General features: G+C 42.1%; 4 protein-coding genes, 2 long non-coding RNA genes, 1 other non-coding gene and 1 pseudogene across 14 annotated transcripts; 3 read left to right on the forward strand and 5 right to left on the reverse strand.

Annotated features, from left to right (window-relative positions):
- Window positions 1–9,369: 9,369 nt before the first annotated feature.
- On the reverse strand, window positions 9,370–13,821 carry DUSP6 (dual specificity phosphatase 6). The gene is made up of 3 exons (XM_019960326.2): window positions 12,971–13,821; window positions 11,958–12,395; window positions 9,370–10,907 (listed from the first exon to the last, which is right to left on the reverse strand). Exons 1-3 carry the CDS (start codon window positions 13,368–13,370, stop codon window positions 10,600–10,602), a joined length of 1,146 nt encoding a protein of 381 aa, XP_019815885.1. The 5' UTR covers window positions 13,371–13,821; the 3' UTR covers window positions 9,370–10,599.
- Window positions 13,822–19,789: 5,968 nt separating this feature from the next.
- LOC109558961 (uncharacterized) lies at window positions 19,790–58,127 on the forward strand. 2 transcript variants are annotated; one of them, XR_011566523.1, is made up of 4 exons: window positions 19,790–36,086; window positions 39,252–39,359; window positions 45,919–46,075; window positions 54,081–58,127. It is a non-coding gene; the product is annotated as an uncharacterized lncRNA (long non-coding RNA). The 2 variants fall into 2 exon arrangements; XR_011566524.1 differs by lacking the exon at window positions 19,790–36,086 and adding an exon at window positions 36,097–36,359.
- A 14,043-nt stretch (window positions 58,128–72,170) lies between these two features.
- LOC109558665 (uncharacterized) lies at window positions 72,171–73,802 on the forward strand. Its single transcript, XR_011566525.1, has 2 exons — window positions 72,171–72,573; window positions 72,995–73,802. It is a non-coding gene; the product is annotated as an uncharacterized lncRNA (long non-coding RNA).
- An 11,148-nt stretch (window positions 73,803–84,950) lies between these two features.
- On the reverse strand, window positions 84,951–85,775 carry LOC109558666 (small ribosomal subunit protein eS6 pseudogene; annotated as a pseudogene).
- A 5,646-nt stretch (window positions 85,776–91,421) lies between these two features.
- POC1B (POC1 centriolar protein B) lies at window positions 91,422–196,367 on the reverse strand. 6 transcript variants are annotated; one of them, XM_070788927.1, is made up of 13 exons: window positions 196,222–196,366; window positions 195,480–195,564; window positions 168,722–168,893; window positions 162,118–162,297; window positions 157,058–157,189; window positions 148,907–149,014; window positions 148,665–148,780; window positions 147,410–147,543; window positions 144,697–144,765; window positions 143,929–144,081; window positions 128,032–128,112; window positions 96,780–96,998; window positions 91,422–92,978 (listed from the first exon to the last, which is right to left on the reverse strand). In XM_070788927.1, exons 1-13 carry the CDS (start codon window positions 196,234–196,236, stop codon window positions 92,874–92,876), a joined length of 1,569 nt encoding a protein of 522 aa, XP_070645028.1. In that variant the 5' UTR covers window positions 196,237–196,366; the 3' UTR covers window positions 91,422–92,873. The 6 variants fall into 6 exon arrangements, with proteins under 6 accessions (XP_070645028.1, XP_070645029.1, XP_070645030.1 ...); XM_070788928.1 differs by lacking the exon at window positions 196,222–196,366 and adding an exon at window positions 188,678–188,743 and having other exon boundaries at window positions 195,480–195,563; XM_070788929.1 differs by lacking the exon at window positions 128,032–128,112.
- On the reverse strand, window positions 109,756–109,858 carry LOC139183337 (U6 spliceosomal RNA). Its single transcript, XR_011566932.1, has one exon. It is a non-coding gene; the product is annotated as a U6 spliceosomal RNA (small nuclear RNA).
- Window positions 189,807–194,889, reverse strand: GALNT4 (polypeptide N-acetylgalactosaminyltransferase 4). The gene has a single exon (XM_019960330.2). The coding sequence runs from the start codon at window positions 194,886–194,888 to the stop codon at window positions 193,140–193,142; it is 1,749 nt and encodes a 582-aa protein (XP_019815889.1). The 5' UTR covers window position 194,889; the 3' UTR covers window positions 189,807–193,139.
- Window positions 195,611–209,670, forward strand: LOC139183061 (dapper homolog 3-like). 2 transcript variants are annotated; one of them, XM_070788934.1, is made up of 3 exons: window positions 195,611–195,908; window positions 208,249–208,346; window positions 209,455–209,670. In XM_070788934.1, the coding sequence occupies exons 1-2, from the start codon at window positions 195,611–195,613 to the stop codon at window positions 208,299–208,301; spliced, it is 351 nt and encodes a 116-aa protein (XP_070645035.1). In that variant the 3' UTR covers window positions 208,302–208,346; window positions 209,455–209,670. The 2 variants fall into 2 exon arrangements, 1 of the variants encoding a protein (XP_070645035.1); XR_011566526.1 differs by lacking the exon at window positions 195,611–195,908 and adding an exon at window positions 195,917–196,145.
- Window positions 209,671–217,764: the final 8,094 nt, after the last annotated feature.

Consider the following 217,764-nt stretch of genomic DNA (forward strand, 5'->3'; position numbering starts at 1 on the left):
ATATATGCCCCATCTTTTGATGCTCATATTATGAAAGATACCTAGCAATCTCCCTTTCACTGTTCTTTGAAGATCCTGAGACAGGAGATACTAGATTAAATTAACTACTGGCTTAATATATATGACATATTAGTAATCCTCAAACTGGTCAATCAAAGAATTACCTGCGGAACTTTTATTAAAAAACAGATTCCCAGGCCTCATATCCAGCAATTCTAATTCAGTAGGTTTGGGGCTTAGCAACCTTAAGGGAAAATCCTTTCCATGGAAAAATCCAGAGAGTAATAGGATTGATTGAATTTGAATCATGTTTTATCCCTGAACCAATCACTGAAATGGGAAAATGCAGCACTCTTGCCCTGGCCTGGGTCACGGACCTGCCGCCTAGAGTGGCGGGTAGGGTTTTCTCCAGGAATGAAGTGAGAACGTAATATTCAGTCTCCTTCCCCAGTAACAGAACCTCAATTACATATTAGGGGACACATGTGCCCAACTAGAGTCTGTATTCTGCAGTCTCTCTAGTTATGGCCATGTGGATAACTCTGGGTGCTGAGTGTGCAGACGACAAGTATGATACAGGATTTCCTGGAAGATTCTTTGAGGGAACAGACTCTGCAAGGGGTGTCCTCTTTTTCCCGTCTCTCCATCCTCCTTCCTACTGACTGGAATGTGAATGTGATGACCAGCATGAGCCTCTGCTTTGTGACTGTGGGAATCAAAGCTAGAAGAAACCTGATTCTTAAACAAGCCTGTGAAGTGGTCCGACGAGGCCAGGATTTTCCACCTCCTGACTTTTATAGGAGAGAATCAATCCTCATGGGTTTTGATAATTTTTAGTTTTTGTTCTCTATTATAGGCCTCTGAAGCTAATTCTCCATCACAGACAGTAGGATTCTGTAATCAAATGTGTGATATTGTGATTTATAATAAGAAATATATATATTGGTCTCTGTCCCCAGTTCCTGACACAGGGCTTTTGAAACCCTGTAATTTCCTGGGGGATAAGACAGTCTTTTGTTTTAATAAGAGGACTCTGTGTGGGCTTTTGGATGAGGACCGGTTATCGGAAGGAATAAGTCATGATTAGATTGGAATTTTCAGCCCTGCCTCCCATTATCTTGAGAAAGGAAAAGGGCTGAAAATGAAGTTAATGATTGATCATGCCTACTCGACAAAACATCCATCAAAATTCCAATAGTATGGAGTTTCAAGAGCCTCCTGTCTGGTGAACACATGCTTACTGAAAAAGACCTAAGACCACAGAGACACAAACTTCTGCTGAAGACCCTAGACCTTGCCCTATGTATCTCTTCCCTGGTGCACAACTGCATGCTTTATCACATCCTTTAAGAAACCAGTGACGGGCTTCCCTGGTAACTCAGTGGTAAGGAATCTGCCCGCCGAGGCAGGAGCCACAGGTTCAATCCCTGGCCTAGGAACATCCCACATGCCGCAGAGAAGCTAGGCCTGTGTGCCACAGCTATTGAGCCTGTGCTCCAGAGCCCTCCAACCTCAGTGATTAAGCCCACGTGCCACAAATACTGAAGCTGTGCCCTCTAGAGCCCATGCTCCCCAACAGGAGAGGCCACTGCAATGAGAAGCCCGCAAACTGAAACGAGTAGCCCCCCACTCTCCCCAACTAGAGAAAAGCCCACCATACAATGAAAACCTAGCACAGCCAAAAATAAATAATAAATAAATAACAAATAAATAATAAATATAATATATATAATAAATAATATAAATAAATAAATTATATATTTGAAAAGAAACTATATATTTAAAAAGAAATTATATATTAAAAAAAAAAACATAATTAATCATTGCCTTGGGTTCTGTGAGCTGCTCTAGCAAACTGATTGAACCTGGGAAGAAGGTCATGGGACCCTCTGATTTGTGGCCATGTGTTGGGCTGAAGTGGTAGGTAGCTGTGACCTTCTACTTGCTATTAGCATCTGAAGTGGGGTAGGAACAGTCTTGAGGGGTTTCACCCTGAAGCTATAGAATCTGCCACTGTCATTAAATAGATAGTGTCAGAATGTGGTTTAATTGTGGGACATCCAGCTGGTATCACAGAAAACTGCTTGGTATGGGGAAATTCCTCTGCACGTTGGATGATCAGAAGTGTCGAAAGAAAAGTGTGTGAGTAGTAAAGGAGACACAAGAAACAATGGCACAGGAGGAGAAAGCTGGAGTTTTTCCAGTTCAAGATGTTACTGGGAAGGCAGACAAGGCCAACCAAAAGTCACTATTTTTTCTACTCTCTGCAAACTCTTTTTAAATTTCACCCCCCATATACCTGGTTTTGTGACTTGAAAAATACTTTTGCTGTGCCTTACAAAGAATTTGTCTTTTACTACTTCCAAGTCTAGACATAATTCATCACCTATAACCGTAGCATCCTTTTCATGTCTGTGAAAAATACAGCACTCTTCAAAACTTGGTACAAGATTTAGTACACCCCAAAATGCTTCTACACCAGCCCCAAGTAATCCAAAGTAGCTATTCTTTCAACTCGATCTCTGTTTCCATGTTTGTTAAAATAGAATCAGTGGTTTTCAAACCTTTTTACCCACAAGTCCCATGATTCCCTAAGGCCTCCATTTAAGGTTACGCAGGTTGGTCACTGCCATTTTTGTCACTGTCTTTCTGGTTAACACCTTTCAGAGCGATACAGTATATAACCTGCCATTAAAGGTGCCTATGCCCTTCCCTGAGAAGCACCAGAGGGACAAAGTTTGAAAATCACTGCACCAATATTTTCAATGCGTATAATCAATAAGGGACTAAGTGCTTAGGACATCAAAGCATTCCTTGTGCTGTGCTTAGTCACTCAGTCGTTTCCAACTCTGTGTGACCCCACGGACTGCAGCCCATCGGACTCCTCTCTCCAGGGAGATTCTCCAGGCAAAAATACTGGAGTGGGTTGCCATGCCCTCCTCTAGGGGATCTTCCCAACCCAGGGATTGAGCCAAGATCTCCCCCATTGCAGGCATATTCTTTACTGACTGAGCCACCAGGGAAGCCCTTAAATCAATAAAAAAAAAAAATAGAGGTTATGCAATCAAAAACTTGGCAAGAGGCTTAAACAGGAACTTTTCAAAATAAAATACATATCCTTTGGCCAATCAACACTGAACAAAGGCTCAACCTTGTGAAGAATCAGAATACTGAAAGTGACTGCTACTGCTAAGTTGCTTCAGTCGTGTCCAACTCTCTGCAACCCCATAGACGGCAGCCCACCAGGCTCCCCCGTCCCTGGGATTCTCCAGGCAAGAACACTGGAGTGGGTTGCCATTTCCTCCTCCAATGCATGAAAGTGAAAAGTGAAAGTGAAGTCCCATGGACTGCAGCCTACCAGGCTCCTCCGTCCATGGAATTTTCCAGGGAAGAGTACTGGAGTGGGGTGCCATTGCCTTCTCCCACTGAAAGTGAAAATCATAGTAAATAACCATTTCACACCTTCTAGATGAATGACAATTAAAACAAGTCTGACAGTATTAACTATTGACAAAAATGTGGAACTACAAAAACTCAAATACTGTGGATGGTATTGTAAACTGGTACAACACTTGGAAAAGAATTTGCCATTACTGGGGATCTACACAGCCTATTCCTATTCCATTCCTTTTCTACTCTCAGAGAAATGTGTGCACATGGGTATCAGGGTCGATGCACAAAACTGTTCTTAGCAGTACTGTTCATAATAGTTAAAACTGGAAAAAATCCAACTGTCTGTCTATGTAAGAGGGTCTGCTACAATGGAACACTATGAAATACAATAGAATACAATTTTTCTTGGAAATAATCAACTATCACTATGTTTAATAACTTGGTTGAATCTATCACAAATATAACACTTTCTCTGGACCAAATGAAAGCGTTAACATTCTTTTGCAAACTGTTTCATATTTTATTTCATGGGTCAATTTTTGTTAGTGTCTCAATGGTATTCCTACACTGGGAACATTGGAGACAGAAGAAAGAAGAGTTGGATTAAAAGAATAGCTGCAGCATTGTGGACAACTATAATCTTTTCAAGATAGGATCATGAGACCAATTTGGGGGCTCATTATTACTTCTTGGAGTCCCGGATTCAAGCAGTTTCCACATAAGATGTGGCAGTCTCTGTTTTTCAAAAATGGTTGTAGCCATATGTTCCACCCCATGGGCTTTTCCAGAATCTTGCCCCTCCTTCATCTCCTCACCTCAAATCCTGTAGACCATTGTGTGACTGTGTGAGCCTGCATCCTAAAAGTCAACACGGTTTCCACCTGACTCTCTCACTTTTTCACCCATGGAACTCAGACTTCATATTGGGAGGAAATTTAGACCATGTGAAAAAGAATCAAAGTCCCTGGCACCAGCCGGTGGCTGAGCGCCCCGCACCAACTTGCCAGCCATGTGAAGGCACCATCTTGGAAACAGCTTCTGGGTTGCAGTCAAACTACCCCAATAATATGGCACTGAGCAGAGACCAGACTTCCCTGCTGAGATCTCTTCTAATGCAGACCTATGAGCAAAATTGATTGTTGTTGTTAAGCCACTAAGTTTGGGGCTAGTTTTTTACATAGCAGTAATAGCCAGAACATAAGAGAAAGGGATATTCCTGCTACAATTGTCCTTGGAGTTATGTGCTGCCAAAGAACGTCTTCTGTACCCTCCCCTCTTTCTTCCTTATCCTGTTAGCATTTTGCAATAGGAAGTAAACTAGACTTAGTGGAAAATCCTTAATGTAATAAATACTTAGTTTGTCTCCAAATGCAGGAAAAGGAGAATTCTAGTTAGAAGAAGCACCTTTTTTTTTTTTCTTTCTTTCGTTTTTTTTTTTTTTTGGCTTAGTGCTTTTGAGGATGTCATTATCAAATCGTGTATATTTTTTCCCTTTGTGTGCCTAAGAGTTCATTTCTGGAGGTATGGTAGGCCAAAACTTCTCATTATTAAAAGCCTGCGAACAGTTTCTAAAGGTATTTTCCATGACAAAATAGGGAAGTGGGTGGGCCAAACTGCAAACATGTGGGCTAATAATCCTTTCCCATATAAAAAATAAAATATCAGATCTAAGGGCTTCCCTGGTGGTTCAGACAGTAAAGAATCTGCCTGCAATGCAGGAGACCTGTGTTCAGTCCCTGGGTTGGGAAGATCCCCTGGAAAAGGGAATGGTTACCTACTCCAGTATTCTTGCCTAGAGAATTCCATGGACAGAGGAGCCTAATGGTGGTAAAAAAAAATATATATATATATATATATATAATTTTGACTGTTGCCTCAGGTAAGGACATACAAGTACTTGCCCAATAGCTCCTTTGGGCTTCCGCTTTGACTTGGAGCACCAGCAGAAAAATTGAGAGGTTACACTTTGAAACATGACTTTGTTTTCATCAGCCTTTGAGGGCCTGTTAAGTCTTCAGTCCGGTTACTTTTTATTTTAAACTTGTTTCAACCAAGCAGTGCAACACAGATCAAGGCCTGGATAAATATTTGTGAATTGTTTGAACTTTGTTCTGTGCCCTTAGATACTCTTAGGAAATCAATTGTGGACTTTAAAGAAGTTTAGAGATTTCATCACCAAAACCAGACTAATTCAGGGACCACTGTAGTAGGAACATGCGAGGAGTATGTGTATTTGAAAGTCTGCGAATCTTGTATGTGAGGAATGACATATAAATTTATACCCAAAATAATCCTTTTGAAGCAGTTTGAAGTCTGAAGATTGAGATTTTAGATGACTTTTCAAGAATATTTAGTTACAGCCAGCTTTCACATGATCTGCCCTTGTATTCTGCTTCTCCATTTGCTTCTAACATGCCTCTCTTATTCTGCAGCTCTCCATGGTTCCCTCTCTCCCCCTCCCCCTCCTTCCCCTCTCCCCTTCCCCTCCTGCCCCATCACCAGGCAAGTTTTCTTCCAACTGGATCACAGGGAGGAAGTGACTCTCTCTGGGGCCAGTTCACTTGTGTAATCCTGAAAGGGGAGTATGGGCAAGGGTCAGGGCCAGCTGGCCTGTTGCTAGCTGCTCTAGAGATTCTTAGGAAAATCAGGTTTGTAATTCTGGGCCCATAGGCCCAAGACAGAGCAACTTCTCCAGTAGAGGGAGGGTGGCATCGTCTAGGCAGGCTGATTTCTCTCCGATGACACATCAGCCAGGGTCCTCTGACTCTGTTGATTTGGGTTTGATTTGGCAGGTCACTTAACCCCTGCTTCCTCCACTTCCTCGGCTGTGAAATGGGGTCACCACTTCCTAGTCAGCATCACAGGACTTTACAAAGAGAAAATTCTGATGACAAGCAGTTTTGCAACAGGAAGAGCTAAAGCTTCAACGCTCAATTGTACCAGTTCCCACGAGCTGACCATAGGCTCTGCTGGCCTCTCCCTGCCTCAGTTTCCTCATTGAAAATCAGGATAATAATAGGACTCATCTCAAAGCTGCTTTGAGGATTAAATGAGATAATATTGTACTTGAAGTACAGTATCTAATAGCCTTAGTAAATGTTATTTGTTTCCCCTGATCTGCAGCTCATTTTACCATTTAGTATGTGTACCAGAGCACTGGAATAGATAAGAGAATCCTACAATGAAAGAGAAAAACTCTCTCACTTTACAGACAAGAAAAAAAAGAGAGAGAGAAAGATGCAGTGAGATTGGGTAACTTGCCCAGGGCTTCTGATTCATTAGTGAGAGTGAAGTTTAGGGCTTCTAATTGTTGGGTCAAGCAAGCCTCCGTTTTCACTCCTTTGAAGGTTGTGCTGGTATTTCTATCCCCAGATAACCCTTTCGAAGTCTGATATTAACCCTTAGACCAATTTTGACCATTAAGCAATACATTTTCTAAGTCTCCAGCAGTCCCAGGAAACCTGCAGAAAACCTCCACGAAAGCCACCGCCTCCCCCAGCTCCCTGCAGAAGGCCAGGAAAGGTAGCTGGCTCAGAGACCTGAGGAAGCCACTAACGGGGACAGCAGGTGAGGGGGGAGGCCGGGGAGCTGCAGCTGCTGGGAAAGGTTGCCCTAGTAACCATGCAGGGCTCCATTCAGGAAGTGAGCCTAACTCCAAGATGCAAAAGGATCGCCTTCACGGGGGCTCCTGCAAGCACAAAGGCACCAAAGGAACGAGGGCCGGCCCGGAGAAAGGAGGCGCGGGGAGAGGTGGGGGCCCACGCTGTCATTTACAACCCTCCACCTTCCAGAGAAGAAAAAGAGAATAGCTCTTTGAATCTTCTGGCCTGTGTGAACCGTAAAAATCCCCATTTAACATGAGGCCCTTTGTGGCAATGGAGAGAAGCTGGCCCCGACTCTGTTCACCAGCCTTATGAAACAATATACCAGGAGAAGGGGGAGAAATCCCTAACATTGCAACTTTATGGGGGCCCTAAACTCTCCTTGCTCCCTCTCTTTTATTTGCACTGATGACAAAGACCATTTGCTACCAATTTATTGGAAACTTTTTTTTTTTTTTTTCACAGCTTGAGCTGCTTAAAGGCAGGGAGCTCCCTCTCCCCCAAATCGATGTCAGACACTTGCTGAATGGGCTGGGCTCAATTATGCTCCCACCGCAAGCTCAGCTCACACTGTGACCCTGCATGGCTTCCTGCTATTCATATGTGTTACTTCCCCTTTGTGGTAATGGCTTGTGGCATTCGGCCAGAAAACATTATTAATTTCAGAAGTGGACTGACAAACAACAAGCCCACAGTGAACCGAGAGGAAGTGCCAGGGAGGCCAGCTGTCGGCCTGAGCAGAGCCGAAGGAACTCAGTGTTTGCAAGTTCTAGAAGGAAAGGAGACGATAATCCACAAAGAGGAAATGCACTAAAATTATCCACCGCCCGTATTAAAGAGAGAAGAAAGAGAAAAGAGAAAAGAAATCAGAGAAAAGAGAAGGGAGGAGAAAAGCACACAGCTACTTGAGCTGCAGCTGGACAGGAAATTGCTAAGGCTGCTCGCAAATCCCTACTTTGAAGAGGCAGTTTAGGGAATGCCAGGAGCGGAAACCGTTCAGAACCGGATTAACACGAGCCAAGTTGAACTGCAACCCACTTCTCCTTTCGGAGCTCCGGCTGACTCAGGGCACCCAAATGGGAGGGACTGACTTGGTATTTTTCTGCACTGTTTCTGCCTTTTGTACATGCTTAGCTGCTAAAAGTCACACGGGACAGCTTGATACAATTGCCATAGAATCAGGGTTATTTGCCTCCTAGCAGATAATCCAACTGACATCTCACATGTACCGTGTGAGTGAAAAGCTCATTTTTCTCTCCACTGCAGACAAAGGGACTAAGCTCATTCAAAAAGGGCTGGAAATTATGTTCTAGTTCTTTTGATTTCATACACTTTTTATTTTGTGTACTTGGTCACTCGAGACAAGGAGAGGGATGTCCTGAGGGAAATGACAGAATATTAAGCTTTTACCTTGAAAATTAATGGTTCAAAATAACCTCAACATAAAAAAAACTTTTTTTCAACAGGGGTTTCTGGCCCACATTCTAAATTAGTTACGCATAAAGCACATTAGGACAAGAGTGGTGATGCTTCAAGCGCTAATGTGAAATTGTGGCCACGTCCAGACTCAGGGAGAACGCTGAGCTGTGGTCTGCCATGAACACCAGAAAGGGGAGACACCATCTGATTCATTTACTATTCCAAGACTAGAATTTGCAGGTAGAAGTGCCAGTTACAAACCAGAGAAATAATTATCTCTACTTTCTTCCTGCTATGTGTATTACTGAGCAGAAGACCCTGTCAGGGAAAATCAAGAGAGGTTAATGCTGTCATTTTGTTATTCTGATGCCTTCTCTTTGTGACTATTCATGAGTATCTAAATACTGTCATTTCAGAAAGCTATGCTCTTAGTACACTATTTTCCTTCAAGAGGATCACGGTTTTCTTAAATAGGCCAGACTTACTATATTTTGTCCATAGGAATGATATGAACTTCCCTGGTGGCTCAGATGGTAAAGAATCTGCCTGCAATGCAAGAGACCCTGGTTCAACCCCTGGGTGGGGAAGATCCTCTGGAGAAAAGAATGGCTGCCCACTCCAGTATTCTCACCTGGAGAATTTCATGGACAGCAGAGCCCCGCGGGCTATAATCCATAGGATCACAAAGAGTCGGACACGACTGAGAATTTCACACTGACACTCATAGGAAATGATATAGTCAATCCCTTCCATTACATCACTTTTACTTGAAGCAAAAGGTTAATTTCATAAACTGTACCTGAAGACTTCTTGGAAATAGTTTGAGATGAGAACTTTGCCCCAGTATTCCTACATGTATTTTAAATAATCCAGTATCAATCCCCAAATGAAAAATCCTAAAATTTATCACTTCACATCCAAGTACAATTAAGGAGAGATTTAGAAAAAATACACATTTGATAGCCAAAATAGTTATTTATTAATAATTTAAGGTTTTACATTCTTATAATAAAATTTCAGCTCAGAACTTTATACCATGAACATATGGAGCCACTTGTCTCCTTCCTTCACAATCATATGCATGTCGCCTATCGAATGAGTAGTACCCATGCTCACACACACACACACACACACACACACACGCTTCCAGTTTCACACAAATTGTTTTTTAAAAAGGAAAGAAACCAACCCAAAATATTGCATTTGAGGTGACACTCCCTGAAGAATTTTGTACAGAGGTAAGATACTGTTTAGCACAGCTGAAGTTTCAACAACAACAAAAAAAGTGAGCCCATGATTTTGGTGTCTTTCCAAGATATCCCCTTTGAGACAATACAAATCAAAATATTTACAGAGATAAGGCAGAATCAAACTACATTAAGGAGAAAAAAAGTCACAAGGAAGATATATGAAAGAGACTGAAGACTGCACCATAACAAGGTCTCCATGATCATTCAGTGTCCATGAAAATGTCATTCAGAATTGGTAACGTTGAGCATGCTGCAAATATATCCTTTGGATTCAAAAAGAGCAAAAGTTTCCATTGTTTTTAAGTGGCAAACTGCTCTTTCTCCCTTTGGATGATTTCTTTTAAACCCATCAAAGGAAAAACACAGTTCAAACAAACACTGTCAAGTGATTTAAGATCAAATATTTACAATAATCAAATGGAATATGAGATTCATTTGATTGATTATTTATTTTTGTTTTTCTTTTTTTTTTTTTTTTGCAAACTGATACTACAAATACAGAGCTGAAACCTCTCTTTGGCTCCTCTATATGCAAAATTGAATCGGTCTTCACTGAAGACAATATAGAATCAGTTCCAGATGCAAAAGAAACAGTCATACAAGGCCCTAAAGAACACATGCTCCTACCCTACCATTTGGTCCTACCCTATGTACCTGGAAGTCCTCGAATCCCAGTCCCTGCAGGGGTAGGCTGTACACAGGGGTGTGGAGCAAACCTACTGCCTCTATCTATACAGCAGGTCCTGTTCTTCCAACAGGAAGGGAGCAAATCTCTCCCTTGGGAATAACCAATGCCATACGTGGTAACCTTGTCTAATACAGACAGCTGGTGTCCTGTTGACACCTGGGGCCACATACAAAGAGAGCAGCCTGGCTGATGCTGCTAAGAGAAACTGCTCAAGATCGGCTGGACACATCCCAGCGGGGGGTGCACTTCACGTGGATTGCAGAGAGTCCACCTGGTAGACATTCTGGTTGGAGGGGGTGGTGAAATAGAGCTGCTGTGTGGGGACGCGGTTGTCACAGGGGCTGCTCAGTCCCAGCGTCCTCTCGAAGTCCAGCAGCTGGCCCATGAAGTTGAAGTTGGGGGAGATGTTGGATTTCTTCATCTTCACAATGTCATAAGCATCGTTCATCGACAGATTGAGCTTCTGCATAAGGTAAGCCACAGTCACAGTGACCGAGCGGCTGATGCCAGCTAAGCAATGCACCAGGACGCCACAGTTTTTGCCCCGGGCTTCATCTGTAAACAGAAAAAGAAAGGGAAAAATATCAGTAGACCGAAAATCCCCCTTTGTGAACGATCAGTCTAAAACCTGAGTAATAATAATACTAAACATTAAAAAATAATTGTGTGTGGCAGCTGAGCCCTGCAGGCAGCAGAAAATGTATCACTGGGCTAAAACATGTACACTGGGCACAATTACATATTTCAGATATTTTCTGAAAAGGGAGCTTTTGTATTAAGTTTCTGCCAACACAAAACCCCTTAATGTGTGCATTCTTTGCCTCAGCATGTGAATACCAGAAACCCTGCAATATGGTCGTGAATGCCTTTTATACAGACAAGCAGACTGCAAGGGTCTATTAAATTATTCTCCAACTGTTGTGCAGCGAACAATGGAGGTATTCAGGCATTTCAGAAAAGAGAGAGGGAAGTCACAGGGGACAGCCCATTAGGAGGAACAGGATGTCGACATGGCCTGAAAATGAGTTCCTTTGTAATAGGAAATGCATTACAATGCCTGGAGATTCGCTTCTCCAGGCTTTCAGCCCACAGTTCTTCCTGCTGGGCTCAGGTTACCCTCACTGTCTCACTGTGAACCGGTATCACAGTAACATTTAGTTGGATTACAGCATCTCGCATTCACAGAGCTTTCCAACAACTAACTTGGTGTCCTAAAACAACTCCCAGGTCGTTCTTTTAAAATTATTAAGTCATGCTAGGATTCCTGTTTACCAAGAGTACTTCTACCGGGCCCTCCTCCAGTCCAAAGATGGTGGGAAAATCCTGCTGTCTACTTACAAATGGCCCCTCTTTCAAACGACTGGAGTCAGTCAAACAACAGACAAAATTTGCAATACACCTGTGGTCTGCAACCTTGTCAAAAGGCACTTTTTTTTTTTTTTTTTAAGGAAGAAGATATACCAGAATCAAGAACGGTCCTGGAACATTTGAGACCTGCAGTCCCACAAATTAGCAAGCAGCGAGAAAGATGAACAGCTTAAACTCTAAGAATGGTGAGGAATTCTGCGTTTAAAAGTCTGAGCAAGAATTGTTCATTAGTCTCACCTATGAAAGAAATGGCCTCAGGGAAAAACTGGGACAGGTTTTGGCTCCAGTGATCCGAGATGGGGATCTGCTTGTATTTGAACTCTCCTGCATTCTCAAAGAGATTCGGCAAGTTGGGGGTGACGTTCAATATGTACTTGATGCCAAACTCCTCCAACACGTCCAGGTTGGTGGAGTCCTTGGCACAGCCCAAATAGAGGAAGGGCAAGATCTCCACAGGGAAAGAAGGCTGACTGTTGGACAGCGGGCTGCCATCCGAGTCCGTTGCACTATTGGGGTCTCGGTCAAGGTCAGACTCAATGTCCGAGGAGGAGTCGGAGCTGATCCGCAGGCCCCCGAGCCCCAGCACTGGCAACGGTGGCGAGCTGCTGCTACACGAGCCGTCTAGATTGGTCTCGCAGTGCAGGGCGAACTCGGCTTGGAACTTACTGAAACCACCTGCCAGGAGGAGAAAAACAATCATGTAACCCGAGATCCCGTAGTAGTTTTCACAGCTTTGAGAGCCACAGCCGCACGCATAAACACACCACAGAACCCTACCAACCCCCCCTACACGCGAAACTAAATGTAAGAGAAAGACACTAAATGTGCACCCTTGGGAACAGAACGAACGGGCCCGCCCACCCTGGGAACCCTCATTCTTTTGAATCCGGAAATGAACAAAATGGCAACTTTTCCGAATATCTTGAAGGGCTAGAAGGTGCCAATCTGCACCACAACCGTCCTGCAAAATCTGAATCAAAAACCGAACGACAGAAAGTAGGGAAAGAACATTTCGGGTAGGAAGCAGAGGTGGTTAGAAAGAAATGGCCCAAGAGTGCGGCCGGAAGCGGGCCGGTTCCTCGCGGGCCAAGCTCGTGGGTGCCGGACGCACGAGGGTTCGCAGCCGGGGGACAGGCAGACAACCCCTGGCGCAGCAATGGGTTCAGAAGCGCCGGCCGAGCGCCCTGCCTGCAGCTCGCAGCTCGGTGTCCTCCGCCTGGCCCCCCTGCGCGGAGCTCCCCGGCTCGTACCTTCCAGGTAGAACGCCCGGCATCCCTCGTCCTTGAGCTTCTTGAGCAGCAGCCCGAGCACCGACTCGCCGCCCGTATTCTCGTTCCAGTCGCTGCTGCTCTCATCGTAGAGCACCACGGTATCGGTGCCGCAGCGCCGGGTGAAGCGGTCCCGGTCCTCGCCGCGCGTGAATAGCGCGCGCACCGGCAGGCTGCCCTTCTGCAGGCGCCGCAGCATGATCCCTGGAATGGCCACGTTGATGGCGGACTCGATGTGGGACGACTCGTACAGCTCCTGCGGCCGGCAGTCCATCAACAGCAGCCGCTCGTTGCCCAGCTCCAGCTGCTCGTTGAGCCACGCCACCGTCTTGCTGATCGCCATTTCCGACGCGAAGGGCACGGGTCTGAGCGTATCTATCATGGGGGTCGAGCTGCCGTAGAGGGCGGGGTGCCTATCAGACGCCCCTCGGGGCAGGCAGAGGCCGAGCGCGCCGCGGGAAGCCGCCGCTCTCGGAGCGGGGTTGGAGTCCACCTCGCCTTTCCCAAGCCGGGATAGCGGTTGGGGCAGGCGAGACCGAAGTAAAGCCGGCGGTTCCCTCTGCACCCGGCTGCAGCCGCTCGTTCTCGGTGTCAATGAATCTCTCTGAATGAAGCTGCCCAGACAGTTTTGTTCCTCTAGGGTGAATGAAATCCAATTAATTCGGACTCCGTGCTACAGAGAAGGGAGGAAAGAAAAGAAAAGTCCAGCGGCTCCTAATCCCTCCCTCCAAGACTGCACCTCAAATCCACCCGGCCGTCTTTCTCCTAGGATTATTCAAACCTCGATTGCTCACTCTCTCTTGGCCTCGGCGCTCGCACACCCCCTGCGCAAGGCAGCTCCTCAATGGATACAAACAGCGAGCGTCTCAATGGATACATTCTCCGGGCCAGCCAATGAGCGCTCTGCGGAAGGGGCTGTTGCCGTGGGGACGGGCCGGCTGGAACAGGTTGTGTTGATGAATTGTTAATGAGTTTGTCATTCACAAAAACGGAAAGGAATTTCCGCTCCGGATAAGCCCCAGTGCAAACAAGCTGCAACAGCGGGCTCCGCGGGAGGAAGGAGAAAGAAGAGGAGGCGGCGGCGGAGGAGGAGCAGGGCACACAAACCAGGGCACTTCAGTTGTCTCATGTTTCCTTCTGTTGAGAGTTCACACTTCGCGTCGGAACTTTTGCGCACAAATGGTGCAATTAGCGGGCACAAAAGCCCTTGTTCGCGACGCCTGTGAGCGCAAGCTAGCTTTAGAGAAACTTGTGCTGACTTTTTCCCTTTTCTTCCTTTTAAACTCATTTGCACTGGAGTTCACCATTGCCCACCCCACCCCGCCTTAGGCAGTGTGTGTGGCGTTTGTTTGCCAGTTTTAAAAGCCCAGCTCTGTTTGCTCTGATGTTCTTTTAGCCGAGGCTCTGTTGGGGCTGGTAAACTGCCTGGGCTTTAGTGACCGATGAGGTGTTAAATGCTAATCCAACATCTTTTGAAACAAACCAGGATTTTGTTCAAACATTTTTAATCAAGCAATCAAATGCTTGGAAGTCCAGATAATAGGAAGCAAGCCTTTTTTTAAAAAAACGGTGTTTTAATTAATTTTTTAAAAACTAGTGGAGACTGCCGGAACAAAGTCGTTGGGCAGTCTGATGCTTTTATTTCTGGGGCGGTGTGGGGCGTTATAAGCCATTGTTCCGGGGATCCAAGCACCCCCTCCCCGGTCCCCGCAGTCACCCACTGCGCGCTGGGTGGTAGTGCTCGTTAATCATTTCTGAGCAGCGAGCTCAGCTTCCAGACACAGGAGCCTCCCTGGAGGGGCTGCCTGGACGCGGTGCACCCGGGCACGCGGAGCCGGGCCGGCTGTCCCCACCATCCGCAAAGCATGGGGAAGTCCTCCCGCAAGGCCTGCAGGCTGCGGGGGCTCAAGTGGGGCTCGCCGATTGGTTTACTGTAGACCGAGGCATGTCAGAATGGAGCCACCCGGACAACCCGCGCCGGGTCAGCCCCTTTCTTCGCGGGGCAGCAACCCCCTCCCTTGCAAGTCGCCGGGCACTGGCAGAACACTGCCCCCTCCTGCGCGTTGCGCTCCCCGTGAGCACCCGCCGCCTCCGCAGCCCAGTTCAGCTGGCGCCGAGCCTCTAGGGACCCTGGGGACCGGTGGGGGACCGAGTGCGGGACTTTGGGCTCCAGTTCTGCCTGGGGCGGGTGTGGGGCGAGGAGTGCGTGCCGGGTCCCCTGCTCCAGAGGCGACCTGGGGATTCTGGGGAACGTCTCGGCCGCGCTGCATAGCCAGCAGGTAACTGGGGAGGTGCTGGCCAGACCAGCGATCCGCGCTCGGCTGGCGTACCACGGGGTGGGGCGGACTGCCGGATAGAGGCGTGACGGGTGGGGGCCGCGGCGGCGGCGGCGGCGGCGGCGGCGGGGAGGAACACTCCCAGCGCGCACAATCATATTGTTATATGAAAGTACCCGAGCCTGCTGCTCCCGAGCGGAAAACCACCTGTGTGCGGCCGGCGCGGCGCGCAGGGGGTGGAGGTGGGGGGTTGCGGCCGGAAGGCGCGGGCCCCAATCCGGCCGCCCCTCCCTAACCCCGGGCGGAAAGAGGCCGCGCATTGTCCCGTCGCCGCCGCCGCCGCCGGGGAGGCGGAAGCGGAGGCAGCGGCTCGGCTGGGAGCGGCTTTTCCGAGCGCCCTCGCGGCGCTCTGCGCCCACCGCGGATATCTCCGGGGGCACCTGAGGTCGCGGGGTCTCCCCAAGCTAGACGCCCTGCACCCACGGGCCTGCCTGCTGACGCCCCCGCTCCAATTTGCATCTTTAGTCACCCGCCTCTTCCCTGGTTTGGAGAATGTAGGCTTAAAAAAAAAAAAAAAAAAAAGGCGGCTGCTAGGCCCAGGTTGCCAATTTTGGAGCTTTGCTGCGGTCGGGCCGCCCCTGGAGGAGCGTGCTGGGAGAAGGTGGGGTTGCAACGCTTTTTGGCTCCCTGCGCCTTTTTTGGGCATCTGGTGGAACAGAACTCGCATGTTTCACTGGATACCATCCGGTTTGAGCTGGAGGAGGCCTGCGCGGGAGGTAACGCCTCCGACCCGCCCCCACCTGTTGCTGATGTCCCTTTCTGTTAATGGGACCTGGAGGCCAGGAGCCGAGAGGCAGGATACCCTGCAGCGGAACTGAGACGTGCAAAATCTTTCAGCCCAAGCCCTCCAACAGTAAAGGCAGGGAGAGAAGTTGATTTCCATTTAGCCATTTTAAAAGTGCAGTTACCTGAGCCTAGGCATCAATTTGGGGTGATGGTCGCAACACTTAAACTTGAAACATTTAGCTTTGCCCATGCGTCTGAACCCTTCAGCTCCTCTCTAGACATTTTATAGAATGGCCTTCTAACCGGTGGGTCTGAAAAAGTGCGGTGTTAAAAAAAAAAAAAAAAAAGGCGAACTCCGGGAGTTGGTGATGGACTGGGAATCATGGCGTGCTGCAGTTCATGGGGTCGCAAAGAGTCAGAGACGACTGAGTGAACTGAAGTGACTTGAAAGAAAGGGCCCCTGGGGTGGCGACGGCCCGAGTTTGAAGGGGTCCGTCCCCACCCCTTCCTAAATGTGCGACGTTGATTATATCCTCTACCTTTTTAAGCTGTAGTCTTCCACGTTGGCATAAGGAAATTGATAGAATCTCTGATGATTGAAAAGGTAAAGCGAGATGCCCTAAGACGTTGTTGGTCTGTCATTAAGCATTGGTATTATTTTGATCTTTCTGAATTTGGAACCTGCAGAATGGACCCAGTCCTTTCCATCCCAACGATGCTGTGTGAGGCCTAAGAACCCGCCTGGAATTCCCTAGTCTCAGGAGAAATCCTCTGAGGAACTGCGCTAAGCAGTGTAATCCATCGCGATTCAGATGTCAAGAAAAGCACGTGCTGTGACAGACCGGCACCAAAATCCTTTAAACCAGTTAGATACAAAATATACCCAGCTACCTTTCTAACTTCTCCCTACTGCTTCCCTCTTAAACACTCTGTACCCTATGCTGATATAATTGAAGTAATAGGGGTAATGGGCATTTACCACACATTGGCTGCTGCTGCTGCTAAGTCGCTTCAGTCGTGTCCAACTCTGTGCGACCCCATAGACCGCAGCCCACCAGGCTCCCCCTTCCCTGGGATTCTCCAGGCAAGAACACTGGAGTGGATTGCCATTTCCTTCTCTAGTGTATGAAAGTTGAAAAGTGAAAGTGAAGTCGCTCAGTCCTGTCAGACTGTTAGCGACCGCATGGACTGCAGCCCACCAGGCTCCTCCATCCATGGGATTTCCCAGGCAAGAGTACTGGAGTGGGGTGCCATTGCCTTCTCCGCCACACATTGGGCATGGTCTTAATTTGTGTGTTTACATACAGTATTTCCATCAGTCTTCAGAAAACCCATGCAAATTATTCCCGTTTACAGAGATTAAGGAGTTTGCCTGAGGTCAGAGGGTAGCAAATGGTGGGGTGGGGATTTGAGGTCTGACTCTTTACAGACCCTTAAGGATTACCATGTATCCGTATTAGAAGGCCTGTGGAGACCGCACCCACCACACTTCCTTATTCCTCCTGAAGTTTGAAAGAATCAAGGTCTGCACTTGTGAACTGAATTTTGGCCACCAGGCTTTTCTGGGCTTCATGTTTTATGTTGCTCCTTCCCCACAGATGTCAAGGATCAAAAGTCAGGCTCATTTCCTTCCTGCTCCTTTTCCATCCGGTGGTTTTCTTTTTCTTCATCAGTCAACCATTCAATAAATGCGCGTCTAGCGTTCTTAGCGTATGTCCTGGATGCTTATCCTCACAGCCACCATTACTGATGGGTGTTGGTGTAGCACCCAGGACCTGAGTTCAAATCTTAGCTCTGTCTCCTAAGTAATAGTTTGACAGAGGAAAGTCATTTAACCACTCTGGGTCTCCATTCATTCATTCACCCATTTATTCATTTACTCTGGATTCCAGGAAGGCAGTCGTGAGTAAAACAGGTAAGAATCCCGTCTTCCTGGAGCACACGTTGTAGTGAGGACAATAAACAAAATAAATAATTATACAGCATATTAAAAAGGGAAAGTGCTACAGTGAAAAATAAAGCGAGGAAAGGAATTCAGCAGTATGTAAAATGGGGAATAGTTAGGCCCGCCCCGAACAACTGTGAGGGTTAGGGACAGCCAAGATGACGCAAAAGGCACAAAGTAGGTACTCAATGGATGATGCTTTTTAAAATCACTGCTACATTTCTGCATAAAGCTGGCTGGCTGTTGCTGATTATCCTGCTTTGAATCTCATTCTGGCCCTGTTGCCAGGGCTCCCAGGAAAAGCTCTCTCAGGAGAATTCCAGTGACTGTGAGAACCACAGGCTTCTTTACTTCCGGAGGCCTCAGTTCCCTGCTTAGGGTATCAGTCACATATAGAAGACTGTGTTTGAAGGTTGCAGAATATGGCCAGTCATCTCTGCTCCGTTTTCACAAGGGCACAGAAACAGTTTCATAGATCCTGCTGTCCCTCTGCGTGTGTGTTTGTGCATGCAATGAGCACCTGTGCTGAATTCTTCCTCGTATTTCCTCCTGGGAAGTTCCTTAAAATCTTGTGGCTATAAACGTTTGCTTGGTTATTGGAGAAGCATTCCAACTTGGCAGGAATTTTCCTGCATTTGCGAACACTTGTGATTTATGAGACCTAAAAGGGTTGGTACGACCTTTAATCTTCTTGGAGTAATCTCTGTGAATACAGTGACATTTATTAACACATCATGTGAAAATAGTTAAACAGATTTTCACCTAATATGGAGAGCGTGTTTTGGAAGATCAAACTTAAAATGGAGCCTTCTGGCATATCCAGGATTTGGTATTTTTAGAGGTCCTGGGGAGGCCCTCAAAGTGACAGTCGAGTGAAGTCAGGCAGAGAAAGACAAATATCATATGATAGTGCTTATTTGGAATCTTAAAAAAAAAACCGGGTACAAATGAATTTATTTACAAAGCAGAAGTAAAGTCACAGTTGTAGAAAACAAACTTACCATGAGGAAAGGGGAGGGGAGGGATAAATTGGGAGATTGGGATTGACATATACACACCACGATATATAAAATATGTAACTAATAAGAACCTGCTTTATAGCACAGGAAACTCTCCTCAATATGCTAATGATTTTTTGAGAAAAGAACCTGAAAAGAGTGGATATATGTATATGTATAACTAATTCACTTTGCGATATATCTGAAATTAACACACCATTATAAATCAATTATACTCCAATAATTTTTTTTTAAGTGACAGTCAGTGACTTTCAGGACAGCTAAACCTCAGAACAGAATTTAACTGCATTTGAAAAATATGTTTGAAATAATCTGACTGTAAATAAAGGGCATATGGGTTCACAAGGGCTTCCCAGGTGGCACAGTGGTAAAGAACCTGCATATTCACAATGGAATATTACTCAGCCATTAAAAAGAATGCATTTGAATCAGTTCTAATGAGATGGATGAAGCTGGAGCCTATTATACGAGTGAAGTAATTCAGAAATAAAAACACCAATACAGTATACTAACGCATATATATGGAATTTAGAAAGATGGTAATGATGACTCTATATGTGAGACAGCAAAAGAGACACAGATGTAAAGAAGTCTTTTGGACTCTGTGGGAGAAGGCGAGGGTGGGATGATTTGAGAGGGTAGTGTTGAAACGTGTATATCATCTTATGTGAAGCGGATCACCAGTCCACGTTCCATGCATGAGACAGGGTGCTCAGGACTGGTGCACTGGGATGACCCTGGGGGATGGGATGGGGAGGGAGGTGGGAGAGGGATTCTGGATGGGGAACACATGTGCTCCCATGGCTGATTCATGTCATTGTATGGCAAAAACCACCACAATATTGTAAAGTAATTAGACTCCAATTAAAATAAATAAATTATATTAAAAAAAGAAAAAAAAAAAAGAACCTGCTTGGCCAATGCAGGAGACATGGGTTCAATTCCTGGTCTGGGAAGATCCCCTGGAGGAGGAAATGGAAACCCACTCCAGTAGTCTTGCCTGGGAAATCCCATGGACAGAGGAGCCTGGCGGGCTGCAGTCCATGAGGTCGCAAAGAGTTGGATGTGACTGAGCACACGCACAGGAGGTTCACAGATGTATGCTGAGCTTTCCTGACAGGTGCCTCAAAAAGACAGCAACTTATGTCAGAACAGCAGGAACTGTACAAGAAGCCCAAATCTCTGACGATAGGAAACCCAGGTAATATACAATGATGGGCTGTGCATGGAGAAAACCAAAGGGAGTTTCAAATACGAGCACCAAATTAAAATACCATGACTGCAAATCCGGGTTTTCCAGCTTACCGCTTCCAGTGTGGCAGCTTCATGCAGCTTGCCCTAGGGTCAGCAGCAGGGAGCTTATTCAAGGGTCTGCAGGATCTTACTGAAGGCAGGTTAACAATTTCCCCAGACAGTGCAGCACTGAAGGGAAAGGCGGAAGAGCTTAGATGGTGACTGACAAACAGCTAGAGTTCCAGAGTCACGGCCACAGTCTCGTGGAGGGGGCAGACGGAGCTTTCCTGTAAAGGATGGCGCTTCCTCACCTTGCCGGAATGATACAGCCTGAAGGAAGATAGGAACTCCTGTGAAGTTCAGACCTTGACCCCAATCGGGCAAAGCTTCTAAACCTTAGGTCTTTATCATCTTTCGCCTGTTTCTGTTTCTCATCATCTGATGGAATGCCCATTAATGTACTTTCTGGATCCCACAGAGATTATATCAAGAATATTGAACATAACTTTGTAAACTTGAACCTAACTTTGGAATTAGTTTCTAGTAAGGAAATTCACGTAAAGCAGTGTTGATTTCTTCCTTCAGAAGCTTTTGTCCTTTTCCTTCCAAGGGGAAAACATTCATTGATTTTTCCCTCTCATCCTTTATCAATTTTTTGAGGGGGGCCCCCCTGTGTCGCATAGCATGTAGGGTCTTAATTCCCAGAGCAGGGATTGAACTTGCGCCCTCCACAGTCAAAGCACTGAGTCTTAACCACTGGATCACCATGGAAGCCTTTCCACTTACCCTTTATTTTCATAAAGTAGGAAATGTAAAAGCGCATGTAAATACATATGGTAGAAATCATCAGGAGTTTGGCGTCTCTACGTCAGCAGTACAGCCAAGTTCATTTTCTGTTGGTTTCTTTTCAGTTTTCTTTTTTGTTTTGTTTTGTTTTGGGAAAGCAACGACGGCACTTTGCTTCCCCTTGTACTATTTCCAAAGCCTCAGCAAGGATCTTTGGTGAGAAATTAGGCCTTCCGGGGAGATGAGGCCTTATATGTACTCATCTTTCCAGAACCTTCCCTGGCCTAGTCATGGGGCCTCATGTGTGAAGGACCCTGCACACTGGCCATGCTGCTTCTACACGCGGAACATTTGCCTTGCACCTCCTTATGTGGGCCGTATTTCCCCGGGAGACTTTTTTCCTCATCTTGCGTTCCTTTATTTATGCAGGTGTGAGCAGTACAAGTAGTTGTTGTATAAGAGAACTGATTATTTTTCTAAGTAGGTACTATTTCCTGCCAGCCTGTTTTTGCCAGCAGTCAATGGAAACGGCTGTGTGTCCACAACGCAAGGACTGCTTTAGCTCCGTTGATCACATGTAAGAACTCACTGATTCCCCAAGAATATATCAGTGGAACTCCAGAGGCCTCCAATCTCCAGTCTGCTCCAGTCCTGCTTTGGGCCATTTGGTGAGCTAATTACAAAAGTTGTATTTGGATAGACCATGAAAATAACAACATAAAGCTACAATTGATGCTACATCAAGCTTTGTACATGTTCAGTCTAACTACCCTGGTAATTCTGCATAACAGGAATACTGTTATCACAGTTTTATAGTGGGGAGGGCTGGCCTCAAATATCAGATCATTACCGTGGAATTCAAATACCTCAGTCCCTTCAAAGCTTCTTTTGTACACCTTACTCCCTGCCTGATAAGAGTGACTTCATACAACCTGTCATAAAAGAGCAGCGTCTACTGTTTTTGTTCAGTTTGATCTTGCAGGTCAAGACTGGAAGTTCTAGAGTCAGACCAACTTGGATTCTAAACCTTTCTAGCATGTGACTCTGAAGGACATCGCATAATTGTCCTATACCTCAGTTTCCTTATCTCTGAAGGGAGGGAAGTTTATCAGAGGACTATTGTGATAAATGAGTTATATTTGTAAAGGGGTTAGAAAAGTCCCGAAGCAATACTAATTCATTGATAGTTACGTGTTTTTATTATTCACACACACACATACAGCTCTTAATAAATGTTGATTGACCTGTCTGAAAAGGGATCATATCATGAGAAACAATACAGTGTCAGTTCTGTTCTTAGGAATAGAAAGAAAAAAAAAATTCATGCAAGATTCTTAAAGAAAAGTGTTAAAGAACAGAGCCCATTGCCTTACCACCCCTCTTAGTGGCTATTGTACGCAGCCTAGATTTCAAGGTGCCTAGAGATAAATAATTAAATTGGGGATAAATAAATTGGGGAGCTTGGGGACATTGGTTGTCTCAGAGGGACTTCCCAGCAGTCTGGGACTGCAGCAGGCACTCTTCCCCTCCATCTCTGATGGCTCACAGCCATTCCCATTGCCTGCACAGTCTTGTTCTTCACTCACTAAGCCGTGTCCAACTCTTTGCAACCCCATGGACTGGAGCCTGCCAGACTCCTCTGTCCATGGGATTTCCCAGGCCAGAATACTGTAGTGGGTTGCCATTTCCTTCTCCAGGGGATCTTCCTGACCCAGGGATCGAATCTGTGTACAGATTCTTTACCACTGCGCTGCCTTGGAATCTCCCTGCACAATCTAAACGAGGCAAATTGGAAATCTACTGGCGGAAGCAATGCAGCCATCCTCCGTGATCTGGATTTGTTGTCGCTGATACTGAAGGTTTTAAGGCCTCCTGCATCTAAGAAGTCTCTGGGAAGTTCCTTCCTTCCTTTGATGTCTCGCCTGGCAGGAGCTTTTCAGGTAGAGGGAGAAGGAGCTGAGTCAGAACTGAGTATGAGAGCCACTCTCCCATGAATGGGAGGAATCTTCCATTTGTGGGTGAAGGGTGCTTTTGCTGAAGGCCGCATGGTAGAACCACACCTCGCCTGCTCAGCACACTTGCTATAGTAATTTTTGCACATGCGTGATTTCAAAGTTATTTTTATTAAATGTCTGACGTATGTGCTTTGTGTGTGTGTGTGTGTGTGTGTGTGTGTGTAAGTTTGTCAAGTTTTTCTGGAGCCATCAGAAATTTTAGATTCTTTTCAAAAGTCTAAACCCTTGCTTGGCCGTGCCCCCCCCCCCCCCCCTCCCTTAATCCACCCCGCTGGCCTGACCAGTTTCCCAGGGACAAAGCCTTTATAATGGGGATTTCTCTGCCCTTTTGTTAGAGTGTCTATATGGTAATTTCCTTTAGGTAATTCAGTATAGCTCCTGTAGTACTCTAATGCTGTAAAGATGGAGAATTAGCTGTGACATTCTCTAGTTAGACTCAGTGACCTGTGAGGTTTTTTTAATTTGTGTAAAAAAGGTTAAAAAATTATTTCTGTTACTGACATTGGTGGCACTTGCGATGTGTCATTGTTAGCAGATGCCCCTCTCTCCATGGTCCCAGAGGGATAGAGAAAGAAAGGCACTCTGGATAAGAGCCAGGTGGCATGAACGAAGGTTTGGAGGCAAGGACAGCTGTGCATGAGAACTGGAGAGCAGGTGAGCAGTTAGAGAGGGTGTGCATGTTCAGTCGCTCAGTCATGTCCCACTCTTTGAGACTCCATGGGCTGTAGCCTGCCAGGCTCTGTCCATGGGATTCTCCAGGCAAGAATACTGGAGTGGGTAGCCTTTCCCTTCTTCAGGGGATCTTCACAACCCAGGGATCGAACCCAGGTCTCCTGCATTGCAGCCGGATTCTTTACCATCTGAGCCACCAGGGAAGCCTCAAAATACCGGACTGGGTAGCCTACCCCTTCTCCAGGGGTCTTCCCGACCCAGAAATTGAACCCGCGTCTCCTGCATTGCAGGCGGATTCTTTACTCACTGAGCCACTTGGGAAGCCCTATAAAGGACACAGAGGCAAAGAAAGAGGAAAGGGAGTTTAAAGCCAGGTGGACCTGGGCTTTGGATATCCTGCTAAGGAGTTTGGAATTTTTATTTAGATAGTGAGAAGTCATCACAGATATTTATATGTGTGATGTGATTTCAGAATATGGTTCTGTTAACAAAAGGAGTGAGTAGACTGGAGGAGAGAGAGAAACTGGGGGCAGGAAAACCAATTAGGAAGCAATTGCAATTGTTCAAGAAAATGATGCTCTTCACCACAATAGTTCTGTTCCTAAAATAATGAACTAATCATCTTGCTTCATTTTATTCTTCTTATTTCTGGGGCTAGAAAAATCACTTAGCCCTTCTGTGACTCAAAATCCTTCCCTATTAATAGAAGATGACAAAATCCTTATCTTACCTCACACCGGGAGGTACTGAGAGATGCTTGTAATTGTAGCCAGGAAAGGGGGGGAAACGTTCTTCTAAATGCCAGTGATGTCATTTCTCTCCAGGAGAGAAATTGCTTTTTGCCTCTAACTTTTTATTATGAAAATTTCAGACCTGCGGAAAAGTTGAAAGTGGAGTAAAAGCATCCTAGTTAAGCTTCTAGAGAAGTTCCACTACTCAAGAAGTGGCGTTTCTAATACATGCAACAAGTGGGATTACAATCACTGTTCCTTAAAGTGAAGTTTTGTTAATAAATAAATGAATACAGCTTCTGTCCCTCATATTTTTCATTAGAAACAAAATTGTAAGGGATCAGTCCTATTGCTGCAATGGAGGTGGAGGGCCGTCCCTTATCTGTAGACAGAGCTAAACATGGTTATTTAAGTGGAGAATTGGGCATATTGCTTTCAGGTATTCTTGTGTTTGGGGCCCCTGGAGGCTGGCCTGGTAGCAGAGGACACCTGGCCGTGCCTTTTCCACCTGCTCCCAGAGTCTCTCTGACAACAAGATGTCCATTTCACTGCCCTGAACCATAGCAGACTTCTCTCCTCTTTTTGGAAAAATATCATCAGTATCTGTCGCAGAAGGCAGTACAGATTGAAAATGTTTTATGCTTTGCCAAAATGACTGTCTTCTACCTTTCAGAGAATCCATGCTCGGTATCTCTGATGAGTTGGGGCAAGGTCTTCTGAGGGGTAAAAGAATAAATCACGTGGGGACACTCCCCTCAAGTAGGTTACAGCTGGGACCATGATCTAAGATAGACTGTTGCAGAGGTAGCCTCAGTGTCGTCTTAGTATCAAGTTCAAGATCCATAAGGATGGTGGTGGTGGTGACAGACAGAGTCCCACCAACACAGGATGGGAAGATTTAGACTTACAATGAGGAACTCCAAAAATCATCATTTTATGTATGAAAACTAAGTGATTATGGAATGATGTAATAAGAAGACATGGCAGGAAGGCATAAGAAGAAGATAACATACAGTACTTTCTAAAGTACACTTACATAAGGAAGAAGTGATTAGTTCTCCAAAATGGAAATATTTGCTCTGGTACAGTAAATTTTTCTGTTTAATTTGTTCTCACTTACCATGCATTTCTTGGAAAACTTAATGGCAAAATTCATCACCAAGCAATTGGGAGATTACAAATTATAGAAGAATAACTTAACTTTTTAAAGCTTGCACAAATTAGGTCTTATTTTAAGGGCAGTTTAAATATCACAATATGAGTTATCAAGATATGAAAAAACATGGAAGGAAATTAAATGCATGTTGCTAAATGAAATAAGCACATCTGAAAAAGGCTACACACTGCATGATTCCCACTATATGACACTCTTGAAAAGACAAAACTACTGAGACAGGAAAAAAATCAGTGATTGCTAGAGGTTGTAGGGAGAGAGGGGTGAATTGGTGGAGTACAGAGGATATTTAGGGCAGTGAAACTATTTTGAACAGTATTAAAATGCTGGATATGTATCAGTATATATTTGTTAAAATTCATAGAATGTACCGAACTGAGAGTGAATCCTTATTTAATTTGTGGACTTTTGGTGATAATGACATCTCATTATGGGTTCATGGTTTATAACAAATGGACTCTGGTGGGGGATGTTGGTAATGGGGGAGGCTGCGCACGTGAGTAGATGGGAAACCTCCTGCTCAATTTTGCCCTAAATGGAAAACTGCCCTGAATAAAGTTTATTTTAAATAAATAAAGCTTATTTTAAAATAAATGAAAAAATAATGTGTATGTTGCTTCCAGTTGACTTGGAACAACAGAACAGAGTTTTCTCGTGAATTAGATGAAAACTCCCTTTCAAATGTCTACATATACAGTTTTTCCTCCTCTTAAAAAATAAATATTAGTGACATATTTGGATAGATAATACTCAGACTTCCCTGGTGGCTCAGACGGTAAAGAATCCACCTGCAATGTGGGAGATCTTGGTTCAATCCCTGAGTTGGGAAGATCCCCTGAAGGAGGGCATGGCAACCCACTCTGGTATTCTTGCCTAGAGAATCTCCATGGACAGAGGAGCCTGGCGGGCTGCAGTCCATGGGGTCACAAAGAGTCGGGCACGACTGAGCGCCTAAGTCACAGCACAGATAATACTCATGCATGGAACAAAATTCAAAAGGAAAGAAGTGGTAGAGAGTTAAAGTAAGCCTCTCCTAGACACCTAGATCCCTTCCCTGGAGACAATAATTGTTAACTAGTCTGGTGCATACCCTCGAAGAGAGAGACTATACATATACAAACATACACATTTACTATTGCTGATGTTATCATTACACAACAGTGCAGACTAAACATACAGGAGTGCAATTTGATTTTTCACTGAACACATTTTGGAAATGGGCTCACATCAGAAAACATAGAGCTTCCTCATTCTTTTTAGTTGCTCTATAGTATTCCATGGGCTCCCCAGGTGCTGCTAGCGGTAAAGAACCTGCCTGCCAATGGAGGTAGACATAAAAGATGTGGGTTTGATCTCTGGGTTGTGAAGATCCCCTGGAGGAGGGCACGGCAACCCACTCCAGTATTCTTGCCTGGAGCAGCCCATGGACAGAGAAGCCTGGCAAGCTACAGTCCATGGAGTCACAAAGAGTCAGACAGGACTGAAGTGACTTCAGTTCAGTTCAGTTCAGTCGCTCAGTCGTGTCCGACTCTTTGCGACCCCATGAATCGAAGCACTCCAGGCCTCCCTGTCCATCACCAACTCCCGGAGTTCACTCAGACTTACATCCATCGAGTGATGCCATCCAGCCATCTCATCCTCTGTCGTCCCCTTCTCCTCCTGCCCCCAATCCCTCCCAGCATCAGCATCATGAGTCAACCCTTTGCATGAGGTGGCCAAAGTACTGGAGTTTCAGCTTTAGCATCATTCCTTCCAAAGAAATCCCAGGGCTGATCTCCTTCAGAATGGACTGGTTGGATCTCCTTGCAGTCCAAGGGACTCTTAAGAGTCTTCTCCAACACCACAGTTCAAAAGCATCAATTCTTAGCACACACAAATAGTTTTCCATTGTGTGAGCACAGCATGGTTTATTTATGAAATCTTCCTGTCAGTGGGCATGGTGGTTCCTCATTATCTTTTTTACCAGTGCAAGCAATGACTGCAGTGAGTATGCTTTTATTCACTTATCCACTTTGTGTATGAGTATGTTTGTGGGATACATTGTTACATGTGGAATTGCTTGGTTAGAGTATGCAAGTATATGATTTTGCTTCTTGTCACCCAAATGCCCCTTTCCGAGACTGTATAGTTTGCATTCCTACCACTAATGTATTTTTTCATACCTTAGCTGACACACTGTGCTGTTAAAGCTATTGCCAATCTGACAGATGAATCTTGATATCTCGTGGCAACTTTAACATCCATTTCTCATACTAAGAGTCAGATCAAGCATCTTGGCACATGTTTAAAGTCTGTTTGAATTTCCTTGTCTTTGAACTATCTACTCATATTCTGGCCCACCCCCCCTTTTTTTTTTGATTGGTAAATAAAATAAAAATCCTATTTTATTTTTATACCTTATTTTTCAGCCATAATATTAAGTTGATAGTAGCCACTGAACTTAAAATACCATAACTCAATCATTAGCTTCAAATTAAAAAAAAAAAAAAATGTAGAGGCCTTTAACAACCCCTGAACACACTTTGATATATAACTCACTGATACCTGACTTTTTCTTTCCATCTCATTCTAAATGCCATCTTATAATGAAAGCTTTTCTCATTCCTCAGGCTTGCTCAGGATCCAAGAGTCCCAATCTTTGTTTGTTTTGTTTTAATCCCAGAAGAGTGTTTGTCTTAAATTCAGCCTCAGATATTATTATCAATGCAAACCTTCTGAAGAATTTTAACTCATTAAAATAAAAGCCTTAATACTCTCTTCCAACATTCATAGACTCTGCTTTTCAGTAGCACTAAAAATCTAAGCGCCTTTATCCTCACCCCCTTTCTCTCCATAAGAAGATACTATCTGGTTCATTAAATATGGAAATGAAATATTTTTCACTTTCTCATTCTGGGTATGGTTTAAAGTGTCTTGTTTACAGTCTTCAAATATCACATTGCTCTTGGTGTCTGATATTCTCAAACTGTCGATTTTACCCAAAACATATTTTACCCAAAACAGAATGTCCTGAATCAAAAAGATTTTGATTTTTCCTTTGAAACAGATTTATCGTACATACATATCAGGAATTTGCTGAGAGTAAAAGGGAAGGTAAGTATACAAGGAAGATGGAGCGTGGCATCAAATACGATAGAGATCTGGAGGTAGGTTTGTAAATACCAGGCTATATGTAAGAAAAACTATTTCTGGGTTGTTCTTTCTGAGCCACAGTGCAAGCTTTCTAACCCGGGGAGGGGTTGGCAGATGCTCCCTCCAACCAGACTGGACAGAAGCAATCAGTTTGAGAAAAGAACTGCTAGTATCCAAGCATCCTGTGGTGAGATGAAACCCACTTACAGAGAAGTTAGATTTAGAGAACATATTCTCCACCCAGAGGCACTTCACTGGAGCAGCTCTAGTTAACCTTGATATAAACTTTAGATCTCTGTTCATTCTTATTAAAAAGAAAATAGACTGTAGGTAGGAGGCTAGACTGAAGATATGATGTGTGGGGTTTTTTTTTTTAATCATTAGCCAAATTCCCTAGAGAATAAAACCTATGGCAGAGATTGCTATGATGGCCCCTGCAATCCCAGGGCTGCAAAAGTGAGACACAGAGATGAGACAGGGGAGAAAGGAATGCAGTTACTAGGCAGGCGTGTTGGGGACTGGCCATAAAGTCATGAAGAATTACGAGCCAGTTGCTCATCCTGCAAGTCACCTTGAAACAATCCATCAGATAGAGGTGGGGGTGGAGAAAGGAAGAAGGATTTATCTTCTCGGCCTCTAGTTCCTTGACTCAAAGTTTTAGTCCCCTGAACATCTGGGTTGTTACTCGGCCATTTCAGGGAGCCATTAGGGAAGCCAGATTCCACATCTTAGCAAGCTGCCTGGAAGAGGCGGGAGGGCAGCAGCCTTCCCTGGGCATGAGTTTTGTCAGGTCAGACCTGGGCCAGGAACCACTGATGAGGTTCCTGTTATGGCAGGTGAGCTGTGATCCCACCAGATCCCCACCCCAATCCCCCACCCTCTCCAGCCCCAGGAGGCTGTCCATTCAGGACCATGCTGGGGCTGGGGGTCAGGTGAAGCTGGGTGGGACATCCCAAGAACCACACAAATTAGTCTGGTATGGCCATGTTTATAAATTATGAAGAGTTATTTTAAAGCTTTTGAGGATCCAAGAATTAGTGCTTTTGTGAAGGTTAATATGAAGGACTTTCAGATAAACAACTCATCACATCATAATGAAGGTGAAAATTCTATTATTTACTAGATTCATGATGACAGATTTTTTTTATGATCATTTAGATTGATTTCTGGGCTGAGTTTACTCATTCTTGATCAGATGACTTTTATGATTAAAGTTAATTCTGAAGGAGTGTTCATTAATTTAAAAAAAATGCATTTTACCACAGTTCTTTGTTTCCAAGTGGTATATAATAATTTCTGTTAAGAAACATGGGCTTCCCTGGTGGCTCAGTGGTAAAGAACCCACCTGTCAATGCAGGAGACTTGGGTTCAATCCCTAGGTTGGGAAGACCCCCTGGAGAAGGGAATGGCAACCCACTCCAGTATTCTTGCCTGGGAAAGCCCATGGACAGAGGAGCCTGATGGGCTACAGACTGTGGGGCTGCAAAAAGTCAGATGTGGCTTAACGAATAAGTAGGCATGCTCACACATTAAGAAACATATCTCAACTTCTAGACATGTATTTTACCAAAAATCCTATTGCACTAAAAACTAACAAGCTCTTACCTCTCTGCACATTCATTCACGTGCTCACACCAGAGTCCCGTCCTGTGCAGCTAGAGGTGGGAGGGCAGATGGTGATGATGGAAGTGGGGGGAAAAATCAGTGGAAGAGTTTATTGATGGAATGAGTTTCGTAATCTAAAAATAAAATAGCCACAATTACTTATCTTAATGTGACATCCAGATAACATTTGGAAATTTACTTAGAAGTAACAGGAGGGTCTACATGAAACCTTCTGGGGAAAAAAGTCAAGCTTTTCCAAAAATGTATGTTCTCTTGGATTCTCGGGATTCTGGAAACTTATTTCAGTTATCCAAGTGAACAGACTGTCTTTGGTATCATCTCCATATATATAGCAAAAAGCTACCTTTGGAGAGCAATACATGGACACTTGTCCCCACAACTGTAGTGTCTTTATGTCCTTTCTGCACCCCCCGGCCCCCGCCAAAAGCCCCACCAAGAACAATTTGTGTTTTCCTGCTTAATGCAGATTTCTATCTATAGGTAGTCTGTCTCCTCTGGCTTCCCTGTACACATCTGCCAACCCCTTCCCGGGTTAGAGAGCTTGCCCTGTGGCACGGAAAGAAAATTCACATCCTGACTTCATATTCTACAGGAGAAAGAAGACCGCACGAGAAATTCTCTTGCTACTAACTGAAAGGAGTTTATCACCTTATTAGAATGTTTAATGTCAAAACTTCAAAGAGAGGACCAATATTTCAATCTGAACCTAGCCTGAGTTTCCCACTCTCCCTGGAATTTCAGTGTCTGAGAGGAATCTGAGCAGATGTGCAATTACATGTTAGTATCTGAAATCGGGCGCAGCCCCCACCCAAAATGAGTGTACACTGACTCCCAAAGGACTCGTGTCCAGAGGGTGGTGGAGGGAAGGAACAACGGAGGCAGCCACATGCCCACACACTCAGCCATCTGCTGTTCCAACCACACTTCTCTCCCCTCCGTTTCCTGCAAATGATTCATCTATTCTTTTTCTCCTTCTTCAAAGATAACTGTGTAGGCATTCAAAGAGGGGAAAGTCATTAAGAAAAGTGGAATCTGGAGTTCTCAGGATGAGGTAGAGCAGATTAAACAGTCTGGAATTTCACAAAGCAAACAGCGTGGGCGAGGGCTCCGGGCTCCTCTCTCCTACTGGTACCCTGTTCCGTAAGAGCCACTTGTCATCCGTCGTGAGCAGGTCAATGAAAACGGCTGCATGTAATCTGTGAGTGACTGAGCTGCTAAAGAGCAGAAGAGGAGAGGACGGGGGAAGTCAGTAGAGGGAGGAGACACCATCATACCTGGCTTCTGTCTCTGACTTTACATGAATGAATGACATCTTTATGACTTTCTTTAGTAAGCAGACCAAAAGGCTGCCATCAAAGTCATGCTTTAAAGGAGACCTTGACCCATAGCCAGAGAAGATGACTATGGCCATGTCCCCACCACCAAAGTATTTTAGTGACAGCATGCTACGTGTTGATAAGCATGCTCAAAAAGAAGGACTTCGTAGACAGTTCCTGAATTGTGTCTCTTGGAGGCGGACGACCCTCGGTTCCAATCCTGGCTCTTCGTTCAGCTTCAGGGACGTTAGGCAAGATTGCCAAACCTCTGGGACTCTCAGTTGCCTCATAAGTGTGTTGGGGGATAAGGATACCTCCCTCCAGGGGTTGGAGTGAGGACTGAAGTGGATGATGTAGGTAAAGTACTTCCTGGGGTCTTCAAAAGGAAGTAGATATACAGATATCAGATGATTAGGGAAATGCCTTATTATTTCATTTCATCTTCTGCCACACCTACACCTTGATGCTAGCAAGGTCAAGAACTCAAAGGAACCAACTCTATAGACTATTTCAGTACATGCATGTGTGCGTGCTAAGTCACTTCATGGCATCCAACTCTTTGCAACCCTATAGACTGTGCCCTCCAGGCTCCTCTGTCCATGAGATTCCCCAAGCAAGAATACTGGAGTGGGTTGCCATGCCCTCCTCCAGAGGATCTTCCCAACCGAGGGATTGGATCTGGGTCTCCTGCACTGTGGGTGGATTCTTTACAATCTGAGCTACCAGGGAAGCCCTTTTTCAGTACAACTCTAGCCTATCCTCATCAGGAGAGAAAGGGGCAGTCATCATGGGGGAACCAGCAATCAAACTGCAGGAGACATACTCTTCTTGTTAATGCAAGACACACCGGAAGGGGAGGAAGAGAAAGGCAGAGAGACAAGGAGGGCCTGATGTCATCTTTTCCCACCCCCAACAGTCACCACATCCTGGGGGCAAGTGAAAGGCCTGAGAAGTGAGTGATCTTATTGCTGAGTAGAATGAACAGATCTCAGATCAGACTGACTTCTTAAAGACTCTAGCATGATGTCTCCATTTTTTCACCTGTAAAATGGGTGTCATAATAGCACTTCCATCTTGAGTTTTATGAAGATGAAGTAAGATAATCTATGTAATGCGCCCAGGACAGTCAGCAGTATATAACTGTTATCTACTGCTATCATTCTGTATCCTTTGTCAATATGTGGAATGTTAACAATTCATTCGTTAACTTGTTTATTGATCAGTTTCCATTTGATAAATACTTGCTCACCCCATTAAGTGAACTGAATCATTCAATTACACCATCCATTTATTTATCATTAAATATGTGTTCAGATCTTAGGCTGTACTGGTGCTGTGCTGGGCTCAGGAGATGCCAAAGCTCATTTGGCAAGAGGCTTGAAGCCTATTCAGGGAGAGATGTGTAAAGAAAAACAGGATAAGACAAGGTATAGAAAGTGTCAGGAGTGAAGAAGGGATTCACTTTTTGAACTTTTTGAAAAGGAGACGCTTTTTGAACTAGATCCTGAGGAGTTGGGACCTGTGAATTTCAAGTAATTAAAACATCTTGTGAAAAGGGATGAAATTGTTAAAAAAAAAAAAAAGTGGGCTGAGAGCCACGAGAACTTTTTTGTGGGTGGTGCTTGGCCATCTGCCTGGTGTCTTTCCCTGAATTCAGGCTCATTCCTGGGCTGAGGCCATGGAGACTCATGTGCAGCTCAGCCCTATCCCAGGAGTTGAACCCAAGTCTACTCTTAGTCAGAGGAAGTGTAAGTAGTTCATCTAATCAGTATCTGGTCAGCTGGGCTCCAGGTTTATCTAATCAGTATCTGGTCAGCTGGGCTCCAGGTTTATCTAATCAGTATTTGGTCAGCTGGGCTCCAGGTTCTGTTCTGAACTCCTGTTTCATCTCCATCTGTGGCAGCTTGATCCACGATGGGTATTGCCTGCCAGATTCCTACTCTTCATCCTCTCAGGTAGGGTACAGACTGATGACCTCTTGTTGAAAATCTCTGATGACCACCATATGGCCAGCCCATCACTGCCTAAACAGGAACTCCCATTTACAATCTGTTTCAACTGCCCAACAGAACTGCCCCTAGAGTCCTCACATAAACAAACCTGGTTTGGTTCCCCACTGATGGAATGTCTAAACTTCAATCCATCTCTTGCTAATGCTCTACCGTGTGTTGGTAGCACCAAACATATGCTGTAGGGGACACAGCTTATGCAGTATGCTTCAGCAAGTTCCCCACAAGCATTTGGACTTAGAGAAGACTCTTGAGAGTACTTTGGAGAGCAAGGAGATCAAACTAGTCAATCCTAAAGGAAATAAACCCTGAATATTCATTGGAAGGACTGATGCTGAAGCTGAAGCTCCAATACTTTGGCCACCTGATGCAAAGAGCCAACTCACTGGAAAAGACCATGATGCTGGGAAAGGTTGAAGGCCAAAGAAGAAGGGGGCAACAGAGGATGAGATGGTTAGATAGCATCAATGGACATGAATCTGAGCAAACTCCAGGAGATAGTGAAGGACAGCGGAGCCTGGCATGCTGCAGTTCTTGGGATTGCAAAGAGATGGATACGACTTAGTGGCTGAACAGTAACAAGGTATCTATTAAAAGCCCCCAGAGATGGGACTTCCCTGGTTGTCCAGTGGTTAAGAATCCACCTTGCGATGCAGGGGGCACAGGTTTGATCCCTAGTTGGGGAAGTAAGATCCCACATGCTGCAGAGTAACTAGAAAGTCTGTTAGCCACAATGAAAGATCATGCTTGATGCAGTGAAAATCCCACAACCCACAGCTGAGACTCCACACAGCCAAATAAATAAATATTTTTTTAAAAAGCTCTGGGAGTATATGAGCCTTGGTGTTGTGGGCCCAGGCCTGTGTGTTCTCATTGGCGTTTGATGGTGTGTGCCTTAACATTGCTCAGAAGATAAGACACCAGTCATATGCTACCAGCTACAACTTTTAAAAAACAAACTTGAGGATAAAGTCACAAGAGGAAATGCAGACCATTTGGAAACTTGAGAACCCACACGTTCTTTATGTGATTTTGTCTTTCAGGAAGGATTTCAGAGTTTCAACCTGTTTTAATTCTAGCCCATCTGGCTGCTTCATTAATGAAAACAGCAACGTCTTCTAATGCTCTCATGTGAGGCAGTACTTCCAAAAGATAACAGAAAGAACTTTTGGATTTGATGTACCATATTTTGTCTTTCCCCCTTCAGGGGGGAAAAAAAAAACCAAACTGGAGCACATTTTAGGGAGAGTATGTGCGTAGAAATAGTGAGTCATTCCTTGTGTTGTAGGTCTACTCTGGTGCCTGGGGTTTCCAGAACAATTACATAAGTGTTCACATAGCCAGGAACTTTTGACATTTGTGGCAGCTTAATGGAGCTCTTTTCTTCATTGAAAATATCCTAATTGTTGTTTCCTGAAATTTAAAATGCATAAAACTAGTGGAGCAGTATAAATTGATTTTGAGGCATTTCTATCAAGTGTGCTTTGCTGGCAAAGAAACTGAGGAAAATGTATTTGAAATGAAATACAGGTGATCAAGTTGTAACACATACAATAATCTAATCACCCAGCAAAAAACTGCCTGGGAGCATCAACTGTAAGTGAGATATGTTGGTTTCTTTGTCTTCTATCATCCTTCAAGATTTCCTTCACAGTCTGAGAGTCTGCAGCCCATTAGTTACTTGGACAGCCTTAAATAGGGGAGTTATTTAATAGCATGGATCTGAAAAGTCTGAGGTTCCTAAAGTCACTAGAACACACCAATATCTTGCTTTTATTTTCTCAGAAGATCACCCAGGAAATAATGTGATATTCTGAATGCCACTAATATGTTCCTTAAAATGTTATTTTTTTTTTAAAGAGCCTCAAGTTCCAAGATATCTTCCAAAAAAAAGAGAGAAACTAGAGAAAGACCCAACTAAAGCCATTGTCAATTCTTTTCCATCTCAACAGTGAGCGCCTCACATCCAAGGTTGAAGGGCTTTCCAGGGAGGGTGGAGTGCTTGGTTCTTGTGGATATTTGTTCAGTGTCTTGCACAACTTCCCTAACTGGCTTATTTTCCTGCAGATAAGAGGTGGTAGTTGTGGGTGTTCCTGTATTTATTGGTTCAAAAGATTGGTGCAAAGGACAGTCAGGCAGAGCGGGCACTGACTCACAAAGGTTGCTGTTTGCTTGTGAGCTGTGTGTTCCTTTTGAGGGGAAAGAGCATAGTCCACCAAGTGCACCTCTGCCCAGCGCTGCCGGATTCTTTCCACATGACCACACCACTCCTTGAACACCTTTCCTCTGTAGCAGAGTTGACGGCACAGGACACCTCAGGAACCCGATAGGGAAGGAGCGCTGAGATGGTGTGAACTGCGTGGGCTGTGGTCATGTAGGTGAGGATATAAATGGAATCACAAATGTAGCGAATATCCATGTGACGTCCAGTCATCATCGGAATGTGCTTGTTGAGGTTGGACAATGACATGCTGTCCAGAGCTATTTCCAAGAATCTACTGTACACGTACCCTAGGGGCTTAGGAGGCAAGGCGAAAGGAGGAATTTGATGTCCCTGCCAACTGGATAATGGAGATGATTTTTTGGGAGGAAGTGATGTGTTCATCCCAGGACTAGGAGGATAGAGGGGGGCGAAGAGGCAGCCTTCACAGGTAAGAAAGCACCACCAGAACCAAGGCCAGGTTAGAGCATACCCTCTAGACCAACAGAAAGGAGTTGACGTGAGCTGCCCTACATGGTTTCATGGAAAAACAATTCTTGTGACTCTTCATATTTCTGCATGGTGGTCATCAAGTCCAGCTAGCTCTATCTCTTTGGATTCTAGAATTCATCTTTCCTTCTTTCACTCTCTACTCAGTGAGTTCAGTCTCTCACCATGTCTCATGTGGATTACTACAGTAGTCTCCTAACTGGTCCTCCTGCTCTCAATCTTGTCCCAGACAACCCATATCACACCCAGGGGATTTTGTCTTTTCACTGTTTAACAATGCGACCTGGACTTTCCTGGTGGCACAGTGTATAAGACTCTGCCTGCCAATACAGGGGATATGGGTTCAATCCCTGGTCTGGGAAGATCCCACATGCTGGGGAGCAACTAAGCCCATGGGTCACAACCTCTGAGCCGGCGCTCTAGAGCCTGTGAGCCAAAACCACTGAAGGCCACGTGCATAGAGCCTGTGCTCTGAAACGAAAGAGACACCACCGCAGTAAGTCCACACACCAGCATGATGCATAGTCCCTGCTAGCTGCAACTGGAGAAAGCCCAAGCAAAGCAAAAAAGACCCAGTGTAGCCAAACATAAATAAATAAAATTATATATATATATAAAAAAAAGGGACTTTATCAGGAGGATTTCTATCAGCTCTCTGGAGGGTCCAGAAGATGCCTAAATTGATAGAAACTGGCAGGGATGGGCCTAGGAACACTCAAGTATTGTCAGTGCCCTGATCCAGAATGAATGATTTTCTGTCATTTCTGGGGATTTTTTTTTTTTTTCCCTTTCTATCCTCCTTTAAGATTTTGATTCCAAGGAATAAACAGTGCTCCGGCTTGGTAAGGAAGCCACTCGTTGGTGAGTAGAGGGTTGTGGGGTCTTCCCAGGTGGCGTTCGTGGTAAAGAACTTGCCTGGAAATGCAGGAGACAAAAGAGACCTGGGTTCGATCCTTGGGTTGGGAGGATCCCCTGGAGGAGGACATGGCAACCCACTCCAGTGTTCTTGGCTGGGAAATCCCCTAGACAGAGGAGCCTGGTGGGCAACAAACAGTCCATGGGGTCACACAGGGTCAGACACGACTGAAGCGACTTAGGATGCGTGTACCCAGAGGGTTGAAAACCCCTAGATTTAACAGTCTCATCAGATTTTCCAGTGGAGAAGATGTAATCCTTCTAGAGAAAGTCAGATTAGAGAGAATAATGTACGAGCAAAAACCAGTGTGTGCCCATGATATGTTGATTATAGAATGGGCATCTAAGGACAGAGAAAATATGTATTATCCCACTCCACTCTGACAGCTTGTTAACTTCTCTCTCTTCCTCAATAGACACTGAATTCCTTGAAGGAAGAGCCATGTCTTACTCATCTTTGCATGCCTGCCCTCTCATAGACACTCAAAGACACACAGCATAAATACTCATTGTATGAAAGAATGAATCAATGTCCACCTAAATGAAAGCTTTGTTTCATCTAGTTTATAAGTTTTCACCATGTCTTTATGGTCCTCCAACCTTTAGCCATCCTTCTCCCTGACCTAAACTGCTCAACACTGAGCTCAGAAGTACTCAATCCACTCGCTCACCCTCTGGGCACCCCCAACAGGAAAGGGAGAGAACCACGAGACTATATGTCAGATACAACATATCTGACATATTTCTGCCTCCATTTAGCCAACTCTTCTAGCGTCATTTTGGTCTTAGGAACTCGTAATATGCATTTTTTCCTGGAATGTGTAGTAGTTCTTGATGAGCTGATAGCCAACTATCTTATTTGACGTAATACAATGGGAGGAATGTGCTTTGAAATCAGACAGATAGAGGTTCCAATGTGAACTTACAATTACTAGCTTTGTGACCCTGAATACTTTTTTTTTTTTAAACCTCTCTGGATCTTGGATTACACATATATTTATGTTTGTCGTGTGACAGATATCTGGTAAACATCAGCTCCATTCTGGGTTGGGGACTTGTCGCCACTGAGAGGGGAGGGAAATTTGCAGTGCTGGGGGAGGTGATTGGAACTGAAAGGGAAAAGAGAAGTGGAATGAATGTACTGATTTGCTCTAACATGAATCAAAGTCAAGGGTTAACTTTTTGCCGAACTGTATGAAACATACCAAAGTTTTAAAAGAAGTAACAAATACGTTTAAGAGAGATACAAGTCTTTATATTTTCTGAAGCAGCAACAGAATTAGATACGTATTCTTCAAACTAAGGCTAGCACAGGTGTAACCCTGGAAGATATTTTCTTCTCTAGGAGGTGTTGTTTTGCTCCACTCCAGGATGCACTGGGATGAAATCCTGGGTGCATTCTAGATTTTTAGGAAGTTTCACCTGAGAGGTCATTTTCATGGAAACCCTCGAGCAAGATACATCACGGACTGGACCATCAAATGAGCAAGCTGCTTTGCAGCAGCTGGAAGTGAGGGTGCTGAATCTGCCCAACAACTTCCCCACTTCTGTGGCACCCTCAGTTTTTGTCATTGTCTATCTCATCAATAAAAGAATATTTTAAATTAATGGTGCATGTTATAATTAATTGTATGATGTAATAAATTTTAGAGAGGTCAGTTCTAGAAAAAGAAATTTAAAAAACATCTTGGATATTACTCTTCGTTTTCTCTTCACATGTTAAAAAAAAGAAATCACAGATAGCAGATTTGAAGGTATTGCTGTAGAAGTATAATTCGAGTTTCTCTCAAATTAAATAAAAAATGTGTTGACCTGAGGAGAACAGAAATCAACAGCTCAGAAGAAGAGCACGATACGCGCACCTCTGCTCTCCCACATCTTTCCTTTAACTCGTTTTTCTCCTTCTCCAAAATTCTAGGCTGCTCACACATCCCAGACTGTTCCTGCAGGGACGGGTGTGTGCTGTCCTGGTGTGCTAACACATGGTTTGGAGGAGAAGGAAGATATGGCGTAGAACTGGAGGCTGGTGAGTTAAAAATACACACCATGTTCTACCCTGCAGTGGGGCAGACACGCGCCACCACAGCCTGAGGAGAGAGAGCTTTGATTTTTCTCTGGAGAATCCCTTTTTCCCTGTAGGAGAAACATTTTTCCATCACGTGCCTTCCCCTATCCTAACCGAACGGAGAGCACATACGTAGCTGAAACTAGGTCTCCCAGATGCTCTTGAGCTGGAATTTTAGTGTGGAGACAAGTGATGCAAAAACTGAGAATGGTTCTAAGTCACTTACTCTGGTAGCAAGGGCCAAAGGGAATTGTATTATTCCTGCCACTTGAATTCCTACAGCTTCTCTCGTACTTTGATAAAGTGGATTCCTGGCTTTTCCTTCTGTTCCGTGAGCTCTTTTGTATCCTTCCAATACATTCATTTCTTTGCTTAAGATACCCGGACTCTGCTTCTGTTATTTTCATCACAGAATTCGGACCAAAATCGATTCTCAGATACTGCATGTTTCAATATGCAATGCTGGAAGGGCAGTATTTGGGAGGTGGAGAGAGTCACTTGGAATCAAACATTTATTCAGGCACCAAACTCAATTTTCCTCAAGCCATTTAGATCGCAATTGTTGGCTTTACAGCATCGCTTGCAAGCCTAGGAAAGAAAAGGAGCCCTTGAACCAATTTTCCCAGGGGTTCATTTGGTTGAAATCACCAGATTCTCTAGCTCTGCCAATGCAATTCTAATCAGCCCCACAGATTCTAGAAAAAGTTCAGTGATGCTGGTCTAGGTGGCTAAGTTTAAATCAGTTTTGTAAGAAGCAGCCTGGAAATTGCTCAGTAATTATGTAACAGATTATGATGGAAAAGCAGCCACTGCAGAGAGGTCAATAGGCATTTAAAAAATCACTGCGTGGGAAACTTTTCAAACCACAACCCTCCATTAGGAGCCTACATTTCCCAGAAGATCGTCATTCCTTCATTTAGGCAGCAATTTTAAAGTCAGCCGGAACCACTGTTTCTGCATGACAGCCACTGAGAAAGAGACAGGCTGTATTTTACTTTCCTGTAAGCAGCATCTCCTGGTCATGGCATTTGATATCCCTAAGATGTCACACTCTTTTGAAGTGTTTTTAGCTTTGGTTTGAAAAGTATCCTAAATCAGCAATGACCAGCCTTCTCCTGATGGAGCTTAGGGAGCAAGAGGGAGCCAGGGAAGGAGTGCAGAGAAGATGAACTTTTGGAAACCTTGTCCAGAGCCCTCCTCAACTTGCTGGAACTTCCCTCCTCCTCTTCTTTCCTTCCCCGCCTCCTCCTCCACTCTTCCTCCACCCCACTTCTTCCCCTTCTGTCCTTTCTCTTCCTTCCCCCACTCTCCCTTCTCCTCCTCCTCCTCTTGTTTGTTTTTGCTGCAGAAGCCGCTCCAGCAGCCTAATGAGGAAAAACCTCTCTCTGTTCTTTCATTCAACAAGGGCCTGTCAAGGACTTATTCCATATACATACAGAATATATTCTCTAATATCCTGTACCAGGCACTGGTAAACTAGGAAGGCAAGGTCTTTGCCTGCCAGGTGCTTCTATTTCAATGGAGAGAGATGATCTGCTTGGCTTATAGGTAGACCCTGGGTCTAACCACTGGGAGAAGGGGAGTCAAATGTCCTCACCTCCCAGCTAGAAATGGTTGTTTGCGCAAAGTAGCAATTAGTTCACCAAACACTTTAGACAATGAAAATCAAAACAGGAAATCATTGACCAGTTAGCTTAAGTGGACCAGAAACCAGGCCTTCCCTTTCCTGGTCAGCACCACAATCCTCACTCTTCCCCTTCCAGCTATCTCATCGTCTATAACCTTGTCATCTACCACAACGTGCTCTGTTGCTGTGGGTTTGATGGCGATTAGCCATAATTTTTGATTAGGATACACAATATTCCCCTGAGATGCACACACAGTCCTAGAAAGCATATACCTCTATAATCTGCTCCCATCATTTGTCAAAAATTATTATTTTTAAACCTTTTCTTCCTTGCTCAGAAATCATTCAGGAAAAGAACCACATTTCCAATGGGGCATTTGCCTTCTTGGTAGACACAGTCATTAGAAACCATGCAGAGAGGACACCACACACCTAATGATTGTTTTGCATCAAAAACACTAGAATCCCTAGAAGGAACATTGATGTCATGTTGATAACAACGCCTCTGAATTTATAACAGAATCTCAGTCTTCCATGACCTGTTTGCCTGATTCATCCACATAAAAGTTGACCAATGTATTGGAATCTGGGATTAATATATACATACTACTATATATAAAATAAACAACAAGGACCTAGTGAATGGCACAGGAAACCATATTCAATATTTTGTAATAACCTATAAGGCAAAAGAATCTGAAAAAAAAAAGTGTATGTGTGTGTGTGTGTATATATATATATATATATATATGGGCTTCCCTGGTAGTCAAGAATCTGCCTGCAATGCAGGAGTCGCAGGAGATGTGGGTTCACTCCCTGATTGGGAAGATTACCTGGAGGAGGGCATGGCAACTCACTCCAGTATTCTTGCCTGGAGAATCCTATGGACAGAGGAACCTGGCAAACTACAGTCCATGGGGTCGCAAAGAGTCAGACACAACTGAAGTGACTTAGCATGCACACATGTGTATCTATTTACATAAAGTGAATCACTTTGCTGTACACCTGAAACTAGCACAGCATTGTAAATCAATTATATTTCAATTAGAAAAAAAGAAAAGCAGATCAGTTTAGTGAAAAGGATGGAAACCACACACAAATAAACCATTTATTATAATAATATGGACTCTACAAATAAAGGTAACATTTCTCCAGCACCTGTAATAGGCCAGGCCCTATGCTAAGTGTTTCATATAGTTATCTCACTTAATCCTTACCCCAACCTTTCAGGCAGGTACTATTACTATAACCATTTTACAGATGAGGAAATGTAGGCTCCAAGGCTAACTGTCTTGCCCATTGATAGGTAACTTCTTTGAGATGGAGACAGCAGTTGAAACCACAGCTACTTGACTGCAGAACCCTCTTTCCTGATCACTGTTCTAATTAGGGGCACAGATTATTAGGGCTAGACCTTAGTCTAGGCACTTCCCTGGTGACTCAGATGGTAAAGAGTCTGCCTATAATTCAGGAGACTCAGGTTCGATCCCTGGGTCAGGAAGATCCCCTGGAGAAGGAAACGGCAACCCATTCCAGTATTTTTGCCTGGGAAATCCCATGGACAGTGGAGCCTGACAGGCTACAGTCCATGGAGTCCCAAAGAGTTGGACACGACTGAGCAACTAACCCTTTAGTCTAGTCATGAGGTAGCAGAGGCCCCAGGTGATGAAGGATCTGCTTAAAGTCACACAATATGTCTTCACCAACAGAAAGAGACTTGCATGTACATTGTGCCTCCCAACTGGAGAAAAGCTAGAATGAGGCTTTCAGTATTTGCCTATATATTTACAGAGGAATATTTTTTTGAGGGTTTGAGCTGAGAATATCCATGCCATGTAAAGTAGAATCTTGACAAATCTGTACTCACAAACCCAATTATGAGGCTATCTATTTAGTCATAAGAAACACTTCTAAGCCATTGGAAACTAGCCATATTCCGGTAGGAGTCTCCAATTCCACCTGGATCTGTTCTGATAAGAGCAAACTTGAAGAATGATAATCTGTATCATAGTAATATATTTATCTCAAGCTTTCAGGGGAGTCATCATTGAAAAACTCATAAGCAGAAAGTTAAACTGTTGTAATAAGCTGATGGTGATGGTACAGATTATTACTTTTGTTGTTTGGGTTGTTTTTCTTTTCTTTTTTTTAAGAACTCGGTAAACCACACTGAATGTTAACAATCCATCAGCTCTACAGGGAACATTTTTCACTCCCAGAAAATTCATTTTACCTCCAGAATCTGAACCTGTAAATGTAAAAGCTTTTTTTGTCTTATAAAAAGGCTTAGTGTTAATTGTTTCCACAAGGTTAGCCCAATTGATCTGAAGCACCTGTGCTTCTGGCAAATGTAGGACATTATCAATTTTAACCATTTGTTCAGCAAGCTCTTTTTGGACTAATGCTATTTATCCAGCTGGGTATACTGACCAGGACAGGGAAGATCAAAGCAGTTGGGGATTGTGTAACATCGAAGATCTGTCCTGGTCGTTAAGCCTGGAGCGTATGGACCTGATTACAAAACTCCTGCTTATATATCCTTTTAGGACCCTGATGAGTGGAAGGCTGTGCTGCCTGTAATGGCCATAACCTACATCAAGGATTCCTAGGACCACTTTTTAGGTCTTTCTGTGGTTCTTAGTTTCCTGCATGGTGAGCTCACGGAAAGCACCAGATGGAAACTCTAAAATGCAATTTGCAGCCTTGAGACCCTTGAGATCGTTAAGAGAATAAGTTCAAAGGGGTGTGGGAGGAGGCCTGGGGAGCTGTGTGTGGCCCTGTCTAGGATGGGCCTGCTTCTGCCCTTGCCAGGGAAGAAGGCTGGGAACCGCACCCCCATCCCCATTCCTGCCCGGCTCCCCCTACCCACCCCCACCCCCCACAATGGCAGGAAGTCAGAGGAGAGCACAGGAAAAGACACTCCTCAGGGGAAACAGCCATGGGTTTCAGTGAAAGCCTGAGGGCTGGGGACCAGAGGACCCAAACAGGAAGAGGAAAAATACAAGACGGTCTGGAGAGAAAGGAAAAATGGAAAGAGCCTATATATATATATATATATATATAGTAGTAATAAAAATGATGGGTTTATATGAAATCATGTGTGTGAAACTTTTGAAAATTTTATAGCACTATAGAATTCAAAGAATCAAGTTTTAAAAATGTGGAAAAAAAAAATGGGATGACCTAGATGACTGGGATGAGGGATGGGTGGGAGAGAGGTCCAAGAGGGAGGGGATATATGTATATATACAGCTGATTCACTTCATTGTATGGTAGAAACTAACACAACATTTTACAGCAATCTTATTCCAATTTTTTAAAATTTTAATTAAATTAACAAAAAAAACAAAAACAAACCCCACTGGCTATATTGACCTGAGAAGCAAGAAACCAAAGGAAGCAACTTGAAAGATGCAAAAGTGGCAGGCAGTGCTGGGTGCTCCCAGCTGCCTTCCCTGGGCAGGGCCAGGCCTCAGAATGAAAGAATCCATTCCCACCAGGCACCTCACAGCCTGGCAAACGATTACTCTCTGAATGATTCTGGCTTCACCCAGCTGCTTGGAAAGGAGCTTGCAGGAAGGTAGGTGGGAAGGGATTGCAGAAAAGCTGCTGGCATGCCTCTTCCCTTTCTGAGTCTGAAAGCTGCTCAGAGAACTTTAAAGGCTGACAGCTAAATTTAATCAGAGTTAAATTACTGAAATGAAGATGATGTTCTTATGCAACACAAATGAAAGGTGGTTCTGCCAGCACTTTCCCTACAAGGTAATGGTACAGACTCCCAGGAGCAGTCTGGCAGTTTGGCAATGTTATGAATTCAGGGGAGGCAGGAAATGTGAAAATCTGGTTCATTGCTAATATTGTCTTCTGGGGACTTGGGGGCCTGTGGGTTCAACAGACAGGGTTCCACAGCTGGTGTTCTGTGATGATGGTGCTCACTCGCTGGCAAGTCTGTGAAATGCTTCAGACATGGCATCTTAACTGTATTCTATATTTAAGACAGCCATTTTTTTCCCCCCTCAGGAACTCCAAATGTTTTCTGCCAAAGGAACTCGCATAAACGTTACAACCTGGGACTTGGACTGAATGGAACATTAGTTTATTTCCAGAGACTCTGACAGTTTGATTTTGTGCCAGTTCTGTCCTTGTTAAAAATGGACAGAGTTGGCTCTAGTTCAGACTAATTTGCCACATGATTTATTTTCTTTAAAAATGTTAAATCAACTGTGATTTAACATTTAATGAACATAATCAGGTTCGATCCCTGGGTCGGGAAGATCTCTGGAGTAGGAAATGGCAACCCACTCCAGTATTCCTGCCTGGAAAATTCCACGAACAGAGGAGCCTGGCAGGCCACACAGTCCATAGGGTTGCAAAGAGTCGGATACGACTGAGTACACATGTATACAATAGACGTAATCTTGATAAGGTGGGACAAGAAGGGCTCTTTACCTCTGAGGCTGTCCTCCCCAAAACCCATCAACCCATCTAATCATGAGGAAAACATCAGATAAAGCCAAATTGAAACACATTCTATACATTACCTGACTCATACTCCTCAAACTTCATCACAGACAAGGAAAGTCTGAGAAACTGTCACAGTCCAGAGGAGTCTGAAGAGATGGAACAACTGAGTGGGAACAGGAAAGGACATTAGGTAAAAACTAGGGAAGTCTGAATGAAGTACGATCTTTAGTGAATAATGTCCTGTTACTTTTGGTTTCTTAGCTGTGACAATGTCCTGTACTTGCTGATGATGTAAGATGTTAAGGGAAACTGGGTGTGCGATATACGAGACCCCTTTCTTTGTACTATCTTTATAACTTTTCTATAAATCTAAAGCTGTTCTAAAATTAAATGTTTATTAAAAACATAAATGTTGGACTTCCTTCGCAGTCCAGAAGCTGAGACTCCGTGCTCCCAATGCAGGGCACCCAGGTTCAATCCCTGGCTGGGGAACTAGATCCCACGTGCACCAGCTAAAGATTCCATATGCCACAACAAAGATTGAAGATCCTGCGTGCTGCAGCCAAGACCCGGTGCAGCCAAAGAAGTAAGTGCTTTAAAAAAACGTAAATGTCAGTTTGGCTGTTGTTCTTAAATGAAACCAATCATTTAAGTCTACTCGTGTTTCCACTTCTGCTTGATTTAAATTCCTGTCCTGTTATTGCTGATAATTTACCAAGAGGAAAATTGAACCATAAAGACAGAACTGAACACATGGTGAGGGACGGTGTGGTAAAGGGAATATTGTGCTTCTAGAACTCCTCTTCTTGCTTCATCATCAGGTACCTGACCTATGGGCCTTGCACAATTATCTCCTGCCAGGATACTGGGTGATAAAGGAGTTTCAGGAGTCACCTTCTTAAGGGTTGATGTATTTTGATAGGATATTTTGGAAAAAGCAAGTCCTAAGGAATGATTTTCATGATGGTGAAATTTCCATAAAAACATACAGTTGGGTAGGAACAGAGACAGGCTCGCTCCATGGGTCCTCAAGCCCTTTCTACTCATGGGGCCAGCCCCTGCTCAAATAACACAGTATTAGGGCTGTGGCCATTAAATCTTATGCCTAAGGTCATGACTTCTCAGAGTCCATCTGGGATAACGTGACTTCTCATTCAGGTCTATGCAACACAGTCAGTGTGGGAGGGAGTCCTGGAGTCCATAATAGCAGGAGGAATCAGCCTTGTCAGGGATGACCTGTACTTTGCCTTTTGGTCTTTAATAACCTGAACATTGTTACCGGCTATCTAACCAAACCCTGCTACTGTTATAACAAAAACATGGCAGACTTTGTGCTCATAAAAACCTGAGTTCAAATCCTCACTTCTAGGTTTGCACTTCTGGCTGGGTGGCCCAAGTCAGGCTGCTTAATCTCACTGACTTCCAGGTTTTCCATCAGCACCAAAGCTGATGGTAATCTTGCTTTGAAAGATTGGTGTGAGGATAAACTACACTGGGTCTGTAAGAGCCCCTTACCCAAAGTCTGGAATACAGTAAGCTCTGAACAAATATTCTTTCCCTCCCCTTTTCCTTCCTTTCTCACAGAGCCAGGTCGGTGGAGACAGGCACCGTCTGGACAGCTCAGACCTTTCACAAATGTTTCTCTCTGTTTTCATGAGATTAGCATTTCTAATAGGATCAGAAATTCTGCTAATTCATTGATCATTAATCCTGAGGTGTACAAATAATCCCTTCTGATTTCTGCAGAACCAAGCAAATGCTCTTTGAGGACATACATTTATTTATTATTATTTTGCTGTTATTTGGGGGAAAGGCCTAATTTTATCCCACCAGAAATTGTCTGGGCAGCTCTCTTGCTCGATGATGATGGTTTGTTGAACCCAGGATCTCTGCAAAGTAGCCCCTAAAAATGATCGTTGGAAGCAAGATGGGAACCGTCTGCCAGCAGGATGCCTTGTTGGGAAAGATGCCAGTACAGTTTTGATAGAATTATGGGAGCAAATACATAACACACAAAGCACCTGAGAAGGCTTAGAGTGGTAGGGGAAAGGATGCAAAGAAACAAAAAAGCTTAATCAGTTAATTAAAATAAAAGGCAAGTGGCCAGGCATGGTGAACTAGAAATGAACACTTAATACAGAGACAATCTGAAGGTGGAAAGGCTGGGGAAAGTTCCGATCTGAAACCCCAATAGGAGATGGAGAAGGAAAGCACTCCCAACACACAGGCCAGTTATACTTCTGATAGCAGCGTCTTCACAGTGACCGTATTTCTGTTATGTTAAGTGTATCAAGTGTGTGTTGTTATATCCAACCTTGCTCATACTGAACTGTTTCCCTATGGTTAGGATATAGTTTGTTTCCAGATCTTTTTATTAGAAAGTATTAGAAAGTAGTATGGCCATAATATGTTTTAAGATTCTTCAAATGCTATGATTTTGTTACCTCAAGTTATTTCTACTTAAATATCAGACATTTATTTAGTGCCCAATGTGTTCAGCGTGCTGGGGTAACAAGATGAGTAAGGTACGGGCTCTGAACCCAGGATACTACAGTGAAGACAGAATGTAGTGGAGACAGATGCTTATTAAGATATTTTACTTCACCTTGAGAAGTATCATAATAGAAGTAAGTGCCAAGTTCTATGATCTAATGTGTAAAATTCGTTTGTACTGTACATGGCATAGTAAATGCTCAATACTAAAATGACAATGGTGATGATGATTGTAGCCATCCCATTTCTGATAGAATCATTTAAATGCTGCTTCCCATGATTCACATTTATAGAAAAAGAAATAAAATCAAGAAAGCCCCAAAACGTGTTCTTTGATCTACAAAAATTGATGATATAAATTCAAAAAAATTGAAATCATCTCAAGTATCTTTTCTGATTACAATGCAGTAAGATTAGATATCAACTACAGGGAAAAAAACTATTAAAAATACAAACATATGGAGGTTAAACAACACACTTCTGAATAACCAACAAATCACAGAAGAAATAAAAAAAGAGATCAAAATATGCATAGAAATGAAGGAAAATGAAAACACAACAACCCAAAACCTATGGGATACAGTAAAAGCAGTGCTAAGAGGAAGGTACATAGCAATACAAGCCTACCTCAAGAAACAGGAGAAAAACCAAATAAATAACCTAACTCTATACCTAAAGCAACTAGAAAAAGAAGAAGCACCCCAGGGTTAGTAGAAGGAAAGAAATCATAAAAATTAGGGCAGAAATAAATGCAAAAGAAACAAAGGAGACCATAGCCAAAATCAACAAAGCTAAAAGCTGGTTCTTTGAGAAGGTAAACAAAATAGACAAACCATTAGCCAGACTCATCAAGAAAAAAAGGGAGAAGAATCAAATCAACAAATGAGAAATGAAAATGGAGAAGTCACAACAGACAACACAGAAATATAAAGGATCATAAGAGACTACTATCAGCAACTATAGACCAATAAAATGGACAACTTGGAAGAAATGGGCAAATTCTTAGAAAAGTATAACTTTCGAAAACTGAACCAGGAAGAAATAGAAAATCTTAACAGACCCATCACAAGCACAGAAATCAAAACTGTAATCAGAAATCTTCCAACAAACAAAAGCCCAGGACCAGATGGCTTCACAGCTGAATTCTACCAAAAATTTAGAGAAGAGCTAACACCTATCCTACTCAAACTCTTCCAGAAAATTGCAGAGGAAAGTAAACTTCCAAACTCATTCTATGAAGCCACCATCACCCTAATACCAAAACCAAAGACGCCACAAAAAAAGAAAACTATAGGCCAATATCACTGATGAACATAGCTGCAAAAATCCTTAATAAAATCATAGCAAACAGAATCCAACAACATATTAAAAAGATCATACATCATGACCAAGTGGGCTTTATCCCAGAGATGCAAGGATTCTTCAATATTCACAAATCAATCTATGTGATACACCACATTAACAAATTGAAAGATAAAAACCATATGATTATCTCAATAGATGCAGAGAAAGCCTTTGACAAAATTCAGTGTCCATTTATGATAAAAACGCTCCAGAATGTAGGCATAGAAGGAACATACCTCAACATAATAAAAGCCATATAAGATAAACCCACAGCAAACATTATCCTCAATGGTGAAAAATTGGAAGCAGTTCCCCTAAAGTCAGGAACAGGACAAGGATGCCCACTCTCACCACTACTATTTAACATAGTTTTGGGAGTTTTAGCCACAGCAGTCAGAGAAGAAAAAGAAATAAAAGGAATCCAAATTGGAAAAGAAGAAGTGAAACTCTCACTGTTTGCAGATGACATGATCCTCTGCATAGAAAACCCTAAAGACTCCACCAGAAAATTACTAGAGCTAATCAATGAATATAGTAAAGTTGCAGGATATAAAATTAACACATAGAAATCCCTTGCATTCCTATACACTAACAATGAGAAAACAGAAAGAGAAATTAAGGAAACAATTCCATTCACCACTGCAATGAAAAGAATAAAATACTTAGGAATAAATCTACCTAAAGAAACAAAAGACCTGTATCAGTTCAGTTCAGTTCAGTTGCTCAGTCGTGTCTGACTCTTTGCGACCCCATGAATCACAGCACGCCAGGCCTCCCTGTCTATCACCGACTCCCGGAGTTCACTCAGACTCACGTCCATCAAGTCAGTGATGCCATCCAGCCATCTCATCCTCTGTCGTCCCCCTTCTCCTCCTGCCCCCAATCCCTCCTAGCATGAGAGTCTTTTCCAATAAGTCAACTCTTCACATGAGGTGGCCAAAGTACTGGAGTTTCAGCTTTAGCATCATTCCTTTCAAAGAAATCCCAGGGCTGATCTCCTTTAGAATGGACTGGTTGGATCTCCTTACAGTCCAAGGGACTCTCAAGAGTCTTCTCCAACACCACAGTTTAAAAGCATCAATTCTTTGGCACTCAGCCTTCTTCACAGTCCAACTCTCACATCCATACATGACCACTGGAAAAACCATAGCCTTGACTAAATGGACCTTCATTGGCAAAGTAATGTCTCTGCTTTTGAATATGCTATCTAGGTTGGTCATAACTTTCCTTCCAAGGAGTGAGCGTCTTTTAATTTCATGGCTGCAGTCACCTATATAGACAACTATAAAACACTGATGAAAGAAATCAAAGATGACACAAATAGATGGAGAAATAAACCATGTTCATGGATCAGAAGAATCAATATAGTGAAAATGAGTATACTACCCAAAGCAATCTATAGATTCAATGCAATCCTTATCAAGCTACCAATGGTATTTTTCAGAGGACTAGAACAAATAATTTCACAATTTGTATGGAAATACAAAAAACCTTAAGTAGCCAAAGCAATCTTGAGAAAGAAGAATGGAACTGGAGCAATCAACTTGCCTGACTGCAGACTATACTACAAAGCTACAGTCATCAAGACAGTATGGTACTGGCACAAAGACAGAAACATAGACCAATGGAACAAATAGAAAGCCCAGAGATAAATCCATGCACCTATGGACACCTTATCTTTGACAAAGGAAGCAAGAATATACATGGAGAAAAGACCATCTCTTTAACAAGTGGTGCTGGGAAAACTGGTCAACCACTTGTAAAAGAATGAAACTAGTAAAAATAAACTAAAAATGGATTAGAGATCTAAATGTAAGACCAGAAACTATAAAACTCTTAGAGGAAAAGATAGGTAAAACACTCTCTGATGTAAATTATAGCAGGATCCTCTATGACCCACCTCCCAGAGGAATGGAAATAAAAGCAAAAATAAACAAATGGGACCTAATTAAGCTGAAAACCTTTTGCACAACGAAGGAAACTGTAAGCAAGGTGAAAAGACAGCCTTCAGAATGGGAGAAAATAATAGCAAATGAAGCAACTGACAAAGAATTAATCTCAAAAATATACAAGCAACTCCTGCAGCTCAATTCCAAAAAAATAAGTGACCCAATCAAAAAATGGGCCAAAGAACTAAACAGACATTTCTCCAAAGAAGACATACAGATCACTAACAAACATCTGTATGTCTCAGATGCTCAACATCTGAAAGATGCTCAGCATCAAAAAGATGCTTGACATCACTCATTATCAGAGAAATACAAATCAAAACCACAATGAGGTACCATCTCACGCCGGTCAGAATGGCTGCTATCAAAAAGTCTACAAACAATAAATACTGGAGAAGGTGTGGAGAAAGAAGAACCCTCTTACACTGTTGGTGGGAATGCAGACTAGTACAGCCACTATGGAGAACAGTATGGAGATTCCTTAAAAAACTGGAAATAGAACTGCCTTATGATCCAGCAATCCCACTGCTGGGCATACACACTGAGGAAACCAGAAGGGAAAGAGACACATGTACCCCAATGTTCATTGCAGCACTGTTTATAATAGCTAGGACATGGAAGCAACCTAGATGCCCATCAGCAGATGAATGGATAAGAAAGCCGTGATACATATACACAATGGAATATTACTCAGCTATTAAAAAGAATGCATTTGAATCAGTTCTAATGAGGTGGATGAAACTGGAGCCTATTATACAGAGGGAAGTAAGTCAGAAAGGAAAACACCAATACAGTATATTAACACATATATATGGAATTTAGAAAGATGGTAACAATGACGCTATATGTGAGACAGCAAAAGAGACACAGATGTAAAGAACAGACTTTTGGACTCTGTGGGAAAAGGCGAGGGTGGGATGATTTGAAAGAATACCGTTGAAACATGTATATTATCATATGTGAAATAGATTGCCTGTCCAGGTTTGATGCATGAGGCAGGGTGCTTAGGGCTGGTGCACTGGGATGACCCTGGGGGATAGGATGGGGAGGGAGGTGGGAGGGAGGTTCAGGATGGGGAACACATGTACACCCATGGCTGATTCATGTGAATGTATGGCAAAAACCACCACAATATTGTAAAGTAATTAGCTTCCAATTAAAAAAGAAAATACAACACTGTAAAAAAAAAAAAAAATTCAGTGATAACCCGTATATGCCTAGGCTATGCCAGCAAATAACAAAGATTATCAAGTTCTATCTAAGTGTAAAAAAAAGTTGCTCATGAAACAAAAACTTCTTTCATAGTGATGTTTTAATGGCATGATGTTATCCTAGCTTAAATGCTGTCAGATGGAATGACTTTGCTCTCTAAAGGTGACATGGGTCAGATAGAGCTATTTTCAGATAAGAGATTGGTCAGTTTAGTTGTAACTTCTATTTCTCTAAAAAATGTGCAATATATAAATATATGCATATTTGGTATCATACTTTTATTGGATCAAGGCAGATATGGGAAACCTAAAATTTTCCGTAAATTGTATTTTTTTGCATGTGATTCTGGATTTCCCACATTGCTTTCGGCAGCCAGGTCTACAGACCTGAACAATGGTTAATGTTTAAAAAGGTACAGAGTGTTCTGGTTAGCAGCCCTGCTCATTTCCTCTTCCTGATGGTGCTGTTGTGATTGTAGGTCTCAATAAAGGGCTTTTCATGACATAAAAATACATGAGAACTGATGCTCAAATCATACTGAATGTGAGATTAAAGTCCCTTGAAGATAAAGAAGTTGCAGCCTTAAAAAAGAAAAAAGAAAAAAGAAAAACCTGAATTAGCTTGGATCTTTATGGGGATAGGTTTATAGTAGTACATGGAAATAATCCACAGGCACCACTGAAATAGGCATAAGGATTTCAGACAGGAAATAAAGGAAATGCTGCATTAAACTGAAAGCACAGTGGGATTTAAATAAGCCAAAGAGAGATTCTCTGGTGAGCATTTGATCAGGAAGCTGGCATTGGCTCACCCTCTCAACTACAGTAGTGGAAAGAGTGATGTGGTCTGCCCATCAAATCCAGAATACAAAGTGCTTTCCATGGTCCTCCGACTATTCTCTTTCCTCAGTTATTAATTCTGTTCTCATGAATCGCCTGCACAATGGTTTCTGAGAGCAGCGCAGTGCAGCTACTGACATTTCCCATAAATGATATGTCCAGTCCTTTTCCTACCAATCCAATTAGTTCCACTTCCTTCAAATGTTACTCAGCACTCCTCTGAGAAGCTCTCCCTGGTTACGCTATGGTCCTTCCTCTGCAAACCATCAGCAGTTATTTGTGGATTGATTTGCTCTGTATTGCTGGGTATTTACTTGCACTGGGCTTGGTCCTGGAGCTACACTGATGAGTAAACCCTAGTCACTGCCTTCATGGAGGTCACAGTCCACATGGAAAAAAATAGTCTAATAAAATGTGATCAAGTTGATGACTGAGATAGGTATGCAGGAGCCCGCACGCACTCATCTTCCAGGGTGTCAGAAGATTTCCTGGAAAATCTGATGCCAGAGTCTTCTAGGATGAGTATAAGCTGAGCAGGTAAAGGAAGGTGGGGAAGCACAGATGGGATGTGCAGTAGGTGGAGGAGGCCAGGAACGATATGACAGGCCATGCATGTGCCATGCCATGCGTGGGTACATCAATAGTCTTCCATTTGTTTTGAGAAGTTCTCTGAATTCAGGTTCTTTTCTTACAATTAAATTTTAAGATCTTGTTTTCTAATTATTTTGCCTTCTTCCCCTTGGGTCTATTACAGGAAAGAGTACGTACGTTCCACCATCCTGGGAAATAGTGCTGACTTACTGGCCACCTCCAATGCTAACAAGACTCTATGTGGCCGTGGAAAGACCATCATGTTTTCACCTGCAAGCCAAGACCCTGGAAAACACGCACATCTATGACTCAAATCAAGTATGTGCTGCCTGAATAGAGAAGCCATCCAAACCACTTACCAGAAGCTCCCCCATTCCCATCAAATACCATCATTCAGCTCTTTCATATTCTTAGATTTTGTGATGGTGCTTTACATTTTAGATTCAAAAAACTCTGTGCCAATATTTTGATTAATATTTCATTGAATAATTAAAAATACCACTGAGCAAGTGTGGAATAGATGTTCTAATCATCCTACAAAAACAGGAATTAGTCATTTTTTAATTAAATTATTGAAAGTCCCCTTTTAATAGGGATAGGATTGCCACCTCAAAAGTACAAATGCCAGGTGAGTCACTGTCTTCCCTTGATCCATCTGACTTTACTTAAAGGGAGAAGTACTTAATGGGCATGCAGGCCAGTATGTTATGAATCTTTGAAAGCTTAGTTGAGTCCCTCTGATTCCCAACAAGAAGGTGGAATCTCACAGACTGAGGTTGAGGCCTGGGATGTGTGCATTTCTGGCCTCACATTTGGCCTCTAGGTAAACAGACCACCACACTTCCAAGGCTGCCAAATTGCCATCTTTCATGGATGGTTTTCATGGATGGTTAAATCTCACCCCCTCTCTCATTGCTTGGGGTCAGGGGTAGAGAAGGAAGGAGAGGTAGAACAACATCACGGTAAACTCATTAAAAAACACACCAAACAAGTTTTACAGGCTTTGCTGTCCCAAAGCTGTTGTTTCAAGGTCATGGCTTTAGAGGTGGTAGGTTTCCCCCTGAGCCCTCCTTCATGGAAACAGCCAGCATGTAGCTTGCCTCTGGAAAGAAGAAAAAAAAAATCATGGAGCATGGAGGCAGGTGGCAAATTTTGGTCACTGAACCCTGAGCTTTGGAACTCCTAAATAATATGTGAGAACCTTTGTGTCTGGTGGCCCACAAGCAAAGCCTAAATAATATTTTAGTGTGAAGAAACTAAGGGCCTGTTCTAATTCCCCAAACCTTGGTGATATGCTAATAAACAAACACTCCATGGATGAGATGATTAGACAAAAGCCACTTTCAAACCCAAGGTCTGCATCACTGAGGGGAAGAGAAGTAACGCAATAATTCCTATCTGGTTAAACTTCACAGTATCTACATCAAGTAATGCATTTCAAACATATTAGCAAAACCTGTTCATGAACACTTTGGGAAAGCAAATTATGCAAACTGATTGGCTTTTGCTGTCAGCCTAGTGTCCTTATTTTTGTATTAGAGATAGTCATTTGTTATTGTTTGGTCACTAAGTCACGTCTGACTCTTTGCAACCCCATAAACTGTAGCCCTCCAGGTTCCTCTGTCCATGGAATTTTCAAGGCAAGAATGCTGGAGTGAGTTGCCATTTCCTTCTCCAGGCAATCTTCTCAACCCAGGGATTGAACCCACATCTCCTGCATTGGCAGGCAGATAGATTCTTTACCATTGAGCCACCAGAGAAGCCCTAGAAGTCCTCAACTCAGTAAGACAGTTATATAGATAAGAACCCGCGGTATAGCACAAGGAACACTACTCAATACTGTAGGGACTTATATGGGGAAACGATCTTAAAAAGAGTGGAAATATATGTATGTATAACTGAACTGCTTTGCTGTACAGCAGAAACTAACACAACACGATAAATCAATTCTACTCCAATAAAAATTAATGTCAAAAAAGACAGTTACAAAGATGGCACAAGATAAGACTTCTAAGTCCTCACACACTAGATATATAAAGATGATCTGCTTCCTTCTTTTCTCCTACTATTCTTTCCAGCTTGGTAGTTGATCACCTAACCAACTCAGGGTGCTTCTGTGTTCATGATTTCTCTCCTGGGAAGATCTGAAAACTCCTTGAGGATGGGACCCATGTCTGAGGTGCTTCCCACAGAAGGCTGTGTGTAGTAGGTTAGACAGTAGGTGCTCCATGGAGACACATTTCTAAACCTGCATGAATGGCTTCACTCTTGTCTTCCTTTTCTTCTCTCTCAATGACGTACAAAAGATGATGGGACAGCATAAAATGCTTTTCAATACTTCTATGGCTTTTCCCAGATTTAAAAACTAGAAACTGACAGGAATGAAACTGAAGGAGAAAAGTATTTCTTAACATACATTGGCCCTGGAGAAGGGAATGGCAACTCACTCCAGCATTCTTGCCTTGAGAATTCGATGGACAGAGGAACCTGGTGGGCTATAGCTCATGGGGTGGCAAAGAGTTGGACACGATTGAGTGACTAACACATGCACAACATACATTGGTCTAATTAAAGGACCATGCCTGAATTTCCCAACAAGGACAGCATTACTGGAGAAATTACCCTCTAAGCAGTTTGAAAATACAGACTCAGCAATGTGTAAGTTTAAAGCAATTATCTGGTCAACAGGGCATTTTACAGATAACTCCATAGCTTTCCTAAATACAACTCTGTACTCCATTGTAAAACACCAGCACGCCTGCAGCTGTTTATTGATACCATCAACCAAGAGGTAAGGAATATTTGGGGAGACTTGGGCTCCTACAGGTTCTACAGGGTACTTTCCAGGTGGCACTAGTGGTAAAGAACCCACTTGCCAATGCAGGAAACATAAGAGACAAGGGTTGGTTTGATCCCTGGGTCGGGAAGATCCCCTGGAGGAGGACATGGCAACCCACTCCAGTATTCTTGCCTGGAGAATCCCATGGACAGAGGAACCTAGTGGGCTATACAGTCCATGAGGTCACAAAAAGTTGGACATGACTGAAGTGACTTAGCACACATGCATGGGCTTCTACAGATAGATGATTTTGATTCACAGATACAGAAGGACATTTAAGATGACCAAGTCTTTCATTTTACAGATGAATAAGCTGAAGCCAGAGAAATGATTGTTTGCCTTCAATCACAGGGCTAGTTAGAAGTTGAGCGAGGTGGAAATACCTATAGCCAATAGTTGCTAGTCCAATCCATTCATTTAAAAGATGTTTATTAAATGCTTACTCCTTGGAAGGAAAGTTATGACCAACCTAGATAGCATATTCAAAAGCAGAGACATTACTTTGCCAACAAAGGTTTGTCTAGTCAAGGCTATGGTTTTTCCTGTGGTCATGTATGGATGTGAGAGTTGGACTGTGAAGAAGGCTGAGTACCGAAGAATTGATGCTTTTGAACTGTGGTGTTGGAGAAGACTCTTGAGAGTCCCTTGGACTGCCAGGAGATCCAACCAGTCCATTCTGAAGGAGATCAGCCTTGGGATTTCTTTGGAAGGAATGATGCTAAAGCTGAAACTCCAGTACTTTGGCCACCTCATGCGAAGGGTTGACTCATTGGAAAAGACTGATGCTAGGAGAGATTGGGGGCAAGAGGAGAAGGGGATGACAGAGGATGAGATGGCTAGATGGCATCACTGACTCAATGGATGTGAGTCTGAGTGAACTCCAGGAGTTGGTGATGGACAGGGAGGCCTGGCGTGCTGCGATTCATGGGGTTGCAAAGAGTCACACGACTGAGCGACTGATCTGATCTGATCTGATGAACTTAATATATTAGAAATATTGACTACTACAACATGATCCTTATATACTCAGGGAATGTATAGTCTAAGAAGGGAAGAGAGACATGAGAAACATTTTTATAGCACAATGTGGAGTAGTAGGTGTAAAGGTTACCAGGAAAGGCAGGTAAGGAGACGTGAGGCACTCACTTTGGGCTCAAAATTTAAAGGGACACCAGAAACTAGGTAATCAAGATAAAGAGTACTATCAAGATTAAGTTCAGTACCACTCATTTTTTCCTTTTGTTTCAAGTTCCAGTGTGGCTCAGCATGGCACCATTGCTAATCCTGTCTTTATCTAACTTTATCTAACATGTGCATATTTTGTTCATTGTTAACTTTTTGCATTAATTAAAAAAATTTTTTTGACATGTACACACTACTTTATTTATGTATTTGGCTGTGCTAGGTCTTCATTGCTTTCTCTAGTTGTGGAGATCGGGGACTACTCTCCAGTTTCAGTCATGAGCTTCTCATTGCAGTGCCTTCTTTTGTTGCAGAGCACAGGCTCTAGAGTGTGCAGTCTTCAGTAACTGAGGCACACAGGCTTAGCTGCTCTGTGGCATGTGCAACCTTCCTGGACCAGAGATCGAACCAGTGTCCCCTGCATTAGCAGACGGATTCTTATCCAATGCACCACCAGGGAAGTTCAACTTTTTGCATTAATTTTGTTTGTTAGAGTAATACATTAAAATGCTCTTTATCTGCATTGCTGAGTGTTTTTGGTGCTCTCCACTAACACTTTGTACCTTAAGCAGGGATCTCTCTGCTCGCCAGGGGAATCTAGGGGACACTGCATAAGAATGGGAGGAAAGAGGATTCTTTGTGCGTGAGTTCCAGCAGAATTGCCAGGTTTTCAGATTTTGCTTCCAAGAGACCTACAGGTGAAGAGGTAGAACCTTTTCAGCCAGAGCAGCTCTGCCTTGATCTATTTTTTTGGCTAACATTTTGGGTAAGCGTTTGTTGGATTCCTGGTTTGGTAGAAAGGGATTCTTAGGTCTAAAACGTGTTTAAAAAGTTCCTGCAGCAACGAGAAAAGACTAGATTCACACGCATAAGACCCATCACATGCAACGTGGGGCTTGAGTTAGGGGTTGAGGGTCAGAATAAATAGATGAAGCGGACAAGGCATCAAGGTCCAAAGAAGCCGGAGGCTGACTGACCCACCAGAGATGTCATGGGTATCGAAGCTCAGCTGTCTGCTTTCGTCCCTCGCTCCCCTTGGAGAGAATGTTAGCACATGTCTGCTCGTTTTACCGGACCAAATGGCTTGCATGCCTTTCTTGTCCACCAGAGAAAGGGCCAAGAAGGATAATTTTTTTTAAAAAATTTGACTATCACACCAGAAAGTGTGCTTTTCTCAGACAAACACTCAATAGATTGTGAGGGGAAGGACAGAGCCAGAGAAAGAAAGCATCTTAGAAATGATTCCTAAAACTGAACTGAGTACAATGTAGTCAGAACTTTAAGGGGGCTGTCACATTGCACAGCTCCGAGGGGGTGCCTTCTCATTGTGGTCTGTGTCTGTAGCACCCTGTGGAGTCACACAGGGCACAGCTGGTTGAGTATACAAGGCAGCAATGGTTTATGAGAGTCTTCAAAATACCACAAGTGAATAACAGCTGTGTTCATACTTGGCCATCCTCATTCAACCTATCAGACTTTCTGTTTATTGACAAGTTAGATTTTGACATTCTGGAAATTTTCTCCATCAAGATGGTTCACTTTTCATTCTCTTGAATCCCTGCAATTATTGGGGAAGGAGGAGGGATGTGTGTATAGTGAGAAGTGATGAAGGGGACAGGAAACTGGGAGGCCACTGAGAGTAAAATCGGTGAAGAAAGATTTCAAGATCAGAGGCAAATTTATTATATTGGTTTGGTTCTATAAAAGCAAATCTGGTAAGGGCAAGTTCAGGGCAGAAGATGCAAAATGGACCCTCATAAACTCCCAGCAAGGCATAACTTGTTGTTTCTGAATGGCTCTGTGGGGGTATGTGTTCAAAGTCTAAATTATATGCATATTTAAAAATTTAAAGCAGGTTTTTAAACTATGTATAGAGTAACATCACTTTGCCAACAAAGGTCCATATAGTCAAACCTATGGTTTTTCTAGTAGTCACGTACGGATGTGAAAGTTGATCCATACAGAAGGCTGAGTGCCAAAGAACTGATGCTTTCAAATTGTGGTGCTGGAGAAGACTCTTGAGAATCCCTTGGACCACAAGGAGATCAAACCAGTCAATCTTTGTTTTTTGAATTTGTTTTTTTTTTCAATTTATTATTTTTTTAATTGAAGGATAATTGCTTAATACAATTGTGTTGGTTTCTGCCAAACATCAACATGAATCAGCCATAGGTATACTTAAGTCCCCTCCCTTTAGAATCTCCCTCCCACTTTCCTCTCCATCCCACCCTTCTAAGTTGTTATAGAACTCCAGTTTGAGTTCCCTGAGTCATACAGCAAATTCCCACTGGCTATCTATTTTACACATGGTTGAAGCAGGTCAGGCAGCAACAGTTAGAACTGGACATGGAACAACAGACTGGTTCCAAATAGGGAAAGGAATACGTCAAGGCTGTATATTGTCACCCTGCTTATATAACTTCTATGCAGAGTACATCATGAGAAACGCTGGGCTGGAAGAAGCACAAGCTGGAATCAAATTGCCAGGAGAAATATCAATAACCTCAGATATGCAGATGACACCACCCTTCTGGCAGAAAGTGAAGAGGAACTCAAAAGCCTCTTGATGAAAGTGAAAGTGGAGAGTGAAAAAGTTGGCTTAAAGCTCAACATTCAGAAAACGAAGATCATGGCATCTGGTCCCATCACTTCATGGAAATAGATAGGGAAACAGTGGAAACAGTGTCAGACTTTATTTTTTTTGGACTCCAAAATCACTGCAGATGGTGACTGCAGCCATGAGATTAAAAGACGCTTACTCCTTGGAAGGACAGTTATGACCGACCTAGATAGCACATTAAAAAGCGGAGATATTCCTTTGCTAACAAATGTCCATCTAGTCAAGGCTATGGTTTTTCCAGTGGTCATGTATGGATGTGAGAGTTGGACTGTGAAGAAAGCTGAGCACCGAAGAATTGATGCTTTTGAACTGTGGTGGTGGAGAAGATTCTTTAGAGTCCCGTGGACTGCAAGGAGATCCAACCAGTCCATTCTAAAGGAGACCAGTCCTGGGTGTTCATTGGAAGGACTGATGCTGAGGCTGAAACTCCAATACTTTGGCCACCTGATATGAAGAGTTGACTCATTGGAAAAGACCCTGATGCTGGGGGGATTGGGGGCAAGAGGAGAACGGGACGACAGAGGAGGAGAAGGGGATGACAGAGGATGACAGAAGCTGGATGGCATCACCGACTCAATGGACACGAGTTTGAGTGAACTCCGGGAGTTGGTGATGGACAGGGAGGCCTAGCGTGCTGCAGTTCATGGGGTCACAAAGAGTCAGACACGACTGAGCGACTGAACTGAACTGAACTGAATGTAAGTTTCCATGTTACTCTCTCCATAAATCCCACCCTCTTCTTCCTCCCCACTCCCGTGTCCATATGTCTGTTCTCATGTCTCTGCCCTGCAAATAATTTCATCAGTACCATCTTTCTAGATTCCATATATATGCATTGCTGCTGCTGCTGCCACTAAGTCACTTCAGTCATGTCCGACTCTGTGTGACCCCATAGATGGCAGCCCACCAGGCTCCACTGTCCCTGGGATTCTCCAGGCAAGAACACTGGAGTGGGTTGGGATTTCCTTCTTCAATGCATGGAAGTGTAAAGTGAAAGAAGTCACTCAGTCGTGTCAGTATTTGTTTTTCTCTTTCTGACTTACTTCACTCTGTATAATAGGCTCTAGGTTCATCCACCTCATTAGAACTGATTCAAATGCATTCTTTTTTATGGCTGAGTAATATTCCATTGTATTTATGTACCACAGATTCTTTATCCATTCATCTTTCGATGGACATCTAGTTTGCTTCCATGTTCTAGCTATTGTTATAGTGCTACAATGAACACTGGGGTACATGTGTCTTTTCCAACTTTGCAAACCAGTCAGTCTTAAAGGAAATCAACTCTGAACAGTCTGGAAGGACTGTTGCTGAAGCTGACACTCATGTACTTTGGCCATCTGATGTAAAGAGCTGACTCACTGGAAAAGACCCTGATGCTGAGAAAGATTGAAGGCAAAAGGAGAAGGGGATGACAGAGAATGAGATGTTTGGATAGCATCACTGACTCAATGGACATGAATCTGAGCAAACTCCAGAAGACAGTGGAGGACAGAGGAGCCTGGCTAGCTACAGTCTAAGTAGTTGCAAAGAATCGGGCATGACTTAGTGACTGAACACACACATATAATGACTCCACCAAAAATACATAGGGATACAGGGGGAGAAATGTGAGTTTATATGTATGTAAGCAATGATCCTCTGGATACTGTGGTTATGGATGTTTCTTTTTCAGCTTTACTGAGATAGAGTTGACTGACATATAGCATTATGTAAGTTTAAGGAGTACTGTGTGTTGATCTGATAATTATATACTGCAAATGATTACCATCATAACTTTAGCTAACACCTCCATCACATTATATAATTACCATTTCTTTTGGGGAATGAAAACATTTAAGGTTTATGGGGCTTCCCAGGTGGGGCTAGTGGTAAGGAACCTGCCTATCAATGCAAACTCAGGATACACAAGTTTGATCCCTGGGTTGGGAAGATCCCCTGGAGTAGGAAATGGCAACCCACTCCAGTATTCTTGCCTGGAAAATTACATGGACAGAGGAACCTGGTGGGCTATAGTCTATGGAGCTATGAAGAGTCAGACATGACAGAGTGCACACACACACATTTAAGATCTACTCTTTTTGCAACTTTGAAGTATATACTGCAGTATTATTAGCTATAATCACCATACTATACATGAGATCCTCAGAACTCATTACTGGAATTTTTTGCCCTTTGTCCAACATCTCCCCATAAACCCCACCCTTGGCCCCTGGTAACTACCATTCTACTCTTTTTTCTAACACCTTTTGTAGTTTCTATTACTTTTAAGTGAGTTCATACATACTGCAAGGAGATCCAACCAGTCCATTCTGAAGGAGATCAGCTCTGGGATTTCTTTGGAAGGAATGATGCTAAAGCTGAAACTCCAGTACTTTGGCCACCTCATGTGAAGAGTTGACTCATTGGAAAAGACTCTGATGCTGAGAGGGATTGGGGGCAAGAGGAGAAGGGGACGACAGAGGATGAGATGGCTGGATGGCATCACTGACTCGATGGATCTGAGTCTCAGTGAACTCCGGGAGTTGGTGATGGACAGGGAGGCCTGGCGTGCTGCGATTCATGGGCTGCAAAGAGTCGGACACAACTGAGTGACTGATCTGATCTGATCTGATACAGTATTTGTTTTTCTCTGTCTGACTTATTTCACTTAGATTAATGTCCATAGGTCCATTCATGTTATTATAAATGGCAAGATTGCTTTTCCTACTGACTAAAATTTCAGTCTGACTGAAATTCCTCATGGCTGACTAAAATTTCCTTTTCAAATATATGGGTGATTTTTTTTCCTAATTCTCTCCTTTTACTTTCCTAATTTTTTGGAAAGATTTATTCACTCAACAGACATGTCTTGAGCACCTGTCACATGCCAGGGGTTTTCCAGGTGCAGGAGATAAAACAACAAATCTCATGGCACTTAGATTCTAATGGGAGGATCTAGGCAACAAAGGAAATAATAAAGTATGTCATGATATGGAGAAAAATCAAGTGGAGAAGCATATCAGGAACAATGGGGTGGAGATTTGTGGTTCTTATTTTACTTTATTTTTTTAATATTTATTTTGGGGACTTCCCTCATGTCCAGTGGCTAAGCTTCCAAGCTCCCAATGCAAAGGGCCCAGGTTTAATCCCTGATCAGGGAACTGGATCCCCCATGCAACAACTAAGAGTTCTCATGCCATAACTAAGACACAAATAAATATATTAATTTATTTGGCTGTGCTGGGTCTTAGTTGCGGCATGCGGAATCTAGTTCTCTGACCAGGGATCTAACCTGGGCCCCCTGCCTTGAGACCCCAGAGTCTTAGCCACTGGACCACAGAGAAACCCCAGATTGTGGTTTTTAAAATAAGTGTCAGGAAAGGCTCAGAGAAAGGTGAGATTTAATCAAAAACTGAGTGTAGGTGAGGGAATAAGTCTTTCAGGAGTCTGTGGAGAAGCATTTCCATGCAGAACAAATAACATGCAAATAATGCATGAGGTGAGGACAGAGCAGGCAAGAGGAGGAAGGTAGCAGGATCTGAGGTTAGAAAGGCAATGAGACTGATCATGTGAAACTAAGGTCTTTACAAGAACTCTACTTCTACTCTGAGTGAGATGGAAAGCCATTGTCTGATTTTGAGCAGCAGAGTTACATGTCCTTGCGCATCCTTTGTTGGTACCCCTCTGGATGTGTTGGGAATAGTTTCTAGGAGAGGAAGGTGGAAGCAAGAAGACCAGTCGTGAGGTTCTTTCAACAGTCCAGGGAAGATGTTCTGGTGGTTCAGACTGTAGTGGTGGTGACGATGGTATGGTACTAGATATATTCTTAAGATGTGACCAACAGGATTTGCTGAAGGTTTGGATGGATAGAGTGAGGGGCCAAGAGAGATCAAGGAAGACTCCAAGGTTTATGGCGCTAGTTAGAGTTGCCATTGACTGACACAGGCACATCAGTAGGAAGAACAGTTGGGAAGGTGAAGACCAGGGGTTCAGTCTTGGACACACTGTATTTGCAAAGTCAAGGAGGGATGGATCTGGAGTTGGGGGTAGGATACAGGTGGGAGAAGGAGCCTAGGCCGGAGTGTTACATTTGGGAGTTTGTTAACACGTCTACGGCCGAGAGACTGAATGAAATGACCAAGAGTGCCTTTAAACAACAAAGAGGTGTCCAAACCCTGGCTTCTGGAACACTCTAGAGTTAAGTTCATGGAGATGATAATGAGCCAGCAAAGGATGCTGAGAAGGAAGAAGTGAAGGCGAAGGATAACCAGGAGCTCATGATATTCTGAGCCTTGTGAAAAGAAAAAGAAATTAAAAAAAAACCTTTTTCAAGGAGAGAGATTCATGATCATTGTCAACTGCTGTGGATTGGTTAGGTAAAATGAGAGGAAAAGTTGTTCATTGACTACAGCAACTTGAAGGTCATGGCTGACCTTGACAAGAACAGTTTTGGTGGAGTGTGTGCATGAAAGCCTGATTGAAGTGAGTTTAAGAAAGAATGGGAGGAACCGGAACCAGTGAACGAAGACAATTCCTGTAGAGTTTGCTGCAAAGGGGAGAAGAGAAATAGATCTGTCGTTAGAAGTGGAAACGGGGCCGAGCGAAGGGTTCTGCTTATTTGTTTAGAGAGATGGGAAAAATAAGAGTTGTTTTATTGATAATAATGATCCACAAGAAGGAGAGGGAAAATTGATGGTGCAGAAAAGTGAAAAGACACTTTCTGGAGCAGTGTCTGTGCATAGGCAAGGGGGAACTGGCATCCAGTCCCGAAGCGAAGGGAAGGCAGGGCTCAGGTCAGATGGTGGCAGAAGTGGTGCGGGAGAGAGTGGAAGCTATCTTCTGGTGGCATTTATTTTCTCACTGAAATAGGAAGCAAGTGTGAAGAAGATGAACACGTATTACTTAAAGACAAGAAAATCAGGAAAAGAAAACTTAAATATGCATGAACTTTCAGTTGGCAACATCACTTCCAGGAATTTTTCTTAAGGAAATGATTAAAGAATTTTGTCAAGATGTTCTCTGGCAGGATTTTTTGTGAAAGCAAAAAGTTAGAAACAATCTCAGAGCCTCACAGTAGCAGCACTGACTTTCAAGTACATGAATTGATATGGAAAGCTATTAACTATAACTTTCCATAGTCCCAGGTGGTGCTAGTGGTAAAGAACACACCTGCCAATGTAAGAGGATGTGAAAGATGCAAGTTCAATCCCTGGGTCTGGAAGATCCCCTGGAGGAGGGCATGGCAACCCACTCCAGTCTTCTTGCCTGGAGAATCTCATGGACAGAGGAGCCATAGGGTCCATAGGGTCGCAAAGAATCGGACACGACTATATATTTAAAAGAAAAACAAAGTTCCCATGTTTGTAAAAAATATATATTTATTTGTAGATACCTATCTATATGTATTTACATGTTTAAAATTGGCAGTCCATGACAAATGGGATCATAGATTTCTGATATTTTTTGTTGACTGTATTTTCTGATCTTTCTATAACAAGCAGAATGAGAAACTTGCAATAAGAAAGCAGCAACACAAGAACCAGCTCGGTGTATCTGTGCTGTGCGGCACCTTTAGATTTTTGGGTGACTCTCAAGAGGTCCAGGGCCTCTTTGCCCTGGGTCCTTCCACATCCTGCAGGACCCTCTTGCTTGATCCAACTCAAATGTTGCCTGTATAGTCCTGTTGTATGTCAGCAAGTCCCCTTCAATCCATGCCTGTTAGATGCTGATTGATATCCACAGAAGCAGCTCCTGCCTGCTTGCTAACACATGTATGTATGTCTGGCCTTCTCTCGGAGACTCGCTTGAATTGTGACATGCTGCCTGGTGTGGATCAAGTAAGGCCCACTGGCCTGTTAGAAGAAACTGCTGAAATTTCTCAGGAAGACCCTCATGATCATCTCTTGGTCAGATTGGTTTAGGCCATTTGTTACGTATAAAAATAATCATATTACTTGATATGTATCATGGACATTGTCTCAGTAGTATGTGAAGTGGGTATAAAGCATATATAGAAAGTTATACTTCCACTGATCTGTTGCGTGCAATCTAAGTTTAAAAAAGCGTGCTGCCTATGGCACACCTTGAAGACAACCCTTAGCCATCCATTTTTTAGACAGATTGCTGCTCCAAGCCTGTACTGTCTAAGAATTCTGGTGCTCCTCCATCCCACGAAGGACTCTGGGTATTTTTTTGATGGCTATCTGCCTTGTTTCTGCAATGTGCCACTTACCTTTGAAAACAGCTGCTCCACACTTAAAATTTCCAGCCCTAAGTTGTCATTTCTCTGAACCATTTGCAACTTATGCACTATTAATGTTTGGACTACACTGGATAACTTTGGAGGTTAAAATTGATTCATGCAAATAGATGACTGAGTAAGCAACAGAAACATGACCTAGAATAATCTCACGGTTTGCTATTGCATAAACATGTTTTATAATCTGTTTAACAGCAAACTTGATACTTCCTGAATGTGCCAACCATAACATGCCCTTTTCTGTTTGACAAGAGAAAAAGAAAAACCAGCTTTTTCTTCTCATTCATAATCAAGGAAATTATTAAACTAAGAAAATCTGATTGCCCTTAGTAAATACACTTTCTTGTGCGCTCCTTTTCATTCTGGGTTCTTTTATTATCTTCTTGTGTGGAGCTGGGACAAAGGCACTTCTCAGAGTTGGAATGGTGGCATTTAACCCCAGGTTTATGATTTTCAATACACCTGCCTGACTCTGACCAGAGACCAAAACAAGCATCACCAATAATGGGAGAGATTGACATTATATGTCACTTGATATGAGTCACTGAGAGAAACACCCCCACTTCCATGATGTGTATGTATGTGTGTTAGTTGCTCAATAGTGTCCAACTCTGCGAACCCACAGATGGCAGCCCGCCAAGTCCTCTGTCCATGCGATTCTCCAGGCAAGAACACTGGTGTGGGTTGCCATGTCCTTCTCCAGGGGATCTTCCCAACCCAGGGATCGAACCCAAGTCTCCTGCGTGGCAGGCAGATTCTTTACCATCTGAGTCACCAGGGAAGCCCCCACTTCCATGATAGTTCTGGCAAAATGCAAATGATCATAAGGAAACACCATACAAACCCAAACTGAGGGAGATTCTACAAAACAACTGGTGGAAATCTTCAAAAACATAGCAGTCATGAAAGACAAGTCCAGATTGAAGATCAAAGAGACATCAAAAGTGAAGGTGACATATTATCCTGGATTGGAACCAGAAACAGGAGAGAAAAATGGGGGGGGGGGTAGTACATACTAGAATAATAAGTGAAATTTGAGTGGCATGAATGGATTACATGGTGATACTGTGTAAGTGTCAACTTTGTGCTTTTGATGGCTGAATTGTGGTTATTATGTGGGAAAATGTCCTTGTCTTTTTAACAAATTCATATGGTCATATCTAGTGAAACTAGGGCATTATGTCTGCAACTTTCAATTATTTCAGGGAAATAGCTCATAAAGATAGATAGAGATAGAAACACACATAGATAACGATAAAACATAAGTATACTTACCATTCCTCTTAAAGTGAGAATGTTCACTATCATCATAAAACAAACATCTGTAGCTACAGACAGTTATTATTGCAGGCAGACACTTTACCCTCTGAGCCACCAGGGCAGCCCTATTATTATATATAAGATATAAATAGATAGTATCCATCAATCTTTTTTATATCTATCTTACAAAAGTATGGACTTCCTTGATGGCTCAGTGGGTAAAGAATCTGCCTGCAATGCAGGAGACACAGGAGACATGGGTTCCAGCTCTGGGTCAGGAAGATCCCCTGGAGGAGGGCATGGCAGCCCACTCCAGTATTCTTGCCTGGGAGATCCCATGGACAGAGGAGGCTGGCAGACTACAGTCCACAGGGTCGAAAAGAGTCAGACACGGCTGAGCATCTGAGCACATGCACATATGTATATGTATATAATTTGCCTGGGACCCTGAGGGTCTGCTGAATTAGAGTACGGGTGGGGATGGAGTGCCCCTAGAAAGCCCAGAGGTAACGATGGCACACAGCCAGCGCAGCGGGTCGCCCTCTAAGCAAGTCCCCTCAGTTTCAGGAGCTCTTGGGTGGGTCTGGGAAGGAAGGCACACTTCTGCTTCTCGTCCTGGCTTCTGTCTCACATTCCAAGCCCAGTACCTACTGTCCGTCTCTCTTTGGCTACTTCCCTAGAGTACAGATGCCTGACGATGACTCAGCAAATCTTCCCAAACCGAGTTTCTCGAAAGCCTAATGTGTTCTCAGAAAACAGATGAAAACAAAAACAAATAATCCGTTTGATTCTAAGTTGAATAAGTCTACATACCCCTTCACAGAAGAGCTCCTTCCTGGACATTTATAAAATGTATTCATTTATAAATGGCTTGCAAACGGCTGCATTTTGCATAATTCAGTATTTCACAGATGCTTTCGGCCATGGAATGCTTTCCCTCCCACTTAACACCGATCACATTTGTGTTTCTTCAGGTGCTTAGTCCCAAAGCCTGGTGAACTATGAAGGACACTGATGGGAAAAGTGTGAAGGTACTCGGCTCTGGGGATGGCTCACTCAGCGCCTGGCGCGGGCTGTTTCTTCTTATTCTCACAGCTCTGCCTTCTTGCCTACGTCAGCTTATATGCGAGGTGACTCCCCTCTTGAGATTTCAAGATGCTGTAAGCAACAACTGGGTCTAATATTCCTGCCTTTGCGGACAAAGAACATATTGTGCTCATCCTGCTCAGATGAACCCTAACCAGTCCCCAGACCCAGGGAAATGGGATTGCCCTGTTAGCCTGGACCAGCCAGTGCTCACTCATCCATACATGGTGGTTACACCGTGGGGCGGGGGGTGGGATCGATGTTGGGGTGGGATTATCCGAATGTCCTCCACAATGTGGATCTTAAGCCAATAGAGGACTGTGGTCTTGTAACTGCTTGCTGTAGCCACACAACACTCCCCAGTCACCCGCTCCTCATGCAGTTCTCGACTAGGTTAACCTGTCCTGGGGTGAGGAAGGGGCCCCCTGAAAGTTGAGGGTAGCGGGCAGAGGCAATGGCTGACCCAGTGGCTGCTCTCTGAAAAACAGATAAGCACGCCAGTGAATTGAGTTGCCTTTTCCATATTTTTCCTTGCTTCCTTTTTTCACGTTCTTTCCCACGATTGGATTTTTCTTTTTCTTTAGCCCCACTGGGCAAGCCTGGTCTCTAGGAATACGGCTATGTTCAGGACACTTCTGAAAAGAGTGCTGAACACAGATTGCTTGCCAGTTCCCCTACTGGAGGCTGAATTCCAAAGGTTATTTTCTTTAAGCCTTAATCTCAACCTTTTGCCTCATAATTTTGAAGTAAAACCCTTCTCAAGACAGGTCCTTACAAAGTGCTTAGAACTGAACAATGTGTCATTGTTACACTTGCAGTAATTCCCAAACAGCATCAGTGAATTCAAATATTTGTAACTTTGCATGGGTCAGTCGGCTGCAGCCAAGGAGACTCCCATGCCGAGGTTAATGATGTAGCTTTAGTTTGATCTAATGCAAACAATGAACAGAAATCAACACAGGTTGGATTTTCCCACCTTTCCTGTGAAATAGTTAATGCCACAAATACAGTGCTTTCAGAAGATTACATCTAGCTTTGAAGACCGGCCATCACTCATTCATCACCCAAGTGATGAAGGATTTTAGGGCTTAGTTGCCTACCCTAGGAAGCCTCAGAAAGTGCCTGAGCCTGTCCCAGAGCAGGTGTCCAAAATATATATACTCTCTCCTTCCTTCTCTTCTGTCCCCCAATCAATGCCCCAAAGGAAAAGACCCAAGAAATTACTGAAAATTAATGTAACTGGTTACTTCTACAGCTACTTTCTGGTTGCCATTCCTGAAATTATCAGCCATTCGTTATTAGATTACTGCCTAATTCATTTGATAAGTCACTAGTGATGAGGTGTGTTATCACACACACACATGCACACATACGTTTCTAAAATTGAAATATTGTTAATTGATAAAATAGGTATAAATATAGTTATTTCATAAAATGAATGCTGTATTAGTTCCTGGTGATTAGCAGGTATTAGCAAAGTGATTTAGTTATGCATCTGTATATATATACACACATATATTCTTTCTCATATTCTTTTCCATTATGGTTTATTACAAGATGTTGAATATAATTCCCCTGTTGCTCATTTTATAAACGATGGTTTGTATCTGCTGATTCTAGACTCCTAATTTATCCCTTCCCTCTCCTTTCCCCTTTAGTAACCATAATATGGCTTTCTATATCTGAGAGTCTGTTTCTGTTTTATAAATAAGTTCGTTTGTGTTGTATTTTAGATTATTCCACATATAAATGATATCATACGATATTTGTCTTTCTCTGACTTACTTCACTTAGTGTGATCATCTCTGGGTCCATCCATGTTGTTGCAGATGTCATTATTTCATTCTTTTTATGGCTGAGTACTACTCCATTCACATATTTTAATGTGAGAACTTCAATGCTTCAATTCAAAATAGTGATGGGAGCTGAGAAACTTAAGCCTTCTCCTCACCATCAAGTACTTGCTACTCAAGTCAACGTTAGCAATGAATTTGGTTTAAATTTTTAGGGTCCCTTTGGGCTACAAGTAACTCCTTAAAACCTGATGCTTATCAAATACCTGCCTCAGAGAAGAGTAGGAGCCAAACAATTATGAGAGTTTCTTGAGGCTCATAACTCCACAAGGCCAACTTAGATGTGTGAATCTCCTTTACGCCCAGAATGACTTCTGCATTGACCAGTTCAGCAGATGTAACACAGGATCATAGAATCTCAAGAGAGGAGCTGGGCTTGAATGTTCCATGGTCTATTATAAGCTACAATTTTCTTGCCAATTGGTAAGCTAACCTCCCTTGAGCTATCTTCTGCCCGGCAGAGTCATCGAGATTCTTACCTTCTTTATGCTGACATATATCCTTCTAAAAATCCCTGTATTACCTGAAACAAATCAAGTGAATGTCTAGTCTTTGAACCCACAATAATTTAGCTCAGAGTTCTCACGTTTTCCAAATCTTCTCTTCTCTGCAAATGTTTAACCATCTGCAAATGTTTAAACCCTCCTTCTGAAATGACTTCCAGTTGCTGCAGCTTCTCTGCCTGCCCCCCTCATCTATCCTCTCTAAAGTTCTCAGTCCTACCTCCTCACCTCCAACAACCAGCATCAAAAAGAAGCACATCAGACAGCTGCCCATTCTAAGCATGTGCTTTGTATCTCCAGCATAAACAGAAGGCTTTTATGAAACCAAACATGTACCTTCTTTTCACTCTTTTGAATGACCAGAGTAGAGATTTTTCTTCCTAATCAGTACCATGGCTCCCAAAGATTGTTAGAACCAAGCTCATGAAGAATGAACGCAAAAGAATGATTATGGTCTTGAAGGGAACATGATGAGTCTTCTTTTGATCTCCTGACCACCCATCTTCACTGGGTAAAATAAACAAAGGTATTGACTCATTTCAATTTACTTAGCTGGTACTTGGAAAATAAGTATCTGAAAGAATATGTCAATGTTTTTATGTATATTCAGTTTTTGACTGCAAGTCCAGATGGCTCAGTGGTAAAGAATCTGCCTGCAATTGCAGGAGATGGTAGTCCAACCCCTGGGTCAGCAAGATCACCTGGAGAAGGAAATGGAAACCCACTCCAGCATTCTTGCCTGGCGGGCCACAGTCCAAGGGGTTGCAAAAGTCGGACGTGACTTATCAGTTAAACCACAACAACAGAAAACCTAATAACTGCATAAACCATAGGATATTACTGAACGCTGGCATCTAAAGCTGGATGCATTAGAAAGGTCTATGCTTTTGTTTTTGTTTTCCACTCAAGGTTAGAATCTGTGATTCTGCCTCCAGAATTCTGCTTGGCATTTTCACATAACTGTGTTCAAGACAGAAAGTTCTGAAAATAATGGAGCCACCAGCAGACTTCCCCTCCCATCTCAGTCAGCATGGAGGCACCAGGCCAGTCTGAGCTATAGAGAAGCAAGGAAGTGAGTTTCTGGCAAGGGAGGTCATGACCAGGGAAAGCGTCTGCTTCATTGTGTTCAGAATATTTTAAAAAATAGAGCTTTATTTTATTCTAAAAGTTAATACATAATTATTTAGAAACTTTGTGGAAAAAAAGTTTTCCCAATGCCATGGCCCAAAGTTGTTTTTCAGTGTACTATTTTAACACTGTTCTAATCGTACTGTACAGAGTGAATTTTTTCCTTTTTTTTTTCATTTAACATGGTTATTTTAAAGCTCTATGGTTTTTGAGAAACAGGTACCATTTTGAAATAAAATATTATAGAAGCCAAAGGAAGCAAGATGGGACAGTGGAAAGAGGGCTGGCTCAGGAGTGAGGAGAACATGCTTGTGGCCGGGGCCCTGGTACTAATCCATCACTGTATTCCTGTTTCCTCGAAATAGAGAACTGTGTTTCCTTAGTTCCCGCATTTCCAAGTCTTCAAGATCATGAGAGCTGTACCTTTGAGACACCCAAGCACGCTGTCCAGATGCTGACTCAACTCAGAAGGTCAGGACCACAGAGACAAGCAGACAGGTGAACTGGAGGTTACCACCGAATGAACTGAATGCCTGATACATAATAACGTAAGATATCATACATAATATGTACTACATGACATTAATGTAATACCAGTCCTTCTCATTTTTCAGTGGAAGTCAGAAAGCTGCATGTTAATGTGAAATTATTCACTTTTTAAACATGGGCTGATGCTGAAGGTCTGATGCTGAAGCTGAATCTGCAGAGTCATTGGAAAAGACCTTGATGCTGGGAAAGATTGAAGCCAAAAGGAGAAGGGGGCAGCAGAGAATGAGATGGTCGGATGACATCACTGACTCAGTGGACATGAATTTAGGCAAAATCCAAGGGATAGTGAAGGTCAGGGAAACCGGGCATGCTGCAGCCCATGGGGTCGCAAAGTCAGATATGACTTAGCAACTGAACAATAACAAAACATGGGCACATAATTTGCAAAACAAAATACTTTAGAAGCCAAACAAAACATGTCTATTAAATGCAGTCTGCAACTCTGGCTAAACTAGTGGCCAACTTGAGCAACACCAGGTAAAAAGATGTACAGGTATATCATAGAGGAGTGCTAAGAACAGCTGCTTATAAGACATTTTGGCTACACCGCTACTGTGTTATTAGAATCCATCTAAAATATCGACTGTTTATATTAATGGTGAATAAATATAGTCTATGATTCTATCATCTCTAGTGTTTTACATTGATGGTAACTGATAATTACTTCCCACCGCTGTTTCCAAAACACCCCGGGGTAGGAGCTGAGCTTTGATGTGCTCTTTTGAATACATGTATGCTCTACGGGAAACATCTGAGACAGGACCCTGCTAGGCCATGTCTCCTTTCATATGTGTGTTTCATGTTCATGATTTTTTGTGGTTCAAAATCAAGTCCTGCGTCTTTTGTCTCAATCATTCCGGGTAAGGACAAAATGAAAATGAAAAAGTCTTATGAAATGAAAAATGATGAAAGTCTTAGACAGGCGTTCCCTTGAGAAAGAACCGCCACCGCAAGTAGTTTGCTCTCTTCTCACACTGATGTTGCATCTTTAATCTCTCCTTTTCAGAGAGACAATGAATGATCAACGTCACCAGTCACCGCGGGCCTTCGCGCTCTGTGGTTTAGACTCCCACTAGCTGAGAGCAGGGCAGAAAGAGGATCTGACAACTTTGAACTTTCTATGTGATTTTTGCCTTCGCCACAGTTGTTATTAGGGTTCTAAAAAGGCAACAGCTCCCTACAAGAACATCGAGTTTCTAAATGATTCATCTTCTCACAGACCTTGATATTTAATCCAGGTGTAGGAATAAACAGTAGCCCTTGGGTCCTCTCCTCGGGGCTTGGAAAGGCTTCAGTGAAATTCTATAGCAAAAGGCCCCCGTGCTTCCCCTGACTTTCTTTGTTCTACCAACTTTTTATCTCTGAAAAGCAGAGGGATTTCCTTTGGGGATTAAGCTGAGGAAACAATTTAAGGTAGCGATAGTGTTTCATTAGCATCATGAGACGCAAAAATATCCTGAAGTCAATTCAACAAGCAGCTCTTTGCCCCGATCTTAGAAGGTTCCCCCTGTATATCGAGCAGAGAGGATCACAATCCCTTGCCTCAGTGAGGCTTCTCATCCTCTGATCTGGCCTCACCAATATCTTGGACAAACCGTAGTGGTTTTTTGAGTAAGGCAGAGAGGTGTCTCACCTGAATGCGATACATGCCTTTTTTTTTTTACTTTTTCATTTTAAACTTTTTACCCATTTTATTTTACTAACATGAACTCATTTTGAAATATGGCTGATTGACGTTGTTGTACAGCAGAAACTGGGCCCTCCCTGGTGGCTTAGTCGGTAAAGAGTCCGTCTGTAATGCACAAGACCTGGGTTTGATCCCTGGGTCAGGAAGATCCCTTGGAGAAGAAAACGGCAACCCACTCCAGTACTCTTGCCTGGAGAATCCCATGGACAGAGGAGCCTGGTAGGCTATACAGTCCGTGGGCTTGCAAAAGAGTCGCACACAACTTAGTGACTAAACCACCACCACACCAGAAACTAAAACAACATTGCAAAGCAAGTTTATTCCAATAAAAAAATAAAAGGAAATGGAACATTCCAAAAAAAAGATAACGTAGAATAAAATTTTAAACACACACATGAAATGAATAGGTCCTATTCTCATCCTGATGTGCCCTGGTTTTGAGTCACTGAACAGAGATAGAAGACCAAGACAGATGATTACTTTTCTTAATGACAGACCTTAGAAGCTTCTGTTCAAAGAATGATGTGCAAGTGAAGAGTTTCCTGTTCACAGAAGGCCAGTGCGTACTCTACAGATTGCTCCTCCTCACACTTCTTATTCCAAACCCGGAGTCTGCAGAAGGATGAGGATAAAACCGTAAAAGAAAAGGATTTGTGTCAAAAGCTACTAATGCTAGCCTGACATATCCATCTCCTGTCAACACAGAGCTAGATAAAAAGTACATACTTAGCTGCTATTCAAAGAGCCACTGAAAAAAAACCTTGAAATAAACAGCATATATCACATTCTATTAGATTTCTCAAAATTTTACATTCTGATTGATGCCTGACATTTACTTTAAAAATGTTCAGTAGTGGTAACCTGAATGAACAGATTTTAAACTAACCATAAAATAACCGCGCTTGTATTAATTACTCTTGAAGCCCTAAAGTAATTTGTTTTTATTAATTACTTTTGAAGTAAAACAAGTTTTATTCTCTTTTGGTTAATGATTAACCTCAACATTTTTCAAAGTGCCAACTATTTTTTTCACATTTCCTTATCTAACTTTGTTATATTTTCCTTTTACTTATTATGATCACTCTTTACATTTTAGGGAGACATTTGGTTCATACTTTCATTATTTTGGCTCAGTTTAGTTCAGTCACTCAGTCATGTCCGACTCTTTGCGACCCCATGAATCGCAGCACACCAGGCCTCCCTGTCCATACAACTCCTGGAGTTCACTCAAACTCACGTCCATGGCGTCGGTGATGCCATCCAGCCATCTCATCCTCTGTCATCCCTTTTTCCTCCTGCCCCCAATCCCTCCCAGCATCAGAGTCTTTTCCAATGAGTCAACTCTTCGCATGAGGTGGCCAAAGTACTGGAGTTTCAGCTTTAGCATCATTCCTTTGAAGGAAATCCCAGGGCTGATCTCCTTTAGAATGGACTGGTTGGATCTCCTTGCAGTCCAAGGGATTCTCAAGAGTCTTCTCCAACACCAAAGTTCAAAAGCATCAATTCTTCGGCGCTCAGCTTTCTTCACAGTCCAACTCTCACATCCATACATGACCACTGGAAAAACCATAGCCTTGACTAGACAGACCTTTGTTGGCAAAGTAATGTCTCTGCTTTTCAATATGCTATCTAGGTTGGTCATAACTTTTCTTCCAAGGAGTAAGCGTCTTTTAATTTCATGGCTGCAGTCACCATCTGCAGTGATTTTGGAGCCCCCCAAAATAAAGTCTGACACTGTTTCCACTGTTTCCCCATCTATTTCCCATGAAGTGATGGGACCAGATGCTGTGATCTTAGTTTTCTGAATGTTGAGCTTTAAGCCAACTTTTTCACTCTCCTTTTTCACTTTCATCAAGAGGCTTTTTAGTTCCTCTTCACTTTCTGCCATAAGGGTGGTTTCATCTGCATATCTGAGGTTATTGATATTTCTCCCGGTAATCTTGATCCAAGCTTGTGCTTCTTCCAGCCCAGTGTTTCTCATGATGTACTCTGCATAGAAGTTGAATAAGCAGGGTGACAATATACAGCCTTGATGTACTCCTTTTCCTATTTGGAACCAGTCTGTTGTTCCATGTCCAGTTCTAACTGTTGCTTCCTGACCTGCATATAGGTTTCTCAAGAGGCAGGTCAGGTGGTCTAGTATTCCCAGCTCTTTAAGAATTTTCCACAATTTATTGTGATCCACACAGTCAAAGGCTTTGGCATAGTCAATAAAGCAGAAATAGATGTTTTTCTGGAACTCTCTTGCTTTTTCCATGATCCAGCGGATGTTGGCAATTTATCTCTGGTTCCTCTGCCTTTTCTAAAACCAGCGTGAACATCTGGAAGGTTTTGTCTCATCTAATTTGACATATCGCATATCTACTTGTATTTAAAAATACTCTTCACTACATTTGGGAGTTTACTGTCTGGCCTGAATGTTATTCAGTTAAGTTTTCTTTTTCATATTTTCTGATTAGTAAATCTGATTTTATGATTTACTCTCTGGATATATGGAATACAGAGTTGTGACTTACTTTTGTGTTACAGTATGTGGTCAATATTTGTATAAAATATACTTGGGCAAAAAACCAAACTTGGTTATATTTCAATATAATTTTCACACATATGTTAAATCTGCTGTATTAATTTTGTATCACTCTGTGTCATGTGGATTAACTAAATTCTACTTATGAACTGTTGATATTCCTTATTACATTATGTATTGTATTTCTGCCAATTTTTTCTATTCATGTACTTTATAAACTTAGAAGTTTAAGGTGATTGAGTTATTTTTCCTACAGCTTTGGGTTGTGAAATCTACCTTATTATGAGAAGAATTTCAAATCAGAGGCTTTATTTTTAATATTAATAGAAACATGCTTGAGATTGGGTCCAAAAGAAACTGCAGCTGATGGACTTTGCAAACAAGAAGTAGTTATACACACCCTTCCCACCCCCATTAACCTCTGCCTCTTGGCAAGCCATTGACCTATTTTCCTAGTAAGGCCAGGCTACCATTGTGTTATCTGGCTGAGTCACAGTTGGGGCTTATAAAGGACAACCTGGTAATTACACTGTGTTCCTAGATTCAATGTACATCCATAAATCCTCTGGTGCATGAAGTCTAAGATCTTGTGACTTGCTAAGGCAGCATACTGTATAAGCCATCAGGGAAAATGAAGCATATAGTGCATTGATGTAATTCCACTTATCTACTACAGACCTGTTTTTATCATTAAATTTGCTCATAAATTGAGCACAATTATTTGTCAGTAAACTCCAAATATTTAAATTTTTTTCTTTAGCAGCCAAATATTTCTACCCGGGGGCAGACGGTTTATCTTCCAATCCTGTTGCATGGTCTGGATACTCAAGATGGCTGTTCTCTTGCTCTCTGTACACCCCCTGTTCCATCAGTCCCTGCCTCCCCTACACCCCACGCACACGAACGTCTTTTCTCTGCCCTAGCTAGTACTTGTTCTAATCCTTAGGCCAGAAAGTCTCCACCCACCAGTTTATTAAAAGGAAACATCAGCCCTCATGATGCTGGTTAAACTGAGGGGGCTGTGAGGGATGTGGCTCAGCTGCTGGTTTCCCTGGTAACTGATAAGCCAATAAGGGGGAATCATCCCCCCTATAAATGGGAGCCTCCTTCTGCTCTGGGTAGCAAAAATGGCTGCCACGTCCTGACTGCTCCAGGACCCCTTGCCTTGGATGTGTAAGCTCCCCTGTCCGATAAACCACTGATGGCTCTGTGGCTGTCTGAACTCTTTCTTTGGTCTCCAGGCTGGGCAAGTACAAGGCTTGCAGGCAGGCAGGGTGCAGTCCCACAACTGCTGAGCCACAGACACTCCTATGAGTGCATGATGCAGGCAAGTAAGGACAGAGAATGGAAAGTTGTGGAGGTAACCCCAGGGTAGCCACCCTCTGGTACCTGGGACCTGATAGTTGAGGGGGTAACCTCGAACCATCTATCCACTAGCATGTGTGGCCGAGTGACAGCTGGGTACCATGAGAGAAGTCTTTCTCTTCCATTGTATTGATATTCCTGCTAACCTCAGTCTCTTCCCAGGTTACAGTAACAGCCCCATGCTCCCGACTGCATGAGGATGACTGGTGAATACAGATGAATGCAAGGACCTGGATTATCTACAGAATACAGGGATACCCACACCCACCACCCCTAGACAATTATAGACACAGGCTTTAGGGATATTCACTCCGCAGCAGGCTGGTGAATCGGGTGTTGCCAGTTACCCGGAAGGGTTTGATAGGGGCCCTAGGCAACAGCAAAATAAAAAGAATACCCTTGGGCCTCTAGTCCCAGCTGTGGAAGGGTGCAGAGCAACAACACAGAGTGAGGAATAGATGGAGCAGCGGCTATGTGCAGTCTATGATGCTTTCCACCAGGTGGAAGACTTTCCAGAAAGCCTGCCTGAGTCCTTGCTGCTGCTGCTAAGTAGCTTCAGTCATGTCCGACTCTGTGCAGCCCCAGAGACGGCATCCCACCAGGCTCCCCCGTCCCTGGGATTCTCCAGGCAAGAACACTGGAGTGGGTTGCCACCTGAGTCCTTGAGCAACACACGAAGAAAACACTTGCTGTGAAGTTCAGGAATTGACGGACAAAAACAACATACACTGGCCTTTCCACCTGCCCTACATCCCTACTACTGCTGGGCTAATTGAAAGGATGAGTGGATGACTTAAACAACAGTTGAGATGGAAACCTGCTTTCTCCACACAGGGACTAACTTAAGGCCTATGCACTATATAACTCAACATCCCAGGAGCAGTCATCTCTAACCCTATGCCATATGAACCCAGAGGCAACTAGTCAACACAACCTGATTTCAACTGTTGACCACTACTGGTCAGGACAATAGCTCACTTTTGCCCTTGTCACAGGATCTACCCCAGGGGAACACACTATAAGATGGGACTGGAAGGTAGGTCCCTGGTGGCTCGAACAGAATTAGAGAAGGACTTGCAGATTTCACTGGCCCCTCCTAAGGCCACTAAGGTAATTAATCTGGGCCTCCCACAGGAGAAAGGCACCATCACATGAACCCTGTGGGCTGTTGTTAAACTGCCTCCCCAGTACTGGGCACCAATGGTGGGGATGGATAGTGGACAGGCAGAATTGTCCTGCAGGCCAGGGGGAAAGTCACAGGCAGGGTTGCTATGATCTCAGAATGCTGTTACTGCTTGCATCTTGCCTAGCGGTCATGATCTTCCCTGTACTGTGCCTGTTCAACATTTTATGTTTCTTCCTTAATCTGAACAGAGGGAATCTGCTTGTGGACTGGGCGACGACAGTGGCCTCACTGAGAAATGGGCTTCATTACTGGGCTGACAGCAAGGTACTGCTATCATCCTTTGGACTTCCATGAAAGGGTGATCCAATAAAGCATCTGGCTCCAGAGTCTACCCACCTGTTGGACTCTTGATCCTCTCGCTGCTGTTGTCTGTACTTCATTTGTGGTATTTGGCTGGAAGGCACCTCTACATACCTGATCCCAGGGCTATCAAGGATGAGGGGCAGACCAAGATCATAAGGGTTATGCAGAGTACAAGTAGGGGTGGATGTGGTCAGGCCACTCAGATGACTGTTGTCTTGACTTTCTACATCATCTGCTCCACCAATCCCTGCCTCACCTGCAAAGCCTTGCGTGCACTGATCAGGTAGGTGGCCCCCCTCGATCATATGCACACCCTCCTTGTTCACCTGTACATCCACTTTTGTTCACGTGCCCCATCTTGGGTCACATGCATGGTTCCCCTTTGATCATGTACACACCCTCTCTTGATCACAGTGTATACCCCCTAAAAATCCTAAGTGTTCACCATGGCTGGCATTCTGTGTGCCCTCAAGGGTACATGTTATAGATTCAGATCTTGGGCCTACAGCTGCTCTGACATCTGGCTCATAGGTGGGATTTATTTCTTGGGATCCAAAGGTGAATTTGAAACCAGAAATCCAAAAATACTCTCAAAGGAGGCTAACCAGGGTCATTCCTCCAGCCCTTGTCCAGTCCACCTCTTATTGGCAGGAAGTACCCAGAGCTGACCTAGCCCTTTTCCCTCCAGATGAAAGAATGATCCAAAGATGAGGGGCTGAACCCAAAGGTTCAACCCACTCCACTTGCCCTCAGGAATTAAAGTCGTGAAGACTTTGGGTTCTCCAATCAGCACAGAGCCTAACTAACGAGCTCTTTCCTGGAGGAATTACTTTCTAGGAACTTGGAGCCTCAACTGTGTCTAGCTGGGGCTCAGCAGGTGAGACTGAATAGAACCCTGGACCCCTACCCTGGGCCTGTGCCCTTTGCCGCCTGGTCTGTTGTGAATGTTTAGGGACCTGGAGCCTGCGCAGAAGGGCACTTCCCCTGCATCTTTTGCCAGTTACCTTTGCCCGCCCTCCTCACGCAGCCTACACCCCAGCCTGCCTAGCAACTTTATCCTGATCCATCAGTGCCTTCTCTGAGGCAGATCTGAAGCCTGTCCTGTCTCCTCGCCTGGCTTTCTCCAAAGAAACCCTCTCCTCAGTTCTACCGTCTGCATCTGGACTGGCTGTGTATCTGGCAAGACGAACTTAGTTGTTTGGTGACCAGTTTGGAAGCCAGTGGGAGGGCATCCAGAGGGACCTTTGCCTGACGATCATGGTCCCCGGGGGCACTAATAACCGGTGTATGAGCACCTGTGGCCTTGGGTCCCTTGCTTCCAGCACCACCCTGGAATCCTCCAGGCACCACCCATCACCTGAGCTTGATTTGGGGTTTGGGTAAGATGACACCTTTTGCTGAGTAACCTCATTATGGAAATGTACCTGGCTCTAGGTTGTTCCATGGAGCTTTCCAGATTGTGCTAGTGGTAAAGAATCTGCCTGCAACTCAGGAGACAGAAGAGACACTGGTTCGATCCCTGGGTTGGGAAGATCCTCTGGAGGAGAGCATGGCAACCCACTCTGGTATTCTTGCCTGGAGACTCTCATGGACAGATGAGCCTGGCAGGCTACACTCCATGGGGTTGCAAAGGATCCGACAGGACTGAAGTGGCTTAGCATGCATGTTGGCTGGGTTTGTTCCATAGTCCTGAGTAGATCGTAGTTGGAAGTCCCACTGGCGGATTTTGGAGGCAATAGGAAAGATCTTGGCTGCTGAGGTTCTCCGTGCCTGGGGGAAAGGTTCAGTTCAGCTATTTGTCCTTTTGTTCTGGTCTTCTGTGTCCAGGACCCTCTACATCTGATTGTCTTGTTAAGGATTAGATATCGGGGACTGAGCTTCTTGCTGAGCACAGTCAGGACCCTGAGATTTTGGTACTGCAAGCACCTGGAAGCAAGCCCCTTCAGAATGGTGGTGGTGGTAGTTTAGTCACATCTGACTCTCAGGACTCCATGGATTGTAGCCCACCAGGCTCCTCTGTCTATGGGATTTCCCAGGCAAGAGTACTAGAATGGGTTACCGTTTCCTTCTCCAGAGGGTCTTCGCCTAGGAATCAAACCTGCATCTCCTGCATTGCAGGAGGATTATTTACTACTGAGCCAGTGGGGATTCCCCTCAGAATGGATGATGTTAATTCAACAACTTGCCATTTCCTCTAACTTGCATTCTCCAAAATTGGGTGACTTTGAGTAAGAACAGAAACGGTATATATCTAACAGAAGCAGAAAATATTAAGAAAAAGTGGCAATAATACACAGAAGAAGTAGACAAAAAAGATCTTAACAACTTAAATGACCATGATGGTGTGATCACTCACCTAGAGCCAGACATCCTGGAATGTGAAGTCAAGTGGGCCTTAGGAAGCATCACTATGAACAGAGCTAATGGAGGTGATGGAATTCCAGCTGAGCTATTTCAAGTCCTACAAGATGATGCTGTAAAAGTGCTGCACTCAATATGCCAGCAAATTTGGAAAACTCAGCGGTGGCTACGGGATTGGAAAAGGTCAGTTTTCAGTCCAATTCCAAAGAAGAGCAATGCCAAAGAATGTTCAAACTCCTGCACAATTGCACTCATCTCACACGTTAGCAAAGTAATGCCCAAAATTCTCCAAGCCAGGCTTCAACAGTACCTGAACCATGAAATTCCAGATGTTCAAGCTGGATTTGGATACAGATCATTGAAAAAGCAAGAGAGTTCCAGAAAAACATCTACTTCTGCTTTACTGACTATGCCAAAGCCTTTGTGACTGTGTGGATGACAAAAAAACTGTGGAAAATCCTTAAAGAGATGGGAATACCAGACCACCTTACCTGCCTCCTGAGAAATCTGTATGCAGGTCAAAAAGCAACAGTTAGAACCAGACATGGAACAATCGATAGGTTCCAAATTGGGAAAGGAGTAGGTCAAGACTGTATGTTGTCACCCTGCTTATATAACTTCTATTTAGAGTACATCATGCGAAATGCTGGGCTGGATGAAGCACAAACTGGAATCAAGATTGCCAGGAGAAATATCAATAACTTCAGATATGCAGAAAACACCACCCTTATGGCAGAAAGTCAAAGAGGAACCAAAGAGCCTCTTGATGAAGGTGAAAAAGGACAGTGAAAAAGCTGACTTAAAACTCAACATTCAAAAAACAAAGATAATGGCATCCAGTCCCATCAGTTCAGTTCAGTTCAGTTCAGTCGCTCAGTCATGTCCGACTCTTTGCAACCCCATGAATTGCAGTACACCAGGCCTCCCTGTCCATCACCAACTCCCAGAGTTCACCCAAACTCATGTCCATCAAGTCAGTGATGCCATCCAGCCATCTCATCCTCTGTCGTCCCCTTCTCCTCCTGCCCCCAATCCCTCCCAGCATCAGAGTCTTTTCCAATGAGTCAACTCTTCGCATGAGGTGGCCAAAGTACTGGAGTTTCAGCTTTAGCATCATTCCTTCTAAAGAACACCCCGGGCTGATCTCCTTTAGAATGAACTGGTTGGATCTCCTTGCAGTTCAAGGGACTCTCAAGAGTCTTCTCTAACACCACAGTTCAAAAGCATCAATTCTTTGGCGCTCAGCTTTCTTCACAGTCCAACTCTCACATCCATACATGACCACTGGAAAAACCATAGCCTTGACTAGACAGACCTTTGTTGGCAAAGTAATATCTCTGCTTTTTAATACGCTGTCTAGGTTGGTCATAACTTTCCTTTCAAGGAGTAAGCATCTTTTAATTTCATGTCTGCAATTGCCATCTGCCCATCACTTCATGGCAAATAGATGGGGAAACAATGGAAATAGTGACAAACTTTATTTTGGGGGGGCTCCAAAATCACTGCAGATGGTGACTGCAGCCATGAAATTAAAAGACTCTTGCTCGTTGGAAGGAAAGCTATGACCAACCTAGACAGTTTATTAAAGAGCAGATACATTACTTTGCCGACAAAGATCTGTCTAGTCAAAGCTATGGTTTTTCCAGTAGTCATGTATGGATGTGAGAGTTGGACTATAAAGAAAGCTGAGCACCGAAGAATTAATGCTCTTGAACTGTGGTATTGCAGAAGACTCTTGAGAGCCCCTTGGACTGCAAGGAGATCCAACCAGTCAATCCTAAAGGAAATCAGTCCTGAATATTCATTGGAAGGACTGATACTGAAGCTGAAGCTCTTAATAATTTGGCCACCTGATGCGAAGAACTGACTCATTTGAAAAGACCCTGATGCTGGGAAACATTGAAGGCAGGAGGAGAAGGGAACGACAGAGTATGAGGTGGTTGGATGGCATCACTGAGTCTATGAACATGAGTTTGAGCAAACTCTGGGAGATGGTGATGGACAGGGAAGCCTGGCATGCTGCAGTCCGTGGGGTCGCAAAGAGTTGAATATGACTGAGCAACTGAACTGAACTGAGTTATGAATCCACGTTGGAGATACTGTTTTAATTCTTGCTGTAAAATGACAGGTTTTAGAATGGGATCGATGTGTTCATAAATGATAAATTGTGCTTTTGGGTTCAAATTTCCCACTTCAGAGTTCAGTTGGGTGACACCACCCATGTGTATCAAAGAGAAGCATGCCTTGGAAGAGTAATTCATTTGAGTATGAGATGGAGACATACTGGATTCTTTTTTTTTTTTGGATGTCTGATCTTATTTATTTGTTACTCTTAGAACATCTCAGTTTTGACTGCACTCAGAAGTAGAAGCTCTCTTCTACAAGAGAGGACAGCCTCCGTCTCTTGGCAATCTGTTCCTGCCGTTTTTCTTTGGCCTCCTTCATTCTCTTGGCCAAAAGTTTAGCATATTCTGCAGCCTCTTCTTTTTCTTAGTACGCTGTTTCTTCAGAGCAATACGCCGGCGTTTGTGCCGCAGAACTCGTGGAGTCAGGAGACGCTGAATCTTGGGTGCTTTAGTCCTAGGTTTCTCACCTAGTCTTTGTTTAGGGGCTTTCACACAACATATTGGCGGACATCATCTTTAGAGAAATTGAAAAGTTTGCGGATTCTGCTAGCTCTTTTGGGACCCAGGCGATGAGGCACTGTAGTATCAGTGAGTCCAGGAATATCCTTCTCCCCTTTTTTCACGATGACCAAATTGAGAACACTCAGATTGGTATCCACAATGCAACCCCATACAGATTTTTACGCTTTCTCTCTCCAGTCCTCCTTGGTCTGTAACAGGAACGCCCCTTACTCAGTAGCAGGCAAACTTGGCCATGGGTCAAGACACCCTGCTTCATGGGGAAACCCTGCTTATTGTTCCCGCCACTGATTCGGACCACATGACCCTTCCATTCTCCACCTAGAGCGTCAGCAGCAACTTCTGTGGCCATACGCTTCTCGAAGAAGGTACGAAGTTTTCATTCATCGTCCACTTCAATGAGCTTCTGGCAGCCAGTGGCCAGGAAAGAGATGTTCAGCTTCATTCTGAAGCGGCCAACAGCCTCCGAGGCACCATGAAAAAGACCATACTGGATTTTTATAGGCATGTGTGGAGCAAAAAAAACACATCATTTCTAAGATGTCTTCTCTTCAATCATGACTGCCTTTCCCTATAGCTCCCCTTCTAGGGTCCTGACCCAGAATGAGAAAGGTGGGTCCCCCTGTGTGTTCCCTTCACTGCAAACCATGAACATGCATATTCATTTTGTCTTGGCGTCCCTGACACCACAGCCCTTTACTCTGCAGGGTTTGGTCTAGTAAAGGTACCAAAAGGCATCCAGCACATGGGTGGTCCTGCCTTTAGCATTCTTGCTGACTGTGTATTTTACCAGGAAATCAAGTGTTGAGTGAATAATGATATCAAGTTTGCCTGCCTCTGTGAGAGTAAGAAGAACATGTATCACTTGAGTGGGCTTACTCCACTTTGGCTTTCCCATGTTTAACATGCTGTTAGCATCTGTGCGTTTCTGTCTCATCTTCTCTCCCCTTTTTTCCTCCCTCCTCATCTCCCAGAAGTCTTTTGAATCAGTTATGAAAGCTACATGGTAGAGATGGTTTCTGTTCAGGTGCTTACGTGTCTAGAACCTTATGTTTATATGTTTCCATTATAGTATATGATGGTATTTTCAATATTTCTTGCACTTAAAAAATTAATACCAGAATTGCAAACAACTTAGGGGCCTTTTTAGATGGTCATCTTTCACTTAGTGATATACATTTAAGATTCCTCCATATCTTTTTATGACTGGATAGCTCATTTCTTTTTAACAGTGAATAATATTCCATTGTCTGGATGGATCACAGTTTTATTAAACAAATCATCCCTGAAAGAGATCTTGTTGGTTTCCAAGTTTTGGCAATTATGAATAAAGATGCTGTAATCATTCATGTGCAGGTTATTGCGTGAGCACATTTTCAATCTATTTAGTTAAACAACCAAAGATAATTGATTGTCGGACTGCACGGTAATTGGTATGTTTATTTTTGTAAGAAACTGTCAAACTGTCTTGCAAAGTGGCTGCCCCATTCTGTATGCTTATCATGGAGCTCCTGTTGCTTCACATGGTTACCAGCTTTGGTTTTCTCAGGGTTTGCATTTTAGTCATTTTAATAGATGTAAAGTCATCTTTCCTTGTTTTAATTTGCAATTTTCTAGTGACCTATGATGTTGAAGATCCTGTTATGTGCTTATTGAGCCTGAATTTACCTTTGGTGTTTTCAATTGGTTTATTTGCTTATTTTTTGTTTCACTGGGTCTTTTTTGCCGCGCGGTCTTCCTCTAGTTGCAGCGAGCAGGGGCTGCTCCCCAGTCGCAGTGCGTGGGCTTCTCCGTGTGGTGGCTTCTCTTGTTGCAGAGCATGGGCACTAGAGCTCAGGCTCAGTGGTTGTGGCTTCATTGCTCTGAGGCATGTGGATCTTTTCGGATCAGGGATCAAACCCATGTCCCCTGCATTGGCAGGCAGATTCTCAACCACTGGACCACCAGGGAAGTCCCAGGTTTTTGTGTTTATATTGTTGGGCTTCAATTGTTTTATGCCTATTTTAGATAGGATTCCTTTATCAGATAAGTGCTTTGAAAGTATTTTCAAAGGTCGGATGGGCCAAAGAGACCCTCCTTTTTGGTTCCCGACATTAAAGCACCCCAACAAGTTTGCTCTGTTTATCCCAGATCAAAGTTTGGGAGAAAATTACACTGAGATACTTGATGAATAATTACTTGGTGCAACAATTAGGACTAGTCAAAATCAAGTTAAAAGGTTGATAAAAGGGCCTGAGTCTCTTGGCTCAACCCGACTGGGGGCCCCAGGACCTTTTATACAAAAACAGATGAATGGTCAGAGATGAAAAGAAAGCTTCTAGGACTCCTTGTAAAATCAAGGCTTTTTAAGGGGCTTCCCTGGTGGTTCAGCAGTAAAGAATCTCCCTGCCAATTAGGAGACAACGGTTCAATTCCTGGCTCAGGAAGATCCCCTGGAGCAGGAAATGGCACTCCAGTCTTCTTGTCTGGGAAATCCCATGGACAGAGGAGCCTGGTGGACTCCATTCCACAGTATCATAAAAGAGTCAGCCATGACTTAGCAACTGAACAACAATGGAGACTAAAATCTAAAGGTGTGAAAGTTGGTAGAACTGAGATGCAATTTTATAAAAATCGGTATATTTAAATAGGTTTTATTGAAGCTGGGTTGCCTAAGTATGTTGTCGAAAAAACACTTGGTCTTGCTGGGGAATGCTTCCTGTGCTGTGCTTAGGCAGTCAGTCATGTCTGACTCTTTGTGACCCCATGGACTATAGCCCACTAGGCTCCTCTGTCCATGGGGATTCTCCAGACACAAATACTGGAGTGGGTTGCCATGCCCTTCTCGAGAATGCTTCCCTTGCTTGGTATTATAAGGCAGGGCATATGAATCTCAGGAAATACACTAATTAGCATACTAAAGGAAATGGATGGGGTTAGCTGAAACTGTGCAATATAAAGTAAAAACTGGGAGCTAATATTTCGGGGATAACTTAAAAAAAAAAAAAACTTTACTCTGGATCTAGCCTTGCACTCTGAAAGAGGGCCTTTGTTGAATGCCTTGTGCAAGCTTTTGAATGCTTGATAAATTAACCCTGAAATTCTAGAACATAGAACTCTTGAATTTCAGTTTAGTTGGAAATCTTCTCACTTATATTAAAAGATCAAATTAAAGAAAATATAGTTGGGCAAAATCAATCTTTTAAAATCATTTGGGAGGCACACGGGTTCTTTGGAGAATTAAAAGCAACTATCTTTCTCTCCCCAGGCAAGAATACTGGAAGTTGCCATGGCCTCCTCCAGATCTTCCCAACCCAGGGATCAAACTCAGGTCTCCCTCATCGAGGGCAGATTCTTTACCATCTGAGCCACCAGGGAAGCCCATCTTTCTCTTGCAAATCTCTACAAATCAGAAACTTAGCTATAGCCCACAATGACCTGAGACTGAGCCTAATTAATCAGATAGAACCTGACAAGGAGAGAAAAAGTGGAAAAATAGCCTTTAAAAACTCCAACAGTTGGAAAGGCTCCTTTGCCTAGAATCTAATTCATAGCCTCCTTAAGGGTTTATCAAGGGCAAGTAAAAATCTTATTTCTTTTCCAAAAGGAGTAAAGCCCTAGTCCCCTGGCAAGCAAATTTAACTTATTCCAGCTATTATTTATAAACTGTTTATGAGCTTCACCGGTGGCTCAGCAGTAAAGAATATGTCTGCAGTGCAGGAGACGCAGGAGACACAGTTTTGATCCGTGGGTTGGGAAGATCCCTTGGAGGAGGGCCTGGCAACCCACTCCAGTATTCTTGCCAGTAGAATCCCACAGACAGAGGAGCCTGGTGGGCTATATGGGGTCGCAAAGAGTCGGACACGACTGAAGACTCAGCACACAGCATGCAAGTTTATATTATAAGTTTATATTGTTTATAAACTTACTTTATTATAAGTTTATATCTAAGTATATTGTAATGCCAGATTCATAACTGTTACAGGGAAGCTATGAGATTTCAGAGTGTCTGTGTAGACTGAATAGCCTATATCACACAGTCTCCAGCCGATCTAGGAGTGAAACTTCCTAGTGCCATGGGACAAAATTGATCACTAAATGCCTTCCAAACGGTTGAATTTATGATTGAGAGACATAGAATACTGGAGACATAGAATGTTGCCAGCATTTCAGTAAACAGAGAATGTTGTGGTCACCGCACCCGCCCTCGACTGGGCACCCTGAATTCAGAATGGAGAAAAAACGGGATACTGGTAGTAGATGGTTAAGGTGCTATCAAAGGAAGATTTTCAATAAGCCCAGACTCTTGCATCTTCTTATACATAGAAAAGTGCTAAAATTCATTAGCTCCAGATATCTGGTTTTCTTCAACAGTAATCTTTTAATGTTCTACCTAGTTTGTATTTGTTTTGTTATGTTGTTTTATTTGCAAAACTTCTATTTATCCTGCTCCTGTCTTACCTCTTTAGAAAAAGTCCATTAGAGTTATCTGAGAGGCTGTATCTTGGACGTAAGTCCTCCGTAAGTGCACTGAATAGAATCTTCTCAACTTTTAGGTTGAGCTTTTTTTTTGGATACCTACCTGTTGAGCTGCTCCTATGAACTGTGCTAGTTTGGGAATCTAAAGATGACCGTGCTTACTTTTTGAAGAGGTCAGTTCACAGTGGAAGAGGCTGTGTGCAATCTTATTGTACCAGGGCTAGGCAGGGAGTGAATGGAGGGTTACTATTTCACATAGGCTGATTAGGAAGGGCACCTCTGAAAAGGCAACATGTGAGCCGGGCTGGAATGTTATGAGGGACGCCTGGGGACAGGGCTCCAGGCAGAGGACATGGCAAGGCCAGTGCTCTCAGGTGGGAGCCGTTTTGCTTCTACAAAGGGAAGCAAAGAAGCCACTGTGACCAAGTGCAGTGAGTAAGTATGGCCCCCAAGGGGAAGATCAGATTAGATCAGATCAGTCGCTCAGTCGTGTCCGACTCTTTGCGACCCCATGAATCGCAGCACGCCAGGCCTCCCTGAACATCACCAACTCCCGGAGTTCACTCAGACTCACGTCCATCGAGTCAGTGATGCCATCCAGCCATCTCATCCTCTGTCATCCCCTTCTCCTCCTGCCCCCAATCCCTCCCAGCATCAGAGCATTTTCCAATGAGTCAACTCTTCGCATGAGGTCGTCAAAGTACTGGAGTTTCAGCTTTAGCATCATTCCTTCCAAAGAAATCCCAGGGCTGATCTCCTTCAGAATGGACTGGTTGGGGAGGTCTAAAATGAAGGGGTGGGGAGCATATCACCACTGTCAGACCCTAGGCTTCTACTCCGAGATAGGAGGCCCTGAAGGGCTTGGAGCCGAAAGAGCCACATGTTTGAACTCCGTCTTTTCAAGAACCACTCTGGCCTGCTGTCCAAAGGTGATGGTGGAGACAGTTAAGAAGTACTGCAGTCATTCTGGGAAGAGACAATGATGCCCTGTTTTGGTGGACGAAGAAGGGGTGAGAAATGATCCGGTCTCTCATATCTTCTCATAAGATTTGCTGAAGGAATGGGAGTGGAGCGTAGGATCAAGGATTCAAGGATAACTCCAACCTGAGTGCCTTGAAGGAGAGTTGGAGGTCCGGAGACTAGGGGAGAGAGGAGCTGGCTGGTGGTTGAGGGTACAGTAGGGGCTGGCTTTGGGCACATTCAGAGACGGCCTGCCAGGTCTTCCAAGTGGAGATGTTGCTCACGCAGCGAATAGGCAGCTAGGACAAATGAGAGGCTGGAATCCGAAGGAAAGAATCCTCAAAAGTATAAACAAAGTTGTGGGGGAGGGAAAGAGGGTTATAAAATATCCCTCCTGAAAACGTTTTAAGGCTTTTAAACTTCTGTCATCACTGTTTTTATATCACTTATAATAAAGGTCTATGGCCATAAAAGTATGTGGTAACACCATGTTGCAGGAAGTGGCTATAGCTGGTCAACAGTTTCTAAACTGTCGGCCTGAGGCCAAGAGCACCAAATCTCCTGTGAGCTTGTCAGAGATGCAAATTATTGGGCCCTGCCAGACCAGACCTAGTGAATCAGAAGCCCGAGGAAAGGCACCGGAACTGTTTTGACAAGTTCTCTAGGAGGTTGTTACGAAGTTTAGAGTTAAGTGAGCTAGATAAGAAATTTACTATTATTTCTAGACTTTAATCACTTAAAAAAAAACAACTTTTTTTAAAGGTAAAATGTCTTTTATTGTTTGAAGAATAAAAAAGTAAACAAAAATTGGTATGACATTTCATTTCTTAGTCTTCTCAACGAGGTTATAAAATATACAGTGCCACTTAGTCTTATAAACGCTTGAAACGGTCTAGAAGTTCCTACTTAGTGTTGTATAAAAAGGCACTTAAAACACAAGGGATGATAAAACAAAACCACCTCATAAATACAATTGAAATGGCTTTGAGAAATTTCTCAATATAGACCCGTACGTAAATAGGACTTTTTTTTTTCCAAAACATAGTATTTTCCCCAGGGTATGCCTGCAGGTATCATAAATGCGGCCCGTCTTCTTCCACCTTCGGTTTTTGATATAGGTTAACAGAAATGCAAGATAAATTCATTTTTTTTCCAATTTAATCTCTTATTTTGTTTAAGATAAAATTCTTAAATTATAACCAAGATCTTTTAGAATGTTTTACTCATTTTCATTTTGTTTCAAATCACAATTAAAAGAAACAGGTAGACAATGATGCCAATAAATGTTCTTTTAAAGTCCTTACATTCAGGTACCAAAATCACCCTAAACATTCCTGAAGCATGTGAACACACATGTGTGTATATTTTTAAGTAATGCTGTTGCATGGTTCTGGGTTTTGAGGATTCTGCACTAATTTAATCTTCATAAACTGATATCACAGGTTTGGATATAACTGAAAACATTTAGTGCCTTCATCTACGGAAGATACGTGCACGTCACATATTTCTAACTCTTCATTTTCTTTCAGGTTGGTCAAAGAATAAGCAATATATGCCGTAAATTAAATCAAAATCCCTGCCATATGTCCTGTATGTGCTGTTGCTAATTAAAATAAGTGTATTCTTGCTGTGGAAATTCTGTGGTTTGAGAGTTTGTGAGATCATCTTTTCATCAAATGGCATAGGTAAGAAAGAGTAAATTTTTTAAACTGGGAAATACAAGTCAGATCATTAATTCATTCTCTGCACATAAAATGCTATTTTAGAGGTAAGTGAATTATTTCACCCTAAGGGTACAGTTCACTAAAGAGTACACTAATTGTTGAAGGAATTGCCTGAACATGGTCAATTTGAAATCAAAATGAAATCCAAAGATTTGGTTATTTTCCTGGCAGGATTTGAACTATTAACAAAAACTAACATTTAAAAAATAATATGGGGGGGAAATATAGAGCCACTTGAATGCTTATCACTTTATTACTGGAACCATAAATAGTAATGATTTGAATTAGTCCTAGACATTGATTGGTATGTTTAAACTGGTCCTTAATTCTGCCTTTTCTGCCTTTTGTTCTGTTGCTCACCCTTTTAAGAAATGCCATGCCAATTCGCACATGGCTGCGTTGCATGAAGCAGCTGGTACTGCCTTCCTGAGTATACGTACATGTGTTCATTTCTCATGCCTCTGCTCATACTTTTCTGTTCAAATTTTCTGTTGAATTGCATTGAAAAGCTTTTGCTGATTTTCAAGGCAGTCTTTCAGCTTATCCTCTGTCAAAGTCAGTCGCTGCTCCAAGATTGAAACAGTCTGCAAAAAAAGGAGGACAAAGTCATCAGGGCCTGGTGACCTGGTGGTGAGAATGATGGTGATAATCTCTGCACTGATCTTTTTCAGAACTGTAATGCCTACCCTCTTGCCAGGAGGTTGGTTCAGAAATGAGCTCCAGAACTTGCTCCGTTTCTGCAACCCACCACAGGACAAAGCACTGCCAAGCCGTTTGAGGAAAAGGGAAAAAGAGGAAGCATTTAAGAAAAAAGGAATAAATGATCAAGCCTCTATGGACAATTCTAAAGTCTGATCTTCTAAAGCATCGATGCCAGAGAAGAGACCACATGAGGCATGTTAAATAGTGTCCCAGGTAATGTGGAATGTGGGAAGTGGGACGGAATGCCACATGCACCACTACTACTTAAATGGCATCACTGGTCATTCTGCCACAATCAATCCATATGGGCCATATCTATATTACCCTAGACAGCTGGATACCTAGCTTACCTTGAAAATATAATGACTGCCACTCATTTCTGCACCCAGAAGATGATAACAGCACCTCACAGAGTTGGTAGGAAGACTGAACGAAATCAGGGATGTAAAATGCTTAAGCTAGTGCCTGGCACAACAAGACTTTACAAATCTTAGCTATTCTAACTCCTTCGGCTAGTAAGTTAGTATATGACTATACACACACACACACACACACACACACACACACACACACACACACACACACACACGGCTACTTTTAAATTGTGATTATCGATTACTTCAATTCTTTTTTTTTAACTTCACTATAAACTTGATTCAGGAAATTGCACACTAAAAAGTATCAATGAATTCTCATGAGAAAAACACCCTTGTGACCAGCACCAGGTCAAGAGCTAGTGCCTTGCATGCACCTTCCCCTTAACAGCCACTATCCTGACCACTATACGAATAATCTGCATGTTTTTATGGCTTTATCTTTCAAGTATGCATCCCTAGAAACTACAACTTTATCTTACCCATTTAATCTGCAGATTACCCACTTCCTTGCTTTATTTTCTTTATAATTTGTCTATTTACAGGCTCAGGCCATCTGACCTGTAGATTCCCTACCAGACTGGATTTTAGGGACTGTGTGCTCCAGATACAGTTAAATCTGTTCTTTTACTTTCTGTATTTTATATAAATTGGAAACGGGATTCAAAGGCTTGATAAGACTCAGGCTAGATCCCTCGGTAAGTCTATTCTTTCTTTACAGGGCAATGACATTCTATTTCCATTTATTAGTTGGGATGGTTTACAAAATACACTTCTCATATATTATTTGGTTGCCTGGAAGTACAGTTCATACAGGAAAAGCAGCATAAATTCATGGTTACTTTAGTCAATAAGTTTCAAGATAATGAATTGATTCCCTATCAGTTTCTGACAGTAATCAGTTGTTCTTTTTTTTTTTTCTATTATTTAATAGTTTTTTTTCTTTCATATTCCATACTATAGATCATGACTTGTTATGATTGGCCTGGGAAATAGGCCAATCAAAACTAAAGCTGGCATGAGGTTGAGAGAAAAACTGCCTTTTAAAGGCAAGAGATGTCTGATAAACACAAAGTCACCTCCAGCACAACACTACACTACTGTTAATGATCAAAATTAACAGCAATGCTCATAATACTTTTTAATATTTCTTGGGTGCCTACTATGCTCCAAGCATTTTGCCTGATATTTACATACATTATCATAATGCAAAAAGCAAAAGCTTTTGATACGTATATTATCAACACCTATAACACTGGTTAACTCCAGTTACCTACTGTCTGAAAAATTATAATGAGAAAGTGATATTGTTGGGTTGGCCCAAATGCTCATTTGAGTTTTTCTGTAACATCTTATAACTTACAGAAAAGCCCAAACGTTTTGGCCAACCCAAAACAATCTGTACTGAATTATAAACATTGCCACAGGGTTAGGAGATACTCAGTCATCTGTAATTGAAGTGAACCAGAATGTGCTTATTTCACTTGATTCACCCACAGATTCACACTGTTCCCATTTTGCAAGTGTGCTGTGCCTGCTTTTCACTTCTTTCGTATTTGAAGGGTAGTCAGTCCTTCAAAGTTAAAAAAGTAGAGACTTTCAATACAGTTTAAAGTGATCCATTTAACCCTGAATCAGGGAAAAAGGTGAAATGGGTCACAAAGCTGATAGAGCAGAGGATGGAAAGACCCGCAAGAGGACCTGCCACTCAATGGGATAGGCAAGTGAGGAAGCCAGCATGTGCGGAGCCAGGGCCCTCGGCAACAGGCCCCAAAACTAAAGCTAGCAGGAGGGTGAGAGAAAAACTGCCTTTTAAAGGCAAGAGACGTCTGATAAACACAAAGTCACCTCCAGCACAATACTGCAAAGCAAAAATTGGTGATTTTCCTATGATTTTTCACTGAACAAATCTTATGACTCCAAGGTCTCACAAGACTTGTTCCCACAACCTGTCACAACTCATATCCATGTCCCTTAACTCCAAGGTTCGGAGAAGTTATCTAAAGGGTAACATTTTTAATTACTGGCTCTAAACCCAGAAGGGAAAGTTAAAAGACCCATGCCAAAACCTTGAATTCTCTGGAGATGAGAACTGGACATCTGGACGATTCTTAATTGCCTGGGCGATTATAATGTACAGCCAGGGTTAACTGTACATTAACTTATATGCAAGATAACTTCTATACAAGAGCTATTTCAACTCAAAATATTTATTCTGGGAAAGTAATCGACATCTCTAGTTCATGTCATAGCTTCTTTCTGTATAACTTGGGACAGCATCTGCTCTGACAAATATTAGTGTCCTCATCCTATTTATCAAAGAATAGTAAGACTTATTCAAAAGAAACACCAAGGAAAGCTGGAAGGACAACCTTTGATGTATCCATTTTAATACACTGCTTCCATTAAATGACATCTAAATTTCCTGACCAAGAGTTGGAAGACCTTTGGTGTGTTAAGATTCATTGTATTCCTTCTTGGCAAAGGTAAATTGGCATTCAGTAAAGCAATTATCCTTCAATAAAAGAAATAAATTTAAAAAATTGCTTAAATGTAATTAAAAGGGATTAAGCCATTACATCTTTCCTTTTCACTGTAAAATTATTCATTATAAGCATGACCATATAATGAAATTTAATAAAAGAATGTATACAGTCTGGTAAAAAATAATGAATGCTGAAAGTCATCCTGTGCAGTAAAAAATAAATTAAAATTTAGCATCAATGAAAAAAAAAAAAAAAAAGACTGGGTAATATTCTAAAAGGGGAATGTGAAAACCTCATCTCCAGAACAAAGTGTCCCGTAAGAAGCTTTGAAATGAGGGAAGTTATACATTGGACAGAGGGAATTATCCTCAGAGTGAAAACTAAAAGCATTGCCAATATTTCATTCTAACTGAAATGATTAATCCCAATACATTTTTTCTTTTGGCCTTAAATATTTCTTTGATAATATCCAAAATCTAAATACACTGCATTAGAAAATTCTTAGGGCAAAACATTACTGTCCAGAATCAGATTTATAGCATGAAGTACCCCAATATTTCGTCACTGTCTCCCCCCCTCCCTTCTGGTCCTCAGATGCCAGATATAGTACAGTCTGCGTATGCACACGTTTACATACGCATGGGCTCAGACCTTGCCTCCACAAGACCTAGAGCACCTCAGCAGAGCACGTGTTGCTCTGTTAACTACCACCTTTGAGCTTGCTAAGAAAGAAAGTATCCCCCCGCTGCTCTGCTAGTTCTGCAGCCTGCTGTAGCCAGGATTTTGTACATCTTACCTCTAAGTGTGAAACATGCCAACCCACCTGTGTCAAAACATTGAGCTGTTCCATAATATGCTCTAACGCATCAGTCACAGCAAGCGGTATGCTTCTTTGACTCTCAGAAGGGAGGTCGCTTATGTCTTCTGTTTTCTTTTTCAAAATTGTAGGTGAACATTCTGATGACATTAAAGAAGGATTCAAGAAATACCCGCAGATCTCTTCACCCTTGTCTGGTAGAGTTCTAACAGTTGTTTCCGTTGTCTTTGACACCATAGAAAAGATGGGGAGAGTTACATTTTCCAAACTTTAAAAATTATATATTAAATATATATATAGTTTCAATATTCCTCTTTTAAAAGCCAAACTTGCATTTAATTTTCATCTTCAACTACTGCAAATTACAAGAGGAAAAAAAGGCTAAAAAAGAGAATGGAGGAAATTCACAGTTTTCCTTGATTTTTTTTCAGTGAAATATAGTTTGTATGTTGTATATATCTGTCTAAAGGATGAGGTGTTATACATGTAAACGGGTTGTTAAATGCTGTCTAATTCTTGATTTTAAAAGTCACATCAGTTAAGATAACTATTATTTGATTTCTGAGGGGAGGAACAAGATGGCAGAATAGAAGGACTTGGGCTTGAGTCCTCTAGTGAAACACCAAAATTACAACAAACTGCTGAAGAACCATTGACAAAAAAGACTGAAACCTATCAAAAAAGATATTCTACACTCAAAGATGAAAAAGAAGACAAAGCAAGATGGTAGAAGGGGGTGCTTTCTCAATATAGTCAAATCCCATAACCACTGGGTGGGCAATAATTAAATAATTAAACCACAGAGGTATTCCCACAGGAGGGAGAGTTCTGAGCCTCACTTGAGGTTCCCGAACCTGGGGGTCTGGCATCAGGAGTAAGGAGGAGCCTCTGACTTTGAAGAGCTTAAGTACAGGAGCTCCACAGGACTGGGTGAAACAGAGACTCCACTCTTGGAGGGCACCCATAAGATTTCAAATGCACTGTGAGCCAGGGTAAGGTAGTGACTCCATAGGAGCCTGGGCCAGGCCTGCCTAAGGGTCTTGGAGGGTCTCCTGGGGAGGTGGGGCTGTGGCTCACTGTAGGGTCAAGGACACTAATGGCAGAGATACTGGGGAATATTCACTGACATGAGCTCTCCCAGAGGTTGCCATTTTCACACTGAGAACACAGCCAACAGGCTCCAGTGTTGGAACACCTCATGACAGACAATCAACAAGGTGGGAACGTCTTGGGAACACCTCCCAAGTATAGGGAGCCCCATCCATCAGTAGACATGCTGCCTAAAGTTGTCCTGAATGTACAGCCACCTCTAAACACACACCATGACACAGCCCTCCCACTGGGAAACCTGCACAAAGCTCTTAGACCAGACACACCCAGCAGGAGGCAGCACCAGAAGCAAGAGGAACTACAATCTTTCAGTTTGTGAAACAGAAATTGCAATCACAGACAGTTAGACAAAGTAAGATGATGGAGAAATATGTTCCAGATGAGGGGACAAAATAAAACCCTAGAAGAACAATTAAGCAGAGTGGAGATAGGCAGAGTACCTAAAAAAGGACTCAGAATAATGATAGTAAAGATGATCCATGATATCAGAAAAAGAATGGGGGCACAGACCAAGAAGATACAAGAAAATATAAAGAGCTAGAAAATAGAAACAACAAACAGTTGAACGATACAATAACTGAAATGAAAAATACACTACATGGAATCAATAGCACAGCAAATGAAGCAAAAGAACAAATGAGTGAGCTGAAAGACAGATGGGTGGAAATCACCGCCGTGGAACAGAAAAACGAATGAAAAGAAATGAGGACACTCTCAGAACCTCTGAAACAACATCAAATGCACCAACATTCCCCTTATAGGGGTCCTAGAAGAAGAGAGAAAGGGTCTGAAAATATTTGAAGAGATAATAGGTGAAAACTTAACTAACTTGGGAACAGAAACAGTCACACAATTTCAGGAAGTGCAGAGAGTTCCATATATTAATAGATAAACCCAAGGAGGAACACGCCAGGACTAATACATATTAATTAAACTGACAAAAATACAATTGACACCACAGAAATACAAAGAACCATAAGAGACTACTACAAACAACTGTATGCCAATAAAGTGGATAACCTAGAAGAAATGGACAAATTCTTAGAAAGGTACAATCTTCCAAGACTGAATTAGGAAGAAATAGAAAGTATGAACAGATAAATCACAAGTACTGAAAGTGAAACTGTGATTTTAAAAAATTCTAACAAAAGTCCAGGACCAGACGGCATCATAGCTGAAGTCTATCAAATATTTGGAAAACAGGAAACATCTATCCTTCTGAAACGATTCCAAAAAACTGCAAAAGAAGAAACACTCTCACACTTGTTCTATGAGGCCACAATCATCCTGATTCCAAAACCAGACAAATTGTTGAAGTGAAAGTCGCTCAGTCGTGTCCGACTCTTTGCGACCCCATGGACTATTCAGTCCATGGAATTCTCCTGGCCAGAATACTGGAGTGGGTAGCTGTTCTCTTCTCCAGGGGATCTTCCCAACCCAGTGATTGAACCCAAGTCTCCCTCATTGCAGGCGGATTCTTTAGCAGCTGAGCCACCAGGGAAGCAATAACCAGACAAAGATACCACAAATAAAGAAAATTACAGGGCAATATCACTGAACACAGATGCAAAAATTCTCAACAAAATGATAGCAAAGCAAATCCAATGATACGTTTAAAGGATCATATACCATGATCAAGTGGGCTTTATCCTAGGGAGGCAAGGACTTTTCCATGTCTGCAAGTCAATCAGTGTGATATACCACATTAAGAAATTGAATAATAAAAACCACATGATCCTCTCAATAGATGTAGAAAAAGCGTTTGCCAAAACCCAAAATCCATTTATGATTTAAAAAAAAACAAAAACAAAAACAAAAACACAATTCTCCAGGATGTGGGCATAGAAGGAACCTACCTCAACATATTAAAGGCCATATATGACAAACCTACAGCTGACATCATTCTCAATGGTGAAAAACTGAAAGCATTTCCTCTAAAATCAAGAACAAGATGAAGATGTCCACTCTTGCCACTCTTATTCAACATAGTTTTGGAAGATCTAGCCATGCCAATCAGGGAAGAAAAAGAAATAAAAGGAATCTAAATTAGAAAAGAAATAAAACAGTCATAGTTTGCAGGTGATATGATAACTGTGTGTGAAGTGTTAGTCACTCAGTCATGTCTGACTTTGTGACCCCATGGGCTGTAGCCCACCAGGCTCCTTTGTCCATGGGATTCTCCAGGCAAGAATACTGGAGTGGGTAGCCATTCCTTTCTCCAGGGGATATTCTCAACCCAGGGATTGAACCCGGGTCTCCTGCATTGCAGGAGGATTCTTTGCTGTCTGAGCCACCAGGGAAGCCCAACATGATTCTATATGTCGATAATCCTAAAGATGCTACCTGAAACCTACTAGAGTTCAACAGTGAATTTGGTAAAGTTTCAGGATAAAAACTTAACACACAGATATCTCTTCCCTTTCTATATACTAACAAGGAAAGATCAGAAAGAGAAATTAAGGTAACAATCCCATTCACCATTACTTCAAAAAGAATAAAATACCTAGGAATAAACCTACCTAATGAGGCAAAAGACCTGTACCACACTCCAAAAACTTTAGGATGCTGATAAAAGAAACTGAAGATGACAGGAACAGATGGAAAGATATGTTTTTGGACTAGAAGAATTGATATTGTTAAAATGGATATACTACCCAAAGGAATCTAAAGATTTAATATAATCCCTATGAAACTACCAATGGCATTTTTCACAGAACTAGAATAAAAAAAAATTTTTTTTTTAATCTGTATGGAAACACATAAGACTCTGAATAGCCAAAGCAATCTTGGGAAAGAAAAATGGAGCTGGAGGAATCAGGCTCCCTGACTTCAGTTTATACTACAAAGCTACAGTAATCAAGACAATATGGTACTGGCACAGACACAGAAATATAGATCAATGGAACAGGACAGATGCCCAGAAATAAACTTATAACCTATGGTCAATTAATCTATGACAAAGAAGGCAAGAATATACAATGGAGAAAGGACAGTCTCTTCAATAAGTGGTGCTGGGGAAACTGGATAGCTACATGTAAAAGAATGAAATTAGAACATTTCTAACACCATACACTCTCATAAGTCTTTGTGCCATCAGTAGAGCACTTATCGCTTCTTGTTCTATTTGTGTTTTCGTGTCTATATCCCCTAGCAGCTTGTGAGGGTTACTCTCTAGGAGACATAACTTGGTCATTTTTCTTCCTAAGGTGCCTAGCATAGAGTGTGAGACACAGACTGGGCTCAACATTTGTTAAACTAAATTCAACTGACTGTCCTGCATCTGTTGAGCCATCAACAAAATGCAAATATTAATAATTTGACAGTATTTGGGGAGAAGTATAAACTTAAAGTTAGGATAATACCATTCTCTACTAAAACTTAGTCTTAAATGCCTCCTAAGGGTGTAGTCTCTTCTCAGGTTGCACAGTTGGTAAAGAATCCACCTGCCAGTGCAGGAGATACAAGAGATGTGGGTTTGATCCCCGGGTTTGGGAGATCTGCTGGAGAAGGAAATAGCGACCCACTCCAGTATTCTTGCCTGGAAAATTCCACAGACACAGGAGCTTGGTGGGCTACAGTTCATGGGGTCATAAGGAGTCGGACATGAGCACGCACACACACACACACACAGGCACAATGAGGGAGCAATATAAGCATTTATCACTTACCTGAAAATCACTGCTTGATTTTTATCCCCTAAAAGTATATTTGATGGTTTCTGGTGAAATAGCATAAGGATTTTCTGACAAGCATGAACGCAAAAGGAGGCACTTCACACGTAAAGTGAAAGTGAAAGACTCTCAGTCGTGTCCGACTCTTTGTAACCCCATGGACTATACAGTCCATGGAATTCTCCAGGCCAGAATACTGGAGTGGGTAGCCTTTCCCTTCTCCAGGGGATCTTCCCAACACAGGGATCGAACCCAAGTCTCCCCATTGCAGGCGGATTCTTTTCCCCTGCACCACCTGGGAAGCCCTAAAATAAGTCAGTTTGGGCTTATAATTCACATTGCTAGTTTTGCTTTAATTCTGTAAGTAGAAAATAAAACAGAAAACAGTCTACCCAAAAGTGGTCTTGACCCCTCCAGCTCAAGTGAGTTTCCCATCACCGAAGGTTCTAAAATAGACTTGGGATGGTCACTTGTCAGGGATATTGTGAGAAATATACAAACATCAGATCAGGAAATTCAAACTGAATGCCCTTTAAAAGTCCTTTCCATTCCTGACATTCTGAGAGTTTTTAAGTCACTACACGCACATTATTCTCTCTCTTATAAAATGCCTGCCTGAAATAGACTAGGATAACAAAAAATATCTTTTGCCTGGACAAAAATAAAAGCAAAGGCTACTTTTCAAAGAAAGAATGGATCATTTATTTTCAATGAGAACATTCAGAATCAAGATTAGAAACTCCAATTATCTTTATATGGTATCTAAAACAATGAAGATATACCATTTATTCAAACAAGATTGTTTTATTTTAGCACTTATGGGTCTGGAAAATTCTAGATGCCAGAGATATAGGAGTATATTAGTTTCCTACCATGACTTAAATTACCCACAAGTTTAGTGGCTTAAAACAACACAGATTTACTCTCTTAAAGTTCTGAAGGTCCAGATCGATTTTATGGGGCTAAAGTCAAGGTGTCAGCAGAGTTCCCCACAGAGTTCCTTCTGGCGGTTCTGGGAGGGAATCTATCCTTGCCTTTTCCAGCTCCTTGAGGATGCTGACATTTGCAGCTCTAGGCTCCATCACTCTGATCTCCACTTCTCTACTTCCCATGCCTCCCTCTTCACCCTCTAAGGACCATTGTGATTGCACTGGACCAGAATCTAGGATAATCTCCCCATCCCAAGATCCTTAACTTGATCATATTTGCAAAGCCCCTTGGCCACGTGCATGCCTGCTTGCGTGCTCAGTGGCTTCAGTTGTGTCTGACTCTTAGTGGCTCCATGGACCACAGGCTGCCAGGTTCCTCTGTCCATGGGATTCTCCACACAAGAATACTGGAGTGGTTGCCATGCCCTCCTCCAGGAGATCTCCCTACCCAGTGATCGAACTGGCATCTCTTCTGTCTCTTGAATTGGCAGGTAGGTTCTTTACCACTAGCGCCACCTGGGAAACACCTTTGCCATGCAAAGAAACATACTGACAGTTGCTGGGGAGGAGGACATGGACACCTTTTGGACCATTACTCTGCCTAATACAAGAAGTGAATAAACAGGAGACCCTGTTGACATGGGGTTATATTCCAGTGGGTAAATACACAGATATGTGATGTAATCTCAGGTAGTAACAAAGGTTATAAAGAAAAATAAAGCTGGGTAAGGTGTTACATTATAATTTAGCACCACTGATGATGCATTTTTTAATGGGAAGAAAGGTAGAGAATAAATTTTGGGCATGTTAAGTTTGAGATGCTTATGTGATTTCCAAAGGGAAAAGTCATGGATATAACTGGAAATACATGAATCTAGATTTCTGTGGAGAGCCTGGGGCTAAAGATATAAATTTGGGAATTATCAGAATATATATGGGCTTCCCAGATGGTGCTAGTCATAAAGAGTCTGCCTATAATACAGGAGACCCAGGTTTGACCCCTGGGCCAGGAAGATTCCCTGAAGAAAGGAACAGCAACCTACTCCAGTATTCTTGCCTGGGAAATCCCATGGACAGAGGAGACTGGCAGGCTACAGTCGATGGGGTTGCAAAGAGTCGGACACAACTGAAGTGGCATAGCACGCAGCATAGAACATACATATATTTACTAGTTTTTACAACGGATATAAATGAACAGCCAGGTGAAGAGGTACATACGGCAAGGTCTGGAAGGGCACCACTTGCAGAAGCTTCTGTTCCCTTGGAGTTGGGCTGTGAGGCATGTGACTCTTTATAGCTATGAGTCTAGGAACCAAACAGAGTAACTGCAAAGACTTTAGAAGGCAGGAAGAAAGGAGCAGTAAAGGTGACTGGCGGCTCATGTGGAAGGAGAGGTGCTGGACCAGCAGCCAAGTAAGGAGAAGGCAGTGGCCACCAAGACCAAGTCCTGTAGAAAGACTGATGTGGCTGACCCACCGGAACCTTGACAGCAGTGGACTGGTGGGGGCAAAAGCTGAACTGGAGTGAATTCAGAAGAGTGAAAAAAGGAAAAGGAAAGCAGAAAGACTGAATGTATGCCTTTCTTTTAAGGAGTTTTGCCAAAAAGGAGAGCAGAGCAATGCGACAGGACTTGGAAATAAATGAGGGGTCAAATGAAGTTTTGCTTTTGAAAGATGAGAACTACATTACAAACGTGTGCTGATGAGAAAGATCAAACAGAAAGAGAGCGCTGATGTCACAGGACAGGGAGGAGGTAACCGCTTAGTAAATGGATTGCTAGGCAGTACTGAGCGCTCCTGGAGTTTTGTATGAATAAATTTAAGGGGAAGTCAGTCAGCATGGCTGGCTAGTCAACTTCAGTTGCTTGGGTGTACAGAGTTGGCAGAAAAATTTAATCAGGCTGAAGTTTTTTGGGGTGACTACAATGGAGATAGATGGGAAAACAGTGGAAACAATGTCAGACTTTATTTTTTTGGGCTCCAAAATCACTGCAGATGGTGACTGCAGCCAGGAAATTAAAAGACGCTTACTCCTTGGAAGGAAAGTTATGACCAACCTAGATAGCATATTGAAAAGCAGAGACATTACTTTGCCAACAAAGGTCCATCTAGTCAAGGCTATGGTTTTTCCTGTAGTCATGTATGGATGTGAGAGTTGGACTGTGAAGAAGGCTGAGCGCCGAAGAATTGATGCTTTTGAACTGTGGTGTTGGAGAAGACTCTTGAGAGTCCCTTGGACTGCAAGGAGATCCAACCAGTCCATTCTGAAGGAGATCAGCCCTGGGATTTCTTTGGAAGGACTGATGCTAAAGCTGAAACTCCAGTACTTTGGCCACCTCATGCGAAGAGTTGACTCATTGGAAAGACTCTGATGCTGGGAGGGATTGGGGGCAGGAGGACAAGGGGACGACAGAGGATGAGATGGCTGGATGGCATCACTGACTCGATGGACGTGAGTCTGAGTGAACTCCGGGAGTTGGTGATGGACAGGGAGGCCTGACGTGCTGCGATTCATGGGGTCGCAAAGAGTCAGACACGACTGAGAGACGGAAATGAACTGAACTGACAATGGAGAGAGAAAGGGGGCAAGGGCGTGGCTATGATGATGACTATAGAATCTAAGCCCATAAAGAGACGTGCACACAGACACGGAACGTGAGCAATGAAAAGGCAGAGGCTCGGTGGACTGGAGCTCCTTCTGGGGCTGATGAATGATCAAAACCAGAAGACTAGAGGAAGTGGTGGCCAGGGAGTGGGAGGCTTTACACTGAGTTTACCGTCAACACAAAGGATTCAGACAGTTACTGAGTTCATCTGAGAATCCTGACCAGGAGAGGACAGAGGTATTTCAGAAGTGAGTCAGAGTGTTGCTCTGTCTTTGGTTCTTGCCTTGAGATTAAAAGCCAGTGTTAACCAAGGTGTGGATGGGTCAATCAGAGAAACAGAACACAGAGCTATGGAGTCACCTGTGTGGGCTTGTCACAGGGCCACAACACAGGCAGGACTCGTTCTCGGTTTCTAATGCCCTTAGGAAGAAAAGGCTGTTCATCCTGAAAGAGAAAACCGCATCTACTTTATATCTGCACAGTGTATTGTACATCCTTGTGAGAACATACTTATCTGATCCAGTCGGATTGATTTAAAAATATTTCTAGGATAGAATCAGAGAATGTCATGTGAAATTTGTGTCTCCCAGACTAAATTCGCTGAGCTGAGAAAGCCTTCTGTTTATCCCTTGGGAAAAATCGTACATCTTTTTTTTCTCAAAGAGAGAAAAAAGAGGCTTTGGGGATAACGTTTTACTGAGGGCTTTGATTTCTCTTCTTCAAACCAAATTGGAAATTTCATTTTTGTCAGAAGACTTGAAAAACACCCCTGCCTCAATGCAGCTATCAACTAGAATATCTGAATGATTAATTCGGTGCCCTTGGAAATGACAGCCAAGGCCATAAATCTGTCTGTCTTTGTTTTTAATCTTTACTATCAACTCCAGAGAAGCTTATTAGTTTTGAAGCCATGAATAGGTAGGATAGAGCTAGGAAAAATAAATCTGTGCAAAAATATCCTTCCACGTTTCATGATTAGGCAAACATAAGCTATGAATCCCTTAAAGGAATATTTGTCTTCAAATGCCCGGTGCTGAGTCTCAAATCGTGCACTGTATCAAATAAATCTTAATTAATGATAAAGCACTACCCAGAATTATCTAGGGGAGGTGGAGAAAGAGAGCAGGTAGTCCATGAACTAGAATTAGAACTCTCTCTTCTGAGTTAATATAAAACTAAAAATGCTATTCCCAGTATTCTAGATGAATATAAAACCAATAAAACTTTCTGTAAATTCCAAACAGAAAACACATAGTTATTACATCTTTGTAAATCCTGCTGTTATACCCCAAAGGCCTACAGAGTAAGGGATTTATTCTTATTATCTCTTTCCTGAAGAATCAACAAGAACATTTTATGCAAACTGCTGAAATGACTAGGGTAGAAATCAACCATTATTTATAGCGATACCTCACTCTGTTCAAAAAAGGTGTGTGTGTGTGTGTGAATCTAAATTCTGAGGCAGGTAGTAGCTTATACTGTACAATGATGTACTGCTTTAAGAGATGTTTTACATTCAGGTAAGGATCACACCTTGCAAAAACTCAAGTTTGATGTGGAAGACCACATTTGGTTTAGTTGCACCCACATCATGTCTCAAAAAAAACCCCATCTGTTCATCTTTCAGAAAGCTGCCCTTCTCTGTATGCACATCAACCATCTGGTGAAATTAATATAGGCACGAATAAGAGATGTAACCTCACTGCAACACTAACATTTCTGAATGAATCTGGAATCCTTCTCTTTTCATCTCATAATAACTGATGTTTTTAAGTTCCAATTTTGCTCTTAAAATTCAATGAAAATACCAAGTGAAGTCAAAAAGAGAAAGACAAATACCATGATATCACTTATATGTGGAATCTAAAATAGGACATAAATGAACTTATCTGTGAAACAGACTCACAAACATTGCGAACAGCCTCGTGGTTGTCAAGAAGGTGGGGGAGGAACGGCTCAGGAGTTTGCGATCAGCAGAAACAAACTCATATATGGAATGGATAAACAAGGTCCTACTGAATACCACAGGGAACTATATTCAGTGTCCTATGATAAACCATAACGGAAACCAATAGGAAAAGGAATGTATCTATATGTATAACTGAACCACTATGCTGTACAGCACAAATTACCATAACATTGCAAATCAACTGTAATCAACTTTTAAAGAAATTCAGTGAAAAGGTGTAAGAATAATAAAGCAACCCTCTCCCCAACCTTAAGAAATAAAGTATACTCTACCTCTCCCTCTTAAAGGATGCCACCATCTTGAATATGGTGTCTGTCACCCCAAGCTATGCCCTTTACTTTTATCACATAAGCTGACATCCCTAAATAGCATATTGCTTTTGCATGTATTCAAGCTTCACATAAAACAGTATTATATTAGGTCTCTTTAGTAGTTTCTGTTAACCGATATCGATGGATTTGCTACAGATAAGTCTGCTTTACTTATTTTCATTGCCAAATAGCATTCCACTGATGGATTATTCCACAATTTATGTATCCTTTGTACTGGTAACTAGCATTGAATTCCATAGTAAGCACTCTTATAAATGTGTCCAGTACACAGGAAGGTGAGTTTCTCTAGACTCATAGTTTTACCAGATATTCTCCCAAATGGTGGGGTCAACCTACTCTTCCCTGAGCAGAAGAAAATCTCCCCTTTTTCTACAGAGTCAAAAATATTTGACAGACATTTTAAACTTTAACAAAATAATGGACAGGAAATGATTTCTCAACGTTTTAATTTTATTCTGCATTTCTTTGATTACCGGTGACTTGAGCATATTTTACGTGTATATTGATCATTCTTCTGCAAATTGCCTATTTAAGTCTTCTGTCCACTGTTTAGTTGGTCTACTTCTCTTTTTTCTAATTAATATTTAAGAGTGCCTCATGTAGAGAAGTGCAAATCAGAACTACAGTGAGGTAGGTACCACTTCACACTGGTCAGAATGGCCATCATTAAAAAAAAAAAAAGAATTACCATGTAACATAGCAACCCCACTCCTGGACATATATCCAGACAAAACTACTATAATTCAAAAAGATACATGCACACTTACATTCATAGCAGCACGATTCACAATAGCTAAGACAAGGAAGCAACCTAAATGTCCTTTCACAGATGAATGGATAAATAAGATGTGGTGCATACACACAATACTATTGAGTCATAAAAGAGAATGGCACAATGCCATTTGCAGCAATATGGATGTGACTAAAGAATATCATACTACGTCAGTCAGAAAGAGAAAGACAAATACCATGGTATCACTTATACGTGGAATCTGAAATATGACACAAACGAACCTACCTATGAAACAGAAACAGAATTAGGAACAGAAAGAACAGACTTCATAACTGAATCACTCTGCTGTACAGCAGTAATTAAGACAACATTTTAATTCAACTAAGCAATGGCACCCCACTCCAGTACTCCTGCCTGGAAAATCCCATGGACGGAGGAGCCTGGTGGGCTGCAGTCCATGGGGTCGCTGAGGGTCGGACATGACTGAGCGACTTCACTTTCACTTTTCACTTTCATGCATTGGAGGAGGAAATGGCAACCCACTCCAGTGTTCTTGCCTGGGGAATCCCAGGGATGGGGGAGCCTGGTGGGCTGCCGTCTATGGGGTCGCACAGAGTTGGACACGACTGAAGTGACTTAGCAGTAGCATACTTCAATAAAATAAACAAAAAAGTGTTCCTGATATGTTATAGATGTAAATACTTTGTTTATATGTGTAATGCATCCCATACTCTGTGGATTGGGTTCACTTTTATTTTATGGGATATATTTTTACAGATGTTTTTGCTTTAAATGTAGTCAAATTTATTAAACTTTTTCTTTTATGACTTGTACATTTTATATTTTGCTTAAGGAATCCTTGCCTACCCAAAATACACATATGTTCCTCTGTTTTCTTTTAGAAGTGTTCAGGTATGGTTTTTCACACTTAAGGCTTTAACCCATCTGTTATTAATTTTGTTTGTGGTTAAAAGTAAGAACATAATTTTATTTTTTTCCAAATAGCTAGCCATCCCAGCAACATTTATTGAACAGTCGCTTTAGTGTCTACGTCATCTTCACGGGTCCAGAGAGTCAGGCCTTTCATATACTAACCATCCGCATTTGTGTGGTTCTGTCTATGTGTTCCCCACTGTGGACTCTGTCTCACCCTGTAACAATACCGTGTGTGCATGTGTGTGTGTGTGTGTGTGTGTGTGTGTGTGTGTGTGTTAGTCGCTCAGTTGTGTCCGATTTTGCAACCCTGTGGACTGGAGCCCATCAGGATCCTCTGTCCAAAAAATTCTTCAGGTAAGAATACTGGAATGGGTAGCCATTCCCTTCTACAGGTGAATCTTCCTGACCCAGGGATCAAGCCTGGGTCTCCGGCATCACAGGCAGAGTCTTTACCATCTGAGCCACCAGGGAAGCTCATTCTTAGAGCTTAATGAGTCCCCAACATTCAAAGAGCTTCAAAATTGCCCTGGGTATTTTTGGCCCTTTGCTCTTCCATATATGCCATGAAATCAACTTTATGGTTTCATTACAAATCTTACTGGGATGTGTATTGGAATTACCTTGAATTTGTACATTTATTTGGGGAAATCTAACATCTTTATGATCTTGAGCTTCCCTATCTACAAATAAAATATTCCAAAACCCATGGCACATTTAATAAATTCATGTTATCCTCTTGTGGAGGCCACTCTAGTATTTTCTGTATCTTTTCAATTTTAGTATATGTGCTGCAAAAGCAAATACACCACCACCACTTTAGTATCACGGTAACGCACACAGAGGACCAACCAACCCAGCAAGCCAAACGTGCTCCTCAAATAACCATCCTCATTGTTTCTGAAACATAAAATTACCACAGAATCAAAAGGATTATTTAGAATAAATTTCTGAAAAATTATTTCCTGGGCTTGCTGACTCCCTGAGATAAATAATGCCATCCCTTGACATTTTTTTACAAGCTTATCTACTATTCCTTAAAACTCTTCAAGTGCCAAGTTCAGGAGAAGTAAGCTGTGTGTGAAAAATCATGTTTTAATTGTACACATAAAATAACTCATGGTTCATGCTTTGCTCACTTGAATAAGACTAGCTTCCTCACTGTGTTTTAATACTATAAAGAAGCAATTTTAAGTCAGGAATTCATCCAATCATTTAACAAAGCTACATTCAGAAAACTGGCAAGCTTTATAGAACATCTTTTAGAGGGCAAATATTATATTTATTTATGGTTCTACTCACCAGCTAGCATAATGTGAACATTCTAGTATGATTAATGACAACTGTGATTGTAACAGGAATATATATTCACAGCTGGGTACTGAGAACCACTGTTTTATTTATTATTCATTATATCATTCAAAAAACAGAGAGTGAGAGCTTTCTGTGTGATCTCGGTATACACAGTGCACTTTATATTAGTTGATTTCAATTTGCATTTGGAAATTAATGAAGTCATTCCTCATCTTCCCCAAAAGGATGCAATTTGTCCCTGTTCTAAATCTCTATAAAAATTCAAATTTTGTTTCTGAAAGGCAATTATCATTTTCCCTTCCATTTCTGCTATTTGTAATACTGTGTAATGATCCATGCTAACATATAATATGGCACTATATGAATGAGGCATCAAGTCACACAAACTTGGGTTTGGTCTTTTCTGTGTACTGACTGTGTGACCTTGGACAAATTCCTTGGCCTCTTTAAGCCTTCGTTTCCTCATCTGTAAAATGAAGAAAATTTTATTGGGCTATATTATATGGTGGCTGTGAGAATACTGGTAAAGAGTTTAATCTGTAGTCTGTAATCAATTACCTATCATTATCAATATTATCATATTGTGTCCTCCCCTGCTTCCGCTAAAATCTGAACTGCACCTTTCTATAAGACAGAAGGCATATCTCGTCTTCTTTTAGATAGTTGACCATTTGGTGAGTACTGTCTGTATAAGGCATACATAAAATAATTAATAAAGTCTGTTGAATTAAAGATAATTTTCTATCCATTATATTCAAAGATTAAAAAATTCTCCTATGTCTGGTTTCTCTAATTAATAGGCTATTTAAGGGCTGGTGGCAGTTGAATAAATAAATGAATGTGTGTGCGCTCAGTCACTCAATCACGTCCAATTTGTGACCCCATGGACTTGTAGCGCACCAGGCTTTTCTGTCCATGGACTTTTCCAGGCAAGAATACTGGAGCGCGTTGCCACTTCCTACTCCAAGGGATCCTCCCGACCCAGGGATCAAACCCATGTCTCTGGCATTCAGGACAGAGAGCTTATAAGTAGAAAATCAGTAACAAACACTTCATTATAAATAACTGAAGATGCCATGTATTACTGTTTGATAGACATACTATATTTTTCTTTCCTACATTTTTATGTTTACAGTGTAGAAAGGTACAGGTGTTTTGCTCCTAATTTTGCTGGTAGAAGAAACTCAGAAACCAAAGGATAACAACCATGATTGCTAACTAAGAAGGACCTACTGTATAGTACAGAGAACTATACTCAGTATTTTAAATAACCTTTAAGGGAAAGGAATCTGAAAAAATATATAATATGTAAATGGATCACTTTGCTGAACATCAGAAACTAACACAATATCATACATAAAATATACCTCAATTTAAAACATTAATTTTGAAAATGACTGTATTTTTAACAAATTACCATGGGGAACATGGTCCAGGAGAATTCATATTCAAAAATATAAAGTTCAAAAATATTTTTCATGCCATCATGAGTCAAAGAGAATATAAACTAGATTCAGTAACTTTATAAAAAGAGTGGTTAAGAATCATGAAAATTTATTTGCACTAAACACATACCCAGAAGAGTAAGCAGAAAGTTACTTAAAGTTACTTCCTTAAAGAGGAAGCCATGACACCACCAGAGCACACTGCTACTTATCGCCATTAAATGCAACCCACTTTACCTGCTTTATGTTTCAGTTACAGTATTTACCAAATAATCAGCATTATTCAAACAGTTGTCTAATGATTCCTTCGGATGAATGAGATGAGATTACTGCCGATCATCTATCAAAATCGTTACCGTATTTGGTATGGAGACCCAGGTTAGGGATCATCCCGTGGGACCTTACATCTTACTCAGTTAGAGATTCTTAGATCTGTGATTCTGCCTGGATGCTGCATATCCAAGCCTGGGCTCTCAGTGCCGTTATCTACCTAGGAGCTTCAGACTGGGAGATATTCTATACTCCTGCCTCTCCTCCTTGTCTAATCAGTAAACAGAATTTTAACTCTTTCTCTTCAGGATCTCATGGTTCAGTCTTCTCTTCTTTATTCCCCTCCACGTTACTGCTGGAGATCAAACACCTCCCACCCTGCATCTGGATCACTATTGCACTTGCCTCCTCATGTTCATGCCTCCAGTCTCACCTCCCTCTAACCTCTCCTTTATCATGTCTCTAGAGTAACTGTCCTAAAATCCAAATTTGCTCTTGCCACTCTCCTGCTTAAAATCTTTCAGTGGTCTGCCAAAAATTATTAGGGTGAATCCAAACACCTTCAAATGGCATTCAAGATCATTCATGATCCACCCTCATCTTTTCTCTCCTGACTCATCTCTTGCTATACCTCAGCCCCAAGAGTCGGCTACTGTTCCCCACAGCCAAGCAGCAATGTTCATGGTTCCCAGAATTTGCCATCCCCTTTCAAGCCTTCTCACCCATACACATACTGAACTGTGTGTTTTCCATAACGGCAGGCAAATCCCTAAAGAATCAGCTCAAATTTCAACCCATTCCGGGAAGTTATCTCTGATTTAAGTTTTCTGTCCCCCACCCTAATTTTCTGGGCTTCTCTGGTATATCAATGGTAAAGAATCCACCTGCCAATGCAGGAGACACGGGTTTGATCCCTGGGTCAGGAAGACCTCCAGAGAAGGAAATGGCAACCCATTCCAATATTCTTGCCTGGGAAATCATATGGACAGAGACTTGCGGGCTACAGTCCATGGGGCTGCAAAAAGTCAGACACAACTGAGCACACACACTCTAATTTTCTAGCACTTACACACATGCTCTGGAGAAGGCAATGACACCCCACTCCAGTACTCTTGCCTGGAAAATCCCATGGACAGAGGAGCCTGGTGGGCTGCAGTCCATGCGGTTGCGAAGAGTCGGACACGACTGAGCGACTTCATTTTCACTTATCACTTTCCTACATTGGAGAAAGAAATGGCAACCCACTCCAGTGTTCTTACCTGGAGAATCCCAGGGATGGGGGAGCCTGGTGGGAGGCCGTCTATGGGGTTGCAGAGTCAGACACGACTGAAGTGACTTAGCAGCAGCACACACATGCACACACTCACACTTCTTATTTAACCACTCTACTGATGTACTCCCATAGCAACTTAGGTATTTATCACTATTACTGGACTGTCTTTCATCTGTGTATTCTCATTGCTTGGTATATAATAGATGCACAACACATATATTGAGTAAAAAATTAATATCTTCTAGCTGTCTCCTCCTGGATGTTTTCTGAACATTCAGAAAACTAAGATCATGGCATCTGGTCCCATCACTTCATGGCAAATAGATGGGGAAACAATTGAAACAGTGACAAACTTTATTTTGGGGGCTCCAAAATCACTGCAGATGGTGACTGCAGCCATGAAATTAAAAGATGCTTGCTCCTTGGAAGAAAAGTTATGACCAACCTAGACAGCTTATTAAAAAGCAGAGACATTACTTTGCCAACAAAGGTCCGTCTAGTCAAAGCTATGGTTTTTCCAGTAGTCATGTATGAATGTGAGATTTGAACTATAAAGAAAGCTGAGTGCCAAAGAATTGATGCTTTTGAACTTTGGTGTTGGAGAAGACTCTTGAGAGTCCCTTGGACAGCAAGGAGATCCAACTAGTCCATGCTAAAGGAAATCAGTCCTGAATATCCAGGAAGGACTGATGCTGAAGCTGAAACTCTAGTACTTTGGCCACCTGATGCAAAGAACTGACTCACTGGAAAAGACCCTGATACTGGGAAAGATTGAAGGTGGGAGGAGAAGGGGACGACAGAGGATGAGATAGTTGGATGGCATCACCGATGCAATGGACATGAGTTTGAGTAAGCTCTGGGAGTTGGTGATGGAAGGGAAGCCTGGCGCGCTGCAGTCCATGGAGTCACAAAGAGTCAGACATGACTGAGCTACTGAACTCAACTGAACTAAACTGTTTCTTTGCTCACCCTGCCCCCTCTACTCATTGTTCAACCCACTTCATACTGGCTTGCACTTGTATTAGTCCACTGAAAGTGTTTTCCAAAACGTAACCAAAGACATCTGCTAAATTCGTCATTTTAAAAATTCTTCTCTTAGTTTTCAGCAATGTTGACACTCCCATCTTCTTGGAAACACCCATCTCTTGGTTGCCCAGGCACCACAGTCTCCCATCCATCCCTTCGCTCCAGCTATCTTTTCAGTCCCTAGAGCATACCAAGGTCCCCAAAAGTCTCTGCATGTACAATACCCTTGGTCTAGAACACGCCTGTAGTGTCCTTAATGTCCTCACATCAACTCTTACTGAAGCTTTAGACCAGCACTTCTCAAATCTCAATGTACACATAAGTCACACCTGGGGATTGTAACGTGCAGAGTCTGACTCAAAAGGCCTGGGATGGAACCCAAGACTCTGCATAGATCTAAGATGCTCCCAGGTGATGATCAAATATACCATGGACACGTTTTGAATAGCAAGGCTTTGTATCTCAGCTCCAACAACTTTTTCAGGGAAACTTTCTCTGATTCTACCTCACTTACACTCCTGACTCAATCAAATGCACAATTCCTACTTTCGCTGTATCATGTAACTTTCCATGATAGCTTTGGCTTATAATAACCTATATCCATCCTCCTCCCCCTCCCCCCCCTATTCCTAGCTAGTTCCTGGCATATTCATTTTTTGAAAAATGAATGAACAGTGTCTGTTGAGCCAGCCCCTGACTTAGTCTGAGTCATTCCCTTCAGGATGCTACACACCACACCACTCTGAGCTCAGCTCCTACAGAAATACAGCTCATCTGTGGTTAGCAGCCTGTAAGATTTTCTATTCCTGCCAAGACTCACTCATCTAGGGTCTGCAGAGCTATGGCAGAAGAGTAATTCCATATGCACTGGTTTTTCTACTCTAACCAGCTGGTTGGCCATATCCTTCATATACACAGGCTACTAGTGCTCCAGATTTTCCTGTGCTAGGTGTATAAGAAGCAGAGGAAAAAAGCAAATCCTGGTTAATGTGGTCCGATCCAAGTCTCCCTCCTCTGTCTTTTGCACTGACAAAAAGTTTCAGTACATTCTGAATTTTTTCCATTCAAAATTCATTGTTAGATTCTCAAAAAATTTATTTTTTTTACATTTAGGAAAATAATTTTGATTAAGAATACTGTAGAAAAATTATATAGGTTAATAGCTGGATACAACAGCTACTAGAACACTTACATGAAATAAGTTTTGAAGTGGAATATAATGGAAAAGTTTAATTGCATAAAACATGACAACCAGAAGCATTGCCACTGTTGCCAAGAGAACTGCCTGGAAAAAGTGCCAAAGCAAAACTAAAAATAAACAAATAAAACATAGTTTGAGATAAATCCCAGGAATGTCATTTCTCTCAACTAATAAGTACATAAAAATAGTCATTGCACATAGTAACAGAAATAATAAGACCTTAATGCTTGATTAAAATATTAATCATGTAATACCTTAGGAAAGACTGTTGTTCTTTAAATAAAATGTTTCAAGTATACTTCAGGGAAGAGATAATTTATCTTTAAATAGAAATTTTTTTTTCTCAATTCTGTTTGATGAACCCAGTGGCACCCCACTCCAGTACTCTTGCCTGGAAAATCCCATGGACAGAGGGGCCTGGTGGGCTGCAGTCCATGGGGTCGCTAAGAGTTGGGCATGACTGAGCGACTTCACTTTCACTTTTCACTTTCATGTATTGGAGAAGGAAATGGCAACCCACTCCAGGGCTCTTGCCTGGAGAGTCCCAGGGACGGGGGAGCCTGGTGGGCTGCCGTCTATGGGGTCGCACAGAGTCGGACACGACTGAAGTGGCCTAGCAGCAGCAGCAGCAGCAGTATACTCAATTTTCTAAATGGTGATTTTTTAAAAACATATTATTTGCTTAAAATTTTTCATGTCATTTAATTGTATGTCAGACAGAGGCTGTTTTCCCTGAGTTGGGAGGAAGAGGGTGTGACTCTCTGATAGATGAGTGGTCAAATGTAAAACAGCTATAGCCTTATGGCATTTATAAATCACAGAATATACATAAACTATTTCTTGAAAAAGAAAGAAGTTTTAAAATAGTTTTAACAGCTTGAATTTTTTCCAGTAATTTTATTGTGTACTGAATTTTATAGAGAGTACACAGAATTTTCTAAAAGTACAAATCTGGAAGACTTAATTTCTTAGTCAAATTCTTCAAAGTTTCAACTGATTTTTCAAAGCACAAAACTGTCTTCACTGTATCTTAAAACAATGCTTAAAATGAGTAGTTATTTTTCATCCTGAAATTTCATTAAATGATTATTATCCCTAAAATGTATTTTTCTGAGTTTAGAATAACATTTACTCTGGTACTTTGTCTAATGCTAAATGTCATTTAACATGAATTTATTTCATATAATATCAACCTTAAAGAATGGGCAAAATAGGGCACAGTTTCACTGTACTGAACCTGTAGCGTCAAATAAGAAATTTCCAAGTGAGTTAGGAGATGTCTTCACATTTCACCTATGGGGACAAGGTTTACCACTAACAGGACATAATTACTCCCTAAGACGAGATGGGAACTGAGTCTAAGGAGCCGTGAGCGTGGTGGGACTGGATCCCTGTAACTGTGGGTAGTTCTGATCTGAGCAATAGCAGCAGCAAGAGAGAAAGGAAGGTTGGAGGAGACAGTCTTGGTTCTACAAATAGGTGCACAGCTGTACAAGTGTCTCAAATCACTAGAAAGAAACCCCAAATATTACGGGTTTGAGCAAGCTTTTGAGACTTGTTCCTAAGATTTCCAGCCCAATGAACAGAATATTTACCAAGAAAACATAGCTCAGTTAAGAAAAAGTCAATGGAAAATGTTATTCACTTTATAAAATTCACACTGTAACCAAATCTGATGGACACTGACATTATCACCTATCCCACACAGGAAATTATATCTGTATGTATCAGAAAGAATAGCAGTAACACCAAAGAAACCTTAAACACACACACAATTCTTGCCACAAAGAATACTCTGCCTTAAAAAAAGAAAGAAAGAAAAAAAAAAAAGAACAAAAAATTTTTTAAAAGTTACAGAGTGAGGTTGAGGACCTTGGAAGGTCCCTGAAGTAAAAGAAAAATAACTACAAAGTCCTGCGAAGGAGGGAAAGCCCAGACTCAATTTTTGTCAACTGTCATAATGATGTTCTATACAGTAATTTTTTCCATCATCCCAGAATCAAATCCAGAGTCATACACACACATTTAATTGCTGTTAAACATGGTATGGATATATAATATTCTATCACTTGACATAATATGCTTTTATTTAACTAATACTCTCTTGAAGGATATTTGATTTGTGTCCATTTTTTGTTGCTGTTGTTTTCAGTACGCCGACATGAATACCCTTTAAGTTTGTTTTCTTTACATCTTATTATTTATTTAGGATCTTTAGTATGATCATTCAGAACCCAGCAGGAAAACAGAAACCACAACAGCTATTTTAACAGAGAGAATTTAATATAGGGAACCCAGTTAGGTTTGGAAGTCTGCAAAGGCTAAAAGGGAGCACAGAGGTGAGAAGAAATAGTAAATGCAAGAAGCAAGGCCCGCTTGGAGCTGAAGGAACAAAGCAAAGAAGCTGGTTTGTTAGAAAGTTAGATACACAGAGGCCCCTTGCTGAGCTGAGATAGTTTGTTCATAAGGAGGGAAGAGGAATGTTCATTAAAAAGACATTCTGAAAGGAACAGGAAATGCCTGGCATTCCTTCTCCATCTCTCCTTCAACTTAAAACAAACAAATAACTCTTCTGTGCTTCAGTAAAACAATCCAAACAAATACATGAAAACTTAAAAGAATTTTGCCACCATAAATGCTGAAACCCACCAAAATTCTGTAGTGATCTGTCTGGAAAGCAGTTTAAAAAGCACATATGATATTAAAGTTGGGCTTTATAGTGACCGTCATTATTTCAACTAAAGGAAAAAGAAAATACTGTAGGAATTAGGAAAAAAAAATAGGGAGTCAAATGATACCAGAACATTCCTCAGTTGTAAAAGTCATTTCAAGTCAATCATAATTTTTAAATTATAGGGGCTGATGGGCTGGCTGGTTTGAAGCAGTTTTCTGTGTGCTTGAGGATGTATGACGGTGCACAGAGAATGGTATCTTCTTCTGAGGCCTGACTGTCTCAGAAAGGAAAACCAAGGACACTGAAAGACACACACAGAGCTAGGCGAGAACCAGCAGTGAGCATCCGTGGCCAGTTCACTCAGGCCATGGGGATTTAATCTCTCTCAAGTCCTAATATATTAATAGTTTACATCACCTGACGTCCTAAAGCACAAAGACCTGCAGAAAAATCAATTTCAGCAGACTTGGGGACTACCTCCACCAAATAATTAGCTGTCAGGTGGCTAAATAAAGAAAGGAGCAAAGGCAACTAGCTTCACCGAATAAGCAGCACCGCATAACTCAAAAGCAGACGGGTGTCCTACATGGAACAGCTGAGAGTGAAGCCTACTATTTCCCACACAACTCTAAGGGACCCCCGTCTGGTGTGTAGCTCCAGCGCAGACCTCCCCCCGGGTCGGCAGGAAGCCGGTTAAGGGCTGGCCGTCCAGGAGACAAGCACTTGGCAGTCGTTTCCTGTGTGAAAAGCCCACTGCTGTCCTGCATTCCTCAGGGCGCCTTTCTCCTCCTCTCAGAGGATGTTGCTCTTCCACAGGAAGAGGAAGGAACCAGTTGTTACTGGATGTGTGGGCTGAGGCTGTCGGGCATTTTCAGCATGCCTCGGTCTCAGCTGTGGGAACTGGGGATGCGGCTTAGATTCCCAGGCCTGGGTCAGCCCCGAGTGCGGCAGTTTAGAAACACAGGAGCTCAAAGGCAGAAATGATACCTGGAATTTTAACAGCTCCAGTTCCCAGCAATGTGCTCAATTTCTAAAGGAAATTCAAAAAGGTATTTACTCTGTTGGGCTCCCAAAGAGCATATTTTATAAAATCCTTCTGTAAATTCTCTGTCCCTCCATTTCATATAGAAAAGTTTAAGTCCTAAACCCCTTTTGTCAACAGGTTATAAAGACCAGTTTTATTGCACAAATTTTAAACTAGGACGAAGCCTAAAATTTTAATTAGTATAAAATTTTTGGTAAAAGGAAACACAATTTAAGCTTTCTTTCTCTGTGACCTTGAAACTTGAAGGGAGTGAAGCTCAAATTAGTTAATCCTTAATGGACAGCTAAGTCAAACACTTAGGGACTTATGATTACTATGATTTTTATCAAAAAGTATATTTGGAGAAAAAAAAGAAAGCCTCTGACCCACACTATTAATCTCCCTTTACAGTGGTACTTAGTAAATCAGCTTTTTTAAAAAGCCATGTTCCTTTAACAGACTAAAAAGTTTTAGTTGGTTGCTTTTTTCCATAATCCCAAAACACATTTTTTAAAAAAAAGTCAGTTATCTCATTTACAACTGTTTGTAGTTCTTATAACATATGGGTCATGATGTACCCAAGCAAGGATGAAACTAATTTGAAAATAGTCTCATTCTCTCTAATGTTTTTTCTAAAATAACTTGTATCTGAAAAAAAAAAAAAATGTTTTCTATTCTAAAGGGTAAGAGATTTATGGAACTGTATTTTTTCTTATTTACTTGTTAGTTACCATGTGTGACTATTTTTTTTTTTTTTTAATGCTTTGACAATTTAATTACTTTATTTCTTTTAGTTTCAAAGAGTGAGGTTTTAAAATTATTTCTCAACTCTGCTAAGAATTCAAGTTTTACTCCTAATATCTAACAGTTACACAACTTTTTGAGACACTGAATTAAAAAAAAAAAGTATTACTGTATCTCACTTGACACATTCACTATCATTTGAAATTAAGACTAAATGTCTTAATAACATGAGGCTAAACTGTGGAAAGCACCTCTGTGTCAAGTCCAGAGCTGGGTTTTACAAATGCCTATGTTCAATTTCTTTCAAACACTTAAGAATGGGGACAGGAGAAAAATATTGAGGGCCACTGAACCAATGCCTAAAGATCCCATAAAAATGCCTTTTCCTAAAGCTTAGTAAGTACCAACAACAAAAATACAAACTTTTTTAGTTTTGGAAATCATATGCACTAAACTAACAAGTCAAATGCTACCTTATAAACTATTGCAAAGTTTAAACACTTAAAAAAGAACTTCACCTACCCCAAATTTTAGAAGCTCTTTATATGATAATCCAGGAATGTTATCATACAGAAAAGCAGTGTAAGCAGAAGCTTTGTGCAACATGATTTTTATTAGTTTTCCTGGAAAGGTAAATGGGGTATCTGAGGACAAAATGCTGTATATTGCCAATTTACACTTTCTAAATTACAAATTTTAGTTTTGAGACTTTTAGGTTTGCATACACTATTCTTTCAAATAAGTCTTTCCAAATCTTTGCTTACACAAGCAGTTAGAACTGGAATAATTCTGAACTAGTTATGTAATGTTGTCTAGTAACCAGGATGAACTGTTGCCACAACATCCATGGAGATATCCTCTCTGCATTGGCAAGTTTATTCTGTCTGTCCTTTCATTTTATCAATACATCAGTATTTCTCAGATAGCATGTACCATATGACAACCTCCATGAGACTGGATTAACTTTTTTCTTCCTAAAAGTAGGCTGATGTGACCATCTTTCCAGAAGGGGAAATCAATGAACTTTGCTAAAAAATGCAAATCTAAAGGACACCTCGGAAGGAAGAGAGTGTTTCACCACTGTCCTTCTCCAAGTCAAAGAAACAGTACAGTATCTCTTGCTTTGATTCAGCTGACCACTTTCTTGATCCCAGAAAAGAAGATAGAAAAATCAAAGGTCTTTTTTCTCTCAGCAACTCCTCTGGTAAAATGATGCTGAACCGGGAGATAATCTCGGCCACCCGGAGATTACTCAGGGCTCCACCTTACTGTCCCTGGAGACAGGAGACAGGGAATCCCACAGCTGACATCCAATCTGTCAGGAAATCCTCTTGGCTCTGCCTTCAAAATATCAATACATTCAGAATCAGATCACTTAAAACCACCTCCTCTGCACCGTGGATCAAGCGACTGCTGCCTCCTGTCTGATTATTTCATTAGCTTCCAAACTGGTCTCTTTGCTCTCCTCCACTTCCTTTTCCCAGTTCTTTGGCCACCTGATGTGAAGAGCTGACTCACTGAAAAAGACCCTGATGCTGGGAAGGATTGAGGGCAAAGAGGAGAAGGGGGCGACAGAGGATGAGATAATTGGATGGCATCACCAACTCAATGGACATGAGTTTAAGCAAACTCCAGGAGACAGGGAAGGACAGGGAAGCCTGGTGTGCTGCAGTCCATGGGGTCGCAAAGAATTGGACCCAACTGAGCTACGAAACACCACCACCACCACCACCACCTTCGCCAGCTGATTTTCAACACAGCGGCCAGAGTGAAGCTATTACAACACTTGCTAATCATGCCTCTTTCTCTGAAGGAAGCCCACCCCCGGGCGGTGGATCCTCCTTACTCTCAGTCTGGCCTTCTATCACTGCGCCCACTGGCCTGGAGTTGCCTCCCCACAGATTCTTCTCATTTGTTCACTTCATTCCTTCAGTTCCTTCCACAAACATCACCTTTCACGTGACTCCTGTCCTGACCACACTATCTAAATGCACCCCTCTTCCTCCCTGAGTTCAGTGCCATCTACACCTTTGCATTGTTTCTACTATACTACATGGTCTATTTCTAAAATCTGTGAATTGCTTGTCTCCCCCTCTACAATATAATGTAGGCTTCCCTGGTACAGGCACCTTTTGTTACTCATGAAGTGTGGATTGAGAGCTAAAACTCTGTGTGGGCAGGTATGCTCCTGGCATTCTCCCACATCTGCTAGCCCATGCGTTAGGCAACGTCAGAGACTCCAGATGAGACAGACGCCCTTACCTTACTAGGGTACGTATCACATTTTCAGTCACTTCTGAGGCATCTACTTATACCTTGCTTTCCCCACCTGGAATGTCCCTATCAAAATTCTACCCATCTCCAGTCAGGTCAAGACCTGGTCAAAGGTTTTTTTTTCCTTTAAGAGACGTCTTATTTCCTCTAGCCCATTCATGACCTTTTTCTGAATCCTTCAGTTAATAATCTTTCATTTGACAATTGTATGCCCTTGGCATCTGGACTTCCCAGGTGGCACTAGTGGTAAAGAACCTGCCTGACAATATAGGAGATGTAAGAGACGTGGGTTCAATCCCTGGGTCGGGAAGATCCTCTGGAGGAGGGCATGGCAACCCAATCCAGTATTCTTGCCCGAAAAATACCCAAGACAGAGGAGCCTAGTGGGCTATAGTCCATAGGTCATAAAGAGTTGGACACAACTAAAGCAACTTATACTCTTGCCTGGAAAATCCCATGGATGGAGGAGCCTGGTGGGCTGCAGTCCATGGGGTCGCTAAGAGTCGGACACAACTGAGCGACTTCACTTTCACTTCTCACTTTCATGCATTGGAGAAGGAAATGGCAACCCACTCCAGTGTTCTTGCCTGGAGAATCCCAGGGACGGGGGAGCCTGGTGGGCTATTGTCTATGGGGTCGCACAGAGTCGGACACGACTGAAGCAACTCAGCAGCAGCAAAGCAACTTAGTATGCACTCTTGGCATCTAGTATTTTGAAATCAACACTTATATTGTGTTTTCTCTCTACCTAGGTTATAAGTTTCTTGAGGTGAGGCAGACACCCTGACATCCTGTCTTCAGGATATCATGTGATGCCTCCATGCAGTGTGGCTTTAAATATTTTGACTGATGGAGCAAAGAAAAGAGACTGTAGACTTTGATTTTCTCCTGTAATGCAATTGTCGATTCTCAGTTATTTAAGTAAATTTAACCCGGAAACTGTCCCTAATTCTAAAGAAAGGCATATATTATGTTCATACTCTACACAGTTCCCAGAGAGAAAACGAGAAATGCAGTTGTCTGAGAAGAGTCCATTGTTTTGATAGTCAATCAATGGAACATGAGCAAGATCGACAATTCCATTGCGGTCATTTGTTGGGAAAAAAAATAATAAAATACATCAAAACCTAGGAATATAGTTTATCTAAAAATAACAATTTTAGTAATCTTAGTATTTTAAGTAAATTTTGCTTAGTCAGTATTTTTAAGAAATGCCACTTTATATAGACAATTGCTCCTTGAAAGAAAAGCTATGACAAACCTAAACAGCATGTTAAAAACCAGAGACATCACGCTTCCCTGGCAGGTCAGTGGCTGGGACTCTGAGCTTCCAATGCAGGGGGTGTGAGTTCAATCCCTGGTTAGGGAACTAGAATCCGTATGTTGCATTGCACAGCCAAATAAGTAAAATAAATATGTAGTTTTCTTTCTTTTTTTTTTTTTTAAAGCGAGACATCACTTTGGCACAATGGTCCATATAGTCAAAGCTATGGTTTTTCCAGTAGTCGTGTACGGATGTGATGTCTAGACCATAAAGAAGGCTGCTGCTACTGCTAAATCATTTTAGTCGTGTCCAACTCTGTGCAACCCCACAGACAGCAGCCCACCAGGCTCCCCCGTCCCTGGGATTCTCCAGGCAAGAACACTGGAGTGGGTTGCCATTTCCTTCTCCAATGCATGAAAGTGAAAAGTGAAAGTGAAGTCGCTCAGTCGTATCTGACTCCTAGCGATCCCATGGACTGCAGCCTACCAGGCTCCTCCGTCCATGGGATTTTCCAGGCAAGAGTACTGGAGTGGGGTGTCATTGCCTTCTCCAAAGAAGGTTGAGCACCAAAGAACTGATGCTTTCAAATTGTGGTGCTAGAAAAGACTCTCGAGAGTCTCTTGGACAGCAAGGAGATCAAACCAGTCAATCTTAAAGGAAATCAACTCTGAATATTCATGCAAGGACTGACTGATGCCGAAGCTCCAATACTTCGGGCACCTGATGCGAAGAGCTGACTCATTGGAAAAGACTCTGATGCTGGGAAAGATTGAAGGCAAGAGGAGAAGAGGGTGACAGGATGAGAGGGATGGCTGGCATCACCAACTCAGTGGACGTAAGTTTGAGCAAACTCCAGGAGACGGTGAAGGACAGGGAAGCCTGGTGTGCTGCAGTCCAAGGGGTCACAGAGTTGGACATAACTGAGTGACTGAACAACAACAGAGAAATTCCTGTCTTGCTTGCCTAGTGAGGGGAGGGGCTGAGGACGTAGCCACACCACATGTCAACCTAATGTTGAATGGCTCTGTATAATTTTGATGACAAAGTCTTGGTCTATTTCTAAAGAATAAATGAAAACATTAAAATACTCAGTGAGAATCTTGAACTAAATAATCTTCAGAAGATCAGAATTTAACAAGTGACAATGTAATTGGAATAAGATTCAGAAGTTTGAGATCATTTTTAAACTATGTCTATGTGACAGCCTTTACAGAAACATTTTTTTTTATCAACAAAGCTTTAAAAATGCAGATTGGGAACAGCTTATTTTGATCCTGAACTATTGTATCAAATTTCCTGCCTGGCATTAGAGACACAAGTGCAAGCCACAAAGATACCAGCTGTTACACTGTATCCCATAATTTCTTCTCTGTTGTAAGAAGGCATCAGAGCACAGATATCAATACACTAAGATCCAGAAATCTGCCTGAATGTAATATTAAATCAAGTCGAAACAGGAACAGAAGCCAATTATTTCTTATATCATAAACAGTCTGCCTTTATCCTATTAATAAATTTCACAAATTAGGTTTTAAAGAGTAATCTTTTTATATCTCATCTTGATGAAAATGAATTTCTAAAGAAATGTTCTTCCAGTCTGCAAAAACCAAACAAATCTCTAAAATAAATAGTAACCACAATAACAAAAACCACCTTTAAATACGGCTTTTTTTTTTTTTTGGCTTCCAACATTTCTCTGGGTTTTTAAATTATAATCACATGCAAAGTTCACACCACACTAGTGCTTTATGCCAGAATAGAAACAAATATCCTTTACAATTATGCTCGACTTGTTGTGCAGAAGCAAAAGAAAAGCAGCCAATATGTAGAGGAGATGACAGATTAAGAAATACTTACCACGAAATTAGTGGGCTTCCCTGGTAACTCAGATTGGTAAAGAATCTGCTTGCAATGCAGAAGACTCAGGTTCAATCCCTGTATTGGGAAGATCCCCTGGAGAAGGGAATGGTAACCCACTCCAGTATTCTTGCCTAGAGAATTACATGGACAGAAGAGCCTGGTGGGCTACAGTCCATGGGATTGTATTGAGTTCATGGGATCGCAAAGAGTCGGATTCGACTGAGCGACTTCACTTTCACTTTTCACTCTCATGCATTGGAGAAGGAAATGGCAACCCACTCCAGTGTTCTTGCCTGGAGAATTCCAGGGACGGGGGAGCCTGATGGGCTGCCGTCTATGAGGTCGCACAGAATCAGACACAACTGAAGTGACTTAGCAGTATAGAGAACAGACTTGTGATGGCCAAGGCAGGGAGATGAATTGGGAGGTTGGGGTTAGCAGATGCAAACTATTGTGTGTAGGGTGGATAAAATAACAAGATAAAAACACAGGTTTCTGTGTAACACAGAAACTGTATTCCCTGTGATAAACCATGATGGAAAAGAATATTTTTAAAATGTATATATGTATATAACAGAATCACTTTGCTGTACAGCAGAAATTAACATAACATCGTAAATCAACTACACTTCAATTTGGAAAAAAAAAAGAATTGTCGTCTTGAGGTCCTACCTACTCTGTATTCCTGAGTCAGTTGCTCAGCGGTGTCTGACTCTGTGATCCCATGGACTGTAGCCCACCAGGCTCCTCTGTCCATGGGATTCTCCAGGCAAGAATACTGGAGTGGGTAGCCATTCTCTTTTTCAGGGCATCTTCCTGATCCAGGGATCAAACCGAGGTCTGCAACGCAGGCAGATTCTTTACCCATCTGAGCCACCAGGAAGCCCTGGCATTCCTGAGTTAAGGTCCCATAATGTAGACACTTGACTCTGATGCTTCTGCAACACCATCCAGGGACAGACAGCCTGCTATCTCTTGCTAGCTGGAATTTATGCGCATCTCCATAGCATACTATCGAGAACACCAGGATTCCTCAGGTCATGAGGCTTTGCAAAGTTTGAAGGGTACTGGCAAGGACAGTGAGTCTCAAAGTTCAGACCAAAGACTTTTGATGATCTCTTGTATCTTCTAGGACAGAAATACCCAATTTTAGTCTACCAACTACCTCACAGGAAGGCAGCACATCTCAAAAGCCACTTACCTTTTGCTCCTCTCACTACTGGGGCAAAAACTCAACTCATCAGAATTTATAAATTTCAACAGCGGGCCTTTTGAGTAATTCATTGAACATTAATGTATTGAGCACCTACTATAAGCTAAGCACTGTGGCAAGAATTTGATGTCTAGTTAATTTTTAATCTCATAAATAACTTATTAATGCAGGAATGCTCACAGGTTTATTTTGTAAACATGAACATTGTAAGAGATAAGATCACAGACCTGCTTGAGGTCCTAGTGCATGCGTGCTAAGTCACTTCAGTCGCGTCCCACTCTTTGTGACCCTATAGACCCTATAGGGCCCATCAAGCTCCTCTGTCCCAAGGAATTCTCCAGGCAAGAGTACTGGAGTGGGCTGTCATTTCCTCCTCCAGGGGATCTTCCCGACCCAGGGACTGAACCCACATCTCTTATGTGTCCTGTACCGGCAGGTGGGCTCTTTACCACTAGCACCACCTGGAAAATTACCAACAATTCTTGGGATTCTCTTTGACAACCAGCCCCTAGGCTGACCCTCCAGCTGATTTCCTGTCTCTGGAACTTCTTATGGCTGATCTGGGAGTCTTTTGTGCATGGAATTCACCCTAAAAGACCCTTTAATAAGCAGACTTCTTTCTGACACAGGATAGACTCAGGATAGACTAGTTCTCTGCAGAATTCCTCGACAATAAATACAATTCTTGAGATCTACTGGAAAGTTTATAATATTGTAATGTCAAGGGTTTGTCTTGCTTGTTTTCTTTTTTTTGGCCACATATGAATAATTTACCCCCAATATTTAACTATACTGACACTATTTCAGTAGTGTTGCCAAAGACTATGCCATTCCTCCCATTTGTTTTTAGGACTAGTTTTGCTCTAACAGAATTGATAGCAGAAATGATCTGCCTTGCAAAGATTAAGCACACTCAAAGTGAAAGGCTAAAACTCTCAATTTTTTAAGACTTCGGATACACTGATAAATTGTATGTATGCAAATACACCTTAATTTTTGGATTATCCATCAAGAGAGATGAACAAAGGAAAATGACTACCTTTCTTACAGCTCTAAGGAGAACAGAAGCAAGTTTAGCACCTCCGAAAGGCAATTAGGAAAAAAGGAAATCTGTTCTCCAACAGCACGTGAAATGTCACGTGGACTACCTTAAGAGGAGGTGAGACAGCATGGATTCTCCTGCCCTCAAGGTCCTCAAACTACTTTTCTGGAATCTGGTACTGCTCCCCCTGGTGGCAATTTAGACACATTGTAAGTTGACTTTTCATACAAGGTTTTTTCTAAACTGTTAGGCTACTTAAGTCAATTTTATAATCTTTTCTCCCACACACTTTTTAAGGAAAATGGATTATGCCAAACAATTAAATACCACTTAAATGCCAAAGGAAACTTACTGTGGTAGAATCAAAAGAAAGGATGTCCACAACAGGGGGAGTAGAGGTCTGCAAATCGGTTACATCAAGCTTTGGATTAATCTGCATATATACATTAAAAAGGCTAATATTAGATTTTTATACCAGAAGAAATTGGATGCCATTTGTAACAATCTAGAGGGTATTTCCTAATATATTCTAAAATTAAATATATTTGTATATTAGCATGGATACAAAATTTTTAAATATTAGCCTATCAAATCTATCAGTATATAAGAAAAGATCACTGTGGCCAAGTTGAATTTATCCCAGGAATAAAAAGTTGCTTTTACATTTGAAAATCAATGGGATTCACCTAGAAAGGGCTATTAAAAATAAAATAAATGACCCACCTTAAAAGATGCAGAAAAAAATCCTAGCCAGTTCAGTAAGACAAGAAAAGGAAATAAAAGCATTAAGATGTAAGAATTGGAACAGAAGAAATAAAAATTGTTATTCATATATAATTATCTATAAAGAAATCACAAAAGAATCTACCACTAAATCATTAAAACTAACAAGAGAGTTTACTAGATCCAAAATTGATACACAAAATCAATTACATGTCTGCACTTTAGTACACAGAAAATGTAAATTTTTAAAAATCATAATTTACAATATTATAAAAATTTAAAAATACATCAGAGAAAAACCAAGATGCATAAGACCTTTATGGAAAAATAAAATCATGTGAAGATATTAGAGAAGTTTATTGCAAGTTATACCATAAAGAGCTCAGAAGCAAAGTCCTGTATAAATGAAAAACAAATACAAAATAAAAATGGTGCCACAAATCAGTAGAGGAAGGATGACTTGTACCTGAGACACAGGCTCACTAAATAGATCCCTAACATGTCATAAAAGATGGGCAGCAGATAAATTATAAACCTAAATGGTATGTTAAAACTATAAAGTTAATAGGAGTAAATGTGTAAAAATGTCTTTCTGACATGGGGTAGAGAAGAATATCTTAAACTAAAGCTGCAAAAGTAAAGCCATAAGGCCGAAAAAGGTAAAAATGGGTCCATCTTATTTACACCAATATTAAGGATTTCTGTTTCACAATGGATACCATAAAGTTAACAATCAGATAATGGAACAGGAGGAGATATTATGTTTGAAACTGGAAAAGGACAAATATCTAAAATATATAGGGAAAAACCTACAAATCAATGTGAAAAGAAGTCCTAAGAAAACATCACAGGAAACCTAACAGTTATCTAGACTATGAAGAGATTTTCAGAAACAGTAGTAGTAATTAGAAAAGGGAAGAGTAAAGTAAAATCCCACTTACTACCTATCAGGTTACAAAAGCTAGAAAGCTCAGTGGTGTGCTGACCCTGTTTATAGAGCATTTTTTGTAATGACAAAAACAAAAACCACAATCTTGGAGAAACTAACACTACATTGTAAATCAACTGTCAATAAAATAAATAAATTCAAGAAACAAACCACAATCAGAAATCCCCAAATGTTTATCTACAGTAGAACAGATACATAATCATGGGAATTTCTGTCTTAAATTCATTGGAATCCTATACAGCGGTGAAAATGAATGAAATACAACTATGCGTAACAACATATGAAAGCATGAATTCAGAATCCATACATACAAATCTCAGGATTTTAATGTTAAATAAAAAAGCAGGTTGTATAAAAATATACATAGTATGATTCCATTATATAAAGTTTAGAACTGTCCAAAATTAAATAATATCTAATTATTGATTCAAACATATATAGTAAAATTTAAAAGAAAAGCAAGAGAATAATAGAGTGGTGACTACTTTGGAGGAAGATTATTTCAGAATTTGGAAAAAAAAAAAAACAAAACAGGAAAGAAACCACAAGGTCACTAATTATTTACACTAAACATTATGAATACAAAGAAATAAACAAAGGGCAACCAAGATAGCAGAACTTGGTATCAAACAAATGCTGCCAACAATGAGAGTACTGGCGAACCTCAGGAAGGGGCTGTTGACTGAGAAAGGCTTCCCATGGGGAAAAGAGAGCTTAAGATGACTTCTTTAGAAAAGTTACGAAAACAAAAGCAGAGAGAGACGGAGATGAGGTTATGGGCCTCCCTGAGCACAGAGGCAGAATGCTGACACAAACTTGCACAAGGTGGCCACGAGAGAGGGTGGCAAGGGTCAAACTGTGACGGGTGAAGGCATTTGGGGAGGCACAGAAAAACTGGAGGCTAAAATGTGCGTTAGAAAGATTATGCTGGCGGGAAACGTAGAGTATCCAGAATAAAGTGGGGATGTAACAGTGAGGAGAACACTGCAGCAGTCAGGGGCTGAACCCGTGGTTAAGAGGAGTGGAATGATTTCAAAAGCAGTATCGTGTTTGCTCCGTACAGCTGTAGCTTTGGAAACATTATGAAGTATTTACATTTATCCAGCCACTTGTGTTACAGGCAGAGGGGTACACACCCAATAATCCCCATACTGCAATAAAGAAGGAATCAGAACCGTACAAGACAATCTGTTTGGCCGCCTCGGTTTTTTCTGGCCATTCCACAGAGCAGAACACACAGCCTCCTTCCCATCAGCTCTGGGTCCAGAGTTGAAGCAAAGATAAGAAACCTGAGGTGACTTGCTTTCCTTTCAGTGGTGAGCTTAGCTGTCCGGAAAGTGCTTGCAGACGCCTTATTTTCTTTTATCTACTGCCACCTAGTGTAGATGTGAAATTGTTTACCAATGAAAAATTCAATCTGCTTTTGCCATCTGAAACAAGAACTGCTCCAAAAGATGAAATCATATGGAAACGATCAGTGTCTCTCATACAGAAATCCTTGAGTTTCTACGAGCTGGGAAATTCTTGCTATAACAATATTTTACTGTATCGTGCTACAAGTTGCTGCCACATTGATTAAGTGAAGCAGGAAAGTCTCACCAAGTAAAAGTTTATATCCTTTTCCACAAAGAAAATATGCTGAGACAGTGACACTTACAGTTATGTTCTTTGCAAGCTAATCTCTGTGAATATTAACAGCACCTTCTAGCTCTTCATTTTTATTAAAGGAAATAACGCTTCAATAACAACAGTTGCCTTGAAATAGGAATCAGCTGCCTCATGAGAGGCTGAGTTTTCCATCATCGTGCAAGGAATTCGTGCATGATGGAGGATTGATATAGGTGCCCTCACAGATTCCATCCCATGCCGAGGTTCTGGACAGTGAGGCGTTCATGAGCTAAAAAATTCTGAAGAGCAAGAAGCATGTCCATCTTGTCCATTGTTGCATAATCTAAAGCTACTATGATGTCCAATATTTGTTAACAGGATGAAATCAAATTTCGATTCTACTGAAGCACTGCATGAAAATAGTTAAAGGTACAGAATGGAACCAGAGTGACTGGTTGCAGTTCTCATGTTGCTGCTTGCTAGCTCTAAGATTTAACTTTCATGGACCTCAATTTTGCATGGAATAGAAATGGTGCTTACTTTATAGTTTTTAGGAAGACTTAATGGGAGAGGGCGATGGCACCCCACTCCAGGACTCTTGTCTGGGGAATCCCATGGATGGAGGAGCCTGGTGGGCTGCAGCCCATGGGGTCACAAAGAGTCAGACATGACTGAGCGACTTCCCTTTCACTTTTCACTTTCATGCATTGGAGAAGGAAATGGCAACCCACTCCAGTGTTCTTGCCTGGAGAATCCCAGGGACAGGGGAGCCTGGTGGGCTGCCATCTATGGGGTCACACAGAGTCAGACACGACTGAAGTAACAGCCCAGCAGCAGCAGCTGGGAGACAGTAGACGACAGAGGAGCCTGGCGTGCTTCAGTCCATAGGGCTGCAAAGAGTTGGATGCAACTTAGAGACTGAACACCACCACTACCAACCCTTCTTATAATATCCTGCAACTCTCCAAGAATAGCTATTTTGAAGCCTTTCTGTCTCCAAGATCTACCATCATACTTTAGAATGGCTCTATGTCTTCCCATCAAAATGTGCAAAAATGTGGGGAAGAAAAGTGTCAGGCACACACTAAGTTCCTCCTTCAAGGAGGAAAGTTTGGTTTCGTCTGGGGGTTTGGACTATGTAGCCCAGCTCGTGACAGTCTGAAAAAGACGAAGTCGGCGTGAATTAGTGATGTGCCATTGCACAATGTGGACAGGGTTAAAATACCTTGTATTAAAAATAAGCTTCTTTCCCACCAAGAAAAGAAAGTTGTTCTTATGTTTTAATTAAGACAGTGTGCCCAGGCCAGGAGCATTAACAAAGGCTCTGCAGTTAGATGAGCAGAAAGGACAGAGGAGGGGTCTGACACAGTGAAGAAGATTTTATGCTTTCTGCCTTCTTTCATGTGACCTTCATCTCTCATTTATTCTAAAAGCAATCTGGCCATCACCCTCTCTATCTGTGTAGGAATTAGTAATTTTTATGTGTAGTCAGCTGGTACCCAAGGTCTAAGACGCCATAAGATTCCACACCTTCAAACAAGTGGTGCCTTTAAAAAGACTGGCAAATGGATGACTTTTGTAAATTGCAAATAATTTCACTCAGAAGATTGAGATTATGTGATTCAAATCAGCCTAATAGAAAACATAATAAAATACAGATCACAGGAATATGGTATTGCTTCAAACTCAGAAATGAAACCCTTCTGTTACTAACAAAAAGAGGAAGCTGGGGAAATTAGATCATTTAGATGCTATTTATTTCACATTTTCTAATAATATATTTTCATTCTTTTAATTAGGAATTTTGACCTCAAAAAAAGGGGGTTACTTGTTTTCAGTTATTTCCAAAGTAACATATTACTTTGCCTAAAGCTTTGAAAAAAAAAGTTTAATCCATCAAAGTTAGTATTTCAAAGTAAAATTTGCTTATCTTAAATAATACACAGTACAACTTCTATTCTGACTCACACTATTCTAAGTGACATTTAAAAATTAACAGCCTTTTAGCTATGAGAGATTCATAGACATTAGTTTGAAGTCTTTAAAAAATAATTTGATATTTAACAATTATTTATTCATAATGTTAAAGATGTTCTCTGTCCAGAAAACTTTATACCCTTGCTTTACTTTAAGAGATTTTACGGGAAAAAAATGAACAGTTGGTTGTTCTTATGCAGAATCCTATATCACAAAGTCTCTGGCATTTTATGTCACAAAATCTGAATTTTGACAAATGTAAGCCATACTGTATACTTAGTTTAAGCAGGTAATAAATGCAAAGTGCTCAGGTAGTAACTGATATTTAGTAAATGTTCAATACTCACTGGGCATCTAGTAAGAATGGAGCCTTTTGTTAAATATAAAAAATAAAAACAAATTGGAGTTGTAAGAATATCTTCTTGTACAATCTATATACTCTCTCAGGAAATGGCTCTCGTCGCTGTCCTATATACAAGCCATACTTAAGAGTGTTAAATCATAATTACTTGTAACACTTAGGGAAACAGAACATTAGTTCCCCCAATCATCTTCCATAACTAAGAAAAGGGAAAGAAATGGATAATGACTCTATGAATTGGTCTCTGATCTGCTAGTATTAGAAACTGAATTATGTATCCAGACATTCACTTTCTCAGAAGTGCCATTTTCAAAAATTTTCTTGGTAAATAAATGATGGATGACAATCGCTACTGAAACTTTATTTCAGTCCATTTAGTAAATATGTATAAGTACGTACAGGCTTCCCAGGTGGCTTAGTGGTAAAGCATCCACCTGCCAAGCGAGAGACATGGGTTTGATCCCTGGGTTGGGAAGACTCCCTGGAGAAGGAAATGGCAACCCACTCCAGTATTCTTGCCTGGGAAATCCCATGGACAGAAGAGCCTGGCGGGCTACAGACCACAGGGTCACAAAAAAGTCGGACATGACTTTGAGACTAAACAAGAGCAACAAGTATTTACAGAAAATTTAAACTATACACAAAGGTTGACTTTCTCAAGGCAACAAACATAATCATTCAGTCCCAATGTTCAAGATTCTGCACCAAGTAACTGAGCTGTAACTCCAAGATGAAAAGCCAGTTTTTAATAGATTTTTAAGTGTCTATGTGAAAAATATGGGTATAGAATGGTTCTGCATGGCCTGGGTCATCCTGACCTAGCCATACAAAGCAACCCAGCTAGTTTTACTGCTTTCTGGCTGGATTGCCAGAGCAAAGCTACTGAGAGAACTTGTTGACATCTTAAAGAAAGTCTAAGCACTCTTAAGTGGGCTACGGGCTAAGAGTAAATCACAGAGAAAATGGCTTGAGTCCCCAGAGCCGAGGCAGTGTGATATCACGCAAGTATCACTAGATTAAGGGTAAGGAGAACTGGGCTCAGCCTGCAGCTCTGTCACCTACCACTCTGGAAAGGCAGGTGGCTGAATGGATAAAAGGACAGCAGCAATGCTGCTGATCAGGCCCAGCCAAGCTACAGAAATACCAGAATGAAAAACACCAAGAGTCCATAAGATCAGCGTGGGTGAAACAAGGAAACTCAAGTTAAAATATATTTCACATATACTTGATGTGAATACATTTGATCACAGGGGATCAACAAATGCATCTATAATTGTAGAAACTGAAACAAAATGTGATAAACCAGAAATTATAATATATTCTTTCTTTCAAAAAAATAAAAGTGGGAGAACCAAGATGGTGGAAAAGTAGGTGGATGTGGAATACATCTCTGTACATAGATGGATCAGGAGTACATCTAGAGATACATCAGTTCTCACAGAACACTGGCTGAATACTAGGAGTCCTTGGCCACAGGAAAGGACCGTACAGATCTGTGTGTGACTGGGTAGGATGGAAGGAAGGGGGAGGAGAGCACACAGGACCAGACCTGCCTCTAGGGGTGGGGGAGCTGAAGCAGGGGAGAGACTCCTGCTGTTGGTTCTGGGTTTCTAGGGTTTTTTCCTTCCTTTTTCTCTGATGTTGTGGTTGTTGTTTTTATTATTAGTATTTATATTCAGGCTTTGGGGATTTTTTTTTTTAACCATACTTATTATTTCTTTTATATATTTCTACTTCTACTTTGGCTTTCTGCTACACTGTCTTTTTAAAATTTTGTGTGGTTTTTTGTTTTCTTTTTGGGGTTTGTTTGGCTCTTTTTGGATCTTTTTTTTGATGTTGTTTTAATATATACAGATTTTTTTTATATATACTTCTATTTCAAATTTGCTTTTCTGAATTTCTTTTTCTTTTACCATTTTTGTCTTTTTTTCCTTTGCTTTATTCCTCAGTTGGCACTCTGCTTTGGTTCTGCTTTGTTTTGTATTTTAGTTTTGTTTTTAATTGGTGGATTTCATTTTTGCTTTCTTTTGTTTGTGGGGTTGCTCTCTTGTAATTTGCTTTCTGTTTTAGTTTCGTGTGTGTGTATGTGTGATCTTTTGTTTTTGTTTCTGCTTGTCTAATTTTGCTTTTACCATTTGTCTGGAGTTCATTTTTTTTTTTTTTAAATCCCCTTTATTGCCATGACAAACGGCTTATGGGGTCTTGGTTCACTAACCAGAAGTTGGGCCTTAGCCTCTGGGTGGGAGTGCTGAGTCCAGGACGCTGGACCACAAAAGTACTCCTGATTTCAAGCAGTATCATCAGTGAGAACTCCCACAAAAGCCTCCATCCAAATCCAAGACCCAGCACCACTCAACTGTTGGCAGCACCCAGTGCTGGGTGCCTCACCCAAGGAATAAGCAAGAGAGGAACACAATCCCAAGCAGCAGCAGGCAGGCTGCCCACAGATACCCCAAAACATACCGCCTTACACAGCCCTGCCCACCAACAGGAAAAAACTCACTTCCACTGACCAGAATGCGGGCACAAGCCCCTCCTAACATGAAGCTTACACAAGCCACTGGACCAACCTCACCCACCAGGGGCAGAGACTGGAAGCAAGAACTATGACCCTATAGCCTGAGGACAGGAGACCTCAAACACAATGACACAAAATGAAAAGACAGAGAAATATTGCAGAGTTGAAGGAACAAGGTAAAAACCCACAAGACCTACAGACGATGGGGCTGCAAAAACAAAGAGGAAATAAGCAAACTACCTGAAAAAGAATTCAGAGTAATGATAGTAAACATGACCCAAAAATCTCAAAAGTGGAAAGGAAAAAATGCAAGATTCTTTTAACACATTTGGCAAGGACCTAGAAGAAATCAAGAATAAACAGTAATGAACAACACAATTACTGAAATTAAAAATACTGTGTATGTTAAGTCACTTCAGTCATGTCAGACTCTTTGCAACCCTATGGATTATAGCCCAGCAGGCTCCTCTGTCAATGAGATTTTTCAGGCAAGACTACTGAAGTGGGTTGCCATGCCCTCCTCCAGGGGCTCTTCCCAACCCAAGGACTGAACTCACATCTCTTTTGTCCCTGCATTAGCAAGCAGGTTCTTTCCCACTAATGCCACCTGGGAAGCCCAAAGTACTCTAGAAGAAATTATTAATAGAATAACTGAGGCAGAAGAACAGATAAGTATGTGAGCTGGAAGATAAAATGGTAGAACTATTGAAGAGCAGACTAAAGGAAAAAGAATGAAAAGAATTGAGAATAGTCTCAAGAGACCTCTGGGACAATATTAAACTCACCAACATTTGCATTATAGGGGGCCTAGTTGAAGAAAAGAAAAAGGGTCTGAGAAAATTTTTGAAGTGATTATAAGTGAAAATTTCCCTGAGAGGAAAAGAAATAATCAAGTCCAAGAAATGCAGAGTCCCATACAGGATAAACCCAAGAACGGTGACAAGACATATTCATCAAACTAACGAAAATTAACCACATATCCCCATAAGGTTAACAGCTGATCTTTCAGCAGAAACTCTGCAGGCCGGAAAGGAGTGGCAGGATATACTTAAAGTGATAAAAGAAGAGCCCTACACCCAAGATTACTCTTCCCAGCAAGGATCTCATTCAGATTCAATGGAAAATCAAATCTTCACAGATAAGCAAACTTAAAAGAATTCAGCACCACCAAACCAGCTCTATAACAACTCTATAACAAATGCTAAAGGAACTTCTCTAGACAGGAAACACAAGAGAAAGAAAAGATCTACAAAAACAAACTCCAAACAATGAATGGTAATAGGATCATGGACTTGGTGGCTCAGTGGTAAAGAATTCGTCTGCCAATACATGAGATGCAGGTTTGATCCCTGGGTTGGGTGATCTGCTGGAGGAGGCTATGGCAATCCACTCCAGTATTCCTACCTGGGAAATCCCATGGATGGGAGCCTGGTGGGCTGGGGGTCCCAAATGAATTGGACATGACTTAGTGACTAAACAACAACAACAGCAGGATCATACATGTCAATAATTACCTTAAATGTAAATGGATTAAACAATCCAACCAAAAGACACAGATTGGCTGAATGGATACAAAAATAAGAACCCTACATATGCTGTCTACAAGAGACCCACTTCAGACCTAGGAACACATACAGACTGAAAGTGATGGGCTGGAAAAAGATATTCCATGCAAACGGAAATCAAAATAAAGCGGGTATAGCAATTCTCATATCAGATAAAATAGACTTTAAAATAAAGACCATTACAAGAGACAAGGAAGGACACTACATAATAATCAAGGGATCAATCCAAGAAGGAAATATAACAATTATAAACATATATACTCCCAACACAGGAGCATCTCAGTACACAAGGCAAATGCTAACTATAATAGTGGAAATAGTAACACAATAATAGTGGGGGACTTAAACACCCCACTCACACCAATGGACATATCATCCAGAAAGAAAATTAATAAGGAAACAAGTCTTAAGTGACACATTGGAGCAGACAGACCTAACTAGGTCTGTCCAGAGGACATTCCATCCCAAAACTGTAGAATATACTTTTTTCTCAAGTGCACATGGAACATTCTCCAGAATAAATCACATCTTGGGTCACAAATTAAGCCTTGGTAGATTTAAGAAAATTGCACTTTTTCTGACCACAATGCTGTAAGATTAGATATCCATTACAGGAAAAAAAAAAAAAACTGTAAAAGACACATGGAGGCTAAACAGTAAGTTTTTAAGTAGCCAATCAGTGAAGAAATCAAAGAGGAAATAAAAAAATACCTAGAAACAAATGACAATGAAAACACAACAACTCAAAACCTATGGGATGCAGTAAAAACAGTGCTAAGAGGGAAGTTCATAGCAATACAAACCTACCTCAAAAATCAAGAAAAATATCAAATCAACAACCTAACCTTACACCTAGAGCAACTAGAAAAAGAAGAACAAAAACTCCAAAGTTAGTAGAAGGACAGAAACACAAAGATCAGAGGAGAAATAAATGAAAGAGACAAATAAAACAAATGCAAAGATCAATAAAACTAAAAGTTCGTCCTTTGAAAAGATAAACATTAAATAAAAAATAAATTGATAAATCTTTAACCAGACTCATCAGGAAAAAAAGATGACTTAATAAAATTAGAAATGAAAATGGAGAAGTTACAACAGACAACCAAAAATACAAAGGATCATAACTGACAAGAGACTGCTGCTGCTGCTGCTGCTAAGTCGCTTCAGTCACGTCTGACTCTGTGCCTTCAGTCACGTCTGACTCTGTGCGACCCCATAGACAGCAGCCCACCAGGCTCCCCCGTCCCTGGGATTCTCCAGGCAAGAACACTGGAGCGGGTTGCCATTTCCTTCTTCAATGCATGAAAGTGGAAAGTGAAAGTGAAGTCGCTCAGTCATGTCTGACTCCTAGTGACCCCATGGACTGCAGTCTACCAGGCTCCTCTGTCCATGGGATTTTCCAGGCAAGAGTGCTGGAGTGGGGTGCCATTGTCTTCTCCGGACAAGAGACTACTATATGCCAATAAAATGGACAACCTGGAAGAAACGGTCAAATTCTTAGAAAAGTAAAACCTTCCAAGACTCAACCAGGAAGAAATAGAAAATATAAACAGACCAATCACAAGTGCTGAAATAGAAACTGTGATAAAAAAAATCTTCCAACAAACAGAAGCCTAGGGCCAAATGTCTTCACAGGCAAATTCTGTCAAATATTAGAGAAGTGCTAAACCTATCCTTCTCAAACTTTTCCAAAAAACTGCAGAGGGAGGAAAACTCCCAAACTCATTCTAAGAAGCCATCATCACCCTGTTATCAATACCGAAGATACCACACAAAAAGAAAATTATGGGCCAATATCTCTGATGAACAACCATCCTCAACAAAATACTAGCAAACAGAATCCAATAACACGTTAAAAGGATCATACACCATGATCAAGTGAGGTTTATCCCAGGGATGCAAGGATTCTTTAACACACACAAATCAATCAATGTGATACACCATATTAACAAATTGAAATATAAAAACCATATGATCATCTCAATAGATGTAGGAAAAGTTCTCAACAAGATTCAATACCCATTTATGATAAAAATTCTCCAGAAAGTAGGCACAGAAGGAACCTACCTCAACAAAATAAAGGCCATATATGACAAACCCAGAGCAAACATTCTTAATGATGAAAAAGTGAAAGCATTTCTTCTAAGATCAAGAACAAGACAAGGATGCCCATTCTTGCCACTGTTATTGAGTATTGTTTTGGAAGTCCTAGCCATGGCAATCAGAGAAAAAAAAAAAAAGAAATAAAAGGAACCCAGACTGGAAAAGAAGTAAAACTCCCACTGTTTGCAAATGACATGATACTATACACAGAACACTTTAAAGATGTCACCAGAAAATTACTAGAGCTAATCAATGAATTTAGTAAAGTCTCAGGATACAAAATTAATACACAGAAACCTCTTGCATTCCTATACATTAACAACAAAAAGTCAGAAAGAGAAATTAAGGAAACAATCCTGAAAAGACAACCCTCAGAAGAGGAGAAAATAATTGCAAACAAAGCAACTGACAAAAGATTAATCTCCAAAATAACAGTTATAGCAGCTCAATATCAGAAAAACAACCCAGTCAAAAAACGAGTGGAACACCTAAACAGACATTTCTCCAAAGAAGCCATTTCTCCAAAGATGGCCAACAAACACATGAAAAGATGCTCAACATTGCCCATTATTAGAGAAATGCAAATCAAAACTACAATGAGGTATCACCTCATGATGGTCATAATGGGCATCATCAAAAAAATCTATAAACAGTAAATGCTAGAGAGGATGTGGAGAAGAGGGAACCCTCCTGCAATGTTGATGGGTATGTAAATTGATACAGCCACTATGGAGAGCAGAATGAAGATTCCTTAAAACACTAAGGAGAAAACTACCATATGACCCAGCAATTCTACTACTGGGCATATACTCTGAGAAAACCATAATTCAAAAAGACACATGTACCCCAGTGTTCATGGCAGTACTATTTACAATAGCCGGGACATGGAAGCAAGCTAGATGTCCATCAACAGATGAATCAATAAAGAAGCTGTGGTACGTATAAAAAATGGAATATTATTCAGCCATAAAAGGAAGGAATTGAGTGAGGTGGATGAACCTAGAGCCTGTTGTACAGAGTAAAATCACTCAGAAAGAGGAAAAACAAATATCATATATTAACATACATAAATGGAATCTAAAAAATGGTACTGAGGAACTTATTTTCAGGGCAAAAATAGAGATGCTGACATAGAGAACAGACTGGTGGGTATGGGTGGGGAAGGAGAAGAGGAGGCGCATAGATAAGCGTAGCATTGACATATATATAGTACCATGTGCAAAACAGCCAGTGGGAAGTTCAGCTTGGTGCTCTGTCACAACCTAGAGGGGTGGGATGAGGGAAGTAGAAGGGAGGCTGATTCACATTGTTGTATACTGGCACCCCACTCCAGTACTCTTGCCTGGAAAATCCCATGGATGGAGGAGCCTGGGGGGCTGCAGTCCATGGGGTCGCTGAGGGTCAGACACGACTGAGCGACTTCACTTTCTCTTTTCACTTTCATGCATTGGAGAAGGAAATGGCAACCCACTCCAGTGTTCTTGCCTGGAGAATCCCAGGGATGGGGAGCCTGGTGGGCTGCCGTCTATGGGGTTGCACAGAGTCGGACACGACTGAAGTGACTTAGCATAGCGGAAACCAACACAACATTGTAAAGCAATTATCCTCCAATTAAAAATGTATAAAATTTATTTTAAAAAATGAATAATGATTTCAATGGAATACAATCTATTGCATAGAATTAAATTCCATGAGCCATCCTCATGTAAATACATAGATGACTACAGTTCATCAAGCATTTGTAGTTGTTTTTAGAGGGAGGTAGCCATTTAATTACACTGGTGAAAATGGAACTTCTTACAACCCATTCTGAAGATCTAAAACATATACCACCATGTATTCACACAGAGTACGAACTTAATAAATATGGGTAGAGTCTAGGAATATATAATAAAAAAAGCGAATGATATTATACTCACTTAATGTTCTGACCTGCCTCCTGAGAAATCTGTATGCAGGTCAGGAAGCAACAGTTAGAACTGGACATGGAACAACAGACTGGGTTCCAAACTGGGAAAGGAGTATGTCAGGGCTGTATACTGTCACCCTGCTTGTTTAACTTATATGCAGAGTACATCATGAGAAACGCTGGACTGGATGAAGCACAAGGTGGAATCAAGAGGCCAGCAGAAATATCAATAACCTCAGATTTGCAGATGACACCACCCTTATGGCAGAAAGTAAAGAAGAACTAAACAGCCTCTTGATGAAAGTGAAAGAGGAGAGTGAAAAAGTTGCCTTAAAACTCAACACTCAGAAAACTAAGATCATGGCATCTGGTCCCATCACTTCATGGCAAATAGATGGGAAAACAATGGAAACAGTGACAGACTTTATTTTGGGGGCCTCTGAAATCACTGCAGATGGTGACTACAGCCATGAAATTAAAAGACACTTGCTTCTTAGAAGAAAAGTTATGATCAACCTAGACAGCATATTAAAAAGCAGAGACATTACCTTGCCAACAAAGGTCCGTCTAGTCAAAGCTATGGTTTTTCCAGTAGTCATGTACAGATGTAAGCTGCTGCTGCTGCTGCTGCTGCTGCTAAGTCGCTTCAGTCGTGTCCGACTCTATGCAACGCCATAGACAGCAGCCCACCAGGCTCCCTCGTCCCTGGGATTCTCCAGGCAAGAACACTGGAGTGGGTTGCCATTTCTTTCTCCAATGCATGAAAGTGAAAAGTGAAAGTGAAGTCACTCAGTCGTGTCTGACTCAGCGACCCCATGGACTGCAGCCCACCAGGCTCCTCCGTCCATGGGATTTTCCAGGCAAGAGTACTGGAGTGAGGTGCCACTGCCTTCTCTGATGGATGTAAGAGTTGGACTATAAAGAAAGCTGAGTGCCAAAGAATTGATGCTTTTGAACTATGGTGTTGGAGAAGACTCTTGAGAGTCCCTTGGATAGCAAGGAGATCCAACCAGTCCATCCTGAAGGAAATCAGTCCTGAATATTCATTGGAAGGACTGATATTGAAGCTGAAACTCCAATCCTTTGGCCACCTGATGTGAAGAACTTACTCATTGGTAAAGACCCTGATGCTGGAAAAGATTGATGGCAGGAGGAAAAGGGGACAACAGAGGATGAGACGGTTGGATGGCATCACTGACTCAATGGACATGACTTTGAGTAAACTCTGGGAGTTGCTGATGGACAGGGAGGCCTGGTGTGCTGCAGTCCCTGGGGTCACAGAGAGTCGGACACAACTAAGTGACTGAACTGAACTGAATGTTCTTATTTTCAACACATTATCCTATTATTAGATTTTACAATAAATGTTGAAATAATTGATTAAAGAAAAAGCGAGGAAATGATAATACAATAAATGGCACAAAGATGAGGTAAAGCTCAATGGTAAATACTTTATTTAGAAGGTCTGGAAAAATGGTTGCAAGTTGAAAAGGACAAAAATTATAGCAAAGAACTGAAAATAAACACTACCATGGAAAAACAAGGAAAGAAATCCCAAAGATGTGGCCAGATTAAACAAAATCTAGAAAACTGTCCAAAGATATTATTGTTTTCTGAAAACTTACACATGAGTGTATACACACACACACACACACACACACAAAAGAAAAAAACCCTGAGACTTACAGAAACAGCTGAGGTAAGAGAAAAGACCAAGACCGACGAAACCTAAGTTAAAGGACTGACAGCGGGTGAGGGACCAGGAACCACGGAAAGGAGTCGAACCACAGCATGAATAATAAGCACGAAGTGGCTGGGAACTGCCATTCAGGAGTAATATCTGAAAAATTCAAAACATCTACTCTAAAAACAAAGAAAGATTCTGCCAATGATTGGGGAAAAAAATTCAGATGAACAGACAATAGTGATTCCTGATTTCAGCTCTTGCTGAGAGAAAAAAGAACTTAAGAAGAATCATGCAAAATCGAAAGAAATAGACTAATCCCAGCTAAGTATCCAGCAAAGACAAATGTACAGCTAAACAGACAATTATATATGTGAAAATATATGTTGGCAAACAGTAAAATGGTCTCAATTACTAGGTGTAATGCTTAAACCTCTTCTTATTGTTCATAAGACTTGCTTCAAGATACCCATTTCAATAATTGCTCTAAAAATTCTTGCCTTTCAGCTGTTCTCTTGACAGCTATCACATGAGTTTCCTAAACACATCTAGAACACCAACTAGCTCAGACTTTACCGTCAGAGGCCTTCGATTTGATTCTTCATTTCCCATTATTATTATCACAGTTTTTAAGTTTTATTTCTAAATCTTCAAGCTGCAAATATGAGGCTTTAGCACTTTATATACTACTCAATTTATAGTTTTATTAGTGAATATAATTGTTTCTTAAAGTGCTGTTGTTTTAAAGGAGGGCTAGGCTTTATATAATTCAGTGTAATTCCAAGCATATAGTTCACCAATAGTCCCAAAGTGTACACTTACAAATGGCAGGGCAAATCCTCAAGTACTCACCTCAACAGTGTCAATTCTTCCCTCATGGGGATGTGGTGTCCTTGGGTAGATATCGAGAAGATGTGGTGGTGAATCAAAGTGCAGTCTTTTGAGGTTTCTTTTACTAACATCTTTATAATTCAGTTCATCAAAGTTAGTCCTCCACAATAAGACCTATAAAAATTAATCAAGTTGGCAGTTGTTGATTTGCAAGTAGTAGAAGGAAATTTTTAAAAAATGAACATATAAAATATCAAGCATTCAAAATAATTAGGAAGGCTAGATACATTTTTCCACAACAGTATATCTCAATACTTTTTAAAAGGGTAATAGGGAGAGATTTCGTATTCTGAATTTTATGTCCACCTTATTCCAGAAATGTGGCTCTGAATGACTTTTGGTCATTTCAAATAAATACAGACGCGTTACAATTTAAATGTACCATACTCAAGAAGTTTAATCAACACTTGAAAAATAAAACACACAGACAATAGATTAGGCAACAATTCAAGTGAAAAGGCCCACACCAATATTAGGCACTCAGTGTTAGTTTTATGTATAAGTATAAAGATGAGCAAAAGAAAACAACTGCTATTTGAGTTCCACAAATGATCAGAACTGGTACCATTTCAGTTATGAGACAGCAGATTCCCTGGCACTAACGAAAACATAAACCCATTCATAATCATCTGAACATAGACAAACTAGCTGGTTGTAAAAATCTTAGCTCAAGTCTCAGATTCCATTTCCCCTAATCAAATCAAAGAGGGAGCAGAGAGCTTTACAAACCTGTGCATCTGCACCTCCTGATGTAAACAGCTCTCCACCTTTTGAAAATGAAACAGTGAAGACAGGCCCCTAAGAAATAAATGGAGATAAAAGGAAAAAAAGCATTTGATAACATGTTTCCGTGGCCAAGAAGGCTGTGAGTACTAATTTTTCATCCTAATTTGTGCAGACTATTTATGCAGTAAGTGTGAGGACACATTCAGCTGCTAGCAACCAAGGCAGGCAAAGAGAATCAAAGCATCAACTCAATTATCTGAAGACATCTATAAACAATACTAACTGAAAAAGAGATACTAATAAAAATGAGAAAATACACTTTTCTTCCCTTTAAAGAAGTTCGTGCATAGGTCAGTGAGTAAGAATTTCTTCTGTTAAGATTTTCTGGCTTTGGAATCTTATTCAACAAATCACTAGCAGAAGCTGAATGATGGGAATGAGGCTGTATGAAGAGAAATCATTCCCTGAACCCCAACATGCTTCACCGAGTTCTTCATGTGGGCAACAGTGAGCCACTTATAGTTCTGAGAGCAGGACACAGGAGAAGAGCTGTGACTGATGACAACTGATACGACGACTGTGAGAATGATGAGCTGGAGTCTGAATGAACGGTTGGAAGCCACTTAGGAAGTTCCTGCAGTTATCAGGGTGGGAGGTAACAGGAAAGCAAGCGTGGTGAGCAATGGCTGCGGTGCTGGACGACACGGCACAGTCACAGCATGACCTCTGGGTCAGTTTTAGTCAAGAAGACTCATTTCTCATCTCAGAAATGCTAGTATACTGTTTGTTTTTTTAATAAGTTGGTAATCTATACAATGGAAACAGTGAGAGACTTTATTTTGGGGGGGCTCCAAAATCACTGCAGATGGTGACTGCAGCCATGAAATTAAAAGACGTTGCTCTTTGGAAGAAAAGCTATGACCAACCTAGACAGCATATTAAAAAGAAGAGACATTACTTTGCCAACAAAGGTCCGTCTAGTTGAGGCTATGGTTTTTCCAGTGGTCATGTATGGATGTGAGAGTTGGACTATAAAGAAAGCTCAGCACCGAAGAATTGATGCTTTTGAACTGTGGTGTTGGAGAAGACTCTTGAGAGTCCGTTGGACTGCAAGGAGATCCAACCAGTCCATTCTAAAGGAGATCAGTCCTGAATATTCACTGGGAAGACTGATGCTGAAGCTGAAACTCCAGTAATTTGGCCACCTGATGTGAAGAGCTGACTCATTTGAAAAGACCCTGATGTTGGGAAAGATTGAGGGCAGGAGGAGAAGGGGATGACAGAGGATGAGAGGGTTGGATGGTATCACTGACTCAATGCACATGAGTTTGAGTAAGCTCTGGGAATTGGTGATGGACAAGGAAACCTGGGGTGTTGCGGTCCATGGGGTCGCAAATAGCCAGACACCACTGAACGAATGAACTGAACTGAATCTATACAAGAAAATCTATGGGGGAAAACCTCTATATCTTTCACGTAGACCAGCCCACAGTCTCAGGTTATTAACACCTCATAAACACCTTCACCTCCAGACTGTGAAGCCAGTCTCCTGGCTTTTCTCCTAAATTATTTTATTTACCTTTTTTTCCAGTACTCAGTCCTTCTTCCATGGATATTTTAATCCATGGCCACTTTTATTGGTTGTTAATCCAGCCCAATTCCATGGGTACACATATATCTGAGCTGGTTAATTGTCTTATTTCTGCTTCCCTCTAACACAGCTGTGAAACAAATGATAAAGCAAGCAGGAAGTCTGGCAGGATACATGAAGGCAGAAAAAGAAAAGTTCTCCCCTAGACCACAAAGCCCATTCTATTTCTGGATATAAATAGCTTATACTTGGTTAAAAGGAAGTACCTAGTACATCTTATTAAAAAAAAAGGAGGGGATGTATTCTAAAAAATTTAGAGAAGTTTGAACATTTACCCAGAAAGGAAGAATAGTTTTTACACTTGAAAAAGTTTTTCTTTGGTATATTATACATCAGTATGTGCGTGTGTGTGTGAGTGAACAGGCTCAATAAATAGCACCCCACTTCCCCACTGGGTTCCTAAACTAATTAAAAAATAAGACAAAGAAATATTATCTTTCTTACTGATGAGGGCTTGTAAAGAGAATATAGCTTCATCTGTGGGTAAACGGGCTTTTTAGAACTGAAATCCAAAGTGAGTCAGACTTGAGTACCCCGTCACAGGCAAGACTGGACAAGGGCTGGCCTCCCACAAGAAATACCAGAGGAAAACCATGAGCACAGGCTCCTAGGAGCTGAAGGTGTTAGGCTCGACTTGCAAATTTCTCCTTCTAAACTCACCCATCAGTTTAGTGGAAAGCGAGAGTGAAAGGGTGTGAGAGGGTCCGAGCTGGCGTGTGGGCGGAAAGAGTAGAAGTCAGAAAAACACGGATCTGTCACCATTTAACCAGTCAGATCCACACTACATACTGGGGAAGACAGCAGTGGAGGATTAAGTTACCAGCCAGTGAAAGATACATATTGATTTTGACAAGAACTACAATAAATAATACTTTGAAGAGTTGCTTCCAGAGGATGAAAACACAGCCTTGCAAGCAAAAGAAAAAAAAAAAAATTGTAATAGCAGCAATGTGTAGTACACTTGGAAAAATGTAATAAATTTTTTACATATATAAAGTTTATATTTTAGTTAGTGCCATATACTAAAGTGGATCAGAACTAAAGCAAATATCTTAGGGTTCACACCGTGTGTCCTTGAAGTGTATATATAAGCCTTCCTTCTAAGAGGTCCAGGATCTTCAGCGTACCATCTGAAGAAGCAGTGATGAGATAGTTACCCGAAGGATGGAACGACACACAATTAACTCCACCGCTGTGAACTGATTTGTAGAAAATAAAAGCAAAAAGTTCAGAGAATAATTCGTAATTCTAAAGACGCCCCTTCACCCTACTAGCACCATTAGGTTGAAAGCAAGAATCCATTAGAGGCAATGTCTCCATAGCACCAAAACTCTACACAGCTCACTAAAACAAGTAAGTAGAGTGGCACCAAACAGCTTAAGCTTCCAGTTCATGAGACAGAAAAACTTTACAAATGAGACTCTGTCATGGAAAGATGATCTTATTAACTATGTAATTATAAAATCTTAGGGTATGTTACCAATATAAACAACCACTGTCTACCACCAGTTCACGTAAGGTATACATCCCAGCCTTAAACTGAATTTAATAACCAATTAGTTGCTTGGGACAAGGGGCGAAGAGTATGGAGATGTCTTTGGAGAAGGGCAGCCTTGCCAGTTTGAGAATTCATTTCTGGACACCATCCTTCCAACAGGAGGCAGTATAACACAGCGATCAAAAGTTTGTTAATCACTGTACTTTGTAAAAAACGTACTTTGTAAACAGAAAGACCTATGTCAGTGGGAGCAAAATTTTAGCAAGTGACATAGGCTCCTTCAGCCTCAATTTCCTTGTCTTTAAAGTGGAGGGAACATACCCTGAATTTAGCACAGTGTCTGCTACATTATGTTTATTAAGGGATGGAAATTTGGATTTAATATAAATCTAATACACATTAAGAAATCAGTTCATTTCTCTTTTAACTTCAATAGACAGGCACAGTAGGATGCTGTTTTCTGCCAGTTATAACACCTATTTGTGCTCATGTATCTCTTTCTGAGTCAACTTCTATCCTGGATTCTTTACAAAGCAGATAACCAAAGTCTGAAAATCTTACAGTAACTTTTTTTCTTTTCTTTTCCCTTTTTTCTCCACAGCTCTCGCATCCACCTCCCTTTGCAGGCTGGCACCTATGCCAGCTCCCTTTGCAGGCTGGCACCTACGCCAGCTTCTTGGACCATGCTGCTGATGGTGGCTATCTTTTCTCTAGTCAGTCCATCACATTTAGTAAGAGGGCCAAGCCACACTGAGAAGAATAGCCTCTGCTAGTGTAAGAGAAGCCCGTTGTACAATTCAATTCTGTTATGGAAGTCGTTACCTTGATAATGCTGGAGTAACTTGTTCACTCTTATATCCCAGATTTTCACAGTATGGTCAGAACCTGCTGAAGCTATGCATGTACCATTAGGGTTAAAAGCCACAAAATTTGCAAACCTGGGAGAAAGGAATAAGATGGTCTAATATTTCAATTTCTCTTTAATTTCTTTATTTGAATTGTAATAATTAAATACCTCCTTAGCAAACTAACCTATATAAATGCAAAAAGAGAAATGGACTTACCCTACGAAATCTGAGAAGTTGTTAACACACTGCTTATTTGTGGTATCCCAGATTTTAATAGTTTTATCCTCACTGCATGATACAATTAGTCTGCCATCGGGTGAAAACCTGGAGAGCATAAGAAAGATCATTCTTGTGGAAGGCTCCTGACAATCACAATCAACTCTACCATGACACAAGTCAGGCTGTATATATTAAATGATACCACAGCATGCAGCAGAACCATGTTCTGCTACCAACATCTTTCCAACTGAAAATAACACAATGAATGACATTAATAAACCATTAAAAAAGATCACAATATATGATATAGACTAACCAAGTTTCTCTTAACCTTTTATTCTTCTATTTAAATAATTTACTTTTATGGTATCTGTTCTAGGTCTGCACTGCTTCCAAGCCAAATATCTTATGCTTTTTTTTAAAGTATTCTTTATTTCTGTCATTTTCTGGTGTTATCCATACGACCCAAGAGAGTCTCTATCACTCATCTTACCAACCCTGCAGTGACGCTCTTTGTAAGAGAACGACTGGTATCTTAAGAATTAAAACTGAATGCTATCAGCAATAGAGGCATCAGTGGCTCCGTCAGTAAAGAATCTGCCTGCAATGTGAGAAACCTGGGTTCAACCCCTGGGTCGGGAAGTCCCCCTGGAGAAGGAAATAACAACCGACTCCAGTATTCTTGCCTGGAGAATTCCATGTACACAGGGGCTACAAAATGTGTCCATGGGGTCACAAAATGTCTAACACAACTGAGTGACTAACTTTATCATTGACAGGCGAACAGATTCCCCAAGCCTGTAACTTCCTGGATGAGGGGAGGCCAGAGAGCTTCAGCGGACTGAAAATAGGACAACTCATTTATACAAAACTGAAGTTCCTTCATGGACTACTATCCACAAACCCCATTAAAAAACAAATGAGAAAATTCTCAGACATCTTGTCTACTGCGTTCATGCTCTCTCTCCCTTTAAGATCCTTTCCAAGGTTGCTTTTCTGCCTTAAGTGCCTTTTTAGAATGGAGACGGAAGAGCAGAAGATCAAAAACAAAGTGAAAACTATTAGGAAACTATGAATACTAATTTTGCTATTAATACTTCAGCAATAGCAAAACCCAAAAAAGACAGATTTAGGTCATAGACCGATTATGTTTCAATTTTATTTGTAGTTTCCCTCTTGGCCCAGATTACTATAAAAGTCATCAACTAAGTAAGGGTGTGGATTATAATTGAAAGCTTTTCTTTTTGTTCTCTGACCATCCCCTCCTCCCAATTCCTGTTCTTAAGGCTGGCCTAAAAATAATTCTTCCTAACAGAAATTTTCAATCTAGAATTTATGAATTCGCCATATTTTAAAAAGGACAGAGATAATTAAATTCTACATGAAATAGTCCTTAAAAATTCAAAGAAATAAACTTGCAAGGAAATATCTTCCACACCGGGCAGTTCAGCTTGATTTTATAATAACATATTAATCTTTTCCTTTAGAAAATATGTAAGGAAGATTCAAATATGAATGGCAGTATTATAGAAATGCTCCAAAGAGATGAAACTTATTTTGTATAGATTCTGGAGAAGAAAATCCTATTCAGTATCCCCATGAAAATAACCTTTGCATAAAATTATAAATAATTAGTGCAAGAAATCAAAGTGTGTTTCTTAATATGATATCTTTTTAAAAAATTACTTAATGTGAACATTTTAAATTTTATTTCTAAGAGATGACTCAGTTATTACATTTTAAGAAAGCAATGATGAAAAATGTAATAAAATGGAAGGATTAGGTGAAAGCAAAGTACGAAGTACAAATTCACACTATGACATTATTGGCCTAATACAACCACTGCCACGGCCACCACTACCACCATTCTCATTTATCCTGCCAATATTAACCGAGCATCTATGTGCTAGAATGGTTCTCAACACTTTACTTATAACTCATTTAATTCTCAAAATAACCCTACCAAACAAGGGCTACTGCTGGCCTCCATTTACAGATGATTAAACCAGGGCATGTAAAGGAAGAAGAGGAACTGCCCGTCACACAGCCGGGAAGACCTGAACTAGGAAGTCTGGCTCCAGAGCCAAACCGCTCAGCCACTCTGTTGAAGACTCTGACAGCAAGGAAAGTTTCTCTTACTGGCCAAAGTAGAGCACAGGAAGTTCTGTGTGGCTTCTTTGTAACCACAGAAAGTTCTAAAGTGGAAGCAAACCACAGGCCATGCTCTTAGGAGGCTAAGTGCCTGGGTTCTGCTTGACAGCCTGACCACCAGACTATCTTTTAATAAAAATCTCTTTGTCTGCTGCCATGCCCCATCAGTGCCCTTGGGGAGTTTGTGGGAAAGACATTCATTCATTAACTCATTCAAATATTTACTGAGCACCTGCAGGAACCAGGCATTGGGCACTGACCTGGGTTATAGGAATATCGTGGTGAATGAGACCGATAAGACCCCTGCTTTCAGGAGGCTTTCATTCTAGGTGGGAGGAAAGGCACACAAATAACATAATTTTAGATAATGGTAAGAAAAAAGTTTTTAACAAAAAGGTCCCCATTAGTCACTAGAAGCGCCCCAGAGAAACTTGTAAATAAGGAAAAGAATGTTACCTTGATTAGCCAAAAATTCATCCTGAGCAGCTGGAATTAAAGCCTGGGAGAAATTTCCCCAGTGATAAAGAAATGAAATGAAGAGAACGTGAACTTCAGATAAGTGGGGAGTGGAGGAGCTGGCTGGGATGAAAGGAGCCAGTGCAGAGAGGATGTTTCTATCTCCAGCTCGGCAGGGCTGAGGCGGGGCTCAGGTACATGCTCTGGACACTGTATTACAACCCCTGCATATACTCTCTGTAGTTTCTTTTTGTCCATGTGTGTATGCTATCCCTCAGCCATGTCCAATGCTTTGCAGCCCCATGGACTACAGCCCACCAGGCTCCTCTGCCCATGGAATTTTCCAGGCAAGAATACTGGAATGGGGTGCCATTTCCTCCTCCAGGGCATCTTCCCAACCTAAGGATCGAACCCGCATCTCTTGCATCATCTGCACTGGCAGGCAGACTCTTTACCACTAGTGCCCCCTGGGAAGCTTTTTTGTCTTTGGAAGGGTTGAAAGTGACAATGGCGATTTGGCCTTCTCCTCCCTTTCAGTTTTAATTAGATACATCAAATAGTTTCGCACCAATAAGAGGCTACTCTTTGCCCTGTCTTTGATCACAAAATGACAGTCCTTTTTTTGTGTGTGAGGGTTTAAACAATACCTAACAGGGTTATTCGGAGAAGGCAATGGCACCCCACTCCAGTACTCTCGCCTGGAAAATCCCATGGATGGAGGAGCCTGGTGGGCTGCAGTCCATGGGGTCACTAAGAGTCGGACACGACTGAGCGACTTCACTTTCACTTTTTCACTTTCATGCATTGGAGAAGGACATGGCAACCCACTCCAGTGTTCTTGCCTGGAGAATCCCAGGGACGGGGGAGCCTGGTGGGCTGCCGTCTATGGGGTCGCACAGCGTCGGACAAGACTGACACGACTTAGCAGCAGCAGCAGCAGCAGCAACAGGGTTATTAATTTTAAGAATATTAAGAGGATATAAAATTTCTACCAAGACATTAACAAATTTCTAACTCTCTAATTCAGTACCACCCAACCACCTTTTAAGACTTCCAGCAAGTGTGTCACCAAGATGGATATTAGTCAGTGGTGACTAATGGATCACCAGATGTGAACTGTCTGTAAGGCATATGAGAAGTTAACTACTTGTTATTCAATCCCTTAAAATATACTTTGGAGAAAAGGAGGAAATTCTCAAGCTTTTTGCTAGAAAAACTGGTTGACATGTCCTTGAGAGTAGCCAAAGTTATATAACAGGAGTTCTTTAACTTTGAATCTATAGAGTTCCTAAAACTATATGTAAAACTGTAGTCCATAAGCACAGTGATTGAGTTACTTCTTCATCAGTGAGCCAAACAGATCCGTGAACCCTGAGAAGTTTTAAAGTGCATTCATAAGAAATCAAAATCCTCATTTGGATAATTCTTATCATTAGACTAAATATTCTATAAAAACCACTATATACATGCATGTATCAAATCACCACACTGTACACCTTACCCTTACACAAGGTTATATGTCATTATATCTTAATAAAGCTGAGGGGAAAAAACACAAAGGCACACAATCTCCACCCCTGCCAGACAATTAGCTGCATGGAGGAAGGGCTAAGCCTTCTGAGATGAGAGCTTGTGACTCAACTATTAGTCCTCCATGCAGGGGAAAGAAATAGTTTAATTTGAGAGTTAGATAAACAACATTTAGGAATTAGTTATGGTCCCTGAGGACCAACCTGGATTTCACAGGCTGAAGGAGATTTACTAAGCATCCAGTATCAGCCAAACCCAAGGCTCCAACTGCATGCTGCTGCTAAGTTGCTTCAGTCCTGTCTGACTCTGTGAGACCCCAGAGATGGCAGCCTACCAGGGTCCTCTGTCCCTAGAATTCTCCAGGCAAGAACACTGGAGTGGGTTGCCATTTCCTTCTCCAATGTATGGGAGTGAAAAGTGAAAGTGAAGTCACTCAGTCATGTCCAACTTTTCGCGACCCCATAGACTGCAGCCCACCAGGCTCCCCTGTCTATGGGATTCTCCAAGCAAGAGCACTGGAGTGGGGTGTCATTGCCTTCTCCATCCAATTGCATAGGGGATTAAAAAAAAAGAATTTAAAATAAGGGAGGATAGAAAGGAAATAGTGGAAGAGAAGGAAAGCATGAAGAAAACATAGAAAGAAATATATTCCCAAAAACCAAACTTACATTTCTGGCCCCCAGGGCTCTGAGACCAAAGTAGGCATTGTTCTATGTCCCTTAAGAAACAAATTGTTAGTAAGTGGTACTCTGAAGCCAGCAGCTATTCAATAGGAGGGAAAAGCAGTGAAAAGCAGTGAAAGTAAGACTGCCCGGTGAGTACAGAGTCTGAATTTTAAGGCCATTTCTGCGGCTGCCCAGATATGTAACCTTATGAAGCTCCTAACTACCCGAGCCACTGTTTTCTGTCTGGATAATAAGAGAGTCTGAACTGCATTCAAGCCTAAAACTTTCATGTGGTGGTTTATTTGCTAAGTCAGGTCCAACTCTTACAAAACTTTCATAGACTCATTAAAAAAAAAAAAAATTGGCAGCCTCAATGTTTGCTTTGATGGGATTTGGGCTTTACATACTGAAGGTGGAGTTCAAGGCAATAAGCAAAACATTCATGTTTTTTTAAGTGTTGGGCAGCATTAGAAGAGAAACCATCTGTTGATTGCAGTGATAGAATTCATTCCTATAAGTGCTGAGAGACAAAAAGCAGATGAAAGAGATGCAAAAAGATTTAGGTGTACTGTGAAACACGCTAATTATTGCTGGATCATTTACCATTTACACGCCCAGACTCCTCTCCTGGGATTTCTAGGAGAACTGCCTAGTAAGCGCTTCCTCTTGCATATGCTTCGGGCACTCTCTGTACTTGTCCCAGTCTGAACTCATCTTCCTCCCCAAACTCCACTGTTCCTTTTCTCAGTAAATGACTTCTCAAGCCAGAAACCCAGGAATCAAGTGCGATTCCTATGTCTTCCACTCACTCTCACTGTCACATTCCAGTCTATCACCAGACCCTGCTTCTTCAGATCCTAACAGGCCCCGCTGACGTTCCATTCTTCACAATCAAAAACGATCTTTTTTTTTTTTAATTAAAACCCTTTGGTGGTTTCACAGTTTTTCATGGGAAAAACTGCCTGCAGGGTCTGCCCTCCTGTCTCTTCATCATCACCTTACACTTCCTGGCACCACACCCCGCTTCTCTCTGTTCTTGCCCCAGGTGTTCCCCCATATGCTGTTCGCTTTGCTTCAAACAAGGCTCCCTACTCTTTATCTTGTTTCAAATACTGACTCTTTGTGACCCCATGGACTATACAATCTATAGAATTCTCCAGGCCAGAATACTGGAGTGGGTAGTCGTTTCCTTCTCCAGGGGATCTTCGCAAACCAGGGATCAAACCCAGGTCTCCCACATTGCAGGTGGATTCTTTACCAGGTGAGCCACAAGGGAAGCCCCTAGTACTGAGTATTCAGTTCCGTTCAGTCTCTCAGTCGTGTCCGACTCTTTGCAACCCCATGAATTGCAGCACTCCAGGCCTCCCTGTCCATCACCAACTCCCAGAGTTCACTCAAACTCATGTCCATGGAGTCGGTGATGCCATCCAGCCATCTCATCCTCTGTCGTCCCCTTCTCATCCTGCTCCCAATCCCTCCCAGCATCAGGGTCTTTTCCAATGAGTCAACTCTTTGCATGAGGTGGCCAAAGTATTGGAGTTTCAGCTTCAGCATCAGTCCTTACAATGAACACCCAAGAGTGATCTCCTTTAGAATGGACTGGGTGGATCTCCTTGCAGTCCAAGGGACTCTCAAGAGTCTTCTCCAACACCACAGTTCAAAAGCATCAGTTCTTCTGTGCTCAGCTTTCCTCACAGTCCAACTCTCACATCCATACACGACCACTGGAAAAACCATAGCCTTGACTAGACGGACCTTTGTTGGCAAAGTAAAGTCTCTGCTTTTTAATATGCTATCTAGGTGGTCATAACTTTCCTTCCAAGGAGTAAGCATCTTTTAATTTCATGGCTGCAATCACCATCTGCACTGATTTTGGACCCCAGAAAAACAAAGTCTGACACTGTTTCCCCATCTATTTCCCATGAAGTGATGAGACCAGATGCCATGATCTTTGTTTTCTGAATGTTGAGCTTTAAGCCAACTTTTTCACTCTCCTCCCTCTTTCACTTTCATCAAGAGGCTCTTTAGTTCCTCTTCACTTTCTGCCAGAAGGGTGGTGTCATCTGCATATCTGAGGTTATTGATATTTCTCCTGGCAATCTTGATTCCAGCTTGTGCTTCTTCCAACCCAGTGTTTCTCATGATGTACTCTGCATATAAGTTAAATAAGCAGGGTGACAATATACAGCCTTGATGAACTCCTTTTCCTATTTGGAACCAGTCTATTGTTCCATGTCCAGTTCTAACTGTTGCTTCCTGATCTGCATATAGGTTTCTCAAGAGGCAGGTCAGGTGGTCTGGTATTCCCAGCTCTTTCAGAATTTTCCACACTTTATTGTGATCCACACAGTCAAAGGCTTTGGCATAGTTAATAAAGCAGAAATAGATGTTTTTCTGTAACTCTCTTGCTTTTTCAATGATCCAGTGGATGTTGGCAATTTGATCTCTGGTTCCTTTGCCTTTTCTAAAACCAGCTTGAACATCTGGAAGTTCACGGTTCACGTATTGCTGAAGCCTGGCTTGGGGAATTTTGAGCATTACTTTACTAGCGTGTGAATTGTGTGGTAGTTTGAGCATTCTTTGGCATTGCCTTTCTTTGGGATTAGAATGAAAACTGACCTTTTCCAGTCCTGTGGCCACCGCTGAGTTTTCCAGATTTGCTGGCATATTGACTGCAGCACTTTCGCAGCATCATCTTCCAGGATTTGAAATAGCTCAACTGGAATTCCATCACCTCCACTAGCTTTGTTCGTAGTGATGCTTCCTAAGGCCCACTTGACTTCACATTCCAGGATGTCTGGCTCTAGGTGAGTGATCATATCATCGTGATTATCTGGGTCATGAAGATCTTTTCTGTACAGTTCTTCTGGTATTCTTGCCACCTCTTCTTAACATCTTCTGCTTCTGTTAGGTCCATACCATTTCTGTCCTTTATCGAGCCCATTTTGCATGAAATGTTCCCTTGGTATCTCTAATTTTCTGGAAGAGATCTCTAGTCTTTCCCATTCTGTTGTTTTCCTCTATTGCTTTGCACTAATTGCTGAGGAAGGCTTTCTTATCTCTCCTTGCTATTCTTTGGAACTCTGCATTCAGATGCTTGTATCTTTCCTTTTCTCCTTTGCTTTTCGCTTCTCTTCTTTTCACAGCTATTTGTAAGGCCTCCCCAGACAGCCAGTTTGCTTTTTTGCATTTCTTTTCCACGGGGATGGTCTTGATCCCTGTCTCCTGTACAATGTCACGAACCTCATTCCATAGTTCATCAGGCACTCTATCTATCAGATCTAGGCCCTTAAATCTATTTCTCACTTCCACTGTATAATCATAAGGGATTTGATTTAGGTCATACCTGAATGGTCTAGTGGTTTTCCCTGCTTTCTTCAATTTCAGTCTGAATTTGTCAGTAAGGAGTTCATGATCTGAACCACAGTCAGCTCCCAGTCTTGTTTTTGCTGACTGTATAGAGCTTCTCCATCTTTGGCTGCAAAGAATATAATCAATCTGATTTTAGTGTTGACCATGTGGTGATGTCCATGTGTAGAGTCTTCTCTTGTGTTGTTGGAAGATAGGTAAAGCATTAAAAAACTTTTCAACAGGATTGGGACTAACTTCATATTATGATCAATGACACGACTGAGCAACTGAGCATGCACACACGCACACAGTCAGTGAAAGCTGATGTGTAAAACTTTTGTTCACTATTTGCACAACATGAATGTACTTAATGTCTCTGAACTATATACTTGAAAATTGGTTAAATGGTAAATTTTATACTATATATAGTTTACCCAAATACAGAAAAGCCTTAGCAATTCAGAGGATCAAAGATCACTTGTAACACGACCAAAAACTGAAAATTAAGGTCAGATTTTCCCTGTGAAAATTAATGCTAGAGAAACAATGTTGGAAAAGTTGTTTCGTTGGCCTCTACTTATTTTTGACTGAGGATACCATGAAAAAGGTAGAAGAAGAAGAAGAAGGCTGAGCACCGAAGAATTGATGCTTTTGAACTGTGGTGTTGGAGAAGACTCTTGAGAGTCCCTTGGACTGCAAGGAGATCCAACCAGTCCATTCTGAAGGAGATCAGCCCTGGGATTTCTTTGGAAGGAATGATGCTAAAGCTGAAACTCCAGTACTTTGTCCACCTCATGCGAAGAGTTGACTCATTGGAAAAGACTCTGATGCTGGGAGGGATTGAGGGCAGAAGGAGAAGGGGACGACAGAGGATTAGACGGCTGGATGGCATCACTGACTCAATGGACGTGAGTCTGGGTGAACTCCGGGAGTTGGTGATGGACAGGGAGGCCTGGCATGCTGCGATTCATGGGGTCGCAAAGAGTCGGACACGACTGAGCGACTGAATTGAACTGAACTGAACCATAAAAAAATACAAGTTAGCCCACACTGCACATTATTTTTAAATATTGAACTTTTAGAAAAATCCTTGTGCTGCTAAAAATAAGTATTTCTCACCTGCATATGTAGATATTTCAAAGAATACATGTTTTCTTCATTACTCCTTAAACAAATTGCATGTTTAAAAAAGCTGGGAAATATAGTAAGTAAAAACAGCCCATAGCACCATCACTCAAACAAAATCATATAATATTGTGTGTATGCAGGAACTTTATCTTTTGTTCATGTATAGATCTTTTATATTATATGTACGAGTTCTGAATATTGCCCCTCTTACCTCAAACACAAACATATTTTCAAGTCACTACTTATGTATCTTCTTTTAATAGCTATATAATCATTTAAGTTTATTTAACCAGCTTTCTCTACTTGGAGAACTTGATTATTTCCAAGTTCTCATCATTATAAATTACACTGAAAGCAGTATCTTTAAATACAGATTTTTTTCTTTGAATAAGAATTTGAATAAATCTATTTAGGATAGATTTCCAGTTGTGAACTCACTGTAACAAGGACTCCTGATACACTTTACAAATGGATTTCTAAAAAGACTGTGCTAATTTCTATTTTTAAAGCATGAATATATCTCCCAACAGATAACATATCTTAAAAAAAATATTTCTGTGAATCAAGATGTATGATTGAAACAATAGGTTAGCCTAGAAAACATAGCTACTCATCTGTTCTTACACTAATGGGCACTACCTCTATGCCACACGGAGTGAGTCTGGGCTCCAGGGACAAACTCATAGTAAGTACGGGGCCCAGAAACAAGGCATTGAATTTAAATTACTTAAGTCAACGACACACTTAAAATTCAAATACTTAAGGGAGAAATAATTGCTCTGTTGACCCTCTACATTCATTTAAATATATTGTCAATGCATTGGAAGGAAAAGCAGTATCACTTAGAGTATTTCTAATGTTAAGCTGTCTAATTTATCTGTAATTTTTGGAAATGTGTGGTGTGCAATACAGATCTAACTTTAAATTTTTCCAAATAGAAATCTAATTATCTGAACTACATACATACATTTTAACATATTAAATAACTACTTAATATTATCTTAATATTTTAACAACTATTCATCTACTTCACCACTGATTGGAAATACCATCTTCATCAGAAAGCATATGTGGATCTGCACCTGAACCTTCCATGACCCATGTTCCTAATCTGGTACCATGACTGTCTTATTTTAATTTCTACAGTTTTATACTGTGTTCTAAAAGCCGGTTACGCAAGCTTCTTTCAATTTTTTCTGGTCATTCTTTTCTTGGTTGTTCTTGGACATTTAATTTATACATATGAATTCTGAAATCAGCTTGTATAAGTTTCCACTAAATTCCTTTGGCAAAACTTCCCGTTCTGAGTAAGGGTAGTAATGATTATCAGACTTACTCCCCTACTATAAAAAAATCATACAACTCAGCAAAATACATGAAGTGATTGTTTTTAGGCACTGGATGAAAGACAGAACAGGGTTGTGAAACTTGAGAGATAGAAAATAAAGGAGATAAGCACCAAATGCATCCCAAATTTCTACCTGGGAGCATTTTTCAGACATGGCTTACGGACACAGAGCCCAAGGAAACAGCTGCAGTCTCACTGGGCAGACAAACAGCAATTAGAATTCAGAACTGCTGAAGGGCTGGAATTTTGAGGGCAGGATTGATAAGAGGACCTGTGAGGAGCAGAAATACCTCCAAATCTGCCCGAGTCTTGAGTCTTTGATTAAATGCAAACCTGATAAGGCTCAGGACAAGAAGGATTCGAAGAAAACAACAGAGACTGTGAGTCAAACAAAGATTCCTGAGGTTACACAGTACCGAGGCATGTCCAAGTTCTCACCAGATCTGGTTGAACATTCCAGGCATTCAATGGAGGCCCTAGAAAGGCCACTAGTACTAAAGTCCAAGAGTAAAGGCCACTCTAGATCCACCCTAAAAAGTCTACATTCAACACAATCTAGCTAGGCCAGCAGAAACGTAACAGCTTACCAAAACAAAACTCAACACTTTTTAGATGATAGAGTAACTCATACTCTCAAACACTTAGCCATGTTTGAGCATACAATAAAACATTTAAATATAAACAAGCAAAAATGTTGACTCGGATATGACATAAATATTGGAATTAACAGACAAGGACTTAAGAACTATTATTATAAATATGTTCAAGAATTTAAAGGAAACGATGAGCATAATGAGCAAACAAATGGAAAATCCCAGAGAAATGGATAAGCTTATAGTACACTGGACACGGCCAGGAAAAAATACCATTGAACTTGAAAAAAGGCCAATAGAAACAATGCAAATTGAAGCACAAAGAGAATATAAGTTTGAGAAAACGAACAAAGCCTCAATAAATGATGGAGGTTTATTGCAAAAGTCTCCATAAGGGATAACGATGCTGAAAACGAAGGCAGTGTTGGGGCTGGAGATACAACAGGTATTATGAGTGCACGTGACTGTATGCAGGGACCACTCCCGCTTTTCCAAACTCTGCTTCACTATCACTTCCTATGGAAAGTGCCTTTTTAAAAAAAGAGTGACAGGAAATGTTTTAAGGCTCATGTCTCTGTCCCCTTCCACCTCTCCTCCCATTCCCTTACTAATAATTCCAAGTATGGCTTTATCCCGAAACCACACCATGTAATTAGACAGCAACTTCTGTCTTCCTCTCACAGCTCCACTCTTCTCTGAAAGAATCAGCATCATTCTCAAATCAGTATTTTGAGCACGGTGTCCCTCAGCAGTACAGGTTCAAATAAGACTTGGACTGTCTCATGCCAGCCCTCTAAATGCAAAGTCATGCCAGTAGCACAGATCAATCAACAAAAAAGAGCTCAGATCACACTTTAAATAAGGAATTTAAAACAAAAGTGCTTCCCTCCAGGCCAATTTCGATAAGGAAAGAAGATAAATATTAAGTATTGTAGCAGTGGGTCTTAGGAATAGAAGGCTCCCTGGCTGTTAGCAGATGCTAATAACACTTATAATAGCACTTTTCCCAATAGACTGTTGCCAAAGGTTATGGAGTCATTCTTGGTTCTCTTTCTCATCCCATCCAATTAGACACACACTTTTGGTGGTAACTTAACCACAGTAGACCATTGAACAACATGGTGATTAGCGGCACCAACCCTCTGCACAGTGAAAACTCCATGTGGAATTCAGTTTACCCTAGGAATCCAAGGTTCCTCCATATTCCCAGTTCTCCATCTGTGGATTTAACCAACCACCCCTGCAGCTCAAACCCATGTTATTCAAGGGTCAACTGAATAAATGATCTAAGATCCAACCACGTCTCAAAATCTCCACAGCCACCACCGTGGACCAAACTGGGGTGAGAACTAGTGCAATAGCCCATACTTCCCAGCTCTGTCCTGACTTTTGATGGTTTACTCTCCACATGGTGGTCAGGGAGATCCCATTAAACTGTAAGTCAGAGAGATGAACAGGCTCCAACGGCTCATCTACTCCGCCTGTCCATCAGAGCTATTCCTCTACTCTCCCACACTCTCCACCACGCCTGCCTTCCAGCTCTTCCTTACATGGCCACCCAGCTCCCGCCCGAGGGCTCTCACTCTTGTTTCTTCTATGCAGGACATTCCTTTCCCAAACATCTTCAACTCTCACTCCCTGCCCTCCCTCGGGTCTCTGCCCAAAGGTCACCCTCTCTGGGAGCAATTGCTGAACACCCTATTTAAACCAGCAACTCTGTTTTTCTCCATAGCACTTACCACCATATCGAGTTTCCTATTTGCTTATTCTCTGTCTCCCCTCCCCAGAACATAAACTTCATGAGAGCAGCAGTTTTTGACCATTTTGTTTATTATTATTCCTGGCACACAATAAACATTTGGTGAATGAATAAATAAATGAATGAATGAATTTGCCCTCAATCCCCTTTTCTGGGATTTGGGGGTAAAATTCAGACTACAGCAGGAAAAAACATATGGAAACGTTACGGTGAAACTCTGCACTTACTTGGCACAGCGAACCCAATGTGTGTGTCGGTACAAGGAATATAAGAAGCGCTGGCGGTACATGTTCCAGACTTTGATAGATTTGTCTTCAGAAGCTGAGGCAAGAAACTGGCCATCGGCTGAAAAGTCCACACTTCGAACTGGGGCTGTGTGAGCTTTAAATTCAGAGGATTTCCCTCTCCTGGAAATAAATAGTTTAATATTTATAACATGTGATTTAATTATAATCACGATCTTATCAGTATACAGACTTTGAAACATATACAATAGTTTAACTCATAAAAACTGACAGAAAGTGTGGAAAGGATGTTTTGAACTGCGCTCCGCATCAGAACCGTTTAAGCCAGTTTTGTTCACTGAAGTCACAGCTGATACTTAACAAGAGAGAACCCTGGTGGTCACGACCCAGAAATTCATTTGCTGAGTTTGTTTTAACGGGAAGCTAGGAAATAATATTTTTTTTTGGAAATAATATTTTGAACCAATCTCTACCATGTATTTTAAGTTCCTGTTGTTCCTCTAGAGACCGCAATATACAGTTTAAATAAACTGCAACCTAGCAAAGCTAAGATTTGTTTAAATAAGGAGCTCTAAGGCAGTGTTTTCAACTTTCACATGCAAGTTGTGTGGGCTGGCAGTCTGGGTTGGGAAGGAGGAAATGTCCTCCGTGTCATATGCCTCGGCAAAGAACGTCCCTGGGTGATTTGACGCTCCTGTTTTGACCCCAGCAAGGGGAACTGAGACCCCTGGGGTGTACCTACGACCCTGCTCACCTCTGAGCCCAATCTTACATTCATAAGCAAAACAAAAGATAAATGGTAATAACATACTTCGATTCTCAACACCTTGAAATTTCAGATACCTTCTTTCTTTTTCTTGGCTAGGGTGCAGAAAAGAAAATAGAAAAAAAAAAAAAGATGAAAATAATGTGTGGCATTTAAGGAGAAGCAGCGGAAAAACAACTGAAATAATTCAGGGCAGGCCAGTAGATGGAACTGGAGTTAAATGGTGACATTCGGGAAATGCTACTTTGTGTCAGCGTCTCCACTTTCCCAAGGTACTTTCACTTTATACCACATTTAGACTTAGCAATTTTTTCCATTCAGAAAGTCACATTTATACAGGTGATGCCTTATGGGAAAAACTGCCACAAGTGTGTTAAAAAGATGAGGCAGCAGAACTGGCAAAAGCCCAGAAGTTACACCCAGCTCCTCCTCTTCTCCAGTATCCAAGGGGTCAGCAGACCTATTTAGTGCCAGTGAGATCGTCATCGCCTCCTAAGTATCTTCTGAATCCCTTCTCTTCTTTGCATCCCAGCTGTGCTCGTATTAAGGTAGATATACACACCCTCTGTATCCTTCACCTAGATTACTGCAAAAGCCTCTTAACTGGTCTCCCCGCTCTAATCTTCTATCCCCCTCCAGTCACCTACATACTGTGTTTATACACTTGCTAAATGTGTGATTCTAAGCATGTAAATCCCAGTGTAAATGTGTCATAGGCTGCTCGCCAAGAAAAAGTACAATGCCAAGGCTCTTTGGCAAGACCTCCTGCCACTGCACTGACCTTTGTACCCTTAAGACAACCACACTGCCTCAGATACTTCTCTGGCTTTGTACTTGCTGCTTTCTTAGCCTGACTGCTTCCTCCTACCCTGCCTTTCACCAACCCGGATAGGCTTACTTGTTCTCTATCTGCTGTGTCTATTTTGCTTATTATACAGTAATTTTTGTTATAAAATAGACCTGCTTATCTCCTATTAGGCAGTAATTTTTCTGAGGACAGGAATCATGACTTACTTATCTCTAAAAGACCACCATCTAGCACAATATCAGGCACGTAAAAAGAGCATATGCTTTGCTGAATTCTGCTGGGAAGAGTTGAAACTTAAATGATTCTTAGATCCATCCTGGCTTTCCCTTCCAGTGGTCTGTAGAAGGCAGAGGCGACTCTGTCATAAATCTCCATCACCTGATATGTGGTATTTCACCACGAATAATGAAAATAATACAGGAGGGAACATTCAGGGACTAGTCCAGTGAGGTTTCAAGGGAATGTTCTATGAGTAGAAGTCAGGAGGCAGCATGGGCTGATTTTCAGCATAAGGCCTAGAGTAAACAAAGTAAAGACTTGGCATCTAATGTGACCAGGAAGCCAAGGGTAGTCAGTGTCATCAAATCTGCCTTGGTCTTTATTGGGCCCTCCACACTGCAGAATGTCTATCCCGTCTGCCTTCTTTGTAACAGCTCCTCCTCTTCACAATCAGTACAGTTCAGTTCAGTTCAGTTGCTCAATCGTGTCTGACTCTTTGCGACCCCATGAATCACAGCACACAGGTCTCCCTGTCCATCACCAACTCCTGGAGTTCACCCAAACTCAGGTCCATCAAATTGGTGATGCCATCCAGCCATCTCATCCTCTGTCATCCCCTTTTCCTCCTGCCCCCAATCCCTCCCAGCATCAGAGTCTTTTCCAATGAGTCAACTCTTCACATGAGGTGGCCAAAGTATTGGAGTTTCAGCTTTAGCATCAGTCCTTCCAAAGAACACCCAGGGCTGATCTCCTTCAGAATGGACTGGTTAGATCTCCTTGCAGTCCAAGGGACTCTCAAGAGTCTTCTCCAACACCACAGTTCAAAAGCATCAATTCTTCGGCACTCAGCTTTCTTCACAGTCCAACTCTCACGTCCATACATGCCCAATGGAAAAACCATAGCCTTGACTAGACGGACCTTTGTTGGCAAAGTAATGTCTCTGCTTTTGAATATGCTGTCTAGGTTGGTCATAACTTTCCTTCCAAGGAGTAAGCATCTTTTAATTTCATGGCTGCAATCACCATCTGCACTGATTTTTTGGAGCCCCCCAAAATAAAGTCTGACACTGTTTCCACTGTTTCCCCATCTATTTCCCATGAAGTGATGGGGCAGATGCCATGATCTTTGTTTTCTGAATGTTGAGCTTTAAGCCAACTTTTTCACTCTCCTCTTTCACTTTCATCAAGAGGCTCTTTAGTTCCTCTTCGCTTTCTGCCAGAAGGGTCGTGTTATCTGCATATCTGAGGTTATTGATATTTCTCCTAGCAATCTTGATTCCAGCTTGTGCTTCTTCCAGCCCAGCATTTCTCATGATGTACTACTCTGCATAGAAGTTAAATAAACAGGGTGACAAGATACAGCCTTGACTTACTCCTTTTCCTATCTGGAACCAGTCTTGTTCCATGTCCAGTTCTAACTGTTGCTTTCTGACCTGCATGTAGGTTTCTCAAGAGGCAGGTCAGGTGGTCTGGTATTCCCATCTCTTTAAGAATTTTCCACAGTTTATTGTGATCCACACAGTCAAAGGCTTTGGCATAGTCAATAAAGCAGAAATAGATGTTTTTCTGGAACTCTCTTGCTTTTTCCATGATCCAGCAAATGTTGGCAATTTGATCTCTGGTTCCTCTGCCTTTTCTAAAACCAGCTTGAACATCTGGAAGTTCACTGTTCACATATTGCTGAAGCCTGGCTTGGAGAATTTTGAGCATTACTTCACTAGCGTGTGAGATGAGTGCAATTGTGCGGTAGTTTGAACATTCTTTGGCATTGCCTTTCTTTGGGATTGGAATGAAAACTGACCTTTTCCAGTCCTTTGGCCACTGTTGAGTTTTCCAAATTTGCTGGCATATTGACTGCAGCACTTTCACAGCATCATCTTCCAGGATTTGAAATAGCTCCACTAGAATTCCATCACCTCCACTAGCTTTGTTCATAGTGATGCTTCCTAAGGCCCACTTGACTTCACATTCCAGGATGTCTGGCTCTAGGTGAGTGATCACACCATCGTGATTATCTGGGTCGTGAAGATCTTTTTTGTACAGTTCTTCTGGTATTCTTGCCACCTCTTCTTAACATCTTCTGCTTCTGTTAGGTCCATACCATTTCTGTCCTTTATTGAGCCCATCTTTGCAGGAAATGTTCCCTTGGTATCTCTAATTTTCTGGAAGAGATCTCTAGTCTTTTCTCATTCTGTTGTTTTCCTCTATTTATTTGCACTGATCGCTGAGGAAGGCTTTCTTATCTCTTCTTGCTATTCTTTGGAACTCTGCATTCAGATGCTTATGTTTCCTTTTCTCCTTTGCTTTTCACTTCTCTTCTTTTCACAGCTATTTGTAAGGCCTCCTCAGACAGCCATTTTGCTTTTTTGCATTTCTTTATGTTGAGGATGGTCTTGATCCCTGTCTCCTGTACAATGTCACGAACCTCCGTCCATAGTTCATCAGGCACTCTATCTATCAGATCTAGTCCCTTAAATTTATTTCTCACTTCCACTGCATAATCATAAGGAATTTGATTTAGGTCATACCTGAATGGTCTTTTCAGGTTTTCCCTACTTTCTTCAATTTAAGCCTGAATTTGGCAATAAGGAGTCCATGACAATAGTTCTTGGCAATAGGCAGGCCCAGCTGATGAATCCAGACCCCGTTCCAACAGGAAGCACGTAAGACCCCGAGACAGGAGTGCCCAGTGCTTGTTGTGCTGGTGCTTGGCTGATTTCTAGCTCCTCTCCAGCCTTAACAGAGTCTGTCCACCTCCCACACAAGTACCTGCCCTTTCTGCCCGAATTTTCTTGACTGCCCACTGTGACTAACGCCAGCCACACCTGCCTCCCAGCTCGCTCCTGCTAGCCTTTTTCAGACTTCCGATCACCAGCTGAGGTGTCCGTCTGCTCACCTGGCTGCCCACAGCTCCCCTCTCCGACAGGCACACACACCACTCTTCCCCACCAGCGGCAGAATCCACCAATTTCTCCTCCTTCAAATCTCAAGTTGCAGTCAGGCTACTGTTGTGACCGACTGACCGACAGGATGTGGCAGAAGGCACAATGGGCAGGTTCCAGGCCCAGCCTTTAAGAAGTCTAGCAGCTTCAGCTTTGATTATCCTAGATTGTCCTACAGCTGCCATGCTGCAAGGAAGTCCTTTTATGCTGCTGCAGAAAGGGCATGTCGAGGACAAAGGTGCCCAGCCAATAGCCAACACCAAGGCCACCGGCATCTGAGGGAGGCACTGGACCTGCCAGCCCAGCTGCCAGTGTAATGAAGCCAACGGCCCACATTAACAGGGCAGTGGGATAAATCGTCCAGACAGCCCCGAAAACTGGGAGAAATAATAGTTACTGTCTTAAGCTACTAAGTTTGGGGACTGTTATGCAGCAAAAGATAACTGGTTCATCAGTTTCCTTCTCATTGCCATGATCCACTATCGCCCTGGCCTGCTGAGATATGATTTAGGAAGAGGAACTACATGTGTCTACACAAGCCTAATTGTGGTGCTTAGATCAGGCAGTGAAAATGAATGATCCGTGTGCTTTTAGCTCACCTACCCAGTGCCTTACTCACAGAGCTTTCCCCAAAATAGCAATTGGAGACGGAGGCTGTGCTGGAAACAGCAAACCACTAGTCCAAAATTCTCAAAGTCAAGGCTTTTAAAAATGCTTTCGCTTTTAGACCCTGAGCCAGTCTCTCTTCCTTACAACTCCCTCTTACACTGCTATCCGTAGTGTCAGAACATGTCAACACGTCACTTCTCCTCAGTAGTGTTTCCTGCCTGGAGATAATCTTCAGATTTCTCCATTTGGTTTCCTTTAGGCAGTGGCAGGGAAAAAAAGTGCCCACTGGCAGGGAAATGCTTCAGGAACTTTCATTTATTGGGGAGTGCCTGGGCCCATTCAGGCACAAACCACAGATCAAATCCTGCCCCCACAGAGTGAAGGAAAACATTTCTTATTATCTGAAGAGAAGTGATCTGATGTGTACATATCCCAGAAAACAAGGGGGTGGAGGACGGATGAAACAAGACTGATGGAACACTGAAGAACCACTGAACCCGGTGGATGGTTATGGTGGGGAGCTGTCACGCTATCTATTCTACTTTCAGATATGTTTGAAATGTATATAATTAAGAGTTTAAAAACTTAAAATAATCAAGGCTCAATAACTGCTTAAAATAGATGGACTATCAGCTAGGGTTTGAAAAGGTAGTAGGTTGAAAGTCAAAGTGTTAATTGCTCCGTCATGTCAGACTCTTTACAACCCTGTGGACTGCAGCCCACCAGGCTCGCCTGTCCATAGAACTCTCCAGGCAAGAATACTGGAGTGGGTAGCCATTCCCTGCTCCAGGGGGTCTTCCCAACCCAGGGATCGAACCTGGGTCTCCTGTATTGCAGGCAGATTCTTTATCATCTGAGTCACCATAAACTGTAAAATCTTGGTTAGGCAGTCCGATGTGTATCTCTCTGGGGAGATGATCTAAAGCTTACATGAGACTGATAAAGGGATTGATAACCATCACCCCCCCAACTGCCTCTTCCACAAAAACACTTAAGACATTATTAAGCATATTTCCATGGTTAGAAATAATTTTCAAATAGAAGACACAATTATGAGTTCAAGATGAGGAAAAAATGGTATGAAATAATTTTACCAGGCCAGTACGCCTCGTTTGTGACTTAGACTAAAGATGTACAGGTAACTGGGGGGTTAGGCAACCCAAGAGGGACACAATGCACAGTTCAACCCCAGTTATCTTTTACATTTCTAAACCCACAGCATAGCAGCTGCTCTTCTCTTACTTATCAGGGATCCAGAGTCTAATGGTCCTGTCTCGTGATGCTGATGCCAGTAAGTTTCCAAGTGGAGAAAACTGCACGCTGGTGATAACGTCTTTGTGACCCACGTATCTGAAAGCTCTAGCTTGAGGCCTGAGACTCCACAGCATGAGAAATGTATCCCAAGAGCCGGTAGCTATTAAGAAATAGAAGAACAAAACCACTGTGTGTTAAAATGCAAACATAGGCATGTCTCATTACAATGGGCAGGGTATCTAATAACAAGACGTCCAGGTAACAGAGAGGTTGGAGGTGGCATGACAGACCAGGTAATGGCAAAATATTTTAAAAAGAAACCCAAAGCCACATCACTAATCTGCAAGCATGGCTGTGTCCTATGTAGCCGTACAGCAGGATTAGTGGCCCCTGTATTTGGTTAGGACTCAATGACTACTAAAAAAAGGCAGCTCAGTACAACAGAGACACAGGACTGGGGGTCAGTTCTCTCTCTCTCGGGGTGACTGGGAAAGTAACTTCATCTCTGTGTCATAAGCACTGCATGCTTCTCCTGAGAGGGCTGGAAGAGATGATTTTTTTCAACTGTTCATATAGAGATAATTTCACAGTTGCAGAACAGTTATATTAACAGTATAACGAACATTAATATACTTTTTACCAGATCCACCTGTTGTTACTATTTTGCCCCTTTTGGTTTATAATTTGCTTGTGGGCCCACTCTTTTTCTGAACACAAGCATGCATGTGCATGCACGTGTGCGCACACACACACACACACACAATTTTTTTCTTAAGCCATTTTGGGGTAAGTAAATTCAACACCATGGTACCTTTATTCCTAAATACTTAAGTGCATATTTCCAAGAATAAAGCTATTCTTCTACATACCAATAACACTGCAATCAACTTCACAAAATTTATCAGTGACAGTACTTTAAACGACCAAATGTTTTCCAGTTTTGTTAACTGACCAGTAATGTCTTTTGTAGCTAGATAAGGTAGGCTTAAAACCCACTTTGTGCTGTTATGACATCCTACAATTAATAAAAGAATCATGTGTTTCAGACATCACCTTAAGGCTTTAAGAAAAGAAAGACAAATGGAATCAATAGTGGAAATAAATGCCTTTGATCAAGAAGTAAACAAATGAAAGACAGATCTAACTCTTGCCACAAAACCAAATGTTATATGCGCATTGAAGTGAAGTGAAGTGAAAGTTGCTCAGTCATATCTGACTGTTTGTGACTCCATGGACTATATAATCCATGGAATTCTCCAGTCCAGAATACTGGAATGGGTAGCCATTCCCTTCTCCAGGGGAATCTTCCCAACTCAGGAATTTAACCCAGGTCTCCTGCATTGCAGGCGGATTCTTTACCAACTGAGCCACCAGGGAAGCCCATTATATATGCCTGTACCCCCAAAATAGCCCCAGGGAGAGAAACCAGGCCAGTGAGAATCATTAAGTTTATATTATAGAATGTTTAGGGAAAAATACCTTGAAACACAATTAGTATTATTGTTAGAAGAGAAAAAGTCTCTGAAGCTCTGAAAAGCTTCTAAGTTCTTTAGCCATAGATAAAATTCATTTGAACTTGGTCTATGCATTGTTTCCACGTAAAACAGTTAAAGTGAGTTTATAAGCTGCATACTATGCCCCTTTTTTTTCTTAAAGTACGAAAACTGATGTTCCATCACAATTCATCAAATTATTAAATAAATCAGGTTCAAATTATTTGCGGCTAATGTGAAAAAACAGGGAAAACAATGAATTATCATATGTGTTATATTTAGGACTCGAGTTCTAAGGTATTATACTACAAACAAGAGCTACAAAAGGGAATAAGACACAATTTCTTGGAACTACAATAGAGTAGGAGATAGCTCATCAGTAATGTCATACATATTCAGAGGACTTTTATATATTATTTATTCTTTTCTTCTTCCAGTTATGAGATATACATCATAAAATGATTATTGCAATAGATTTAGCAAACATCTATCATCTCACAATTCTTATTAAAGAAATAGAAAAAATTTTCCCTTGTGATAAGAACTCTTAGGACTTACTCTCTCAGCAATTTTCATATATAGCATTACAGCAGTGTTAATTAATGTTATACATCACGTCTCTTGTACTTATAATGGAAGCTTATACCTTTTCCCCATTCTTAATGTTATGAGTGGTGAGTGGTTCTGTTTAAGGAAAGGACATCCCCATTTGAGCAGAGACTTGAGTGAAATGAGGAGTGATTCAGGCTAAGACATGAAGAAAGAGCACTCCAGGCAGAAGGACTCCACCTGTAAGGGCCCAAGACAGCAATAAACTTGGCAGCCTAAGAAACAGCAAGGAGGCCAGCATGTCCGCCGGGACAGGGAGAAAAAGACAACCAGGGATGGAAGCCCAGAAGGAAGCAGATGCCAGCAAGGAGCCACGTGAGTGGTGTGTGTTTAGTTCTAAGCCACTGAAGGATTCTGAACAGGGGCATCTTGTGATTTAAGAAAACTGCCATTTTGACAGTGAGAAAAGGATGGGCTAGCTAATGGTGGGTCAACTGGGTATTCACAATGAGAAAGACAATGTCTCCTATATTTTATACTATATATAAAAATAATTCCATATGGATTACAGATCTAAATGCGATAGGTAGAACAATAAGCATTTAGAAGAGAACTTCAGTTCAGTTCAGTTCAGTCACTCAGTCGTGTCCAACTCTTTGCGACCCCATGAATCCCAGCACGCCAGGCCTCCCTGTCCATCACCAACTCCCGGAGTTCACTCAAACTCACGTCCATCGAGTCGGTGATGCCATCCAGCCATCTCATCCTCTGTCATCCCCTTTTCCTCCTGCCCCAAATCCCTCCCAGCATCAGAGTCTCTTCCAATGAGTCAACTCTTCACATGAGGTGGCCAAAGTACTGGAGTTTCAGCTTTAGCATCATTCCTTCCAGAGAAATCCCAGGGCTGATCTCCTTCAGAATGGACTGGTGGGATCTCCTTGCAGTCCAAGGGACTCTCAAGAGTCTTCTCCAGCACCACAGTTCAAAAGTGTCAACTCTTCGGCGCTCAGCTGTCTTCACAGTCCAACTCTCACATCCATACATGACCACTGGAAAAACCATAGCCTGACTAGATGGACCTTTGTTGGCAAAGTAATGTCTCTGCTTTTCAATATGCTGTCTAGTTTGGTCATAACTTTCCTTCCAAGGAGTAAGCGTCTTTTCATTTCATGTCTGCAGTCACCATCTGCAGTGATTTTGGAGCCCAGAAAAATAAACTCTGACACTGTTTCCCCTTAAGGGAATATATTCATGGCCACTGGGGTAGGCATGACTATTTAAATAACACCTGAAAATTACTAAAATACTAAAAGAATGATAATTTATACTACACTAAAATTAAGAAATTTTATTCACTGAAAGACACCACTAAGAGAATAAAATGGCAAGCCACAGAGAGGAAAAAGATGTTCACAATACAGTTATCCAACATATAACAAAGAATATATAAAGAACCTTACAAGTCAATAAGGAAAGTCAAGAAAACACAGTAGGCAAATAGGCAAAGGGCTTAAATAGGCACTTCATAAGGGAAGATATACAAATGGCTAATAAATGTATAAAAAGGTGCTCAAATCCATTAGTCACCAGGAAAGTACAAATTAAAATGACAATGAGATATTACTACACTCTCATTAGAATGGCTACAATAGAAGACATCAGTTCAGTTCAGTCGCTCAGTCGTGTCCGACTTTTTGCGACCCCATGGCCTGCAGATCATCAGGCTTCCCTGTCCATCACCAACTCCCGGAGTTTATTCAAACTGATGTCCATAGAGTTGGTGATGCTATCCAAGCGTCTCATCCTAGGCTGCCCACTTCTCCTGCCTTCAGCATCAGGGTTTTTCTAATGAGTCAGTTCTTCACATCAGGTGGCCAAAGTATAGGAGCTTCAATTTCAGCATCAGTCCTTTTAATGAATATTCAGGACTGATTTCCTCCAGGATTGACCGATTGGCTCTCGTGCAGTCCAAGGGACTCCCAAGAGTCCTCTACAACACCACAATTCAAAATCATCAATTCTTCGGTGCTCAGCTTTCTTTATAATCCAATTCTCACATCCATACATGACTACTGGGAAAAACCATAGCTTTGACTAGACGGACTGTTATCACAAAGTAATGTCTCTGTTTTTTATTATGCTGTCTAGGTTGGTCATAACTTTTCTTCCAAGGAGCAAGCTTCTTTTAATTTCATGGCTGCAGTCACCATCTGCAGTGATTTTGGAGCCCAAGAAATTAAAGTTTCTCACTGTTTCCATTGTTTCCCCATCTATTTGCCATGAAGTGATGGGACCAGATGCCATGATCTTCGTTTTCTGAATGTTGAGCCTTAAGCCAGCTTTTTCACTCTCTTTCACTTTCATCAAGAGGCTCTTTAGTTCTTCTTTGCTTTCTGCCGTAAGGGTGGTGTCATCTGCATATCTGAGGTTATTGATATTTCTCCCGGCAATCTTGATTCCAGTTTGTGCTTCATCCAGCCCAGCGCTACTCATGATGTATTCTGCCTGTAAATTAGATAGGCAGGGTGACAACATACAGCCGTGACATACTCCTTTCCCTATTTGGAACCAGTCGGTTGTTCCATGTCCAGTTCTAACTGATGCTTCTTGCCCTGTATACAGATTTCTCAGGAGGCAGGTAAGGTGGTCTGGTATTCCCATCTCTTTTAAGGATTTTCCACAGTTTGCTGTGATCCACACAGTCAAAGGTTTTGGCATAGTCAATAAAGCAGAAGTTTTTCTGGAACTCTCTTGTTTTTTCGATGATCCAACGGATGTTGGCAATTTGATGTCTGGTTCCTCTGGCTTTTTTAAAACCAGCTTGAACATCTGGAAGTTCTCAGCTCATGTACTGTTGAAGCCTCACTTGGAGAATTTTAAGCATTACTTTGCTAATGTGTGAGATAAGTGCAAATGTGCAGTAGTTTGAACATTCTTTGGCATTGCCTTTCTTTGGGATTGGAATGAAAACTGACCTTTTCCAGTCCTGTGGCCACTGCTGTTTTCCAAATTTGCTGGCATATTGAGTGCAGCACTTTCACAGCATCATCTTTCAGGATTTGAAATAGCTCAACTGGAATTCCATCACCTCCACTAGCTTTGTTCATAGTGATACTTCCTAAGGCCCACTTGACTTTGCATTCCAGAATGTCTAGCTTTAGCTGAGTGATCACACAATTGTGGTTATCTGGGTCATGAAGATCTTTTTTGTACAGTTCTTCCGTGTATTCTTGCCACCTCTTCTTAATATCTTCTGCTTCTGTTAGGTCCATACCATTTCTGTCCTTTATTGAGCCCATCTTTGCATGAAATGTTCCCTTGGTATCTCTAATTTTCTTGAAGAGATCTCTAGTCTTTCTCATTCTATTGTTTTCCTCTAGTTCTTTGCACTGATCACTGAGGAAGGCTTTCTTAACTCTCCTTGCTAGTCTTTGGAATTTTGCATTCAAATGGGTATATCTTTCCTTTTCTCCTTTGCCTTTAGCTTCTCTCCTTTTCTCAGCTATTTGTAAGGCCTCCTCAGACAACCATTTTGCCTTTTTGTGTTTCTTTTTCTTGGGGATGGTCTTGATCACTGCCTCCTGTACAATGTCACAAACTTCCATCTATAGTTCTTGAGGCACTGTATCAGATCCAATCCCTTGAATCTATTTGTCATTTCCATTGTATAATCATAAGGGATTTGATTTAGGTCATCCCTGAATGGTCTAGTGGTTTTTTCTACTTTCTTCAATTTAAGTCTGAATTTGGCAATAAGGAGTTCATGATCTGAGCCACAGTAAACTCCCAGTCTTGTTTTTGCTGACTATATACAGCTTCTCCATCTTCAGCTGCAAAGAATATAATCAATCTGTTTTTGGTATTGACCATCTGGTGATGTCCATGTGTAGAGTCTTCTCTTGTGTTGTTGGAAGAAGGTGTTTGCTATGACCAGTGTATTCTCTTGACAAAACTGTGTTAGCCTTTGCCCTGCTTCATTCTGTACTCTAAGGCCAAATTTGCCTGTTACTCCAGGTATCTCTTGACTTCCTGCTTTTGCATTCCAGTTCCCTATAATGAAAAGGACATCTTTTTTGGGGTGTTAGTTCTAGAAGGTCTTGTAAATCTTCATAGAACCATTCAACTTCAGCATCTTTAGTATTACTGGTTGGGGCATAGACTTGGATTACTGTGATATTGAATGGTTTACCTTGGAAATGAACAGAGATCATTTTGTTATTTTTGAGATTGCATCCAAGTACTGCATTTCAGACTCTTTTGTTAACTATGAGGGTTACTCCATTTCTTCTAAGGGATTCTTGCCCACAGTAGTAGATATAATGGTCATCTGAGTTAAATTCACCCACTCCAGTCCATTTTAGTTCACTGATTCCTAGAATGTCGATGTTCACTCTTAGCATCTCCTGTTTGACCACTTCCAATTTACCGTGATGCATGAACCTAACCTTCCAGGTTCTGATGCAGTATTGTTCTCTACAGCATCAGACTTTACTTCCATTACCAGTCACATCCACAACTGGGTGGTGTTTTTGCTTTGGCTCCGTCTCTTCATTCTTTCTGGAGTTATTTCTCCACTGATCTCCAGTAGCATATTGGGCACCTACTGACCTGGGGGGTTCATCTTTCAGTGTCCTATCTTTTTGCCTTTTCATACTATTCATGGGGTTCTCAAGGCAAGAATACTGAAGTGCTTTGCCATTCCCTTCTCCAGGGGATGGTGTTTTGTCAGAACTCTCCACCATGACCTGTCCTTCTTGGGTGGTCCTATATGGCATAGCTCATAGTTTCATTGAGTTAGATACGGCTGTGCTCCATGTGATCAGAGACTGAGTCAGACCTGCCTTTGAGTGTTTCAGTGTCTCCTGTGGAGGTATGGGTCAGAAATTCTTACACATGTTCAGCAGAAGATATATACAGTAATGTTTACGGAACTACTACTCAAAGAAGACCAAAACTAGAAACCCAATTGCTCATCGAAATAAAACGGATACACAAATTGTGGTATATACATACTGTGTACCTGTGTAATTAAAATGCACTCATGAAGTTCAAGAAGCAAAACTGATCTAAGGAGTTAGAAGTCAGCATAGAGATTATGTGGGTGGCAGGCAGGGAGGACAGTGGCTGGAAGGGAGATCAAGGGTACTGGCAAAACAGGCAAGTCACATTGTGGAGATTCAGCAAGCTGTTCAAAGTTGGTACATATCTTATACTTCAAAAAAATGTTTAGACAAAACAAACAAAAAAATCTCAGTCTGGCTGTTGTTTGGAGTGCATACAGAGGGAAAAAGGAAATCAGTTTGGAGGCTGTTGCAATAGTCCAGCCAGAAGGAGGTGGTCTGGACCAGGCTGAAGGCTGTGGAAACAGGAGAAGTAGTCAAAACCAAGGTATATTGTAAAGACAGAGTCCACAAGGTTTGCAAACGCACTAGATGTGAGGGGGAAAGGCAGAAAAGAAAACAAAGGTGCCTGGCTGCTGGCCTGGGCACCCAGGTGAATGCTAGAGATATTTAATGAGATTAAGGCAATTAAGGTATTAAGTGAAATAATACTCATAAGCCAAGCCTGGCACACAGAAAACACTCAGCTGTAGCTATCATTATGGTAGTTTTAGTTTTTGCTACTGTCAGCAGTAGCAGTGTGGATAATACATTAAAGACTGGAAATTGGATGGGGTCACTCAAGCAGTAAGTCTAGATACAGAAGCGGATGAAGGCACTTAACCTGGAGAGAAGGAAGTGAAAGGAAGGAGCCATTAGTGGAGTAGAAAGGGCCAGGAGACTGTGGTGTCCAGGAATAGAGTGTGTACTCACAGAGGGTGACAGAGCTGCTGTCAAAGGCTTCAAAGAGACTTGGTAAGATCAGGCCTGAACACGACCAGCTACATTTGGGATTCAGTATAAGATATAAACGTGGGGTCTCTTGTAGGAAATCAGTGAAAATGTCAAGACCAGGATGGTAGGGCCTTAAACTAAATGTGGGACTTATGCGACCCCACAGGTCAACTGCCCAAGAAGCCAGCTGTAGGCCCGAGGATCAAAGGCTGGTTTGGCAGCAGAATTGTTTCAGTGGAGTGGTGGGATCAAAGCTGGAACGGTGTGGGTTGAGGACAAAATGGGAGGGAGGCAGTAGAGAGAGTTAAGACACACAACTGACCCACGAACTCACTGAAGCTTCATAGGGTCCCTAATATTCAATATGGCAAGGACCAGGAAAAAATGTTATTATAGGATCAATGTGAAGTGACAATTAATTGGGGCTGGTGGTGGGGGTGGGAGAGACACAGAGCCAGAGACACAGAATATGACACAACCAACATGGTGACCCAGGAATTGAGCTTTTACATATTTCCTCAGAAAAGGAAAAGGGCACCTTAACATTAGAGTTAGTGTTAGCTGCTCAGTCGTGTCCAACTCTGTGATCCCATGGACGGCAGCCCACCATGCTCCTCTGTCCATGGGATTTCTCTAGGCCAGAATATTGGAGTGGGTAGCCATTCCCTTCTCCAGGGGATCTTCCCGACTCAGGGATTGAACCTGGGTCTCCTGCATTGCAGGCAGATTCTTTACTGTCTGAGCCACTATGGAAACCCTTACCCTTAACCAGAGTGGATGCTCAAAAATTGTTAGCTTTAGAGTTGATGGCTACTTACCTGTATTACAGCAATACTTGCTGTTATCAGCATGAGGCCTGCTAAAGAGAAGTGACAGAAAGCAGGATAAACGCTTAGTTTAAAGGATGTGGACAGTTAATCCTGAGAGCCAGGTGGCAGTTTCGAGCCCTATTAATGATGAAACACTAGCAGCAGAGATGTCCCACTTAAAACTCTGTGGCTCAGCACACATGCTACGTTGTCTTCCAATTTTCAAGAAAACAGAAAAAGGACTAACAATCTACAAATCGCTCATGAATGCATTCTTCTTGGAAACTATGAAAACCGACACTGAATTTGCCTCCTTAGTTCCTTAACCGTGACCCACCAAACGCTAACACCATCATAATAAAAGATATTTGATTATTGGTATCTGTGCTGTACTGTGTCAACTTGGAATCTGCGTTCATACATTTCCAGCAAACCACACCCTCTATAAACATTACCCCCATCATTTAAAATGTCAAAGCTTGTACCTAAGCACCATCTGTTTGAGATTAACTATCAGAGGGAGGAAGCTAAAAGTTTAATAAGTCTAGCCACTAAAAAAAAATCTTTAAATTCTATTCTATAACAGTAGTCCATTGTTTCAAGAAATCCTCATTAGGACAAAAGAAAGAACAGAGTCCACATTCACCTGGAGCTGACAACAAAGAATATACTAATGGTTTGCTCTCCATAATGTCCAAAAGGGCATCAGTTGTGTTGAATAGCAATAACTTTCTTTAATCAACCCAAGCGCTCTCACTGATTTAACCAAAATCAACTACGGTTAATTAGAGGCTTGCTTTGTAAGAAATACCTTTTCTGGAAACTATGGTATTGCCTCTGGTTTTTTTACATTTGTTGTTAAATTCCTATATCTATTCTGTTGTGCAAGTGTGTATGATACAGAATTCCAATATTACAGGAGTATTTACTGAATTTCCCTCCAGCCCTTGGCCACCTGGTTCCCCTTCCGGGAGGCATATTTAACATATTTGTTTAAGCATAGAGGAGAGAAGATACTCATTTTCTTGAGTATCCTCCTATGTGCTTAAACAAATATGGGTGTCTAGTCACATTTTTGTCTAGATTATTTATAATTTTTTCCTCCAGTTTTATTGAGACATAACTGACATACTATACTGTATAATTTAAGGTGTACAGCATAATGATTTGACTTACATGCCTCAAATGATTACCACAATAAGTTTAGTGAACACCCATCATCTCATATAGATACAGCAAAGGAATAGGGAAGAAAAGATTTTTCCCCATGATGAGAACTTTTAGGATTTACTCTTAACTTTTATATATAAAGTCAGTTGGTTGCTCTGTTTTGATCAGTTGCTCAGTCATGTCCGTATCTTTGTGACCCTATGCACTATAGTCCGTCAGGCTCTTCTGTCCATGGGATTTTCTCAGCAAGAATACTGGGGTGGGTTGCCATTTCCTCCTCCAGGGGATCTTTCCAATTCAGGGATTGAACCTGCTTCTCCCACACGGGCAGGTGGACTCGTTACCACTGCGCCACTTGGGAAGCCCACATATAATGTACAGCAGTGTTAATTACACTTCTACCCCGCTAGTAGTACGTCTCTTACAGCTGGAGGTTTGTATCTTTTGACCACTTTCATCCAATTCCTCCTTCTCCTACCACTGCCTCTGGTAATCACAAATCTGGTCTTTTTTTTTTTTTTTTTTGAGTTTCTTTTTGCTGATGTTTCCTTGTCATTAGATTTAGGATACATACATTTTGACAAGAATGCCACAAAAAGTTATGCTGTGCCCTTATCAGTGCATTGTATTAGGATACATTTGATATCTGTTTGTCCCAATATTGGTGAGATTAACTTTCATCATTTGGTGTAGGTAATTTTTGCCTTGTAAAGTCAGTGTTTTTTCCCCTTTGTAATTAATAAGTATTTTGTGGGGGAGATAGTTTAAACTATGTAAATATCCTCTTCCTCAATAAACTGTCACCCACTAATTTTAGCATCCTTCAATAATTTTTGAACCCATTATTCTTTAATTTACTAATTAATGTTTAATTAATGAACTAATATTTAATTTGTTGATTTATTATTTTAAGGAAGAATCTTCTCTTTTTCTCCATCTATCTACTTATTCAATTACTCATTTACATCAGTATGGACTCAGATTATTTTACTCAATGGGCTATTGTCCAGATTTATCATTACTTATTCTGATTCTCATACGTTCCAGATTTGGCTAGGAAGAGCCCCTTAAAGCTCGCCTCTGTGTCCTTCTGATATGTGTCCATCATTCTTTGAACGCCTCCTTACTTCCGTAATTACAAGGTATTGCAAGATGTACTTTCCCTGCTCCAGCCCTGGTGCAGGTCTTTTCTTCCCCAAGAAGTTCTGATTCCTTTAGAATCCTTTAGAACTTAGAAACCAAGATCTGGCAACTATGTTTGCTCATCGCTACTGGGCTTACCAGGTGGCGCTAGGGGTAAAGAACCCGCCTGCCAACACAGGAGATTTAAGAGACGTGGGTTTGATCCCTGGGTTGGGAAGATCCCATGGAGGAGGACATGCCAACCCAGTCCAGTATTCTTGCCTGGAGAATCCCATGGACACAGGAGCCTGGAGGGCTACAGTCCACAGGGCTGAAAAGAGTCGGACACCACTGAAGCGACTTAGCACACATGCACAAGCTGCTGTGACAGCTGACAGAACTAAGAAATGAGATACAAACAGGAATCTCGGAACTAAGAAATAAGATATAAATGGAAAGCAGTATCTATCCATATGCAGAAATCAAGATAAAGATATTAAGAACCATGTGTTCATGTACTGGTAACTCCCATTTCAATCTAACAGCACAGAGTACATTTCAGCCCTCTGTCTTCTAACATTTATAACTCTCCTTGCCCATAATAAAAAGAAAAAAAAAAAAAAAAAAAAACTGGCTCACATTACACTCCAATATTTTTGTTCAAGTCTAGAGCATGCAAACAGTTTCAGAATCACTAACCCACACCCCTGCCATAAGCAGTTCTACTAACTAGAGTCAAGGTGCAGTTTTACGTTTTACTCCCTTTGATCTTGTCAGACTTGGTTTTATGCTTTGTTAGAGTGAAACTCCTTCAGTTGTGAACTGAGTTTTCGGGCACATGCTTTATTTCAGATGTGGTCCTGATGCCTACAGCCTGGCCTCCCTGGTGTCTCGGCTGAGGTGCTGGGAAAGATCTCCCCTCTGCCTGAGCTACAGCTTGGTCGAGTTCTACCCGGCATGGTCCCTGGGATCACCAGCCTCTTCCTCATCCTCCTCCGCCTCCTGCCTGGCAGGAAGGGATCTCCTCTAGACCTCACACCCTCTCAAGTGCAGCTCAGCCAAAACTGCAGAGGCCCCACAAAATCTGAGGCCACCCACCTGACTCAGCAGCTTGGCCCTGACACAGCCAGAATTAAGGCCTCTGCTGCCTTGGCTCAGCCAGGCTCACTCTGCTCGGCTCTACCTGCCGTGGGCAGCAGGGAGAATGCCCCTGGGAGAAAGCCAAGGCCGTGTGCGAACGGGAGGGGCTTACCTTGTGTTTCCTTCTTGCAAGGATCACCAGTTTACGTTCCCTGTCACTCAATATCCGAAAATAGCTGCCTTGCATATTCTGTCTCATCTCACAGTTGCTTTCAGCTGGAGGGCAAGTTTGGTTCCTAGTTAACTACCGTGACTGGAGGCAGAAGTCGGCCTCAGTCTTTTTCGTAGCCGAATAGTATTCACGGTGGTGGTGGTTAGTCGCTAAAGTGTGTCTGATTCTGCGACCCTGTGAACTGTAGCCTGCCAGGCTCCTCTGTCCATGGAATTCTCCAGGCAAGAATACTGGAATGGGTTGCCATTTCCTTCTCCAGGGGATCTTCCCAACCCAGAGACTGAACCCACATTTCCTGAATTGCAGACAGATTCTTTATACCACTGAACCACCAGGGAAGCCATTCTATGATGTACCTATGTCTTAAGTTTTTCAACCAGGTGACCATATTTAGGTTGTTTACAAACAACGCTGCAATGAACATGTGTCATTTCTGATATGTACAAAATATCACTGTGATAAATTCCCTGAATAATTATTGATGGGTCAAAAAGTACATATTTTAGCAGGCCCATGTTCACCATCTAGCATCCTTCACAATTTAAAAAATTTGGATTATATTCCTCTCAGGCCTTTTCATTCCATAGTCAAGAGGGTCTGAAAAACTCAATCACCTCCATATAGAAACTCTTGAATTTTTCAATTATTTCAGAAGTTCCTCGATATACTTTGTACCTTCATTATGTCTGCTTTAAAACCCCCTACCAGGATGAAACTCAGCTTTCTGGTTTGAGGGCACCACGATTTTGTACTTTCTGTTGCATTTCTAGGTTCATATTGGTTTGGGGTTACAACAGAAAACATTGGATCACCTTCTTCAGAGAGATATAAACAAGAACATTTTCTAAGGAAATCTAAGAGGAGGAATTCACTGTAAATATTTTTTTTCAAGACAAGAAAAATAAAATGTAATCCCCAGTCAAACACACCACAAACCAAGAGAGAAGTAAGAGAGAGGGTTGCACAATACAAAGACAATATTCTAACCATAACTAGATAAACTTTGCTGGGAGAAATACCAATAACCTCAGATATGCAGATGACACCACCCTTATGACAGAAAGTAAAGAGGAACTAAAAAGCCTCTTGATGAAGGTGAAAGAGGAGAGTGAAAAAGTTGGCTTAAAACTCAACATTCAGAAAACGAAGATCATGGCATCCGACCCCATCACTTCATGGGAAATAGATGGGAAAACAGTGGAAACAGTGTCAGACTTTATTTTGGGGGGGCTCCAAAATCACTGCATATGGTGACTGCAGCCATGAAATTAAGATGCTTACTCCTTGGAAGAAAAGTTATGACCAAACTAGATAGCATATTCAAAAGCAGAGACATTACTTTGCCAACAAAGATCCATCTAGTCAAGGCTATGGTTTTTCCAGTGGTCATGTATGGATGTGAGAGTTGGACTGTGAAGAAAGCTGAGAGCCAAAGAATTGATGCTTTTGAACTGTGGTGTTGGAGAAGACTCTTGAGAGTCCCTTGGACTGCAAAGAGATCCCACTAGTCCATTCTGAAGGAGATCAGCCCTGGGTGTTCTTTGGAAGGAATGATGCTAAAGCTGAAACTCCACTACTTTGGCCGCCTCATGCAAAGAGTTGACTCATTGGAAAAAACTCTGATGCTGGGAGGGATTGGGGGCAGGAGGAGAAGGGGACGACAGAGGATGAGATGGCTGGATGGCATCACTGACTCGATGGACGTGAGTCTGAGTAAACTCCGGGAGTTGGTGATGGACAGGGAGGCCTGGCGTGCTTCGATTCATGGGGTCGCAAAGAGTCGGACATGACTGAGTGACTGAACTGAACTGAATTCTTTCAGAATCAGCTTGTCCAATCCAAGCACTATTAAGTGATGGCACTAACTCAAAATTCCTCTTCCATGAATAGGGAATAATTTTCCTGCTAGCTGACACGAAGTAATTAGCCTGTTAGTAGTGTAAACAGAGTCTCATAGAAACTGTGGCTGCTTTAAAAATAATCTTTAGTAATGACAATGTGGAGAAATTTAATTTATTCAAGCTCTGCATGAGGGCTGAGGAGCTTAACAACACAAACCTTTCAGGAGTTGTCACTAAGGGCCAAATCCTTTTAAGAACTTGGTAAACATTCTTTTACTTAATCCTCACAAGGAGGTAGGTGACTATCATTATCCCTTTATGGATGAGGAAATGAGGCTTGGTGAGGTGAAGTAACTTGCCCAGGGTCATAAACATAGAAAGGAGTAGAGTTTAACCCAGGTCTATCAGACTCCAAGGGCTTCCCTGGTGGCTAGGTGGTAGAGAATCTGCCTGCTGATGCATGAGACGTGGGTTCGATCCCTGGGGTGAGAAGATCTCCTGGAAAAGGAAAGGACAAACCACTCCAGTATTCTTGTCTTGGAAATTCCATGGACAGAGGAGCCTGGTGGTCTACAGTCCACCCACTGGGGTCTCAAAAGAGTCGGACACAACTTAGAGACTAAACAACAACAACCAGACTCCACATCCACATCCGTTTAACCAAGAACCCAAGCCCTGGGGATTCATGTATTATCCCCGCTGGAATTCCTGGGGACCCTGTTAAAAACGTGTGTTTCTAGTAAGCTACATTCTCCAGAGTGAAACCCAGGAACCTGGACTTTTGACCACTTTCTCCGTTAATTCTGACGAACACGGAAATCTGAGAAAGACGGCACTCTACTTCTGCCTCTCAGTGCACACCTGAGGTCACTTTGGCACTTGGGAGCAATATTTAAAAACTGTAACAGGAGGAGAAGCTTCAATAAAAGCTGCTACACAGGTTGCCATCAAGAACCAGAATAACAGGCTTCCCTGGGGGCTCAGGGGTAGAAAAAGTGCCTGCAGATGCAGGAGATACGGTTTGATCCCTGGGTCAGGAATATACCCTGGAGTGGGAAGTGGCAACCTGCTCCAGTATTCTTGCCTGGAGAATTCCATGGACAGAGGAGCCTGGTGGGCTTGAGTTCATGAGGTCTCAAAAGAGTCGGACACAACTCAGCAACTAAGAACCAGAAGAGAAAAAGAATTTCTGGCAAACTTCAATTATGGTTTCACTGTCAGGAAAATAACTTTAAAAATTCACAGTTTCATTCTGCCTCTATTCAGTAAGAAAAGGGGTAAATAAAATTGTTCTACACCATCATTTATTCTACAAACAACCCAGAGATTAAACAGGGAATGAGTCGACGACAGAGCAACCCTGAACACAAAAAGAGGAAAGGCTGATAACGTCAATGCTAAAATACATCATTTTAATTGGAAACTTCTAACATGCAGCTTAGATTGTGCACATCATATGAAAATGCTCTTAAACTCATCTAATGTTTGTATAAACTTGAGTGCGGCCCTCTGGGAAACTAAGCTAAGGGGAAAGAGTGTGGCTCCAGAAGCTGACAGGAGATCGGACTCAGCTAGGCTCTGCTGCTTACCAGCTACACCGCTTCCGCTAACTTACTCAGCTTCCAGTTTCCGCCTCCATAAAGAGGGATGACATTCACAAGTTATCATCTGCTCCTATTCTCTCCCCTCTGATTGCCTCCCATCCTGTGAAACCCAAGAGCCCACTGCCTTCTGAGAGGCTACTGCATATACATAAATCCACCACACCTCCCGTTCTGTTTCCTCCAGTCATGCCTTCAGCCCCACTGCGTCAATCACACTGCACTCTCACTCTGATGACGCTCGAGATGCTCCCTGGGCTGACCCTGGTACCACACTTGCTCTCCTTCCCCGAAGCTACCACCTGGCCAGAGAAACAGCACTTACAGGATCTCTCTTGTACACACATCCTCCTCTCTGAAAGTCCCCCCTCCTACTTACCTACTTACACATTGACTCTGCTTGGGGACATCAAGCTCCCTGAAACCCTCCCAAGCGACAAGCATTTTCACACTTCACCTACCTGAGGTCACAGTCTTTCTCTCTGTTCCAAGTCTTGGTATTATTAGTTCACTCAACAGATATCTCAGCCCTACCACATGTAAGGGCAGGGTGGCTGGGGTGGGGGGAGTCCTGAGTCACAAAATAGGCAAAAATCTCTAAACATGGAGCTTCAATTTAAGCAGAAAAGAGGGCAACAAATCAACAAGCAGGCTAACGTATCAATTTAAATTGTGTTAAGAGGCATGAAAGATAAAAGCAGGATGTCATATGAGAATTTTTCATGGGCACAGAATACTTAATTCAGGTGAAGTGAGCAGTGGCATTTTAAGCGGAGGTATGAAGGACACAAAGGAACCAGCCAAGCAGAGTGAGGTAGTGAAGACCATTTCTGACGAAGGGGACAACCAGGCCTCTCTGAAGCCTTTTTCTTCCATGTGTCCTCAGCATCCTGTTCCAGTGGCCACACCATGGATGTTACCACAAGCAGTGCCAACACTCCTCTGATTACTGACTGAAACCCACTATCCTTAACGACACGCTTTCCTTATAGCTTGCTCGTTCACAGCTTCTATCTCATCCAGGACTCCAATGCACCGACCTACGTTCTCCACCGAGGCTCTCTTTCACTATCTTCATTTCACTATCCAATCTGTAGTCTTCAATTCTTTCCTTGCCCAGTTTATAAACCCTTTCTTGCACATACATTCAGTCCTTTGACTTGTCTTCCTCCCTTCAAATTCCTCTGGCAAAATCCCAGTCACTTGGCCTTTTCTGAGACTGTATTTGTGACAGAATTGCTAGACACACTCCAAGGAAGACCAGGAACAATACAAATTCAAGACTGCTCGCTTCACAGGGACCTGTCTACACTGCTCAGTGGCGCTCAATTCTGCAATAATTCCCTCCCCCACTCTAATGACTAACATATTCTCTCTTTTCAACGTTTTTACTCTACTCTATCTACACCTTGGCTTTCATAATACCCTGCTATAGAGGCATTCCCTCCTATTCTTCTAACCATTCCTTCTTGGATTCTTTTGTTATTTCCCCTTCTCACCCAAAGGCTGGAGATCTTTGCATGTGTGCATACTCAGTCGCTAAATCGTGGCTGACTCTTTGCGACTCCATGGACTATAACCTGGCAGGCTCCTCTGTCCGTCGGATTTCCCAGACAAGAATACTGAGGTGAGCTGCCATTTCCTTCTCCAGGGGATCTTCCTGGACTAGGGAATTAACCAAGTCCTGCACTGGCAGGCAGACTCTGCCACTGAGCCACCCAGAAACGGGCCATTGGCACTCATTGTTCTGTTTTTCCCAGGTGACTTTGTCTATTCCATGACTTTAAACACCATTCAGATGCTAGTAACCCTAGTTTGAAGACCACCATCTTAGTTTGAATCACCACCATCTGCTGATATTACTATAATGGCTCCTAACTGATTTTTCTACTCACAGTAGTTCAATCCACATAGAAACTTGAGTGACTGTTTTGAGGTGTGAATCAGATTGTGTCGTTCTCTCCCTTAAAATCCTTCAACAGATTTCCACGACTCTCAGAACAAAAGCCTAAAACCTGGCTTCTGTCTTAGTTTCCTGCGGCTCCTGTAACCAAGTACCATAACTTTGGAGCCTTAAAACAACAGAAATTGATTCTCTCACAGGTTTGGAGGCCGGAAGTCCAAAATCCAGGGGGAATGCTGGCAGGACCACACTCCCTCTAAAGGCTCTAGAGGTTTCATTCCTTGCCTTTTCCAGACTCTGGTGCCTCCAGGATCTCGTTGGCTGCTGGCTCTATCATTGCAATTTCTGCCTCTGGTTTCCTGTGACTTCTCCTCTTATCTCTCTGTATGTCTCATTTAGGGCCCACCCAGATAGCTCAGGAGGAGCTCTGCTCAAATCCTGCAAAAACCTTTTCTTTCCAATGGAGTCACACTTAGGGGTTCCAGGCATTAAGACAGGGACACATCTTCGGGAGGGTCGCCATTTAACCCGCTGCAGCCTCCAAAGACTCAGTGAGCTGTTTCTGCCTCCCCTGCAACCACACCTCCTGAAGCTTTCTTCACCTCCCAAAGCCATTGTTTATAGGCTTTACCCATCCGGGCCTTCTTTTATCTCCTTGATCAAGGACAAGCTCTTTCCCACTTGGAATTTTTGCTTATGCTAATCCCTCTCCAGGCTTCGTTGGTGGCTCAGCGGTAAAGAGTCTGCCTGCCAATGCAGGAGATGCCGGTTTGATAGCTGGGTTGGGAAGATTCCCTGGAGAAGGAAATGGCAACCCACTCCAGTATTCTTGCCTGGGAAATCCTATGGACAGAGGGCAGGCTACAGTCCACAGGGTCGCAGAAGAGTTGGACACAACTTAGTGACTAAACAACAAATTCTGCCTCTCGTCTTTGCTTAGCTAGCTCCTCCTTCAGGTCTTGAATTGAATCTAACACACAGAGAAGTGTTCTTTGACCCCCATAAACTTAAGTATATTGCCCCAGTTATCATCCTTCAAAGAACCCTGTTCCTTTTCTTCACCATAAGTTGTATCTGCACATGATCTGTGCTTATGTGTTAATATCTGTGTCTATCACTGGACCATTAATTCTTCGTACCATTGTAAGAAGCACATCTGTTTTGTACACTTCTGTATGAACACCCAAGCATAGGATAGCACCTGGCAAACAGCAGAACTAAATTAAGAAGAAAGAAAGAAGTAAGTAGAATACCTCCTATTCCTTTTTGAAAGAGGATCAGATAAGTATAAATAAATGAGTTAGAATGATGATCAGGCAGTGGAGGACACTGCTGGCCCTCAGGAGACATCCTTGCCCAGCCAGCCTAGAAATGATAGAGCTGGGCAAAAAAAGGAAAAGCAGTACCCGACTACCAGAGTTAGGACTTCTCTAATCTCCAGTTCTGCCACAGACAGCTATATACTCTGTCTGGAACTCATTTCACTTTTTATAATAATCTCTACTTCCTGTTCAAAAGGATTGACTGAGGTTTTTCTGAACTTTTAGGGAAAAAACTCCAATACAAACTAAGTTCTACCTGTAGCCTAATTCTAAGCTAGGAGGTGCACAGATTTATCTAACTTCCTTAATTATGCTGAATTACAGCATGACTCAAGCATTAACAACAAATACTGCTGGGCTGGTTTAAAGTCTAGTATGCACGGAGGGGCTTCCCTGATAGCTCAGTGGGTAAAGAATCTGCCTGCAATGCAGGAGACCCAGATTTGATTCCTGGGTCAGGAAGATCCTCTGGAGAAGGAAAATGGCAACCCACTCCAGTATTCTTGCCTGGAGAATCCCACAGACAGAGGAGCCTGGCAGGCTATAGGCCATGCGGTTGCAAGAATCAGACACGAATTAGCAACTAAACCATCACGCACTGAAGGACAGAGAAGACAGCGGTCTTTTCTGAGACACGTTAAATTCCCCAGCCACTTTTTCTCCCCTAAAGTTTTGTTTTTTTCTAACTGAGATACAATTCACACACCACAAATTCATCCTTTTAAAGTATACAATTCAGTGTTTTGTTCAAAGTTATACAACCACGGTCACCATCTAATTTCAGAATATTCTCACCACCACCATCACACTCTCCAAAAAATCTACCTTCATGAGCAATCAGTCTCTATTCCTGCCTCCTCCAGGCCCTGGCAACCACTTATGTTCTGACTCTAAGGATTTTCCGGTCTTTTTTTTTTAAATGTTAATGAAACTGAAACACAGAGAGATGAAATGATTTGCATAGGGTTGCAGCCACTTAGAAACTTACCAGCAAGATTAGTATTACTCCTTATTAGGAAGATCACAACACACATGTTTAGGATAAGTTTTTAAACTGTATATAAAAGAAAAAAACAAAAGATCAGTGAAAATATATTTAGCTTGACTATGTGCATGCATGCTTAGTCGTGTCTGACTCTTTGTGACCCTATGGACTGTAGTCCTCCAAGCTCTTCTGTCCATGGAATACTGGCAAGAATTCATGTCCAGGCAAGAATACTGGAGCGAGTTGCCATTTCCTCCTCCAGGGGATCTTTCCGACCCAGGGATCGAACTTTGTATACTGCGTCTCCTGTGCTGATGGGCGAATTCTTTACCATGAGCCACCTGGGAAGCCAACTTGACAACACATACCTTAAATAAGGCTGCAAGACACCTGAAATATAAGGCAGAGTCCTGAGACTGGTGATGCTCAGGCAGTGTGTCATGCCAGGGATTAGCAGGAGTGGAGGGTGTTTGGCAAGGATTACTAAAAGAGGAAGAAAGATACTACTGGTGGACAGGAATTGTGCTTAGGGACAGGGTAATACAGATAGAAGGTTTAGGGAAGTGTGACGCTATGCAGTTTACAGGACAGACATATTTCTTTTTGGCCCAGGGTTTTGAATGTTGTGTTAGTGTGCCCACATGTCCACTTGCCTCCTTTTATAGTGCTCCCAATTTGTCCCAGAGATTTCTGACCATTTCTAGTTTGTTTATGAGTAGTTAATGCATACGACTTCCCTGGTGGCTCAGAAGTAAAGCGTCTGCCTACAATGTGGGAGACCCGAGTTCAATCCCTGGGTAGCGAAGATCCTTTGGAGAAGGCAATGGCACCAGTATTCTTGTCTGGAAAATCCCACTGTCAGAGGAGCCTGGGAGGCTACAGTCCACCGGGTCACAAAGAGTTGGACATGACTGAGCGACTTCACTTTAGTGCATGAGCAGTGTTAGAACCACTACAGAATCCTTGCTAGTTAGTGACACTTTGCAAAATAATACATGGAATCCAACTTTTTAAATATTCTACTGTCTGCATTTGTCAAATAAGTAAAATGATAACAAGTTTACCTTACTCCTATTACCAGCCGTAAATGTGTACGTAGAAAGAGTGACCCCAGAGACTAAAACCATCAGAATCCATTTGCAAAAATAATTAGGCATATGTTTTATTTTACATGTCTTAATCAATATTGCAAATATCATTAACAAAAGGAAAAAAGGGTAGAAATCGCTCATCATACACCAAAAAATTCATTGTTCAAAAGAGATTAATCTGAATCTCAACATTCTTTGTGCTCATTTAATAATATTATTAAAACATCAATTCAAAAGGACAAATAAGTCAAAACTAAGTATTTTATTAACTAAAATTGAGACCCTAAATCAACTACACAACTGAAAAATAACCTACCATCAACCTAGAAAAGTTTTATTTGCTGACATATAATGAATACTCAAGAGCCTACTATAGGGTGCATAGACAAATTTTCTTTTACAAACAAGTTATTTTGAGTTATAGAGACTCTGTAGATGACTAGATCATTGTTTTTAAATGGCTGCTAAAAATGACTATTTAGAGTCAACCTATTCACAGAATTGAACACTAAATAACATTAGTTTAGTTCAGTTCAGTCGCCAGTGATCATTTAAAGTTGAAATTCTTGTCTACCAAATTTTCATAACACTTTTTAAGCAGGTAAATTAACTTAAAAGATCTGTTAATTATATACAGCAAAAGAGCTTTGGTACCAATAAATTAGGAGTAGGAAATAAAAAATACCTTGTAGTTTTACAGTGTGTTTTAGAAATTAAATTGGAAATGGCTACATATGAAAATGTAGAAGTCTTTTTCTATTAACTACATTATTGTGAAGAATGAACCACTCGCTTATTCTGAATTACTGATATAAATAAAACACGAGCCTAAAATTTCTTCCAAAAAGATGAATGGGTCACACCCTGCAATTTAGGCAAAAGGTAAACAAAGAATTCAGTGCTTTACTTTTCAATGCTCCCTTTTTCTTTTGATGAGAGCAGAAAGATTCTAGGATAAAAATAATTCCAATAAATACATCTAGAATATATCAATCTTAGCACTCCCATCTGATAAGGGGCTAAGAAGAACAACCACCTACCAATGCAGGAGACACAGGTTCAATCCCTGGATTGGGAAGATCCCCTGGAGAAAGAAATGGCAACCCACTCCAGTATTCTTGCCTGGGAAATCCCATGGGCAGAGGAGCCTGAAGAGCTACAGTCCATCGGGTCACAAAGAGTAGGATATGACTAAGCGACTGAGCATGCATGAAGAACAACAAAAATAAATAAAAAGAGAAAAGTGATTTTTAAAAACCAAAAGGCAGATTGAGTAAGAGGTGAGGGTGGGTTTAGTAGAATATCTGCTGCCAATGAACGAATTCAGAGGACTATTACAAATTCTTCCTAAATTATACCCAAGGTCATGCACATTGTACATAGAATCTAAACAATTCTTTGCTACATAACATACAGAAAATTATGAACACATTTTTATTTTAAGAAAAAGAGAAACAAAATATACAAAGCAATATTACTGTTTGAAAAGGTTATTCTAAAAACTTTTGTTGAATTTAGATTTTGCCAAGTTCCTACTCTCCAAGTAGTCAAGCAGACACCAAAAACAACTTCTGAGTACTGTGGACTGATCGTTCATGGAGCATGCATTTTTCACAAATCTACAGCAAAATGAACTAGTTAAGATTTAATTCTGAATTCAGCCTGTGATTGATTTCTGGATATAACATTGGAATAAAAACAGTAAAAGTAACTTTGTAAAAGTATGTTTACTTCTCACATAAATTAGTTTGGAAAATATTAATATTCTTAACCCAAAAGATTCCTTTCAGAATTTGAAAGATCAAAGAATAAAAAACAAAATTGATTCAGCAATTCTCAAAATAAAATGAATACAAACACTGGCCACAACTTTCCACTCAATCCAAAATAAACCACTTCAGTTGAGCTCAGCTGACTTAATTTTCAAAAACCATTTCTTTTTTCCAGCTTCATACCTGGAATAACCATTTCTCAACAACATTATCCGCGTTAGCAGGGAGGAGATAAAAGTGTTCTAGAGATTGCACAGTCACTGAATGTACAAGCAGGACATTCCAGTGCTGGAGGGAATCTTCAAGACCTGCTCCAGCACCCACATTTTACAGATGAGGAAACTAAGGCCCAAAATGAGTCATTTAATCAAATGACTTGACCAAAGCCACATTGTTTGGCTGAGCCATTCATTCAGCCAGTCATTCATTCACCCACAATTACTGACAGCTATCTAGGCACCAGGCCTGGGACTCCGTGCAGAAAAGAAGCTGGAAGGCCCCATCTACCATTGCAGAGGCTATCCTTCCACTTGGAAAATCTTAAGATCAACCCTTAAAAGTCCTCATCAGCAAGAACTCTGTAGGAGAGTTTCACTGACTTTGTCCAACAGGGCTCACTTTCAGTTTCACACGTTTCAGTAAACACAGTTGGCCTCTACTGTGTTTATTTTAAGCGATTATTAAGCGTTTACTTTAAGTGATTAAGCATTAACAAAGAGAAGCACAGTATTCTGAATGAGTCCCTCTCTGATACATTCAAAGTTTAAGGAAGTGCAATCAGAAAATATCCCATACACACAAACAAGTTCACAGAGAGGACAGCTTACAAAACCAGAGCAATCTGAGGTATCAACATAGAGCAGTTAAGTCTAATAGCTCAATCCCCTCAATTCCACAAAGTGTGGAATGTAAATGGTTCCCATTTCATTCAGATGTGGGTATATTTTTCTGAGATGTCTGTATGTTAGGAAGAACTCTAAACTCAATTCCAATTCACATCCAGTGACAATATAACTAAACCAGGCCTTTTTCCTGAAGAGTAACCTTCCTTGATTTCTATTTGAGTAACAGAAAATTAGAATAAAAAAACTAAGTAAAACCTAAAATTTCATTTGGGGACTAAAGAAAATTAAAATTCTATGTACAACAAAAATAGCAACAGCTTGAACTGCACATTTCTGAGTTTTTTGTTTTTTCTTTTTAATGAGATGTGCAGTGAACTTACCCATCAACATAAATCATCCCTCATTTTGCTTGGACTTTTATATTCTTTTAATATTAAGTCTGGCACTTAAATGTTTTGTGTATCTCAAGTCACAGTCGAGTCGACTTCTTTAAGAAGTAAGAGAACATATTGACAAAGCTCTTAAATAAAACAACCCCAAAATAAGGCACTTTGAAATATTAAACAACAGCTGTCTGTGTACCCAGTTTCAGTGTTTTGTTTTCTTTTTTTTAACCAAAATGCTCCACCGCTTTTACAGAGCTGTTGCAGATGACCACTGGGTGAATGCTGATGAAATAAATCTTCACTGAGGCTCTCTGAAGGCTGACTCCCCTGAAGCTATTGTCAGTTCAGGACCAAAGTGCTGTTATGCTCCTCTATGTCTCAAACTTCCAGATTTGATTTTTATCCAGAGCATTACAAGTTCTCATCTGAACATCGGGCCCGCCCTCCTGTGTCCGGAAAGCGCTAAGACACAGTCCTGAGTGGGGATGAAAAACGGTTCCATCTTCTTTAAAATGCCAAATAATGTTTGCTGGGATAGGAAACCCATCTTTGGGACAATTTTGCATTCCCACATGCTTTTTTAGCTCGGGAACTTCTGCACATAACTCCGTCACCGAATTAAACCTTATTTCTTTGTTGGAGGTATATTCAAAGAATTGATTGCCTCCTTGACCATGGCATCCAAACAGGGAAAGGTTAGCACTTGTGGGGTTGTTGTCAGGAGCATTATAATCTAAACATTCAGAAGAGATCCCAATACTGCGAATAGCTCCGTGCCAGCCTGGCCTATCCTCTGGAACATGCAAAGTAGAAAACACATTTTTCAAATACCAGTCAAAGCTCTTGCACCTCAGCCTTTCCCGTAGTAATTTTCTTTCAGAAATATCGCCATAAGCTTCTTTCCTTGCTGGAGGGTTTCGGTTGTAGAAATGCTCTTTGTACTCGTCCATCCAGACTTCCGCTGCCCGAGCAGTATTCTGCAGGAAATTGGGCCGAGCATATGGTGCCCGCTTAGGGAATACGTGGCCCACGTGGGAACATGGGTGGATCTCCAGTTTACCTCCACACTGCCACACCCTGAAAGACAGCTCCAGGTTTTCACCTCCCCACACTTCCATCCCAGTATCGTAAGTTCCAAGGTACTGAAAATACTTCTTGCTGACTGCAAACAGTCCTCCGGCCATGGTGGGCGATCTGAATGGTTCAATTCTCGATTTACGCCTGTCCCTTTCATGTTTGGGAACAGAATGCCACTGGAATGTCAGACGCCAGTCGAACCCACCAATCATGGGCTCCCCAGTCTGCATATAGAATTCAAAAGTATTCCAGTCGATGGTGTCTATAACAGGACAAATGACCACTGTTTCATCCTTACGAATCCTTTCCAAAAGTGGCTCCAGCCAACCAGTATTACACTCACAGTGACAATCCAGGAAAGTGAGGACATCGCCAGTGGCAAAAGTGGCCCCAATCAGACGGGCCCTCACCAGCCCTTCCCGCTTGTTTGTTCTAATCAGGCGGACTCGATCCAGATTGCTGACGTAAGTTTCAAGCTGTGTCTTCAAATATACTCTGTCGCTCAAGTCATCGACTAAGATGATCTCCTTCAGAAGGACTGCGGGAGAAGTTTCTAAAACACTGTGGATGGTGCGAAGTAAAGTCGACCAGGCTTCGTTATAGAAAGCGATGATGACAGAAGTGGTCGGAAGTCGCCTGTAGTTAAACTTCTTGGACTTACACTCATACATTCTTTTATCCTCTATGTGGCGGTGCAGGGAAATCCTGTCACTGAGGTAAATGTTAATGGCATATCTCTCAATGAGTTCCTCTTGCTGCTTCAGTTCACTCTCGCTGAGCTGGAGTTTGCTGGCTTTCCCCCACTCCCCAAGGGCATGGGAATCTGCAGGGGGCTTCTCATACAGCGGTCGAGACAAATCCACTGCTTTCTTCCCCGGCTCTGAGAGCTGTCTTGACCCCGGCTCCCGGGCACCGCCGGCTCGTAAGGAGGCATGCAAAGTGGAGACGGAGAGTTCCACCAGGAGGTAGGCCACTGTTAGGAGCGCCAGCAGCAGACAGCTTCTGCGTGCCCACGTCCACCTTACGGCCATCCGGATCTTCATGGCTGGGGCGCGGACGCGGCCACCAGAGTCACCGCGCGCAGGGGAAGGGCTGCGGGACCCGCCACTTGAGCTCCGGGCTCAGGTAGGAGCGAACTTCCGAGCGGGTCCCTCCTTTCATGCAGGCGTTCGGCTCCTCGGCAGCCGCGGGGGCTTCCTGGGGGTCACCTGGGACCTCCGCGGGGCTCGGCCTCCGGTGCAGCCCCAACTCCTCTCTCCCCACTTCCTCCTGCCTGCCTCACAACTTTTCACAAACTCCGCAGCCAACAACACCCCACCCTCCCCGGGCCGAGGACAAACCCCTCCCCTTCCCACTTCCTCCCCCTGGTGGCGAGTTCGCGCCAGTGGTCGGCCAGGCCCGGGCCCAGGCCTGTGGGCGACTCTGCGGGGCCGGGGGGCGGGCGCACCAAGGTGACCCCGGACTCGGGTCCACTCCGGCTCCAACTGCATCTCGACCGCTCTCCACACGATTCCACCCATATAGGTCCTCAGTCGTGATGCTCCCGGGGACCCAGTGTGGATGGGCGGCAATCCTACCGATTGAGCGTCTCATCACAAAAAAAGAAAAAAAAAAAAAAAAGAAAGAAAACTTACCAAGTTGTTTGCCATTGGGGCTAAAGTCCACAGAGGTGATCGCAGCTTTGTGGCCCTTAAAGTAACGCTCCAGAACCGGATCCTCCTGGGAAGGAAAGTTGTCAAGTTTTGAAAGCAGGTGCAGACCTCGAATGTGGGGGGTCGGAGAGGAGCGCGGTCCCCTCCTGCGGGAGCCGGCCCGGGAACGGCCATATCGGTGGAGGGTTGTGGGGGAGCAGCAGCACCCCGAACGAGCACGCGCGGCCGCAGCTAATTGGGGTGTACGCCGAGCACCAGTGTCCCCCCGCAGAGCCGGCGGAATCCCCGCTCGCGCTGCCCAGAAGCGGGCGCCCGCCGGAGACCACCTGGGCAGAGCGATTGAAATGCACGTTCCGGGGCCCCGCCCGCAGGCTCGCGGTCACAGGTGCGAGGCGGAGCCCCCCGGCTTCGGTACGTTTCAAAAACCTCCCAGGTGATTCTGACGCAGGCGCTCCACGGAAACCCTAAGAGAATTCTCGGGGGCCATGGGGCCGCCGGAGCTCGGGGAGGAGCACCCGGGGCTCCGCCAGGGCTCGGCGCTCCCGGTGCCCCGGGGGCAAGGGATGAGTCACGGGCGCCCCGGGACGAGGGGCGCGGAGCTCGCAGCTCAGGATTCGGCTGAGGACTCCTGCCTCCATGTCCCGCCAGGTGCGGGTGTAGCCCCGACCTGGCTCCCCAACCCGCGGGACCGGCTCCAGGGAGGCGCACCGCAGCCCGTCCTTACCGGGGAGGAGGCCATGGGGGAGCGCTCAGCTCCCGGCTCCTGCCCGCAGGGGGAACCGGGGGGAGGGAGGGGGCGGGGTAGGAAGGGGGACCGTGCGGTGCCCGGAACCGTCTGCCCGGAGCGGCAGCGCCTCCCGGTCACTACAACAACGGCGCCCCAGTCAAACCCCGCGCTCCAGGCGTGGCCAGCCGAGCCCCGAGGCTGCGCCCGCGCCAAGAAAAGCCGGACCTCCGCCACGTGGCAAGCCGGACGCCCGGGGATCGGGTGTCGCCACACATCAAAGCCAACGTTTGCTAACACCTGAGCTCCCCCCCCCGCTTGATACCAGAAGAAGGGTAGTAACCAAGATAGGTAGGAGACCGATGCTTGGGAGAGGGTAAGGAACCTGTGATCGATGCAATCAGAATTCTATTACGCGTTAAAGAGACAGCGCGCGCGAATTTGAAGCGGGTCCCGCACAGCTTATTTTTTGATGCTGAAGAGAGTTTGATCTGAAATGAGGCGGCTTGCTATTTATTATTATACACAAAAGAACTAAATCTCTGGAGGATAGACTTGAATTTATTTAACCACTATTTTTCACGCACGCCCAGCATGTTATAAATGTAGATGCTGGATAAACGTGATGAATGAATGAATGGATGTTTTCCATCCACTTAAGGTTTTTCTGCTGCGTTTCTGTTTCAATCTCATTTGCCTGTGCTTTAGAGCTGCAAATTGATACAGTAGCATATTTGAGGTCTTTAGGAAGAGTTAGAAACATATTTTTTGTTCTGTTTAAATTATCTGGCCACATGGTAACTATAGCCATTGCTACAGTAGACTTTCCTACATAGAATATCATTTGAGCTTCAGCAACACTGCGAAGTTGATAAGAATTGTTGCCGACCTTTAGAGATTATAAACTTGATTCTTAGACATTTTGATTTAATAATCAAAGGTTACACAAAGGCAGCTCTTTCAGTTCCAAGTCCGTATCCTTTTTTACCTTGTTACAAAACTTGAAGGACTCAGCTGAAAATTACATATAGCATAAAGATTCTTGGCAGCATAAGATGGCATAATAGACCACAGCTGGTAAGATACACGGTCTATACAAATGAAAGGCATACTACACTATTACAGATTTTCTAACTCATTGTTTAGTAATAGAATTTAGTTGTAATGAATACTGTACATAGCAATCAAGCAAATTTAGACTGAAATATTAGTTCAAGTGTATGTTTGTTGAATATCTCCAGGATGTTTGGCAGTGAGGGATACAAAAGTAACTGAGATATTTTCCCCGCCTTTGAGAACTCAACAATCTAGGTTTCTGAGTTTCATGTTTTAGCATGCATAATGATGATTTTAGGGGACCTCAGTCTCAAAGATGCTGATTCAGCGTATATAAAGTGGACTCAAGGAGTCTACAGATGTATTAATAATAAGCCTCTTAGGTGATTGCCTTGGGAGTCTCAGCTGTGTACATTGAGAAACATCACTCTAGGAGGTGATGTGTCAAGATTGTTGATACTAGCAACTTATCAGCAAACTGTGGCAGGACTCTAAGCTTTGCTACTTATTCCCAGTCCAGGTTTGACTTTAAAAGAAAAAAAAAAAGACCAACATATTAAAAAAAATAATGCTGGATGCTTGTGGGTACGTAAAAGGATATACAGCACTGTGAAAACAGTTGACAGTTCCTAAAAATTTAACCCTGAGGTATATACCCAAGTGTATTAAAAACAGGGACTGGAACAGATACTTGTACACCAATATTCATAGCAGTATTATTCACAATAACAAATAAGTGGAAGCAATTCATGTATCCCACAGATAAATCAGTAAGTAAAATGTGATACATACTTACAATGCACTGTTACTCAGTCATAAAAAGGAATGAAATTCTGATACATACTGCAACATGCTATATGGTGCTTAGTCGATCAATCGTGTCAGGCTTTTTTCGACCCCATGGACTGTAGCCCGCCAGGCTCCTTTGTCCATGGGGATTCTCCAGGCAAGAATACTCGAGTGGGTTGCCATGCCTTTCCTCCAGGGGATCTTCCCCACCCAGGGATCGAACACAGGTCTCCCACATTGCAGGCGGATTCTTTACCATCTGAGCCACCAGGGAAGCCTGCTGCAGCATGGGTGAACCTTAAAACATTATGGTTTTGTTTTTGTTTTTTTAATTTAATTTTATTTTTTAACTTTACAATATTGTATTGGTTTTGCCATATATCGAAATGAATCCGCCACAAGTATACATGTGTTCCCCATCCTGAACCCTCCTCCCTCCTCCCTTTAAGTGAATAGACCAAACACAGAAGAACATATATAGTATGATTCCACCTATTGAGGTACCTCAAATATGTGGATTCATAGAGACAGACAGTAGAATGGAGGTTAATAGAATGGACTGGAGATAAGGAAGAATGGAAAGTTATTGTTTAACAGATGTGGAGTTTCTGTGTGAAATGAAGTTCTGGAAAGAGTGGTGATTGTTACAAAACATTGTGAATATACTTAATGCCATTGAACTGTACACTTACAATAGTTAAAATGGCAAAACTTATGTATATCTGACTACAATAAAAATAAATAATCAAATACATAATAATTCTGAAAACTCTGAGGACCTCAGAATTTCTCACGGTCAAGATATATCTAATATTGGGTTTAGCAGATTAACAGAAAAAGTTGGAGATGTATAAACTAGCTCAAAAAAAGAGAGAGAAATTTTTTAAGTATGGATTTTTCTCTAAGTCTCTTAGTTAAAAGAGATTCCCTGGCGGCTGAGGGGTAAAGAATCCATCTGCGAATGCCAGAGACATGAGTTTGAGCCTTGATCCGGGAAGATCCCTCATGCTGTGGAGCAACTAAGCCCATGTGGCACAACTACTGAGCTTGTGCCCTGGAGCCTGGGAGTCACGTCTACTGAACTCACGTGCGCCCTAGAGCCCATGCTCCGAAACAAGAGAAGCCACCGCAATGACAAGCCCCGCGCACCCAACTAGAGAGTAGCCCCTGCTTGCCGCAACTACAGAAAAGCCCATGCAGCAACGAAGACCCAGCATAGCCAAAAATAAATTTAAAAAAAAGTTTCCCAGGTGATGCAGTTGGTAAAGAATCCACCTGCCAGTGCAGGAGACCGAAGAGATGCATGTTCAATCCCTGGATCAGGAATATCCACTGGATGAGAAAAAGTCAACCCACTCTAGTATTATCACCTGGAAAATCCCATGGACAGAGGAACCTGGTGGGCTACCGTCCATAGGGTGGCAAAGAGTCAGTCATGACTGAGCATACACACTTGGTTAAAAATAAATTTAACTTTTTTCCAATTATCAGAAAATAAATATGAATAGGAAAAAAAATGATTGTCCCATCACTTAAAAGCTGCTTTAAAAATTTTTATTCAAGTACCTATGATAGGCTCACCACATGCCAGGTACTCTTCTAAGTACCTTAAAATTTTTGACAAATCTCATAAGAATCTGATTCAGTTCAGTTCAGTTCAGTCACTTAGTGGTGTCCGACTCTTTGCGACTCCATGAATTGCAGCACGCCAGGCCTCCCTGTCCATCACCAACTCCCGGACTCTACCCAGACTCATGTCCATCGAGTTGGTGATGCCATCCAGCAATCTCATCCTCTGTCATCCCCTTCTCCTCCTGCCCCCAATCCCTCCCAGCATCAGAGTCTTTTCCAATGAGTCAACTCTTCGCATGAGGTGGCCAAAGTACTGGAGTTTCAGCTTTAGCATCATTCCTTCCAAAGAACACCCAGGACTGGTCTCCTTTAGAATGGACTGGTTAGATAATATTAATTTTTTTCTTCCGGTTTTGTTGAGATATAACTGAATCAGCACTGTATAAGATTAGGGCATACAACATAATGAGTTGACTTTCATACATGATGAAATGATTACCACAGTAAGTTTAGTGAACATCCGTCATCTCATATAGATACAACATTTTAAAAAAATTTATTTTCCTTGTGATTCTTAGGATTTACTGTCTTAACTTTCATATAATACATCAGCGTTAATTATACTAGTCATGTTGTACATTATAGAGAGATGATATTTTTCCTATTTCCCTTGTATAGATGAGGAAATTGACATGCAGAGACATTAAGTTGCTTAGTCACAGGCACACAGCTAGGATGTGGAAGAATTTTAGATTTTAGTGGGGTGCTTCCAGACTCCACCTCTTAATCACTAAGTCATGATGCCATTTTTTGTGATTGTAAGCACATTAAAAATATGTAAAATTCTGTATCCTACCTAACACTTTTCCCAGGAAGTTTTACAAAAAGCAAGAAATATAACACCTCCTTTATTTCCATTCCACTGGCCTCATTTATTACTCCAAACTGCCCTGCCCATTATTTTCCATATTTAATTTTATTTCTTTTTTTGCTATTTCTAAACTTTGCAAACAGAAAAAGCTCAAAGGTCAGTTCAGTTCAGTCACTCAGTCGTGTCCGACTCTTTGCGACCCCATGGACTGCAGCACACCAGGCCTCCTTGTCCATCACCAATTCCCAGAGTTTACTCAAACTCATGTCCATTGAGTCAGTGATGCCATCCAACCATTTCATCCTGTGTCATCCCCTTCTCCTCCCGCCCTTCAATCTTTCCCAGCATCAGCGTCTTTTCAAATGAGTCAGCTCTTTGCATCAGGTGGCCAAAGTATTGGAGTTTCAGCTTCAGCATCAGTCCTTCCAATGAACATTCAGGACTGATTTCCTTTAGGATGGACTGGTTGGATCTCCTTGCCATCCAAGGGACTCTCAAGAGTCTTCTCCAACACCACAGTTCAAAAGCATCAATTCTTTGGCACTCAGCTTTCTTTATAGTCCAACTCTCACATCTATACATGACTACCGGGAAAACCATAGTCTTGACAGGGCCTTTGTGGGCAAAGTAATGTCTCTGCTTTTTAATATGCTGTCTAGGTTGGTCATAACTTTTCTTCCAAGGAGCAAGTGTCTTTTAATTTCATGGCTGCAGTCACCATCTGCAGTGATTTTGGAGCTCAAGGGTGGACATCTGGAAAAGTGGCCCAAGTTGGGGATTTTTTCCCCTTAAACTCAAGCCTGCTTGAGTTCATGTAATTCTACTTGCTACAGTGATCATTTGGGACCTTCTTGGATTACAAATTTATTAATCTGAATAGGAGCCACAATATTTAAAAATTTACAAGGTATCATTAGAAGCCAGGTACAAAGGTAGGACAAAATGGATTCTTTATTTAGCCCTCCTTTGCTAGATCCCCCTCAAATCAGAAATTGAGTTGATCCACGTTGACACTCTGAAGGGTTGTTATTTTAGCACCAGTCATTCCGAGGTCTGCTGCTGCTGCTGCTGCTGCTGCTAAGTCGATTCAGTCGTGTCTGACTCTCTGGGACCCCATTGACAGCAGCCCACGAGGCTCCCCCGTCCCTGGGATTCTCCAGGCAAGAATACTGGAGTGGGTTGCCATTTCCTTCTCCAATGCATGAAAGTGAAAAGTGAAAGTGAAGTCGCTCAGTCGTGTCCAACTCTTCTCGACCCCGTGGACTGCAGCCCACCAGGCTCCTCCATCCATGGGATTTTCCAGGCACCGCAGTTCCCTTCAAAGGTTGAGAATTCAGGCATAGCACAGAGGTGCCATCTGCTGTTCATTTCCCTTTATGGCACCTGGACTGAAAAACTGAGCTAGAGGCGGACACGACTGAGCAACTGAACTGAACTGAACCCTTGAACAACATGGGTTTGAACTGCACAGGTCCACTTACAAGTGGTATTTTTTTTTCAGTAAATATATTGGAATTGTTTTTTTGAAAATTTGCAACAATTTGAAAAAACTTTTAGACAAACTATGTAGCCTAGAAGTATTAAAAAATTAATAAATTTAGGTATGTCATGAATGCATAAAAATATGTAAGGTTCTGTCTATCCTTACATAGGCATAAGGTAAGTGATATTTCATATTAAATGAGTAGTGTGTTAGCCTTCTTTTGTTTTATAATTTTTCTTTCAAAGAATTACATCATAGAGTATGCCTCTCCCTTGTAATCAGAGAAACTGCATATCAGCCTAGCATCACAGGTAAGTTTTTTTTAATGTAATAATGTTTCCAATACTGTACTGTGAATAAGACTGTGATACTGTATGCTATAATAGTTTCCCTGGTGGCTCAGTCGGTAGAGTCTGCCCACAGTGTGGAAGACCCTGGGGTTCAATCCCCAGGTCAGGAGGATCCCCTGGAGAAGGAAGTGGCAACCCCTGGAGTATTCTTGCCTGGAAGATTCCATGGACAGAGGAACTTGGTGGGCTACCGTCCATGGGGTCACAAAGAGTCAGACATGACTGAGTGACTTACACTGTATGCTATAAAAATTTTATATTGATCATTCGTGAGTGTATAGGCTAAGCTATCATGAAGCATTTGTATTGATTACACCAGGCTACAATAAAGCGATCATATTGCTGCTACTTCATTATCAATGCAGAAACTGTTATACCTATAAACAAGTATGGATTTCTTTTACATGTTACCTTTCATTTTTGATGTCTAGTGTTAGTAATTTGTATAACACCTACAGTGTTTTGTATTATACAAGACAATATTGATGTAGATAGAGGCAGATGATTCACTTTGTAAACAGATGACGTAAACTTATGATATGGATAATACAGTACAGTACTGTACGTGTATTTTCTCTCCCTTATGATTTTCTTGATAACATTTTCTCTAGTTTATTGTAAGAATTCAGAATATATCAAGTATAACATACAAAATAGATGTTAATCAACTGTGTGTGTTATCAGTAAGGCTTCCAATCAACAGTAGGCCATCAGTAAAAGTTTTCCAGGAGTCAAAAGTTGTACATGGATTTTCAACTGCCTAGCATTGTTCAAAGGTCCCTGATGCTGGGAAAGATTGAGGGCAAAGGAGAAGGGGGCAGCAGAGGATGAGATGGTTACTTAGCATCACCAACTCAATAGACATGAGTTCGAGCAAATTCCAGGAGATAGTGAGGGACAGGGAAGCCTGGCCTGCTGCAGTCCATGGGGTCCAAAGAGTTGGATACAACTTAGCAACTGAACAACCACCTGTAGCCTGTTGCCAGGCAGTTTAACTCTTCTGGATACAGTTGCTTCATAGTAGCCGAGAATACATAGAAAGCGAAGTACCAGATCCTTCTGAACCATTAAAGCATTAACCTTTTTTCTTTTAAAGACTGTGAATGATTTATATCAATTAACATTAAGTCACCAAGTCCTATCAACTACATTCTCACAACTGATTTTCCCATCTTTCTGTTCTTTTGGCTCCAGCCCTTCTATAGATCCTCTGCTTCTGCCTCCTGGAGTATTTCTGTAATCCCAACTTACTTTCCGATTTCCAAACTTACCTGTGTCTGTCTGTCCTTCATGGTGCTAACAAATAGGTAAGAATCATCAGAGCAGCCAAAGTACCAATTCCCACCCCAGAGATTTTGATTTAGAAAGTCTGATGTGAATATAAGAAATCTATAGGTTCTCAAATAAGCTTTCCAGGTGATTATAATGTGCATCAATATTTGGGAGCCACTGGGCAAATCATGCCACAGGACTTCTTTAAAATGAATTTTGTGGCTACCTGGTCTAAGCCTCAAACCAAGTCTTATTTTATATTCAACCATCACTTCAAGGGATTCCCTGATAGCTCAGTTAGTAAAGAATCTGACTGCAATGCAGGAGACCCCAATTTGATTCCTGGGTTGGGAAGATCCGCTGGAGAAGAGATAGGCTACCCATTCTAGTATTCTTATGCTTGCTCTGGCTCGGCTGGTAAAGAACTAGCCTGCAATGCGGGAAACCTGGGAATGACCCTGGGTTGGGAAGATCCCCTGGAGAAGGGAAAGGCTATCCACTCTAGTATTCTGGACTGGAGAATTCTATGGACTGTATATTCCATGTGGTCACAAAGAATTGGACAGGACTGAGTGACTTTCACTTTCACCTAGCTCCCCCAAGCCAACAGTTAAGCTATTGCAGAAAATTCCTGCAGGAAATGAGCATTAGGATCACCTGAAGGACTTGTTAAACTGCAGAGAGCTGAGTCCACTTGAGAATTTCTGGTTCAGTAGATCAAGAGTCTGAGAATTTGCATTTATAATTACTAGGGTCGATGCTTATGCTATCAATGAACTATTTTGTGGAAGTCCGCAGAATAAAAAATAAAAAGTGGTGGTAGCAGGGTTAGGGAAAGAGACAGGAAGTAGAATCTGGTGTTTGCCAGGGGCTGAGGGGGAGAAGGAGATGTGGAGTTACTATTTTATGGGTGTAGAGATTCAGTTTGAGAAGATAAAGTATGTCTAGGTGGATGTACTTAGTGTCACTGAGCTATATACTGAAAAGTGGCTAAATAGTAAGTTTTACATTGGGTGTATCTTACCAAAATTGAAAACAAAAGTAAGAGAGAAGTATTGAAGGGAAAGAAAGCACATAAGTAATGGCATCCTATTTGGAGGGTGAACTTCGGTAGAACAGAGGGCACTGTAGGCATGGAGCATTCTGGCACTCTTGGGGTGCTGGCAGTAGGGATGTAAAAAAAAAAAATTAAAGTTGACATAAATAGAGCTTCCCAGGTGGCACTAGCAGTAAGAATCCATCTGCCAATGAAGGAGACATAAGAGACACATTTGATCCCTGGGTTGGGAAGAGGCCCTGGAGGAGGGCATGGCAACCCACTCCAGTATTCTTGCCTGGATCCCATGAACAGAGGAGCCTCGCTGGTCCCAGTCCATGGGGTCTCACAGACTCGGACATGACTGAAGTGACTTAGTACACGCGCACGTGACATAAATAAAATGAAGGGAGGGGGCAGAAAAAACTGAAGTGCTGTCCTTGGTCCTGAACCAATACTACCTGTTGGCAAAAGTTATCGGGCCTGCCTTCAGACACTAATAACTCTTTTTTTAAGACATATAGTTTAATATTTAATTTTCTAAAGAAAGAATGTAGCTTTTACTGTCTAAGAGTAAATAAAATCATGATAATAATTCACAATTTACCTAGCTTCTTTCATGTATATTGACAGTTGTATCAGGTTTCCACTTGTAAGAATTTTCTCCTTTTTCCCATTATGAAGAAAAGGCAATACACGCCTCCCTTCCCCTCTCCATCCTAATCATGAACTTATGCGTTAGAAGGTCATTTAAGGTAAACCATCACTATGACTTGTCAAGTAAGTATGTAAGAGGGATGAAGGGGAAGACAGAATTGAAGATGGCTGACAGGTCTTTGCTTAAATGACACTCCTCAAAGAGGCTTCAGAGACTACCCTATTTAGTGTGGCTCCTCTTTGCAGTCATTCCCTATCCCATATCCCTAACCATCCTTGATTTTCTTCATAGCCTTAGCTATTCCCTCTGCCGTTACTTCCATAAAATCTTTGCATGACCCCCTTCATTTCCTTCACTTAAGTCTCAGAAGCTTTTCAAAAATTCATGCCTCATCTCATTCTATACCACACCAGAATTTTATTTTTCTTCAAGCATGTATGCCTCACAACTTAAAAATAGTCAAATGATTTTAAAAGACATTTCACTAAAGAAGATATATAAATGGTCAGTAAGCATGAAGAGATTCCCAACATCATTAATTGGTTCAGTTCAGTCACTCAGTCGTGTCCGACTCTTTGCAACCCCATGGACTGTAGCAGGCCAGGCCTCCCTGTCCGTCACCAACTCCCAGAGTTTACTCAAACTCATGTCCATTGAGTCAGTGATGCCATCCAACCATCTCATCCTCTGTTATCTCCTTCTCCTCCTGCCTTTCAATCTTTCCCAGCATCAGGGTCTTTTCAAATGAGTCAGCTCTTTGCATCAGGTGGCCAAAGTATTGGAGTTTCAGCTTCAGCATCAGTCCTTCCAATGAACATTCAGGACTGATTTCCTTTAGGATGGACTGGTTGGATCTCCTTGCCATCCAAGGGACTCTCAAGAGTCTTCTCCAACACCACAGTTCAAAAGCATCAATTCTTTGGTGCTCAGCTTTCTTTATAGTCCAACCCTCACATACATACATGACTACTGGAAAAACCATAGCCTTGACTAGACAAACCTTTGTTGACAAAGTAAAGTCTCTGCTTTTTAATATGCTGTCTAGGTTAGTCATAACTTTCCTTCCAAGGAGTAAGTAAGTGTCTTTTAATATCATGGCTGCAGTCACCATCTGCAGTGATTTTGGAGCCCTCCAAAATAAAGTCTGTCACTGTTTCCACTGTTTCCCCATCTATTTCCCATGAAGTGATGGGACCAGATGCCATGATCTTTTTTTTGTTTGTTTTGTTTTCTGAATGTTGAGCTTTAAGCCAACTTTTTCACTCTTCTCTTTCACTTTCATCAAGAGGCTCTTTAGTTCTTCTTCACTTTCTGCCATAAGGGTGGTGTCATCTGCATATCTGAGGTTATTGATATTTCTCCTGGCAATCTTGATTCCAGCTTGTGCTTCATCCAGCCCACGTTTCTCATGATGTACTCTGCATATAAGTTAAATAAGTAGGGTGACAATATACAGCCTTGATGTACTCCTTTCCCTATTGGGAACCAGTCTGTTGTTCCATGTCCAGTTCTAACTGTTGCTTCCTGACCTGTATATAGGTTTCTCAAGAGGCATGTCAGGTGGTCTGGTATTCCCATCTCTTTCAAAATTTTCCAAAGTTTGTGGTGATCCACACAGTCAAAAGCTTTGGCATAGTCAATAGAGCAGAAATAGATGTTTTTCTGGAACTCTGTTGCCTTTTTGATAATCCAGTGGATATTGGCAATTTGATGTCTGGTTCCTCTGCCTTTTCTAAAACCAGCTTAAACATCTGGAAGTTCACGGTTCACGTACTGTTGAAATCTGGCTTGGAGAATTTTGAGCATTACTTTACTAGCATGTGAGATGAGTGCAATTGTACGATAGTTTGACAATTCTTTGGCATTGCCTTTCTTTGGGACTGGAATGAAAACACCTTTTCCAGTCCTGTGGCCACTGTTGAGTTTTCCAAATTTGCTGGCATATTGAGTGCAGCACTTTCACAGCATCATCTTTCAGGATTTGAAATAGCACAACTGGAATTCCATCACCTCCACTAGCTTTGTTCGTAGTGATGCTAATCATTAGAGAACTATAAATCAAAACCACAATGAGATACTACTTCACAGCCACCAGGATGGCTATAGTCAAAAAGATGAACAACCTTAGGTTGCAAGGATGTTTCAACATATGCAAATCAATAAATATGATGCTGCTAAGTCACTTCAATCGTGTCCGACTCTGTGCGACCCCATAGACGGCAGCCCACCAGGCTCCCCTGTCCCTGGGATTCTCCAGGCAAGAACACTGGAGTGGGTTGCCAGTTCCTTCTCCAATGCATGAAAGTGAAAAGTGAAAGTGAAGTCGCTCAGTCGTGTCCGACTCTGTGCGACCCCATAGATGGCAGCACACCAGGCTCCTCCGTCCATGGGATTTTCCAGGCAAGAGTACTGGAGTGGGGTGCCATTGTCTTCTTCAAATAAATATGATACATCACATTAAAGGATGAAAGACAAAAATCATATAATCATCATATGCCTAACCAATTTAAAAGGATGAAAGACAAAAGTCATATAATCATCATGTGCCTAGCCAATATGTCTCAGCATGATATGTGATCATTTATGTGTTTTCTCCCTCAGTAGCTCTAACCAAATCATGGTGGATATCAGTTAATGGCATCTTAAACTCCCCAAAAAAGTCTACTGTGTCCTCTTCTAGGCATCTACATCCTGTGTTGGATCAGGAGTTCCCGAAATAGTGCCTGAAGACATGAAAAAGTAATCTATTCATACGTGCCCTGATTTATTATCACTGATGCAGAGTCACTAATTGACTTTTCTCCTGCTGCTGCTGCTGACAAATTCTACTGTCAAATTACGCACATGCTAATCTTTTTCTGATGACTACTCAGAACAACAAAAAACTGCAGAACATTAGGTAGGGGTCTTGGAAAGTCTTTCAATTTCTTTCTGTTACAGGTGAGAAACCAAAGATCCCTGAAGGCTCACTGACTCCCACACTGTTCAGCTAGACCATCATGGAGCCAATCCTACAAGTTAACACTCCAGAATTCCAGGTCAGGGCTGGCCCTTGACTATGAATGTGTCCTCTATGTTCCAGATGACCTCAGCCAGAGGTTATGACTTTTTAATCTATCTTTTTATCCAGATTTAGTGGAAGTCTTATAGTCTCTATGGAATATACTTATGGTCCTCAGACTACTGATATATTTATGATATAAACATTATTAAGCATACTACTATGAACCACACAATATTTTAAATAAAAATATAAGTAAAAATGAGAACAAAGGTAGAAAACTCACTTACCTTCTAGGCCCAAGCAGATAACAGAAATGAGTGAGACAGGCTAGACTGTAGGGTTACCAATACAATACAGAGTGTCCTAAGTGAACTGCACGAGTTACACAAGACATACACTGAAAACAGTACAATAAAATCACTGTATATCTGAACTTCAGGAATTTGCAGAGAACTGGAAAGACCCTGCCCCTCTCACCTGAAGAGGGCAGCTGCCACTCAAGTCTCAGAGGTTGTTGCCATGGGAAACACAGCTCTGGTGTCACCAAATTATTTAAACTTGATAAGCTGGAAATCCAGGCTTTTAGTCAAACTCCCCCACACTGTAAAAGTTGTAAACTGACTTGGAAAATTTTACAGACTACTTGGGGGGAAAAAACATCACGTCTGTAGATTCTGATGGTGTTTAAGGGAGCCCCCAAATAAGACTTCTCTTTCCCACCCAAATGGGGAAGCAGTTGAGCCCTACAGGTTTCAGACACATGGAGGTCGAAATGCCAGCATTGCTATCACCAGTGCTGTAACAATAGTGGATTTGGCTTAAGTATTAAGGATATGGGCTTCCCAAGAGAAGCTAGTGGTAAAGAATCTGCCTGCCAATGCTGGAGACAGATGGGGGTGGTGTGGGGGGTTGGGTTCAATCCCTGATTGGGAAGCTCCCCTGGAGGAGGGCATAGCAACCCACTACAGTATTCTTGCCTGGAGAATTTCATGGGCAGAGAAAGCTGGGGGGCCACCATCCATGGGGTCACAAAGAGTGGGACACGACTGAGCGACTGAGTGTGCATGTAAGCATTAAGGATATAACCAAACAGACTCCTAGCAGGCTCCTAAATTGAAATAACCGTGTTCTACCTGATCCAGCCGTTCACTCCAGCAAAGCAGAGTTTACCCTTCAATGAAAAAAGCAAACTGGAACACTCCCTCTTCGCAGACATAAGAGGCAGGACATGGAGAAAGGCGGAGCTGGGTGTGCTCTGCCCCTTCTTCCCGACTCTTCGGGCAACTCTGCAACAGGGAAAGCCAAAGGGGAGAGGAGGTGGATGCTTTAATTTCTGAAATAAAACTGTTTTGAATTAAGGGTGTACTGGAAGGCATTTTATTATCAGTGAAAAAACAGATGAGGCATGGGGCTTCCTCCTCCCCCTTGCAGATTTCACACAGAGAGGAAGAAGTAGGCCTTTGCGTAAGTTTGAATGGGCAGAAGAAGAAAAGAATTAAATTGTTTTCTAATTGCACCTGATGAATCCCGCTTTTTTATTAACATGAATGTTGCAGATATTTTTAGTTTGAATAACTGAAAACGCATCTCAAACTGGCTGGTGTAACAGATGTGGGCACAGTGTGGTTGAGACCACAGATCTGTTTCCTGTGGTTCTCTTAGATCTGCCTCTCTCCATGCTGGCTTCTTCCTCAGACCCAGCACCCTGCTTGGTTACAAAAAGGCAACTGGCAGCAGATGTAACTTCATGTTCCCGGTTCACTTCTGAAGGGGAGAACATTACTTCCTGAAAGGGAGGATCAGAGATTCTCAGTTCCCTGCTGAGTAGAACACCTGCGAAGAAATCCCTGTGGCTAGGGAAATGCCACATTCTGGCTGGATTAGGCTTGTATAAATTAATCCAGTCAATGGAACATAATTAAACTACCCAGGATCCTTCCACAAACGCTAGTGAAAAGGTAGACACAATCAAAATGCAAGGCTGCTACCAAGTAGGATGGAAATGATGTGGGTGTGAGATGGGGAAAATGTACACCATGAGAGATGAGGCCGGACTGAATAGAAGACACGGCTGTTGACCCATGACCTCTGAAGAGGAAAAGGGGTTGGGTAGAGGCCAGGAAGAGACTGGACTATAAAGGGGTTGGACACAGAGTGTGAAAGGGCTCTGCAGACCGGTGAATTAATCGAAGAATCCTGGAGCTCTAAACAGCACATTATATTATGGAAACTGTAAAGAGTTGATTTGTTGGCGTACGAGGTCCCAGGGAGATGAGGGAGAGGTAAGAGTGTCAACCCGAGGAATCTGGACACAGGATGAGTAGAACTGTTAGGAGCTAGAAGCCACTCTCAAATAGGGCAATTGAGAGCTTGTGGGAAGGATTAAGGGAAATAACAGAGATATGCTGTGTTGCTGTTGTTCCGTTGCCAAGTTGTCTGATTCTTTGCGACCCCATGGACTGCAGCATGCCAGGATTCCCTGTCCCTCTTTATAAAGGCATAAAGAGACTTGCTGTATTATGAGGTAATAACAACACAAAGTCATTGCCATCCCTAGGTCTGAAGGGGTACAGGGAGAGCCAACACCAATGGACCAGAAATCTCAGAGTCTAATGACAGGAGCTGTGGGCTTTGCTGGAAGGGTGGTGTTGTCTGCTCTTAGAAACCTGGCTGGGAGGAGCCTGGAGAAATAATACTCTAGACCTCAGCGCTGGTGACTTCCATGGGTTAGGATAAACTAGAAGTTGGTGGGTGAGGGACATTATGAAGGCAGTCTATTACAAGTCAGCATCTGGGGTCCGGAGCAGAGTGGAAAGTGGTGGAGTGTAGAGCTAAAGGGACAAACAGGAAACAATCAGCACAGAAGGAGGGTGAACCCCTGGAGGAATAAACAAAATCTCATAAAGCATCCTGGGGGGCCCAGGACGTTATTGAAAATTTCAAAGTTGGAGCAACACTGGCCTCTAGAGGGAGCTCAAGGATTTCTCTCCTTGCACTCACTGGCTCTAGAGGCAAAACATCAATAGAGGCTTAAAGAAGAAATATATAGATTCCACGGAAAAAGCCCTCAGCTGGGAGAGGAAAGGAATTGCTCCCAGAAATGGAAAATTTCCCTTCGCACTTAGATTTGCTACATTTGGGTTGATTTGTAATAATACCAATTAAATAAAACTGCCACTAAGCATTATTCACTGGATGCCAAGTTTTAGTACAGCGTTTAGTACAATTCTTCAAGGTATACACCACTTAAATTCCCATTTTACAGATTAGGGGACTGGGAGAGCCTGGATTTGGACCCACATAAGGCTAAGCCACTCTGCTCCTTTTTGCTTCCAGGTTGCTGGTTTAGTCCACTAAAGGTTGCCCTTCCTTAGAAGCCGAATAAAGCCATATAGCCTAATAAAGCCAGGGCAGGGTCCAGGGAAAAGGAGCCTGAAAGTGGAAGAAGCTTTCTATGTTAGGGTTTATCGTCATTGAACAATTTTAAGCACATATTTAATGACTGACACTGACTACCTGCCAGGCTCTGGACCAGGCGCCAAGGTTCCCCAGATGAGAGCACGACCTGCAGCACCTAAGGGAGTTCAGAGTCTGCTTAAGCAGAGGCGCATCCCGAGTCTACGACATGCCACCTGGCTGAGCGGGGCCAGGCACTTAAGTCACTCAATACTCTGTTTCCTCATCCATAAAACATACAGAGTAGATAAATACTACTTAAGAGCAATGCCATGGGAGCTTCCCTGATGGCTCAGTGGTAGAGAGTCCACCTGTCAATGCGGGATACATGGGTTTGATCCCTGATCTGGGAAGACTCCACGTGCCGTGGAGCAGCTAGGCCCGTGAGCAACAACTATCGAGCCTGTGCTCTCCAGCCTGGGAACCACAACTACGGAAGCCCGTGCACCCTACGGCCCTCTGCAGCAAGAGAAGCTATCGCAATGAGAAGCCCACACACCACAGCTAGAGAGCAGCCCCGCTCTCTGCAGCTGGAGAAAAACCTGATCAGCAATGAAGACCCAGCAGAGCCAGAATGAAAGAAAGAACAGCACCGTGCATGTTGTTAATGTTACAAAAGTATGAGCTGCTGTCTTTACGACATGCTGTCAGCCTCTGAAGCTTCTACAGTAGGTGGAGAGATAGAAAGACAAGGTCAGGTTTTTGGCCTGAGGAGCCAAAGGAATCAAAAAGACCACACTGTCTGCCACAGTGGCAAAGTCCAAGGTTATGTGGGGGGAAAAAAAAGTCTTCTGGAGGCTCTAAGGAAACCCAGTTCAGCTGTTGGTCTGGGGGTCAGAGCTCTAAGTTCCAAGGCAGCAGACAGCGCTTGTCTGGCATTCCAATTCTGATCAGTTGATATTGGCTGCCTAGACCAATAGTCAGAGGGCTTCTCAGACTATATGTAGGATTAATGGAAAGAATGCCACGAGCCAGAGAAGATGTCTGCCATTGATTCAGGATTGAGAGGGGAGAGCACGTGATTCTAGAAATGTGTTCTTTTGCCTGGAATATTCCTTGAGCAGAGTCCTCTGGGGAGGACTCGGAGGTCCTGACCAAAGTCTGAGATGAAGGTAATCCCCTGGTTTCCCAGTCTGTCCAGGACCGTCCTTGACTCAGCGCTGAAGGAATCCCCTCAATCTCAGGCACAACCCAATTCATGTCACAGGCTTTTTATACCTGACAACGCTTAACAAAACAAACAGCAACAAAAAACTATGAACTCAGACCAGCTGAGATGACTGGGTGTTTTTTTTTTTTTTCAGTCTGAGGAGAGGCATGGATTCTGGCCTGCTGTAATGTGTTGGCCTGTATGTCCCCTAAATTTCCTTTCTCCTCACAGCAGCCAATCGTATCTCAATTTCTCAGCGATTTTCCCTGCTCTATGCACTGGAAGTCTTAGCAGGAAACAGATGGCACCCTCAATGGGGTTTAACTGAAAAGCATTGCGCTCAGGGATTATTTACAGAGGCGTGGGCAGGGTTAGTGGGGCTGACAAGATCTAGGGAGACCCCCAGGGATTAGCCCTCAGCCCCAGAGGGGTGCAGCTCCTGGTGTGCTGAGAGCTGAGCTGCCCAGGGAGACCCACGGCTGGGAGCTGGAGCCTCGGCCAGCAGGAGCCCAGGGAAGGCGGATGCCTCCCTGACCTCGCCCGCCTCCTGCCCTCTGGCCTCCTGCCAGTGCCTCCGGTCAGAGGGCAGGGAAACCATGCCAGGCGCCTGTGCAGTAGCAGTCAGAGTCCAGGCCCCAGAGCCTGGCCAAAAAGGACAGAGAAAAGACCTAAGAAGAACCGGGCTAGGCCGCCCTGCTGTCACTCAGCTTCCATTCTAGTCCTTTCCTCCCCTGGAGAAAGCAGCTCAGGTCCACAGTCATGAGAACACTCGAAGTTTCATCACTGAGGGATGACGGAGTTCGTTCCTGCTGCTTGCTGGACACTAGACCCGGCAGGCCGCAAGGTGGGCAGGAGAGGGAGATGAGGAGCAAGCAGGGACAACAGAGTCCGGCTGCTGCAGCCCCAGGCCTGAGCAGATCTAATGTGACCATCCTGACTGCCTTCTCCCGCCCCCTCTCCTCATGATGCCCCAACTCTCAGCTAGCACCCTGGCAGTGAAGGCAGTGCTGACCTGAAGGAATGAGCCCACCCTTCAATTCCTCAGGACCCAGCTATCATACTTAGCGCTCTGTCATTATGGAGTTGTTCTGGTCTCCCCTTGACCATGTCAGCTGCACAGGGAGTACGTCACAGCACTGTCCCCATTTGGTAGCAATCCAATTTCTCCCTGTTAAACAGAATCAATCACACTGGCCCATAGAAACACCCAATGCTTTGCCCTTAATTATGGTAGGCACAGCCTGAGATGGCCATGGGGCATTTTCAGTGCTGTGCAGTGGAAATATGCCTCCCTGTTTGGCACAAGGACTGCAAACTCACTAGATACAAAATGTTTCAGGGACAGGAAGATAACCTTCTTGAAGAGGGTTATTCAGGGTAGCAGTGAGAGAAGTCACTTCCGCCTCTGCCCTGGGTGCCTACAGACATGTACTCAGCACCTTGTATGTATTGACCACTGATCTGACCACTTGATGAACAACACTCCAACCTCACACGAGGTCGTCTCCCTTGCTGCCCCTTCCATAAACCAGACCTTCAATAAGTCAGACAAAGACAAGTACCATATGATATCCCTTATACCTGGAATCTAAAAATAATGATACAAATGAATCTTAAAAATGAACAGATTTAGAAAACTAACTTGATCCACTAAAGGGGGAAGTTGGGGGGGGGATAAATCAGGAGTTTGGGATTAACATACACACACTACTATAAATAAAACAGATAATCAACAAGGACCTAGGGCTTCCCTGGTGGCTCAGCTGGTAAAGAGTCTGCCTGCAGTGCAGGAGACCTGGGTTTGATCCCTGGGTTGGGAGGATCCCCTGGAGAAGGGAAAGGCTTCTGGAGTATTCTGGCCTGGAGAATTCCATGGACTGTATAGTCCATGGGGTCACAAAGAGTCAGACATGACTGAGTGACTTTCACTTTCACTTTTCACTGTAAAGTACAGGGAGCTCTACTCAATATCCTGAAATAACCTATGCGGGAAAGGAATCTAGAAGAGAATGGATATACGGGTACGGATCACAGTGACTTTGCTGTCCACTTGAAACTAGCACAACATTGTAAATCGACGATACTCAAATATAAAGTACAAATTAAAATTAAGGAAACTGAGACTTCAGTATGACACTCCAGCATTCCATCAAGCCAGGTGCTTCTAGGTGATGCAAGAAACAATGGATTTCTTGATGTCAGCTCTCAGTACCACAGTTATTTCATGGTAACTGAGTTCCGCAGTCAAAGGCAGTGACGTGCCTGATACCATGGGGATGAAGAAGGCAGTCTATCAACCACCTATGGTAACGCTGGCGGAAGCACAACAAGCAGTAAGGGGGGATCACTCTCCAGAATACGCAACTATCCCCATAAAGATGCAGTATAGCACTGCCTCTTCCAAACTGGAGTGCGCCAAAATAATTGACCTGAGTGGCTGATGCTCCTAGGAAACGGTGCCACACAGGGACTCAGGGTTGGATTCTGGTTTAGAAAGTTGGACGCTCTGCGGCGGCACGGGCTAGATCAACTGTGGGGAGAGGAAACACACATTTTTGTCTCCATGTATTGCGTCTATCTCGGTTCCCACAGCCACTTGGAACTTGAGCCATTTATGTAAGTGCACAGATGGCCAGGGGAGGGGGTTCACTGACAAACAAGGCGTAGGCCATCTTGGCTGCCTCCTTACTTAGCCTTCCATGCAATGAATGTCCTCTGGGGGCCATTTACGTGAGACTCAAGTCGCTTCAAACACCGTGGCCATTCTTAGGGGTCCATGACATAATTTCCCTGCAGATGATCTTGGCATCAGTCTTCCAAGATGTTTAAAAGTTACTGAGTCCCTGATTAGTCCATCCACCTGTTAGCTATTGCCCATGAAACAGTATATTTCAGGAAAACTCATCTTACCTTTTTTTTCATGTCAAGTGACCAACCAGATCACTTCAGTGCCTGAAGTTCTATCAGAGGGAGATTTCCCTCCGAATTGCAGAGCCACCCTAGACAGATACATCCTTAAATCAGGCCAGAGTCCCCCTGTCTTCTGATTATTTGGTCAGAGGGAGTTCCCTGAGGCCAGAGGTAGGGTTTGAGGGAGAGGTGGGAAACAGCAAGAAATCTGAGTCATCTGCTTCTGCAGCAAAGAGAAGTGCTGAGAATAGAACTGGGGATGTGAAGGGATAACAGCTCACCCACATGCGTGCAAGTTCTTTACCCTTAAATGTAAATGGGATTTAAATGGAACTTCAGGAAGCTTCTTCTTACTTTATGTGAGAAATTCTTATAGACCTAACAGCATCGATATTCAAGCCAAGAAGACAATAAAGGAATAACAACTTAGCACTTGACATATATTTCTGACACACAATGTATTTCTTAGTCCATCTTAAATGTACCTGAGGTAAAAGTAGATGCTTCTTACAACTGAGCTTAATTGATTTTTGCCAGAAAGTCTGTTTGGAAATGTGAGCTTCTGATACATTTCTTTTGTGTGTGCTTTGTAAAACATTTCATTTTTCTGTTTGCTTTCCCAGTGAGGGGAAAAAAATCACATCAGTTCTATAAGATCAGTTATATATAAGCAATCTTAAAACTGCTGGAGCCCCAGTATGGAGTCTTTAAAATAAATGTGCTTAAGCTAAGCCATGATGTCAGAAGCCATGAAAGGTAGCACAAGGGGGCATCTAGTGGCTGATAATGTGTGTTTCTTCTTCTGGGCATTGATTACACAGGAAACTTCATTTTGTGAAATTACAACAAGCTATGTGCTTATGATAGATGTACTCTTGTACATGTCTGTTATACTTCAATAGGAAGGGGAAAATAAAATGCGTTTTATATAATCATGACATTCTTGCAAAAGTTTTCCTGAGCTAGAAATTAGATTAGACAATTTTGCAAAATGCTGCACAATTAGTGCCTTTTTCCAACTAACCAACCCACCAGAATCATGTATTGGAAGGTCTAGGATGCACAGCATTGCATTAAATATTGTCCATAGCTTTGTGGGGAGAGCAACATATCTACATTAAAAGCAATTAATTCACAACAGAAATATTTATTGAGTACCTACTAAGTAGCAGACATTATTCTAGATTCGTGAGCTTACACAAGTGAGCAAAACAGGCAGAATTCTTGTCCTTGTGGAACTGATGGCTTAGTGAGAGAACACAGCCAGTTAGCAACAGATAATAAGTAAACTGCGTGATGTATCAGATGGTGACATGGGATGTTCAAGAAAGTCGAGCAGTGTAAGAGGGACTGGGAGTGTTGTGAGGGAAGTTGCAATTTTAAATAAGATGTTCAGGGAGGTGTTACTAAGAAGGTGATAGTTAAGTAAAAATGCCCAACTCTTTGTGACCCCAGGGACTGTAGCCCACCAGGCTCCTCTGTCCATGGAATTCTCCAGGCAAGAATACTGGAGTAGGTAACCATTCCCTTCTCCAGGGGATCTTCCCAACCCAGGGATTGAACCTGTGCCTTCTGCACTGCACACAGATCTTTTCACCATCTGAGCCACTTTGGAAGCCCCAAAAGAAGATGCTACCTATGTGTAAAGGTGGAGGAAAGGAATCTAGGCAGAGGAAACAATGAGCCAGGAAAGGACCTGATGAGTTCCAGCCAAGGAAACCAGTGTATTAGGATAAGGTGAGTCAAGGGAAAAGGAGTAGTTGTGAGGTCAGGGAATTAATGGAAGGAAAGATAACTGTAAGCTGCTCTATGATTTTGGTATTTACTTTCAATGAAATGGGGCAAAAATCTGAGTAAGGGAGTGTCATGAGCTGACATACATTTTGAAAGTATCTAGTTGCTTTTTGTAAATAGACAACAAAGGAGGAAGAGTAGT

The sequence above is a fragment of the Bos indicus genome, chromosome 5 (assembly GCF_029378745.1).
Source record: "Bos indicus isolate NIAB-ARS_2022 breed Sahiwal x Tharparkar chromosome 5, NIAB-ARS_B.indTharparkar_mat_pri_1.0, whole genome shotgun sequence".
NCBI classification, from domain to species: domain Eukaryota; kingdom Metazoa; phylum Chordata; class Mammalia; order Artiodactyla; family Bovidae; genus Bos; species Bos indicus.

Coding starts and splice junctions, on each gene's coding strand:
- DUSP6 (XM_019960326.2), bottom strand. CDS start 13,370: ATGATAGATACGCTCAGACCCGTGCCCTTCGCGTCGGAAATGGCGATC. Junction 12,396..12,970: donor CCGGGCGTTCTACCTGGAAG/GTACGAGCCGGG, acceptor TCCTCCTGGCAG/GTGGTTTCAGTAAGTTCCAA. Junction 10,908..11,957: donor TGAGGCCATTTCTTTCATAG/GTGAGACTAATG, acceptor TTCTGTTTACAG/ATGAAGCCCGGGGCAAAAAC.
- GALNT4 (XM_019960330.2), bottom strand. CDS start 194,888: ATGAAGATCCGGATGGCCGTAAGGTGGACGTGGGCACGCAGAAGCTGT.
- LOC139183061 (XM_070788934.1), top strand. CDS start 195,611: ATGTGGGGGGTCGGAGAGGAGCGCGGTCCCCTCCTGCGGGAGCCGGCC. Junction 195,909..208,248: donor GGCGGAGCCCCCCGGCTTCG/GTACGTTTCAAA, acceptor TTTCTGTTACAG/GTGAGAAACCAAAGATCCCT.
- POC1B (XM_070788927.1), bottom strand. Junction 144,082..144,696: donor CAGGAGGTGCAGATGCACAG/GTTTGTAAAGCT, acceptor TAATTTTTATAG/GTCTTATTGTGGAGGACTAA. Junction 92,979..96,779: donor AGCTCAATGTTTTGACACAG/GTGGGTTGGCAT, acceptor CTTTTTTTGCAG/ACTGTTTCAATCTTGGAGCA.